The 214,804-nt window shown below is 35.5% G+C and overlaps 8 protein-coding genes across 9 annotated transcripts; 5 read left to right on the top strand and 3 right to left on the bottom strand.

Moving 5' to 3' along the window:
* Positions 1-8,511: 8,511 nt before the first annotated feature.
* On the top strand, positions 8,512-52,049 carry LOC102808969 (ankyrin and armadillo repeat-containing protein-like). 2 transcript variants are annotated; one of them, XM_085501176.1, is made up of 20 exons: positions 8,512-8,675; positions 13,863-14,472; positions 21,948-22,382; positions 26,730-27,009; positions 28,322-28,505; positions 28,834-29,056; positions 33,000-33,201; positions 38,150-38,358; positions 38,964-39,068; positions 39,426-39,839; positions 40,771-40,788; positions 41,939-42,180; positions 43,071-43,227; positions 43,658-43,819; positions 44,514-44,743; positions 45,344-45,502; positions 47,784-47,901; positions 48,364-48,670; positions 48,894-48,955; positions 49,975-52,049. In XM_085501176.1, exons 2-20 carry the CDS (start codon positions 13,869-13,871, stop codon positions 50,223-50,225), a joined length of 4,362 nt encoding a protein of 1,453 aa, XP_085357302.1. In that variant the 5' UTR covers positions 8,512-8,675; positions 13,863-13,868; the 3' UTR covers positions 50,226-52,049. The 2 variants fall into 2 exon arrangements, with proteins under 2 accessions (XP_085357302.1, XP_085357303.1); XM_085501177.1 differs by lacking the exon at positions 40,771-40,788.
* A 248-nt stretch (positions 52,050-52,297) lies between these two features.
* Positions 52,298-58,531, bottom strand: LOC100366519 (tRNA N6-adenosine threonylcarbamoyltransferase, mitochondrial-like). Its single transcript, XM_002737205.3, has 8 exons — positions 58,132-58,531; positions 57,080-57,179; positions 55,807-55,964; positions 55,258-55,387; positions 54,397-54,601; positions 53,622-53,767; positions 53,102-53,304; positions 52,298-52,649 (listed from the first exon to the last, which is right to left on the bottom strand). Exons 1-8 carry the CDS (start codon positions 58,524-58,526, stop codon positions 52,562-52,564), a joined length of 1,425 nt encoding a protein of 474 aa, XP_002737251.1. The 5' UTR covers positions 58,527-58,531; the 3' UTR covers positions 52,298-52,561.
* Positions 58,532-63,544: 5,013 nt separating this feature from the next.
* On the top strand, positions 63,545-86,379 carry LOC100366670 (uncharacterized). The gene is made up of 8 exons (XM_085501175.1): positions 63,545-63,749; positions 66,149-68,041; positions 69,028-69,158; positions 70,884-71,036; positions 76,602-76,727; positions 81,762-81,923; positions 82,442-82,549; positions 83,322-86,379. Exons 2-8 carry the CDS (start codon positions 66,232-66,234, stop codon positions 83,493-83,495), a joined length of 2,664 nt encoding a protein of 887 aa, XP_085357301.1. The 5' UTR covers positions 63,545-63,749; positions 66,149-66,231; the 3' UTR covers positions 83,496-86,379.
* A 7,529-nt stretch (positions 86,380-93,908) lies between these two features.
* On the top strand, positions 93,909-135,186 carry LOC102805531 (zinc finger C3H1 domain-containing protein-like). The gene is made up of 30 exons (XM_085501174.1): positions 93,909-94,425; positions 96,244-96,605; positions 97,049-97,244; positions 98,113-98,402; positions 98,777-98,936; positions 99,030-99,094; positions 99,625-99,771; positions 102,505-102,615; positions 104,964-105,116; positions 105,442-105,734; positions 106,065-106,239; positions 108,739-108,891; positions 111,982-112,760; positions 114,698-114,829; positions 116,305-116,528; positions 118,061-118,168; positions 118,305-118,482; positions 121,616-121,799; positions 122,398-122,586; positions 122,935-123,114; positions 123,553-123,622; positions 124,099-124,204; positions 124,437-124,557; positions 129,249-129,427; positions 130,416-130,619; positions 130,820-131,086; positions 131,568-131,669; positions 132,165-132,204; positions 132,750-132,812; positions 133,531-135,186. The coding sequence occupies exons 1-30, from the start codon at positions 93,993-93,995 to the stop codon at positions 133,645-133,647; spliced, it is 5,781 nt and encodes a 1,926-aa protein (XP_085357300.1). The 5' UTR covers positions 93,909-93,992; the 3' UTR covers positions 133,648-135,186.
* A 3,913-nt stretch (positions 135,187-139,099) lies between these two features.
* LOC146740552 (lysozyme 1-like) lies at positions 139,100-146,287 on the bottom strand. Its single transcript, XM_085501823.1, has 3 exons — positions 145,957-146,287; positions 140,288-140,494; positions 139,100-139,626 (listed from the first exon to the last, which is right to left on the bottom strand). Exons 1-3 carry the CDS (start codon positions 146,285-146,287, stop codon positions 139,388-139,390), a joined length of 777 nt encoding a protein of 258 aa, XP_085357949.1. The 3' UTR covers positions 139,100-139,387.
* Positions 146,288-162,670: 16,383 nt separating this feature from the next.
* On the top strand, positions 162,671-163,168 carry LOC102808209 (uncharacterized). The gene has a single exon (XM_006814663.2). The coding sequence runs from the start codon at positions 162,671-162,673 to the stop codon at positions 163,166-163,168; it is 498 nt and encodes a 165-aa protein (XP_006814726.2).
* A 10,963-nt stretch (positions 163,169-174,131) lies between these two features.
* LOC144347313 (uncharacterized) lies at positions 174,132-177,332 on the top strand. Its single transcript, XM_078007385.2, has 4 exons — positions 174,132-174,146; positions 174,616-174,853; positions 175,876-176,037; positions 177,211-177,332. The coding sequence occupies exons 1-4, from the start codon at positions 174,132-174,134 to the stop codon at positions 177,330-177,332; spliced, it is 537 nt and encodes a 178-aa protein (XP_077863511.2).
* Positions 177,333-179,830: 2,498 nt separating this feature from the next.
* On the bottom strand, positions 179,831-180,682 carry LOC144358264 (uncharacterized). Its single transcript, XM_078012113.2, has 2 exons — positions 180,311-180,682; positions 179,831-180,135 (listed from the first exon to the last, which is right to left on the bottom strand). Exons 1-2 carry the CDS (start codon positions 180,680-180,682, stop codon positions 179,914-179,916), a joined length of 594 nt encoding a protein of 197 aa, XP_077868239.2. The 3' UTR covers positions 179,831-179,913.
* Between the last annotated feature and the right edge of the window lie 34,122 nt (positions 180,683-214,804).

Below are 214,804 nucleotides of genomic sequence, written 5' to 3'. Positions count from 1 at the left end.
AGTATTGGCTAAGTTGAGTTATAACCTTCAGTACGGGAGACAGAGGGGAATAATTAACTTTGGATTTCGAGAGGTGTTGATGAATCAAGGAATTGGCAGAAATTGTTGAGAGAACTTGTGTAGTTACAGATGAATTTCATTGCTGCATCCTTATATGTGTATTCTGCTGATTCTGTCAGGTGTTATTTACAGTTCTGCTTTATATTTGGATATACACAGTTTGTCGACCCTTGGCATGCAGCACGTCGACTGTCACAGTGACGGGTCGACTGTGTTGTTGATTCAAACATATTGTAAAACAACAAGTGCGCACACGTTACATCTAACAGTCATCTGAATACAATTTCGCCAAATGGTCTATGAATTTTAAATAAAAAAACACTCCAATCTGCGACAACGATACCCATAAAACGAGATAATTTGGATACCAGTATTTTTGAGTGAGCATGTTTACATTTTTTTAATATTGCATCTTAAAAAAGAATATAATTTTTCCAAAAATAGAACACGGTTTCCAACAACAAACATCGTTCTCATTTTCATGTTGTTATTCTGCAGCTCCTGAGAGCGAGGTTATTTGTAGTTATGTTGGCGATCGCTGCTGTGTCTGCGGGAGTACTATGGGAGATTGCATGATGGGAGTGAAAAGTCTTTTGATCGGTAAAATAATTTTAGAAAAGTGAAAACTAGAGTGACTGTGAAACAAAGGTTGGTTATTACTACCTTATACTAAAATATGCTTGGATATTTAGAGTACTAACAAATTCCCACTTTCGGCCAGGTTAGACTTAAAATACACCACGAATATTCACTTTTGAGGTATAATTTTTGGTATGTGTTGGTTCTTGGATATTTTATCTTCGTCGCCCTGTACTTCGTTTAGTAATTTGAACTTCCCAGTTTGCGTAAAAAGGGAAAGTTTCGCGATTTCGACATTGAAAATGCCTTTGCTTCATTGTTTGCTCAGGGACGGCCTCTTAGGTATGTGCTCTGTAACTTGCAGCACATGAACCTAACAACGTTAGGTAATCAAACAAAAATGACGTACTAAAGTCCAAAAAGTACGTTCAAGGTCTTCATTTTTTTGTAGCATAAAAACGATTTGCTGCCTCGCTTATTGTGACACCCTCAAATCAACTGATTTCCATTCCCATCAAGAGTCAAAATGGGATATGCCTCCATTTTACGCCACGACTCGAAAAAGTCTTTTTTGCTTGACGTGTTCATTTACCTTCAATTACGTTTCAGTGGCTGTCACTGTCGCATTCTGAGTCTTGCCATAACATTTTGGTTCAAATTTACGTAGCTATCGCCTAGAGAATTCAAGAATTCTTTCATTTCTTTGTCAACTAACATGACGGAAATCAAATTAGCATAACAATGCATTTGAAGGTTGTCGCGCCATTTTATTCGACAGCTTTCCAAACCAGTGCCACACCACAGACAACTAAAATATTTAAACCTTTGTTGGGAAATTCACGTGCATTAAATTGTGTTCTTAAGTCGTGTACCATAAATTGCGTTTTAGAGTTCCCCAAGTTTGTTCCAAAGACTACTAGCAGTCGCACCAGAGATAACCAGAACATTGAATCATAAACACCGTCTAGGTCAAAACATGGTGGATATTCATTTCTACAGCATCGAGTGTTAAAAATGCGATCGGAATCATTCACTTACGATGGAATAATTTGAAATTTATTTGCATTTCATAACAATTCAATGAATTTATTTTTTTCACCTTATTTTAATCATTACTAGGTAATAATCAACAATCGTGAAACGCAGCATGACCGGATTGCACTACTGCGATCATTTGCTACTAAGTAAATGCAACTTCTTTTAGAATATACTTCCGTTTTAAAATGAAACAAAATAATTTATTTGGCGCACGAGGTTCGTTAGTGTGATTTTTTGGGAGAAAGATGCGCGGTCTACTTTTTAATCCAGCAAGAACAAAATGTATAGAATTTAATTAATTGCAACAGTGTCTTTCGTTTTGGGTGGTCCAACTGCCGGCGTTGAAAATCGGCGTAGGTGGATTTTTCAATGAAAATATAAGCCCTCTAAAAATATTTTATGATCATTTTTGGAAAATTTGAACCCAAAATAGGGGCCCACCAGCCATGACACCGCCAAGGGCGATTTTTCAGATGGGTGAATTTACGGCAGAATCCGGTATTTGTTCCCCGGGAATCTACAATCAAGTAATACAAATGTTTTCAGTATGCAATATTTTTGGTGTAACTTTACATTTACAAAACATTTAAGTATGTCCCATAAGAAAGTTTCCCAATTTTCTGCCTAAACATGTTTTCAACGAAATTCAATAGGTAGGTAAAAAATACAACATATTTGAGGAAGGCGCAACATTGCACTTTTTAACGTTATCAGATATTATGAGAGAGACCTAGCTCGAGCCATTCCATTAGAGCACATTCGTTCCATTAGAGAGCGTTCAGGTGACTATGTGACGCTGAATTAATCACATGACATAGTATGTCATGTGATTAATTCAGCGTAGACGTGTGATCACCTGACCATCGCTGGATGCAGGATATAACGGCAAATGCAGTTAGGTTTACCGACTTTCCTAACGGTTACGAAAGGATTTGCTCGTTCGGTGACCGTTTTTGTAAAAGACTCTGAGACAGCCTTGATCGGCACACTGTTCATTTACACAATCTTCCCTGACACCCTACGCGCTCACACTACTAGCGGTTGGAGTAAAGCCCATGTCTAGGCATGAAACAACTCCTAACATCTCTGTATTTCATGTATTTGACATGAAAACTATAAATCGTCTAATAATGCCTAAGTTAGACAGGCGTGTCTGGGCAACTATTGGGACAGTTCATTTTTCTCCAATATTATCGATAATATCGTCTAATAATGTCTAAGTTAGACAGGTCTGTCTGGGCAACTATCTGGGACAGTTCGTTTTTTTCTCCGATATTATCGATAATATCGTCTAATAATGCCTAAGTTAGACAGGCGTGTCTGGGCAACTATTGGGACACTTCGTTTTTCTCCGATATTATCGATAATGTCGTCTAATAATGTCTAAGTTAGACAGGTCTGTCTGGGCAACTATTGGGACAGTTCTTTTTTCTCAGATTGTGTGAAAACGGAGAGTTTCTTTATTTCGTTATCGAAACCGCCTTGGCTTAATTATTTGCTGGGGGACGGCCGCTTAGGTATGTGCTCTGTAACTTGCAGCGCATGAACCTTAAAACGTTAGGTAATCAAATTCACAGGAAGTTGACAATCCCTAATATTGCTAAATCGCCAGTTGTGAACTTTATCAGGATTCCCGTATGAAGTTACACATCATTCTAGCAAGGACAAATATTGATTACTTTTGCGCAGGTTATATAATAAAATATGAAATAATTAATATTTCATTTTTGTTAGTATATCTTTATTTATTAAAATATGTACACATCATATCTAATTGGGGTGGGTATTGCCAAGCAAGTTTATACAATTATAAACAAATATTTTCGTAAATAACACTGACCGCGAAACACGCCTTTGAGAAATATTATGGTTATGGGGATTATTATTAATTTCAATAAACAATATTCAACTATCCTTTGCAAGACTAATAAGATCATAATGGTAATGTTTATTGCTCTTTGAAACTAGAAGCATTATCAGAGCATGGGTCTTATTTTGGAACTCCTGCCAAGATGGTATTCCCAGAATAGCGCCAGTTGTTAAAGAAACATAAAACTTTAATTCTCAACAAGGATGCAAGGACCAGTTACTGGGACAAAGCCCTACTCACTGCGAAACCAACCACAGAAATTTCACTAAAATCAGCAATTGAAGATGTACATATAAATTATCTTCCTTTTCTCTTGGGGACGTCCAAAAACACCATGGGCTTATACGGTTACCCATTGGAGTCTTTTATTGGAAAACAAATGATAAAATATTTTAATCGTGTACAGAACTCGTCTTATCCATTATTAAAACAAGCTTTCCAAGAAAACAAAGAAATTAATAGTAAATGGTACACTAATATATACTCTAATTAGTACACTAATATAGAATAACGTCAACCAGTCTAACCTGGTCGAAACAATGAAATTCTAACAGCATAGCAGTTAGGACAAATTAATAAAAAATTCCGGTTTCATTGTTTTATTGTACAGGTCAAGGGCGTTCAGCAAAACTTGGGTGATCGATCTGAGAATGCCTAACTTTTTCTACAGAGGGCGCTTTTCAAAATGGTCGCCAAATTACCTATTTTTGACAATATCTCTGCTCTTGGGCAGTTTGTCTTGGGGCTCATAGGGAAGTGATTCTGGTGTCTATACCTATGTTTTCAGGTCAAACAATCACGAAAATACCACAGTTGTAGACAATCATACAGTGGGGGAGCTAGGGGAGGGGCAGCCATCATGAATTTCAAAATGGTCGCCATGAAATTGATATATTTTCCTATAATTAACCTATTTCTGATATACATGTATAAACCACAGAGCGTTATAAATTTTTGGTTATACCTATGTTTTCAATGAAAGTCTTAAATGTACATTATTTTTATTTGTTTAAGTATGTATTTAAACCTTAATTCCAAATTAGTGTCAAAATCACCACTGATAGCAAAACATGTTGCTATAATAGATCATTGATACATTATGATGTCATTCAAAAGCATTATAGTCCCAAGTCCATACTCATCATGTTTTTCATCGGCTGAGTTATGAGGATTTTTGCAGTCATCTGTTTTCTGACACTTGAAAAACGAACAGCATTTTACCAGCGGGTTGGCAATGACACGTTACGGAATTCGAAGCACTTTTGACACAATGGCAGACCACAATCCAACGAGGATCATACGATTTCCGTGAAGGAAGAAAGTTTCTACTCTCAATGGATCTAAAGGTGCTGTTCTAATGTTGTCTAATGTTGAGCTGCCTGTCAAGGACGTGCACCGTAGATATGGGGTGTCAATCCCTGAGACGTTGGTGGCAGATTTTGATGTGAAGCTGCTTTTGAGAAGTGAAACTGATACGCTTGAAGTTCCAGAAAATTTCTGGACTTATTTCCAGCATCTAGTACTGCACCAAGTACTGCCTGCTGTTGGATCATTGAAAGAACAAGTGGAGCTGTTGCACCAGTCTATGGGCGAATCATAGACTCCTGCTTCTAACCACACATTCTCTGCACCATTTCCTTCCAAACTATTTCCAGTACATTTTAGCAATGTCTTGAGTGTGTGAAACGTCCCAAGACATGACACAAGACTCTTGGGCGCATGAGTAGGATCTCTTTTGCCATGTCGTATAAATTTAAAATGACTCTCCTCCACTATATAAAAGTCTAAACTAGTGGTATTTTTGGATTATTTGACCCTGAAAACATATGTATAAATGTCTTATTTGAAATGGCAAAAACCAAAATCCGTCACCAAAGTCACAATTCATAGCCTTACTAAACAACAGTGGTCTAGCACTCCATGTAGCAAGGTACCTAAAGAATTGTTTTGAAATAAGACACCAGCCCCAGTGACAATCTTTTTTCACAGTTAAGTTTAACAGTTTGTTTTCTATCTGTTTATAGGATAATAATTTAGTTTTATTTTTTTTCCTCTGTAATGTATCAGCTTAGTTTTTAATTTTTTTTTTTTTATATTTTTTTTAAATATTTTTTTTTTAAATCTTTTATTCTTTCTTAAACATTTGTAACCATTTCCAATTTCTCCGGGGAATGTGTAAGTGTTAATAAAATTATTATTGACCCCGCACATTAGTGATTGGCCTTGGCTAGTTGAAGAGGTTTTTAGAGGGGTGACTCGCTAGAAGTATTCGCCGTGACTGCGGACTTTTCATTCGGGTTTATACAACACTTACATGTCACTGTCTTGTTTGTGTTTGCATAATGTGAAAGAGGGGTTTATTGTCAAAATGTATACGGGTGCTTGTATGCGTATTGAAACTATGCAAAATTTCCAAATCACCAAACTGTACGTTTTGACGACTCGTATGCGATTGTAAGATAATTTTCAGGTACATTTAAAGTGAATTTCATCACTGTGCTTTTTATAAATGTCATACCCCCATATAGTAATTATCGGCGGATTTCTCGAATTTCACAGCTGACTCTTCTCAGGCTTACCAGGGAAACTACTTTTACATTATCATGCCTCGTAACAAAGCAAATCATTCAGGGGAATCTAGACATGTGCCTACCAGGCTACGTAAAAGCATTCTATGTCCCCCTAATGCAACTTAGACTCACCCGGAGTGGACGAATCAGTGCCAACGAGGATCGAAAGCCAACTGTTTAGTCAAAACCCAAGTAGTTAGCCAATTCGCTAGCGAGTTTGCAAATTGGTTGCCCCAATACCTCTGAGACTTGCTGTAATGCAGATATATTGTAAATTACACAGAGGTAACACTACAATACATTTCCCTTTACATTCTCTTGTATTACACAACAGTTCTCTTGTACTTTAGGATAGGATAGGATAGGATAGGATAGGATAGGATAGGATAGGATAGGATAGGATAGGATAGGATAGGATAGGATAGGATAGGATAGGATAGGATAGGATAGGATAGGATAGGTTAGGATAGGTTAGGACAGGATAGGATATTTTATTTTATTTGGCACATACACAATACAGAGCTAGTGTAAAGTCCAAAATAACACAAACAAAATAAGCTAAAACAATTCTAAAACATGAAAAACAAATTTTGCTAGACTACTACAAATAAAAGGATCAGAACTTGAAAGAATCAAAACAAAAACATCCTCTCTAGCTAATAGTTGTAGACTAGGCGCATAAACATAGATAGCTGTAAATAATGATTTTTTTAATTCCCTAATTTTGTCATGATTACATCTGAAAAGGTAATGTTTTTTATCACCAACTTCATTACAGTTACACAAATGACAGAATCTGTCTTCTCTTTTAATGCCTCTATGTCGACCTTTTTCTACTGGTAGCTGATTGGCTAAAATCCTGAATTTGGTTAGAGCATTTCTAAATTTCCTGTTTTTGGTGTTTTCTAAATATTATTCAAATTTAATACAAGATTTAAAAGTGGTATAAGTGCAAAGTTTGTTATTATCTGTTTTGGTGATTTCCTTCTTCCATTTACCAAAGTAAATGTTTTCCATTTTTTCTTTGAACATCTCACCAAAGTCATTCTGATTAAGGTCATCAACTGTAAGCTGTGTAACTTGTAATAGTTGTTTGACATAGATGTACCATGAATCACAACTACTAGACTTGCTAAAATTAAAAGCGGCTTCTAAAATAGAATTGCTTGTTTTCTTACAATGCAATCTTTGAAAATAACTCATTACTGTAGTACAGGCATTGATAATAATTGGATATCGACCCAATTCCCCCCTACAAGCATTATTTGAAGCTTTTCTGTTAACTCCCAAGACTTGTTTGCAAAAATTAATATGCAATTTCTCAATGAGCATTTTATCGCTTAATAATTTGGAAAGTAACTTGTCATTGGTAATTACAAGTCTGTTATTTCCTGTGCCGTAAAATAAATTAAACATAAAACTACCCCAGATATCGGAACTGTAAAGCATAATTGGTTTTACTAATGAGTCAAATAATTTGCCTGCTAACCGCACAGAGTAACAGTCATTGTTATCCCATAATATTCTGTAAATCTTAAAAAGTGCTTTGCGTGCTTTGTCATATAACCAAGCATGGAGGTAAAAAATATCTCTTTTTACCTCCATGAACCAAGCAATACCCACATCAAACTTCCCATTACAATGAAATATAATTCCCAAATAGTTATAGGAGTCAACACATTCAAGTTGAATACCATTAAAATAAAATTGAAAAGTTTTACCCAAATTTTTACCCCAGCTATTGAAGATCATGACATTTGATTTTTTAATGTTAACCTTAAGGTTCCATTTTTGACAATAATTTTCAATGCCATTAATACCACTCTGTAGCCCTTCATGACTAGTTGATAGAAGTAACAGGTCATCGGCATAAAGGATACAATTAAATTTTAGACCATTCAGGTCAACAGGATCAAAATTATTAACTTTGTCACAAATATCATTTACAAAGATGTTAAATAAACTCCGGCTGAGGTTGCAGCCTTGTTTAACTCCCCGATGTGAAACGAAATATGGCGTTACACCACAATTTAATTTAACACAATATTTAGTGCTACTATAAATTGACTTGATGATCTTGTAAAATTTTCCACCCACCCCTAATTTTAGGAGTTTATATAGTAGACCATCACGCCATACCGAATACTTTATGTTTTTCCTGAACTTTATTTGCCCTCATTGAAAATAAAACAGACTCAGGTGACTATAATGCCCTCAACGTTCAATAAAAATTGTGTCTAAGCCGCTTGTGGCGCTTTAAACAGACAAACCTTCAGCAATCGATCACGTGACTTTGGCGCATCCAATCAGAACCCATCATTTAGCTTCCAGGCGGCCCATTTTGTGTTTTATCTACGTCTAAATGCATACACTGTGTTGTCAAGACCGTATGCGAACTGGATGTCAGTATACGTAGGAATCCCCTTGATTGTCAATGTGAATGTGGATCTAAACCTGTAGATTTTGACCAAACTCGGTATGATACGCCTAACGGGTGTGCCACTTTGCCCCAGGGGACTGCCGTACACACAGTAGTCGCGTAGCTACAATATTCACAGGTGAGTAGCTTGGGTAGTCGCATAATACGCATTGTTATTATTTTGTATTCTCGGAGAAAATATAATCTAAGATTGTCGTTACGATCGATGTTTGTTGATTGATCGCGTAAATCTTTGAATCTTGGTCGTCGTTGAAGCGGCGATCTAAACAACGCGTCGTTCGTTGCTTGCCCGGGTGCTTGACACCGACCCTCACAGTCGATGGTTTACGTACAATAAGCATTGACACTGACCAATACAGCACACGATAATAATCAATACTTTGCCGATCTGACAACTAGCTCGTTTTAAAATTGAGAACGATTTCCACACATTATAAACTACCACTCGATGACGGTATTACCACAGTGATCGCAGTGGTGTGTTATATTTCAAAACGTGTTTGTCACGTCTCTGTTTCACGCTTCAATAATCTCAATGGAATTTCCTGCACTGTAATAATGTAGAACAGCGCGTTTGAATATTTACCACCTTGCTACATGTTCGTAGTACTGGACAACCAATTTCAGTCGAACTGTGTGTGAGATCGCAGTTGCTCAGCAAACTATAATTCGACATTCAACTCCAGCCTGGGCTTTTATATTCTCTGGGTGTTATATCAACATGGTAGACAATTATTCTAATAATATCCATTTATCGACAACAATCATTGTTAGCAACTGTCAACTAGTGAATGGTTGCTATGCAAATAACCGATGTAATTTGAGAACATTACGTCTAATTTTTTTTAATTTTTTTATCTATTTCACCACCAGACTTTCTCCCCCAAATTTTTCTGAACATTTTTCTCATATTCTTCAATATTTCTGGAAATGAACCCTAATTTTTTAGCTAACAGACAAAATTTGAGTCAATTTTCAGTTTTCACTCCAAAAATTTGGCTATTTATGTTCAAATCTTTTGAAGGAAAATGCAGACTATGAGCAGGATTATTTTATGAATTTGTGATGAAAACAGGGAACTGGTGGTGAAAAGGTTAAATCCAAGAGCACAATTAATTATGACATTATTATTAACTCCAAATCATACTCCCACAAAGTGAAATCCTAAATGCACTACACTAAGTGGTTTCATTTCTACTTTTATAAATAAAAACTACAACAATGTTGCTGAAATAATTAACTCTTAAAAATTATTTGTTATAATTTTTGAGTAATATTAATAAATTATTTGTTTACTATCAACACTTCAAACTCATTCTTTTAATTTTTATAACAATTATCAATTTAAATAAGAGTTAAATATCATGTTTTCAGCCAAAATTTATTCCAACTAAAATAAACTAATCATATGTACTTGGTCAAAAATACAGGTCATGTATTGTTTTTAATAAATACCGTTAAAAATGAAAATAATTAACACTTGCATTCTTATCTGGGATCCTAATGACTTAATACATATTCGCTATGTTGGCTGCTTATAGGTGATATTAAGGTTTAGCCATTAGAAATTGAGGGTGGGGGTAAATTTATAAAACAAAACAAAAGAATCCTACACTTGGACAAGGAAATAAGACAAAAAAAAAATGATACCGAAATTAGACGCGCATCTCCAATGGAAACATATACATGTATAAACAAAAATCGCATTGGCTGTATACCAAATTTGTTTGTTTTTTTACCGTAGACAAATCTCAGTATTTGCATAAGTGTATATGCTACTTAACCATTTCACCACCAGTTCCCACTTTTCACCACAATTTCAATTTATAGTCTGCACTTTCCATCAGAAGATTGGGCCAAAAATAGCCAAATTTTTTGAGTAAAAACTCAAAGTTGACTAAAATTTTGTCTGCTGGCTTCAAAATTAGGGTTCATATCCAGAAATATTAAAGAATACAAGAAAAAAGTACAGAAAAATTAAAAATTTGGACGAGAATGTCTGGTGGTGAAAAGGTTAATGAGGCAAATATGGTATTCAAAAGCATGTACATATCTAATTGAAAAAGCCAAATCTGTTTATGTAGTCACTTTCCGATTAATCAACATGACAACTGAACAACCGAATTATCTAAAATACAAAGAATAATTAGGATTTTTATAGAACTGTGAGATACTCAAAAAATAATTTTTTTTTAATATATAATCGCTGTGATCACAGCAAATAACCAACTAAGATCAATGTCCTTTGCTTTGAATGGTGTTTTTTGGGTGTGGTTAATAAGGATATATTCTTTAACGCTGACAAAAAATACATAATATTCAGAAGTGTACAATTGATTGCCAAAGATAAAATAAAAAGTAAAGTAAAAAAAATGTAAAGCTACATTTTAACTTGTATACCATAATACCCAGTACATTTTTGTATTTTTTTAGCATAGAAATACCAATTTATTTGATATGGCATTTTCGTAAAACCTTGCAAAAAATTTTTCCAAAAATTACATAAAGTATTATTAGTGTGAGATGAGTAATGACAATTTAGTCACAGCTTGGTTGAAAATTTATTGATTCAAGGCAATGCATATCAGATAGACCCAATTGCCTTCAAGCACAAAAGGAAACAGTGGTTAGCACGGGCTATTGAATGGCCAAACTTGTTAACAATATTAACAAATCTTCAGTCATTTTAACTATCATTACGCAGTACAGTAACTAGGAAAACTAGGAAGATATACTGGTACATGTCAGTAAATCTTCCAAATGAACATTGAATACGATGGCATTTTGGGTAATTGGCCCAAACTAAGCAATCACACACACTTTGTTAGCCCCATGATAAGGATCTGTACCGTTCTAAAAAACATATTTAGCGTTCATGCACGTTTTTTTAGCTAAGGTATTTGACCTCTAATGTGTACTGCACAGTAAAGGTTTATTCTTCCCACTCTAGTATGTAATTACAACTTTCACATGCTAAATGTCACACAAGCAATTTTGGTAATTTTTACCGTTTTCATATTCCAAATTTTTTGCTACACAAAGTGCTCACAATTCCTGGAGTGCATTCACCCTGGTTGGCAAGCACTTTGACAAGAATTCTAAAACTCCACCTGAGTCATGAAATTTATAAATTTTTATTACAAATTGCTTTTCAACAGAAGAGCATTTAAAACTCAGATAAAGTTCATAAATTAAGAATAAATAACTGAATTGTTGTTAGAATTAAAATCGCATGTTAATAACTCACTTATTCACAATGGCAACATTTCCGACTACATGTATTAACATATTCTACTGAATACATTTATTGATGACATACATGTATGAGAGTACATGTACATTGTACAAGTTAAAGCGAGAGGCTCGTCACCTGCGCACACACAAGAATTGAGTCCCAAGCGTTGATAACAACACACGCTAAAAACGCAAAGGCTCATGGGTGGACATTTTACAATGACATGCTATGGCCATCTGACGCATGCGCAGGTGACGATTCCCTCGCTTTAATATCGTCAATTGAACATTGTTAAACCACCCATAACCCTGACATGCAGTGAGCATAGCAGAAAACAACTATGGATTACAATGCAAGAACTACATGTAAAGTCAAACCTGTTTATAATGACAGTGGATCTTTATATGGAAGTTAAATTATTTTTTTTACAGATTGCCAGCTCATACATTTGACCTAATGTACCCAGAAAATAATTAGATGGTATTGTTAAAACAAAAACCTATTGATTTGAGTTGAGTTGATCAAAATCGTTATTAAATTTTTGGGCGCTTTTGATCTGAGCTGTTCTACACAACTATAACGCTCGCTCGCTTCACCCAGCGCGTAGCATCATTTGCATAAGTGCATGTCTACTTTCATTTTCTAGAAGTGTTCCACTACCAGATTTCATAACTTCACTGCATATTATGAAAAATTAATAAAAAAAGACCAGTTAGAAAAGACCAGTCCAAAGAATTTTGTGTCAGACAAAGATTAAAAAAAAAAGAACGATTATAAAATTGCCATGGCTAGGCCAGTCTAAGGTTGGCCCGTACATTATACCTTGGGACTGCATGGTCATTATTGGCATGTAGTGTTTATAGAAGTGGTCGCTAACACATGTTTAACTATACGTGTGATTTAGCAGTTCCACAAGGATGATCATTTGTTCAATGTATCAAGGTGGTGTGCTGTTGAGTGTATAGAGGTGGCTGAGTCACTTCCACTTGAACAGTTTAAATACTATATGTTTTTAAAATCAATGGATAACCTTTTAAAATGCACGTAATTCAAATTTATTGAGCTTGTACTATTATTTTTATCTTTATTTCAGGCATCAAAGACCATAAAAATGATTGAGAAAATTCTATAAAAAAAAAGAAAATTATTGGACACGCCACGATGACCAAAATTTATAAAAAAAAAATGTCAGTTAAAATACATATCAAAATAGTCACTTTATTGAATTTCTTTAGGATAAACTGTAGTATACATGTAAATTGTTAACATCAAAACTGTCAATATTATACCTAAGATACACTTGATAAACAATTAATATTATACATTAGTCTGAACATATTTTTATATAAACTACACCAGTACTGTTATTACTGTACTTATTAAAACTGGACCATAAAACCACAACAGACAATGGAGACATACCAGCAAGAATGACTGCATTTCACTTCCAGCTATCATTTACTAAATTTGAAAAGAATTTGATTTCCTCTAGCGTATAATGATTTCGTCTTTAGTAAGAGCCACCAAAAAAGTTACATTTTACATTTCAATAACAATTAATTTTATACATGTACATGGTTAGTAATTTATTGCTTCATCTTAGTCTGTTCTCACAGATCTGTTGATTGCTTGTGTGAGATCAAATGCCAAAACACAGATTGTTTTAAAAATTTCACAATTTTGTGTATTTTTTCAAGATTTTTTTAGTTTATTTGTTTATTTTAGACTCAATGAACATTATTTTCAATCCGCCGCAAATCTTGATCAAAATTGATGAAAAATGTAGAAAAAACTATGCACTTTATTTGCTGACAAAAAATTCACTAACATTTTTAAAGGGATGTTTTTTTTTCACTAGATGTTAAAAATATAACACAATGCATGAAAATGCATTGCTAAAGATGACAGAGCTAGACTATTCGTCGCCGTAGGTGATTACCCAATGTTTTACTTTACCCTTCTGGAATAGTTCATTGTTGTTGTCACACAGTTATCTGCCGTTGCTTAGTAAACTTGCATGTATCATAGTACTACTTCGTTTTTAATTACATTGTTTGATTATTTTGGCAGGCTATCATGGCGGGACAAAAAGACCACAAGAGTGACACCATCAGCGTCGCTGGCGATGATGTTGCACCTGCATCCCAGTCAACAGCAAACAGAATCGCAGCCGGTTATTTTGAGAAATTTGAACGTGCTGAAGTACAAGAGATGTTAGCATATAGTTCATACCAATGGTACTTATCAGCGGACGAATTCAAAGTGTCGATTGATGCGCCAAAGGGTTTAATCGCCTCCATGAAGCCAGTTTCTGAGAACCATTGTGTATTCATGTTACCAGAGCGACCAGATATACAGCAACTAGATTTTAGAGAAATTCATCAGATAGTTAGAGAGTTAGTTATCGGCATCTATTGCCTAAATCAGATTCCTTGTATAACGCTTGACGCCAACTTTGACCAGAGTACGTCATGTCAGTTACCGCCTGCTTATAATGATACAAGAGTAGGTCAACTACTTTTAAATGTAGACTATATGATGAAAGCATTATGGCACGGTGCTTATTTCCCCAAAGAAAAGCGTTCCAAGTTTTCTGAGCGTTGGCGTTCCAACTTGGATGTCAACGCTAACGGCAAGCCTGAAACTAAGAAGACAATACTGACAGAGTTCACTGCAGCAGGTTGGTCGGTCTTTGTAGTTATTTGCTTGTTGTTTGACGTCTGCATGTCTAAACATTTCCCATCATCATCTGTAATGTGTGGCACTAGAAGTATAAACATTCACCGCACTAATGCTTTAATACCTAATATGGGTATGTAAATGTAAGATTCGCATGGCTGATCCTGCAGATATCTATAAAGGTAATCACTCTTCTTGCATCATGTGGGAAATAACTGGGAAAAGGGGTGTATGTGTCATGTGTGTGTGTTTTGTTTATTTGCAATATATACTGAGAGGACATAAATACAGATATATAACGACTTCCGAGGACATACATAACTTTCGAGAATGTTATTCATAGTCCTGGGGGGAAAATATAATTTATATCCATAGTTAATTCAGCGTTGCTTAGGGATAGTAAAGGGGTACAGTATATATTAATATTATAATAATTTATTAAATTAAACTTCAATTAAAATGCAATTCTATATGGAGTGCAATTTGATTTAGTTTAATTAAATCGCAACCCTATATATAGTATTGCATTTTAATCAAAACATAACGCAACTATATTAAAAGTTAATCCAGTGGACGTCCTTGGAACATATACATGTAGCAATACATGTACACGTATGTATGTAGTTGTGTTTGTTTGTTTATATGTGCGGTGCAGTTATGGAGGTATATTTTACAACCACAGGCATGACAAAATTTAATAGTCTCTGGGTGGTAGAACATGACCAATTTTTAACTAGTCACAAAATGCCTTGTAGTTTTAGCATTTTTGTGTATTAGTGTATAGGCGATTATGCAACATACCCGGTAGTAAGTAATAAAAAAAACATTGCACTCAGTGAGCATGAGACACTTGCTTCTGAATCTTTTAAGTCAAAATTTCCTGAGCGAATACGAATATCTTCCATACTACAATTGCATTATGAGATGGATATAACCAGATTTCATGGTAGCTAGATCTGTTTTTGATTGTTAAAACACTCAAAAATTAATTTTAAAAATGCTAGTCAGACACTCCATGCTTGTGCAGTGCATGCAGCACCCCAAATTATTGTGCAACCGAGTCTTAGCTCCTGGCACTGGATGCTCTCCTGTAATATGCATAATTTATTTTATATTCAGGATCTTTATGGCATATGTTATGATTATTTTCTTATACTATTTGTCTGAAATTTACTGAGCATGAGATGAGACAGATACTGCAGAAAAAAAACACCTCCAAAATAAAACGCCATATTGTGCTTTACAACTGGGATGCCGAAAGCACTGCGTGGAAAGCGTGTGAAAATATAGATTTCAACACCTGGCAGCTTAATCAGTCACTCAATCCATGTTTAATTTACGTTTATTAGAACTGTAAATACTAGTACTTAATAACATAACCTAGCGCTTTGTGACGTCATTCGTAACCTATGCTATTGCACAAACGAGTATATTCTTTATGGTTGCCGATATAGTGGCATTGTTGCTTGATTGTTAGTATCCATGACAACCAATGCTATGCAGACCTTTAGGTAACCCCATACATACATGTGACTGTCATTATTGTTGATGACAGCCGAATTTCATTGCTTTAATAAAATAGATTGCTCAACCTTACTAATCACTGATAACCCCTTTATTTCTAGTGCCATTCATTTCAGTTACATGTGTTTGTTATCTGTCTGCTTCCTTACACTACTCCATTTGGTGTGTCTCTGTTCCACTTACAGTACAGTCATTCTCAGCAGACAGTCATCAAAAGTTGAAATAAGAAAAAACTATTATTTAGTTTTCTTTATTAACAGACCTTGATTTTATAACTTTTTGAACACCCCATGTGTTTCTATTATTAAAGATGTGTTGTTGTTAATTAGAACATCTGGTTTAATAATTAATATTAGTGTTGTTAAACTTAACTTGTTTTCACAATCTTCACCTGGATGTACTGGGATTCTAATGTAACTGCAATTTTATGAAGCTTAATTCTCAAATACCGACAGGCAAATACAAACGATTTTAAAGCATCCAACTTTATTTCCTCTAAGCCTCATTTTAAAAATTTCTTTTCAGTGGAAAGCCCATGTTTTGTACATCTAATTGGATAAGCTTAACATTCTGTTCAATTTCTTGCATTTTGTATTCAAATCAACCTTATTCAAGGTGGTTTTTGAGGTGAATTTCTTTGTATCAATTTCGCGTCACGGAAACACTAGATTGGCTAATATGCCTTCAAATGTGGAATTTAACAAGTTGTTAATCTGTATAATATTGATACTCCCCTGGAGGTAAATCAAAGCTCCCACAATAAGGATTGAGTAGGAATTGATGGATTGAGACTAAATCACGTTTTTCACTGTGCATACATTCTACTTAGTTTCAAAAGGAGAATTATGGGCAAGACATGTTCTGTATTTGGACAATATGTTTGCAGCCTTGTTCCATTTGATAATTCAACTTAGTCAATATTTATAATTCATAAAATTGCAGTTATAGAAGAAACCCCTCTCCTAGTAATGTTAAATTTCTCATAATATCAACATGTATGTACATGTCTCTCATTCTGCCTGTGTTATATCATTTATCATAATTTCACCTTATTTTAGCGTTACGTTCCATTTTTGTTGTTGTAAACATTTAATTTTGAATCCAGTATAAGCACCCATTCACTGAAAATTCTATTCCAATCTGTGATTACCATTTATTTGATGTTTTTTTAGTATTATCGGGTACCCCTAACTCACAAATTTTTTGAAAATTTTCTTTTGTGAATTCAAAGTGGCTGACAGTAGCTGTTACCAGCACCAGCTAATTTTATCAATTTATTCACCGATATCAAATTTAGGAATTGTACAAACAATCGTGGTCATATATATATAAAATCATTAAACTACTTAACAGCAAATGTCTAAGGCAAATTTGATCAAGATATGTAATCAGCCATTTTGTGATGACTTTATTGTACTTATCTTATCTGTTTTTGAAGTATTGGCCATATATATCTAATTGAGGTGAAGGTTACTGAACTAGTTCAACTTCAATTCAAAAGACTATACGTACGAGTGTCAACTTCTCATCATATACTTGTCCATGTGACATCATCATCATGTCCTCCTTTTATTATTGAAAGTCGCATTCATAGCCAATCATGCAATACTAGACTTAAATCCCCCAAATATATATACTGTATTTCAGAAAATGTTTTATAAAAAAAAATTAAATCCTGAAAAAGTTAGTCTTCATCAAAATTTGTTGTTCCCACGAGTCAGGGACTATGTAAATTTTAAACCAAACTGACTTTGAATGAGCCTACAAGTTGGACAGAATATCACAAGGACAGGAAACACTTAAATGGACTGAATATTCCCACTATTTTAAATGATCCAATTATAAAGTGAAATGTAAATTGGTTCAATTTAACTAATCATCGGGTACATCCTTCCTCGGCTTTTCCACGACAATGAAGAAATAGAATTTGGAGAATGTAGGCTTAAACTAGCAATCCAGGTAAATGAATTAAAAAGTTAAACATCAATATTAACAGTTTGTACATGTAAATCTTCAATGTACAGTGTAAAGCCATCTAATTTAATCTAATAAGTGGAAAATTTCGTCACAATATTGTAGCATTGAAAGTTTTGCTTAAGTTCGTTCATGGAGCTGATTTTTTAGCTCCATGGTTTAACAAAGAATCATGGTGACTTTAGAGAAATTAAGTCTTCTCGAACTACATTTTTGTACAATGAACAGTTAAACAAAACATTAAACTTGCACCACGGTTAAATCCACTGAAAGGAGTTTTTTTATATTTTATAACAATCCCTGTGTCTATAAAGTGAACTGTGTACAGGTAATCTAAATACCTTACACTATTGGCAACAATAACATTTTAATTAAATTTAAATATTGATGTTTTTCATCCAGTTAAGCTTTATTTCTCCCAATTATTTTTTATCATCTGGTTCAAAGAAAGATAATGAATTATGTTTGGCACCTTTCCAAAATTTTATTTATTGGTCACTTTGATATGCGACAGTTTATTTACCTTCAGAATACAGCCAATTATTGACTCTCCTTGAACGTTGAAATATGTTTGCTGTGATTGTAAGAACCATTGTGGCGATCGTTGTATGGAGCCCTGGTCAGAGGTGAATGTCAGGGATATTGAAAACAGAATGTATCATATTAGAAGCACCTGTGTACGCTTGCGTAAATATTCTGACAATTCAGACAATGTACTGTTTTCCTTGTAAGTAAAATTTGTAGGTACATAGGCTTTATTAGTGACAAATGCATTGCATATGCCACTGTCATTTATTACATAACTCAGGTACTTTTCTCTGATCTTCCGTCCTATTCCTATACACTCGCTGAAAACTGAAAAAATGGATTTAATGAGCGTAGTGTTATAAATTGGTTCTAAATTCCAATCAACTTAACTTTCAAACACCATAATTTTTCCTAACAAAATTTTGTTACAACATTTTGCCTGTTTATATTTTTCTCTTATTTTTGGATCAATGGGCATAATTTTCTATTTGCTACATGTCTTCATCAAAATTTAGGGAAAAATTCAACATATTTTAGTTTGTGAATTGTGATGAAAGTTGACTTTGACGTTCTGCAATGGATTAATAAACAAGTTAACGCATATTTGACTTTTCATATGTCATTCCCATATTTGGTGTTCATAGGTCAGTTTCACTATCTGCAGTGATCCTTTATTTCTCAATTGTTGTACAATTCAAAACTGTTTTCTCATACAAAATGGCCAATTGTTATTTAATAGCCAAATCAATTTGGTCACAGACTATGGTTTAAATTGCTCTCCCTCCAAACAAAATCACTGGATATCTGAATACAATAGCTTGGGTTTGAGTAATGTTGTGTGATGAATACATTAACTGTTTTCTTGTCAGTGTTTGTAATCGCTTAATGACGTATATTCCTCATTGAAGTAGTGTTCAACAATGGTTGTTTCAAGGGTTACTGCTCATAGTGAAACATATGACTGCTTGCTATTGTCTGAAATTCCTCGCTTGCACAATATACTTGTGTGTCGCCTGATTCAGTTTTTTTTTTCATTGGCTTATTTCAGCATTTATTTGCCCTGTTTTGTTTTTTACATTATTTACTAAATTATTTAAATTTGTTTTTGATTTCAATAATTTATCCCATCCTTGGCATACCAAATTATTAATTAGTCATATACTAAATTTTTACTATATTTGCAGAGACCCTTCATTTCTAAAATGATCCATATTTCATAAAAGATCTTGGCTCATACAAATCATTCGTTTTTAGGTTCTATTTCATCATTGGAATCATACAAAATCATTTTTATCTTTATCATCATAATTAAATCTGTTCGAGTCTTGTTGATGACAGTATAGCAATGATTAAACTGCGCTGCTACGCTTAACAGTTCGAAGTCTGACACTCCCATAAACAGACAGTTCATTGCTCTGGCAGCCACTCATGCATTTCTTTTAGTCTGGAAATTTGTTTATATAGACATACTACGATAGTATTGTCTGCAGGTCTGTGTATTGTGGGTGCATTGGTCATGCAGATGTGCGATATGGCTTGTAGGCTAAGTAATGTGATTGCGATCCTCATCTTGTAATGTAATTTTCAAGATTAAATATGTAACAAATAGCCTTTTATGATTAATATTTCAATAGAGGATAACAGTTGGAGTATGCACAACAAAACAATAGGAATTAAATTGTGATTATGGGCACAGGTTTAATGGCTGTGTTGGTTGTGAGAAATCAGAACCACTATGGGTGCATGTCGATCACATTAATGTCCAGTATTTAACCTGATAAACCAGCAATCTCAATATTACACATTTAATGTAATGCTTACATTGTTATCATTATGTTTTCATGTAATGTATTGTAGTGTAATATAATGTTCACTTTTTGTTCTCAATTTTAATAATATTTTCATTATGTTCCCATGCAATGTAATATTCTCATTATGTTCCGATGTAATGTATTGTTATTATTATGTTTCCCATGTTATGTTGTTTTGATTATGTTCCTCATGTAACATAATGATCTCATTATGTTTCTATGTAATGTAATGTTTTCATTATGTTCCCATGTAATGTTATTATGTTTCCAATGTAGTGTGACATTCTCTTTATGTTCCTATTGTCATGTTCACTTTGTATAATGTAAAATTCACTGTAAATGTTTTTATAACATACAATGTTCTGTTATCTAGGTCTGTAAGTGTTAACATTCTGTATTAGGGTCCTATTGTAAGTGTTAACATTCTGTATTAGGGCCCTAATGTAATGTATAATATAAACACCAATGTCTTATTGTAATATATGAAGTTCTTAATATTTCTTGCATGTACACATTATTTTTCAGACAATTATTCACTAATTCTATGTCACCTGTTACAATCATTGTCTCATATTTGCATAATCTTGTTTCTTTCCTATTTCTATTTCCTTGTGATATCTCCGACTAGGTAAGAACTATTTTTTAATTTAAATGTGTCATACTAATATAGAAGATGAAGTTGCACATCCAATTCAAAATGAATTACAATTAATATAAACAAAAAAATTTAATTTTTTGTCCTTATTATCAGAATAGCATAAGAATAAAATATAGTTTGTTTGTGCCTTTAAAAAATAATTATGAGTCTAGTTAATACCTTAGGTGGACTGGTGGCAGTCTTTAAAACATTCATCATTATAAATGTTTGCACTTCAGAAATCTCAGAATTTCTGGTTGTTATTTTGTTTTAATTTGTTACCAGTATATTGTTTCTTGAAACAGACTTTTATGGCACAAAGCGTGAGAACGTGAAATACATAAAAAATGTTTTTTTTGGCAAACATATTATTCTTTTTGCATTCATGACATGAACCCCCAATTGTCAATTTTGTGTATCCTTATATACTTTAAAATGCTTTAACCTTTTCACCACCAGTTCCCTCTTTTCATCACGAATTCACCAAAAAAGTCCCGCTTATAATCTGCACTTTCCTTCAGAAGATTGGAACAAAAATAGTCAAATTTGCTGTGTAAAAACTAAAAATTGACTCAGATTTTTTCTGTTGGTTCTAAAATTAGTGTTCATTTTCAGAAATATAGAAAAACATTAGAAAAAATACAAAAAGTGAAAATTTGGCAAAATTTGTGAGTCAGAAATAATTGTAGATTTTATTCATATCCTTAACCTTTTGATCCCAATAATTTTAGCCACCCCAAAATAAACATGCAAAATTTTGCATGTTTTAATGCATTTTTCTTTAATGTTTTTTTTAGTCTTAATTGATGTAATTTCTGATTGGCTACAGGTCGAGATTAAAATTGATTAAAAATATTAAAATAAAAATATAGCAACAGTTCACTGATATACACGCTAGCTGTGTGGGAGATACCACCAATACCTACAAGTACATATAAGCCATCCGTTCATTACCTTTCTCTACATTTGATAAACAACAAACTAATCTGACTTATTTCCCAGGTATGTTGGACATCAGCAAGGACCCTGACTACCACGGCATTTACGACAACATGAAATACTTTCCAATGAGCGAACATGATATGCTGGAGGACAATAGATTATTCATGCATCACGTAGATGATCTTTCCATGCAAATGACGTTACAACAAGACTCCATCAAACAACACCACAATTTATTTGTTCTGGATCCTAGCTATGTCATTACAAACGTTGTTAAACTCGGTGAGGATAAACTTGATAGGGACGCTTACGAAAGGCTGCAGAACCGTCTCCTGGTCCACCAGGAGGAGATAAAGAAATACATAGAAAGTAAAAGTGAAATTAGAAGGAATATACATTTACTGAAATTTGTGAGTTTTATGGTTCCGTTTCTGATGGGCATGAAGAAGAGAAATAAAGTACCTGATGTCAATATATTTCTTGCACCACTTACAGGTGAGTAAAATGTTTCTTAATTCTCTGAGCACCAATCTTAATTCCCAAATTTTAAACCTTCATAATTTTTTCATTTTTTTTTCAATAATTTTGATGAAAACTTGTACCCAATAGAAAATTATGTCCATTTGGTACAAAAATTATTGAATACATTTTTAAAAATGTTACAACAAAATTTGCCTCGAAAAATTAATGGCACCTAAACAGTAAAAGCTACTATAGCGATAGATCTAATGGATTTATGATAGAGTCTTTTTGTTTGAGCAGACAATGCTGGATATTTGCCAATTTATTGCCTCCACACAATGTATTAGCTGTCAGTGTAGAATAATTGGGCAAGTCTGTGTATATTTGCTGCACTTCCAGAACTCATTAAAAAGTCTGTGTCAAGCTCAGAAGCATTGTGTGTATGAAGTACTGAAAAAACAAACTTCCCTAAAGGTTATTAAGGACAATATTGGTTCAAAGTTGTAAATGTGAAACTGAAAAGACCATGGTTGATATGCATGTCTTTACATATGCTAGATTACAGTCCCTCTAGATGTACCACAACATTCATGTTTAGCTGATCCCAAATATGTTAACCTTTTCACCACCAGACTTTCTCAACCAAATTTTTCTGTACTGTATTCCTATATTCTTCAATATTTCTGGAAATGAACCCAAATTTTGGAGCGAACAGACACAATTTGAGTCAATTTTCAGTTTTTACGCAAACAATTTGGGCTTTTTTTGTTCCAATCTTCTGACAGAAAGTGCAGACTATAAACGGGGTTATTTTGTGATGAAAAAAGGATACTGGTGGTGAGAAGGTTAAATAATATTATGCATTTGTTCTACTGCAAGAATTACAGAGTTGACACTTCTAAGTCTGTGTCCCCGTCTTCTCACATGCATATAAATGCACTGTCACATTCAAATTGGGTTCTGTAGTGTGATGTCAAGTTCAGCTTCATTTTGATTTTTATCAATTAATCTAAAATATCTTTTGCTTGGAATTAATTTTTCTGCTGAAGGAATGATGCAGTGAAAATAAAATCCAGCGAATATACCTTTTTTTTCTTATATTTTACCTTATATAATAAATTCCATACAAAACACGCAAACAATCTTTTCAGCAAAAATAAATTCCAGCTAAAATAAAGTATTTTACAGTATTATACTGATGGTCAAATCAAATTTGCATCAAACAATGTTTAAGTCAGTTAATGATAATATATACAATTCTTGATTCACTTATAGATACCACAAAAAAACTACATGTAACCTGTCAGAATGAATTCTGTACTCCAGTAGTTATATTCTTGGTTTAGTTATAGATACCACAGTATCTCACACACAAAACAACTACATGTTACCTGTATGAATGATTTCTATACTCCAGTAATTATAGCCCCTTCATTTCAGACAAAATTTAAGTGCCACTTTTGGCTGATGTGGCTTTGTCTTACTTTCTGTCTCTCATATTTTTTCCACATCTCTCTCACAACACACACCTGGTAATGTATAGACCAGGAATAAGAATATGGATATCGTATGGATAGCAAAATAGACAACTGTTATTATTGAGTTCTTCCATGGAACTATAAACCCCAGGAAGAACAACCACTTTGTTTCCTTTGAACTATGATAGTTGCCGCGATGTTGAATGTTTATTTTGACTGTTTATTTCGTCGCATTAAATAATAAGCCGATTTACGCAAATGAACGTTTATCTCCAACTATCGGTCATTTTCGGAGTCAATCGGGTGACTTCGGGAGATCACGTGATCGAGTTGTTTCGGTTATAGCATAAAAAACAATGGTGCCAAGACAAAAACACTGATAAATGAGCGACATTCAACGGGAAAAAAAAACACATTGCCACTTCTGGCGATCGAAGGGAAACACGGAATAAGTCGGGATATCTCGACAACAAACAGCATACCAAACCCCATGTTTCACAAACTTTCGCAACCTTATTTTTTCGAGGGTTGAAAAAAACAAGAAGTAATCTAAAAACGTCATTGAAAATTATGAAAACTCGCTAAAACTCCGACCCGTTGCATGATTTCCGGTACACTGAAGGTGACCGACTTGTTTGCGCATGCGTAGTGAACGAAATATTTTACTGCGCAGTTATGAAATTTTTTTTTAAAGTTTTCCATTTCCAGCAAAGCGGTTGATACGGGCGTATCGGCGGCAACTAACATGGAGTATGACTAATGTTGTGGAAACAAAAGCGAAAGCACTGTAAGATAAACTAAGACAAAGGTTTTTTTAATCCTCTTAGTTTCGTTGTTCTTCCTGGGGTTTATAGTTCCATGGTTCTTCTTAAAATAAAATATTGTTTGTCATGCTTATTAGTGCTGGGAATAGAATTCTATTGTGATAGTGACTAGGTTTGTACCCTCCTGGCATTACATGACTATGGTATTGTGAAACATTCAAAATCAAAACCGAAAGTTACAGCATTTGCAAGTTATACTAATAAAAACCTGATGCATCCTCCCCCAGGTATTATAGAATAGGGATCCCTATCCCTTTATTTTGGATTTTAAGTGAACCAATTTAGCACGTCAATAAATACAATTGGGTTAATTGACATATTCTGTTGTTATGCAAATTAGATACTACTCTACTACTTTCCTGGGAGAACATTGGTCAAAGGCTACAAAAACAGGATATTTTCAAAACAAAACCAAAATATATTCTTAAATTTGTTTGTGACCACATTGAAAAAAAATGATTTTGTCAGACAATAATGGCTTTGATCTTTATCACTCATGTATAGGTGAGGGATAAAAGTCACTTTCCTGATATTACTGTTAATTCACTCACGTAGATTTAATTTAGCAGATTATAGCTATCAGCAAAAATAGCAAAAACCCAGTGAATAATTAATTCATTTAGAGTATTTGCATGTGTATATTAAAGTACAGGAATTACAATATAATTTATTCTCATAGTTTCATAGTTTATTTTTTATACTCACTTGTATACCTTTCTATTGGCAGTGGTGTTTACTTTAATCATGGTAACCGTTTTATTAGTTTGCTTTATAATTTAACGCCTGGGAGATATATCCCCTAAGTGGGATTGTTCACTGTCACATAAACTCTAGCATGGCTATAACTCTAATCAAATCTAATGTCTTTTGTCGAACTGTGGAATGTACCCGGTACTTATACACTTAATTTAATTGCCCTTTGATTGATTTCACGGTGAAAATAAATTTTTCTACTGCTATGTTTTTATACACAGTGAATACCAATTATATTATGGGCTTTAAAATACTTTAAAAATTGTTGGTGGTTTAAAGTGCGGTAGTCGTTGCGATGTGCCTGTGTGACATTTGTGTTGATAAACATTGATTTTCCCACAATCCAATGCGCTCTTCAAATGGAAATCACAAGTATGAGGTTTGACCTTGGCGTGATATGCACTGATTACCACCGGTGACTCCTTGATACCTTTGAATAACATGAAAATTATCTAATTAAATCTTGGAAACGTCTCAGTTCATACTCGTTGATCTGCGCAACAGTCAAAGTCGCCATATTTGTTTATATGAGACCCATACATTTGTATATCTCGCACATGCGCAGCGCGACGACTACCGTGCTTTAATGTTCTGTGATCGACATGATATTAATACTAATTTATATCTTAGTAACAACACCTGCTTTGAGGCAACCAATATTAAAAGTTTCCCTCTCAGCTTTCTTGAGCAGCAACTATCAATTTGATTCTGTGGAAAGTAGCTCTAATGATCAAATTTCCTGAGTCTGGTTGAGGGCGCTGTTGTCCATTCTGTGCTGTTTTGCTCATTGTCATCTTAAAGGGCGGTAGTCGTCGTGCCGCGTCCTGTTCGATATGGGACGTATACAACGCGTGTAAAATACATTGTTTATTTACATGAAATTTGAGCACGCGCTGCGCCGCGCTTTAAATGGTACTGTAACCCCAATCTGAATAAATTACATTCAGGATTTGTGATGTACTAAATTGCAAAACTTTCTCTTCCATGTGCTTTAGGTTGCTTTAGGGGTGAACAATTTATAATAATTATTTCTTTCAAAAGTGTCACATACATGTATTTTTTTCATGTATAAAATAAAATTATATTGTAAAACTCAAGGAGATGTGATCATATTTTTGAATGGAAGCCAATTACCATAAACCGGTTTACTCCAGTTTAATCAGGAGTGAGGCTGTTTTTCATACTTAAAATATTGACAGATTTGAATATGGTATATTTATGATATCCATTTTATTGCTCATAATTTATTATTACAGTGATTGCATTGTGGCTGTTCCTTTCTCATATTCTTATTCTAACAAACTTTTGTTGATTTGCTTTTCTAGCTGACGAATGCAAAACAGAGCGAGAATTGCCTCCTTTAATAAAAGGCAAAGACTTCAAGTGTCAAAACTTTGAATTCAGTCCAACTCGATATTTTCATTTACACGGCGGTATTTCGTTTGATTGTGAACCCTCACCTATCAATAGTCCATCACAAGAAATAATAGACACATTTGATGAACTGCAGTCGCAGGCTCTGAGTCATGTGGCAAAGATAACGGATCCTAACGCTCCATATCAAGACAGTTTTCCGATACCTGTCAGAGAGTTCAACGGACAAAGGTGAGATGATGAACTCTTCTTTTTTTCAATCATTTATTAATTTTTGCTGCTAGAAATTTTTGTGATTTAATTTAATTTGCAAGGACAAAATCTTGTGAAAAGTGCTGTGACAAATTTTATTGACTTTCAAAAGTTACGAAACTATTTCTCTTGCAAAACTATTATAATTTGAAAAAATGAAAAGAATCTAGGGGTCATAGAATTTAAGTAACAAATTAGATGCGAGTCAATCAAAATATTAGAATGACTAATGGCAAAGAAAATATTAGTACCAGTACTGTATTAGTACTATTAGTAGTGCATGCATACATTACAGATTTGCATGTTTCTATGCAGGTATGTACGACCTAGAAAAAGTGCCATATGCGAGTACCAAGTTGCGAGTCACAAGTATCAAAATATGCCATATGCTAGTGGTAATAACGGCATATGCGAGTGGTAAAATGTATCATTTGCTAGTAGCAAAAAAGCCCTATGCGAGGAGTAATACAAAGGCCAGGAAAACCGGTGTATGCCAGGGGTGGAGTCATTTGCCAGTTTGCTCAACGACTGGATTCGTTTGCTTATAATAAAATAACGTACGTTCAAATGTGTTTTATCACAGTAAAATCAAATATTTACCATGGTTATGAAATGATGTGTACATGGTTGGTTAAGATTGGCATGATGCTATTGAGGCTTTTACTTTAGGGGTGATTCATATATAAAAATAATGGTAGCAAATAGGTGTCAACCGGCGCACGCCACCAGGTACACAACATTGCAGTCGACCAGTGTACGAGGATAACATTGCGAAGGTCACAAATAAAAGCAGCTTTAACTACTATTTCCAGTGCTTTTTGTTTACTATTCATTCAAGTGTTTATATCAAAAAGTTCGTTCAGTCGTTTGCATAGAATCGATGTTTGCTCTTCACACACTAGATGGGAAACGTGACAGCACGATATATGGGTCTCATATGAACAAACATGGTGGCTTTGACTGTAGCGCATGCCAACGAGTACAAACTGAGACGTTACCAAGCTATAATCAGATAATTTCTTTGTTGATTAGAAGGAATGGAATAGGTCGACGGCGGTAATTAACTCACTTCGCACCAAGGTCAAAACTCTTACTTGTGATTTTCATGAGAAGAGTGCCTTGAATTATGGGAAATTAATGTTAATCAACACCTATGTCGCACATGCACAGTGCAATGACCATCACCCTTTAAGCCTAGATTATAACTGATACTAATGAGGGCTTTTTGGGAGATTCATCATTTCTGATTACATCGTTCATTATCTGTCTGTCTTAATATAATTGTTTATAGGTACTATGTACTTGCGATGGAATTTGAAACTTACTATCCCATGACACCACAGAAACCATGGTGGATACACGCATTCTATGAACAAATTAAGGAACTGAAACCGAAGAGACTACCGCTCACTGAGAATCATATGCACGAACAATTTAAGAAGCGATATGGGGTCAAGAAGGCTATTAAATTCAAGGTATGTAAATAGCAGTATTTACTCTCGACATTTGGTAAACATTGTCAAAACTTTAAAATTAATATATTTCAAACAAACACGAGGAGACCCAGTCAAGTAGAAATGCTACTTAAAAAAGCAGTAAGTTTAGATCAGAGGGCCAGATATGTATTATTGTTATTTGGAATGGTACAAATACCAGACTATAACAATCATATGCTTTCAGGCTTGTGCCAGTTGTATTGTAAATAGGTAATAGGACACTGGACTGAGAAGCAACTGGTAATTACCTGCTCTTGAGACATTAACCATGTTTTTAAGTTTGCAACAATTGATTTTTTTATTGCAGAATCTGCAAGCCGGGTTGAAGATATGCGCTACAAGGGGACTAGTTTCTATGCTTCAGACTCTTGTACGCAAGACACCAGGTTCTCGTCTCAGTAAACAGGATGAAAATGGATTGTCGTTGATGCATCATGCAGCCATGCAAAACCGGCCACAGATTATATCATTATTGGCAATACAGGGACAAGATATTAACACAAGAAGAAATAATAACATTTCTTCTACAGGTATAAAGGACATTATTGTTGTATTGGGATTGTAAGGTGGATATGTTTTTATTGACTTGGTGGTTGTGAGGTGGATATATTTGTATTGGTTTGGTGATCATAAGGTGGATATGTTTTTATTGACTTGGTGGTTGTGAGGTGGATATATTTGTATTGGCTTGGTGATCATAAGGTGGATATGTTTTTATTGACTTGGTGGTTGTGAGTGAATATATTTGTATTGGCTTGGTGGTTGTGAGGTGGATATTTTTGTATTGGCTTGGTGGTTGTGAGGTGGATATTTTTGTATTGGCTTGGTGGTTGTGAGGTGGATATTTTTGTATTGGTGGTTGTGAGGTGGATATTTTTGAATTGGCTTGGTGGTTGTGAGGTGGATATTTTTGTATTGGCTTGGTGGTTGTGAGGTGGATATTTTTGTATTGGCTTGGTGGTTGTGAGGTGGATATTTTTGTATTGGCTTGGTGGTTGTGAGGTGGATATTTTTGTATTGGCTTGGTGGTTGTGGGGTGGATATTTTTGTATTGGCTTGGTGGTTGTGAGGTGGATATTTTTGTATTGGTGGTTGTGAGGTGGATATTTTTGAATTGGCTTGGTGGTTGTGAGGTGGATATTTTTGTATTGGCTTGGTGGTTGTGAGCTGGATATTTTTGTATTGGCTTGGTGATTGTGAGGTGGATATTTTTGTATTGGCTTGGTGATTATGAGGTTGATATTTTTGTATTGGCTTGGTGATTGTGAGGTGTATATTTTTGTATTGGCTTGGTGATTGTGAGCTGGATATTTTTGTATTGGCTTGGTGATTGTGAGGTGGATATTTTTGTATTGGCTTGGTGATTGTTAAGTGGATATTTTTGTATTGGCTTGGTGGTTGTGAGGTGGATATTTTTGTATTGGCTTGGTGGTTGTGAGGTGGATATTTTTGTATTGGCTTGGTGGTTGTGAGGTGGATATTTTTGTATTGGCTTGGTGGTTGTGAGGTGGATATTTTTGTATTGGCTTGGTGGTTGTGAGGTGGATATTTTTGTATTGGTGGTTGTGAGGTGGATATTTTTGTATTGGTTGTTGTGAGGTGGATATTTTTGTATTGGTTTGATGGTTATGAGGTGGACATTTTTGTATTGGCTTGGTGATTGTGAGATGTATATTTTTGTATTGTTTGATGGCTGTGAGGTGGATATTTTGTATTGGCTCAATGGTTGCAAGGTATTTGTATAAGGTTGGTGATTGTAAGGTGGATTAAGTTTATATTGGCTTGGTAGTTGTGAGGTGAATATTTTTGTAATTGCTTGGTGGTTTTGAGGTAGATATGTTTGTTTTGGCATGGTGGTAGTGAGGTGTATATATATAGTTGTATTGTCCAGCTGAGTGGTTGTAATGTGAATATAGTCGTATTGGCTTGGTCGTATTGGCTTGGTTTGATACTTGGTTTGATACTTGGTTTGATACTTGGTTTGATACTTGGTTTGATACTTGGTTTGATACTTGGTTTGATACTTGGTTTGATACTTGGTTTGATACTTGGTTTGATACTTGGTTTGATACTTGGTTTGATACTTGGTTTTGGTTTGATACTTGGTTTGATACTTGGTTTGATACTTGGTTTGATACTTGGTTTGATACTTGGTTTGATACTTGGTTTGATACTTGGTTTTGGTTTGATACTTGGTTTGATACTTGGTTTGATACTTGGTTTGATACTTGGTTTGATACTTGGTTTGATACTTGGTTTGATACTTGGTTTTGGTTTGATACTTGGTTTGATACTTGGTTTGATACTTGTTTTGATACTTGTTTTGATACTTGTTTTGATACTTGGTTTGATACTTGGTTTGATACTTGGTTTGATACTTGGTTTGATACTTGGTTTGATACTTGGTTTGATACTTGGTTTGATACTTGGTTTGATACTTGGTTTGATACTTGGTTTGATACTTGGTTTGATACTTGGTTTGATACTTGGTTTGATACTTGGTTTGATACTTGGTTTGATACTTGGTTTTGGTTTGATACTTGGTTTGATACTTGGTTTGATACTTGGTTTGATACTTGGTTTTGGTTTGATACTTGGTTTGATACTTGTTTTGATACTTGGTTTGATACTTGGTTTGATACTTGGTTTGATACTTGGTTTGATACTTGGTTTGATACTTGGTTTGATACTTGGTTTGATACTTGGTTTGATACTTGGTTTGATACTTGGTTTATAAATGAATGAAGTGATTTGGATCTATCTGATTGGCAGTGTTATGTGCACAGTATATGGCATTATTGGAATGGCAAATTTGGGGGATATGATTGGAATGATAGCTGAGAGGTATGCTGTATTGTTTGGGTGGCTCACTAACATGTTTGGCAAAATTGCACTGTATCAGTAACGATTTAAGTGGTTGACTGCAGTGATGCACTTTACAAGCTGAGAGAGGGGGTAATGGTTTAACATGCTTGGAGATAAATAAAAGGTGTTTTCATGTACTTTTTGCATTTTTATCCCAATTTTTGCTGTTATTTTTCATGCTTTCATCTTCGCATAAATGTATTTCGTAATTAATTTTTAACATCTTATCAATTTTTGCATGCATTCTTCTAGAAATATCTATAGGTAAGAAGACATTGTTGCTTTTTTACTTTTTCACTTGCATGTTGCATGCCACATCATCACCAGATGGGTAATGTGGTTTATTGCCACTGTTGCATGCTGGGTATAAAGGTGAAACCATCCACGTGCTCAAGTGCAACATGGATGTGTTCAATCGGAATACACATGCAGTCTGAAGTCGGTGCTCATCGTGCCACAAACGTTCACATAAATAAAATGTAAATCAAGTGATATGTAGTACGATGGCCGCCATTCTTTTAGCTGCCCATTTGAATGGCATATTTTTTCTACCATCATTTAGTCGCACAGATTTATGCATTTATCAATAAATTTTTTTTGATTGAAATTTAAAAAAAAATAATAATGCAGAATTATTTTATGAATGCTGACTTTGGTGTTTGAATCGTATAATTTTTTCGACCCAAATATTTTTGCTATATATTTCAATTCTGGACGTTTTTAATAATTTTAGAAAAAATAAACATAATTTTATGTTGTCTATACATCTCAATCACAAATTTTTGAAAAAAATGGATAAAATTGCAGGTTTTTGACAAAAGTTGATGTCGGACACTCAAAGGGTTTAATTAAACTGATCATCACAACCAGTTTGTATTCTGAATAGAAGTGTACAATTGTTGGGATGTTCTTTTATTTTTCCAAATATGTACCGATATATACAAATACACACATTCTGGAATTTCAAAATAGAGATTTCAGTATCATTGGCAGTGTTATGAATATCACAGATTTTAAACTTACTTAGAATTGTTCAATGGTAAAGTTTTGATGGCAGTGGTAAAATAATGGATCATCTTTTTGAAGGAGAATTAATTTAATTAACAGTGTTATAGTTTGTGTGAGCATAACATGGTGTAGCTTAGAATGATGTATTTACTAACACAAACACTATATTATTTTAGTTTGCACATTATAGTCGTATCAAATTGGTGCTTTTCAGAATTTACAAGTCTGAGTGTTCCTTGTTGCTTCACAAATGGAATAAAAATTAAATATGGTCACATTCACTTGTATCATCAGTCTTAATTAGTAGAAACTGGAAGATTGGAAGAAGGTCCAGACAAATATTTCTGGTTAATTTGTTTTCCAAATTGAATAAAATTATGTTAAAAATATTTGGATTCTATTTTGAAATTTATGTGAATTTGTTTTTTAAAATTCTGACACAAACTTTAAAAAAACATGATGTGCAATTACCAAAAATACAAAGATTTATTGCTAGGCTGTAGATCCACCAGCATTCGGCAATAACAATGTAGTAGGCACTGGGATATTGTCAATTTTAAATTACTACTAATACAGTACTTGTTATCTTGTAATTGACAGGTCCAACTCCAATTCACCTCGCTGCTCGGTGCGGATCTCTGGATGCCGCTGTGTGCCTGATTGGGAACAAGGCTGACATGTATCTAACTGACCAAGACGGTTGGGCAGCTATACATCATGCGGCTTTTTTCGATCATGCACCAGTGGTTCGTCACTTTGTGCGTAAATGGCAGGACCAGATGGAATTGGAGACGATGAATCAGTATGTACTGTGTATCACAGGTGGTTGGGTAATTTTGGTACACGTGATGATGTGTGTGACTTCATCTGGCATAGCAACTTGTCAATATCATTTTTTGATTTTTGCAAGACAAATTTTGGCAAAACAATGAAAGTCATGAAATACTGTAGTAGTGAAGACTTCACTTGGGTTCTCAACACATTGCCTGCAGATAGCCGAAATGAATGGGAAAAAAAAACGATGCCAACAGGAAATGTGTTGAGACAGGAAGTCACAGTGACTTTACTGAAATATTGTTGCAGCAAACATTTCATTGAAGTCTTTAAGACGAGTAGTCGCAGTGACTTTCACAAAATTTTGTCCTCGCAAACCTTCCCAAATTGTGAAATAACGAACATTTCTAGCAGCAAGATTTTATTACCTTACCAATTGAGAAATATTCGAGCGAGTGACACATTTTTAATTTTTTAGTTTATGGTAATTGAAATGTGACATGAAACAATTTATCACAGTAAGGGAACTGATCATTACCACCCAGCCGGTTTCCTGTGAGTTTGACTCGGTTTACCGTACCGGTCGTTGCTTTACCGTACCGACCGTTGCGTTACCGTACCGACCGTTGCGTTACCGTACCGACCGTTGCGTTACCGTACCGGCCGGTGCTTTACTGTACCGGCTGGACAATTACCGTACTGATAGGACCAATACCGACTATTTATCACCTTCGATTAATGAATGCATGGTAAACAAAGCCCCGGTAACTGATCGGCGCCCTGCCGGTAACCGTGAGTCATGCATGAATTAATTGGGCATTTTGCAAACAATAAGAATTTTTTTTTAGGACTTGTACAACAGAGTGTTACGTCCCAGTCGACTAGAGGACTCGGTGGTTTAATTATTTGTTTATATTTGTCAGTAGCTCACACAGTGGAAAGAAAGTCGGGCAACCGTCGAAATACAAATAAATAAATAAATTAAATAAAAAAGTCTTTCTGAAATTCTTCGCATGTGTTTTTTTTCAATATATGTGTGTTATTCACATATTCATGATCGCCTGTAACGCTATAAAACGACAGTCCTAAATCGTAGCTTACCCACAACGTTGAATAAAACGTCTCAACCTGTCGCATGAATTCGATGATACTTGCATAATCTGTCAGCGTGACTCGCTTGGCCGAGCTCACATGTATTTAAATTCGGGCTTGGGCGTTCGAAAATCTGTTTTGATACTTTGTCGACAATAACACGCGCAACGCGTGCACGTAGTCCAGATAAAATTCAAGTGCGTAAAACGGAATTTGACCTTGCTCTAGTTCAACATTTTTCCATTGCTTTTCGACCTCATTTTGTGATTTTGCTTATGGAATTGACCAAACATATTTACACATCCCTTCCAACAATCCCCAATGTAACTTTATTATAACAAAACAGAGTGTGCAAGTGTGCCGGTACATCTCTTTTTGGAACATGTGATTGGCCCTGAAAAGGGCTGTTTGGTTTGGGGCAGAATACGTTTTAGACTGGAAAGGTCGGGACTTTTTTTTGTTTTACAAAAAAAAAAAAATAATTACAGCCAATACAAAGTCAGCTTGGACATTCAGTTGTGAGACATAACAAAATAAACGGTGCCAGCGATAGATTTTGCGAATGAAAGAACAAACTAAACGCAATCAAAGGCGCCGACCACTCGCGTTGGAAATAAACTAATAAAACGCGTTGCGACGAGAAATCTCGTCTGCATCTATCATTCGCGCACACGCACACACATGCTATTTTCGTATGTTGAATACGTTGGCAACGTCGTCAAATATTTAGCCCAATCACTGAATAAAAAAACATCCAAGCACACGTGCACTGGCGCCAGATAAAGTGAAAAAATGAAAACAAAATTACGTCTGCACTGTGCATTTGTAACAATAACCAAAACCATTAGGTTACATGCCAAAACTACCGACTCAGGATTCATCATACACAAATATAGCCACTTTCATGGAACTGTTATTTTTGTAATCCACTTTGTCGGCTCAGTTGATTTGGGAGCACTGATCCCGATTTAAAAAAAAAATCGTATAAAATAAAGACGCAGTTCCGTCTGTAGTCATATCCAACAGTTCACTTGGACGTACTGGGAGCTCCATGGTCTCACAAAAATCATGTGTAGCATTATCACGCGCAACTTGAATGTAAATATTATGCAATAATAATGGTAAAGTTTAATCTCTGACAAATAAAAAGACGCAACAAATTGCCCTGGTGGTGTATTTGACCTCGAAAGCTACCGTATAGCAAACATGAACAAAATGATTTATAAACAGACTATAACTACAAACTAAACAAATTCTACTCAAATTAATTCTACAGTTCTGCTTTCTCTGGCGATCCTGTGCATAAAACTGAAATTTAAACAGGTCGGCATTTTACCTGTAAACCGGAAAATCAATGCATAAATTAACTTGTCAGAAGTGTGAATTGCCTCCTGCCAGTACGGTAACGGCCTTGCCGGTACGGCTAATGACCTTCGGGTACGGTAAAGCAGCGGCCGGTACGGTAAAGCAACGGCCGGTACGGTAAAGCAGCGGCCGGTACGGTAAAGCAACGACCGGTACGGTAAAGCAACGCATGCCGCAGGAGACTCACAGGAAACCGGCTTGGTGGTAATGATCAGTTCCCTAAATAAAAAATAAAATGACTTGTTATTTGTAAAATAAAATAAAATCACCCCTAAAAAACCAAATTGCAAAGAATACTGCATTTTGGAGTATATTTTGCATGTAAATAAATAGTGATCAAAGATTTATAAGACTTAGGTATGCAAATTTGATATCCATATATGGTGATATGCAATGAAGACCTCATGAGTAGCGAATTCTCGCGATCGGAAAGCAACCATAGTCAGAGAGTGGAATGGGTGCTTCGTAATGTTTGATAGCATAAACAGAAATTGCTTTTCGTATATGCAGGGACATTATTTAAATCACCTGAGAACAAACACAAACTAGTTCTTATTTCACAGACTCACTAATTTGCATTTGGAATTCTAGAAATGTTGGTGTTTTGTGATCATATCACAACTAACATAAATTCTTCAATTCTTGTATGAGCTTCATTGCATATCACAACCTTGCTTACCCTAGACTTATAAATCTTTGACTGACTTGCTGAAAATCAATATCTAGTAGAGACAATTAAATCAAAATTATATCATCCCAATAATTCTTGCTATGTTGAAGTTGTTAATTGTGAAAAAAACAAACTGAAATGTGAACAGTGCATGATGGAAGATGGTTTTTTGTGTTAAACTTAATAATTATTAATTGCCTGGGGTGATATTATAATATAAATATTTGAAAAATGAATTCTAATGATTAATGTAAATGTGTTTTTTTCTGTTTAAATACCCCCCCCCCTCCCTGAAACATTTGTTAATTGCATGTTCAAGTAAATAACGTATACAACATACATCACTATACAATACAAACTGAAAGTTACAGTGGAACACTTAATGTAAAGCTTTGTCAACATTTAAAAATCCTCATTCCTTTAGCTTGCAATAGCACATTGTTGCATCCGCTTTGCTAGACTCCTTGCCCTGCAGCCATACTTGATTCTCTGCGTTCCGTGGTGAAAGTGGTTAGTATGCAGAATTCTATAGCCACTATAAGCTTTCAACTTTTCTATAGATAAGCTTTGCCTTGCTTGATCTATAATCCAAAGCATTATCAGCTTATTAAAATCCTCTTAACCATATATTGGTGATCCAGATCTATCCAGATTTTAATATAGTAGATTTTAAAGGAAAAAAGAGGATTATGAATTGTAATTGCAAAATTAGTAATTTATTCACGGTAATGTTAAAGTCAGATTCCTCATCATCGTTAATATTTCTTAATGTGTATATAAAAGGGTAAAGCAATTTGGGTGTAACTTACAACCATCATACGGAACTTAAGTTATGACTTGCAAAAGCACATCACAATGCACATTTCCTTACCAAAAATTCACTGTATTTTTAAATTAAAAAATATATTTACTGTACCGTAATTGTAAACATTAAAAAATACAAAAAATAGTTTTTGCTGTACAAGCGCATGTCCAATAGATGCGCATATAAATCAACAGCTTCATAAGCGTGAATAAAGCAAATAATTTGGAGCATACTTTTTTTGAGTATATCATATAATTTTTAAATTTTTTTTTTTTTTTTATAAGTAACTGAAGCCGAAGTATTATTTAAGTGTACTTAAAATTATGCTTTGAGTGTATTTTTAAGTATAATTTTCAGCACAGTTTTTTGGTAATGGTTTATTACCACTGATTCGTATCATAGTACATTACAATCATGCACTGTATCAGCAAAGCATCGTCACCATAATTGTCACAATTTCCAAGTATAGTAGTTAACCAGTAGCACTACTGATGAGTTAACAGTTACTAATATGAATAATTCTTTTTTTTTTATTAATCACATTTCTCCTTATGAAACTTATACTATTACTTCTTAACTTCTGTCTGCTTATTTCACTTTAAAAGTGTGCCAAAGTTTTATAATGACAGTGAACACTGTTTACTCTGAAATTCAAAGAGCTGTGTGTTGGTGTGCTTCTCACTAAAGTTGACACTTGTATATATTAAAGTTCCATAAAACCCTTGGCAAGATATTTTCCCAATATTCCATTATATCCTTTCGACCCCTGAAAATAATTGCACGTATTCCTATTTTTATAGATTAAATTTTAAGGTTTGTATTAAAATTAAAAAAAAAAATGTTGATTCAGTTATTTTTCGTTTTCTTATGTTGATATATGCAAATGAATGGAAACTTGTTGATAATCACGCTGACTAACCGTACATGGCACTCTGTTTTCAGAGTTTACAGACTGAACCTCCATATACCGATTGACTCATTCTAACAAAGTATTTATTTTTAATTAATAACCTTTACATATATCTTTACTCAAACGTAATTTAGTTTGCGGCAAACTCCGCTCTTACTCGCGGCGAGTAGCGGTGCATTAGACTGCGTCAAGACTTTGATTCACTTGGGTGTGATTATAAAGAAACGTGATATGGAGGGAAATAATATGGTTCATTTAGCAGCTTTGAGATTCCACACTAATGTTTTGGAATATTTTATTGAATGGGATCATCCCGATGTCCAAGTATGGCATACACTTGTCAGTAAGTATCTTATTAATTTACTGTTTATGTATGTAGTGTACACAGTACTTGATTAGATCACATGCATTAAACAAATCATAGTGGTTAAAACATTTTTAATTGGAGTTTTAATTAAAATCTTCATTCTATGGTGAAAATTAACTCCTGTATGACCTAAAGTTCTACTATGAGTGTTAATACTACGGGTAGAAATTTCTCATTGATATATTCAAAATGAGTTTATTGTTCTATATAAAAAAATTAATATATTGCTGGTCAGCATGCTCACGATCAAATAGTGTGGGTCGATCTTATTGTTTTTCGCTTACTTTGCCGCTGTACAATAATGATTTGATAATCCTGCAAAATTCGTGCCCTGAAAAAAAAAAAACATTGACCAGAAATATTTCTTTATTTGCGACCCCTCACTGAAACAAATCAAAATATTCGACCGTGTATTAATTTTGTAACAACAACAAATGTTTGGATATATTTTTATGATTTTGGTGGGCTTTGATTTAAGAAGGCCAGCAACTGGAGAGTCTTTTCAAATATGGAGCTACATATATTTGATGTGAATTGTACATTACAGTGCTGACGATTTATTTGTGGTTCTTTGCCCTTAGCTATGATGGCATCAAATGATTTGAAGAAGATAGACAGCTCTGTCAGATCTTTAGAAATATTATCAACAGTCAGACAAGGACACTGGAAGTCAATCCTAGATGCAGGTGAGTTAAACATGTTCTAATTTTATCATTTGCTTGAAACCAGAAAATATATTATAACCCTTTTTTTTTAAATTAAATTTTTTTTAACCAATTTGCCTGTTTTTATATATTGTTCTATGATTGTTTTCATAATTTTGGACCAAATTTTTATAATATCTTATCGGCCAAAGACCTTAATCAAATTTTGGTTGAAATATAGACAATATTATGTGAATGGTGAAGAACAATTAACTTTGGCAGTCAAAGGGTTAATACTATTATGGTCATTCTTGTTAAACTGTGTCTACTGAAATTGTTTTGTTACTCATTTGCTTGAAATTTTAATTTACCAGTGATTTTTTTTTTTTTTAATTCTAGGTGGTATACCTGCCCTAGTGAATATCCTAAAATTGGAAAACGAGGAACTACAATCCTTAGCTGCATCTGTCATATGTAACATATCTGAACGACAGGAAATCAGAATTGCCTTATCAGAGGCTAAGGCTATACCTATCCTCATCCAATTACTCGGCTCGCCATTGGACGATATCCAATCCAGAGCGGCAATAATCTTGTCGGATTTAGCATGTGTGATGGATAACCAAACCGAGATATCTGCACAGAATGGGATACCAGCGATGATCTATCTTTTAGATTCTGAGTTAGAGGAAGTCTTGGTCAATGCAGTGAATGCGATCCGTGTTCTATGTACTAATCATGACGGCAACCAAACTCTAATTGCAGAAAATGGCGGCATTGATCCTTTAGTGGAGTTTTTAACCATTGAGTCACGTAAGTTTTTATGTTGATATACATCCTATGCATAATTTTTTGTGTTGATTTATTTTATAAAAGAAGATAGCAAAGAAAACTTTCTAATGGTTCAGCACGTGTTTTAACCAATTATTCATTGGTTTTCGCAAAAATACTAGAAAAAAGAAGTCTCTACTTTAGTGTCTCTTACATTACATTATCAACAAATTATTGTGTATATTGTCATCTCTGAGTTTGACATAAATTCTTGTCACATCCTTGCTTACAATGATTATTTTGTTGTTTGTTTATTCAATACTGACTTTACATCTTGTTTATAATATCAACTTTCTTGTTTATATATGGACATTATATTTGCCATGTGTTGGGGCGAGATGCAAATAATCGGTGTTTTTGCTCATACGGTAGTTGAATTGTCTAGTTAGACATCAAAATGTTTTCCATAATTATCATTCCATTTGATGTATTATTTCTGTGCAGCAATAGCTTTGATGTTTAGTTTAGTTTTAGCATATTTCTATTATATCATATTTAACCTTTCTGACATTATGATCAGTAATTGGTTTAGAACCGACCTATCACAACTTTAGTTTTGGGTCATGTGATACTTGAGAACCTCGTGGTTCTGACATTATTATTATTATTTTTTGTTGTTTCAAGCCGATGTCAATATTTCCCGTTTCGTAATTCAATAAATGTCAATCCTAACATCGACTCGTAGTGGCTATACTCGGAGCCAAATCACAGCCACACCATGCTTCACTAATGCTGACACCTTTAATTCCTAAAATAAAAGATTAAGCCATATAATCCTGTTCAAATTGCATCAACACCAGAACTACACATTTTCCAATTAATACATAAACACAAAATATCTCAATGATTGGTGATAACATTTCATAACGTTTATTTGTTATGTTTTCTTTTCTCCAATGGACCATCTTTATAGAACCGGACAGTCATCCAGGTATACCAATTGCTAGCAGTGTCCCAGTAATTTCTGTCTTGAAAACTTTCTTTACAGTTGATTTGCCGTGATTTCTTCACTTTCAGTGTGATGTGACTTTCACTTCAGGTTTCAATTTCTCTGTGGCTAATTGAAATTTTTCATTATGTGTTATCGAAGAATTGGAATGTCATATTGTTAACAATGGTGCCGGGTATTCCATATAACATGGGAGTTAAACAAAAAATCTCCTGCATGACATCAGTATTAAATGGGTTAATAAATGGGCATAGTACCAATGTCATGGACATCATCCGGATCTGATTAATATTTATTTTTATTAATCTCCTCATCGTACTCCTGAAAGGAATAAAACAAAATAATTACATTTTGAATAATACAGTAAATTAATACAGTAATACAGTAAAAGTAATAACTTAATGATGTGTTTGGTTTGGGAATACTGCATTTGCTCTATTAGCAGCGTAACTCCAACAGTGAGGTTCTTACAAGCGAAACACAATGCATCAAATTTATTCTGGGACTTTATGTATAAAGCACAGTCACTTCTAATAGAGCAAATACGTTATATAGCTAATTGCATGCACTCTGAATTGTTGATTTCTTTCCTGTTCTCAAGTTTATTTGTAGTTTGCCTCTCGAAAACTGAGGGGATTGGGTGGCAGATTTTTGTGAAAAAATCATTTCTTGTGGGTAAAGAAAAAAACAAAATGGCATGCTTATGTGAATCAAATATTTGCAGAAAAACAAATTTCACTGCCCATATAAAATATTGATATTATAGTATAAATATTGCTCAGATTTGTTAGTAATCAGTAATTGTGTCTAAAAGTTATAAGATATTATGAATTACATGTAATAATGGGAAACAAGGTGATTAAGCTAAAATGTATTACATGGCAAAATGAACATTATTGAATAGTAAACACTATAAACACACACCTTACTGTTGGTTTGTGCTTTGCATGCTGTGTGTGTTTACTATAACTCTAAAAATGTTTACTTTGTCATGCGTCCATGTACATTGGCTAAAGTGGGAATAGTCCAATATTTATAATATCCGTTTTCTATAAAACTATCATATTTGTTTTCATGCTTTTTTCATTCTTTCAACCATATTTAATTAATAATGATATTTTTAACTAAACAGACATCTTGCAAGCAGCGGCCGCATCTGGTCTTGCTGCACTTTGTGCTGGTCATCGGGAAAATCAAGACCGAATAGTGACCCATGGAGCTGTTGGGCCACTGGTGCAACTTTTGAAATGTCGTAATGTTACCGTGCAGGTTAAAGCGGCCAGCGCATTGGAAGCATTGGCTGAGAACAATCCTGATAGTCAAGCCGCCATTTTGAAACTCAACGCTCCTAAACCACTCATTAAACTACTGAAGGTATTTACTACTGTAAAATAATTTATTTTAGCTGGAATTAATTTTTGCTAATAAACTTTTTGGGTGTTTGTATGGAGGTTATTTTCGCTAATTTTTGATGAGTTGAATATAAATTATAGAAAATAAGGTATATTCGCTGGATTCTATTTTTACTCAATTACCCCTTCAGCAAAAATAGCGAAAAATAATTCTAAGTAAAAATAAAGTACTTTACAGTAACTATCCGATTTTTATGTCATTGTATGAAAATAATTTTTAAAAATATAGTTTTTTTTTGTGTCTTCTCAAAAACTACTAGTCTTATTAGTTTTATAATACTGTGGAATACTTTATTTTCGCTGGAATTAATTTTCGTTGAAAAGGTATTTTGGGCGTTTTGCTTGGAATATATTTTCACTGATTTTTGACAAGATTAATGTAAAATATAGGAAAAAGTGTATATTCGCTGGATTTTATTTTCACGGAATCATCCCTTCAGCGAAAATAGCGAAAATAAATTCCAAGCGAAAATAAAGTATTCTACAGTACTGTAAAGGGGGTAATTATTCACTGGGTTTTAATTTAGCTTATTTCCCTGACTGGAAAAATGCGCTAAATTAAAACACAGTGAATATGTAAAATTTAGCATAGAACACATTATCTAAATGACGAAACCGTGAATTTAAAACCCACTGAATATGCCTGAAATGGTAAATCAGTGAAATTTAAACCCAGTGAAAATTAGTCATTTTACAGTATAAAATAAACATGAGGCTTGAACACCCGCCCCACAATTACGAGGAGTAAACATATTTCCATCTCAACTAGTGTATTCTTTAAGTGGTCTGATGTTTATAGATACGTTGGTTTTTGACTATCACTGTAATGGGTTGATAAATTGTATAATGTAGGTATGGACGCAGGAAGTGAAAGAACAAGGTGCATGTACTCTATGGGCTTTAGCTGGGCATACAACCAGACAACAGAAAATGATTGCTGAACGAATCGGTATAAACCAGTTAATAGACATGCTGTTGTTGCTTAAATCTGAAAAACTACAATATGTAGGTGAGTATTTAGACGATAAACCTTATGTTCGTAAAACTTTGTATGTCTCAGTTCACATAATTCAGATTTACATTATGCCTTTCTTCAAAATTTACCATCATGTGTACCGCATATTACTAAGTGTGGAAATACCCCCAAAACACTTTCTCATTTGTCTCATTAGATGTTTTGACACCATTATGACTTTTGTTTTTACGTTCAATTTCATCCGTAATGCTTGATCTCACAGTATGTTCATATTAAAACTTACAAATGTGTAAGTTATAAATAAAAACACACACATTTCCTCTTTAAAAATAGATATGTGTAATTTTCTGCTTTCAGTAAATTTTCCCCAAGAGTGCGAACACATTTTAATACCACAGATGTGCAGCTTACTGCTTCCATTGTCCACAATCTGACATATCTGATATATTTGTTTTACCTCCAGGGGGCATGGCGATGATAGCGTTGTGTAGAACTGACATCATTAATCAGAACAGAATCAAAGAAGAGAATGGTATAAGTCCACTTGTAAGATTACTAAGATCACACAAGACATCACAGAGAGTTCTTTTAACTATTATTAGAAGTCTTGGCACGCTCTGTGTGGGTATGTACCTCTTGGTTTTGTATGTTTAATATAAGCATGCTTGAAGAGCTTTTTAAAAGCACTGATCTGCAATCCCTGGGATTACACCAGTGCATCATGGGTAATGAAATTTGAATCTCGCCCATAGTTTGCTATGTATACAAGCGTTATCAGAGGCGTTATGCTGATGTGCTAACATCTTACATACACCATTGTCTGCCGTAAAAGAATGTACCGCATTGTCCGAAAAAAATTGGATAAACTTTTTGATTTGAACAAACTTGTGATTGATCATCATTTTGGCTGTTTAAAACACGTACACCTCATCATCTTTTAGATGAGAATCTTGCCAAACTAAAAACCGAACTTTAAAATCGTATTCTATAAATATTCATGATTGTATGCACACATATTACGCATCTGCCGTGCACGTACATTTCTGTAAGGGATTCATTATGATTATCAAAAAGAGCCATTTAATGAAGGAATCTGACTGGTACATGATCGAAGTATTATTCGCATAATGAAAACTGGTTGCCATTGTTTTTCTACTAGGAGATGGTTTAATGAAATCAGCTTCAACTATCACATGTTCATGGATGTTTCGAACCATTACTAGAAAAGTGAAAGCAAATTTCAATGTTGAATTAGTTTTACACAATAGCAACTGTGCTATAAAGTTCTCATTATTTATTCATCTTCTGGTTTCTTTCAGGTGTAGCACATCGAAATAATAAAGTCACTCAAATGAAGATAGCAGAGGAGAATGCTATCTCAACACTGGTCAATTTGATGGTAACTTCAGACAATGAAATGGTCAAAGTGGAGGTTGCTATCTCATTGGCCTGTATCATACTGGGAAATAAGGAAAACCAAAGGCTGCTCATAGAAGAACCGTCATTTACATTTAGTTTTCTGTTAGATCTTTTCAAATCAAGGGATGAGGTGAGACTGATATAACTTGTAAGGTATAGATTGAGCTATTGCATAATGATTTCTGCATGGCTGGCACTTGTGTAAACTGCTAAGCTGCCTTCTACCTCTATGTTGAAAATTGTGATATCAGAAGATGATTTTTTGTATATAACCTTATGCCCTAAATGGACAGTACCACCTTGTAATAGGTCTTATGCGTGACTTGTATAAGGTCACACATCCTGGTACTTTCTAGACTTACAATTTCTTGATTATGTTCCATCAAAATTGTCAGCAGTAGTCATTGAAAAACTCTTTGAAACACTGAAGTTAACTTTCGTAACATTTCACACACAAAAACATGCATAATTTTTTACAAATTTGGATCAAAACCTGTAGATTATAAAAACTTTGTTCTTTTGGTCCAAAATTAATATGAAATTACTGAAAAATACATGAAATTGTGTAAAGTATTTTACCAAAATTTTGGAGGGAAAAATTATGGCATACATGTAGTATAATATTAGAGATTATTTCTGTTTGAGGTCAAAATTACAAATTACCAGGATGTACATGTATGACCTTTTTAGATCAACATGTGATGTTGCGTCTTCTAAATATTTTTTCTAGATTGTGAGATTGAAGGCAGGAACAGCGTTAGCAACATTTGCATTTAACAACACAACTCAGCAGTACGCTATCCGAGAGGCAGGTGGTATTAGAATGTCATCATTTGAACCATTTCTTAATGCAGAAAATGAATCCTACCAAGCTAACGCTGCATTTCAGGTGAGCATATTTATCACATTCAACATGTTTTACTTGTCTTTCTTGACCCCCTGAACTGCCACTGTGTTTATACCAGTCCCAGCTGACCCCTGAACTGCCACTATGTTTATACTGGTCCCAGCTGACCCCTGAACTGCCATCATGTTTATACTGGTCTCAGCTGACCCCTGAACTGCCACTATGTTTATACTGGTCCCAGCTGACCCCTGAACTGCCATCATGTTTATACTGGTCTCAGCTGACCCCTGAACTGCCACTATGTTTATACTGGTCCCAGCTGACCCCTGAACTGCCACTATGTTTATACTGGTCCCAGCTGACCCCTGAACTGCCACTATGTTTATACCAGTCCCAGCTGACCCCTGAACTGCCACCATGTTCATGCTTGTCCCAGCTGACCTCTGAACTGCCATCATGTTTATACCAGTCCCAGCTGACCCCTGAACTGCCACTATGTTTATACCAGTCCCAGCGGACCCCTGAACTGCCACAATGTTTATACCAGTTCCAGCTGACCCCTGAACTGCCACTATGTTTATACCAGTCCCAGCTGACCCCTGAACTGCCATCATGTTTATACTGGTCTCAGCTGACTCCTGAACTGCCACTGTTTATACTGGTCTCAGCTGACCCCTGAACTGCCACTATGTTTATACTGGTCCCAGCTGACCTTTGAACTGCCACCATGTTTCATGTTTATACTGGTCCCAGCTGACCCCTGAACTGCCACTATGTGTATACCGGTCCCAGCTGATCCCTGAACTGCCACTATGTTTATACCAGTCCCAGCTAACCCCTGAACTGCCACTATGTTTATACTGGTCCCAGCTGACCCCTGAACTGCCACTATGTTTATACCAGTCCCAGCTGACCCCTGAACTGCCACTATGTTTATACCAGTCCCAGCTGACCCCTGAACTGCCACTATGTTTATACTGGTTCCAGCTGACCCCTGAACTGCCACTATGTTTATACCAGTCCCAGCTGACCCCTGAACTGCCACCATGTTCATGCTTGTCCCAGCTGACCTCTGAACTGCCATCATGTTTATACCAGTCCCAGCTGACCCCTGAACTGCCACTATGTTTATACCAGTCCCAGCTGACCCCTGAACTGCCACTATGTTTATACTGGTCCCAGCGGACCCCTGAACTGCCACAATGTTTATACCAGTTCCAGCTGACCCCTGAACTGCCACTATGTTTATACCAGTCCCAGCTGACCCCTGAACTGCCATCATGTTTATACTGGTCTCAGCTGACTCCTGAACTGCCACTGTTTATACTGGTCTCAGCTGACCCCTGAACTGCCACTATGTTTATACTGGTCCCAGCTGACCTTTGAACTGCCACCATGTTTCATGTTTATACTGGTCGCAGCTGACCCCTGAACTGCCACTATGTTTATACCGGTCCCAGCAGATCCCTGAACTACCACTATGTTTATACCAGTCCCAGCTAACCCCTGAACTGCCACTATGTTTATACTGGTCCCAGCTGACCCCTGAACTGCCACTATGTTTATACCAGTCCCAGCTGACCCCTGAACTGCCACTATGTTTATACCAGTCCCAGCTGACCCCTGAACTGCCACTATGTTTATACTGGTTCCAGCTGACCCCTGAACTGCCACTATGTTTATACCAGTCCCAGCTGACCCCTGAACTGCCACCATGTTCATGCTTGTCCCAGCTGACCTCTGAACTGCCATCATGTTTATACCAGTCCCAGCTGACCCCTGAACTGCCACTATGTTTATACCAGTCCCAGCTGACCCCTAGTACCCCTGAACTGCCACTATGTTTATACCAGTCCAAGCTAAACTTTAACTGCTAGTATATTTACTTTTTTTCTATCTGACCTGATCTAACCTGACCTAGGCTGCCATCATTTTAACCCATTCTTTACAGACCTCTGAGATGTCACATTGTTTATTTCTCTCTGAACTTGCTACCACCATGTATCCTAGCTGACCTTCCATAAAGTTTACTGACTTCTGACCTCATTTACTTATTCCCAGCTAAACTTCCATGTTTACCATCAGAGTAACTGCCGACTTTCCAGTGTTTTTTGATCTACATCTAACCTGTGATCTATCACTGATTTATCTCTTTAACCGTACTAATTTTACTGATCCCCAGCTTACCTCTGACCTTGTTTACTTATTCCAAGTTAGCTGCAGGGCATGACTCAACATTAAAATTCAAGCCTAATTAAGTTCATTCTATTTAGGAAAATAGTCTGAAAGTATCCAGTTACATGTAATTTTGTTTTCTGTTCAGATCGTCGTACTAGCCAGAGTTATCGTTGACAGAGACCAAGTAACGCTATCAGCTGAAGGTGTGACTAGATTGGTAATGCTCTTACAATCTGGTGATGAAAATACAATCATTCTGTCAGGTAAAGTGCTGTATACAAAATTTATTCATGACTGTATCAGAGACTACAAGTGAAAAATTAAACAGGTGCCTTCTTTAAAGTTGTTGCATGAATACATATTGGTGACAATCTAGTTTCAAATTTATGAAAGGAAATATAAATAAAATTCACTATTAATGCCATATTTTGATTTTCGTAAACATTTTTTTACTTTTTTTCATGAGAATCATCTTCCATATAGAAAGTAATTTGTAGTAATTAATAATCACAAATATTATATGAAAAGTTATACCAAACCTATAAAAACTTGTTTATTACAAAAATCTTGCAATTAACATATGCTGAATATCAACTTCAATTTCAAACTTTTCTATAACTATGTAGGTTTTTTAAATTAGAGAAACAATTTTGACCTAATAAATTTACATCAAAGAGTTATGTTTACTCATTTGCTCTTTCTTCTAATCAATCTTCTTTTTCCAGGGAGATTGTTATCCAGCTTAGCCCATACCAGAGCTGGTATAACAGATGCAATGGTGACAGTCGGAGCAGTGGAAGTCCTAATGGAACATTTGAAATGTGACAATGAGACCGTGCAAGCAGCGGCTGCAGTGGCATTAGGCTATATCTCGTTCAATCGTACAGCTCATCGATTGATGCTGATGGCGTGTCGAGCTGAACCTCAGTTGTATCAATTACTCATGGATAATCTCGGCAAGGATTCTAAAATATGTATTGATTTTACCGAGGAGTTTCGAAGACAAAAGTGTATTGGCCTGCCATCACAAAGGTCAGTGACGTCCTGTAATTAATTTAGATGTTCATGCAGCAACAATCTTATATTGATACAGCAATGCAAGTAGCACGATATTCTTCTTTTGTCGTCTATGAATTGTATTTGTAATCTGATTCATCTCTTGATGTTTCAATGTCAATCATTGCTATTGTGATTAGAATTTCACAATATTAGAATTAATCACAATAATCCACTAATTCCTTATTTTTTTTCATAGCCTTGAAATCAATGGTGGACCACCAGTGATACCCCCCAGACCAGAAACATCACTTTCAAGAAGTGAGTACTATCACAAAAATTACTTAAGGATGTAGTAGAGGTTATTGTTATTGCAATTGCATTGTACATTTTTGCAGTAACATATTCTTTGAATCCCATCAAGTTATATATTTTTAGAAAGCTTCTTTTTCAAATAATATAAATAAATAAATATTCCAACAAAAAAATGTGATCACTGTGCAAATAGAGAGGTGTTATCTTTGAAGAAATCGAAATAAGTCCACAGAAATGATGTTCGCGGTACTTAGAGATACTATAAAAGGTTTGAATTCAATTTCCTAGTTTAATAGTCTACTGTTGAGTGACCTAGATTTTGACCTCATAACACTTTTTTAAAACATCGTCAACGTTGCTTTGAAATATGATACCCTGTGTCAGTGTTCACAAAGGGGAGAGTTGTGTCGTATTTTCTAAAGTCAAAGTGGTAGACAAACTTTCTTTGCCAAATTTCATTAGCATCTATCAGAGAATACCTATGCCAAAAATCACAGTCGTGGAGAAGGTTGGAGTCGAGATCAACTCTCTAGACTAAACCCAAATACCGATGTTTTCTTATGCGTGAAAAATTGCAAAAAACACACACTGTATCTCAGATTTACTAAAAATGTATTACCCTCTTAAACCATTGCTACAATTGTTTTTTCTAGTTGAATACATGCTTTATATATTCTTTATAAAAAAAGTAAATTTGATATTTTCAAAGAAAAAAGCCTCTACTACATCCTTAATAATGAAGGCTAATGTCATGACATGACCTGTCTGTCTGATTGTTTTTATGAATGTGTACAAATATTGTTACACAACAAGAAGCCAAAATGTCATGGAAATAGTCAAAATTTACAATTTTACAAATGTTGTATATTATGAGGTTATTGCGAGAAGACTTTGAAGGCGATATTTACATGTTTATAGCCAACTATAATAGATGGATTAAAAATACAGAAAATAATGCAGCTGATTAGTAAGTGATTGTTAACCAGAGTGTTTATTTGACGCTTTATATTTGATTCTATCAATAGTGGGAATACGTAGGAGACCCAAGACATCAATGAGTATACAAGAAAGGAACATCCATAGAGAAGAATTGAACAGAGCCCAGTCAGCGCCAGCTTTGACTCAAGCGCAGCGAGCGGTATCAGCGCGATCCATACTAGCAAAACACAGCAGTAGATATGCACAACAGAGTAACATGCCGTCGTTAAACATGGATGGTAAGAGAGTGATTCACAGAAAACATGCAGAGAATAAACCGCTGTGGAATGAAATTTAATTGTATCATAGTATTCTGTTCTTTGCATATAAATTATAATTATATATAATTTAATTATAAATTATAATTATGCAATGTTTAAAAATCATGTGATACAGCTTACTGTATTAGGGATTTTGAAATTAATAGAATGTGATTTCACATTGCAGCTAAAACTTATTATATAATTCCTTGATTGTAAAAAGATTAGTTTCTATAAAAAATATTGTGTTTTTGTTTGTCCTCATGGCATGCACACATTTTTTATGTCATTTTAAACAATTTAGAGACATTAAATTATTAAACGATTGATCAGAGCTCTTCATATTTCCTTATCCATAAGCCAAATTTTATGTTTTCATCTTCTTTTTTTTTTTGAGATTGACTGCATTACAGTGCACGTGTGCAGACTATGGTAGTTGGGTCTCACATTTTTCTAAATTTTTACAACCACAAATACTGGTGACTTTAAATTTTGGTTAAGAATATTTTTTCTGTAAAAGTTGAAACATTAATTGTCACCATGTAAGTTGAAGTTAGATATGGAAATATAATTAATTGTAAATATTTTTTTTTTGTAAATAAGAGAAGTAACTGTAACATATTCATGTTAGAGAACATATTATATGTACATTTGAGATTCTTTGTTTATTTTATATAATATAGTTTTGACATGTTGTGCCAGTTTGTCTGATGGTGCTTTTTTGTTTTTATTTTTTGTTTTTATTTTTTGTTCGCATATAAATTTGCATCAATGTTTCAATAGTAACTACAGTAACATGCATCAAAAAGAAAGTAATGTACCGATATTTGGTGATATAATATATATTGATAGAATCAAGACTTATTTTCAATTTTACTTACAAAGAATCAAAACTTGAAGATTTTTAACTGTCATGTAGATTCCAAAATTAAATTATTCTAATTATTGAAAGCAGTTGATATGTTAGGTCCACTAGAACCAGTGTGAATGGGCACCATAATTTTATACTGTTAGTAACATTAATTTATTAAGACATTATTAAATTTGCTATTTTCACTGATAAGTGGAATATGTTAAATTATTAAAATTTATTATTTCACTGGTATTTCAAAATAATGAAATTTAAATCCTAGCAAATTTAATGCTTTGTAATTCTGTATATATGATTACAATGTAATTTAAAATAAGGTGTCAGTATAGGGTGGTGGTCATGACATGTTTATTTCAGAACCAAAGAATAATGTTTTCAAATTGTAGCTAGTTCTACTCATTTTGGAGTACTGGTATCCAATGCCCAAACATGCCATGGATACTGTAAATTGCTTTAAATTAGTAAAAATTGTGAAATTTGTAGCAGCGAACATTTTTTCAACATTCTGTCTTCACGAATGCAATAAATTCATCAACCTGTGTCAATTTCCAGTGGCGAAATTAAACTGTTTACAGTACATTTGATTGATTCAATTACGACGATTATATTGTATATATTAGACATGTCACTTTCAAAGTTTAAGAATGAGACAATGCTAGACAGGCAGGTCTTTTGTTAGTGGTAAGCTGTCTATTTTATAAATAATTATCACTATCTGTGTACATATTAAGTACATTATTATGTAATTTTTATGTTTTGGGGAGAGTGTAAATTTTATTTGGGGCTAAATTTTGGAAATAATGTTAAAACAATTGGTCACATAATTGTACAAATCACTGTTGTAAATATTTTGAAACTTGGATTGAAGAAAACCTGATTGGTAAAAGTTATTTTCATGTGTGAAAAATTTGCCTTTTTATTAAGACATAACTCTGTGTCAGTGATGCAAAGCTTTAGTGTTGGCGAAATAAATGAATTTTTGCACCTCTTAGTTGGTCCAATTATCATTACCACTAGATTTGATCAAAACAAGGCCAGTGAAGATTGAGAATCAGTATTAGCAGTTCCAGTGCCCTGATGTCTTGTTTATTCATACAATATTTTTGCAGAATAGAAAATGAGAACCTTGCATTACCTCTGAATGTAGGTGGTTCACACCTGAACCATTCATGCTGCAATCAAACTATAACAAGAGAATGATGTTTCAGTCGATATCACTTAATCATACATAGATAGACCTGAATGATACAAATAAAATTTTAATTCAACTCTTTAAACCTCACATGATTGCTACATCTACTATTTGATCTGGTATACGGTACACATCTTTCGTGAGCCATATTAAAATACGATACAGCAATTTTTTGTTTTTTGGAAAGTGCTCTTTAGTGTTTGATCTGATTTTGAACATTTTGTTATTTCAATCCACATTAACAGAATACTGCTTTTTTGTGTGTGATTCTGATCACAGGTAAAGTTCTCTAGAAACTTGACACCCATATCTCAATAACATTTCTTCCAGAACTGTATACTTGGTACTGTAATTTGCTCGGCTTTTACCTGATCAGAAATGTCTTCTCCCAGGGGGTACCTGTTATTAATGAGAATGGAAATCATTTAATAAATTTGTCTATCAAACATAACAGAATCTGGTATTCTGTAAAGCAAAGTATCATACACTCCCAGGAACAAAAACGGAGGTTGACCTAAATGTTGTAGTTTTATTTCAAAGTCAGCAAATATTTTTTGATCGACAATCAATATATAAAAATTGAGTCATAGTCCAAATGACCATGATCAGCCCATTGTTATCAAATTCCCCCCAAAAAATGAACTGACAATACACATGTGTAATACTGTAAATGCATTAATTGTTAACTGAGTTTTAATTCTCGTAAAATCCACTAGATTAAATATGAATAGTGAAATTAAATTGCAGTGAAAATTAATGTCTTGAACAAAATGAATCCAGGTACCGTCACAGACAGACGTACTGGAACCAAATTAATATTCCCAGACTGAATTTCTGGTATAATAACTTACTTTGGTTCATATCTGATATTCTGTACTTCATTTGCAATACCAATGTTACGTTTTAGTCGCTCCATTCCAGTCCATGCAATCATAGTACCATTATCTGTACACAGCTTTGGTGGTGGACACAAGAATCTATAACCATATTCATTACAAACATACTGCATAGCATTTCGTATGTATCCATTGCTGGCGACGCCACCGGACAGAACCTGGAATAGAGTAGCCAATATTTATTTATCAAAATCAAAATTCCCACTGAGGAAAATTCTCCCAAAATTTCACTACAGTCATGGAAAATTTGAAGACGATGACATTTTTACTGTTTTTTACGTTAAGAGGTTGCAGTGACTTGACATTTAGTTCTTGAAGATGCCTTGTTTAATTATCAAATATAAAAAAATTGGGGAAACTAAAATTCCATAATTGACAAAATTAGTATGTATTACAAGGATAATATCAAACCCAAAAATTAATTGTATACATTCTTTCAATAACAACTAAATATAGGTCTTGCATCAAAACTTACCATGGTTTGGTGACAGGTATCAATTAAGCTATTCTCTTTGCAGTAAATCATGGCTCTGGCTATTTTTTTCACCAATTGATGAGTGACTTTAAACTGAAATGCTGCTGCAATGTCATTAATGTTACTAAGCTGAGCTGCTTGGACATCTGGAAGTGGAAATATTCAAAGATCAATATCTGATCAATCAGTGATAAAAGTCCACAACCAATAGTTAATTCACAGTCCCTACAAATAGACCATTTGCAGTTTCAATGACTCATATTTTGTCAGAGTAAGTCATTATTGACCACCATTTTTGTTCATCCTAGTTATTATCACTAATATTATCCTTCACACTAAAACTTAACAGATAAATGTTAGATTTAAATACCGCAAAATTCAGAAGTACCATACTTGCTCTATTAGAAGTGCATGTCAAATAGAATCACATATAAAACCTGCAGAATGATTTTATCGTCAGAATGGCACAGTTTCGTAAAAATTCGGTGCACAAATCTGTTCATGAATTTGACCATGTAATTGACCATGTAATTGACCATGGTAGAATACATAGATCTGATGGGCAAAGTGCCTGCAAATCTTAAACCCTATCAGAGCTTTTAACATATGAAGTAAAATTTGTGTGTCCTCCAATATGTTAACGTTTCATTCCCAAGGGACCTACCAGTAAGTACCCAAGTTTTGTCGTACTTGTATGCATGTTGGCAGCATTCAGCTTTGTAAACAAATCCAGTTGCCATTACATGGTGAGGATTTTGTTTTCTATATCACAAACCTTGAATTTTCTCTTCCTTGCTGATAAACTGGCTCACCATGGACTTAACACCGGAGAATGAAAATGTACAGTCCTTTGACTGTAAGTTTGGTGTGTAAGCTTTCATTACTTCTCTGTCTCCAGTCTGAGCAAGGTGTTCTATTGCCTGCCCACCACTCATACCAATGCACTGTGGGTGTTCATTCAGTTTCAGTTTTCGTGCTATCTAAAAAATCATGATACAATTAAACTGTCAATGCAAACCCCAACCCCTGTCGGCAGTCCTCGGGCCTAATGTAATTGTGTATTAATATTAAGTACGGCCGACTGTCGTCAGTCCTCGGGCCTAATGTAATTGTGTATTAATATTAAGTACGGCCGACTGTCGTCAGTCCTCGGGCCTAATGTAATTGTGTATTAATATTAGGTACGACCGACTGTTAACAGTCCTTGGGTCTAATGTAACTGTGTATTAATATTAGGTACGACCGACTGTCGACAGTCCTCAGGCCTAATGTAATTGTGTATTAATATTAGGTACGACCGACTGTCGACAGTCTACCCAACCCCCTACTTGTACTTTTTGGATACTACCGTAAGTGAAATACTAAGAGTATCAAATGTATATTTATCTATTAAACATCTTTGTATTACTAAGCATCATTGCTATAATTACGAATCTGGTTCAAGGCTTTCGTTGGTTCCATTATATGACCCACTCAGGAGTAAATATTCACCTGGTATGGTAGTGATTGCTGTGTGTTGAGATGTAATGCGTCTTCAGCTGCTCAGACTGTATAATGCTTCCTGAGTAATTGAGATGGTTTACAGATTGATTCATATGTGATTAATAATAACGAGTAAATATTTATTATTATGTACCTTATCATATGCCTCACCGGGGGCATCATCTTTAGTCTGTCCAAGTATAAGATAATTACCAAGATCTCTGGCTACAGCAATAATACAATGACCACCAGAGACTAGAAACACTAGGAATGGGAATTCTACTCTGTGGAAAAGAAAACAGAAACATGAGATTTGTACTGGACATGGCATCCAGGTTGCCTTTGAAATGTTAACATTGGCTGAGGAAATCTATCAAAACTGAGACCATCCGCTGCAAACAGTTGACTGGTTATATGAAATCACCCCCTTCCTATTGCAATTTTACACTAACACACCCAGTAATATGTACAAGATACTCAAAACTCATCTGTTGTCATTCTTTGCTATAATATAGTGAAAACATTTCCAATAGGAGGGGCATATTTATAAGATGGATACGCAACTGGTGTGATTGGCAAAGAAATCCTAATACAAAGCTACACGAATTGCGAGATCATCATAAACTACAAAACAATCGTACACTCCAAGAAATACTGAGGATACATCCGTGACTCTACACATGTGATGTGTTGTCATGGTTACCTCTCGACCATCCTGATTGTTAAAGCATGAGCTTCCATGTGATGTACTGGAATAAATGGTAAACCTGTCTTTTTAATTACATCTTTGGAATACTGTAATCCCACAGATAGACTTAGAGCAAGCCCAGGCATTATCGTCGTGGCAACTGCAGACAAGTCCTAGAATAGTCACATAGAATAAAAGTCAGTTTATTTCCAAAATGTAACCTCATTGTATGCATCATTTAATTCCTAGACAAACTTTAAAGCAACATAGTCAACAAATTTTGCCATTTTTAAAAAGCCGTCCAAAATGACATGGTTAATTGCTGAGTTAATAACCAGTACTGTACATGTAGTCTACAGGCCTGTAGCTGGGTACCTTAGAACTGTTGTCATGTGTGCATTTATAAAATAAACACAGGTAGTCAAATATTAATGAGGCATATGTCAATCCTATGTGTAAGTTTTTGAAATGGGACGGGGAAAAATATCACATCATCGTTGTCATGGTGAACTGATCAGGCAAGCAATCTTACTATGATATTTAATGCATCTTGCTTCATCTATTGGATACAGTGAAGAGATGAGCCACACAGGGATTGAAATAGAATTTTTTCTCTGCATGCACAGTGTGCATGTTGAATTTGAAATTCACCTGCACTAACTTGTTGTGAAATGCACCACTTTTAAAGTTTTAATAAAATTTACGGGTTCTCGATCAATGTGAATACGAAAGAATTTGCTTTTTTTTTTAGTTACCTTACAATATTTGTTGAACTTAATTTAGGCTTAGTGAACATAATGAGAAAATGTTGTGTTCATTGCTACATGCACAGCGTGCACATTATATTTTGAGTTTACTTGCACTAGCTAATAATCTATGTGCATAGTGCAGTGTGCACCAGAGTATTTCGACCCCTGGCCACATACATGTAACAGTACCTAAATGTTGTCTCTGAACATTTAACTTCAATATACTGTAGAATACTTTATTTTCGCTTGGAATTTATGTTCGCTATTTTCGCTGAAGGAATGATTCCGTGAACATAAAAACTAGCGAATATACTTCTTTCCCTATATTTCACATTCAACTCATCAAAAATCAGTGAAAATAAATTCCATAAAAAATGCCCAAAAAGCCTTTTCAGCGAAAATTAAATCCAGTTAAAATAAAGTATTTCCCAGTATACATTCATATGAGGGCATGGTGTAAATGATGAATTGTGAATCTAGTGTAAAAACTATTTTTCAATTCTTGCTACTGTACAGTGAATTTAATTATACTTACTAACCGTCCATTTTATGTTTGCTGCATCCATTGCATTTTGTACAACATGGTCTATATATTGTTCATGAAGTGCTTGCGCAACAGGCGGGATAATTCCACCATTTCTATTGAAAATCACATTTATACAATTACAATTTCTTTATTTACAAATTATTGTTATTACACATTTAAAGCAGCAATAGCTGTAATTATGAATCTTTTTTTCTTAAATTTTTATTTTTAATAAAACATTTCATGTGTCATTAGTGCAAATTCGAAACGTTCTACATTAAAGTGGGGGAGTTGTCACCTGCGCATGCGACAGATGGCCATAGCGTTTAATTGGAGTTTAATTAAACTCAGTACAATGCAATACAATGGAGAATTGCAATTTAATTAAGTTTAATTAAACAAGAGTTGAATTTCCCGTGACTGAACATAGAAATGTTTGCGAAGCTTAGGTTTAGTATCAAGGGAAGGTATGGTACAATTATATTAATATTAATATAAACTTAACTATACCTTCCCCCGATACTAAACCTAAGCTACGCAAAACGTATTAATAATCGAATTAACTATTAATATAAATTATGTTTTCCGAGGACTATGAAAAAGGTCCTCGGAAGGTGTGTATGTCCTCGGAAGTGCTATATATCTGTATTTTTGTCCTCGCAACATATAGCAATCCAATCGCACACACACACATTGTTTGGCAGAAAGGAGGTACTTTAATACAAAACTAGGCCTGACTACAACAGGGAAGTAAGAAATTACTGAAACTGATTCACAAAGCTGTTAAAAGTGTTACAATTCAGAAAAGGTGTGTGGGAATGGAAAAGTGGAGGGGGTTGAAAAATATAAAAGAGCCGGGTGAAAACAAAAATACTGAAGCAGACTGAGAATATGCTGCCACTAGGTGGCGCTATATACTGGTAGCTACAACAGAGATAAACTGAACAGGCAAATCTATACATAGAGCTTATGGTTCTAGACGTAAACATCCATGTTTTTACTTTAAATAACTTATATTGGCTTAATACTATTTCAACATCCACGGCGAGTAATTACACTACTTACTTTGAATGTATTTCTTTTTGTGAGTGCAAGCACTCGCCGACAATCGAGCCACATTCGTCGACAACAGCTGCGCCCGTTTCATCACAACTTGTTTCAATTCCTAAAACCAATCGCCGCCGCGTAGCTTCTTTTTTACTACTTTGATACGATCTCTTTGCTTGTGGAGTAGGGCCATCACGATCTTGGTGAACCTGTTGAGTCCGTATTATTCGCTGCAACGATAGCAACGGAGGGTATCGGCATAGTTCCACGTCACAGTGATGCCTTGAAATCGTGTGAAGGCCTCTATATTTCGAAAACGCCGAGAAAATATGTTGTTTGTAAAGGTTAATCACGTATTTTATGTGACTTTGGAAACGAAACAGATCACACGCCATACCACAGGGCGCAGCCATCTTTGATTTTTCGTGTAAAAAGCGCCACCAACCTAGTGAGGTATGCCAGTGGGATGTCTTTGTTTTTACTGATATACGAGCAAAAACATGATTGACTGAACTACAAATGTTGCATGGAGGGGAGGGGGTGATAAATCTACGTAAAGTTCACAAGAATAGCGAGACTTGTTTGGAAAGGTGGTCAAATTGATGTTAAAGTCTGTTAGAAATATCGTATTTTTTGTGAAATACCGCAATGGTAGTATTGCTGCAAAGCTTGTTAGGCGGAACGTTAGTTTGTGCATTCGGGGAGTTCTTTGATTAGACAGTAACGTTGTTTGAGAAACTCCATGAGAAAGATAAAAGGGTCTGAGTGAACCTCATATTTGATTTTAAAAAGCCAGCAAACTTGTTACAGAAATTCGTAGATTTTCCGACTACAGCCGAAATACTGCATGGATATGGCAAGTTGTTTACCAATACGCAGTTAGAAAAGTTGTTTGTATATTTATTTGGGAATGCAAAAATTTTGTCTGGAAGATCAATAAACAGCTCAATTTCTGTATCGACCGAAGCTGGACAATTGATAGGAAAAGGTTGAAACCGTGGTGTTGCTTGCTAAGGCAGAAAATGGGTTTAAAACATAGTCACTGGGAGGGCTGATAGGAGTTTTTTCTACACTACATTGGATATAAGGCACACTCTCATTGATAAATTGCTCTGCGTCGTGTTCGTTGTGGGGCCTATGTGACGTATACAACGCGTGTAAAATATATTGGTTCGAGTGTGACGCTTCCAGGATTGGACTACAAAAATGGTGACAGGTTCATGGAATTACTGACCAGAAATATTTTCACCTCTTACCAAGTCTGTTTTACAAACGGGACCTTGTCGTATATGTTCTTCTTTTATCGTGAATGCCTTGGTGGACCTTGGACCCCGTTGGTCTGCCACTGATCTGGTTAGTACAAACACATGTCCGATATAGGAGGTCTTTCCATACCAGGTCCCTTGTTTATTTTATTTTACTTGGAAATCAAACGGGTGTTGGCAGTGTTTATAAATTATATTCACACAATCTGACTAGTTACAAAGCAGGTCAATGATTCAACCGTGTTCGGTGCCGCGGGATTGCAATATAAGTCATAAAATAACTCGGTATTCATTCGCTATGAACAGTTTATTTCAAGACAATCTGGAGTGACATATAATATGCTACATCTATTATGTTGAACTTATTGCATGCACTATATTTGAATATGTTAAATACACACAAGAAATCAGTAGTGCATGGTATTGTGTATACATCATCTGTCCTTCTCTACCACGCGTATATAATATAGTAGAATATAAACTACTGTTTTCAGCTGAGATGGGACTCTCGTTGAGGTACACTTCTAATGAAGAAAATCGGTTGCTATAAATGGGATACAGATATATGACATGTTTGAAATAAATATATGTCATTTATAATATGTGGATATGACACTGGCTCATTTGATGCAACAATATACACTTCATCCATATATGTCAAAAGAACAGTCGACCTGATACCGAATTGATACATTAAAAGTATACTTAAGTGCTTGTAACAACGCAAAAAATAATTCCTCGGCCACTGTTGTTGATCAGGCATTATGTCATTTGCTAACTGTATGAATGCAGGACAGGATTCATATACCAGTGATGGAGTACAGTAACTATAAAGTTCATTGCACGTGCTGGTATCTTCTTCGTTAATATATGTACCATAGTTCTAACCTCCAGATAATTCAGGTAAGTAATATTAATAGTATGTCTGGTTTTCCTGTCTGGTTTTCTGAATTTCTCTTCGTGGCAAAATAATGGAGATCCCAATATGTGTCCAATATGGTGCAATATGCCCATAAGGCAATAACATAAGCATTCGACACTCAATAGGTCATGATATAGTCTCTAAGGTCCTTGAAGTAATTAATCCATCAATCATTACCCTGCTTCCTCATCACACTACACCAAGCCTCAATCCGTCGATTTGAAGTACTTTAATCATAGATAGAACTTTTTTTACCCCAGCAAAGTTAACAGCGTCATTCCATCTGAAAAGAGGTTACAAGAATTCATCAGTTTTAAGGTCAGATCTCAGAATTCTTGGAATACCTCCACTGTGCATTGTAGAGGTAGTAGTTTGCAATGATTCCTGGGTTGTTGTTGCGAGATCCATCAATGCTGTGTCCACCAATGGCACAATGTACTGCGATCCCAAATGGGTTGAGTTTATAGTGACCGTCAATGTGACAAATAAATTTGGTCCCGGTGCTACATGTGCCCATGTTTTGTGTGTCTCTCAATCCATCAAGATCAAGTATATTAAGTAGATCAAGAACTAAATCCCCGGTCACCATATTAAACCATATTTGAGTTTCAACCTTTCCACATGGCTGTATACTCAATACATTTACCACTGGCTTGTAGCTCTGTCTCGATAGCTGCATACAAAATGACAGAATGTCATGCAATCATACAGAGTTGAATGAACTGTTTTCTGAATTATTATTGTGATGAAATCCAATCCACTCCAGGAAGACATTTTCATGCATTATTCGGATGGACACTAGTGATGTCAGAATTCTTTGTAATATAAAGATTAAAAAAAGAAATATAAAAAACTAGAGAGTAAGAGAACTCTGAAGTGCGAATTATGAAGTGAGGAGTCAGGTGTGAGAAGTCGGAGTTTGGGAGTGGGGAGGAAGAAGTGGGACTTTCGGGGCAAACATAACATAAAATTGTATCTGTATAATTAAAACAGAGAGAAATCAAATTTCAGTCTGATTCAACACGACATAACATAATTTAATGATCAATAATATATCTATCGAACCTGAAAAAATTATAAATAATATCATTTTAGTAGAACCAACGTTCCTAGCATTTTCTCTAACCCGCATATCAGGGAAAAAATATGTCAATGTCCACCAAGTAGTGGAACCAATTGTAATGATGAGACTGATGTTCAATCTGTTTGAGTAGCAGTTTTTCACTTATATTTTACTCACAAGAATGAAGGAACTACCAAGGTATTGTCCCAAGGTAGATCATAATCAGGGGACTTTTCCCAAGCATGGAAGGTACTAACGTTAGTACCTTCCATGTCCCAAGGTAGAATCAGAGGACTTGTCCCCAGGTAGATCTTAATCAGGGGACTTGTCCCAAGGTAGATCTTAATCAGGGGACTTGTCCCAAGGTAGATCAGAATCAGGGGACTTGTCCCAAGGTAGATCAGAATCAGGGGACTTGTCCCAAGGTAGATCTTAATCAGAGGACTTGTCCCAAGGTAGATCTTAATCAGGGGACTTGTCCCAAGGGAGATCGTAATCAGGGGACTTGTCCCAAGGGAGATCGTAATCAGGGAACTTGTCCCAAGGTTTATTTTAATTTGTACAACTATTATACCTTGTACATTTTAGTATACACCCTTAGACCAGAACCATGTGTGACCTTTGCGTGACGTCACTCATGAATAGCTATTGTATAACACTGGAATGTAAGGAAGATGTAATATAAAATATGACAAATATTTAGTGTTGAACAGTCTCTCGTTATTTGTTAAGAATAATGTTGATGTAATATTGGCATGTACATATAGCATCACATGTCATGCATAGACATAATTCCTACAATTTACATACACCCATAATTTACATAAATAATATCTTCACTTGATATATCAGTAAATACGACTGGTACATTGACGTCTGATGTAAGTACACATATGGTACAAATGTATCAAGTGCTCAGTTCCATGGTGTTTAAATCATTACTATGGGTACACAACGTAATATATATATATATATATAGTCTATATGTGGGAGTCGATTATTCCAAAACAAAAGTGCTCAATACAAAGTATATGTAGAGCGGATAAATACGGTAATAGAGGAATTAATACACAACTACATGAATATTAAAACTCGACAGCACTGTTTCGTAAGGTATAAGTAACTCGCTCGTCAGGAGCTTTATGAGGTACTTGTACCTTACGAAACAGTGCTGTCGAGTTTCAATATTCATGTACATGTAGTTGTGTATTAATTCCTCTATTACCGTATATATAAATATATATATGGCAAATTAAATAACACAGTTTTCTCAAACCAAGCATCGAATTAACTCTGTGGCATAAGCACTATTATTCCATGCTATTATTCATACATTTTAATTAGCAGTAACTGATTAATATAAATCTCCACGTTATGCTCCTCAACTTGTAGGCTGATAAACGGATGAAAAGCAATTTGGTATAAAATTCTGTGCACAAATTATACACACTACTATGAAGTTCCATCACTTCAGATGACAGTACATGTGTACTTTTTGCTGCTGCGGTATGCAACAATAATACATCTTGAATTTTCAAGGTGAATGTTCCGGCAAAGCACTCCACTATCGTTGTGGAGGGAGGAATGTCGGCGGACGATGCAATACTACTACAAATGCAATCTCTCACATGCCAACTAATTATTAAATAATTCATAAACAATAAACTTTCTCCTCGCACCTCTGTTGTCTGGTTGCTGACGGCCAAGTTGTGAGCCACACGCGCACGCGCATGGGATCATTATCCCATGGGGGGGGGGGTGTCCACAACGCACTGCGCGGCCTTCTTCTGCTTTTTGGTACATTCACAAGTTTTGCCGTTGGTGGCGTTAGCATTCAATAAGTTGTATTAGTACAGATTGGTCTATTTATTGTATTTCATCTCCTATATTATATGGCGGTCATAGGGCGGTGGTCGTCGCACCGCGTCCTGTTCGATAATGGGTCTCATAGCGACGTATACAACGCGTGTAAAATACTTTGTTTATTTGTTGTCTGTCTGGTCCAATAATTTAATATCTGACCAATAAGTGTTTGTTAGTTTCCCATATTTTTCGATTAGTTGTTTTCTATTTTTTTAATTTTATTATATTACTGGTATTTATTATTGTAGTTACTTCAATTTTATCGGAGGAATTCCAAGTGTTTGGTCAACCACAGTGGTGATCAGCCAGTTACGCATCGGTGGCAATGACGTCATTTGGATGAACCGGAAGTTCTATTTTTCCTGTGGAATTCAGGAGAAAAAAAACATGGCGGACAAGCTGATCTGTTCGTAATGTTCGATACTCTCGTTCAAGATTTTCGTACAAAAAACACTCTACGCGTGTTTCTCGCAAAACTACGCTGTGATCGCAGTTACTCTGGTTCATGAACCTTAAGGTTTGGGTAAGTAATTAGTTTCGGCAAAGCTAGTGATATTGTTCTGTTCTGAGCATGTTTGTGTTGAATGAGACCGACATTGTCGTATCCAGACAGACTCCTTGTCGGGGTTCGACGGTGTTACGTTACATGACACCGGTGTAGAGGAAGTTGGGTCGAAATGACCCGTCCTTATCTGACAAGGTATGTGTAATAACGATATCGTTAAACCAGAGAAGTGTCAGGTGGTTTCTGGTTTGGGATTGAGCTGATTTTAATCAATTTGGGTCTTTGTTTTGAGGGGATTTCCCGGTGATCGTTTCCGCCGGGGACTTCATAGTGGACATTGTACAAAGGGCAAGTGTCAGCCCTGTACTGTTTTAACCTGTTCACTCCCTGGACAAAAATAACACGTACGCACCACCCTCTGTACGTCATGAACGACAGACAGTTTATGCTATCAATGGTGTATTTTATACATTGTGCGTGGGTTGTGATCCTGAAATCCAATTAACAATTCAATAAGTTACGTCCTGTTTCATTTCCTGTTTTCTATGTTTGTTTATTAGCAAATACTAAATAGCTTCTGGCATTTCTCTGACAAGAAATGAACATAAACAGAAGACCAATATAGTGGTCATATAGTGTGTTATTGCATCTTAGGTCTGTGCTTAAATGGGGACTGAAGGATTCCTCCAGCCCTTATCGGTTTGTGCTATTATAAGTGTGTATCTAATCAGGAAATAAAAAAGATACTTTTAGCTCCATGCTGTAATAAATTAACTGTATGCTTGATCTTTAACAGGAACTTTAGCCATCCAAACATGCCATAATGGATATTAAGTAAGATACTCTGTTTTGATGTTTAGGGTATTTTTTATATTGGGGTCGTTGCGGCGCGTTCTACACTGTGAGCATTTCTACGCGTTCCAGCCGATGCTAAGCAAAAACGCTCTAAAGCTGTGTGACTTGTGAATAGATGGAGTGGTACTTCAGTGAGAAAGTAATTTCAGTCACTTCCACGGCACTCAGACATTTTTATCCGAAGAATGATCAAATAACATGCGTTTGAGAATTTCTCAAGTCATTTCAAAAATGTTACCCGGTATTCTTGATAAATTGAGTGATTCACACTGCTGAAACACAATTACTAAAACGAGTATCCGTGGCTGAAAATAACATTTACTAAGTGTATTTCACTGTTTTTTTCAGCAAACAATGCCTTCGGCTCAGGCATCATCAATATTATAGTCATGACCACCATCCCTTGGCCAGGCAACAAATTGTGATATTACCTTCACAAGCATGTGTTATAGCAATTGCCATCTTGAATGTAAAACTTTGCACCAAAATGTTTTCGGAATATCCTATTGGGCTTATATGCACTGTGTGTATGGAAGGACTAGTATGTAGAAATTTCAGAACGAAATGTACTTGCAAAATTAAATACTAAGAACATGTTTTATCTGTGTAAACAACTGTTTTTTATTGTATAACAAAGTAAGTGGTTTAAACCTCAAAATGATGGTATCTTTCATGACATGCTTGTCTCTTCTGATGGGAAGAAATAATGCAAGTGATGTTCTAAATTTGAAAGCAGGTGTTGAATGTTTATCTGAAGGCAACATCGCTAAATCACTAACAAATTTGTCGGCAGACGTGTTGTTAAATGTATGTGTGACGGTAGTAAAGACATTGATTTTAGTGACAAGTAAAAATTACAACATGATTTTCTTTTCTGCGTTCAATACATTTGTGCTATTTACATATTATTTTGGTATTTAGATTAAAAGCAAGTACCAATGTTTGGTCCAGTGGTTTGAATGAACCAGCTTTGAATAATTAGAATTTTATATGTGTTTCTATTGAAGATTCCCTTCTAATAGAGCAAATACATTACAGTATGCAAACTTGATGACATGAGAGGAGACAGGACATGAGTAATAGGGTGTGACTGTCTTCAAAACACCACTGGAGATCTTGGCATTCAGTAATTTATGACTGATCACTTACATGTAAATGTAGCAAGCAATATTCTTTGATCTAATTCTAGATGTAGATGATGACACAATAAATACTGTAAAACTTTTTTTTATTTCTTTTTGCTGGTAATAAAATTGTTGATTTGATATTTGATGACATTTTATTGGAATAAAATTTCATCCAAGTCTCTGTGACTCACTGTCTTAAAAATTCAAAATGAAATGTTCAATGCAACACATTTTTAAAGTTTTCCTGACTTGTGAAACAGTTTAGCACATCAATCAATTTGCTTAACAATAGAATATGTTGTATTCATTTTAAAGATAATTTAGCTCTATTGTTTATTAAAAGAGAGTTGGGATCCCTAATTTACAATGCCTAGGGAGAACCCTGCATTTCTTTTGTTAAATATTCTAATTTTTGTTTTTGCATTTTGTTTGCAGGCCATTGAGTTACTATCTGTCTCCAGCTTCCACGCATATTGGCAAGAATTCTGACTGGACCTAGCAGCTGACCAACTATAACAATGGGTCAGGCTCTAAGTAAAACCCACCAAGATGATGAGACAAGTAGTGCATTTAATGACTCTGTGGTTAGTGCGACTCACTCAGACATCAGCTTTGATTCTTTGAACAAGCAAGGCAAATTAAAAAGTAAAGGAAATAAAATACAGTTCAAGCCGAAATCTTCTTTATCAGGGAGCTATGAGGTGATCGACACGCCTGAAAAAGCGTCTTCATTCGGGAATTTAGGGAATATGTCCATGAGTTCTAGTAGAATGTCTAGTTTAAATAATAGTATGACCAGCTGTGATGAGTTTGAAATCCTGAACTATGAGGGGTCTCCAAAACATTACCGCACTTGGAGGAGACAGAAGAATGCAGCTGCACAAAAAAATAAAGAGGTAGGTTCTAAAAAAGATGTATGTAATACGCCAGTGAAACCAAGCGATGTTAGTTCAGGGATGGACAGCTTTGTTTTGGTGGATACACCAAAAGTGGCAGAGGAATTACAGAAATACGACACTGGTCAGAAAATAAAAGATGTTGCTACTGTTGAACAGGGAAATGGAATTACTGTTTCTCATGGTAAATCTGGGAAAAGTGTGGTAACAAATAGTAGACATGGGGTTGGAATAGACAATGGTGTATCTGCAGATAAATCTATGAAAGCAAGGGGAGTGGCATCAATAGAAAAGACAAAATCGAATGTGTCAAGTGTAAAAGTAGAGACAACACAATCTGTGAAGTTTAGTACTGTTCGAGAGACAGACCTAGATGTTGTAATTCACAACTCCCCTAAGCCCATTACCACTCAGTTATTGTGCAGCTCTCCTGCCAGTTCTCAGCAACCCACTCCCATTGATAAATACGGAAAGTCAAGTCGGCGTGCGAACTCACTTGATAACAGAACAAGGAACACTCCATCACAGATTATGGACTTGTCAGGTCAAATCGACGTCAGGGACCAAAAACTAGCTGAAAAATTAAACAGGAGTGTGCCAAATGTTGTTGCATCGAGCTCGTCTTTTCAAAAACGGACTGATTCCTATGTGACGCCAGATGAAATGAAGCAAAAAAGGAAAACTGCTTCACTCTATGGAACACTGCCAAGAAAGAAAGCAATAACAGGTGGTGTGAAGGCAACTGATCTTGACGCCATTGAACAATTGAACCTCTCTCCTGGGGCGTATACCAGTAAAAAGAGTACAGATGATCAGTTTAATTTTCCTCGATCGATGCGTCATTTTTTTCTCAGTCCAGTTTCATCTCATACTAGCATATCATGGGACACTAAGGATCAACCCCAATCAAGTTTAACTCCAAATTATAAAGGGAATAAATCGTTAGTAACAAGTTCATCCATTCAGTCCCAGTCTGTTGCAGTATCAAGTTCACATGTGCAGACCCAGCCTGTTGCAGTCACAAGTACACCCGTGCAGAACCAGTCTGTTGCAGTAAAAATTTCACCAATGCAGACCCAGCCAGTTGCAGTAACACGTTCACCCATGCAGACCCAGTCTCTTGCAGTAACAAGTTCAGAAGTTCAGAGCCAGCCTGTTGCAGTAACACGTTCACCCATGCAGACCCAGTCTCTTGCAGTAACAAGTTTAGAAGTTCAGAGCCAGCCTGTTGCAGTCACAAGTTCACCCGTGCAGAGCCAGCCTGTTGTAGTAACAAATTCACATGTGCAGAGCCAGCCTGTTGCAGTAACAAGTTCACACGTGCAGAGCCAGTCTTTTGCACAGTCTAAAGTGATGAATGTTTCAAGTAATCCAGTGTTAAAAATGAATAAAGATACACGCATATATGGAAGAGACGGTGCAGACTCTACTGGTAAGTTTCTAATATCTAAATCAGAAAATAGGAACAAACCATTTCATATATTTATGTACTCTAATCAAATTTGTTCAAAACAGCAACATAGTTAGCCACAGCCCACTGTTAATACTGAATTGTTTTGCCCCCCCCCCCTTTTTTTTATAGAGATTGTAAATGGGGAGATTGTAAATACAGGCCTTGCCTTTTGAAAAGGGATGGAGAGTGAAAAAAGCTCTCCTAAGAGACTAGTTATGGGAGTGATTTGAATGTGCGTCCGTGTATTTGTCATCAGGCATGAAAAGGACATACAAAAAAAAACTCAATATTAAAAAACTGTACACGCGCACGGCAGATATGGTGCGAAAGTTTCACAGAAAACAACCCAAAACTTGTTGAAGCTTGTATCTATTGAAATTGGAATCTTTTCAACATGTGAAAAACAGGAAAAGTCTTGTAAAGCATCATATATTACATTGCAAATCAGTCATTGTTTTTTGAACTTCAAATACATGTTTTTTTTTGCAAAATTAGCAGCGTTTTTTTCTTGTTTTAGCGTTCATACCAGTAATATAATATTAAGATCAACAGTGTGGATATATAATCCTCAGAATACTTGCTAACCTGCATCTTTACTGTAATTTATTTATAGTTCAGAAAATAAAATAAATTGTCCGACTAGAGCTCAGACGTCTGGGGTATAATGTATACTGTAATATGCATGTTAGTTAAACAAACTGTGTATTTGTTTTTATCTACATTAACTAATATATTGAAATGATGCATATCTAACTATTTTACAGAACACGTGGATGGCTATTACAAAATACATAAACATAATTTTTGTTTTAAAAATACGTTTAATGGACTAGTAATTACAAAATGTGTATTTATTACAGACATTTTTTATCACAAAAAAAAACATGCATTTTATTACAAAATGTGTCAAAATTATTAACTATTAAATACAGCAGTACAATGTCCTATTGCCTTTATACTTGCAGAGAATTGCAATGCAGCCAGAGGTGGACTGCCAGTCAGGGTATCTACAAACATTAGTGACAAAAAACGAATCTCACATTATGTGACAACAGAATGGAAAGGAAACACTGTTAATGCCAACGCTATGAGAAAGGTAAGTGTAACACTTATCACTCACGTCAATCTTAAGGACGAGACTTTATTTGAAATATTACAATGTTACTTCTCATAAAACATGATTTACTTATTTCTTTCATGCATCCTCTTTCATGCATCCTATCACTTAACAAGATATTTCTGTGAAAATGCTTAATTATTTGACCAATATTATTCTTGCATTTATTGTTTACTTTATTTTAGCTCGAATAAATTTTCGCTTTTTGGGTGTTTTGTATGGATTTTATTTTCACTGATTCCTGATGAGTTGAATGTAAAATATAGGAAAAAAAACATATTCGCTGGATTTTATTTTCACTGAATTATGTCTTCAGCGAAAATAGCAAAAATTAATTCCAAGCAAAAATAAAGTACCAGTACTCTACAGTAAATGTTGATTCCTGAATATGTTAGATTAATTAAAACCTAGCGAATATTGCTTTCCCCCCCCCCCACAATGTATTGGTTCTGTCACAAAATATTGAACTTAAAACCATGCAACTTGGAATACATTTTATCTCAGTGACTATTTCTCCTTTCCCAGTACCTCAGTACATGTACTGTGAACACATGTACCTTAAACCTTGACTAGGATATACACAGCATCATGTGTTTTAATTTTCTTCAAGTGTTGAATATTTGAGGAAATCTTGTCAAAGGTTTTAAATGCAACTTGCTATAAATTATACACACAGTGTTTAGATATGGAGGTGGCAATGATGATACAGACAACTAATGTTTATTACCACTTGTACCCTGCCCCAGATTGGTCTCTCTCTCTCTGCAAAGTTCTCTGACCTAATTGTGTAGGAAATCTCAACCTTTGGGTAGCCTAGATGGCGTAATGGGGCACATCATCTATATGTCATGTCAGACATTGACTTAAATTACTATAAATTGTCTGTTATTGGTTGGCTATTTAGAATGAACATACAGTTTCTCCCAATACTGATTTAAACTTGTTTCATGCAATGTATATCAGCAATCCGTGATTATCTTCGGAGATTATTCTGCTGCTTAATATTGACATCTTTTAGTAATGTGCAGTGTGACTTGTTATGAACAGAGCATTAACAACTTGGGTGGTATTCAGTGACATGTTGTTGTGGGCGGACTAGGCTATTGTTCACTGCTTGCTAACACAAGCACAGAGATGATAAAAGGACTGTGACACGAGACATTACAAGTCAACACAAGTATACCAGATCTTTGGCTAAACTGTAATAATATCCCAGGCAATACAGCTCTCTTTAAAATTAACATGCCAGTTGCAGTGTGATTCACCATACAGTGCATGTTTATATTTTGTATGAACAAATTATTGCACATGAGTAGAATGCTTATGACTAATATTCAACACTTGTGTGGTAATGATTATGGAACTTTAATATTCTGTGCAATTCTGTCTTTGAAACATTGTGTTTACTTGTAACTGAAAATGCTGACCAGATACATGTGCACTGTTAAATACAGTACTTTATTTTAGCTGGAATCCATTTTCGCTGTAAAGATTTTTTGGGTGATTTTTGATGAGTTGAATGTAGTAAAAAGGGTATATTTGCTGGATATTAATTCCACTGAGTCATCTCTACTGCGAAATTAACAAAAATAGATTCTAAGTGGAAATACAGTTTTTTACAGTGTAAAATATTTATTTTTAAATGGTTAAAATTTGCTGCAAATTTAAGAATAGTTTTTAATTCTGTGTGTTTGATGTATTTAGGGATATGGAAAGATACTTTCGCTATTAGAATGCGACTATCTAAGGATAATCCGTGGTGATAATTATTGCGCAGTTCGAGCTCCATTATATCAATCACTTGTTAATGACGTTATTAATATTAAACTTGGACATGACCTTGAAAAAATCACACAGGTATGTATATAAATGTGATGTACATCTTTTTGAGTTACTCTTCAAAGTCTGGTTGTTCAAAGTCAATGTGCTCTTACTGCATGGCCTTAGTATTATATTTTAGTGTGTCGTCTAATAAACAGGTAATAAATCTTGGTAATTACAATTGTACATGTCACTGATTGACTGTCCATCATTTAGGCTAATTTATCAATATATTTATAACAGCTGACTAAGGAATCCCTAGTCAGCAATTCACTGCAATTAAGGAGTCATTGTTTTGCAATTCGAGAAATGTGTTCATACTTTTCTTAAAAACATTAAGGCTCATTGATATGTTAATTATATATACTGAAAAGTTTGATGTATTAAAACTTAAATAGCTACCATTTATACACAAATTAGCCACTATTCACAAACAAATCAACCTCATTCAAATACAATTAGCCTCATTCATAAACTATTTGGTCTCATTGGAACACAAATTAGCCTCATTGGAACATAAATTAGTCTCATTGGAACATAAATTAGTCTCATTGGAACATAAATTAGTCTCATTGGAACATAAATTAGTCTCATTGGAACATAAATTAGTCTCATTGGAACATAAATTAGTCTCATTGGAACATAAATTAGTCTCATTGGAACATAAATTAGTCTCATTGGAACATAAATTAGTCTCATTGGAACATAAATTAGTCTCATTGGAACATAAATTAGTCTCATTGGAACATAAATTAGTCTCATTGGAACATAAATTAGTCTCATTGGAACACAAATTAGTCTCATTGGAACACAAATTAATCTCATTGGAATACAAGTTAGCCTCATTGGAACACAAGTTAGCCTCATTGGAACACAAGTTAGCCTCATTGGAACACAAGTTAGCCTCATTGGAATACTAGTTAGCCTCATTGGAACACAAGTTAGCCTCATTGGAACACAAGTTAGCCTCATTGGAACACAAGTTAGCCTTATTGGAACACAAGTTAGCCTCATTGGAATACTAGTTAGCCTCATTGGAACACAAGTTAGCCTCATTGGAACACAAGTTAGCCTCATTGGAACACAAGTTAGCCTCATTGGAACACAAGTTAGCCTTATTGGAACACAAGTTAGCCTCATTGGAATACTAGTTAGCCTCATTGGAACACAAGTTAGCCTCATTGGAACACAAGTTAGCCTCATTGGAACACAAGTTAGCCTCATTGGAACACAAGTTAGCCTCATTGGAACACAAGTTAGCCTCATTGGAACACAAGTTAGCCTCATTGGAACACAAGTTAGCCTCATTGGAACACAAGTTAGCCTCATTGGAACACAAGTTAGCCTCATTGGAACACAAGTTAGCCTCATTGGAACACAAGTTAGCCTCATTGGAACACAAGTTAGCCTCATTGGAACACAAGTTAGCCTCATTGGAACACAAGTTAGCCTCATTGGAACACAAGTTAGTCTCATTGGAACACAAATTAATCTCATTGGAATACAAGTTAGCCTCATTGGAACACAAGTTAGCCTCATTGGAACACAAGTTAGCCTTATTGGAACACAAGTTAGCCTCATTGGAATACTAGTTAGCCTCATTGGAACACAAGTTAGCCTCATTGGAACACAAGTTAGCCTCATTGGAACACAAGTTAGCCTTATTGGAACACAAGTTAGCCTCATTGGAATACTAGTTAGCCTCATTGGAACACAAGTTAGCCTCATTGGAACACAAGTTAGCCTCATTGGAACACAAGTTAGCCTCATTGGAACACAAGTTAGCCTCATTGGAACACAAGTTAGCCTCATTGGAACACAAGTTAGCCTCATTGGAACACAAGTTAGCCTCATTGGAACACAAGTTAGCCTCATTGGAACACAAGTTAGCCTCATTGGAACACAAGTTAGCCTCATTGGAACACAAGTTAGCCTCATTGGAACACAAGTTAGCCTCATTGGAACACAAGTTAGCCTCATTGGAACACAAGTTAGCCTCATTGGAACACAAGTTAGCCTCATTGGAACACAAGTTAGCCTCATTGGAACACAAGTTAGCCTCATTGGAATACAAGTTAGCCTCATTGGAACACAAGTTAGCCTCATTGGAACACAAGTTAGCCTCATTGGAACACAAGTTAGCCTCATTGGAACACAAGTTAGCCTCATTGGAACACAAGTTAGCCTCATTGGAACACAAGTTAGCCTCATTGGAACACAAGTTAGCCTCATTGGAACACAAGTTAGCCTCATTGGAACACAAGTTAGCCTCATTGGAACACAAATTAGCCTCATTGGAACACAAATTACCTCATTTGAACACAAATTAACCTCACTGAAACACAAATTAACCTCACTGAAACACAAGTTAGCCTCACTGGAATGCAAGTTAGCCTCATTGGAACACAAGTTAGCCTCATTGGAACACAAGTTGGCCTCATTGGAACACAAGTTGGCCTCATTGGAACACAAATCAGTCTCATTTGAACACAAATCAGTCTCATTTGAACACAAATTAACCTCATTGGAACACAAATTAGCCTCATTGGAACACAAGTTAGCCTCATTGGAATACAAGTTAGCCTCATTGGAATACAAGTTAGCCTCATTGGAACACAAGTTAGCCTCATTGGAACACAAGTTAGCCTCATTGAAACACAAGTTAGCCTCATTGGAACACAAGTTAGCCTCATTGGAACACAAGTTAGCCTCATTGGAATACAAGTTAGCCTCATTGGAATACAAGTTAGCCTCATTGGAACACAAGTTAGCCTCATTGGAACACAAGTTAGCCTCATTGGAACACAAGTTAGCCTCATTGGAATACAAGTTAGCCTCATTGGAACACACGTTAGCCTCATTGGAACACAAGTTAGCCTCATTGGAACACAAGTTAGCCTCATTGGAACACAAGTTAGCCTCATTGGAACACAAGTTAGCCTCATTGGAACACAAGTTAGCCTCATTGGAACACAAGTTAGCCTCATTGGAACACAAGTTAGCCTCATTGGAACACAAGTTAGCCTCATTGGAACACAAGTTAGCCTCATTGGAATACAAGTTAGCCTCATTGGAATACAAGTTAGCCTCATTGGAACACAAGTTAGCCTCATTGGAACACAAGTTAGCCTCATTGGAACACAAGTTAGCCTCATTGGAACACAAGTTAGCCTCATTGGCACACAAGTTAGCCTCATTGGCACACAAGTTAGCCTCATTGGCACACAAGTTAGCCTCATTGGCACACAAGTTAGCCTCATTGGAACACAAGTTAGCCTCATTGGAACACAAGTTAGCCTCATTGGAACACAAGTTAGCCTCATTGGAACACAAGTTAGCCTCATTGGAACACAAGTTAGCCTCATTGGAACACAAGTTAGCCTCATTGGAATACAAGTTAGCCTCATTGGAACACAAGTTAGCCTCATTGGAACACAAGTTAGCCTCATTGGAATACAAGTTAGCCTCATTGGAACACAAGTTAGCCTCATTGGAACACAAGTTAGCCTCATTGGAACACAAGTTAGCCTCATTGGAATACAAGTTAGCCTCATTGGAACACAAGTTAGCCTCATTGGAACACAAGTTAGCCTCATTGGAATACAAGTTAGCCTCATTGGAACACAAGTTAGCCTCATTGGAACACAAGTTAGCCTCATTGGAATACAAGTTAGCCTCATTGGAACACAAGTTAGCCTCATTGGAACACAAGTTAGCCTCATTGGAACACAAGTTAGCCTCATTGGAACACAAGTTAGCCTCATTGGAATACAAGTTAGCCTCATTGGAACACAAGTTAGCCTCATTGGAACACAAGTTAGCCTCATTGGAACACAAGTTAGCCTCATTGGAACACAAGTTAGCCTCATTGGAACACAAGTTAGCCTCATTGGAATACAAGTTAGCCTCATTGGAACACAAGTTAGCCTCATTGGAATACAAGTTAGCCTCATTGGAACACAAGTTAGCCTCATTGGAACACAAGTTAGCCTCATTGGAACACAAGTTAGCCTCATTGGAATACAAGTTAGCCTCATTGGAATACAAGTTAGCCTCATTGGAATACAAGTTAGCCTCATTGGAATACAAGTTAGCCTCATTGGAATACAAGTTAGCCTCATTGGAACACAAGTTAGCCTCATTGGAATACAAGTTAGCCTCATTGGAACACAAGTTAGCCTCATTGGAACACAAGTTAGCCTCATTGGAACACAAGTTAGCCTCATTGGAACACAAGTTAGCCTCATTGGAATACAAGTTAGCCTCATTGGAACACAAGTTAGCCCCATTGGAACACAAGTTAGCCTCATTGGAATACAAGTTAGCCTCATTGGAACACAAGTTAGCCTCATTGGAATACAAGTTAGCCTCATTGGAATACAAGTTAGCCTCATTGGAATACAAGTTAGCCTCATTGGAACACAAATCAGTCTCATTTGAACACAAATCAGTCTCATTTGAACACAAATTAACCTCATTGGAACACAAATTAGCCTCATTGGAATACAAATTAGCCTCATTAAAACACAAATTAGCCTCATTGGAACACAAATTAGCCTCATTGGAACACAAGTTAGCCTCATTGGAACACAAGTTGGCCTCGTTGGAACACAAGTTAGCCTCGTTGGAACACAAATCAGCCTCGTTGGAACACAAATTAACCTCATTGGAACACAAATTAGCCTCGGAACACAAATTAGCCTCGTTGGAACACAAGTTAGCCTCATTGGAACACAAGTTGGCCTCGTTGGAACACAAGTCAGCCTCGTTGGAACACAAATCAGCCTCGTTGGAACACAAATTAACCTCATTGGAACACAAATTAGCCTCATTAGAACAGAAATCTGCCTCATTGGAACTCAAATTAGCCTCATTGGAACACAAATTAGCCTCATTGGAACACAAACCGGCCTTATTGGAACACAAATTACCAACTATTCATACACAAACTAGCCACTATTCAAACTCAAATTAGTCGTACACACATTCATATACAAATTATTCGCATTACACTACACAAATTAGCCACCACTCATACACAAATTAGCCACCACTCATACACAAATTAGCCACCACTCATACACAAATTAGCCACCTCTCATACACAAATTAGCCACCACTCTTACACAAATTAGCCACCACTCTTACACAAATTAGCCACCACTCTTACACACATTAGCCACCACTCATACACACATTAGCCACCACTCATAAACAAATTAGCCACCACTCATAAACAAATTAGCCACCACTCATACACAAATTAGCCACCACTCATACACAAATTAGCCACCACTCATACACAAATTAGCCACCACTCATACACAAATTAGCCACCACTCATACACAAATTAGCCACCACTCATACACAAGTTACTAGTAGCATTATTCATACACAATTAAGTTAGCAATATGCATGCACAAGTTAGCATTATTCAGACATAAGTTCTTTGGCTTCATATACTCACAATATGCACTGTGAACATGTAATAGAATTAAAAACAGTAGAAGTTCAATGTTAATGAGACAAATGCATTCAAGCTCAGAAAGGCCTGTGGTGTATTCAGTTTGACATCCTATGTGTAAATTGCTTCACTCTAGGTGCCTGATTGGTTTATCAGCAGTGGATATCACTGGGTATCTGATTGGTCATTTGCTCATCGCTTTGGTGATGTTAAAAACACTGTGCAAACTATGAAACACTGCCTGAGGGTTCTTGAGGAACAGGTAAGAACAGCAACTTATCATGTTATTGTGTGTGATGGTTAACTATGCCTTAGAAGAGGTTAGTCCTATCTTGAGGTGATCACCATGTACCGTTTTGTCTATGGTCAAATAGACCATTTTCTGTTCACTGCGAGAATCACGCGTTATGCGTGAAATCGAACGTAAAAACAGGACAAACAAAGGTCATAGCGTCGTAGTCGCGTCAAACATCGTGTGGGATTCGACAAACGCGAAAGTATTTCGGGGACATTTCCATGCTTAATAATGTGCTGTCCACATTTGATGATAGGCAATTTCGATTAAGGTAGCGAGAAGGGAAATTTTCACTTTTTTCTTGATTTTTCACAAATTGATAAAACGGTTACTTTAGACCTTGATACATCACCCCGGGTTTACAAAAGATCGAAATTGCGAAATAACGTTGCTCAAATTAGTGTTTTAAAACACTAGCAGAAAAGACTACAACTGGCGTTTCGTGGATATTTGCATAATGTTTATCTTTGAAAGGGTTTAAATGATAACATCTTATCTGTATACTCTGTTGTTGACGATTCTGATATAACGGGTGATAAGCTTCCAGTTGCAAACAATGCGTGTTTATCTAACGTCCATTGTCAGCATTATTGTCAGTCGAGACTTCGACCGAGAAACATGGTCATACAGTACTCATTTCGCCCCACCTTCCGCTTTTACATCGACCGCTTATCGCTTAATTTCCGACCGCATTTTAATCGAGTTTTGTTTTCGCTCGCTCGCTCGCTCATTGAAAACATTGACCGCGCGCCCAAACACTGATCACTGGCACATGGATGGTTGAAATGGTGGTTTTGATAGTAAAGTGTGAACATACAACTAGTATTAACTATTATTACATTCTGAACGACACTTCAAATCTAATAGTTGTATTACACTTGTATCGTGAAAGCAACTGAACTGGGACCTCTTGTTACATGTTTTGGGTGCTTGTTCTAGATGTAATATTTTTTTTAATGAGACAGTTACGTGAAAAAAAGCCTAGGTAACTCCTTTTGAGAGAGCAGAGAAACGAGGAAATGTTAGTGATTAATTCCAAAAATAACGATACCGAATCCACATCGGTCCACGTCTGGTAAAATTTGACATTGAATTTTTAAAATTAAGTCACGATCATTGAACGAGTTCGGTCTATACCGTATACGTACCATAAAAGTGTTCCCACAACAAATATTTTCGACTAAAAACGGCCATATGCCCTGAAAGAATCGAACAGAGCTTGACATGTATGAATAATTTATTGGGCTTAAAAGAAAAACGTGTCAAATTTAGTTACTAGTATAGCCATAACTTTTTTAGCGCGGAAGTTGCCAACAAATGTAAAAAAAAATCGTGAATTTCATAGATTCGAATAAAATAAAGCAAGCGATTGATAAGGATGATTATTAATATTTTCCCCGATGCTCTTCGAATTTTATTTTTTTATTTCAAGGTAAGAAATGGCTAGTTGAAGTTGCATTGTCTTCAATGCGGTTGTTTCACCGCGAACAACTCTAGCTCTGTTTTTGCATGGTTTAGTTTTGCGATGTAAAATAAAATATATATTAAAATAATAATACTTGTTTAATTATTTGGGGTTTCAGCCCACAAATTACGGACATGATCCCCATGAATTACGGTCAATGTTTGTCTTCTCTCGGCTGATTGTCACGGTGTTGATCGACGCTCTTCCTAAACTCAGCCTGAGTATGGAGAAACCAACGGGGATCGACATTCCAAACAAACAATCGAAATTATCAACGAAAGACGAGATTTTTCTAGATATTTACAAACATACTGTCATGACAAACATATGTAAAATTAACAAATACACAAAGAGGTGTAATATTAGGTTTTATTTTAGGCTTAGAAATATTTTCTTCCACTCAGCCCATGCATGTAACTGCCATTTAGATTTACGGTCCTTCAGCATCGGGGGGAAACAACAATAGTTATACAAAACACATTGCGAAGACTCAACAATCAGGAAAGAAACCTCAGACAACCATGTCGTACTTGTGTTGAAATACATTTTGTATTTCACGTCAGAATATTGTTTAAAATAAAATATTCAGTCCAGGCCAAATCGAGGTCAAAGGGTCAGGTTGCGTGCATATAATTATAGATAGTTAAAACAAAAAATATGTTGTCAGCTGTTCAACATCTATAAAAAACAGAAAGACATAAGACAATGTGAACCTCGGAAATTATTCTGTTAGTCCGAATTTTAAATGCGCGCGAGCGAGCGAGCAGGTGGGCGGTGATATTTCAGGGTTTGCGCGGTCGAAAATAAAGCAGAAATTGTCCGGTCGAATTCAACAAGCGGTCGCAAAAACGAGAAAAAAAGGTGATTGGAAAGTGGAAGCGGGCGGGAGGTTGTGCGAAAGGAGTACTGTAACTTTGCACAACTTTCTTTTAAGTCGTTTTATTTTCCAAGTCAATATTCTATTTTACTAATACATTTTTTTTCTAACGCAATGGCGAAGAAAAGAAAGAAAGCGTTGACAGACGAGGCAAAGAAAAATCTGCCACTCAGTGTCGCACTCTGACACAGCAATTTTTTTCAAACATCGGCCATTTTGTTTCACCATGAAAACCGTTTTATTAGATGTCTTATCAGAGACACTTGAAGGATTAGCTTGTTTGTAAACTGTCAGCGTGTACAGTGGTACAGTAATGTTTGTCAGAGGATTATCCTTCGTTGTTCGTTTGCATAACAATGGAAAACCCGAACGTTCCTGAGTACGGACTCAAATGCCAGCAGTTTTCTTCATTTTTCACGCTCGAGCTTGAAATTATTCATTATCTGACACTCTTTATGAGTTCTATGATATCAGTGGTTAATATGTTTGGCCATTTTTAGTGTATATTTATAATAATGCAGCAAATCTACAGTGTTTTATTAACCAAAACTGTTTTTCGCATTTTTCTCGAGTTGAAGTTTTGATCGAGTACGACTGATTGGGACCGCCGCCAAATCAAGTGCGTTAGGACGAGGACATTCAAACTCGCAGTTATCGTTCAAAAGATAATGATGGTGCGAAATATGTCTGGGTTTTTAAAGAAAATGCTTTGTCACAGAATAATAGTCTGTTAAAGGTGCCAAGTATGAAATAATTTAAGGACAAAAAACAAACCTGCATAGAAATCGGAATAATAGCTCTTTTGATTATCGGAGACGCATTTCAATGGGCTTGATTACGGACAATGCATGACGTAAATTTCACCAGGAAATTCCGCAGTGTGCTCTCGCAATCGCGTACTTAGTCATTTTTACAAGGTTCGCCATTTTTGATGTCACGTGATAATTATGTAAACAATGACTGCCCAGTTTGTGCGAACTTGTACCTCTATACTTAGTCTTTTGATATATATAACCTAAATTACTGTTCTGAACGAGACAACAGACAGAGAATGTTTTATTTAAAAACGTCACAAAACCCTTCTCGCTACCTTAAGTAAGGGTATTCGGAAGCAATATTCCTCTGTCGAAGATCGGCCGGTCAATGTAAGCTACGAAATAAAGAAATTCTAGTTCAAAATCAAATCGTTCGATTTTTGCGGCAGACGTTCGATGCGCGTCTTTCATGCATCGCGCGAGATCTCGCAATTGTACGGAAAATCACCTATTAAGTCATATTTTAATGGTCCATCATGCAATGAATGAAATTTTAGGTTTATAGTCACTCATATTCGAGATGCACTTCTAATAGAGCAAATATAATTTTTATTTCATCCTTACATACAGTGGTTGTCAGACCATGGGGGAAAAAAAACTAAAATTCAAACTGATGGTCAATTCTGTATTGAAGGAGCCATTCATGACCATGACAAAACTGTTTTGTTTTTGTTTTTGTTTCAACCTGCACATTCTTGTCACCACAAGATATTGAACACCATACTTGGCTTTCCATTGGTTTTGCATTTATAGTTTCAAGTGATGAAAGTAAATATGAAATACCGTACTCGACCGCGTCAGCGCCCAGGGTCTTTTTTTAGGGGTGGGCACTTACCCGAGCACCCCCCTAGGAAAAGAGTGGAACTGACAATTTTAATTCACCATGTGACAGATTTAGAGGGATATTACATCTTTGAAAGTTTGAGGGAAAATAAAATTACAAAATTAGGTGAGTCGTCATTGACATTGATGAAGAAACAGAAATAGTCGAATATGCACATTTTATTACAATAGTAATTACGTACCACCCGAATTTACGAGATTAAAAATATTTGAGTCTGTTGGAACATGGTCAAAGTCAAAATCTTCATCATTATCGCCACTGATGATTGTGTCCGATCGTACGCAAACTCTTTCCGCCATGATGTATTTGCATTTGACCTGCATCAATGTCCTTTGACCTAATGGGTCAAGTCTGTTATTATCCAATCGAAATGCTGTGTGGTACCGACGCAATTTTTCGATAATTCCCGAAGACCCTCGGGTAACGCAATGCGGAAGTGAATTATCGATGTAGAAGTATGATCTGTTGGAGTTGATTTCGGCGAATAAATGACATGTTTTTGTTTTTTTTAAATGGTAAATAGCATTTTTTATCGGGAAACTGAATACAGCCTGAAATATTTACTGCATTTTACTTTTATTAACAGATCATTGTCAAAGTGTAGTTTACGCACGGCGGTCGATATCCACGCTGTATCTTATAAAAACGATAAATTATTGGCATTTTGTGACCCCGAATATAAAAATTGCATAAAAGTGGGGGTGGGCGCTTGACCGAGCATGGGCACTAACGCGGTCGAGTACGGTACTACTGTAGTATTTATCATTGACAGTATAACAGGTTTCATCTGAATGTAGTATAAAAATCATACATTTATGTGTATGTTTCATAATTTCATTTAAAATGGCCGTCTGTCAGCCATTTAGTGTATATTGCTGACATATATGTACTACATGTATCCTCATTGTTATTGGTTTCTAATGTGTTTAGTAATTTTATACAATTTTCAGCATGTCACATTTTGAAAACTATTTAACAGAGACTGTTATCCTGTTTCTAGATCCTATTGGTGCGTAACACTGCTGTGCCGGCAGATAGAGAAACCCTTATACTGGATGCTTTCAACACCACAGAGACAGATCTATATCTTGTAGAAGCTGTGAAGATATTAATGTTGTACAATGCTATTAGACTCTATGAAGATAATACCACTGGTAAAGAGGTCAGTAGCAGTGTGGTGTTTAAATATAGATTTGGGAGGGGGGGCATAAACAAATCCTTGTCGATGTCTCGCTGTCAACGAAATCTCAGCAGACATTAGCGTCTAATTATCTAATGATAATTTCATGAAATAAAGTAAAATATTGTACTGACATTGAAGAGTAAAGGTATTGAATTTGTATACTTCAAAAAGGAGTACCTGTAATAAGAACCAAAGTGTGAAATCTGTGTAGACTGTGTAAACATTATTAATTCCACTCCGTGTAGACTTGCTTTTTTAAAATAAGGAATTTTCTCATTTTATACTGTAATATTTTTGACAGATCAAGTTAGTTTCAATACATCGACCAATACATGTTGTTTTTTTGTTGTTGTACTAGGTGCCTCTATTTTTTAATTCCACTCTCTGTAGACTTGCTTTTTTAAAGCAAAGAATTTGTTACTGTTATATTTTTGACGGAACAAGTTAGTATATTAATAGAGTTTCAATACATCAACCCATACATGTTGTTTTACTAGGTGCCTGTATTTGTATGGTTAATGTATGCCAGGGATAGTTCATCTAATCCACAGCAGTTGATGAGAAATCATTTAAACTCAGTTGGAGACAGTGCTGGTGTAGAACAGGTATGTATGACTGCATCATTGATATCTCACTGAGGTTAAGGGATTAGTGTTTTCTTCAAATTACTGCATGTTAACTAGTTGTTGAAGTAATCTTAATAATCCTGAAGGTTTCAAGAAACTTAATTTATGTGTCGTAATTTACCATATTGGTCACTAACCTTTTTACCACCTGACTTTCTCTTCCAAATTTATCTGCATTTTTTTTCTTATATTCTTCATGATTTCTTGAAATGAACACTAATTTTGAAGCCAATATTTTGTAAATTTGTAATAAAAAGAAAGAATTGGTGGTAAAAAAGTTTAATAGTACCCACTTTCTACAAGTATCAGTTTGAAATGTCACAATTGAATATGTAATCAGTTTTAGTCGTGGGTGGAAGGGGGTGTTAAAAAAAAATTAGTGAAGGCGTAAATCTAAATACTTGAATATTTGACGTTGCATTCAAACCTTTGTTTACATTAGACGCAATATAGCGCTATAGTCCATGATAGGAATAGAATTCGGTCACTAAATGCAAACTTACGCACAGTGCAAAACGTATTTCATTGTCATTTCAGTATATTATTCCTCAGTAAATTATTTCTGCAAGCTGGAAAAAGGTTTTCAGAAAAATATCGCAAAGTATGCACATGATCTATACAGAATTGCATTGGTTGCTACTACATGCCAATTAATACAATCATTGCAGTACTGCCTTTGTACATACTTTGCGGTATTCTCATGATAACCTTGTATATTACGAAAGTCTTACTTTGACTTGTCCTATTACAGGTGGAGATGTTCTTAATGGGTTATACACTGGGTGTGACATTAAAAGTTGTGAGACCTTCCCAAGTCGAGAAAGACGATTTCATCACCTACTATCCAGATGATCATTTTCATGACTGGAACAAAGTTGTCCTGATAGCGGAAGACGACAGGCATTATAACATCGCATTGAACTGACATAGTACATGATATTGCAAACCCACCAAAAACTATTAATGCACCCACCCATCATTGATTTGCAGCGTACTCCCTTCGTCTGTCCAAGTATATTAATTCAGGTCACTTGCTCCATTCCCGTAAGATGACCATCCAAATTATTAGTAATTTTATAACACAACATTTTAGTGCCTTAAACTAAATCATAGCCTACAATTTTATCATAGTACTATCTATTCAGTGTTTTATAAAGTGTTTTAGAAAGAGTACATTTATTTACATATTGAATACTGTATGTGATTGGGTTTTCGCTAATTTCTGGTTTCAGTGGTTGCTTACACACACCCATACACTCACACATACACACTTCAATGATCCTAAGTGCATATACCACATTTGCACTATTAGAAGTGAACATAAACCTCAAAATTGTATTTATTGTATATTGCATATGTCATTTTGACCAGACAACCTTCTGTACTGATTTAAGCATATGCGCTACTAATTATGCAAATATGGTACATCTTTCACTTTCAGTTCCAGATGTAGAAGACATGAGCATACACTTTTAAGTCATAATTATAAGTACTGTAGATGTATTAATTTTCACTGGTATTTATTTAAACTTTTACAGTAAAACTTATGAGGTCTATTGTAATTTTAAATATTCATGTGGATTTAAATTAGAGAAAAATTACCAAAATTAAAATTAAACGAAAAATTAATGTGTTTACAGTATACTACATTGGTTTGCTGTTGTAATTGAAATTTAGTTTGAATTAACTTATTCTTCTGTTAAAAAATAGATGGTTCCTGCTTTGTGATTATGTCAAGTAATGATCACCAGAATATTGTTTAGCCAGGGTAATTGATCCTCATCATCATTGCGTGCTGAGAACTAAATCATGTGTTAACACTCTTGTATAGTTTAAAAGAAATTTGAATAAGCACATTATGGAAAAAATTATGCCGAATTGGTGGTTTTCCATTCACTGTGTGATCTCTCGTAATACGTGAAAAGTGATCGAACATGCAAAAATGGACTGATTTGATTTTGAACTTGAATAGTTCAAAGACCAATACTAATATGTCTCTCTTTTCAGAGAGAAACTCACACTCGATTTTCATATCAAGCCATTTTGTCATTCGAAATATCCTGATGTTGAAGCCTGAAAGGAAAATACACAATGGTTCTCTTGAGTAAATGAAATTGTATCATTTTTCAAGCATTAAAAAAACAAATCCAAATGATTAAATTACATATTTGTTTTCTCAAACCCGGATTATGTTACTTACAATTATATCGTTTACTGAATATTTATGTCCTTAGCTGTGAATATTTGTTATCCTTGTTTCACCAAGGAGTCTTGCTAATTGGTACATCCTGTATCTACCCCAATTACTGATACCTTGTATATTTGTTATTTGAGTTGATCTTTTCAGCCAACCTTTGTAAGTTAAAAGTAGGGTATATTGCACGTGTTGTATTTGTAATTGTCTACACCAATCAACTGCCACCAAGATACCATTTATGTTTATCATTCTGAGTCTGCTCTGTATTGTGTAATTTATACACACATTTACCTTCATTCGTCAAATCATGTACTTAATTATTGCAGGTGTGGTATTTATATTTGATAGTTCTGTTTGGTAATAGTTGTCCACTAACACATTGCCGTCCTCAATTCTAAACACCCAGTGCGATTACAGCATCCAAGTTACCTACTGATTGTCTGTCGGCATCTAATGTCTGATGGTATTCAAGGCAGCGATTACATTTTAAAAAATCTTTAAAACTATTCACACTGATATCATTTTTCTTTAACCCATGCTTGTTTCATGGCTGTATTACTTATATTCAGTTATTGTTTCTGTTTATTTTGTGGTTTAAGTTAGAAAACATAAGCTTTGTTTGTATGTAGATGTGCTCAGATTCTGTAAACTAAAATTATATTGATAACCCTAGTATTTTAGTCGTGAAGCCCTACGTGTTCACGGAGACTGCTATTTTACTTCCTTTCATACTGCTACATGAAAGAATGGTGACATCAGTTACCCACTTATTAAAAATCAGCCTCTGATTGCATGATTATTGCATGTACAGAATATTAGCATACGTGATGTCATAGCTGGTATCCATGATGTCATAATCAGCATCCATGATGTTGTACTGTAAAATACTTTAATTTATCTGGAAAATAGCAAAAAATAAATTCAAAGTAAATGTAAAGTACTTAACTGTAATTGGCATATTTGATGTCATAATTGTATCCATGATGTCATATTCAGCATATATTAGATATCATTACCAGCATCCATGATGTCATAATTGACTTATGTGATGTCATAATCAGCATCCATGATGTCATAGTTCCCAGTTTTAAGAGATCATGCAAATTAAGTGTCATCATCCATCCATCCATCCACTCCTGAAGGGCTTTGCTTCTAAAATAGTGGCTTCTTGAGATATATGTATGTGATTTGGCATTGTTGCTTTCAATAACATTTGTTATTCCAGTCATCTCCCAGACACACAAGCAGTGGTTTAAAGTTTCTTCATCATTAAATTTGTTTTATTTCATTAAATATCTCCTACTTGTATATGATGATGATATTATATACCTGAAAAACCCAGGTGTAAGAGGAACGTTATCCACTGGTTTTTTTCCCTCTTACCCGATAACTCCAGTTATTTATATCACATAATTATATACGGATACATTATTTAACACAATCATATCTTGACCAAGTGTGAATCCTGCATGTGTAAATTAAATGATGTATAATTAATTAAAATTATGGCTAAAAAAGGAATTTGTTATCTTTATATTGGTTTGGTTTGTTGCTACATGTATTTGCCTTCTTGTCAAGTTGCGTAACAATAAATCATTGTAGAAATCTTGAAGTGTTGCCTTCTTGGTGTTTGCAATATAGTTTCAACATGTTTTGAAGTACTGTAAAAGGATTAATTGTTCACTTATTTTTGCTGACTGGAGAATGCGCTAAATTAAAGCTCAGTTAATATGTAAAATTGAGCTGAGAATACATTATCTAAATATTAAAACCGTGAATTTAAAACCCACTGAAAATGCCTGAAAAGCTAAATCAGTGAAATTCAAACCCAGTGAAAATTAGTCATTTTACAGTACTCTTTGCGTGTCATTGTGTTGTATGTTTAGTCCTTGTTCTAACAAAATCCAAAAACAGAAAAGACTTGTGTTTTGACCTCTGTGTGTGTGTATGGGTGTGCAATTGTGTATCTTCACTTGTATCTCTGACATTCGAACTCTATCTTGGGCGCAACATTCACGTGTATTTATTTCGTGACATTGTTCAACATTTTTGGCACATTGGAGCACATTGAAACTGCAAATGCATTGTTCTTGATATAAACATTTTTCATTATTCTTTACACTTTTCTGTGCAATTCTCAAATTAGTGTGGTGGTCGTGTGCTTGTGGCATTACGTATATTAAAATGTTGAAATTTGCATTGTGGTTTAATGTTGCACTCTGGAAGTTTCTAAGCAAATCGGTGATGCAGCTGATTTGAAAGTGAAAATTAATGTTGGAGAACTTCATTGGAGATGGCACATTGTAATATAATATGTGTTGTTGGAATATAAAATTGTCACATAACTCCATCATTGTGAACAAATGCAAAACATTATAATTAAAACATCATAATAATGTATTATATATATGTAAGTGTTGTGTACAATCATGGAATGCATACATTTGAGTGTTATTACTTATACAAAGAAAATTACCTAAGAAAACTGAACGAATGTTCACAAAACCTTGTTTTCAGTATCTCCCGGTCTATTTGATCACACATATCAAATTTCATAAAAAAGCATTTTAACTCTATTAATGATCATATTCACATATTTAAAGGGCGGCAGTCGTAGCGCCGCGTCCTATTCGATATGGAACTCATAGCGATGTATACAACGCGTGTAAAATACATTGTTTATTTACATGAAATTCCAACACGCGCTACGCGACGACCACCGCGCTTTAAGGTAGAGATGCAGTTTATTTGGCTTGCTTTTTAATTGAGTAATTAGAAAATGAAGATGGTATTATATATCCAACATGTTATATATTTTCTGAAAGCTTATTATACAAACTTTGTAAAACTTGTCTTTATTTTAAATATCCAGAATGCGTTTTTGATTTTGGGTCAAAAATATGCTTTTTTGGACAAAAGTGGTTTAAAAAAATTAGCTTAAAAACTTCAAGTCCATTTGTGGGTAAAATTACATCACTGGATACCTTGGTATACTACTAATTCAAATGCGTCCACTCATCTCTCTAACGACTTTCAAAGTCACACAGCATGACCTCAAAGTTCACTCTTTTCTATTTTTGCATAATTTATATATCCATGCTAATTGCGGACTTGTTATTTTTGTTCCACTCGCCGTAATAAACTGTCCGGACGCATTTTGAAGGGGGAACACCTTGTCAATAATGTGTGAAAATTTCGAGGCAAATGGCCAAAGCGTCTATCAGCTATTTTAATTTAAAACCCAAGAATTCACCAAAAATAGAAGACGAGAAAAAGGCTAATTTGCATATTTGCGCGTTAAACCGGGATTTACTGCTTTGTCATACTTTGTCATACTTTCTAGACTATTGAAATTGAAAGTTGACGTATAGACATAGACATTTTATGTAAAATCGTTGGACCAGAACAACTGCTCTTGAATATATAAATCAGAAACACGTCATTCATACCAGTGTTTTGATGGGGTCGGTAAAAACACGTGGCAATGCCCAGTAAATATGACGTCATCTCATGAATTATTAAACAGGGGGCGGTCCTAGGAAGGTGACCTTTTATCACGATCAAAACATGGCTTCTCTTCGATGTATTTTCAATAAAAAATCTACGAGTATTTCAGAGCCTATGGTTTACCGTGAAGAGTACAAAGTGGGATATTAAATTATTTATCCTTGATGATTTTTATGTAGTATTGAGAACCAACTCCAGGAAGCAAACGCACAATAATGAATAATCGCGTAATCCTAGAATCGAAACGCGAGGCACAGAAGTTTTGTTCATAGTTTCCAATCCCATTTTTCCCACTGCAACATATTTGTTAAATGAAATATTTGAATTATGTTCGTTTTTTAAGGAGGCATTTTTTTATTTTTCCGATTTTGGCAACGCCTTATTCAGGGATTTTCTAAGACAGACGCAGACAATCAGCGCACGGATGTACGTACAAAACATGCTGTTGTACTACCGGCGACGGTCGCCTGCAAGAAGAGAGCTCCAGCTCCTAACGTAACAGTTTTAAAATTTCGACCGGTTTTAAATAATTAGTGTTGGAAATCTGACATGTTTTAAGAGTGCAAAATTAAGGTGCATTTTCGAGCGGTCGAATTTTTCTGAATAGAAATCGGCAAATGAAAAAAATAGGAGTGCTAAACAGTGTGCTTCGGTAGTTTAAAAAAATGGAATGTCCGTCAAATTTACGTAAACTTCCCCATTTTTCACGGAAAAAGCAAGGGTCGTGGCCGTGTTGCAGGCTAAAAAACTCAAAAATCAAAACAAAATCATCAATCAGTAAGTATTATGACAAGGAAAGCAAAACATCAGACGCGGAGAAGCGGTCAGCGCGTCAAAAGAGTTGTTACCGTAATGTATCAAGTTACCTCTCTCTGTGATTAAATTTTCATTGAAATTATTTGGTTGTTTTCAATTAATTTTAGCGTACCTTTGCAATTTATTTTAGCATTGTCAGTTGTTTGCTTCATTGAATTAAACGGAGTTCGTCCGGTTGCAAACAAAGCTGTCTCGCATCACCGAGCAAAACTTGCGAATGATCGAAGTACAGGTACCCATTGGACAAAAGATACACAAAAGTTTGTATCTCCCCGACCCAGTGCAATATATCCGGTTAGAATCAAAGCTCACGTGTCCCTTATTTGAGGGACCAGATTCTGCCGTAAATTCGGGATGGGATTTAGAAAAAAAATAAAATGGGACTTTTAAGGTGTATTTTGGCGTCATTTCAATCATACCTAATGCCTAAAATAGAGTCTAAGTTTTACCGTAGTCATTGACGCCTATTCAAGAGTATGATGTTTATTGTGACTAGCGTGAATGGGTAAGCTTCGTTTCGACTATGAGCAGTTATCACTGTAAACAATGTTAAATTATTCTTCCCATGCTCAGTTTATTTTTTGAGAACAATTATTTAAAAATAAAATCTCTCAGTCAATCAGAAACTCGGATTCATGCCTTCAGGGAAAGTCATGTTTGGACGCTCACATCGATTTGTTTTTCGTTCGGTGGGCTGATGCCTTCAGTGTAGCTTTTGCATCTTCCGACATAGAAATCATCTGAATCTTCTTTCTACCTCTCTTTCTTTACACACCACGCATAATGTAATGATAAAAATTAAGAAAAAACGCTGAGGAAATATAATGTTTGGTTTGCTAGCGAGCGAGAACTGATTTGAGAATAATTGCACATGCACGTGAATTGAATGAACTATGACCCGTACAATCTCGATTTGCATATTGTCAATCAAAGGTCTTGTTATTTGGTTACTCATGCAAATTAGGCAATTGGACATAAACATTGCCACGTGTGAGTGTTTTTTATTTTTAACCAGAAAATAAACAGCAATTTTAACGGTGTTCCAATAAGAATTCATTGGTCAAATTTTCACAGAATGTTCTTTAGATAAAAATCTATATAAAAAACGAAAAAAACTATTTTTGATTGAAATTCACAAATAAAGTGCATCTCTACCTTAAGTGATTACTATTACTATTTGGCCAAATGCAGCTGAACTTCAAAACAATGCATGGCCTAGTTTCTACTGGATGCCTGTGCTATGTACAGTTGTTTCAATTTAGATATAATCAGCAGGTGACGACTCCCGCCGCTTTAATTATGTTTGTGCTGAAGCGTTTAGCTCGAATTAATGTGAACGCTAATAGTACTGCGTCCACTAACGTTGAGATACGCTATTGTTCAATGCAACACACAATGCGTCGTATTGTGGTGTTGGTAACCTGACAAGGTTGCGCCCTCCGCGGCACTTCAAACCTAACATAGTGAGATCTGATGCCGACCGACGAGGGCGCTATTCACGCCAACATGTCTGGCGATGGTGCTGGTTACCCAACTGACACCTGACACTTGGCATGACTTGATATACTTACCACAATTTTTTGCTATGACTTATCACTCTTAAAGAAAAAGCTAGGGGGTTCTGTTAAAACATTTGAGCGCAACAGTCAACTTTTGATATCTTTTACAAAACAAATCCGCATAATCGTTTCTATACTTTTTTTACTGTTTTACGTAGACCAATCTCTGTAGTCAATTGGAAATTATGTTCTGTTGTCTAAAGGTATGGAATAAAATATATGACTATACATCAAAATGTGTGAAACGTTGCACCTAAATTATGGCGGGAACAATTATGACATTCAAAAGTTTTGAAGAAAAAAAAGGAACGTAAAATACACATACATGTAATTGATCTCAATTTGATCGTGAAGTCAGCTTTGACCAAAAGTTTAAAACGCTTTATCACGTGAAAATGTTTTCTTTTAAGAAGTTCTGAAATCAAGCAAACACCCTCGTCATTACAACATTTCGTATTCGAGGGTAAATTATATACTATCTAATAAAAGCTGCATTTTTTTCAAATGAAACTTTTTTTCTGTATCATTCAAGTTGAACGTAATAGTGTACTAGTAGAAGATGTACAATATATGTCCTTGATTTGACGTAGCCGTTGGTCTACAGCTTGTACCCATTTTCGTCATTTGTTACTTTTTCATGATTTTTCGATTTTTTTTTGCATTATAACAACGGCATGAAACATATTATATCGCTTTACCGGTATAAGCACCGACTGAGTTTGCCGTTGATGGCGTATGAAATGGCGTACACTCCATTTTATTGTGACCGCAATAAAATATTAATTTTGTGAATGATATAGCCATATTGCTCACAATGTAGCCATTGCTTCCTGTGACAACACTTTGAGTAATGTAGCTATTTTGTTAACAAGTGTCTAATACTGTAATATTGCCGTTTCATTCTGTCTTGTGTTCACAGTAAATGGAACCGTACCCGCTGCTGTAAGTTGTCTTAATTTTTTGACTTACATGTACTAGTATTCGCCATATCTCATAACTGAGGATGGGTGCAACTTTATATACAGTGACTGACATAGATATAAAATATGTCTATGCTGGTTTTACCAAATGGGTGAACGCGCCTCTCAAAAGTAAAAATGGCATTTCCGTTAATTTTACATAGTGTGGAACAAACATTATCATATATTATTATTATTATTACATTTTTGTCATTTGATGTTACAGAGATAAAGAAAATAAGACTTGGGGTCATCGTTAGCTCTGTGTACAGGTCTGTGAATATGGAGGCGCTCCTATTCATCGGGACCTTATAAGAAGCCCAATGTAAATATCACCCCTACACAGCCATGTACGCAGGGCTAGGTCATCGTAATCAGTTTGATGTTACAAAATGAAATGTAAATAACACGTACTGTTTGTTTTCAAATTTGTGGATTTTACCAATACACTATTAAACGAATCATTAACAATCACATGATATAGACAGAAATATAAGTAAAACATTTCTTGATAGAAAACGTACAGGCTGTGCATTAACATTTCCACGACTGTTCACGCTGTTTTGTTTTATAGTCTTTCCCACAGAAGGTCACAATGGACGCAAGACAAGACACCAATTTGAGGTGATAGTGACGTCACGACAACGAAAATATGTGAATCCATACAATCTGCAAGTTCGCATAAAATAATGACCTTGACACAAAAGTATAGACACCTGAAATCTTAGAGCTGCTGTGAACACGTGCACTATGCCCGAAGATAGGACGTTATTGATCAAGACAACGAGGGGGCAAAATCGGGATGGGAGTTGGGAGAAAAAAGATGGAGAGGGAGGAACAAGTTGACCGAAAATCTACCGGCATTCCGTTTGATTGTTAGTGAATGTATGATAAAGTTTCATTTTGTCATAAATAAAGAACTAACATCATAACAGCGATATAATATTTTCTCGGACACTCTACTGTAAATTGTTCAACCCCTGCCATATAGTTACGACGTAGATACATAGATGTGTTGTCATATGCTTTGTAGTGTACGGAGAAAGCGTGGGAAGCACGTGGGCGTAATTTATTTTAATCACTTCAATATTTTTAAGTCATTTATTGACAACAACCAGCATATTTGGCGCGTGTATATTATGCCGTATTATAAGAAAACATTTTATATATACCAGGTTTGGATTTGCAAACATATTGTCTGTATTTTGTATCGTGTCTTTGTAACTGTTACTATTGCTATACATCGAAAAGGCTGGAAAGGATTAAACTATACCTCCCAAATGATAGGGAGGGTGAGCAAAAGAAAATCAAACAAATCTAGAAAGGACAGATTTAAATTTCTAGACCTGTAGAATGTATTTCAACATAAAAGGAGCATTTTGAAATACACTACTGACTCGTTGACTGTACCAGTTTGCAAGGCTTTTTTTTTAATGAGATTTAAGACATGATTATCCTGGCAACTGACTTGCCTCTTCATCTTGATCACACTCAGACGTGTTTAATTTGGCACGCCTAGACATTTGCCGGCTCTAGCTCACAATCTACTGTTGCTTCATAAGTTGTTTCCGTCATTAACAGAAACAACATGATTATCCTGGCAACTGACTTGCCTCTTCATCTTGATCACACTCAGACGTGTTTAATTTGGCACGCCTAGACATTTGCCGGCTCTAGCTCACAATCTACTGTTGCTTCATAAGTTGTTTCCGTCATTAACAGAAACAACATGCATTACATGAATAACTGCGACTGCCTATAATTAAATAATCCAGCGGCCGTGTCAAATAACTTAATTCCCACCATACAGTCAAATAAATTCTCAGAATTTGGAAAAAAATAAACACATATCCCTCGATATTAAAGCGCGGTGGTCGTCGTGCACCGCGTTTTCGAATTTCATGTAAACAAACTTTATATTCTTCACGCGTTGTGTACGTTGCTTAAGAGTCCCATCTCGAACAGGACGCGGCCCGACGACCGCCGCCCTTTAATTACACATTGCATCGGAAATTGCCATTCCCATAGTTTTATCTCACTTTCTTCGTTATTGCGAAGTAACGTTATACGACTCGCGCAACAAACAAACAAATAAAAAAATATAAAATATCTCTGGACCCCCCAGATTTTAAAAAAATATGGTGCTATTGCTGCCACTGCAATATGCCGAAAGAATGACGTGTTGAATTATGATTCGTGAGTGCATTTGACGTGTATATTCTGTATTTGGTATGTATTTGGGACAACCATGTAATTGGAACCAAAACAGCGCCCCCTATCACCACTGTTAAAAAGTTAAATTCCAAGATGGCGGATAGTATTAACTGCGTTCTCTGACCAATAGCACACATTAATACCAATTTTATTGCGACATTATCTACAAAATGTCGACACAGAAAGCTGAAGACGATTCAATGGAAGAAGGGGAAATCGAAGATGGCGAGATTGAAGAAGAAGGGACAGTAGCTGAAGTGAGACAGGTTACCTTTTGTGGTGTCTCTTCCAGAGGAATGCAAGGCCAGCCTTCACAAGTGCATACCTTTTCCGAAAGACGTCGACGAAAATTTAACCCCAGTGACCAAATTAGAGCTCCCAGAGGAGGATATTGGATCGGCACAAATAGACTGCGTGGCGTGGGCCAGAGAGCATACGAACATACGAGTCCCGGTGTTCGACTGCTGCGCGGTCGGGGAAAGGGACCAGGGCGAGGACAAGGAACTGGAACTGGACGTGGACGGGGCCGATTTCAGTCTGGCAACAGAAACATGAGGGGTCGAGGGGTGAATAAGAGGGGAGCTTACAGAGGCTCAACGAAACGTATCCTTTTATTGTTTGCCATATTCAAATTATAGATGGCGTCTTCGCTGTGTGTGTGTCTCTGTGTGTTCAAGCACAGGAGGGAGTGTGTTCAAATTACATGTATATGAAAAACATGTTTTTGTCTCGACTCGTGCTCACCTGTCACATTTCAATATAATGATGTCATAAACGCGATTAAAGTTGATCACTCCTAAATTTTGATTACAGTTTTATTACTAAGGTGTGCATATTTGATGGTTTTGAATTAGAGAATTGCGAGAATAATGTACTAAATTTAAATTTTCAATGTGAAAGAGTCTCTTTTCCTCACCCCTAACCCTTAAATTACTCCAACCATACCTTTACCCTTCAGCGATCCCCAATTAATTGTGTATGCACTATACTATAACATTTTCACTAGGTTTAAATTTCACTGATTTACCATTTCAGAATTATTCAGTGGGTTTTAAATTCACGGTTTTATCATTTAGATAATGTGTTCCATGCTAAATTTTACATATTTGCTGGGTTTTAATTTAGCGCATTTTCCAGTCAGCGAAATAAACCAAATTAAAACCCAGTGAATAATTAATCCTTTTACAGTAGTTATCTAGAGAGGGTATATACAATCAGATTGGAAAGCTAGAGGTGAGAGTTAGGAGTAGGGTACAAAAGAAACTCTTTCCACTAACAACTTTGTGTGAACAAACTTTTATAAATAATAATTACAGATGCCATGAATTTGGAATGATGGCAAATCCAAGAGAGTGCTCGAATATTGCTCAACATTATTCTCACCAGGAAATAAATATGTCAGGCAGAAATGTTTAATCAGTTTATAAAGTTTGAGAAAATTATCCATCCATGTGGAACTTGAGACATGAGCATTTCGTTCCTCTTATGTGTTTTCACCATATTGAATATTGCCAAGGATCATGGAATGGAAATTGAACCATAGTATTTAACAAAATATCAAATGTTTAATATTAAAACAATTGTCACAATATTGGTGTAGTACATGTATAAGAGTGCATAAAAGTCTAGCTATGTACTGGTCTATGAATGTGGAGATGCTCGTTTTCACTAGGACTGTTGATCGTCACATAAATACCACCCCTTAAAACATCCTTGCATATAGCGCTAGTAACAGTCCTGTCATAGGAACGCCATTGTTATTTGCACATGTCATGAGTGCAGTACATTACGATTATACAGTTTTATTTAGGTTAGAGATCTAAATATTTCATGGATTTTAGTTTTGCCAATGTTGAAATAATAATTATTTTCCAGTGTAAATAAACTGCAGTGTAAACTAAACTCTGCACCTGTCGTCTACATCATTGTGTTGTCACTTGTATTCCCTTATATTTTTATGAAACAATTTCTTCTCATAAAAAAAAAAAAAAAACTGAGAGAAAAATATAAATGATGGGGTGAATGTCTGATGTTTGGTAAGGACACTGAGTGTGACCTAATAACAACAATACATGTAGTCACAAAACCCTGATAAAACTCAGAGTGCATTGCAATGGTTAGTAGTACACCTGTGGTGATTTCACATATTGCCATCGCATTGCAAAAGAGTTTTACCACACTTCCTGCTTGTTGAGTAAGTTTTTATGTTTTGCTGATGTATACATGTTGTATTTTCTCGCGGGTAATGGATAGCAGAATGTTTACAAATAATGACTTCTTTCATTTCACGTTTGGTGGTGAAATATACATAATCCCAAACTAATTTGTCATAGGTGACTGGCGAAGGGTTAGTGGTAGCCAAGGTTTATGTCATTCACATGTCTTGACAACTGTATTAATTTCCTTAGTATTATCATTTAGCATTACCTGTCCAAGACACAAACTATCAACAGTACCCTTCCACGGACGAAGAGATCAATCGGGCAATACAAGAGAACAAAAACACCTTTGAAGAACTGCTAAAGGAACACCGTGCAATACAGGCTAAGTTGGAGGCATTGAATGCAGAGGAAGTAAGAACGAAAGCAATCTTGCTAAAAAACCCAGTTGTAGACGTTGATCAGAAGACGGAAGAGTTGAACAAGGAAACTGAATTTATTACAAAGGACTTACCAGTGGACAAAGCTGTGAAAGCTCAAAGGTCGCGAAGGAGGCGGTCAAGATCAGGATCTCAAGTTAAGGTGAAGGCTAAGACTTCCTCACCACCTGAAGCCAAACCAGAGGTATGGCATATTAACTTGGAATCTGTATTAGTTCAAAGTATTTATTTTTGCTGTTTTCCTTGTAGTGAAAATGGTATTATACATGTATGGCTGAAGCATTTTCATCACAAATACCATATTTGTTCTATTAGAAGTGCACATAAACCAAAAAATTATTAAAATACAGCTTATTTTGACCATAGAAATGCCTGTTAAGCACATATGCTACTAATAGTTGAGGGTGTTGAATTTTTGCCTGTTATCGCGAACTTCTGACTGTTTAACAAACCCAGTATTGTCCGAATTACAAGTACAAATGCAAGCTTTGACTCAGGTTCAACCAAAGTAACATTTGCAAGTGAATTAATCTTGATTTGACCATTCCCCATTTAAATCTGATTGCAAGCAACTACCTGCTATGCTATTGGTGATTGGATGTCATCATGTTTTGTATTTCTTTACAGACAATTGAAGATGAGGACGATGAGATGTCTGAATTACAGCTGAGATTGATAGCACTGGCTTCTGCCACAAAGAAAGTCATCAGCAAGGCGGAGGAGGAGGAAATTGAAAGAAAAGAGTTAGAGGAAGAAATTGGAGCATCGGAAGAAAGCAATGTGGAGGAAAAAGTGACTGAAGTGATCTCTCCAACAAAGAAAGGTAAATACCAATATAATATGTATGTGATGGTGTACTAGAGAAACGAGGCAGTGTAACTGTTCTATTTCTTTTGAGGTTGTGTCATATAGAATTCATACATGATTAGTAGGAAGTTTTACATGTATTCTTATTTTCTAACCAATAGACCAATTTCAAGTACTGTAAACTACTTGATTTTCGCTATTTTCGCTGAAGAAATGATTCAGTGAAAATAAAACCCAGCGAATTTAGGTTTTTTCTTACATTTTTCATTCAACTCAGTGCAAATAAATTCCATACAGAACACCAAAAAAGTGTTTTCAGCGAAAATTTATTCCAGCTAAAACAAAGTATTTTACAGTATATATGTACCGGTATGTGGTATTCAATTCATCTCAGTGACTTAGGCAATTTCTTTCATGGCTTGTTGCATCAACTCTTATTATATACCTTGTATAACACCAAAGGAATCCAAATTTGCCTGAATACTTTAGGTCTTGAATTCAAGAGTCGCCTAAGATTCACTGACTATTGGTATGAACTCTTATCTCAGGGCTACCATTTTCCAAAATTGTAGCCCAAGTTTTACAAATTTGTTAAAATTAGATATTTTGTTTTTTACTTAAACACAGTAATTTGTCTTGAAAGCTATGGTCTGCATACATTAAACAGTAACACATATTTATTTATTTGTATTTTTACATGACTACTAGTACAGTGTAAACTTGATATGACTATGGGATTTACCAGTCTACAGTGGTAGCCTCCCTGTCAGGATTCTGTCAATATATTTAATTTTGAGCCCTGTACTTACAAATAAAATTTGGTGTATTTCATAGACATTATTGTTACTCATCACTGATGAATTCCTAAATTATTTGATTGACAGCTGAAAAATCGAAACGTCTTTCCAGAAAAGAGCGAAGTAGGCGATTACGCAAAAAAATACACTCTCATAAAAAACATGAAGTTGAGAAGAAAAGAAAGGAAGCTGCTGAAATACGGAATCTGGAGAATGAAGACGAACAGTTTAGTAGATTTCTCAAGTTTGTAGGCAAGGATGAAAACGAGATCGAGAGTCGAAGAGAAGCAGGCAAGATACGAACTTTAGGTGATGAACACGAACAATATAAAAGGTTTATGAAGTTTGTGAAAAGAGAGAAAAGGATGAGGAAAAGGGTAGGTTTTACTGACGCATAAATAAACAATCTGGTTTCTACTATCATTCTCTTCAACACCTGATAACACATTGAGCTCAAGAAATCTTTCGTCAGCACATTTTCCTAGTGAAATCAGAATAATTTTTCTTTTAAAAATCAAGGATTCCAAATGGAGTGAAATCTCCCAAAACAAAAAAAACAAAACATTTAGACGTTTTACAGGCAGTGAGCCTTGGAGAAGGTATTTTTTATTTCGTGAACTACTAAGCCTTAGTTATTTTTTGGGCCTGGCTGCTTGCATGTATTCAACTCACATGTTTTCATAGTTATGGATGTGATTCAAGACATCCAATTGTTATTACATAATACATTCACTTCTTAATTTTGTTCCAGTCTTCATCATTTCATGAGAGAGAAAACAGTGAAGGTACACCATTGAGAGATGAGCAGTCATCGTTAGTGCCGTTTACTGACAATAATACCGAATTTAGTTATGATATGGACAACTATGAAGAAGTGGAAATGGACGTGGACAGCTCTGAAAACTCATCATGTAAGTAATCATTTCCAGCTTGTGCTTATTTCATTGTTTTCACTAATGTAGTCGTAATATTACAATAATATTTGTATCCCTTTTTTTTCTCAGTGGTGTCACCATCACCTGTTTCGTTTCTTGCTGTAAAGGACTCAACAAGTTCTCAGTCACTGATAGTAAGTGTACATTTATTGAGATATCTGTCAGTGTCATGGGGTATGATCTAGACAAACAGGTTATTAGAACCTCAGCCATCTAAGAATGTTCATTAATAAGTAGTGTCATACTTTTACACTTTTTACCTATCCTTTGTATGTTCTACCTCCACCCCATGATGTTGGGCCAAATCTTTTTGTAATTGCAATTTATGTGTTTCAAAAGTATTATGAAAACCAACAAATTAAAGCTATAATGTGTATTTGCAAACTACAAAATAAAAGAATTATTATCATCAAAAGCTGATCCAATTTATGTTTTGAATATGTTTGGTGGAGTGTGGCAGGGGTGTTAACGGTGTATTATCTGTCTCCATACTGTTCAGGGATTAGCTGTTGTAATGTAGCATTTAATGGTCTTTTCTTCATTTACATTTCCAGTTGATTCAAGTGTTATTATTTGTTAATAAAAATGAAAAAAAAAAAAATTCATGATTCATAATCCAGTTTTTGTAATCACTACTAGATTGTGTGCGATATCTTATTTTCAGGATGCTGCAGGAGAGAAACTGGATGCTGGTAATCATAGCAACGAGGAAAAGGTGGCTGATGATGATGAAGATGTACTAGCACTAAGAGAACAGTTACTGAAATCCATGGCAACCAAAAGAGCTTTTACTGTTCCTGATAATACCAAGGTACTAAGACCAAATATTACTATGGTGGGCAGACTTGCAATTTATTGTTTTATATGCTAAATCCCTAAGAACAAATTTGTAGAATCTTCTGCGTTGACGAGAAATTATCATAGTCTATACTGCCACGCCCTCTATAGTTGTCACCATGTTTTTGTAGGGATAAATATGCTAATAAGTAGCAAGACTTGTGAGTTGCCAACCAATAAAAAAGGCAGCTTTTTGTCCGATCTGTTTCACCCAACTATAACGCATGCACAGCCTGGCATGAAGAATCTTTTGGGCAAGTGCACCACATGTGTTCCACTCGTGGGTACAATAACATCACTGCATATCATGAATATGTAATAGCAATAGATATAGTGCAGAATTGACCAGTTGTCATAATTTCGCGTTGGACCATGATTTAAGAAATAAAATTGCCACAGCTGGGCCAGTCTATTATGGTGAGATTTAGGTTGATTTGTTCTCATCTCAGCCTTCACTTTCAATCATTTAATAGCCTTACATATTACATTACCGTAAAAACTCGATTAATTTGCGGTAGTAAAAATCATTATTATTTCAAGTGCACGAATTAATAGCGTAAAAACGGAAATTATTACATATGTACTGCAGTTTATTTTGATTCGTCCATGAAATCAAAATCGGTATTTCCACAACCCATATGCAAATGAGGTCTGTAAGCAAACAAAGTAGTCCCTTCAGGAGTACAGTTTTTCGAAATAAACAATATTTAGAAGTATGATATTTTCCCCTTGGGGTACATGAATCTACTTGCCGAGTGAAATGAAATTTGAACAACAGTAATGGTACTTTTAGGCAGTCACTTATTTTGGCCCAAACTAATTTGCATATCACCCATGCAATAATGTTTTCGGTATTTTCACGGTCGATATGCAAATGAACATGGTATTTTCATTGGCTACCGAACTATTTTTATTTTGTAAACACATTTTCGACTGCTATTTTTATCCAGTTCAAATCGTTCAACAACATTTTTTGGCATGTCAGGTGTACATCACATGGAATACTACGATTGGAAGAACTTAATGTATGTTGACCACCTGGAAACTGAGTTTTATAAACCTTGAAGGGCTCTCAGAAGATCCACCAGCAGTAAAATCAGCGATTACTATGCAGCCGAACCATCAGCATCGAGATACCAGGTTTCTGCTGGCGACGTTGCGGCGTTACTCAGTTCCAAATAAAAATTACCAACGCCAAAAGAGCAACATTATAACCGGTAATCAAGACCCAGTCAATCCACGACCAGCAAGATCGCACAAGAAGTTGTAGCGTGCAGCTCAGCGACAACCGCTGTCGACGAAAGTCATCCCGTCAGTGGAGTACCGCAGTTGTACGGCATGTTTGCGGAACTTTTAACTTCAACATAAACTGTGTATCATAGTCGTCTAGTTCAAGTTCTGCTTCTTTCGTGTTCCAAACTAAACGTCAACGAGTTATTTATTCGGACAGTGACTCAGATTAGACGTCTGATTATTTTAATTTCATGATACAAACAGTGACACGCGTTCTCCTTGGCGCGTTCTACACTGACACGCGCTGCTAGGGCGTAACACTTATATTGGAACATATTAATGGGCAATGGGGTTCCCCGACCTAAATTCCATCTCGGTTTGCACGTTCTTTCTTTAGTACGAAATAATTAAGTATGGAACATATGTAATAATAACAGAACCCCACACCCTCCCCGTGGCTTTCGTTGCGTATGGAAGTTATTTTCACTCGAGATGCGGTGTATTCTGCTTCGCTCGTGAAAGTACGGCCGCAGGATACACCGCATCACTCGTGAAAATAACTTCCATACGCAACGAAAGCCACGGGGAGGGTGTGGGGTTCTGTCATATTATTGGTTTTTGGTACGTGAATTAAGGGTACTTTTTGATCAATTCAAAAAGGAGCTGTTTTCATAAATTTATTAGTGATTTGTTTTGTTTTCCAATGAACACAATAACAGGACGTTTTTTTAGTGCCTCTGAAACTCGTGGCTATCGACATTCATGGCGTATAGTCGGGCAGACAACACGAAGCCCATCTTGTCGGGGAAAATAACCCTGCGTTGATAAAAATGGTCTCAGAAAATGTTTAGAAAAAATAATGTTTCGCGTTGACCAAATACAATCATGCAAAGTATAAATTCAAAGTGTTTTAATACATTGGTGAGAGGTCGCATTACTAAGAAGGAAAAGCAAGCCAAAGTCGAAACGGGGTGCATCATGGACATGACATAACACACGCTGCGACAACTGAGTGATCAGCGACATCATTTTGGGACGCAATTGAACTTCAAGTACTTTTTTGCGAAACTTGTTGCGCGGTGATGCTGACATCAAGTGTGTGTTGACCGAAGTTTGACCCCAAGTCACGCACTGAACTGGCGCGTTACCTTAGCAACCTTTTTTTTCTTTCGTGCCCCGCGCGTCAAACTAGTAAAATTGTTATTATATCCGTAGGTACTGTAATAACGCAACTTGTATGCAACTCTGTACTGGCTTGAATATATCAACTTGAACGTTGTTTACTTAGTGCACTGCTTTTCTAATTACGCAAATTTGTTTACAATATTGTACCGGCTCTGTACTTCGTTATGTATTGCTTTCATGATAATTAGTTCTTTTTAACTATTGTTAGGGCACTGACATTAGTAATAATGGTTAGTATAGCCTGATGACTCTAGTATTCTACATCATGTATGTTTGAATTTATTGTCAGACTGCTGTGCGGAGATCATCACCATCTATGTCTACTGGAATACCTTTGCAGAAAGTAATGAGTGTTCCTGTGAAATCCAGCAGAAACCGAACAATTCCTACTCCAGTACAAGTAAGTACATCTTCGTACACTTTGTAAAATTAATAAGATTCTTTGGGTTCGGGTGACTTCAATTATTCGTAACATTACATTACTGAATAAGAAGACCTTTCAGATATCCAAAATTACTTCTCTTACAAGAGAGGCAGTTTATGTTTCATATCTACTCAATGTGAACCAGCCCATTGGATATTTCAGTATTCCACCCCTTGAGGTGAGATGCACTCAATTCAGAATTGTGATGTCATCTTTAAATTCACCAAAATGCTATATACAAGTAATTTGGTCATTTGTTACCTTGCCCGTATCATCAAAGATGGAAGGAAAGGTATATTAAGGGAAAAATTTCGTCAGGCGTTGTTGTTGTTGTCGTCGTTGTCGTCGTCGTTGTTAATAATTGTTATTGTGTGCATAATAACTTTACTAATTCTATTCCAAACTTCATCAAACTTGGTCACCTTATTCATCAGTATAAAGTCTTCCCTGAGTTTAAACAACAGATGTCCTGTATGAAAATATCATGCAAAAATTGAGAAAATATGATAAAATATTTTGACTGTTTCTACTTGACTGATCACTGGTGATACACATCAAAGGTTACTGATCTCAGTGGAAATATGCATTGTTGTATGTGTTCAATGAAGCAAATGATTTATCTCGTAATAATATCCTTAGTAATGTATCGCAGAATCCCATACTGGGTTTCAAAACCAACTCATGGAGAGATTTCACAGTCTGATACACATTTGCAAACCTACCAATAAAATCTTTACAGAAAACAAGATGTCAAAAAATCAATATAAGCACTGCTATGAACTGGGTGCCAAACTTCGATCAAGATCTGAAGCTAATAGAAAATCTGTTTAGTTCATAGTTATCAAATCAAAAACAATACAGAAAAAAAATACAGAAAAAGCAAAACATTTCATCCACATTTTAAAAAGAAAATATTCTAAAATATATGTATTCTGTATTTGACAAACAGTTCATTCGACAAATGAAAACTCACAGGAATATGTTTCAGCTATTAGAACAGAATGATAGAGTTTTTATAATACTAGTTTAAAAACGCACTTCAAAGATTGCAGTGTTTGAAGATGTAGATTCTCAAGAGGCAACAGTACTGTTGACTTCTCCCTCCACTGGACACCAACTAACTATTTAAGTTGATTTGCAAACAAAGCAGAGCTTGCAACATGATAGCTATTCATAAAGGGTGTTTTTTTTTACTTTTCATATAATACAGTAGTCACACAATGAGGCAGTTCATATTTGTCTCAGTGAATCATTAATTTTTGACAGACACCTGTACAAAATACTTGGACTAAAGCCAGCTAAAATTTTCTGTTATCTTGCATGTTTTATGAATCTATTCACGTCTAAATGCAGCACTTTTTTTTTGCAGTGAGACATTTGTTTTTATACTAAAATATCTGAATTACTTTGAATAAAGCTGGAAATTATGTCCCTTAAAATAATTAAACAAATAAGGCACCAATGTTTTTGTAAGATTTTTACATCTTTTAAGGACATTCGGTAGACTGATTCCCCACTGTTGGTTCAACCCCAAAACTTGTTTGTATTCAAAATTAATTATGACAATGCATATTTATATTGAAACAAACTATGATAAAAGGAATTATATTATATAACAAAGGGCAAGGTCACCAGAGTTCAACTATGTTTAATGTTTGTTTTGATGTTGAATCAATTCTAATTCTCCCAACCTTAACTTGGCAGTGCACAGTATTAGTTTCCCTGATGGTACTAGTCACAACATTGTCATGAAATGTGCAAAAATCTGCTGGTATAATTACTTATAAATTCAACAATATGTTACCAATGTGTTTCTAAAACCCAAATCGGCATAATTCTTTTGCTATAATTTGTCAGTATAAAATGTATTCAAGAAAGTGTTTCAATATCTGCAAATGAATGCAGAACATGCTAAGAATCCTTTGGTGTGCTCATAAAGCTTGACCAAAAACTGAGAAACAGGTACATGGGATAAATAGGAACTCCAATTCCTGACTGTGATATTAGATTTATTAAACTTGTGTGGTAATTTTCATGTGTTTCTTATGAAATGTTTGAAATATATGAAAATTAATACACTCGTTCAACAGATTCGATATCACACGGCCACTCATTGATATCTTCTATGTACTCTTTAGTTCTATTGTACAGATCTGAATACTTGAATAGAAAAAAATATTTTGGTAAATTAATTTTCACTGAATTGGTAAATTGACGAAAAATTGTTAGTGTAATGTTATATATCTACTCAGTGCAGTTCTGTTGATTGCCTTTTTGCTCACCATATCTATGACTGTTATTTATTTATTTGTTTATTTGTGCAGTTACCGCAGCACAAAAGAGTTGTGATTAATTTAGGTGAAGATTCGGACAGCAGTGACAGTGAACAAACCAAGAGGAGTGTGACATCTGGTTCGGCTGGTGGACTCCTTGGTGATCTGGACATGTTCCTCAAAGAAGCCAGGAAAACAGTTGATGTAAGTTGTATTGAAATGAGATGACTTTTGGACATAAGGTACATGTAATTACTTGCAGGATATTATTCGGCCAACAACAGTTGACAAATAATTTGAACTGTTAGCTGACATTGAGCATGCTAGAAATTGTTACCTGTTCTTTTGTTGCGTCTTTCGAGTTGGCGATATGTTGTTGGTTGATAGTTTTAATTTCAACTATGGCTTTAACGAAATATTTCAATCCAACCAAGGAGATTGCAGTACAGTGTCATCCAACATAACAAGATTTATTGGTTCACCTATTGCATCAGCATAATGTAATGATTATGGTGAACTGTTTTTGCAGGCTAGTAAAGGTCAGTCTCAGCCACAGCTTATGCAGCCACTGAAAACGCCAGATGCTGTCAACCGACTCAGTGCCGACCAGAAAGAAGAGTACCGAAGATTGAAGCAAGAGATAGTAAAACGTGAATTACTTCGTAAAGTAGATGCTGGAAAATCAAGTGCTTCCCCATCACCTTGTGTTTCTGATTTAGAAACACAAGAGGAGACGGTTGCTAAGAAACCTAGTCTAACTGAAGAGCAGAAAGAGTTGTTGAAAAAGGCGGAAGGGTTTGAGTCTAAACTCTTAATCTGCAGGTACTGAATAACAACCAAAGTAGACTGGAAGATTATAATAATTCTAACATTTCTGTAGTTTGTGTTTGATGTTCACAATTCCTTGATTACCTCGCCCATAATTGTCCTGCCATTATTGAAGATGGCCAAGTGGAGTTGAATTAATTCTTCATTGGCAACTTTCACATTTTTTGCAAAACTGCGTGTCTGATTTGATTTCATATTTATGTAGTATGTAAGTGGTCAGCCACATTGAGTCGGTTGTTTGATTTGTGCAACATGTACTTGAAGTACATCATTAATCAGCATCTTGAAAGCCAGGTTATTGATAATTTTTGGGGTCATTCACAGGAAATTACTGCAGAGGGACAAAGGTATGCTGTCAGTGCTAGAAACACAGAAAACGAAAAAACAGGCTGTAGTTAAGGCAGCTGAGCTGAAAGTGCAGAAACTGAAAGAACAATTGCAAGCTGCTATGAAGCTCTTACTTACCAGTAGGTTGGAATTAAAGAAAGTTGAAAACAATGTAAGTCACAAAGTATGTGTAGATTACGTCACTGTATACATGTATGGAGGTTGCAGTCACTGTAATGTTTTGTTACTCATTTTAATGGTCTGCCACTGGATGGGTGTGTTGTTCATTATATGGGTGTACCACTGTACAGTGGGTGTGTTGTTCACTATATGGGTGTATCACTGCACAGTGGGTTTGTTGTTTTCTATATGGGTTTACCACTGTATAGTGGGTTTGTTGTTCATTATATGGGTGTATCACTGTATAGTGGGTGTGTTGTTCACTATATGGGTGTATCACTGTATAGTGGGTGTGTTGTTCACTATATGGGTGTATCACTGTATAGTGGGTTTGTTTTCTATATGGGTTTACCACTGTATAGTGGGTTTGCTGTTCATTATATGGGTGTATCACTGTATAGTGGGTTTGTTGTACACTAGATGGGTGTACCACTGTATAGTGGGCTTGTACACTATATGGGTTTACCACTATATAGTGGGTGTGTTGTTCACTTTATGGGTGTATCACTGTATAGTGGGTTTGTTGTACACTATATGGGTGTACCACTGTATAGTGGGCTTGTACACTATATGGGTTTACCACTATATAGTGGGTGTGTTGTTCACTTTATGGGTGTACCACTGTATAGTGGGTGTGTTGTACACTATATGGAGTATCACTGTACAGTGGGTTTGTTGTTTTCTATATGGGTTTACCACTGTATAGTGGGTTTGCTGTTCATTATATGGGTGTATCACTGTATAGTGGGTTTGTTGTACACTATATGGGTGTACCACTGTATAGTGGGCTTGTACACTATATGGGTTTACCACTATATAGTGGGTGTGTTGTTCACTTTATGGGTGTACCACTGTATAGTGGGTGTGTTGTACACTATATGGAGTATCACTGTACAGTGGGTTTGATGTTTTCTATATGGGTTTACCACTGTATAGTGGGTTTGTTGTTCATTATATGGGTGTATCACTGTATAGTGGGTGTGTTGTTCACTATATGGGTGTATCACTGTATAGTGGGTGTGTTGTTCACTATATGGGTGTATCACTGTATAGTGGGTTTATTGTTTTCTATATGGGTTTACCACTGTATAGTGGGTTTGCTGTTCACTATATGGGTGTACCAATGTATAGTGGGTGTGTTGTTCACTATATGGGTGTACCAATGTATAGTGGGTGTGTTATTCACTATATGGGAGTACCACTGTATAGTGGGTGTGTTGTTTACTATATGGCAGTACCACTGTATAGTGGGTGTGTTGTTTACTATATGGGAGTACCACTGAATAGTGGGTGTGTTGTTCACTATATGGGAGTACCGCTGTATAGTGGGTTTGCTGTTCACTATATGGTGTACCACTATATAGTGGGTTTGTTGTTCACTATATGGGTGTATCACTGTATAGTGGGTGTGTTGTTCACTATATGGGAGTACCACTGTATAGTGGGTTTGCTGTTCACTATATGGGTGTACCACTGAATAGTGGGTGTGTTGTTCACTATATGGGAGTACCACTGTATAGTGGGTTTGCTGTTCACTATATGGGTGTACCACTGAATAGTGGGTGTGTTGTTCACTATATGGGAGTACCACTGAATAGTGGGTGTGTTGTTCACTATATGAAAGTACCACTGTATTGTGGGTTTGCTGTTCACTAAATGGGTGTACCACTATATAGTGGGTGTGTTGTTCACTATATGGGAGTACCACTGTATAGTGGGTTTGTTGTTCACTATATGGGTGTACCACTGTATAGTGGGTTTGCTGTTCACTATATGGGTGTACCATTATATAGTGGGTGTGTTGTTTACTACATGTATATGGGAGTACCACTGTATAGTCGGTTTGTTATTCACTATGTGGGTATACCAATGTATAGTGGGTGTGTTGTTCACTATATGGGAGTACCACTGTATAGTGGGTGTGTTGTTCACTATATGGGAGTACCACTGTATAGTCGGTTTGTTATCCACTATATGGGTATACCATTGTATAGTGGGTTTGTTGTTTTCTATTTGGGTCTGCCGCTGGATGATGGGTATGTGACTATATTTGTGTGTCTTTCACTGTATGGAGGTTACACTTTTTGTCACTTTGAGTATGGTTTGTCACTGTATGAATACAGTTATTTGGTACTTTGATATATCATGCACACAAAGATATATTGTGCACCATGAAAACTATTCTGACTGAGCTGTGTTCAGCTGAATGTGATATATTAGAAACTTACAGGATATTTTTAGTTCACAATGCATACCCTTAAGGAATGTGCATCAGCAAATTTGTAAAAATCCAATATCAAACATTCATAAAAAATTTCTAGTGGTCTATATTAAAGCGTGGTGGTCGTCGCGCAGCGCATGTTCGAATTTCATGTAAATAAACAATGTATTTTACACGCGTTGTATACGTCGCTATGAGCTATGTTTAAGTCAGTGAGATTTCACATGGTACGTATGTTGACAATACTTGCCCTGCATTCTATCTTTATAGGAAGTAATAATACAGAACAAAGTGGAAAAGAAATTAACCTTGGAAACTAAACTGATAGGGGAGCTGAACACTACCAGGATTGCTGCTGGTCATGAACCGTTGTCTATTCCTCATATCTATGCAATGGCTGATAAAGAGAGGACGTACAAGAAGGTAAAGTCTCGTTTTAAAGATTCTTGTTAACCACAATACAGCATGAGTTGTGTTAGCTTTGTTGTAGTGACTATAGACATTTCACTGAGCATTCATCTGTACTGTGTCATGTTTTGGTACATTGCTTTAATGCATGGCAGCATTTGCTGTTTAGACCTGTTTGTCACTTTCATGTGTGTGTGTGTGGGGGGGGGGGTTGTTTGGGGAGTGTTGAGAGTGTTTGCCACTGTTTTATAGTTTTATATTGCAAGTCTACTTCTGTTTTTCACCTATTGTCCTGCTCAATCTTGTATATGAAAATAAAATGAGCCATTAAGATATTTTTCTATCTGTAATGTTACAGCTGGTTGTTTATCATGAAAGCCACTATCTTAATGACTTTGACAATTGGAGATTTGCATATCAAAATTCCATCTATATTTGATAAGGGTATTTCAATTTGAAATTAAATTGCACACTTGTAATGAAATGCAGTTTCTCTGTCGAAATCTGATTGAAAACTAATTTCACAGAGAAACATTGCCCACAAATTGAACCATCTACAGTGCACCATTTGCAATGAGATTCAGGAACATGGGTGAACAGGGAGTACCTTAAAAACTCGATTAGTTTGCGGTCTCTATTAGTTCGCGCACCCATTTTATTTTCAAACGCTAATTTTTAAATGTATCCTTTTAATTTGCGGCGTTCAAAAACATGTTTAAAATTGTATCCTATTAATTCGCGGGCCAGAATAAAGTGGATAACGCAGAATATATTGCATGAAGACATTAAAAATATACATATAATTTTATGTTATCAGTACTTGGTGTCGCCACAATCGCAGATGATCTCTGTCATCACAGCCTTTCAGTTAGCACGCAGTTTAGGTTCGGTAAAGATTTGACGTGAAAAAAATCATTCCCCCACGACACTACAGATGTTGGGCAAGATTATTACTTAGTCGATAAATATCCATCGGTCAGCACATCGATTACGAATTTCCGTGATGGAAAGCTTAGTACAGGGCTTTTTCGTCGCTGGTCCACAGGGTTGCATCGATTATGTGCCCGCCATTATTCTATTACGTCATTTAAGTGAACCGCCCTATGGTGCGTAAATTGACATTTTTGATTGGTCGAGCGATTGACCTCGTGTCACATTTTCATTATACCGGATTCGGTAAAAAACACAAAGTTAAGCGGTCATGTACCTTCTATAAATCTAACCTTGCACACATAATCTTGTACTGATGTGTTTTTTGTCCAAAAAAGACGTTCCCTTTCATTTAACCCCCAGTTAACTCTTCATGTCCATGGTATTTGTGAGAGTTAAAAAGATTTTTCGAACAAATGACAAGTAACTATATTGATTTGCGTCAAGCTGGGTGGCCCGAATTTAAATATCAGTGCATGAACTCTGGATGTCATTGCCCAGTGCCGCACGTAATTCAAACGCGTGGTTATTAGAGTTCAGTCGAAATGTACGTGAACAGTGCGATTGAAGTCCGCTGCCCAGAGTTTATTATATTATAGTAAAATTTTATTTGACGTATGGTATGTTTATGTTTGCGTAATTATTATGAATGCAAAGCATTGTCAAGTCGGTGATATTGAAATATTCACAGACCCAATACCCCGGGTCAGTGCCCTAACAATAGTGGAAAAAAAACTAATTATCATGAAAGCAATACATAACGAAGTATAGAGCCGGTACAATATTGTAACAAATTTGCATGATTAGAAAAGCAGTGCACTAACGACATTCAAGTTGATATATTCAAGCCAGTACAGAGTTGCATACAAGTTGCGTAATTACAGTACCTTCGGATATAATAACAATTTTACTAGTTTCAAAAAAAAAGGTTGCTAAGGTAACGCGCCAGTTCAGCGCGTGACTTGGGGTCAAAATTCGGTCAACACACACTTGATGTCAGCATCGCAGCGCAACAAGTTTTGCAAAAAAGTACTTGAAGTTCAATTGTGTCCCAAAATGATGTCGCTGATCACTCAGTTGTCGCAGCGTGTGTTGTGTCATGTTCATGATGCACCCAGTTTCGACTTTGGCTTGCTTTTCTTTCTTAGTGATGCGACCTCTCACCAATGTATTAAAACACTTTGAATTTATACTTTGCATGATTATATTTGGTCAACGCAAAACATTATTTTTTCTAAACATTTTCTTTTATCAACGCAGGGTTATTTTTCCCGACAAGATGGGCTTCGTAATATCTGCCATAACATCGCCCGGGCGATGCCTAGAAAAATAAAAAAAGGCAGTGCAGCCACACGGCTACTTTGTAGCCATGTGTTCATTGTTTGTTTGTGTACAGAGTGACCTTTGCCATTTCACTGTTTCATTTCAAGTGTAACATGGTGCCTGGTCCTTAACACAGTGCGTGTTCTCTGCCCGACTATACGCCATGAATGTCACTAGCCACGAGTCTCAGAGGCACTAAAAAACATCCTGTAATCGTGTTCATTATAAAACAAAACAAATCACTAATAAATTTATGAAAACAGCTCCTTTTTGAATCGATCGAAAAGTACTCTTTTAATTCGCGCACCAAAAACCAATAATTTCCGTTTTGACGCTATTAATTCGTGCATTTGAAAAAATAATTATTTTTACTACCGCGAATTAATCAAGTTTTTACGGTAGTCCACAGTTTGGATATGAGGAACATCCCATAATATTCAGCTGTATTGTTTTAAATTTTCATCCTCAATTCCATGAGTAAAATGAAAAATTGAAAAAAAAATAAAACCTCTTGTAAAATTGGCTGTAGGAATTGAAAGTACTGTAGACAAAACTAATACTGCTAAGATTTTCTAATGGACATTGCAATGTTGCAAGGGAAATTGTTAGACAGCAGTCTTCAGGATCAGTTTATTTTGATGCCACCTGTCACCTGAAAACACAAAATAAAGTTAATCTGTACTAAACTGAAGCTGGTTTCCTAGAGCTCTGCATGCAAATTACGTATTGACACAAGTAAAGCAACATCCTTCCAGTTACGAGATAGATGCTATCATGCATAGAGTAGCCTAGAAACTCAAAACTTTAATTCTATTCATTTATATCTAAATCATTATGTATTACCACTTACAGATACAAGATAAAACAAGTACTACAAGTGTTGCTGCCCCTAGAAAACTCACACAAGAAGAGATTGCTTTGGAAAAAGCAAGGCTGCAGAAACTGGAACGCGTATTTGCAGAGAAGATTAAAAAGCTACGGGAGATTCAAAATAGAAAAGAATTAACAGTTGCAGCTTCTAAAGATTCTAGTTACGGTGCTTTTCAACGATTGGCGGAGGTTAAACTGCAGTCGGCCAATCTAAAGCCTGCAATGATTGAGTACAAAAAGGATAAAATATGTTTTGATTTTGGCAATGAGAGTGATGTAGATGAAAGTCAACAGAGTGTGAAAACAAGGAGGAAGTCTCTTATTGAATTAAATCCAAGCACAAAGCCGAATTTAATGAGTCCAAATAACGAGAAATCTAAAACTCGGATTGAAAGCACTGATATTACCACTGATGCAGACAACAAGTCTGAAATTACAGCTATTGGCAAAGAAAACAAAGAAGCTGGGAAGAGTAGGACATCAAAAATTAGTAAAAAAGATGTTTTTGCCAAGAAAATTTTTTCCATGCCTTCCGACTCACAGCTGGAACGGTTAAAAAGATTACAAAAAGAAAAAGAACAGGTTGTTAAGTTTGATCCGATGTGGGTCTATGTTGGTCGTGACAATGATTACATCAATGTTCGGAAACTTAACTTGGATATTCCAGTTGCGGAAACTGTTGCAAAACAGTCTGTTGATGATGGGGAGATTGTTTCTTACAAACCATACAAGAGTACTTTATTACACTTCAAAACATACAGGTAAGTGGTATGAATTATAGGCAGAGATTTCTATGTAAAATTTCTGTTTGTGCTCTGAATGTTCTATATACACAATCTTCATGTTGTATTCAATATTTTGCTCCCCCGTCAATGAAGTCGACAAAGTTAAGCTACTCATATTATTGATTGTCCATCATTTGTCTGCTTTAAGCTAAAATCATACTATGAATACCGGTTGTTGCATTTTTGATATGGGTCCCATGCGATGTATAGTACGTTGTTTGTTTACACAAAATTTGAATTTTCATGGTGATCCTTTAAATTAATTACTTTTTCAATTTGACGATTTGCCTAATGGTGGCAATTGACACCTCACCTCTTGAGGGCGCATTTTATAAGTTGCCTTAAAGGGGAAGTCAAGCCAAACATCGTAATGCTCCCCAAGGAAAGAGCTCCACATGTACTGTAAAATCCTTTTGGCTTGGAATTAATTTTCTCTATTTTCGCTGAAGGAATGATTCAGTGAAAATAAAATCCAGCAAATGTAAATTTTTTCCTACATTTTACATTCAACTCGTCAAAAATCAGTGAAAATAAATTCCATACAAAACACCCAAAAGTATTTTCAACGAAAATTAATTCTAGCTAAAATAAAGTATTCTACAGTATATAACTTTTCTTTCTCTAGATATTTGACTTTTTACCAATATTATGTAGTTTGCCATCTTGATTCTTCAGCAAAGGATTGAGGGTAAAGTGTTACATCATATCCCCTGTTGTGAAAAATGGAGAAAATGCTTTCATCTATAACGTGAAAAATACTGATGCGAATTTGTTCAAATTTTTGATGTGTACATGTATATAACTCATGTATATCATTATAGTAATGGAAATTAGAATGTTACAAATACACATAAAGTGAAAATATTGCCACAAACATAAAAAAAATAAAAATCATTATTTTAGTTGTTAAAAATAGAATAACACTTTTTAGTCCCCTTTTTGTGGTCAACAGGTAATATATCATCTATATAACCTACTCACATCGATAAATTGTATACAATATTAGAAAATTTGAGCATTTGGTAGAAAAACACAAAATGAACTATTTTACCAGTACATGTATGCTACCATTGTTCTAAACTTTCATCCAATTTGAAGTTCAACTTTTGAAGTTATAGATGAAATCATTTTCTCAATTTCTGACAACAGTGGATATGTCATACTTTACCCATAATCCTATGCTGAAGAACCAAGATGGTGGACTACAAAATACTGATGAAAAGTTGAAAATCTAGAGAATGAAAAGTGATATAAATAAACTGTAAATTGCATGTCCTTGCATTTGCCGAGCTCTTTCATCTGGGAGTATTATGGTGTAAGCCTTGACTTTTCTTTTAAGATTATTCTGAATTTCATTCATACGATACAGATACAATAGCTCTGCTGACTTTGTTACCATAGAAATAGGAACTGCTAGATAATTCAGTGGGAACAACACATGATTCAGCATGGTGATTTAGTCATGACTGTTTTTAGCCTGGAATATAAACAGGGTAACGGAACGCTTCTGTGACGTTAAGATGATGTATATGGGTTACAACAGTGTCGTTCAAAATCAACAACTGTATGTGTTTATTTAGCGCTTCGTCGTCGTCTCTCGAAAACATAATCTTAATTATCAAAACAATATTGACAATACATGGCCTTCATGTCACCCATTTACGTCATACAGTGTTGAAGCACCTCATCACTAGAGGGCGCAGTTTATAGGGAAGGTGTATCACTATGTTAAGTATCATCCATTTACCAATGAAAGTTAAAGGTTTTTCAGAGACTGCTTTCTGATTTTCTGATGCAGTAATTTGTACTGAGTTAGTCTTATACAATGTACAATATTTCTTAGGTCAGGGTTTGTCATAAGCCTTCTATTATGGTTTTGTTCGCATTTATTTCATTTCATCTTTATATTTCAGATTTAACCCATATTACAGAACTAAATGTAAACTGTCTTTGAGCTCACCAAGTTTTAGTAATAGACTCAATCCACGCAGAGTGCTTTGTTCATTTGACTTAAAAGGAACTTGTAATGATGAAAAATGCCCCTGGTAAGTATACTTTACTGGTTTTCTTTTCCCAATTTCTGACTTCAAATGAATTTTAACAAATTTTCTATTTCCTATTCTATATTTCTAAATATATGAGATTTTATTCTACATGTGAATGTAGTATAATCAATTACATTTTTTTGTTTGTTTTTTATTCAAAAGTTGTGTAATAATCAAGTTATACACAGAATAGTATCATTGCCTGTTTGTTACCATTCATCTAATATATTCTTTTGTCACTGGTCATTCCAATTCAGGCAATTCCCCTTTGTCGAGCGGAGCTTATCATATGAGTGATTGTCTGTCGTCCGACGTCCGTCGTCCGTGTCAATGTTTTACTTTTTCGACTTCTTCTTGAAAACTACAAGCATGAATACTTTGATACTTGGTGTATATGTACCTTGGGTTGACCTCTCTCGGATTTGTTCATTTCATGATCATATCTTCAATTCTCTAATTTTGGTGAATATTTTTTTCATTTTTGGTAAAAAGTGATATTTTCAACTTCTTGTTAAAAACTGCAAGTCCAATTGCTTTGATATTACATATATAGGTACTACATGTGGACCTCTCTCAGATTTGTTCATTTTGTAATGATATCTTTAATTCTCTAATTTTGGTGAATATTTTTGTCATTTTTGGTAAAAACTGATATTTTCGACTTCTTGTTAAAAACCGCAAGTGCAATTGCTTTGATATTACATATATAGGTACTACATGTGGACCTCTCTCAGATTTGTTCATTTTGTAATGATATCTTTAATTCTCTAATTTTGGTGAATATTTTTGTCATTTTTGGTAAAAAGTGATATTTTCGACTTCTTGTTAAAAACTGCAAGTCCAATTGCTTTGATATTACATATATAGGTACTACATGTGAACCACTCTCAAATTTGTTCATTTCATGATATCTTCAATTCTCTAATTGTGATGAATATTTTTGTCATTTTTGGTAAAAAGTGATATTTTTGACTTCTTGTTAAAAACCACAAGTCCAATTGCTTTAATAATACATATATAGGTACTACATGTGGACCTCTCTCAGATTTGTTCATTTCATGATGATATCTTCAATTCTCCAATTTTGATGAATATTTTTGTCACTTTGGTGAAAAGTGATATTTTTGAATTCTTGTTGAAAACAGCAAGTCCCATAGCATTGATACTATGCATATTGTTTATTTTTTAATGATATCTTCCGTTCTTTAATTGTAATGTGCATTGCTAACAGCGGAGCTATCTCAGCCGAGAGGCTGCTTGTTTCCCTATATTTTACAATCAACTTGTCATAAAGCAGTAAAAATAAATTCCATAGAAAACACTCAAAAAGCCTTTTCAGCGAAAATTAATTCCAGCTAAAATAAAGTATTTTACTATAAATCACTCACAAAAATACCAAATACACTTATTGCAATATTGAAATATGTTGAATAAATTACACCCAGTTATACATAGTTTGCTGCATTTGTTGGTAGGCAACATAGTGATGACTATGAACTGACAACAGACGGTTTGTACAAAGACATTGTGTCCTATGCACCTAAGCTGGCAGGGATAGACGATTCAACAAACATTGCTGACTGCGATAAAAAACTGACGAGTTACATTGAAACGATTAAGAAACAAAAGCTGAAAATAATGAACACTGATCAGCTATCGCTCTGGTTTGTCAGTAAAGTGAATGAACACTATAGTCGAGGTAAGTTACGAATTCTTATTATACATGTACGCCTTTGTGTCACATGTATGTCAGTATAGTGAATCACGCACTACATTGTTGCTGGGCTGACGTAAACAAAGAGTTTGAATTGACATAAATATGACACATACAAACATGTCTGTGTCACTTTCATATGTACAGTAAAACCTGTCAAAACCGACCCCTGGATAAACCGACCTACTGTCAGAACCGACCGATTTATGTAGTCCCGAAATTTCTCCATAGACGCCTATGTTAAAACAACCTGTGAAATCCGACCACTGTCTACTCCGAACACCGACCGCATTGATCGGCCCCAAGTCCAATATTCACACTGAATACATCGACCATCCGACCAGTTGCACCACGTCCGCTGTCTAGTAATCCGGTCTGCCCGACCTAAAAAGTGTGCATTGTGTTGAATTTACCGTGAACGTCACAGAAACAATATCAAATCTCACACTACAAGTAACGTCCCGTGTAAAACAATAGCAACTGATTAAGTTTTTCACACCACACGCCATCGCATCGCGTGATGTCTGGACAGTGTAATGACCCCGGATATAAACAAATGATCGGGGTCATCAACTTCAATTGCGGTGAAGCACACTGCATTATCACTTCTTCAACGATCAAAACATTGAGTTTTCTTCTTTCCATAACGATTCTGATCGACAATTTTGTGCTTTCGAATGTTTCCGTAAAGGGGGCTTCAAGATTAAAATTTATGATGACGAAGAAGCAGACGATGACAAAGAATTCGGAAACCTTATTTAGCATGTTGCAGAGCCGCAAACACAGTGTAGCATTGTAGAATACCTCCACTTTGATGAACGTATACCGACTGAAGCAATGTATGACGGCGAGTGGGAGCAACAGACGCATGGCGATGTGCTAGACATGTTAACAAGATTACAAAACTTCGCAATAAACAAAGACTCCAGCTACTTGACAGATATCCAAAATTTCATAATTCGAACGAACAAAATCGTTGAAAAAAGATGTTCTTTAAAGCGGTGAAAACTTGATGATTTTTTTACATCGTAATTTGATTCATTGACTTAACAACAAAATCAACTGTCTGCATAAATTATAATAATTACATGTAGCTCACGTGAACTTACGTTGTGATGTCATTCAAAATGGACGCCTTCAGTTACGATACGCGATACTTACCCGGTCTGTTCCAACAGTTATTTTAATGTTTATTGATTTCATGTACATACCATAATATTCTTGTCTTGTTTGGTAAATTATTTTATTGAAACAATACAATAAATGTAAATACATGTATAATCACCGGAGGCAAACTCCGGTGTCTTTCATTTGTCCTGTGTTTACAGCACATGTAATTGTTGTTTCAATCGAAGTTATGCCCACCCTGAATAAACCGACTCCCTCTGAAAACCGACCATAGATCCCAGTCCCAGTCATGGTCGGTTTTGACAGGTTTTACTGTAGTTTTATAGACGGATGAAATTTATTTTATTGCTGTCAGATGTATAATACTGACTGCTACATTTATTCCGCAGTGGCTCCACACACAATTTTATTCGATCAACGGAAATGGAAACCACAAGATATAACAAAGAAAATAGCTAACAAAGAAGACGGGATGGACAGTGAAATAAAGATGCCAGGTAATGTAATGAACATGTGTTCATTAGTTGTATCATTTCGTCTGCACAAATAGGAAAACTCAGATTTATTCATATCACTGATTGCCCATTATTTTTGCTGACTTCTCATGAATACATCTAACATATATTTCAACAGAGAAAAGGTTACCTTCGAAAAAACTTGATATGGACTCGATACTATTGGAAGATGATACTCGTTACTTCAGTTGCGATGTGAACAGTGCTCATGATTTAGAACTAGCCGTGTTACAGCACCCCACTGACGTGCAATTGTGGATTAAGTTGGCTTATAAGCAACTATCTGGGAAAAACAGGTGAGTACATGTTTTATATAATACTTCATTGACTGATGATGTTGTAGCATTAAGGTAGAGATGCAGTTTATTTGGCTTGCTTTTTAATTGAGTAATTAGACAATGAAGATGGTATTATATATCCAACATGTTATATATTTTCTGAAAGCTTATTATACAAACTTTGTAAAACTTGTCTTTATTTTAAATATCCAGAATGCGTTTTTGATTTTGGGTCAAAAATATGCTTTTTTGGACAAAAGTGGTTTAAAAAAAATTAGCTTAAAAACTTCAAGTCCATTTGTGGGTAAAATTACATCACTGGATACCTTGGTATACTACTAATTCAAATGCGTCCACTCATCTCTCTAACGACTTTCAAAGTCGCACAGCATGACCTCAAAGTTCACTCTTTTCTATTTTTGCATAATTTATATATCCATGTTAATTGCGGACTTGTTATTTTTGTTCCACTCGCCGTAATAAACTGTCCGGACGCATTTTGAAGGGGGAACACCTTGTCAATAATGTGTGAAAATTTCGAGGCAAATGGCCAAAGCGTCTATCAGCTATTTTAATTTAAAACCCAAGAATTCACCAAAAATAGAAGACGAGAAAAAGGCTAATTTGCATATTTGCGCGTTAAACCGGGATTTACTGCTTTGTCATACTTTGTCATACTTTCTAGACTATTGAAATTGAAAGTTGACGTATAGACATAGACATTTTATGTAAAATCGTTGGACCAGAACAACTGCTCTTGAATATATAAATCAGAAACACGTCATTCATACCAGTGTTTTGATGGGGTCGGTAAAAACACGTGGCAATGTCCAGTAAATATGACGTCATCTCATGAACTATTAAACAGGGGCGGTCCTAGGAAGGTGACCTTTTATCACGATCAAAACATGGCTTCTCTTCGATGTATTTTCAATAAAAAATCTACGAGTATTTCAGAGCCTATGGTTTACCGTGAAGAGTACAAAGTGGGATATTAAATTATTTATCCTTGATGATTTTTATGTAGTATTGAGAACCAACTCCAGGAAGCGAACGCACAATAATGAATAATCGCGTAATCCTAGAATCGAAACGCGAGGCACAGAAGTTTTGTTCATCGTTTCCAATCCCATTTTTCCCACTGCAACATATTTGTTAAAAGAAATATTTGAATTATGTTCGTTTTTTAAGGAGGCATTTTTTTATTTTTCCGATTTTGGCAACGCCTTATTCAGGGATTTTCTAAGACAGCCGCAGACAATCAGCGCACGGATGTACGTACAAAACATGCTGTTGTACTACCGGCGACGGTCGCCTGCAAGAAGAGAGCTCCAGCTTCTAACGTAAAAGTTTTAAAATTTCGACCGGTTTTAAATAATTAGTGTTGGAAATCTGACATGTTTTAAGAGTGCAAAATTAAGGTGCATTTTCGAGCGGTCGAATTTTTCTGAATAGAAATCGGCAAATGAAAAAAACAGGAGTGCTAAACAGTGTGCTTCGGTAGTTTAAAAAAATGGAATGTCCGTCAAATTTACGTAAACTTCCCCCATTTTTCACGGAAAAAAGCAAAGGTCGTGGCCGTGTTGCAGGCTAAAAAACTCAAAAATCAAAACAAAATCATCAATCAGTAAGTATTATGACAAGGAAAGCAAAACATCAGACGCGGAGAAGCGGTCAGCGCGTCGAAAGAGTTGTTACCGTAATGTATCAAGTTACCTCTCCCTGTGATTTATTTTTCATTGAAATTATTTGGTTGTTTTCAATTAATTTTAGCGTACCTTTGCAATTTATTTTAGCATTGTCAGTTGTTTGCTTCATTGAATTAAACGGAGTTCGTCCGGTTGCAAACAAAGCTGTCTCGCACCACCGAGCAAAACTTGCGAATGATCGAAGTACAGGTACCCATTGGACAAAAGATACACAAAAGTTTGTATCTCCCCGACCCAGTGCAATATATCCGGTTAGAATCAAAGCTCACGTGTCCCTTATTTGAGGGACCAGATTCTGCCGTAAATTCGGGATGGGATTTAGAAAAAAAATAAAACGGGACTTTTAAGGTGTATTTTGGCGTCATTTCAATCATTCCTAATGCCTAAAATAGAGTCTAAGTTTTACCGTAGTCATTGACGCCTATTCAAGAGTATGGTGTTTATTGTGACTAGCGTGAATGGGTAAGCTCCGTTTCGACTATGAGCAGTTATCACTGTAAACAATGTTAAATTATTCTTCACATGCTCAGTTTATTTTTTGAGAACAATTATTTAAAAATAAAATCTCTCAGTCAATCAGAAACTCGGATTCATGCCTTCAGGGAAAGTCATGTTTGGACGCTCACATCGATTTGTTTTTCGTTCGGTGGGCTGATGCCTTCGTGTAGCTTTTGCATCTTCCGACATAGAAATCATCTGAATCTTCTTTCTACCTCTCTTTCTTTTCACACCACGCATAATGTAATGATAAAAATTAAGAAAAAACGCTGAGGAAATATAATGTTTGGTTTGCTAGCGAGCGAGAACTGATTTGAGAATAATTGCACATGCGTGTGAATTGAATGAACTATGACCCGTACAATCTCGATTTGCATATTGTCAATCAAAGGTCTTGTTATTTGGTTACTCATGCAAATTAGGCAATTGGACATAAACATTGCCACGTGTGAGTGTTTTTTATTTTTAACCAGAAAATAAACAGCATTTTTAACGGTGTTCCAATAAGAATTCATTGGTCAAATTTTCACAGAATGTTCTTTAGATAAAAATCTATATAAAAAACGAAAAAAACTATTTTTGATTGAAATTCACAAATAAAGTGCATCTCTACCTTAAGCCCAGTGTGTTTGTTTCTTGAAGTTGGGTCACATTTCCTGTTCTAAAACATCTGTTGAATGGAGAAATGATTATGTTTTCTATATCTGTAGTTTTTCAGTATTTTTCTTGATACCTGATTGCGTCGTTAACAATGATCATGCGTTATGCTATGATCATGTTGCATGGATATTATATAATAAAAAAAATTCTTGTGGCAACCCTATAGCAAAAACTATAGACTATACTTTTGCCTTGTGGTTCAGGTAATGATGTTTTATGCACTAATTCATACTTTTATGTATACATCCCAGTTTTGAAATGTTAAAAATTTGTTCAACCATCAGCTCTGTAGAGTGTTTAGATAGAGCTCTGAATGTGTTGTCAAGAAGTCTTGAAAGTAATGGAAGCAGTGTAGAACTATGGCAGCACTATCTAACATTGTATTCCAAGCGAGTTAAGTCGGAGGAACTGAGAGAGATGTGTCAGGAAGCTGTCCAGTTTGCACCACATTATGATTTATGGTGGAAGGTAAGACAACAGAATTTGCACAATACGGAACATAAATGCCATTTTTGCAGTTAAATTTGTAACGTCACAATGCTAGTTAATTTAATCAACAGGGTCATAGAATTTGGTGCAGCACATGTTTGTGTAAAACAACCAAATGTATTTTGCATGAGTTGTATCCATCGCTTAGGACCCATGTTGAATACGCTGAAATGCAATACCTTTGTTGCTTTAAAACCATTTAACTTGAATTGTGTAAGATTGTCATCATGATTTTTTTTGTGGCTGCGAATTTCTTGCGTACACCTAACCAGCAATATCGTCAGCTAATTGGCCGATAATACAGCTGCAATGCAAGCAATGTTATTTCAGGAAGCCATTAGATAGTTATCAGATTTAAAGGCATCATTGTTTGCAGAACAACTGTGTTATCAGCCCTTTAGCTGATGGTATTACATTTTTCATTCTGATGTTGCAAACATGCATTTCAGTTCACACAAAAATTACCACAGTCATGTTATGACAAAAGAAGCACTAACAGATTTTGTTGGATTGATGACCTAAAAGAGGAAGCTTGTATAACATGTAGTTGACTTAATGTTTTGTTGTTTTATTTCAGTGTTTACAGTTAGAAAAAACCTTCAGTGGAAAAGATAGTCTCTGTAAAAAAATACTGGATTTCTTAGTTAAACAACAAGAGGAGTTGTCTTGCCATTTACAGTCACACCAAATATTAGAAGTTTTGTTATACAGAGTACATTTACACGTCCAGTCTAGAAGATATAATATTGCATTGAATATTTTTAATGTAAGTGTACAGCCTTGTCAACGTTACCATGAATCTACTTTGCTGTATGTTTGCAGAGTTTATTTTTATCGCCATTGTGAAACATTATGACAAGCAAAATCTCATGATGCATGATAAACTAAGTATCGCACAGGTTGTTCAAACTCTTTCTGACTAAAAAAATCCCAGAACACAATGGACACTCGTTGGTAACTATTAAAACAGAAATACAGAAACAGAAATGCACAAAGTGATCACTTGATTCAAGGAGGCAAAACCTTCAAAATTAAGTGCAAAAATGTGAGAGGAAAAAATGATAATCACTAACCAGTTGTTTCACAGACTCATCAATTTGTTATTATTCCACAGGGTGCTTTATCGGAGAAAGTTTCCAGCACATCCAGCCATTCGCACTATATAGCAAAGTATTTAACGGGCAGTGATAGATGCCTGGCCTGGCTCTCGTTTATTTATCTCACTCAATTTCATACATTACCACCAAGTCTCTATGATCCTGTCAATAATAATCCTGGAAAAATAGTTAACAAGGTATAGTGATAACTGTTTCTCATGTCTACTAACATTGTAATAGGTAGACAGAAATCTGGTTAAATAAACTGTAAATTGTTAATAAAGCAATTGTACATTTAGCATCAGGTACTATAACAATTTTCTGTTCTGTAAAACGCTGCTCTTGTAATTTTACTAAATCATATGTGCAATTGTTCATTTGAATTTGTCTCTTGTTTTGGATTATATACGTCACTAACACTGACGCACTCCATACTTATAGTGTGTGCCAAAATCTTGTCCCTGAATGCCAACTTTTGTACAGACAGGTACGAGATTGTATTGTCTGTGTGTTAATACGATTGTCGTATTCCCTTTGTGAATAGTTTGTGGTATTATTGTGATGACCTTATATTATCACATCACTGTGAACTGTACAGGGAAATGAAATCTCATAATATAATATATAAATTACAGGAACCGTTTATTCTACCCTGGACTGAGAGTTCAGAATTGAATCCAGAGGTGCTACTTTCTCACTTCCAAGGTCAGTTCATTTGATTTTTTTTGTTGGGGTGGGGGTGGGGGGTGGAGTTATGTCACAGAACATTCTAGTAATGAAGCACTTCTGTGCTTTGATGTGAACATGACGTGTATGGGTGAAAGCATTGTTGTTCAGTACAACAGTTGTGTTTTGGAGTCAATACAAAGCTACTTAAAAGATTGTGCCCGATTGGCTACCCAACCTTAGCACCTAACAGTCAGACCAATCAGAGACCAGCTTGTTTGTTGACAGTTTTTTTTCTACAAACCATCTTTTTCTTTTTGTATATATGCTTTTGCTCAGCTAGTATTGGGTGGTTTAGTCGTTTGTCAATTAGATTGTAGATGTCTCCAAACATATTTTTATGACAGCCTAAAACCTTTAACAGCCTCTATTTCAGTTTGTCTATTAAGTAATGAGACTTATAGGAAAGGTAAATTGAATGGTATAGATTTATTATTTTATTAATTGCTTTCTAGATGCTCTTGATGCTTGCAGCGATAATGATGGTGCTCCTCATCTCAACACTGTAGTTTGTATACCACTGTATAAGAACGTCTTACACATGGAGACCATGTTAGCAAGGTAATAATCATCATCTTATAAGAACGTGGTTAGACCATATTAGCATATCACATAATCATTCTGTGTAGAATCAGCAACGCATTCAGTGCATTAGTTATTTGGATATCTCTGGTGGTATGCTACAATACAGTCTCATGTACATGTTAGTACGTTATGGTATAAAGGTTCCAGTCAATTCTTCCATGTAAATATGTACATATACTGTAACAGTTACACAATTGTGTATTGATAGGTTGGATGCTGCCAAAACATTATGTAGAAGGTTATTAACTGAAACTCCAAATGTTGTACAGTTATGGCTACTACTGACTGATCTGGAAATTAAGAGTGGCAATCCTGGTGAAGCTAGACAGGTGGGTAATCAACTGATGATTTTCAGGGAATCTTGCCTTAGGCTGTATGAACCAGTGATCTTCAGGGAATCTTGCCTTAGGCTGCATGAACCAGTGATCTTTAGGGAATCTAGCCTTAGGCTGCATGAACCAGTGATTTTCAGGGAATTTAGCCTTAGGCTGCATGAACCAGTGATCTTTAAGGAATCTAGCCTTAGGCTGCATGAACCAGTGATCTTTAGGGAATCTAGCCTTAGGCTGCATGAACCAGTGATCTTCAGGGAATCTTGCCTTAGGCTGCATGAACCAGTGATCTTCAGGGAATCTAGCCTTAGGCTACATGAACCAGTGATCTTTAGGGAATCTAGCCTTAGGCTGCATGAACCAGTGATCTTTAGGGAATCTAGCCTTAGGCTGCATGAACCAGTGATCTTCAGGGAATCTTGCCTTAGGCTGCATGAACCAGTGATCTTCAGGGAATCTAGCCTTAGGCTACATGAACCAGTGATTTTTAGGGAATCTAGCCTTAGGCTACATGAACCAGTGATCTTCAGGGAATCTAGCCTTAGGCTGCATGAACCAGTGATCTTCAGGGAATCTAGCCTTAGGCTACATGAACCAGTGATCTTTAGGGAATCTAGCCTTAGGCTGCATGAACCAGTGATCTTTAGGGAATCTAGCCTTAGGCTGCATGAACCAGTGATCTTTAGGGAATCTAGCCTTAGGCTGCATGAACCAGTGATCTTTAGGGAATCTAGCCTTAGGCTGCATGAACCAGTGATCTTCAGGGAATCTTGCCCTAGGCTGCATGAACCAGTGATCTTCAGGGAATCTTGCCCTAGGCTGCATGAAACCAGTGATCTTCAGGGAATCTTGCCTTAGGCTGCATGAACCAGTGATCTTCAGGGAATCTAGCCTTAGGCTACATGAACCAGTGATCTTTAGGGAATCTAGCCTTAGGCTACATGAACCAGTGATCTTCAGGGAATCTAGCCTTAGGCTGCATGAACCAGTGATCTTCAGGGAATCTAGCCTTAGGCTACATGAACCAGTGATCTTTAGGGAATCTAGCCTTAGGCTGCATGAACCAGTGATCTTTAGGGAATCTAGCCTTAGGCTGCATGAACCAGTGATCTTTAGGGAATCTAGCCTTAGGCTGCATGAACCAGTGATCTTTAGGGAATCTAGCCTTAGGCTGCATGAACCAGTGATCTTCAGGGAATCTTGCCCTAGGCTGCATGAACCAGTGATCTTCAGGGAATCTTGCCCTAGGCTGCATGAACCAGTGATCTTCAGGGAATCTAGCCCTAGGCTGCATGAACCAGTGATCTTCAGGGAATCTAGCCTTAGGCTGCATGAACCAGTGATCTTCAGGGAATCTAGCCTTAGGCTGCATGAACCAGTGATCTTTAGGGAAACTAGCCTTAGGCTGCATGAACCAGTGATCTTTAGGGAATCTAGCCTTAGGCTGCATGAACCAGTGATCTTCAGGGAATCTTGCCCTAGGCTGCATGAACCAGTGATCTTCAGGGAATATTGCCCTAGGCTGCATGAACCAGTGATCTTCAGGGAATCTAGCCCTAGGCTGCATGAACCAGTGATCTTCAGGGAATCTAGCCTTAGGCTGCATGAACCAGTGATCTTCAGGGAATCTAGCCTTAGGCTACATGAACCAGTGATCTTTAGGGAATCTAGCCTTAGGCTGCATGAACCAGTGATCTTCAGGGAATCTTGCCCTAGGCTGCATGAACCAGTGATCTTCAGGGAATCTTGCCCTAGGCTGCATGAACCAGTGATCTTCAGGGAATCTAGCCCTAGGCTGCATGAACCAGTGATCTTCAGGGAATCTAGCCTTAGGCTGCATGAACCAGTGATCTTCAGGGAATCTTGCCCTAGGCTGCATGAACCAGTGATCTTCAGGGAATCTTGCCCTAGGCTGCATGAACCAGTGATTTTCAGGGAATCTAGCCTTAGGCTGCATGAACCAGTGATCTTCAGGGAATCTAGCCTTAGGCTGCATGAACCAGTGATCTTCAGGGAATCTAGCCTTAGGCTGCATGAACCAGTGATCTTTAGGGAATCTTGCCCTAGGCTACATGAACCAGTAATCTTCAGGGAATCTAGCCTTAGGCTGCATGAACCAGTGATCTTTAGGGAATCTAGCCTTAGGCTGCATGAACCAGTGATCTTTAGGGAATCTAGCCTTAGGCTGCATGAACCAGTGATTTTCAGGGAATCTTGCCCTGGGCTGCATGAACCAGTGATCTTCAGGGAATCTTGTCCTAGGCTGCATGAACCAGTGATCTTCAGGGAATCTAGCCTTAGGCTGCATGAACCAGTGATCTTCAGGGAATCTTGCCCTAGGCTGCATGAACCAGTGATCTTCAGGGAATCTTGCCCTAGGCTGCATGAACCAGTGATCTTCAGGGAATCTAGCCTTAGGCTGCATGAAACCAGTGATCTTCAGGGAATCTAGCCTTAGGCTGCATGAACCAGTGATCTTTAGGGAATCTAGCCTTAGGCTGCATGAACCAGTGATCTTCAGGGAATCTTGCCCTAGGCTGCATGATCCAGTGATCTTCAGGGAATCTAGCCTTAGGCTGCATGAACCAGTGATCTTCAGGGAATCTAGCCTTAGGCTGCATGAACCAGTGATCTTCAGGGAATCTAGCCTTAGGCTGCATGAACCAGTGATCTTCAGGGAATCTAGCCTTAGGCTGCATGAACCAGTGATCTTCAGGGAATCTAGCCTTAGGCTGCATGAACCAGTGATCTTTAGGGAATCTAGCCTTAGGCTGCATGAACCAGTGATCTTCAGGGAATCTAGCCTTAGGCTGCATGAACCAGTGATCTTCAGGGAATCTTGCCCTAGGCTGCATGAACCAGTGATCTTCAGGGAATCTAGCCTTCGGCTGCATGAACCAGTGATCTTCAGGGAATCTAGCCTTAGGCTGCATGAACCAGTGATCTTTAGGGAATCTAGCCTTAGGCTGCATGAACCAGTGATCTTCAGGGAATCTAGCCTTAGGCTGCATGAACCAGTGATCTTTAGGGAATCTAGCCTTAGGCTGCATGAACCAGTGATTTTCAGGGAATCTTGCCCTAGGCTGCATGAACCAGTGATCTTCAGGGAATCTTGCCCTAGGCTGCATGAACCAGTGATCTTCAGGGAATCTAGCCTTAGGCTGCATGAACCAGTGATCTTCAGGGAATCTTGCCCTAGGCTGCATGAACCAGTGATCTTCAGGGAATCTTGCCCAAGGCTGCATGAACCAGTGATCTTCAGGGAATCTAGCCTTAGGCTGCATGAAACCAGTGATCTTCAGGGAATCTAGCCTTAGGCTGCATGAACCAGTGATCTTTAGGGAATCTAGCCTTAGGCTGCATGAACCAGTGATCTTCAGGGAATCTTGCCCTAGGCTGCATGAACCAGTGATCTTCAGGGAATCTAGCCTTAGGCTGCATGAACCAGTGATCTTCAGGGAATCTAGCCTTAGGCTGCATGAACCAGTGATCTTCAGGGAATCTAGCCTTAGGCTGCATGAACCAGTGATCTTCAGGGAATCTAGCCTTAGGCTGCATGAACCAGTGATCTTCAGGGAATCTAGCCTTAGGCTGCATGACCCAGTGATCTTCAGGGAATCTAGCCTTAGGCTGCATGAACCAGTGATCTTTAGGGAATCTAGCCTTAGGCTGCATGAACCAGTGATCTTTAGGGAATCTAGCCTTAGGCTGCATGAACCAGTGATCTTTAGGGAATCTAGCCTTAGGCTGCATGAACCAGTGATCTTCAGGGAATCTAGCCTTAGGCTGCATGAACCAGTGATCTTTAGGGAATCTAGCCTTAGGCTGCATGAACCAGTGATCTTCAGGGAATCTAGCCTTAGGCTGCATGAACCAGTGATCTTTAGGGAATCTAGCCTTCGACTGCATGAACCAGTGATCTTCAGGGAATCTAGCTTTAGGCTGCATGAACCAGTGATCTTCAGGGAATCTAGCCTTAGGCTGCATGAACCAGTGATCTTTAGGGAATCTAGCCTTAGGCTGCATGAACCAGTGATCTTCAGGGAATCTAGCCTTAGGCTGCATGAACCGGTGATCTTTAGGGAATCTAGCCTTAGGCTGCATGAACCAGTTATCTTTAGGGAATCTAGCCTTAGGCTGCATGAACCAGTGATCTTTAGGGAATCTAGCCTTAGGCTGCATGAACCAGTGATCTTTAGGGAATCTAGCCTTAGGCTGCATGAACCCGTGATCTTCAGGGAATCTAGCCTTAGGCTGCATGAACCAGTGATCTTTAGGGAATCTAGCCTTAGGCTGCATGAACCAGTGATCTTCAGGGAATCTAGCCTTAGGCTGCATGAACCAGTGATCTTTAGGGAATCTAGCCTTAGGCTGCATGAACCAGTTATCTTTAGGGAATCTAGCCTTAGGCTGCATGAACCAGTGATCTTTAGGGAATCTAGCCTTAGGCTGCATGAACCAGTTATCTTTAGGGAATCTAGCCTTAGGCTGCATGAACCAGTGATCTTTAGGGAATTTAGCCTTAGGCTGCATGAACCAGTGATCTTTAGGGAATCTAGCCTTAGGCTGCATGAACCAGTGGTTTCCAGGGAATCTTGCTTATTTCTTCAGCTACACAAGGACATTAATGTGTAATCTTTTAAAAAAGAAAAGTGCCTAAAACTGTGTATCTCACTTGTTGTTTACAGGTTTTCCAAGAAGCAATTAGTGTGAACTCTTCTTCCTTGGAGTTGTGCCATATTGCAGCTTCGTTTGAACTATCTCAAGACAATGCTGCATCCGCTATATCTCATCTAGTGAAGTGTGTCAGCAGACTGTTTGAATCTCATCAACTGCCAAACAATCCCAGTGCTATCGACTTATACGGGTATTAGTAATATCAGTTTTAGATGATATATTTTCATCTAAACTAGTGTCTATTTAGGTGGTCAATATATTAATATATTCACAACCATTTCTCAGAATTTTTCTATTTGATATTTTATTCATAATCATACTTTCACTGTATTGGGATCCAGTCCAAATATGGCTAAAGTGTAATCAGCAACCATTTCACTGACGGAAATGGGCAGATGGGTGACAAAACATAACAGGTTACACAATTCATGTTATTTAGATGTGTGTATCACAATACTTTAAATATCAAGCTGTAAATTACTTCTCACAATGTTCTGTCCTGGGCCTAATGGAAAATAAGGTATCACCCCATAACATATGGTGTGATGCATTATGGTTCTAATGGAGGAATAAGGTATCACCCCATAACATATGGTGTGATTCATCATGGTTCTAATGGAGGAATAAGGTATCTATCACTCCATAACATATGGTGTGATGCATCATGGTTCTAATGGAGGAATAAGGTATCACCATGTAACATGGAGTGATGCATCATGGTTCTAATGGAGGAATAAGGTATCTATCACTCCATAACATATGGTGTGATGCATCATGGTTCTAATGGAGGAATAAGGTATCACCATGTAACATGGAGTGATGCATCATGGTTGAGTGAGGGAATAAATTGTCACTCTACGAACACAACAAACACTAAATTTAACCAACCAATTTTGTTTAATGACCCCTAACGATATTTCATTGTGATATTGTATCAACATCTCACATGATTACTAATCTATGTCTTTACACATTTGACAATGGCTGGCTGACAACCATTTTGCTTTATGTTTTGATTGTCTGTCCTCACCCATTTTTGTGAAACAATTTTTACTAAATTGTCATAAAAGGCACCCACAATGTTTTTGTATGGTGGAAATTTTCTTAACATTTTTCCTTCTTTTGTGCCCTTATACCAAATGCTTGTTGACACTGACTTATTCATTTATATGTTGCAGTCAGGTTCTTGGGCAGTCAATTTCAGTAGAGAATAAACTGCCGACTGTTACAAGTGACATCATAGCAGAGGGTCAAGTTTACTTGTGGTTGAATTACACTCTGCTATTGGAATTGTATGGTGATTATAGTGGTGCTATTGAGGCCTATGAGACAGCATTATACGTGTTGAAAAACAGCCATGATGTACGAAAGATTTGGATGCAGTGAGTACTGGTTTTCAATAATAAATATCTCGATTTTACTTTGCAGCGAGTCGCATGTTTGATATGCATCCTATATGATGTATAGCACAAATGCATTTATTTTTTTTCACATGAAAACTGGTGCTTACATTTCATAGTTATGAATGCTGCATATCTTGGTATCAATTAGAAAATGGACATTTGCTTCCATTTCCATATAGATACTTGAAATATCAATGCCGGAGGACCGCCTCGTCACAAACAATGAGCCGAGAACAGAAGACATTTACAGATCTTGTTAATCGCTGTTTAATCACCATGGCAACCCAGGTGCATCCTCCATACTCGTCTACTTTTCTGTGGAGTGACTATAGTTTCCATAACAACGTAATTAGTCTGTATCTGAGTTGTGTGAAAGAGGACTGTTGGTCAGCTGTCTACGAGAGATATTTGAGAATGATGCCCGATAATGCCATACTAGCATTGAGGTGAGTCTATGTACCTAATTAGCTACCAACTCATCATTTATGTATTCTCTCAAAGATTATTCAGGTTACACTAATTAGAATTGTCAGCAAATTTTTTTTCCCACCATAGTTGTCAGAATTGCATATTATTAATTACCTGGAGGTGGTCGGGTTGCTTATACATTTCTATCACACTTATGATACAGGAGTAATTCAATTTAACTGCTTATTTGAAAGTCTGATGGGTATTCAAATTAACATTCTTTTTCAATTTCAGTCTGAAATTATACTCAGTTTTAACATGTATTATATATTATTTTTGTTTTGTTTATGTCAGAGAATTTGTCTCTATAACAGACGTATATTAAAATTGTTTCAAATAAGCCATTAAAAAGAACATTGACCTTCATAAATCATGTACTCTTTGTCTGATGTTTGGATAAGACTGTGTTAGTAGTAGTAGTAGTTGCATAATGTGTTTTGTTTTCTCTGTTGTGTGTAGGTGGTGCCAGTATGAAATAAGAGTTGGTAATTTACAGGAAGCACAGAGGATATGCAGTGGATGCATTGATGTTATGCCATGTTGCCTACCACTGTGGAAAGTGTACCGTATCAATTTCAACATATATAAATACTAACAAATTGTTATTATGTGTGTAGTGGACAACATTTAAACCTATTTAGTCATCCATTCATTGATTGTTGATATTATTTACATGCTGGTTATCATAAACTTAAAGGGCGGCAGTCGTTGTGCCGCGTCCTGTTCGATATGGGACTCATAGCGATGTATACAACATGTGTAAAATACATTTATTCTGATGTATCTAATTCAAAACTCTTAAAATCTTAAAAGCCAGTTAAAAAAATGTTTTTACCCATGCAAAAGTCATTGTAAATTGCTTTTAATGTAACAACAAACATGTTCCCCTGTTGGTGGCTAGAACTTACAAAATACATTGTACACTGTACTTGACCATTGAACCCTATATCTGATTCATGGAGACTGCAACTTACTGTATACTGTTATTTCATGCGATTGGTTCAAGATGTTTAATTCTGTTGTCTGACTTCAGACCTTTATCTCCTTATGTTGCAGAGCAATACTATTGGAACTCAAGCAAGCAAATTATAAAGAGGTACTTTCATATGTTTATGTTAATATGAATGGTTGAACAACTGTAATTTTACTTATAACCATGACCTCCATCATAACACAATGACTACTGTGATGTGTACATTATCACTACTGTAACCATAGTGGTAATTACTGTAACCATAACTACACTCAATGATGATTACTGTAACCGTGACTGTCACCAATGGTAAAACAAAGATTACTGTAACCGTGACTGTAACCAATGGTAAAACAAAGATTACTGTAACCATCACTGTCTTCAATAGTAAAACAAAGATTACTATAATCATGAGTGTAACCAATGGTAAAACAAAGATTACTGTAACCATCACTGTAACCAATGATAAAACAAAGATTACTGTAACCATAACTACAATTAATTGTAAACAAAACATGATGATTAATGTAGCGATGACTGTAACCATTACTGTCATCAATGGAAAAACATTGTATCAAGTGTTTTTTTAAATCCCATAGCCTTCTGGTAAATCAATTTTCACTTTTTGTATTTCCTTGTTTCAGAAGTGTTTTTCTTTTACTTTACAGGTTCATCGGATGTATTGGAAAGCAACACAAGCCCTGCCTTTCGCTGCTACACTTTGGAAAGATGTAACGATAAATTAATATATTTATTGATATAATAATATTTTTGCTTTCTGTTGCTTTCATTTGGCATGTTTTGTGTTTCAAATGTTGCTGTCTGGGTATTGGAACCACTGTTGACATTCAGATTGAAATTCACCCTGAAATGTAGTGTCCCATCAGGGTTCTTGTGGAAACCATAAATGTCTTAAAAACATCTGAACCCAACTTAAAGAAGCCTGCTATCAGAATTGTTTTGATGAGTTTTTAAATGGATGTGAAAAACAGCAATTTTACACAGTTGAAAATTATATCCTCAGACATTTTTAATGCCTTCATGCTATATAGCTCAACTTACTATTAGTTTGTTTTCAATTTGAACAAAATTGGTCTTAAAAAGATCTAAAATTTGATGAGCTTAGCTTAGACCTGTATAAACCCTGCATTAAATCTGAGCAGGAAAACAATGAGATTTGATGATCTGAAATAGTTGAGTGTCATGGCCGACTGCCTTGTATGAGATTTAGAAGAGAAAGGCACAACCACCAGGAACCCAGCTTTCAATCTGAGTGGGAAAACAGTGATAAGTGATCTAATAAAATCTGAAATTTGATGATCTGAGACCTGTAGTAACCCAGCTTGTGAAGTTGTTGTCATGAGGAACATTTTGAGAATTTATTTCCATTTAAAAATAACTTTTACACTAGCTGCTTTTAATGCTTCTTATTTGTCTCCATTCGTTTAGTTTATTCTGTTTGAGGTTGCCTATAGCAACAGACTGGAAGACATTAAAGAAGTCATTGAAGTTTGTCAAGAGATTGGTATCAATATTGAGGACTACGTTGCAACTCTCCTGAAATAACTGGTTCCAGCCAGTTCCAGCCAAATCTAACTTGTTTGCATTGGTTGTGGCTTGCCTGTCTTGATGTGGCAGCTTCGTGAGTATGATACCAGAAAGTGATGGCACTGATTTATTCTAATCTTTGTAAAGATGAGTTGTCACATCTTGATTGGCTCATACTTATTCATCAAAAATGCCTAAAACTAAATTTTTGTATTTGACTCAAGTCATTGCCACCACACATGTGCATCTATCTATATTATAGTTTTGACCTGCCTTGGAGTTTCATGCACAAGTTTATTGCAGTGAAACCTTATTCATCTCGCTATCTAAACATTTCAAGGATGTTTTTTTTTTTCGTTGCTTGAAAGTTTTGCATGGAAATCCTGGCTTTTTATCTGTTTGTTTTTGTTGAATTGTACTTTCACTACTCACAAAAACTCTCTACTTAGCTAGCATGCTGTAGACAGTGGTGCAATCCACTCAGACTTATAGATCCAGTTTGAACCGAACAAATCCAGTGTAATCCAGTAACACTGTTGAATGAACAATGCAGGCTGCTGCTGTGCCTGTAGATAAAAAAAACCTTGTTATATATATATATATCTAAGAACATGTGCCACATCACTAAATCTAAAGGAATCCTTGCAGGCCAGAGTGTGCGGCTGTTGCCCGCTCTTGGCTAGAAGACTGATAAAACGTGGAACCAGAACAATATTACAGTCACAAGTCTTATATTATCAAGAGAACTTTCAAGTTTTGTGATGTAATTTTATTTTTATTTGCTGTGGACTCTACTTAACTCTTAGGAGTATTGTATCCTTTCTCGCATGTATTCTCCCTAGGAATCGCATCAAGCAACTTTTTTTTTTAATTATACAAAATCAAAATATTCCAGTGCTTATACAAAAATATATTTTTTTGATGGAACTTGTTTCAGGAAAAAAATGACACCTGAGATTTAAGTGACTTCTCATTCCAATAAAACACAATTCTCAAGCGAGTTGACAGAGTAAAGATTTTTTAAGTGAGGATAATAAGACTTTTTGAAAAAAAAGTGAATTGTTAACTGATCCGTCCTTACTTCCCAAATTTAATTTCTGAAACAAAAGTCATTAGTATCTGAACTCTGAACAAAGTTGCATGCCGAGACAAGATAAAGTTGATGCATTTATTTATAAGTGAGAAAGCTAGTCAAGTTTTGAGAAAATAGTTGTAGAAATGAGTGATCGGAAGAATTATCACAGGAAGTCAAAATGTACTTTCAATTTGTACTCTGAATCAAACAAGATGAAGATTATCAAATCAAATTATTTTAATATCTGAACAGCTGATACAACATGGTTACTGTCCAGCAACTCGGCAAAAAATGTTGAGACATTATTGAAGCAGTCTGATTACATCGAAAGTAAAACAACAAAAACAGTTTTTATTGCCTGGAAATAAAATTACAGATAGCAAACATTAGTATTAAGTTCAGAACATAGGAAGGGTTTAGTTTAAGAATACTTACATGTTGTTATATCCTTTAAGAATAGTAAACTATTTAAAAACTGATAATTCTGCGTTTGGTAATTTTATTCCTATGCTACCCTGCCTCACTGTATATAAAAAATTAATATGAGAGTGACTTGAGCATCATCAGAATGACATCTATGTAACTTTAATTTGTAATACGAGATTTCTAATTCTCTTTCGTCCATATGACATCTAAAAAGCTTAGTACTCTCATGTAAGTTTCAAGTTACAGTGAACTGTAGAGATTGTTTGAGACATGTCACCTGCCTCTCCCCTAATCACTTCGCCTTTCCCACTCTGCATCTTCCAATCACTTTGTGGTTTGGGAGATTTATATGTACTGATAGAGTTGTTGATATATGCTTCCCACGCTAAGTTCAAAAATATTACTGGGTGGTAAGACACAGAGCATGGTATTTTGGACCAAAGAAGACAAAGATCAGTGGAGTAACGTGAAACACTCAGCAATTCTTTATTGCATAAAGCGGCGGATACAAATAGCAATAAATTGTAGCAACTAAGTGTGGGCAGAAAACACAGCAAAAGTACTCACAAAACTTGTCATATTTTCTGATAGGTTGGTGTGGTGCTCTCTGATGTCTACAATATTTTTTGAGAGATGGCTCATTTGATAATGTACATGTACATAAAACAGTGAAATAAGAAACACCTCAATATTAAAGGAATGAATTTTGAGAATATTTCAAAGATTCAAAGTAAATATACATTGCTAACAATGACAAAATGTAAATCGAACTCTTCTCAATGACACACTTCCATCACTCAACAGCACTCTGTCATTTCCCAGTCTTCCAGCTTCTCCAATCACCCTGCTTCTCCCTTTCTTGTTCCTTCTGTCACTGCATGTCCAATCATCATTTCTCTGTCATCTATGTCTCACCATCTCTTCCAGTCGCACTTTGTCTCTACAGTCACAGTCGCCCTGTATCTCACCCTGTATCTCCATCTCTGTTCCCACCTCTCGCAGTTACACCTGCTGTTTCCAGTTACCCCTCATTTCGGCCTGTTATTCCACAACTTTTACAATCAGAATTCAGCTATACGTATATAAATATATATATAAATATACGTATAGCGGATGATTTAAAAAAAACAAAAATTAGTATTTATTGATTTTTCAGCCCCCAAGTAACTGTGGCTGTAAACTACAGGGGTGTTACTGGTAGATGTGGTTGGGAACCAACAGTAACGGAAATAGATTATACCCGGTAGGTAAACGTAGCGTTCGTCTCCATCTAAGTGAGTGGTAGCTCAATGTATTTGTGAAATTTAGATACCATGGGAGCTGTACCTACAAGCATTAATGGTTAATGTTGGGTGGGGGGGATACAAAGCCCCCAAAGGTGACAGAACTGAGGTTGAATGAACATCTCTCTCAATAATAATAGCAGACAAATTTAACAAACCTAAACTAATATCATTGCTATTAAAATAAAACATGCAAAGACCAACACATACCCACATATTATGTTGATAGCCTATTTAATAGCTGTTCCTCTAGTGCTTCACGTGCCTGAACTAAAGTCCCCATCTGAGCTATAGATACATCTGAGATAACTGTCTGCCAGCTCCCCAATGTCTTAATCACGCGGTCCTAGCTCCAAGTTTGTACTGCACAAATGAGTGATTTGGTCAGGTCCCAGTGTGGGGTATTCAGGTGTCGTAAGTACTGAATGATAAGTTTGAATGAGGGGTTGGTTCTAAGACAAACAATGCGTCCTATGAGTAAGATGCATAGCTAATCCTACTGACAGAAAATTGCATATGGTAGCAACTGGACACATTACTGAAATAGTGAATGACAGCGCATTTCGGGAATTGGTCGGTTATAGACGATTTTAACGGCAAAAGGAATAATCCCTGAAGGTGATGTCTTGTACTTCATCAAAATGGACAGCATTTATGGTGAATTCAAATAAATCTACTGAGATAATCGTTTTCAAAAGCAAGTCCAATTAAAGGGAAAATATTCCCATTCAGTGGAAAGGCAAAGATTTGAGTCACCAAGTCTGTCATAAATAGAAGAAGCCGTCTAGTGTTGTTTTATTTATTTTCATGGCTGTCAGATGCAAATTTAACCCCAAAGATGGTATAACCATTTGCATTTGTAAGTTGCGTAGTGTTGGGTAAGCTACAGTATTCACATCTAAGTCTACTTTTACGTTTTTACAGGAAATAAAATGAAAGTTACATTTACAGTAAAAAATAGGTTTTTACACTTTACAGCAAATTCCTAATTACATTTTATATTTTTATAATATATTTGATAATTTGTGTTTAAGAATCAAAATTGGAAATTGCGTACGAATTACGACATTTAATGTGGAGAATGTTTTATAAGCTTACAAAAATGAAGATCTTTGTACAAATTACGGACGAATAAAATAACTAATTACATTTTACACCTTGCCCATGTCTACGAATTTACGTTTTTTATTTATTTAAATTAAATTATTACGAAAAAAAACGAATGACTACAACTTATGAAAAGACCCCTTACCGACCCTCTTTATTGTTAATCCGAATAACGAGCAAATAGTTGTGTACAGAAGATCAATTGATAAACAAACTTCGGTTAAATACTTATTACACTGACCTGAATAATAGAATGTACTGTTTATTGATATACAGGAAAGTAGACATTGTAATATACAATATATCATGACTGTAGGAAAGACATGGCCGGCAAGAAGAATTCATGAAACCATATTTTGCAGTTGAATCAAGAATCAAATTATTGCTTTAGAGTATCTGTGAGAACAACCACATCATGATCAAATGTAGTTCACAGGGATCAGGAGACATCCGAATTGTGATCTATTGTCATAATCACCGTAATTTGTACCAACTTGTCAATGTGAATGGAATAAAGTTGCAAACCCATGGTAATTGTGACACTAGGCATTTCACTTGCACACAAAATGTCTTTCTGTTTTAGCATCAACAGAACAATAGTTGTCTTATGTTGATAATGTATCGTTCCGAGTAACACAATGCAGGTTACGTGTACCTGCACAACAATTACAATTAAAATTAGAAGACAAAATAATTTCGAGACCCGATATACTTTGCATCTTTTGTAGAGAGAATGTCATGGAAGTGCTGTGTTTGACATGTGTGCGCCTTTTACCAGAATATGAAAGAAACACGTAGACCTTTTTTATATTTGAAAATACCCACATCAAACATATTTTAAGCTATCTATTCACATGCGTTCTGTAATTTGGCAACATAAATGTTCCTCGGATTTAATAAATTTAATACGGAAATAAATGATTATTATTATTTTAATTTTCTTGTAATAAATAGCAAATCATTTATTCGTGGGGAATGGTATTCATTGCGCATGTACAATTTTCGGACGTGCTGCACTGAATACCGTATTTTTGCTAAGGAAAACATAATGATCGTTTTGTGTACTCAACTCAAAATAGCTTGCAACACATATCTCAGCGGTAATCTAGTGATGGTGAAATGAAATACAATAACATTAGACATCATAAAAGTTAGGGAATGTCGCCCCCTTTAAATTATGTTACTGACAACATTACATTTGTTTTGTATCGCTTCTAAATATAGCGAAAACAACAAGAATGGTAAATGTGTGTCTGTCATTCAATGCTAAGAGCAACACTTACTTTTGATTCCCGGTGCCTAATACCCTACAACCTTATTGAAATATGATATTTGGTAGGATATTATTTTTTTCTTATAATCTTTTTTAATTTTCGTTACACTATATTTTGTTTTTATTAATTGGATATACACTCTGTAATGTTATTTCAACTAGCCTGTGGGCTTCCGTACATGGGTACACATACCAGCTGTTTACGTACTCATTATCTCAAGCATGCGTTGTATGTAAATGGGCAAACACAGGTGTTGCTGTCTAGTACGTTCACATGTAATGCAAATAACTCTTATATGATAATAATCATATTCAAACAAACAAGGTATATATATATTCACTGTTTGGCCCAGTCTAGTCACTGGTTAGGATTGAACTGCCAATAAAAACGATTGTAAATTTTGAGAATGTATATTACAGCATATTTAATAATGCTTGTTTGAAGATCTGATTTTAACCAAAATTATACATGCCTTGTATCCATCCATTCATTTATTTATTATACTACACTACGTGAATCACCATCGTCACGCATCGCCACCTGCTCAAATCGAATAACTCGCAGGAACTGGAGTATACGCTTAATTTTATGACTTAACACCAGGTTGGTGGATAAGGGTTACAACAAAGATTTCCGTTGAGGCAGTCTTGTACGTGTCCCCAATATGCAAGTGTTGCGTCATTAAGATGACCATAAGGACCGCCATTGTGGATACGTGAAAAGTGTTCACAGGTTGGTGGTTCACCCAATCTGCTCTCCGTGGCGTAACGTGTCATGTAGCAGTGTACGCTGTCCTCGGAGCACCACCATTCATTTGTGCATTCCTCCCAGGCTGTGAAATATAAACACATAGTGTTCATTTGACATCACACGTACACTAGTAAACAACATTTAAATGTGAGAATACCAGTGAACTAGATATCACTCACAAATCAGAGGAGATGCCAACCTGTGCTAGCTTTCTTCAATATTAGGCAGATTAGGCCTTATATACATATATACTGTTACATTGTCTTTGACCTTAAATGTAAATATCGATTTTTGACCTAAGTATGTCTTGTCATGTGACTTACACGCAAAACGTGTGTTCCAAGTTTAAGCATAGATAAGCAATTTGTAAAGTACTCTAAATTAATGTTGTAGAATGGTTTGTCAAGCTATAAAGAAACTAAAAAGAATCCGCACAGGAATCCTCAAAATAGGTCGATTTTACCGTACTGGTATTGACAAAATGACATTGCCCAGTACACACTTTAAATTTAAAAGTCAACATGTTTTCACAGACATTCACCTCACACTCATTAGTGAAATACAAACATTTTTTTCGCAAAAAGTCGTTTTCAAATCAAGAGAGCACATTCGACACTGTTACCCCGCACTTTGTTTGACGATGTTTTACGGCGTTCACCATAAATTCGCCGTAAATTATGTCAAATTTGAAAAACAAATAAGACATTAGTATAGGGCACTATAACAATTGCACGACTACTTACTGGCCATTAGGTTGTCCGCACAAAGATTAGCATCGATCCAGTAGGCTTCCTTGATCTGGTACGGACCACATGAATAGCTTCCAACGTCCCAGGCACAATGTCCATAGACCGGGTCGGGTCCATCTAACATGCAACAATTTGTTTCTACGTAACAAATACACTCCAAACACGTTTGGGGAACATATCCTCTGCAGCTATTACAGCTCGCTGTGGAGGTAAACGACCGATAACATATAAAACTTTGACCCGAAATGTTTTTAGTAATAATGGTGTTGTAACGTTCCAATTGATACAATAAGCAAAATATGTTGTTAATACATATTAACAGAAAGTTATTTATGAAATCATTTCTTCCAGATCTCTGTGAAAAGAAGGGAAATAACGGTTAAAAACATATATATGCTAAGACGAAATATCTCTCTCTATATAACTATTTAAACCCCCATTTCCTCGGTAAGGTTGCCCAGACCAAATATTTTCAAAGTTTCTGTTTATCGCGTGCGTCGCAGCTCGTTTTATGTTTGTATTTGTCAGATGTTAGAATAAAAATAATATATTAAAAAATCATATTATTTTAATAAAATAATAAAAATAATAATAATAAAAAAAACCACGTAAATCGATTCCGCAAAATTACAAAAAAAAAGTGTTTCTTATTTTCTGGGTCTAGTAATGAGGCAATGCTATAACATAAATTCTTACCTGCTGTGATGAAAGCAGCAAAAAATAAGAGACGGTACATCGATGTTTAGAATTTAAAACAAATACTTATGAAAATGGCAATTCTGCTACCAATACATATTGTAAGTGCAGCGGACTCACTGTATTTATCGTGCAGGGGGGGGGGGTGTAATTCAATTTGGTGTCGTCTGGAATTAGTGGCGCAGATAATAGATGATACAGACTTTTGCACAACTTCGCCATACATGTATTTGATTGTATGCAGGCTGATATGTTATAAAATTCAGTATATTCGTTTTGAACTTTCAAACATTTCCAGTAGCATAATGGAATAATAGAATAATCCTGTATCAGCCCATTTTTTACTGTGCAAAGTCCAGGTGCAGAAGAAGGACCAATTCGCACACAATCGATAGGAACTCCTGATAAACTTCAACAATCACAGATATAAGTATCCGGGTTGCACTGCACTGAAAATTGTAGATTGCATCATTCCCACTAATACCGCATTATTGCTAAGGGAAGAATTAAAATAAAAATAAATAGATCCTACAATGATTATTGTATACAACTAAAAATAGCTCATAACGCAGATTTCAGCGGTAATCTAGTGAAATGAAATACAATAACATTAGACATCATAAAAGTTATCGTGTGTCGCTTCCCTTTAAATGTGTGTTAACTACAACATTATATTTTTATATCGCTTCCAAATACCATTATCTGTAAGAACAAGATTGGTAAACTTATGTGTGTCATTCAAAGCTAAGAGCACTTACTCCCGATGCCAACTAACCCACAATCTGATTGAAATATGATATTATTTTTTGTTTATTTTTATTTTCTGTTATTTTGTTATTTTTGAATACACACTCTGCAATGTTATTTTAACTAGCCTATGAGCTTCCGTTTGGCTACATGTACATATACTAACTATTTGTGTATTCAATATCTCAAGCACATGTTGTATGTAAATGGTAAACACATGTGTTACTGTCCAGTAAGTTCACATGCAACGTAAATAAGTAATATTAACCTGATCTGACTATTTCGCAAAGTATTCGTCGTTATTGCCCATACATTTCTGTTGTACCAACATCTAACCATTTCCCATAGATATACGTGCCAAGATGCCTTTTAACTTCTTGAAATATACATTTCTATCAAGAAAGAAATTGGTGACTTGTCTAGGTGTTAGTGCATCATGTCAAGTTAGATTCATTATTATCATTACTAGAAAATACTGTGATGTCATCATTTCTAGAAGTGGTACAAAATGTCGATATGTACAAATTTAAATGAACCTTTGAACAAGTTTAATTTAAGACCACTTTCAAACTTTCAAATGTGACTTCCATTAACAATAGGCATTTGAGAATAAAAATATTTCTGGTTGTTAACAATACATAGTGGGTGGATGAATGAAAAGTTACCTTTACAGTTTTGTTGACATTTTGACTATAAACAAATAATTTCAAAACATTGACTATTATTTCAGCTGTTCAAAAGGCAAACAAAATTGTATTTTGATTCCACGTGAAATATAGAAACTTGTGATTATGAGTGTGACTTTGATGGAAGATCTTTGATTAGTATACTACAGATTATATGAATTATCCGTTACTGATTCTCTCTTGTTTCAGTGCCATCCACTATCTGCGGTGTATTTGATGGGTTAGTGAGACTGTTATATTATAGATAACGTCAGGGACTATATGAGAAGACGTATGGTAATGTATATCTCATCTTTGATAAGTATACAAACTGTATATATATATTTCGGCACAGAGAGTACAACTGGTCTAACTACAGAAGCAAGTATGGTAAATCCCTTCAGTCATTGCAACAGTTTCTGATCTTCCATCACGGTTATACAAATAATCACAAAATTGTTATACCTCAAGTCGGAATACCCATGTAGTCATGGAATGAGAAGTGATCCAACGTCAGCATATCTAACTTCTCATGAAAAGGAATATTAAAGGGCGGTGGTCGTCGCACAGCGCATGTTCGAATTTCATGTAAACAAATGTAGTTTACACGCGTTGTATACGTCTCTATGAGTCCCATATCGAACACGACGCGGCGCGACGACCACCGCCCTTTGCAACAAGCAGTGGTAGATGGTAAAATGGATGAATAAGATATTGGTAGTTATCCATCTAATACATATTTGGAGCCACATCTTAGAAACCACATGATAATGGAATCACATATTCATGTAAAAAATGCAACGATTATAACCAAAGTACATTACAAAACAAGTAGTAGAGGTGCTTTTCTTTGAAAATATCAAATGACAAGTGACATTGATGCCATCTGAGAACATATTCTAAGATATTTTATCATTACCTACATTCTTTGCCCGAATCATTTGCAGTATAAAGTGTCACTTTCAGGAAATCAGTTGGGGTGTAGCACAATTTGAGGAGAAATTGATTCAAAATGAAATTTCAATGTACATTCAAAGTGCAATCTAGAAAATGTTAAGGCACATACCTCACTTGTATACAACAAATTGTTAACGAAATAATGCCAGCTAACACAGTCACATGATCTACTTTACTTTCAACACAAAATATCTGTATGTTAAAATAAATACTACTTTTTATTTATTTATTTTTATTTATTGGATCTTTTACCTTGTGTTCAGCTATGTTTCAAACATCTGAAATATACATATAGTCATACTGCATTTCCTCTATTTGAAGCGCATTTAAACCAATACACGCATTTGACGAACGTCGCAATTTAGGTACAATTAGTTGTTCCAAATTGTATATAAAAATATTGGAACAAAATTTAATCAGGGGTATGCAATAGACTTGGTGTAAATGCATTGCTTCTAGATAACTATACAGTCCGGAGTAGAGTCATGAATGCGAGCAATCCCTGGTCATAACTGGCTAAATATATAATGAATATATACCATTTTAGCGGTTGAAATTATATTGGCTTGCCAAGGCAACAAAAAACTACACATAATACTTTTTATACGAGCCCTTTTATTTATTTAATCCAGCCCTTTTAGCTGTCAGACAAATATGTTGTCTGCAGGTATTTTGCCACCACTTAAGAGTAATCAAAACAACTGTTATAAATCAGGTGTCTTAACCACACAACCCCTTACCTAATTGTGTACGGGCATAGCTTGTTTCCCCTGTTGCTAGGTATACTTCAAGTGAAATTAATCTCTCTATACGTGCGAGGTCTAATTCAAACTCGGAGTCGGATTCATGGATTTGGATCCTTATTGGTGAAATACAGACTATTATTGGTGGATGCATGATAATAATTTCACATAATTCTGGGTAGTGGCTAACAATTGCTAGAATATTCGGTCTATGTATCAGCCCCATTAATTTGTTCTGTCAATGTCCAAATATCGATAACTAGACCTCGCCTGGGTTTCCAAAGTACGACCAAGAATATGTGCATTGTACGAGTTACTGTACAAGTTACGCTCCGAGTACAGCTTACTTGAAGAAATGATTTCAGTACAGCCTGGTACTTGCAATTACCAAATTCTATATGTTTCACAACTTGAGTTTGAAATGCTCATCAAGAAATCAGCCGGGTAAATGTGGGGGTATTTGTTATCAGTAAAACAAATGTAGTTGTTTATATTGTATTTGGTCATAACATTGGCCCAGTCTCCTAAATAGATACACTTGTCACTGCTACTGGACTCATTTTCCGTGTCCTGTGTAGTTGACGGGGTCATAGTCATTTGTCATAAAATCTACTTAAGAACACAGCCTGTCGGGTGTGACCTTTGATTGACATCGTATCAGCTCAGTGATAAAATATTTCATTACAAACACGCTTGGAAGATAGCAACCTAATCACATATCATATTCCATTATATATAATATATATGTTTTATTGCGCATGTTTATTTAAATTACTTGATTCGGAACAGACGTCCTCACAAATACTCCTCACAATACATAGTTTGCACGTATCACGTGCTCTGTGGCGATTAAACCAAGCGATAACACACACACACACACACACACATATATATATATATAAATTATACAGCTGACATTAACACATCGTCGCGATGGACACGTATTCGAGGCGAAATGTATACACTACAAGTCCTTTACAATGTGTGTTTAAAGTTGTGAATAAATTGTGATTTGATATTACTATATCTTGTTATCCGACCAATTGATAGATGGTATTTCAAAAACAGAATGCAATCAAGGCATAGTGATAGCTAAGACTGCAATTGGTTATATGAACATAACACCGACATTAACATTTGGAAGTTTCAAAATCAAGGTGACGTACTACAAATATTCCCAGACTGTTTTCAAAATAGGGATTCTCAAGTTGATAATATATAGGTGAATTATTATAAGATACACGCCATCATATCTAGTATTACAAATATTACGTAGATCGAATCATTTCAATAGTTTTAAGACACGAGTGATGATAACGATGTTTATGATGAAAAAGTACAATCACTCATGAGAGTGTAAAAGCAGACAATAGATGGGAGCAACATAACAAATAGTACTAGTGTCATTGATGCCATGGCATAATTATACCACTGTGCATTGCTGCTACAAACTGTAGTGCAACAACACGCACATATCGCAATGCGTCCGTCAAGATCCTCAGAACCGTGGACAATGTCCATGTAGAACACAACAGAAAGAAGATAAATGAACCCGATGTCAATAACGATGCACACGGAAAAAAGTGACGTCGATATGATTTTAAGAGCATCTGAAATATTCTTATCTGTGTTGATGACGTTCAACAGTAACACTGTATGGATTAGTAACAGCGAAAGTGATAGGATAGCGATTGCGCCAGTCTTCACCAAAGGATACGTTTTTACTGAAGATTGCTATAAATAAAAATAAATAAAAATAATTAAAAATAAATTAAAAAAATAAATTTACGTTTATTCTTTGTGAATAACAAACATACCGATTTGTGAGGTTCTCCTTCACATGACCATTTCTTACTCGGTTCAAGTCGTCTGTGTGGGAAAATACCACCGGTGATTGGCCCCACCATAGTATTGTCGGCATAACATTTGATGTACACAGTCTTCGGGTCCAAACCAAATAATTTACCCAGAGTTTTACGATTCAATTGACTTTTGTGCAGTCTAACCCTACCCTCCATGCGATACGGTCCACCAGCGCTCCACACTCCGTGTATTTCACGATATTGATCTTCATGATTCTGTTCAGTTGAACTGATTAATATGTTATCGACCTCACCAGAAGCAGGGCGGACTGCTACTCTATTCACGTGTTGTCTCGTTGGCTCGGCGTCCGATTCACCGCTCATTGTAACTAGTTTGAAATGACGGGGGAAAGTGCTGTCCAACAAGAGTGAGCGACAATGCAACCAGTCAGTGAACCAGTGCAATCTGTCGTCATAGATATGGTAGTGATGTAATAAAACAATAAAAGTAACACAATTATATTACATCCATAAATCAGTTGAAGTTACCTACAATACAATGGTGCTATATATCAAGTCTGAAGTGAGTAAATATACATTTTATATTATTACACATTCTCAACACATCACTAAACGCCAATTCCACCATTAGCTTTGCAGAGTGAGTTTACACATCAGAAGAGATCTGACCATAGTCAGATAAACAAGCCATTTAAATCTTTATGGTTTATTACATGGAGGCAGCGGTGGGATTATTAAGCTAGTTATAGCACCTATCCATTGAAAGGACTGGCGAATTAGCAGACCATATTGTAGCAGCAACCAGGAAAGACCAAGAAACCAGAGGAAACCTGAGAAGTGAATCTGCAGATTGTTTGACTTCTTGTTTGGAAATGATGAAGGACTTACATGTAAATTAATTTTTCTAATTACACGCTGTCAGGCTGACAAGAAAATAGCTGAAATTGAAAAACAAGAAAAAGAAAGTGCCAAAACAAGTGAGGTGGTCACCAAGCCAATTAATCAGTCAGAAATGGTGCTCTTAAGGGGTTCAGGAAGAAACTGAAAGTTGACTAAATTTAGACCCAACTCAGTTGCAAAGATTGCAAACTGAGGACATTACATTACAAGGGGTGAGGGATAGAGCAGTCACAGAAAGTTCCTTAGGTGAGGAATGAGTGGCATTCTTTGCAAGAAATATCATAATATTCTGTACAGCAAGTGGAGTCCCAATTGTAAAGCAAGGGGCACGTCTATAAAACACCACAAGGGGGAAGTGTTTACTCAAATCGTGGTACCCCAAAAATGTAGGTCAGAGTTACTACATATAACACATGAAATACCAATGGCTGGTCATTTAGATATTGAAAAAACAAAACAAAGAATTTCGAAGAACTATTATTGGCCAGGTATATTTTCTGATGTTGCCAAGTACTGTAGATCATGCGATGCTTGTCAAAAAACCATGAAAATTAGAAGTAAAGATAAAGCTCCACTACCGTCATCAGAAATTATTCAAAAACTATGGATATAATTGAACCAATGCCAAGAAGTAAACGAGGTATGAAATATGCTTTGGTAGTTTGTGATTATGCAACACGTTTTCCTGAGACAATTGCAATTGGGAGAATGTAAATCTGGATGGTAATTTATCTGTGGAGCAAACCACTGAGTCACATTCACTCTTGCAAAGTTATTCAGATGTGTACTGATGTACCTTGGAGAACCAATTAGGTAGAACACCAAATACACATTTCTAGCGAAGTACCAATTAGGCAAAAGCCTTACAGGCTTCACCCAGCTACAAAGGATTTAGTAAAGAAAGAAATTGAGAGTATGCTGGCTTATTGAGGAATCTGAATCACCATGGGCACCACCCATAGTAATCGTCCCAAAGAAAAATAATACTATATTAGACTGTGCACTGATTTCAGAAAGCTAAATAGTATTCCTAAATTAGATGCATACCCAATGCCTCGCATTGATGAAATTCTTGATGAAATTAGTAAGGCGAAATTGTACACAACCATTGATCTCACAAATTGATATTGGCAACTACCCTTGGAAATAATCAGCATTTTTGACCCCGTTTGGGCTTTATATGTATAAAGTCATACCTTTTGGACTCCAGGGCAGCCCAGCTACTTTTCAAAGATTGCTAGATAAATATCATGCAAATGCCACTGACTTTGCCAGAGATTTTTTGATGACATCATCATTTATAGCAATGACTGGATTAGCCATTTGAAACAGGTTTAACAGCTAAGCCAGACAAATGTCATGCTGGAAAAGATTCAGTCAAATTTCAGTCAAGGCGTTCCCCACACCAATTGTTAAGAAAGACATACGAGCATATTTAGGATTAGTAGGCTATTACCGAAAATGTATCCCAAATTTTGTTAGTGTGGCAAGTCAATTAACTGACTTGATCACGAAAAATAAACCCAACACTATTATTTTGAATGTGAATTCATATTACAAACAGATGATTCAGATAAATGTTTTGGGCAGTGCTAAGTCAAATTACAAAGGAAGGAGAGGAACATCCGGTGTAAGTAGAAAATTACTTCCTCGGAAGAACATTTATCCCTCCATAGAAAAAGAATGCTTAGCACTGATATGGGTTATAAAGAAACTACATGTGTATTTATATGGTCGAAGATTCAGGGTACAAACAAATAATCATCATTACGGTCATTATCCCTGCAACCATATGATTTATTACATATATCACAAACGTGGGAAATTAAACAACAATGCAGATGCATTGTCTAGAGGATATTATGATACATAGAGGAGTATTACAGTTACTGTATTTAGTTATTTACTGTAGTTGAATATATCTATAGTGTTATTTTAATTTTTACTCTCAGAATTTTAAGATTTTGTAGTTTATTTCAATATACTTGCTCATCAATATATTTCTAAGGATACTGAGTTGTACACTCAATGCACTCCGAGGGTTATAGTGACATGTGAATAACTGATGTTGATTGAAAATGAATCACTAATGATGTTCAAGTTTAATCTTTAAACAGGAACGTACTATAACTCAGTGAACTGACAACATCTTGGTACATTTGATATTAGAAAGTCGCTGAGGTCAAATGACATTGTGTGTAGTCATGACCTTTGGATCATAAAACATTAGCGGAACTGATTGTGAAATGACTTTCCAGTGGATCATCAGAAGAACAATGATGCTGAACATTAAGATAACTCTTAACCTTTTAGAATTCTTGACACTTTAATAACCTTTTGGAAAAAGTATGATTTTTCACCTGAAGAAAGGTGAGATAAATAGTGTTAAATGCAAGTCCATGCGTGGGCGTTGGCCATACACAGTTTAATGAGAAGAACTTGACTCTCACAGAGGATACAGGCCATGAAACATATGTGATTCTATTTATTTTAGAATATTAGGACTTCCTACAGGAACTCATAAATCTTCCATTAAGAGTCAAATTGATTAACCAGGGTATACTTGAAGTCACATAGCCATGTATGGCAATGCGCAGTAAGAATATATCATTTATAAATATTTCATTGGCTCTCCCAAATGAAAGCCAACCTCCTTATGATTTACGAGCCATGGCCTATTTAATCTACAAGTGGGCTTTAACACAATTGCAAGTTATAAATATTCAAGCGTAAACCCCATATGCCCGCCCATTGCTTACAACAAACATGCGATAAATTTAAAACTGGGTCTGGGCGGAGCAAAACGCCATAAGCTGTATTTGTTTGACAGCGTGCAACAAAACTACCAAACAGTTCACGTTTAGTCGCACATCGCACGCTTTTAACCATGGCGGTCGAACCAAGCCGGTAAGTGTTCCCTTAATCTGACCTCCTCGAATGGTTGTCATTCTTAGAGTTGCTTTTTGAACAACATATACTTTAGGTGATGTTCTTTAGTCAGTGTTATCAAGGACGTACGTTCACCGTGTGATCCATATTACCAGTCATGTCGTCTTACACTGCATTGTGATCTTATACAAATAATACACTTGCCATATTGTAGTTGCCTGTGCTCCTGTCGACCTCTCATGCCGTAAGGTTTGTCGAAAAGGAAAAACATTGTGAAATTAGCACTCTGGGGGTTATGGGTTCCCAGCATAACGGTTGGCCACATAACTTACTCCTCTTCAGCCTCTTCAGATTTCTTCCGATCTGAGCTCTTTTCTACCCTTCCCTTTACCTTTGAGATCGACTTGTTTTGCTCGCATATCTTGATTTAACTTGTGAAAAACTCGATCATTTAGACTTGTAGAGTACTTCTTATCACCAAGATAGCGCTCCAAACTACTCTTCATGTTGGCGAGGGAAGCTGGCTTTGTCTCCGTCCTTCTTATTTATGCTGATAAAAAATTTGCCCAGAAGCTCAATCAACTTGACCGGTGGTATGTCTTTGAGCCAGGGTTTTTGAGCCAGCCAGAGGCGCCGCAATTCTCCGGTATTCTGAGTTAGCCACTCGGTACAGCGACGGACATCACGTTTGGTGGTTTTAGAGGTACTTTGCTTCTGGTGTGCTTTTATAAAACCGTCCACTTTGTCTGGTACTTCATTTGTTGGTGCTAGTCAGAGAATTTCGTCATGTTGGCCCTGTCCTATCGACCGCAACCACTGCATAATATCCACTTCGTTCGTTTGCTGCAGCCATTATCGTCTGCAGGTTGTCAAGGGAGCCAGTTAACAGGATTCGTAAACATATCCGAAGTGCCAAACTTGTCGATTAACGCGATTGCATGCAAAACTTTGTTACTGCTTATGAAACCTGCACCTTTTCACCAATAAGAATTACCTTTAAACATTAAGATATAAACCTTGTATTCTTTATGTTATTAAAGGCATGTAATAAACATATTACAGCCCGAATATGGGCGTTAGTGCCCTCGCGCAAAGAGATCATTTGCCCGACGTTAGGACACAAACGCCCATATTCGGGCAGTGATATATAATATTACGCCGAGCCATGTCGTCATACACTGGACTTTGATCTTATACAAATAAGACACTGGCCGTTTAATATCATTGAACGTAATTTAATCATGATTACCGTTGAAGTAATGACTTATGGCCTTGTATTTACATCTGACTTTGATACGAAAATTTCATGCGTGACCTGAGTATGTAACGAATTATATTATAGAAAAACAAAAAACTGCGCTTGTACGGAAGCTACCGCTTGCGCACATGTGTAAAAAATAAGGAAAATTCCCGAGTTTACAAGTATGTTTCATGGTGATTGGAATATGTGTTCGCTTGTGAAAAAAATGTGGCATTATACACCGGCCCTTGTACATTGAATTGTATATAGACATGGATGAACCGTAAATGCCTCATAATAGAACCATTGACTGCCCATACTGCGCAATTTCCAGAAAGTTTTAAACCAGTTGAAAACACTAAACCCATTGAAAACAGATTAAACCCTACTTGAATGGCGAATTGTGAAGCAAAACGAACCCCAAACTGCTCATATACCGTGATCTGGCTTAGCTATGCTCACAAATAAGCCAATATTAATTAAATAAATCACGACATACCGATCAATCGATCACTCCCATATATTTTGATATATGGGTCGAATTTCATGTTTAATGTTTTGAAACATTTTGGCATGACATCCTCATGATCTTGAAACCACGGTCACGCCTGTGGCAGCTATGCTTATATGTGCTATTTTGCATGTATAGAAAAGCACACGTTAGTCATAATGTACTTTTGTCTTGTACACGAGTTGAGTATGCCAGTAATTAAAGTCAATCAACTATAGATATAGATAAACCACTAGATAGTTATGATCATAGTAGTTAAGTATGTGTATTGTGCACATTGATGAGAGTATTTCGGTAAAAAAATTATTAGATTGTTATGTAACCTCATTAATTATGCACATATCTTATTACTAGCAATACATGCACATTTACTACTGACTGGATATTATGCGCATGAAGAGATTTATTAGCTGGTCATTTGACACCAATAATATTCATAAAGTCTTTGATGAATATAGTCAATCTGTATCAGACTTGTAAGGTGGGCGAGGTATACAAACCAAGGCAACACCCATAACAACAAACTAGGAAAACCTGTTTAGACCACACTGATTTAATTTTATGGATGACATCCTCTGGAGACCCCAAATCTAATGCGAGAGGGCGAAAAAAAAATGCTGCTCAAACCACAGGACTTTGGAGCTGACATAAAAATTACGAATTGAACTACAGAACACAGTGTATCATAAAAACAACAAGAAATAAATAAATATCAAATAAAGAAAAACTTACTGTGTTGTATTGAAAAAAAAATGAATTAAAAATGAACAATAAGTTTGTCAACAACAACCTGGAAATTAACTTCTTTGACATTCAAACTACAGCTTTTATTAAAGTGAAACTTCAGATAGACTAAGTGTAGACACAAATGCTCTAGAACTACTTCAACTATGTAACAAATTATAAGAGGCTCGATATTGAAAAAAAAAACACCAACAAAAATGTGGATACAGAAAATTATGTACATGTATCTTAATGAAAATTTGTCATATGATCAAAATATTACTGACTGTGTGTGTGCAAGCAAATTATCCAAATCAGAGGAGCTTCCTCTGCTTTCGTTGCAAATTTGTCGGCTTCAATGCGGACAAAGCAACCGAACTGACTTGTCGCCTGACTACCTTTTAGGCCACCATACACCTCCACTCCTCTCCCATCTCTCTCATCATTGAAGAAGAAACGTGGGACAGCCACTCTGGACAATATGTCCTTAAATTTGTCTGGGCGAAACTCGCTTTCCGCTACCAATCTCTCGTATAGCTGTGTAAACATCACATCTCCCTGGCCTACATCAATTGCGTACCAGTCTACAACAATCCCTCCGTTTTTCCTCTGAACTTTTATGCTCACATATTTTGGTGGCGTGGTCGCCATGTTAGAATTCTCGGCAACGCAATACGAATGTGCAGAAGACCATTTACGACAAAATTGGTACGTTTTGAGGTAGTCCAAAACAAGTTTAACGACAAGCAGGCGCTTTGCGACAATATGAGTCGGCAAGTTCTGGACAGAAAACCAATCTGTGGAGACTCGTCTTCGGATATTTTTTTTTTTTTTTTTTGAGAACAGGCGAAAACTAATGCGCGCGCGGATGTCATCCATTAAATTAAGTCGGTGTGGCCTTAAGAACAATAACTTACTGATTTACTGCTGAATATACATGGGACATTCATGATGCCCAACGACCCGTACTAACTAGATCAAAACGACTTATTACCGTAAGTGTTTTTAAGTGTTACGTAATGAGCATAAACAAATATATTCATATATCAACAACTTTGCATTGTCATAGAAATTGTCGGTGAAAATCTAGCGGGGAAATCTAAACCTGATTCCGGAAATTAAAATCGATTCGCATTGAGATGTCCCATTCACTGACAATGTTTACTCGTTCATTAGCGCAATTTACATATTCGTAATTACATTATCCTATCACGTAGGAATGGAATGACTAATTACTATATATTTATCTGAGGATCTACTGACTAAATGAGAAATTCGGAAAAAATCTAGAATTCCAGAAATATAATAAATTCAATGAGGCTGTTCAAAATGGTGGAAGGGCAGTTGGAATAGTAATAATCCAGCTTAAACATTCAGTAAATATCAGCTAATGGCAATATCTGAAATGTGGGTTTACTTTTAAAATTGCGAATTTGTGTACTGTTGTCATATATGTAATCGTAGTGGATGCCCCATTTGAAACTTAAGGGGGGCACAGTAAAATCTCCTCCATAGAAAAATGTATTCAAGCTGATGATTACACTGCATCAAAGCCTTACAACATGTATTCTGTTATTTAGTTATTCCTGTAAGCCACATACCTGTATTTGTTTTACGAGTCCATAGGTTTAACGTTGACTACAACTTAAAATGCCCATTGTTGAGCAAATATTTTTCTACCTATATAATTACAATACACACATTTTGTGTACAATTTCAAAACCTTTATTAACCCATTCTCATTGAGGTACAAATCATTCAACACAGGTGAATGAATATTTAATATTTTTAATTATGGCTATATACTTTCGTGGCTACATGGTGATTATGGAAAATATCATAACCAAAAATAAAAAAAAAATCAGTGACCTTGTTAATAACTTTATTAACAACTTACCCCTACTGGGATTTTGATAAAGAAAAATTAAAGTGTTGTTAAAATAAAAAGTTAAAGGAAAAAGAAAGGAAATCCAATCTATCGGTATGCTAAATCTTTATACGCAGTATTTTTGGCGATCCGCTCCGCTAGGATTGCCCCTCTAATCACATTGTTACACTGTATCAACGTAATCCCAACGCAACTTTGAACTTTTAATGAACTGTAAATGCTGCCTTCATTCTAGAAAATACTATCGCAAAACGGTTGGAAATAATAAATGCAACATTAGAATACGTCGTCCTAGTAATAAACTAAGTGACTTTTAAAGACTGAATGGTTTTTGCGAACTTCGTACACGGGCCCATTTAGTTATAAACCGACGTTAGCTTCACGTTTATGTCACACCATGGCAACAGCCAACCAGCCTACCGGCTTGTACTAGTACCAGTGATGCCATCTGCAAAATTAAAAGTATAGAACAATAATGATATTAAAGTTCTAAAACAGATGTTATCTCATGGCAAAAATCCATTGAGGACTTTCAAACTTCATTGTTATGTCAAAATGATACATAATTTAAGCCTGAATCGCTAACATTGAATTTGTGTTTGAAGCTTAGCTATTGTAAAATAGTTGCACACATGCAGTTTAGGCTTACCTAAACTGTGACTAAGCCCAGATTGTGTAGAGAATGTCTGTGTGAAACAGGGAGAGAACAATTTAGTTATTAAACTAAAACTATTAATAGACATATTTGAAGATATGGGGATACTTTTGAAGTCGTATTAATTTGTTCCATTCACGAACAACTAATGGTGACATGAGGGCAAATTATTAAACTAAAACTATTGAGGGACACTTTTGAAGAGATGGGGACAATTTTGAAATCATATTGACTCAGTTCATTTACGAAAACAAATGGGTAGATTGCTCACCCGTAAAACGGAGAGTGTGGTATTTTAAAAGTATATTTATAGTATAGTTCTTCTCACACAGAGGACGAGGGCACTGAACTAACAATAACCCATATTAACAGGACAAAATTAATTCCGAATATTAGCAGTATCATCTTGACCACTTCAATCGTTTCTCTTAAAATCTGAAAAGTATAATATTATCAAAATCCAGTGAGTAATGTTTAATTAATTATCATTGTTTCAAGCAATGCGATATTTAAATCTGAAATATGTGATGTAAAATATTATTGTTATAAATTAACGCGCATTTAATATGAAAACGAAAATATGACCACACACCATAACACTAATTGAACTGCATTTTCCTGTTAAATTCTGTAACATTTCTATGATTTTATTGGTAACTCAGATCTTGTCGCTGGGGGGGGGGGTGTCGGCATGGACGATATGCAGTATGGAATTCTCTGGTCCCTGTAAATGCATCGAAATTTAATCAGGTATTCAGCACATAAAACAATCAATGGAGGCCGCTGCAAATATCAATGTAGTACACAACTGCCTACGCTGGGTCTATTAATTACACTTTCCACACGCTGCGTAACGGAGTAACAATATCATCATACCTTCAGGTTTTTTAGGATAACTTCCGGTTCCCTTCTTCAAAAAAGACATCATTCGGTTCAAGTTGTTTTTGTTTCTTTAACGAATATAGCACCTGTTCACACACTCCCGACAGTATAATTCAATCATTGAATAAGCGTGCGCACGACACAAGTTACCAGTTACTTGAACACGCAACATGCATTATTGTTCATCGTGAACACCGTCGTTTACGAAAGGTATCTCAAAATGTTTGCAAAGAAGTAGCAAACTAATTTATTGTTCAATATTTGCTTTCATATTGTATTTATTGTATTAATTAAATTTCTAAATAACAATTAAATGGTTATGTATTATTAGAGGCTTAGAAGAGCGCGTTTAAATTAAACACAAACTCGCACAGATGCGTGGTAATCACTACAAGCCGGTAGACTGGTTGGCGATCCGCTCCGCTCTAAAAGCATGCAACATATTTTTCGGCTGTTGTCGTGGTAGAACATGAACGTGAAGATAACGTCGGTTCATAACTAAAACCGAATCACGTATACGAAGTTCGCAAAAAAACATCCAGTCTTTAGAAGTTATTTTATTTTTAGGACGTATTCTGTTGTTAAATTTATTATTTCCAAACATTTTGCGATAGTATGTTCTAGAATGAAGGCAGCATTTACAGTTCATTCAAAGTTCTAAGTTGCGTTGGAATTACGTTGATACAATGTAACAATGTCGGCGCCGGTGATTTCTTACCAGTGCGCAACGTAGCCAGAATAAAAAGCATGATCATTTGAACACTGCTATTACAAGACTGGTAGGAGATAATAAATTTGGAGCGAAAGTATTCAAAAATCAGTTTTTGGCTGTTGCCATGGCAGCGGTGGGCCAAGTGTTTTTTCAATTAGTGACGGTACGACCTGCCTGTCAAGTATGTACAAAATCAGCCAAGCCAAAAAAATCACAGAGCAATAAAAGCCGTTGTTGGTGAAAAGTTACCCAAACTTTCAGGTCAATTTTCTCTGTAATGAAAATAGACATAAAAAACAGTAAATAAAGCACACACTCAAGCTGAGTAGAATGAGCTACGTCATGCTTTTTAATCGTAGAAATGTAGGGTGAGATACATTTGGCGCGAATGTATTAAAACAAAATCAGTTTTTTGGCTGTTGCCATAGAAACGGTGGGCAAGAATTTGTTTTCAGATTTTACAACCTAACTAGACTGAAGGTGTGACTTGCCCGCCAAGTTTGAACCAAATCGGCTCAGCCCAAAAAATCACAGAGAAGTTAAAAAGCCATTCCTGGTGAACATGTCTGAGGTCTTTTATCCCAAATTTGTAGGAGGAGGTATTTTTGGCGCGAAGCTATCCCAAAAACTGTTTTTTTTTTGGCTGTTGCTATGGCAATGATGGGCCAACATTTCCCCCCAGATTTTTTCTAATATCTAGGGTGAAGGTGTGACCTACCTGCCAAGTTTTAGCAAAATCGGCCAAGCCAAAAAATCACAAAAGTAATAATATGTGAAAACTGGAAACCACACACACAAAGCTACAAAGTGATTATAGGGCAATCCTAGCGGAGCGGGTCGCCAATATTGGAATTCAACACTGAGGCTCCGCCAATAGAATAAGAGCTGTAAAGAAATGAATCTAATGATTAGATCACAGGGAATTAACAACTGTTTAGCGTTGCGTCATTCAGCTTACTAACTCGAGCATTGATTTACACACCGTTCATGTTTAATTCCATCGGTTATTCAACTTGTGACAGTTACATGGTATGCACACTCAAAATCAAATTTATCGCTACATGCACAGTATGACTTGCTGACAAATGTGACGTGTGCCCCCCCCCCACTCAGGATCCATAGGGGGCCGCATGCGCGTTCCCATTTTCTCGGGAAAGAGGGTACTTTTTGACGATCTGTCTCGGGAACATTTTCCCGAGAAAATCGTAGAAAAGGGGGTATTTTTTGCTTGTTTTCCCGAGATTCTCAAAATAGGGGGTGTATTTCAAAACACTTCCCGAGATATACAAAAAATGGGAGTTTAAAAGGAGTTCTAGACTGAAAAGTTCCCTAGATAGGGGGTGAAATTCATCGGAAAAGCCCGTGAAAGGGGGGTTAAATTTTCTTCTTTTCCCTAGATAGGGGGGGTCAAAAAAAATGAGGGAACAAGCATAGGCCCCCCTAAATATAGGGAGTGGGGGAGACGTGTGTGAGCATTTTGTTTCGATAAATATGCTGCATACAGACGATAATAAGTACTGTGTACATTATAGATGCATACCGTGGACGGCATACAAAAGTGTCCTGTATATGAACACTTATCTAATCGGGTGTTTTAGGTTGAAACATTGCATGTGGTGTTTCAAAATAAAACGTTTGTAAGAAAAGTGTTTTTGTTGCTCTCATGAACATGTGTACATGTCGTATATATAAACATATATGAAATATGGATAGTTGGGTGTGGTACCTTGAAATATTGCATGCGTATTTGTTTTCAGAAGTGCTTAAAGATAGCAATTTGAAAGAAAAGTGTTTTATTTATTTTTATGAACACAAATTTTTAGTCAGGTGTTTTGGGTTGAAACATCGTTAGTGTTTTAAATTTTCAAAGATCACATGTGAGAATGCTCAGATGTGATTGGAACTACAACTACTGTTCACCAAATGCAATTAATAAAATCCGTTAGGCCACAAGGTATTTAATTCACCACGTGTCTCAATTTGTAGTTGTACTTATTGGTTGGTAAGATCATGTAGGTTGGTGCTTGACATAAAATTATTTTCTGAATGTATTTCATTCATGCGTTGAATTACGTCATATTCGGTGATTGTCGAGTTGGCATATATACCATATTGTTTACTCACGTGTCCCCAGATTTTTCATTCAATTTTGGTAATGCTGATTGCATAAAGTTGGATGCATTAGCCTACAAATGTCAATATACACTTCAAAGTGTAACTTGTTTGTTTGAAATTACTCAGATTATGTAAACACCCCAGGGTTAAAACACAGAATGTATACATTCTACAAGTGATTTATTTCAAAACTATAATTCAAACCATGCTACATTTTAGTAGCAATACTTATCTCGGTGACAATACTGTTATTAAAAACTCGGTCACACATCCCTGACATGCATACCAGTAAGGTATTTTAAACAAGGGATATTCTGCCAGCATTGTAAGAATCCGATAATTGCAATTTTAATACAATATAATGGACATGGGACTCCCACAAATTTCCAATTGCATTTGTCTGAAGATATTCCAACTATTAGCCTTTATCCTCGAAATCTATCGGCATACTTCAAGTTGGGAAATGATACTTGGTGTACCTTGGGTAGATCTCTCATGATAATATCTTCAATTCTCTAATTTTGGTGAATATTTTTATCATTTTTGATAAAAAGTGATATTTTCGACTTCTTGTTAAAAACCGCAAGTCCGATTGCTTTGATATTACATATATAGGTGCTACATGTTAACCCCTCTCAGATTTGTTCATTTCGTTATGATATCTTCAATTCTCCAATTTTGGTGGATATTTTTGTAATTTTTGGTAAAAACTGATATTTTCGACTTCTTGCTACAAACGGCAAGTCAGATTGATTTGATATTACCCATGTAGGTACTACATGTGGACCTCTCTCAGATTTGTTCATTTCATGATGATATTTTCAATTGTCTAATTTTGGTGAATATTTTTGTCATTTTCGGTAAAAAGTGATAAACCACAAGACCGATTGCTTTGATATTACATATATAGGTACTACACGTGGACCTCTCTTAGATTTTTTTATTTCGTGATGATATCTTCAATTCTCTAATTTTGGTGAATATTTTTGTAATTCTTGGTAAAAAGTGATATTTTCGACTTCTTGTTACAAACCGCATGTCTGATTGCTTTGATATTATATATATAGGTACTACAGGTTGACCTTTCTCAGATTTGTTCATTTCATGATGATATCTTCAATTCTCTGATTTTGACGAATATTTTTGTCATTTTCTAATGGTATCCTTAGTTCTTTAATTGAAATGTGTATTGCTAACAGCAGAGCTATCTCAGCCGATAAACTGCTTGTTGTTATGCTCGGGGAAAGACCACCAACAAACTAAACTAAACTAAAAAGTTATCTATCTGTTTACTTTTTTTTAAAAAAGATTCCTCTCATTAGTAAATAGCGCCCTCACTCAACAATATTTAGAATGAGCGGTTGGTCAAAAATTTGAAAAGGTGCATCTATTGGCTAAGCTTGTTGTACATAGATGCAAATGAGTTTAGGAACCATTAATGTTGTAGGGTGTACTGGGAGGGGTGGAGGATTTCATGTTTGTAATGACTGGTTGTAATGCGGTATCTCGTTGTTTTCAGGATGCAGCCTGATATTTGTTGCTTTCTTGGTTGTTCAATTATGGCTAAAATTTGTGTGGTGGGTCGAAGATGTGTTGATTGTTTGTTGAGTCATTGTTTAGACACCCTGCAGATATGGCGGTGTTGAATATATGTGCGATATGGCAGTGTCGTCAAAAAACATGGCATCAAAATGATTTCTGTTTATTTATTTACTGTTGTAGTTCCTGAGAACTAGCCACTGAGTATGATATCGGGAATAAATTGTATTCTGAACAAGCTTTATTAATTAGTGCCGCCAATATTCCAGTATGAATTGGGAGCAAACTGTGACACCAAATCTAGTCGTTGTATTGTTATGCTTCTAAAATATTTTTTTCAAATGTCTTGAAACAGATTCAAATATAAGAATATGGATTGTAAAATATTAAGATTGTATAGTGTCCAACACATTAATTTGTAAATGGTAAATTTATTTTAAACAATATTATAAAATAAAATAAATTAAATAGGAATATTATGTGTATTTTTGTATGTGGAAACTTGGCTGGCCCACTCAAAAATATAAAAAAGTGACATCTGCAGTTCTTTTTTTAATCTGTGAAAAAAATGGTATTTTACAGAGTGCAAACAATAAAACACACAGTGCAAGGCTAGGTCACCAACACGTCTATTCTCTTGCTTGAGTGTGAAATTACATGGTTTAGTGACTACCTCTTATGTTTTTAAATTTTTAGAATTTCTTTTATTTGGAAAGGTTCTTCTATAAAAATAGAACAGATATATATATATATATATCAGTTCTTTTATTTATTTAGATAATGGCAATTTGTTGGTCAGAGCGCCCTCTAGTATTTGTTGGGAATCATGTTTATTTGGAATGCTCTGATTGGATGGAAGTTCGAGCCTAGCAAGGTGTGATAGAATTGGCCTGTTATGTTCAGATTCAAATAAGTATGAACCACTAATTTGACAGGGAAGTGATACTTATAATGCAGCAAGCTGTTTTAATTGCTGTTGTGGTCGAGTTTTGATATTTTCCTGTCAAATGCATTTATTGGTCCACTGAAAAATCAAAATAATGTTCCCTGTAACTCAAGTTCCCCTCAAGTTATGACCCGTTGTCCCCTATAAAATAATGGTTGCATCTAATATTAAAATAAAGATGGCGAAGTATAGGTTGATATGGAAATGTCATGGTGAACGGCAAACTAGATGGTCAGAAAGTAATAAAAATAATCACAGGTTTACTCCACCCACCCCACTATGAAGTGAAAGGCTGTTTATAATAATTTTAATTATAAACTTCTATGCCCCTGCACCCAATCGTGGGGATCAATCATACTAAACAACAGGTGTCACTATTACTAAGAAAAATGTACTTTTTTCATTATATATATATACTAACAAGAATTGGGAAAAAGCAAAGACTTGCTACATGCATTCATACAAAGCATTACAAAAACCTAAACCACCTATAAATTTGACACATATTGCGAATACCTACTTAAACACGTATACTGTAGCTTAAACTCCAAAATTCAACCCATTAGAGAAGTGCTTCTAATAGAGAAAATACAGTATTTATCTAAACCGTGTTACACATGTTTTCTAGACCTACTATTATGGAATATAATGGCTCAGTTGAACATAACCAATATAACCAACTAGAGATTGAAGAGACAGATTGTTGAGGGTCAATTTCGAAAAAAAGTTAGATAATTATATTTATGAACTGTTCTTATAACTATATTATAATCAACGAAAACTTAGGAAGCAAATTCTGTGTGGTGAGAGTATTAGAGGCATTTGTAGTATAAATATGGGATATTCAAAATTCAGAATTAATGATTAGCCATTTAAACATGGTGAATAATGTACATGTAGGTTAGATAATTGAGATGCACAATGTGACCCTCTGTATTGCAATTTGTAATACATTTAATTTCACATTTGTGGTTTGTAGGTTGATTATTATCTGTGCAACAATTTAAATCAACAATTTACCTTTGTAATTAATATGCATGGTTTTCAGCCTTAAACCAATCACTTCTATATATTACCCCCAGATCACCTACTTATGTATGTAACAAGTGTCATTGAGATCTGATTGTTATTGAAAAATATGCTAATTTATGTAGATTAGACAATTATTACACACTGATTTGAACCAACAAATTGAACAGGCATGTGGAGTATCCAAGAGAGTCTACATAGTAACTCTTGTTGAAATGTGATGATTAGTGCTTGCGATATCAGTAAAATAATCAAAATCAAAAAGTTGAATTATTATGCAAACTTAGATATCCTTGCATGACAGAGATTGCACATAGCCCATAAAAATGTACAGTGCTGAACATCTACGCTACATAGGACGTTCTGTGACGTAGCCTCTTCCCTAAAATAAAACTTCTCACAAATTGTGATACGAAACAATTCTTCAATGCATGATCTCCTGCAAGTTGTGATCATAAATAAATTGTATGCAAATACAGTCAAGATACATTAAAATAAAAAATACTGACAAAAAGTTTTTTTTTTTATTACATGACATTTCAAGTTACAAGAACGTAAGTTTTTAAAGTGGGAGCAAGCTTTAAAACACTTTAAACGTTTTGTCCTAAAACAGTCAAAGTGTGTTAATTTGAAACAGTAGTAGTGTAGTATAAACACTTTAATTTTAAAATATTCATTCATTTATGTAACATCAACAAATCTTTCTCTTACAGCACAATGAGAGTGTTTATTATTGGGTTTGGGAAGACCATCACAATAGATTGCGACCAGTTAACGACCATTGCAAATTTAAAAGACATGGCAGGTGTTCCAGGAAATTGTCACTTAGTCTACGGTTCTGAGTTCCTGACGAGTTACAATTGTCTGATGGACTACGAAATTGAAGACGGGTCAACGATTTCTGTGGTTGAACCTTTACGTGGTGGTGGTTGGAATGTTTGGGTCGAAATCTTAACTGGTAACAGCAAGACTCAATATGGTTGTGACATGTCAACCACCATTGGCAACTTGAAAGCCATGATCCAGAAGAAAGAAGGCATTCCACCAGTACAACAGTGTCTCATGTATGCTGGTAAGCAGTTGGCAGATGAGCAGATATTGTATGATCTACAGCCCCCGTCAGAGAATTTTACGTTGGTGTTACATATCATCAAGGATCGTCAATACCCTACCCATAAAAAACAACAAAACATTGACTGCTGTGCCATTTGTTAGACAGATTAGAAAAGAGTCATTATAGCACATATTACAGTGTTTTGTGTAATCACGCTACTATATCAACATGTACGTTTTTACTTATAGATTTCCTATAGACGTGTGAATAATTTTAATAATTAGGTTTAGATTTCATATATATGCATAGTAACTTTTAACAAAAATGCAAGTTATTTTTGCTATATACTGAATACAAGAACATAGGTCAACAACATTTGTTGAATTTAGTTAATAATCTAGCTCCATAAAACTCTCTTTCTCGTGTAAATTTTTCAATAATTCTACTACTTCATTTTCAACTTCTAGTACATTAATTTCATCTAGAGTATACTCTTCCTTAAATGTTGATATTATTTCTGTTTCATCATTATCTGAATCTATCATCATCAATGTCATAATCTATTTACTTCAATCGTCTGTTTTATTATTCCTACTCTATCATTCGTGCAGCATTTTCAGCGACATCCGGTGCCACATCAGAGTTACCTTTTTGCATTTCTGTTTATAAATCCAGATTTACAGCCTTTTTATATACATTTACCATGTCATATTGCACTGTCTCATATAATTTCAACCTAATTATTTGACAAATTGGAAATCATGGTTTGTGTGGAGTGGCAACGCCTTTTGGGATTTGTGAGACCGGTTCAAAACATTGAAGATTTTAACCAGTGAAGTTCTCAAATAACCAAGTTTGTAATTGCTTTCGGCTTCAGGTTATATCCTACTGGGAACTGCAGTTTGAACTAATGCATCGTCTACCGAGCCGTCTTGTTTCACAGTGTCATTTGTAGCATACGCTCGTGCAACGAGTCATCGACCGGTAGACTGTATGACGCATTTTTCAAATCACATGTATTTCCTACTATTTTGTAGTATTAGTTCGATGTAGTGTACTTACATATGTGACGAGTAAGTGTACAGTCTTGCAATTCTATTTAGCCATACGTTGAAATTGCGTGGTTGAATAAATGGTATTAGCAGTCAGAACTAAAGCACTTTTCTTGTGTTTTTTTGCAACGTTTCAACTAAAAACACCTGACATTGGATGAAGTGCTTATGTACAGGATACATGTGTTTGCAGTCTTATCAACTAAATACAGCATATTTATCAGACAAAAATGCCCACACAACATTGTTAGCAGACAATACTGTGCATGTAGCGATGAATTTATTGATTTTAGTATTTTCAAAAATGAAACAGCTTCATATATTCATGTATTTTGTCCATGTGTCTACCATGTAAGTTTGGTGACAGGTTTAACATACATGACGCAGTTATCAAAGCTCAAGTTAGTAAACTGAATGACGTAGAGCAGGATAGGCGTTAATTCCCTGTTGAATTTGGAAATTTAATGAATACAATACAAACTAATATTGAAAGATAATTTGGGTTGCTTTTCTGAGACGCTTTTCGTAAACTGTGTGTTAACAATAACACTATTTGCGTGCAACAATTGGAATATACTACCAGATGCATGTGGACAGGTAGCATGTTCGTTAAAGAAACAACAACAATTTGGTTCGATGGCCATTTAGATTTACTGAGAAAAACTGGCCCCAGAAGTTATACTAAATGAAATTGAAAGTATGGTGCTATTGTTACTCCATTACAAAACGTGTGGAAAATGTAATTGTTAGAGCCAGCATAGGCAGCTGTGTACTGCATCGTCATTTGCAGTGGCCTCCATTCATTTATGTTCGGGCTGGTACTGTACTTGATTCATGCATTTAGAATTGCATACTGCAGAAATTCCTTGCCGGCATCCCCCGGAGTCATGATCCAAGTTCAAGAAGTGGCAGAACTCAACAGGAAAATGCAGTTCAATTTGTGTTATTAGTGTATTGTATTTTTTCAGATTGAAGAGAACAAAATAAAGGTTTGGTAAAAGTGGACGAGACGATGTTCCAAACTATGGGGTGAGATTAGTGCCAAAATTAAATATTTTCTCATTATTTATTCATGATTATTTTATTTAATCATTATTTTATAATTACATCATTGTTGTGTAATTATTATGCCATTATTATTTTATTGTATTTACATTACTTTATCATTATTAATTGTGTTATTATTATACCATTATTGTGTCATTATTTCCTTGTGTTTACATTATTATATCATTATTGTGAAATTATTATACCATTATTGTTTCATTATTTCATTGTGTTTACATTACTATATCATTATTGTGAAATTATTATACCATTATTGTTTCATTATTTCATTGTGTTTACATTACTATATCATTATTGTGAAATTATTATACCATTATTGTTTCATTATTTCATTGTGTTTACATTACTATATCATTATTGTGAAATTCTTATACCATTATTGTTTCATTATTTCATTGTGTTTACATTACTATATCATTATTGTGAAATTATTATACCATTATTGTTTCATTATTTCATTGTGTTTACATTATTATATCATTATTGTTAAATTATTATACAATTATTGTGTCATTATTTCATTGTGTTTACATTATTATATCATTATTGTGAAATTATTATACAATTATTGTTTCATTATTTCATTGTGTTTACATTACTATATCATTATTGTGAAATTATTATGACATTATTGTTTCATTATTTCATTGTGTTTACATTACTATATCATTATTGTGAAATTATTATACCATTATTGTTTCATTATTTCATTGTGTTTACATTACTATATCATTTTTGTGAAATTATTATACCATTATTGTTTCATTATTTCATTGTGTTTACATTATTATATCATTATTGTTAAATTATTATACAATTATTGTGTCATTATTTCATTGTGTTTACATTATTATATCATTATTGTGAAATTATTATACCATTATTGTTTCATTATTTTATCATTATTGTGAATTTTATTCGCCATTATTATTTCATTATTCTTTCGTTATTTTATCATTAATAAATAAACAACCCCCTAAGCTAGCACCAAAATGATTACCACATTCAGGCAGCCCGCTGGATAAGTTTAAACGCAATATTTATTTATTTTCCCTTGATAACCTTATGTAACCTTCAACAAATCCATGATATGAAATTCATGCTGAAAAATATGAAGTATTTGCCAACCCGTAAAATGAAAGACACAAAATAAGGATGCCTAAAGGGTCTACCCTGTCATGGCCGCTGGCGGGAGAGAACGTGTTAATGTGAGCTCTGATGCCGACTCAGATAGCATCAGAGATGCCTGCAATTATTTAAGAAGCGCTAGTGACATTTTACAGAGATCAGTTGCTATTCAAGAAGCACCATATGTCACATGGATGTCCATCGTGACAGAGATAGGGCGCAGTCTCAAGCAAGACAGTTGTCGACAGCGTCACCGCGTGATGATGCGCGTACTGCGTCCGGTGTGTCTCCGCCATTAGATATAAGCAGCACCATCAGAGACGAAATGAGAAGAACCTTTGGAAGACGTCGTTATGGGGAAGTTTCACGTTCATTTTCAAGCACCAGAAGATGTGGTACGAGAAGACGTGGTGCAGTTCGTCATGGTCAGGGCAACTGCAACTTATCTCCGAGTCGTCCAACATGGTCACATGTATGGATAGCCCTCGCGTCTACTGATCAGCATTGGTCGCCAAGTCCAGAAGATAAACGATTACTGATCAAAGCGGGATTGGGGGAAAGAAAATTACGCATGCCTATTGGATTGGATAGTGCTGAAGTTGTGAAGTTTTTGGTTGAAGCATATCCAAAATTAGAATTTGCTGGTGGATTTGAAATATGCAGAGTGTCGCGAGGATCGAGATCACTCACTGTAATGACTTGCCCACCAGAGGGGTACTCTCAAGAATATATTGCGTTTGAAGCAGGTCAAGCCAGGCTATTTATTAGACCAGTGCAGCATGATCTGGACGTAACTCCAATCTTAAAACCAAATGAAGTTGTGGAATCCATTGAGGTAAGGTTATTTGATATTTACAAAGAAAAAAACCTCTACTACATCCTTAAACCCATCATTTCACTTGTGCAAGTTATCAATTTAGAACCTATTAAAATTAAAGCCCTGCAATCTGTAATTTTTAAGAATGGAAAATGTTCACTTAGGCTGTGGGCCGAGGGAAATAGCAGGTATTTCTGGTACCTCACAGTGTGTCCAGACATATACTAGTGCCCGAGTAAGGCCATGCAATATGTGTTTTATAACGCACGACACGTTCATAATGTACTGTACTGTGACATTGCATCCCATTCAAGTCTCATCTCGTAGATAACGAGACTGATGCTACGACCTTCTGACATGACATAGTCGGTTTGTAATAAAACAATAAAACATGTACATGTGTATTACCACATTCATAGGGAACAAATGTGTAATACATTAAAAATGTAGAGAAAATTTAGTTATTGTAATCCATCATATCGTGAGCAGCTATTTTTTTCATCCACCTGGACATCCCAGTATCCTAGTTACCTCGGGCCTGCGCATTTGCATTTTTGACTCCCATGTGCGAAGCACAAAATGGGAGTCTTTGCAGTTAGTGTGTCTGTGTGTATGTGTGTATGTGTGTATGTGTGTGTGTGTATGTGTGTCCGACTGTTCCACTGCTATCTCAAGAACCATACATCGGTTTTTGATGAAACTTGGTGCATAGATGCTCTGGGCCAATGCGCAGATTTGATTAGGTTTTGGTAAAAATCCATGCTCGTTAATTACCTAATTTGCATGATAATTAGCTAATTTTTAGCTGTTCTATGACTGTTCCACTGATATCTAAAGAACCACTCATTGGATTTTGATGAAACTTGGTACATAGATGCTCTGAACATACGCGCAGATTTGATTAATTTTTGGTAAAAATCCGTGCATATTAATTACCTAATTTGCATGATAATTAGCTATTTTTTAGTGGTTCCATGACTGTTCCACTGATATCTAAACAACCACTCATTGGATTTTGATGAAACTTGGTACATAGATGCTCTGAACTAATGCTAGGTTTTGATTAGTTTTTGGTAATAATCCGTGGATACTAATTACCTAATTTGCATAATGATTAGTCAATTTTCGGTTTTTCCACTGATATCTCAAGTACTAATCATCACATTTCAATGAAACTTGGTACATAGATGTCATACGACACTGCACAGACCTGATAGTTTTTATGGTAATATCAGTACATATTAATTACCTAATTTGCATAATTAATTAATTTTCAGCATTTGATATAAGTAGTTAGCATTACATTTCAATGAAACTTGGTACTTACATACTCAAGGACTATGCAGAGATTGATTGTTTTCGATAAATATTTGTGCATATTAATCACCTAATTTGCATAATTAGTTAATTTTCAGCTTTTCCACGGGTATCTCAAGTACTAATCATCGCATTTCAATGAAACTTGGTACATAGATCCTTTAGGACTATGCAGAGACCTGATTAGTTTTAGGGTAAATAATTGTGCATATTAATTACCTAATTTGCATAATTAATTTTCAGCTTTTCTACTGATATCTAAAGTACTAATCATCACATTTCAATGAATCTAGAATTATGCAGACCCAATTAGTTTCCGGTAAATATTTGTGCATATTAATCACCTAATTTGCATAATTAACCAACTTTCACACTGATATCTCAGGTACTATACATCACATATCAATGAATGTACATGGATGCTGTAGGACAATAGACAGACCTGAATAATTGTGGGTTAAAATCTGTACATATTAATTACCTAATTTGCATAATTAACCAATTTTAAGCTTTCACACTGATATCTAAAGTACCGTAAAAACTCCAAAATTTCGACCGGTTTTAAATAATTGGTGTTAGAAATGTGACGTGTTTTTAGAGTCAAAATTAAGGTGCATTTTCGGACGGTCGAATTTTTCAGAATAGAAATCAGCAAAAAAAAATGGGATGATAGACAGTGTGCTTCATTAGTTTTTAAAAAATGCAATGTCCGTCAATTGACGTAAACTTCCTCATGTTTCACGGTAAAAGCAAAGGTCGTGGCCGAGTTGTAACTCAAAATCTAAACAAAGTCATCAATCAGTGAGTATTATGACAAGCAAAACAAAACATCAAGACGCGGAGAAGAGGTCAGCACAAAACTAATAGGTCAAAAGACAAAGCTGTCTCGCACTACCTAGAAAAACTTGCGAATGTTCGAAGTACAGGTACCCATTGGACAAAAGATGCATGGAAGTTTAGCAAACTATCTCCCCGACCCAGTGCAATGTATCCGGTTAGAATCAAAGCTCACGTGTCCCTTATTTGAGGGACCAAATTCTGCCGTAAATTCGCCCTTGGATTAAAAAATAAAATGGGATTTAAGAAAATAAAATGGGACTTTTAAGGTGTATTTTGGCGTCATTTTTCGGACATTTCAATTAATCCTGCCGGCTAAAATAGAGTCTAAGTTTTACCATAGTCATTGACGTTTGTCTATTCAAGAGTACACGTGTATGATTTTTATCGTGACTAGCGTGAGCGGGTAAGCTTCCTTTCGAGAATGAGCTGTTATCACTGTGAACAATGTTAAATTATTCTTCAGATGACCAGTTTATTTTTTAAAAACAACTAATTTTTTTATTTAAAAAAAATCATGCCGTTTTCGCATCAAAATCCAAGCCAAAATACTGTACTACAACATCAATCTCTTCCGCATTGCGTTCAATAACATTAACATATTTAAATAAGCTATGGTAATTTGAACACGTTGGCATCATCCAGCTTTTTGATTGGTTAATTAGCGATTTGACCTATTTGACCTAAGAGAACATGGCGGATATCCTACAGCATCAAACATTTATACGAGACCGGAATCATTCGCTTACGATGAAACTAAGTTGACTTTTATTTGTATTTCATAACCATTCAACAAATTTATTTTGTGTACATTATTATAATCACTACTGAGTACAGTAATAATCAACAATTCAGAAACGCAGCATGCCGAGATTTTTGTGTTCGTTTTTATTTGAAACTTCGTTTATTTAGAATATATTTTCGTTACCAATAAAATAAAAATCTCTCAGTCAATCAGAAACCCGGATTCATGCCTTCGAGGAAGGTCCCGTTTGAACGCTCACATTATTTTTTTTTTCGTTTGTGGGAAAACTAAAACTGGTCGAAATTTTCGAATAAGAATGAGTCGGCAATTTTTAGTGGAGTCGAAAATTTGGAGGTAAATAAAACACCGAAACCCGGCAAATAAATAGGTGGGCGTCCGTGATCACCTGTATCTCGAACATGCATGGACCGATTAAGTTCAAACTTCACTCATACATCACACATTATATGGGACATATGCACATGCATTTTTTTCATGATCCGATTAACGATAGCCGAATAGCGGCCATTTTAAGGCCGAAAATGCATCAAAATCGCACATTTTCACCATTCCGGACCCGGATCTCAGTTATGCATGGACGGATTTTGTTCAAATTTGGTACATACATTAAACATAATAGAACCTTGATGCACATCATTTTTTTTTTTGGATCGGGTTCGAAATGGCCGACTGGCGGCCATTTTGTTAAATAATTCAGTTCTGGATCCGTATCCAAGACATGTCTGGATTGATCAAGTTCAAACTTCACACACACATGGTACATCATGTCACAAATAGATATGTGCATTTGTTTCATGATCTGCTTAACAATAGCGGAATGATGGCCATTTTAAGGCCGAAAATGCATCAAAATCACGTATTTTCACAATTCCAGAACCGGATCTCAGTCATGCATGGATGGATTTTGTTCAGATTTAGCACAATGTGTTATACATATGCAGGTGCATTTCGGTCATGATCTGCTTTGAATGTATATGTCACTCAAATATGAACGGAACGAGGACGTGTCATTGACAATGACTTGTGTAAATTTAGTATTTAGATAGTTTGTTTTTATAGTCTGTACCTTTTTGTGAGCAGGTAAATTTATTTCAACATATCTGCATTATGCACAATTTTTAGATGTGGGTATATCGCCCTCTATAGTTGGAAATATGTAGATAGAGTTGGAAGACAGGGAATTTGGGTTTTTCTGTGAACCATTTTTAATCACATAAAGTTGTTCAATTTTGGGTTATTTTTGTATTTTGAACATTGAGTTGTCATTTGAAATCTATCAGGTCAAAAGCAGGGGGATTGGCACAAGAGGGTGCCATTTGATCTGAATGGAACGTTTCAATGTCAGTCATTCATAGCTCTGTCATCACATTTTAATGAAACTTTGTACATACATCCTCTAGGACTATGCAGAGACCTGATTAGTTTTGGAGTAAATAATTGTGCATATTAATTACCTAATTTGCATAGTTAATTCATTTTCAGCATTCCACTGATATCTCAAGTACTAATCATCACATTTCAATGAATCTAGGACTATGCAGAGACCCAATTAGTTCTTGGTATATATTATATGCACCTAATTTTCAACTTTTACACTGATATCCCAAGCACTAATCATCAATTTTCTCAATGAAACCTCGTACATAGATGCTCTAGTACAATAGACAGACCTAATTAATTTTGGGTTGAAATATGTACATATTAATCACATAATTTTGCATAATTAACCTATTGTAAGCTTTTACATTGATATCTAAAATACAAATTCCATTTCAATGTAACTTGATACAAAGATGCTCTAGGACAATGTACAAATCTGATTAGTTTGGGGTTAAAATCTGTTCATATTAATTCCCTAATTACCTATAATAATTCATAATTTGTTGGTTCTAATCACAATTCTAATAAAACTTGGTACATGGTATGTTACATTGCACAGACCTTATTAGTTTTACACTCAAATCTGTTCATATTAATTTCCTGATTTGCATAATCAGTTTTCAGCTTTTCATTAATATCTCAAGTTAAGGTAATTTAGAATTGTGTCTCCAATACTCTCAGCACACAGGAGTTCTTTCTATGTTTTCTTTGATTAATCCTGTTAATAGTAACCCTTAACATAGTAATCATGGCAACAATAATAAATGTCTTTTGTTACTATTCGTATATTATTTTTAGGCAATTAATAACACTCCAACAGTAGCATGTAGCACCTGTGGCATCCAGGTACCATACTCTACTATACGAGAACACATTGATGGTTGTGCTGGTCTTAATGATCTTGATTGTGATGATTTGAAGTAAGTATATTGAACACTATGGAATTTTTGGTTGTGACATCTGATTTTAATACATTCCCAGATACCTGGGATGGTCCTCTGTCAGGTTTGTTCATTTCATGACATCCCATGCTAATATTTTTGTCATATTTGGTCAAAAATTATTTTCTCAACAGCCTACTGTCTGATTGCTTCGAAATTTGGCATGAATGTTCATTTATTATTGGATCGGGTTCGAAATGGCCGACTGGCGGCCATTTTGTTAAATAATTCAGTTCTGGATCCGTATCCAAGACATGTCTGGATTGATCAAGTTCAAACTTCACACACACATGGTACATCATGTCACAAATAGATATGTGCATTTGTTTCATGATCTGCTTAACAATAGCTGAATGATGGCCATTTTAAGGCCAAAACGAAAATGCATCAAAATCACATATTTTCACAATTCCGGAACCGGATCTCAGTCATACATGGATGGATTTTGTTCAGATTTAGTACATATATTAAACATAATATAAGCTTGATGCACACTAATTTTTCTTCGGATCAAGTTCAAAATGGCCGACGGCCATTTTGTTTTAAAGAATTTAGTTTTCGATCCATATCTCAGACATGCCTGGACAGATCAAGTTCAAACTTCACACAAACATCATACATTATATCATACATATGCCTGTGCATTTGGGCCAGTCCTTTTAAGGTCAAAAATTCACCAAAATTGCACATTTTTACCATTCCGGATCTGGATCTTAGTCCACCAAAAGTGGTCTGAGATTTCGGTCATGATCTGCTTTGAATGTATATGTCACTCAAATATGAACAGAACGGGGACGTGTCATTGACAATGACTTGTTATAAATGTTTTCGCACACAGTGGAGCTATCTGTTTTATTTATTCATTGGTTCAGAACAACTTATTATTTTCTACATGTAGATGTTATTCAGAAATTGTAACAGATGGAGAACAAACTGATGAAAGTGCAGAAGATGAAAGTATTCATGGGGAAGGGATTATCACCAATCAATACACAAGGTATTCTATTGCTTGGAATCTATGTATAAGCTGAAACTTTGTTAATATGACAATACAATATATCAGACTTGTTTTTTGTAAACAACAAATATTTTGTAAGAAATAGCATGGAGTTGAATCAACAGAGGTCTAGGTTATCAAGAAAAGACCAAACCATTCTTTTCTAATTGGTGTATTACACTTTGAGAGTTTCTCCCACTGAATGTGCATACAAAACGCAATATATATCACTCAGGTTATTTTTCTGTCAATTTGTGTGAGTTAAGGTTCAGCTGTTTTTGCCAAAAAAATATGAAAATTTTGATGTCACTCACTGGATTAAACTAACATAGTAAGACAAGTAAATTTATATCTTTGTTCGTATTTTTGTAGGGTTACATTGGAGTATGCAAAGGCTGTATTAGAATATCATGTAGAACAATTGGGACTCAAATATGTATATAACTCATATGCAGAAAATCAGTATCAAAACATCAATATTATGAGAAGGAATTTGTGGAAAACTGGAGCAAGATCTATCAGTAAGTCAGATTTTGATCCAAAACATCCATTCAGAGTACGATTTGTAGGAGAATCTGGTTTAGATGAAGGAGGGCCAAGAAGAGAGTTCCTTAGATTACTAATGAAAACCATACAAGGAACTGGAGTGATGGAGGGTAGTGGAAACAATTTATGTTTCTCCCATGACATTCAATTGTTTGCTCAGAATAGATACTATTTGGTTGGAAAAATGGTTGCCCTCTCATTGTGCCATGGTGGTCCAGGACTTTATTGTTTAGCAAAGCCTGTTTACCAATAATTGGTGTCGGGAAATGTTAAACATGTTGAAGCAGATGGTATCCCAGACTATGAAGTAAGACAGTTAGCCAAAAAAGTAGGTGAAGTTTTGAAGTTGTTATATTGTTGGTTACTCATATATATTACCTACTGGTTGATTAATGTTTGTATTATGCAAAGACTTGTGATATGGTTTCTGAAATTTATTACATTAGTGAAGCATCATTTCACCTATAATATAATTTTCTATGGCTTGTGTTGAGAAAATGTATTTTGAGGTTAAGAGTAGGATTGAAAGTGATTGCCTGGGAGCCAATTTATAATGAGTGCCATTTACTTTCTGTGTGACACATGAATTTGAACACCACTAATAAAAAGTTGTTAACTGATTTGCTGACTGATGCTGAAATTCACCACAAAGATAAGCCATGTGTACATGTCTAGACAAGGATTGAGTCTTGTGTTATAATAAATTATGGCACACGTTTGAGTAGAGTATTTCCTAAATTTTGAATTTCTTTCTGTTAGATCCAAGACTGCAACTCAGATGAAGACATGAGAAATGCTTTAGAATTGTTAGGAGATCATGTTATTGCTGTCTCTGGATACACAAGTCCAGTCGAAGAAGTAACTCTTAAGGAAAGGGAGCTCATCATTAAAAATCTTGGAGTGCACTATTGTGTTCACCGGTCATTGTCTGAAATTGAACAGTTTAGAGATGGTCTAAACACATTGCAAATAGCAGACTTGATTACTAAAGAGCCTGGTAAGTTAGTTTTCTTCCCTTTATATGTTAAAGTGTCTTCACAACTGCAGACACGACAGACAATGACCATGATGCCATGTAAAATATGGGTAAACTTGCAAATAATGATTTTACCCACACTGTATATTACATTGCAGCAGACTGAACATAAATGTATACAGTTGTGAGGACCATGGAATTTTACCTACTATGATCTTGTTGAAGAGGAGCCCATCAATTTGGTATTGTCATGTTTTAGACATTGGCATAGGCTACATGATTTTTTTCCATGCACAATTCAATACAAGATCTACTGTTTGATTTCAGTTGAAATTTGGCACACTGCTAATCTATGATGAGTAAATTTCCTAATGGGATATTGGTGCAAGTTTGTGCATTAGGTACATGTAATTAATACAGAAATTATACAAAGCTAGCCTAGGATCCAGGCTAAGTTCAACGGTTGCATTCGTCTCTACTAACACCTAGCCTTGATGCTAGGAATTTTCAATTAACGATGTAAATTTATACAGAACACTATAGTAACGAAAAATACACTGCTCAACTTCGCTTATTTTGATTGGAAAGCTCAATTTATGCTGGGGAGTTCGTATTACAGTAATATGCTGAGCGTTAACTCTGATTGGTTGGGAAAAAATGCAGAGCAGTGACTGGCAGTTATCAGAATATTTGTCATTACTACAGCAACATTTTTTACATGACCCTCTTTTATGACTTTCTGCATAAATTTAACTGTTAATTCAAAATTCAAGGCTTGGGTGTTAGTAGAGACGATGCAACCGTAAAACTTAGCCTGGCTAAGACGAAGCCTGCTGCATTTGTCTGGCATGCTGGTGATCTTCAACATTTTCATATCCACATAAATTTGTTTTGGGTTTCAACCTACCGTAATTAATTAATGAGATCATATCTAATTGATTTTGAATTTTTGTTAATATCTTGTTTATTTTTAGGTTGTCTGCAAAAGCTAATGTTGGCCAGTATTTTGATTGAATGTTTTTAATTCTGGTAATTACTTGCAGGTTCTATGGAGTACTTCTTATGTGCAAATAAGAGCATGAAACCAACTGTAAGCTATATGAAGGATATGACTGTTGATTACAGTCCAGAAGGTTCAAATGACAGAATTCTAGAAGAAACTACCATATACAACTGGTATGAATATCTGGATGATTGTGCAAAAGGTGAATTCACATTAGTATTTTGGACATTTGAGCTTTTGGTCCAGTTGTGCATTCATTCCTATAACTGATTTTCATTTTCCTCCTATGTGAATAAGAAGGTAGCACACTTTTATTCATGTGAGTGAATATTTATTGTGTTTTTGTAGGTTACTGAGCAGCCAAGCTTTTTAATTTACATGTTTTCCATTCATATACATGATGAATGTGCATGTCTCCATCTAATGAGCTATGCTGGCAATGGGTTGGTATAGGACAATTTTAGGCCTCTTGAAAGAGCTCTTAGTCGCGTGACCTGTATCTGTTTTAATACTATTGGAGACAAATAACTACAAAGTTTATTTTCTGTATATGCAAGTGCATATGTGACAACTCAAAAAATTAGTTTATTAGAACCACCTTCATCTCAATGAGCATCCTTCTAGTTAAATCAAGAATTGCCTAATGAGCTGCTTTCTCCCAAATTGACCATAAACACAGTAAGTTTGCACCAACCAATGCCAGGGACACTATGTGTGTAGTGCCAGCTACTAAATGTTCCAAAAATTGAAGAAGCAATAAGGCGACAAGTGTGTGTTGCGATACAATGTCTGTAGTCTCCAGTGGTGGTTGTACTTTCATTTGGACTAAAAACATCCCTGGTGTGCATATTCAGTATGACTTTAAAACCTGTAATAGAAGCCATAAGTAATGGTAAAGTACAACATAGGGGAATATGGCTTCTCTTAGAGCATCTACACATGAGAAATGTGTTGTCAGATCATATGACGAATATAATCAATGTGGAACATGGTTCCGTGGGCACTGATCACACGTCCGATTCAGATCACCTTATATTCTATTGAAATCTGGCAATAACAAGAGCAGTATTTATTGCGAAATGAAGAAAAACAAGTTTAACACTTTTATAGTTCTCAAACAAACATGTTTGTCCTGTGAATTTAAAACGGGCGAGAGCTCCAGACTTATACTTGAGAGAATAGCATCCTGTTCTTTACCTTTGCAGTAAATTTGAAAGCCAACTTCTTGGGTGTTCTGACATGGTGTGCACTTGGTCCAAGTTAATCTAAAACAGTAATTTGTTTTGAAGTGATGTTTGTTCTTTTTTTTTTCCATGATGCTACTGGATTATATGGACTGGCAATCATATTTTTATGCTATATTGTATTTTCACAGGAGAAGTTAAAGCAAATTTTAATGATGGAAATGAAAATGCTGAAGTATCTGTTCAGATTTCTCTTGAGTTGCATCGATCCCACCACTGGGATTACATCCAGAGCCATCCATATCCTTTCTGAGAGACAAAGACAACATTTTTCCCACAGCTAATACATGTGCCAATATCCTATCACTCCCACTAGGTTTAACTGATGTGGAGGTATTTGGAGAAAGATTCACATATGCTCTTACTAACAGTATGGGATTTGGAGTTGTCATTGTATTCATAAAATATTCACAATGACCATAGTGTATATTATACCCAGTTACAATATTCACCTACTTGGCTTCGTTTCTCCAAACTATGTCCTCTCAAAATATACACAAGTTTTCCACCTGCTTCATTTTTTAAAATTTTCCACCAAAACACAAGCCTCAAGAGTACCCAGACTACTTCACTTTTTTAAAATTTTCTGCCAAAAGACGAGCCATGAAAATTAGAGTTCTCCATCTATTCTTGGTTCCTATCAAACTTTTCCCTGCCTCTAGGCAGACTATGCAATCAGTCAATTGTGGTTTTCATATAATAAATTGAAGAAGTAACTGTCCAAATTTGTGTACACAAAATCCTATGCTTGCTTTCGCCATCGTCAACTTTACATTTTCGACTTCTTCTTAAAAACCACAAACTGTATAGCTGTGAAACTTTCTAGGAAGATACCTTGGGTGGTTCTCTCGATTTTTGGTGAATTGTTTTGTTATTTTTGGTAAAAAGTGATATTTTCATCTTCTTGTTAAAAACTGCAAGTCCGATTGTGTTGATATTACATATATAGGTACTACATGTTGACGTTTCTCAGATTTGTTCATTTTGTCTTTAATTCTTTAATTTTGGTGAATATTTTTGTCATTTTTTGTAAAAAGTGATATTTTCGACTTCTTGCTTTAATTGAAATGTGTATCGCTAAGAGCGGAGCTATCTCAGCTGACAGGCTGTATGCTTGATTGATAAAGTTTAAAATGTTATGACATTTTCCACAGGAGCAAGGTTGGAATATTTTCGCTATGTTTATAATATAAAATGTTATATTTTGACATTTGCCTTTTATATGTGTGTACTATTTCGCGTTAACTTTGTATTACTACTGTGAATGTTTTAAACAGTACATATACAATGCTTTTGTTTATCATGTGTAAACTGATGGGAACAGTCCTGTATTTGTCTACCATGGGCTACTATGTTAGCATTTCAGTGAGAACTTTGCACAAACCAAACCATTTCACATACTGGTAGACTGAACTTTTCCAAATTTTCTGTTTAAATTGCATGATACAATCTCTGCCAACATTTTGTGAGAAATAAACAAAACTGTAGGTACATGATTTTAGGTCTCTGAATTCAGTAATTTCCTATGATCTACGGTAATTACATCATACAGTTACCTGAGTTTGGCTCATTTCAGGGACCAATCAAACTTGTTTAACCTATATTTTTCCCAAACACACTACATTTGGATATAAACCTGGTAATCTAATAATAGTGGACTGATGACCAACAGTATAGTGTCATAAGACATGTACATTTATATATTAACAATGTTATTAAAAATTAAACTTTACAGAAAATGTTTTTATAACATTCTGATTATTTTGTTTTGATTATTTTTGCAATACAGCTGCATTGACTTGATGGAATCAAATATGGCAGTACTTTGGATTGTTGATTTTATTTGTAACAAATGTAACAAAAGTTGCGTTTTTCAATGAACATTTGCAGAAATCATGGCAATAACATCGCCGTATCAGTTTTGAGGCAGGATTCGCAGTGCATCATGGAGAATCAAACGTACGCTGAATGATAACAAGACAACCATTGGCAGTCGTTATTCAGCGTACATTTGATTTCTCATGATGCGTTGCGAATCCTTCCTCAAAAATGATACAGCAATGTTTTTGTCAAGAATTCTGGCAACGACCAAGTGGATTTGAATTTATAAGTTTTTGTTGTTTTATTTTCCGAGTTTGTTGATTTTTAAGGTTTTTTTGTGTCAGGAGTTTCACAACTTGTCTTTTTATATAGGTAGGAGAATATATACATTTCATTTTCATGAAATCAACAATCTACGCTATGTGTGACTGATTCGTTTTGAGATTTGAACAAATTTGTCAAAATATCGGACATCAAATCATATTCTGTAAATGGACAGTGTCATTATCAATGCTTGTTTATTATTGAGGCACAGGTACATTCTATATTGAACAAATATTACTCTAGACCATTGTGTTATTTCTTTATATCAATCAAGCTTCTACTCATGGTTTCAATCTAATTTGTTACTGCTTGAAAGATGTGTGTCAAAGCACAACATTTGGGACTGAGACTGTCATTAACAACGACTTGATATGTTTTAAACAAGGAAAGGGGAAAAACAGAAAGGTAGTTATGAAATATCTTAAATGAGGGTGGGGAGAACATGGAGATACCATACTGGCCCTGATATAGGCCCATCCTAACACTTTCAAAATATTGCGATATAATTATAAGGGTATAAGCACAACTTTAGAATTTGATCTGGTTTTGTGTAGCGGGGAGGGGTGGGGGTGCTTACCAGTGTAAGTACAGTAAATAAAGTTAAAATTGTTGAAATATAATTGTCTTTTATTACAGTTTTTATCTATTGCTGTGATAATACGATACACAATATGAAACAGCATTAAACCTTACACCCTGTGTTCAATTGTTGTGTTTATAAAGGCTTTGACATCTTCATAGATCATTACTCCATTACTGTCATCATGGCAATTAAGTGGATCAATGGTACTGGATAGATTCTCAAGCTCATCGCCCATTAAAGGGCATGGAATATTTGGAATTATAAATTCATTTTCATTTTGTTCAGGTACAGGCCCATCATAATCTATTCCATATGCATCAATTTCCTCCTGAAATAATATAGCAGAAAATGTTTGTAACCTTATAACAAACACATAACAAACAAAAGGTGTTTAGTTCTGCTACTATTATTTTTACAATCTAACCATTTTGCAAGTATCCCGTATATGCATGATGCCTGGTATTTGCTTGTAGCAAGTGGTGTATTTACACCTACACACCTACCTGGTTACGTGGTTCAAATAGCTCGCCCATTGCTCGATTAGATGATTGTGCCATAGACAAAGATCCCTGGATCCACAGTTGACGAGGTGTTTTGTGCTGTGCCGAGCTAAGTTTGTGGTGGTTCCATCCTTCATTCCAGTGACTTAAATCACGATTAATAATCGGCAGGAAGATGTAATGGAGACTAAACATGTCAACATCATTCTCAATATCAAGGAGCAAATGGTCCTCCAAATGGTAAAATAAAAGGTAAAATTTAAAAAGGATCCCTTGAAAGACATCACGCCACAAGCGTTCAACCCTTTGATTGTGTACGCTTTTCTCCGCGATAAAGCTGCCTCTGCCTGGACCTCTATCAGGATGTTGCAACATAAACAGGGCAACCTGTTCATTCTCACCACCTTTATCTCCACGTATACGAGACGGAACACCAAACTTTTGTGTGGCATTCTCAAATAACTTCAGCACAGTGTCTGCTCTGTTATCATTGCAGTGCAGAAAAACAACCATGCGAGACAACCCATCTATTGCTCCGTGAATCACAAACTTCCACCTGCAGGTACAAAAAGAGCAGGAAGCTAAAAATATGCAGTCTACAAGCGCTATTGTTAAATTTAGACACAATTGCATGTTTCATTCAAAAAGTTTTTATGTGATTTGCTGTCTATATAAAGATAATATGGGAAACGATGAAGGTGTATAAGTACAATACCTAAATTAGTACAACTGAATTATTTAATGCTAGGTGAATGGTTAATGCAAAATCAATGTAGTTACACATAATACCCAAATTATTCATTCACTTGTTCACTTACCGTATCAACTTATTATTGCCGTCAATGTGCCATAGTGCATTGGGGCATGGTACATTATAGACTCTTCTATGGATTGTTTGAATCCTTCTGGCTATCACTCCCTCCGGATCAACACGTCTAAGGCTGGATCTCACATGAAAAATTGGTACTCTTATGCCTTGTGCAAGGAGTAGTCCTTGCATACACTTCATACCTGTATTCGGTAATTTGCGAAGAATTTCCTGTACAACTCTGTCTAATTCATATTCAGTTATAATTGAATAAGTTGCTGCTACTGATAAGCCAAATTCAGACATTCTTCGAAAAACAGTTCTTCTTGAAACTCCAAGCATACTGGATATGTCAGAAACACTAAATCCTTCGCGTAACAGAAAATCCAGTTGTTCTTGTGGGATAGCATATTTTGGACGACCTGGGTCACCAGAGAATATTTGAGATGACTGATAAGAGAAACTAACATTGGAACTCGAATCAATGGTGTCTTTTGCTGCACATATCTTAGATATGACTTGGAAAGGAAAATCATGCAAAAGTTGCAATGACACAAGTTCATCTTTCAGTAAAACAAGTCTATCATAGACTGCGTCAAGATTATTCGACTCCGTTTCTAAGCATGCTGAGATTGCATTTATCTCAGAAATGACAGGCTGTGCCCAGTCACTAGCCATGTTGCATAATGCATTGTGGGATACGGAAGTCTACTTTCTTTGATAATAACAATAATGGTATAATAATGAAACAATAACGTAATAATAATGTAAACACAGTGAAATAATGAAACAATAATGTAAACACAATAAAATAATGGTATAATAATTTCACAATAATGATATAATAATGTAAACACAATACAATAATGAAACAATAATGGTATAATAATTTCACAATAATGATATAATAATGTAAACACAAAGAAATAATGAAACAATAATGGTATAATTTCACAATAATGATATAGTAATGTAAACACAATGAAACAATGGTATAATAATTACAGAATAACGTAATAATAATGTAAACACAATGAAATAATGAAACAATGGTATAATAATTTCACAATAATGATATAACAATGTAAACAGAATGAAATAATGAAACAATAATGGTATAATAATTTCACAATAATGATATAATATAAACACAATGAAATAATGAAACAATAATGGTATAATAATTTCACAATAATGATATAATAATGTAAACACAATGAAATAATTTCACAATAATGGTATAATAATTTCACAATAACGATATAATAATGTAAACACAATGAAATAATTTCACAATAATGGTATAATAATTTCACAATAATGATATAACAATGTAAACAGAATGAAATAATGAAACAATAATGGTATAATAATTTCACAATAATGATATAATAATGTAAACACAATGAAATAATGAAACAATAATGGTATAATAATTTCACAATAATGATATAATAATGTAAACAGAATGAAATAATGAAACAATAATGGTATAATAATTTCACAATAATGATATAATAATGTAAACAGAATGAAATAATGAAACAATAATGGTATAATAATTTCACAATAATGATATAATAATGTAAACACAATGAAATAATGAAACAATAATGGTATAATAATTTCACAATAATGATATAATAATGTAAACAATGAAATAATGAAACAAGAATGGTATAATAATTTCACAATAATGATATAATAATGTAAACACAATGAAATAATGGAACAATAATGGTATAATAATTACACAATAACGTAATAATAATGTAAACACAATGAAATAATGAAACAATAATGGTATAATAATTACACAATAACGTAATAATAATGTAAACACAATGAAATAATGACACAATAATGGTATAATAATAACACAATTAATAATGATAAAGTAATGTAAATACAATAAAATAATAATGGCATAATAATTACACAACAATGATGTAATTATAAAATAATGATTAAATAAATTAATCATGAAGAAATAATGAGAAAATATTTAATTTTGGCACTAATCTCACCCCATACCAAACTGCTCCGTTTTAGGGGCTATTTTAAAATTGATGAAAAAAGGAATCTGGCCATTGGACGGATAGTGACAGATGAAAGAGATGGAATGCAGATTTGGGGATTTGGAAATTGATAATGAGATTGGAATAAAGTAAATTTATATCTCATGGGCACGTTTCTAGTCTAGAAAATAAATGATTTCTTTTATTTGTCTCACTTTGTTTTCTTTTTCCGAGGAATGTGATGTGCTCGCGGAGACTGCAATAGTACCACAGAGCAAGAGATTCGACACATTAATTTATATCAAAGAAGAACAAATTATTGTTTGTTTCAGTGTAACCCTCCCGCCCGATACTCATCTTTTTTGAAGTGATCAATCGTGCAAAGTGCTTGATTGCGAAACGCATCATTTGATATATTTTGCACATTAACACTTTCCAAAATATATTTCAGGTTCAGATAATGTGTATTGATAATGATATTTGTTACAAAATTATCAGCGGAAACGCATTTTTAATAATGTCGCTGATATAAGCAATTTTCAATATTTAGTTGGCGTTGCGTTGTGAATCTGGTGGAAACACTTTTCGCAAAATGCATCTTAAAAGTTATAATTCCGGCAAAATAATATTTTTGAAGCTGTGGATGGAAATCACTTCACAGTAACTTTGAAACCATGTTTCCGGGATCGTCGGAAATAACTGTAAATTAAAGCCATCGAGGTGGCAATCTGATCTGGAGAAATGCTAAATGCATTCTCATATGCGCAGTAATTCTTTTGAATTAACTTCCAGTCCTTTACATTGTCAGATGTCAATTATCCCTGTTAATTGAATGGTTTCGCCGATTAGTTCCAGTGTACTGTGATGTTAATCCCAGTTGTACATCGACTATATATAGTTGAATGTCACGTCATCGTGATTGCTTCTTCAGACATCACGGTGGAGGAGGACCCTTGACAAAGTTGGTCACAAAATCTGAACGTTGTGGTGATATAAATGGCGGTTTGAACAATTCCTGAAGACTAACCAGCGCTGGGTTTCCGCGAGTGAATAGTCTCAATGTGTAACATCGTTCTTTCGCCAATTCTACTATCCTGGTGGTGACTAAACTTCGTTCTATGTACAATGAGCGCCGGCTCCCATTACGGACATAACTACAAGTCGTACGGACATATTGAGTCGTATGCGCCCGACACCCACACTTTTCATTAGTCTAGCTGTCAAGTATATTATTTGTATTTTTTGAAACACATTTTGTGTGTTTTGAAGCGGGGAATGCCGTATTGTATTTGGAAGTTGTGTAGCTACCATTAAGCATATTTATTAATCTATCATTTATTTTATTATAAGTTACTTGCTCGTGGACGTGAGCTCTAGGGCATTATTCCATCACATGCGCTGGTGCTCATAATGTCGAGCGAGCTATATATATTTATTTCCCTTGTTTTTGTGATATACACTATTTACCAGAACGAAAAACCTGAAACGACACATGAGTGTGCATACGAACGAGGGACCCTGCCAGTGAGACAAGCAGTCTGAAAACGCTGAAAATGGAACGCATACAGGAGAACGGAATCATCAATGTAGTGTGTGGGACACGTGGTTTACCAGGGCATGTCATCTTAAAATTCATACGACACTCGCGGATTTAGCCTGCAAAAAAATGACCTACGACCACATCAATAGGAACGCACGCCCTTACCGAATTTCTGAATCCGCCAGTGTATGAAGATGAGATCTAAACAAATCTATGACAAATAAAGGCGTACAACTATTTCGTGTAAACTTTGTATAAATGCTACAATGCCAGTAACATTGGAAGATGCACACCTTTAATATTAATCACACTTTAATTATTGTCGTACTTAATCTGCCTTATTTCATGACCAGCGTTTTTGGCATTGTGTTATATCCAGTGTTCTCTTTCTCTTGTTATGTTCACAGTTATCTGTGTTACCCCAGTCCCTCTGTTCTGTGTTATTGTCCAATGGATAGGATTATTTAATTTTGCAGCAGTTCGCTAGAATATAAAAGATTAAATTAAAAAAACAGTTAAGAAGTTAACAATAGAGTGCATAGTTAATATTTTCATAAATAAACCAAGTTAACATCAAATCTGCTGAACTGCTAATCCTAGTGAACATTTGCACCTCCATGATGCCATGAGTGTTGTTTAATGTAGTAACACTGTAGCAGAATGAGCGATGGTGTTTTTTATTTTTTTTTACATTTTCGCCTATTCTGTATTCTGTCTTGAATAAAATAAAAATTACGTTTCCCTACAACAGAGCGTGGTTTATTTCCTCATTAACTTAATTCAGATTAATTTAGAAAGTTATCCACTTTACTTATCACGTCAGCGGAGGATACGTACACAATCACTAAGGCCTTGTAAAACGTAACGGTTGGTGTGATTTAAAGTTATTGCCATAATAATATATGCAAGGTTACGTACGTAATTGACACACTAACTTGGAAATGTACTGCCAAGCTTTGACCAAGTAAAGAGTAATGTTTAAGAAAATTTGTCTATTTATCGACAATTATTCATGTTTAAAATTGGCGGAATCAAACATTATGTTTTCGTGATTTACACCATCATTTCCACAATTAAATGAAGCAGAATAAGAATGCGTATACTTAGCACGCAAGGTAATATCAACCGTCACGGTGCTCATATTTACCAATACCGAAAGGAAGAAAGGCGATGACATTGTTTATTTATTTATTGCCTACCGTTTAGGTGTACATGTATTGACCGAAGAGAACGTGACGTTTCAGTAACACACAGCGCACGGTATTGTGACAAAAATAAAGGAGGGGCTTCCCAGTACGTGTATGTGCCTGTTTACAGGTAGCCTGACATGTAGGCGTGAGTAGCGCCCTCGCCTGTTGAGTTGGAACTCCGCGGAAAGCGCAACTCACTCGACCTTGTCAGGCTAGTTTACAGAGAGTGTCAACAATGCATCGATATTCTGCTACAATATATATCCAATGCAATGGGAGTATTTAAAAACGTGAGTTTAAAGTATTCATGTGATCAGCAAGAAGTATCTTCATTGCACGTCCGCATACATGGAGCAGCTCAATGTAGTCAGGAATCAGCAACCAGGGTATTACAGCTTCAAGTCACGTCGACTCCCCGAGTCGGACAAGCAATTTAATACCAATGTATTATAACTAGATTATTGCTATGTAAATTGAAAAATGTGTCTAACTAAATGATTGGTTATCTCAAAATAACATATATATGGGAGTCTGATTTCAGCAGTGAAATAAACCACTTTTTGATGTCAAGCTATGCCAATTTGAAATACGGACAATAATGTCTTATTTATTTACATGGATACAAAGCTCGGATCAGTGGAATTTTACAATCACAAAGCAACTGAACTGGGGGCAGACCATTAATCCAAATGATGTGTGCTTTTCAAATTATTCCCACATACCACAGTGGCGTCAAGGGTTTTAGCACGATATCAAATACGACTGTATTATATCAACGCTCCAGGAGCCCTGTTACCTGTATTTTCAACAACACGTAAAATTTCATAACACCACAGTATTGTAATTAAACATAACCTTATAACTTTCCGAGTATCTACTATAACATAGCTGCCCATCATGCTAGTATTTTTTGTCTAATCGCCGTTGTTTATAGCCTGACAAGTCGGCGTAGGTGGCGCCCTGGGCTGCTGGGAATTTATCAGGCTACGCTGTTTACCGTCGATAGTCTAACGGGGTCATGAACAGCTCAATAAATAAATACCTGCCGTACTAAGCTAGTTCGAACAGAGCCACGTGGGAAATTCCCAAGTTTATTTTGAAAAGAACAATTCGCAATATGATACTGGCACGGTGCTATATTACATCGTTGCCATGACAACCAACTATCGGAAGATTTTTTAAACGTTAATTGGATAGCAGACAGGAAAGTGCAATCACCATTCGGAAAGAAAGACTTGATTTAAAATACTCACAAAGACGTGTTGAATATTTTGACTTATTTGTTGCTGGGCGGAGTAAAATACTTCGTTTGCAACTACCACATGATGCCATCAAAAGTTCAAACAGTTTATAATTTAGGTAATTTTATTATATGTTAGGGCGTTTTCAAATATTTGTATCAACTAGATTTATTATTTTCGTGAAACGTTCAAAATAGAATGCATTAAATGAACGAGCATATGTATGCATGAAATAATAAAGTGTCCGATATCAACAATGATTAAAACATTATTGTTTGATGAATGTTTGACTATCTGAAGCCCTGGTCCGTTGTTTTGATTAATTGTCACGTGGGCGTGTATGTAACTTTATTGCGTCTACAACGGTCATTGGAGCGTCTAGAAAAGTGCCTGGAGATGTTGCAAAGTCCTTCGGTAATTGTCTACCGGGTGCGGGAGTTAGGTGTATGTAAATATCTTGCGCTCGCTGTAAAACTCACAATCAACTACTACTGATGAGACATCACAGCGTTTTGCATCCAACCAGCCTACTTTTTTGTAAACTTTTTAAATTGGCTATTATACAATGCTGCACTATTCCAATCCAGCGGCCAGGAAGCAACCACTGAATTGTCTTACTTGTAAAGAATATGTTCACATCAAAATCAGTATCATGTGGAGATTATATTCATGAGCGCCCGGTTGTCAAACAAAATACATATAAGTTTCACCACAAAAAACGGTAAAATGTATAATCATGAAAGGCATGCTGGGAAATGCTATATCCTAGTCCAAATGTAAAACATTATCGTCTTCTATGAAATACAATACCCCCTCAGCCGTTCTTTTAATGTATTACTGTGATATTTATAGTTTTGTTGCGCTTTTGAGATGTGTTTGTCTCTAGTGTTTTACCCTTTGTCTATTCAACCTGGGTTGTTTATGTTTGAACAATCCAAGGTGACAATCGAATTTTAGGTTACCAATATAAAGTATTAAAATGCAACAATACAGAGTAATTTGCAGCTAGTGTATATTGACTAAAATAGAAAAAAAAACGTCAAAAGTCTGTTTTGTACGAAAGCCGAGAGGGGCCTTCCTACTTCCTACTTCGCAGTTCTAACTTCCTACTTCCGACTTCAAACTTCCGAGTTCCGACTTCTAACTTCCGAGTTCAAACTTTCATGGAGAGCAAAGCATTGTGGGATATTGAACACATGCACGTGCGTGGATGGCTAACAACATGGCCGTCAGCAGCTAGACGAGTTGTGCTGGGTAAGTTTATTATTCACGAATTATTTAATAATATGTTGGCATGTAAGGGATTGCATTTGTAGTATTATTGTTACAAACCGCTGCACAGAATGTGCATTTTGTGCACAGAATGTTATACCAAACTGTTTTGCATAGGTTATAAGGTGAGATCAGCGCCAAAATTATTTTTATAGTTATATTATCTTTGCGTTAGGTAGGCAAAGCTTGTCGTATTTATATTGTCTTTGCATTTGATTATATTCTCCCTTGGAAAAAGTGACCTGGTAATATTCTACCTTTGGACAAGTCCCTACCTATCTGGAAACAAGTCGCCTCGTTGTGTGCCCTGAATATATTCTACTTTGCGACAAGTCCCCTGGTAATTCTCTTATTCTTGTGAGTCAAATATAAGTGAAAACTGCTACCCACACAGATTGATCATCAGTCTCACCTATACTTGACGGACACTGGCATTCACTTATTTTCAGACAAGTATCGAGAAAGTGCTAGGGAAGTGGGTTCCACTAATAGTATGACATTAATATTTAAGCGAAGGTCTGATCCCACATAATAGGCACTCCCATTGTACCCGGCCTAAAAACTAAGTTCACTATGTTTATTTGCATCTCTATGGTATGAGATACCATAATTTGTTGGTGTGCTCGAAAACAGTTATTGCGGTGACCTTCAAATCCAAGATGGCGTCCAAGATGGCGACCAAGCCTGTACAACCTAATATAGCTGGTTCCATTTGTTATAAAATATTTGTGAAAGTGGCTAAATATATGTTTTTTGTGAACGGAAATGTTCACGAACTAACATTCCATGATGATAAAAGTATTGTTTCTTATCTTAACCATGTTTTATGTATATAACTGATGATCCATTTGTTTGTACCATGGCACTTATTCAGCAGCTGAAAGTAAATAACAATTCCACATTTCGTGACTTGGCAGGAACTGTGCCGAGGTTGATAATGAGACAGGTTCAATTCCCACGAGCTGTACAGCATATGTACATTGGGTGACTGGCACTTATCCAGAAATATCAATAAAGAATCCTGAACGAATTAGCAATGCACACCAAAAAGTTGACAAACAGTTTTAAAAGGCCCTTCGAGCCATTGGCACATTTTGGCTTACTGTAATCGAAGAAACGAAACAGGGATAACACACATAATGAAAATTAAACTGTAATCAGTGGAAATGGGTTTTATACATACAATATTTACAAAATATTTGTCGAAAATTACAATATTCAATACGTAAATGGTTCGTTTCGCTAATTACAGATAATTAAAACTACGAAACAAGGGTCTTACACGTACAATATTTACAACTGTCTGTCGAAACTTGACCTGTATATTCACTTTTCAGTAGTGTATACTAGTATGACATAAATCATTTGCAGAAAATAACAATATTTATCAGTAAATGGTTCATTTCGCTGATTACAGATAATCAAAAAACAAGGGTCTTACACGTTCAATATTTACAACTGTCGGTCGAAACTTAAATTCACCTTTCAGTCGTGTCGTAACTAAATGAAACATTTGCCCAAAACAATCGGGACTTTAATTAGTAAAAGTTTCGTTTCGCTAATTACGGATAATCAGAAATATTTAATCAGCGAAACAAGGATCTTCCACGTATATTATTTACAACTGTTGGACGAAACTCGACCAGTACATTCACCTTTCAGTAGTGTATACAACGGCATGTAACAATTGTCAAAAAATAAAGGGGATGATTTTTAAATTAACAGTAATATTGCGACCAGCTACGCAACGTGCAACGCTCCGAGGATTACCAAAAGGCGTACTAATTTGATTATGACCATCAGTCTGGCGGGCTTTCTGGTTCAACCAAGGTCGAGGGATGGGACTGTCCTCTTATACGGACCTTCCTTTTGGTGTCATCACCTTTATTTTTGACAATTGTTCCATGCCGTTGTATAAACTGGACTACTAAAGCCAACAGTTTACATAATACCACACAATGTAGGACGCTGATTTAAAGATTTCCAATTATCTGTAATTAGAGAAACGAATGATTTATTGAATAAAATATTGTGTTTTATGTCCTTATATACACTACTGAAAGGTAAATATACAGGTCAAGTTTTGTCTAAAAGTTTGCACGTATAGGTGTAAGACCCTCGCTGATTACAGATTTCCGATTATCATATACTAGTAGTTACTGTTCAGATCGAAATACTAAAACGTGCGTGTTACTTTGATATTATGTCAGTGTGTGTGTGCCACACACAACTATTATAAATATTCGTAACCAGTAATGATAGCTTTAATTGCCCATTGTATATTTTATATTGTGCCTTTCAAAATAAAAGTCACTCAAACTTTCAATTGCAAATTGTTTTTTCTATCTGGCAAATAAATTTAGCAGTTTATAAATATACAGTATATAATACCCTATGTATAGGGTCCAAAAACAACTATGAAAAACATAGCCTGGCATATAGTTATGAACTGCTCATTACGCAAATTGTTTGTACACAATTTGGAATATATTTGTCAATTTGAAGTGAGCAATGTTATATATGTATCATTAAAACAGATCCACTATCCAATATCATACAAGACAACTGTTTGTCCTTGTGGTTTGGTGTGGTTGTTTGTCTAGTAAACTTGTTTTGACATTTTTGATGACATGACTGGAACATCAGGGCGGGTTCGACATGCCAGCAACAGATGCTTACCCTTCACGTGCACCTGACTCCCTTATGGGGGTTTATGATGTTCCGATTCCATCGATTTTGTCAGTATATTTTTCTTGACAACTGATTGTTAAAGAATGGCAAATTGGTACTTCTATAATTACTAAAGTCGTCAGGTCCACGAGACGAACAATTCACTAAAATGTGAGTGTGGACTTGATTAGCATGGATATATTGCTATCAACTATTGATATCAACTTGGAATGCAAATATGTGGATTATTTAGTCAATAAAACATGCGTACAGCCATTTAAATTAATATTCTAGCATATGTATTTAACCAGATATGTGTACATTTACCATTCAGTAACCATATTGGACACCATCATTTGAAGGCTATCGCAATGATTTTTTGTGTGCACACCAAACAAATATTGTTTTTTATAAGACATAGAAACAAAATAATATAATGAACACAGTTTGTAGGATGGGTACAATGGGACCTGAGAGCTATGGGAATCAGACTTTCGCTTATATATAATTTCTTCAGGTTTTATAGGTATATTAATAATCATTAAATTATGTCAAAAGTCGGGTTGAATGAATTGACTTTCACTTTTAATTGTACAAATACCATGTTATGTTTAATGTTTTCCCCAAAGGACTTTATGCTTTAACTTATATATTTATATATACCAAGACTCCTTTATTTTCATATTTTAAATTTCCGACTTCTTACTTCTTACTTCCAATTTCCGACTTCTCACTTCCAAATTCTCACTTCCAATTTCCGACTTCTCACTTCTGACTTCCAATTTCCGACTTCTCACTTCTGACTTCCAATTTCCGACTTCTCACTTCTGTCTTCCAAATTCTCACTTCCAATTTCCGACTTCTCACTTCTGTCTTCCAAATTCTCACTTCCAATTTCCGACTTCTCACTTCCGACTTCTCACTTCCAATTTCTCACTTCCAATTTCCGATTTCTCACTCCTCACTTCCAAATTGTCACTTCCAATTTCCGACTTCTCACTTCTGTTTTCCAATTTCTCACTTCCAATTTCCGACTTCATATTTGCCACTTCCTCATTGCAGGCCTTCCTATCTCATATTTGATTATAATTTTTACCCATTACCTTTTAACTTTCTCTTTCTCAATAAGGTTTATATGAAAAAGAATGTCCATCTGAATAATGAATTGATATCTTCCTAGAGTGGACGTCATCACAATACGGTATGTATGATGTACAGTGGAGGAAAGGCTACGCAACAATAAAATCATTATGTTTCAGTGTTTACAATTTCATCAATAATTCTGAAAACAGTTTGCTTCAAGTATATGTTCACGTGCAATTTTATATCCTAGTAATTTTGTATGTAGTACATATTGCATTCAAACCTAAGCATCACATCCTGTGAAAAACGAGTGATTATACTGATAATTTTGTAGGTAATAAAATGCTTATTGTCTACTGTCTTTCCATTTGCATATGTTGCCTGACTATACAGGAATTATTGACAGGGAAAAGCTAATAAAGAAATACTTTAATGCATGCTACACTAATGAGGAAATAATAGCTTCTCTGTTCCTTTTACATGGTAAGTTGCTCACATGCACTATAACGTTGATTCACATTATCGTATGTATTGTCTCATTTCTGAATACCGTTCAGTGTATGTTTGGTTTGGTGTTTGGAATGTATACATGCAGCAAATGTTCTCTACACCTATGCGTATGTTGGAAATGTTAAATTATTAAATATTAAATCCTGTCCATATCACTTTTGCATAATAGGTAACATTGTAAGCCTTAGACATTTGAAACGCCTATTGAAAAAGTATGGTTTGAAGCGAAGGAAGACTATCACTTTACCTGACATAGAGAATATCATTGCAGCTATAGAAACAGAGCTACAATCCAGCGGAAAATGTATTGGGTATAGAGCCATGTGGAAAAGGTTGAAACTCAAATATGGTTTAATGGTGAACAGGGATTTAGTTCTTGATCTACTTACTATACTTGATCCTGAAGGGATTGAAAGACGTACGAAGCATAGGCTCTTAAGAAGGAAGTATGTAGTACCAGGACCAAATTTTATTTGGCACATCGATGGTTACGATAAACTTAAACCATTTGGGTTCGCAGTTCATGGTGCCATTGATGGATACAGCAGGAAAATGTTATGGTTGGAAGTATCATCTAGCAATAACAACCCTGGAATTATTGCAAACTACTACCTAAACTATGCAAAGCAGGCTGGAGTTGTTCCAAGAATTCTGAGATCTGACCTTGGAACAGAAAATTCTATTGTTGAATTCTTGCAACCGCTCTTCAGATGGAATGACACTGATAACCTTGCTGGGGTAAAAAGTTTTATCTATGGCAAGAGTACTTCAAATCAACGTATTGAGGCTTGGTGGAGTATGATGAGAAGGCAAGGTGGTGATTGGTGGATTAATTACTTCAAAGACATTAGAGACAGTGGACTATATCATGATTATGACCCATTGCATGTTGAATGCTTAAGATATTGCTTCATGGACATATTGCAAAGAGAGCTCAACTGCATTGCTATGGAGTGGAACCTTCATTATATTGCCACAAAGAGAAATTCAGAAAACCAGAAAGGGAAACCTGACATACTTTATTACATACCTGAATTATCTGGTAGCTACAACTATGGTACATATATTGACGAAGAAGATGTTAGTATGTGTATTGAACTTTATAGTACTCCATTGCCAGAACATGGATCCTGCCCTGCGTTTATACAGTTAGCAAATGAAGTAATGCCTGGTTATGAAAAGCCAACAACAGTGGATGAGGCAGAGAAACTATTTTTGACATTGTTACAAGCCACTGAAGCATACATTTGAAAGGTATATCAGTTTTGTATCAGGACGACTGATCTTTGTGACATATTGATTAAACTTACATTGTTGCATCTGTGAACTTGTCAAAATTTTTCAGACATGTAATATATATCTTTATTCCATCTTTGGCTACTGATTTCGCTTCATTAGAAGTGTACTGCAAGGAGAATACCATCTAAGCTCAGCTCAAAATAGTAGTTCATGTTCATTTAACAATACTCTGATACTATATACGTGTGGTAAATACGTTAAACATATGTGATGGACAAGTGATGTACATACAATGTAATGCACTACTGATTATCTGTGCATAATTAACGTATTCAATTATAGTGCATGCATAATAGATGTGACATATATGTCACTCCAGATTGTCTTGAAAATAACCTGTTCATATCAAATGAATACCGCGTTATTTTATGACTTTTATTTCGATTCAGTGACACGTTTGAATCATTGATCTACTTTGTAACTATTCATATTGTGCGAATACCAATTTTTAATTTTCAATTAAAACGTGGGGTAAGCTGTACGAAATATTTGCAATTACATGGCAAATGTGTTAAGGATAAATTAGTTGTTACATTACTATGCTACATCATACTATATTCAGATATTGCTTCAATAAATCTACATTCATAATTAAAACACTGTAGTTAATTTTATTTGGTATATATATATATATATTATGCAAAAATAAGTCAATGTATTTCAACTAAAGTCTCAATAAAGCGTGTGTTTATTATGTGAATTTGCTGATTAACATACCAGCAACCAAATATTTTTTTTAATAATTTTGCATTTATATTCATTGCCCTGCTCGAATGAAAATCAGGATAATAAAACGACAAATTAACAGTTCGTAGGGCACACTTTTTGATATATTAAAAATGATCATATTTCAATATCATTTAAAACTGAGTCATAGCTATTTAAAATCTGTTATTTAGGTGCGAATTTATTTTGAAACTAGGTTGAAAATGGCATAATAAATAGATGGTAATGTTTATTTGCATTGGTATCACGAGTTCAAGCAATAAAGATCGTTGAAGTACATTAAATTCTCGCCCATTTGCAATTAATCATAATTGCAGGCCAACAATGTTTAGTCTACTGTGTGCGAAGCCTTTGAGTTTAAGGTATTTGTGTGTGTGTGTGTGTGTGTGTGTGTGTCTGTTCCACGCAAATCTCAAGAACAGTTTATATTTGGATGAAATTCGGTACATATATGCTTTGGAGTAATCCTCGGACATGATTTGTTTTTTGGGCAAAACTGTTTAAAGTTAAATATGTAAATTAGCTAATTTGCATACAGTTTTTACTAAATTTGAATTATCTCATGAACAATGCAATAGGTTTGGACCAAGTTTGATAAGCATATACATTAATGTAATCCGCATGCCATAATACTTGTGGATAATATTTCTTGATGACCAATCAACCAATCAAAACTAACTATTCAACTATCGGTCTTTGATTTTTCAATCTATCTGACAGCTGAACGTTGTTTCATTTGAAAATGCAATCACTGCATTATTGAACAACCCAAATCATACAATTCATTTCAGTTTGTGGTATTTAAGCCAACAATATGCCCAATTTTCATTGTGGTGACATTTTAGTATCCAAATAAGTCCCACTTGTCAATTAACATCCCATGGGAATGATTAGATGTGCCAATTATTGGTAATATGATCTCTTAACTTTTGGATTACATGCTGTACATTTTTTGGAAAATTTAAAAAAGATTATTATTATGGCATCCAAAAAAATATATTCATCAGGAGACCAATCGGGGTCAGGGGTCACATGCATTTAATTACCACATTTCCACTCAATAAGTACAGTACAAATATGTAAATGTCTCAGCATTTCATTAGAACTATTTATTAACCATTGCAACTACAGCAATAACTACAGTGAAGTTTACTGAGATGAACAAAAGCTATATCAGAACGTTAAAAACAGATACTGAAATAAACAAATTGAAAACGTCAGCAAAGTGTTACTAAAACTAGTAACACATGCATAGAGTAAAACTGGTTATTTTTAGTATAAAGTTTAACATGTCTACAGATGTTAGTTCACAAATAAAATGAGCTCTTCTCTCTGTGCAATAACTTCTACAATAAAACACAATGTATGGATTCTTTTGTACATGAATGCAGAATAGTAAACAAGTAAATAAACTATGGAATGTCAAATGAAAATAAATCCAATACAGCTTAGAAAGTATTCCAGTGCTGAAGGTATTGGAGGAATACTGTATTTACTATATTAGAAGCACATCTTCATCACACATAAAAAGCATTGTATTTATTGAATGCAAAATCATTGAAATACGTCTTAGTTTTACAGTAAGCGCATGCGTTTCTAATAGGGCAAATAATTAGGGTGGTTCTAAGTAGCTAATGTTTAACAATTGTAAATATATAATAAAATAATGACCATATATGATGAACTAATATTTTGGTCATATATCTTGTCAGACAACAAAATTAAAGCACCAGCTGCTAGTCCCTATCTGCAATAGTACATTACAGTTATGCATAGTAAGAAACAAACATGAAACTAATAAGTAATTATTATGCATGGATTTCAACCCTGAAGTAATCAGAACTATGGATTATCTAAAAGCATGTACCCAGTGTCATTAAATTTAATCAGTGGTATTCAAGATATCTATGGAGAACCTGTAAATTGGTTAATTTATGCAAGTTAGGTAATTAATAAGCACAAAACTTAACCCTAAACTGAACATGTATATGGGTTATCCCTAAGCATCTACATGTGTATGTACCAAGTTTCACTGAATCTGATGAGTGATTGAGATATTGGTGGAAAAGTTAAATATTGGCTAATTTATATGCAAAATGAATCATTATTGTGCACAAACTTCATCCAAAAACTAATAAGAACTGTACATTATCCCAGATCATCTAAGTATCAGGTTTCATTGGAATTTGATAATTGGTTTTATATCAGTGGAACAGACACACATACACACACAGATGCACTAACCGCAGACTTCCATTGTGTGCTTCACACAAGGGAGTCAACAAATTAAATAAAATCATGAATGCCCAAGATACATATATGACTTATGTAACTAAAAATAAACCAGAATCCCAAATACCATATCTTGTTTTATTCGACATTTGCATTGATCACAACTGAAATGGCTCATTCTATCTATAAACACAGCTTTGTACCAATGGCCCATGCAACTGTAATAGAGCAGAATGGCATATACCAGTATGCATAGTTCATATCTGTGTCAAATAGCTTTGCTCAAGGTTAAGATAATTTATCAATTGTTTTATATTGGGTAATATATTGTCTTCCTCAGCTCAGACTACTTTGAAGAAATGCTTCCTGCAAAAGGTTTTAGAACGAATAGTAAACTAATTCACTATTATTAATTTGCTCCCAGAATATCAATACACTCTAGGGCAGAGGGTCTATTATCTGGACAGTAATCCACACATCTACTGAGAAGTCCAACAAATGAATGACCATAGCATCCTTCAGTGATTAATGTCTCCAATGAACATGGCATTTTTTGTGCTACCATCAAATTATTTAGTTGATGTAGATCATCTTCTTGGTTGTCATCAGCAAGGCTACCCTCGTGTGTTGACTCGTCTTTGTCAAGGCCCCATGCATCATGTTCCGTATACAGCTCAATAAGCGTAATTCCAAGGGACCACATATCAGACATCGTACTTGCTTTAGTTTGTTGAATTAGACATTCGGGAGCCATGTACGATGGTGTTCCAGCTATAGCACTGCTGCCTGCATGAAGTGTTGTATGACGCTTTATAAGTTTGCTAACACCCATGTCACAAATTTTTGTAACCATGGTATTCTTTGCGATTAAAATGTTAGCAGGTTTTATGTCCTGATGAATGATATTATTCTCATGCATGTATGATATTGCTTGGCACAGTTGCTTGGTGATATATGGCTTTCGGTCATTTGGAATATTAAACTCTATGTGCTCACCACTAAAAAGAAGATCATCCATGTTTGGCCCATCAATATATTCAGAGACAATGATCATTGTATTCTTTTCAACAGCAGTTGCCATAAGCTGCACGATATTTGGATGTCTGATCCTACTATGTATTTGAACCTCCCTTTTAATACTTCCTTGCAGAAGTTTTACATTTCTTCCCTTTATTTCTTTGATAGCCACATCTGTGCCAAGCCATTTACCTCTATACACTATGCCAAATGCACCTCTGCCAATTTCATCAGCTCTTCTGTACTGTACATCCTTTACCTTGATTTGGGGTACATAAGCATTTGCTGCACTTTATGAGGATGATGGAACAACTTCTTGAATGGATCTTGCTTTCTTCCTGGAATCAGGCTGTAGTTTCTGTGACAAACTTGGCATCTGTTTTACAAGTTTTCCTTCTTCTCGCCCACTCCCTGTCATTGTACATACTTCAACAATACTTACATTTGCAGATTCTTCAAACATTCCATCAAATGTTACAATTACTTTGTACAAGCCGGCATCAGTTATCCAAAGACAGCAATGATCAGAGTCTTCGGATATAATAACATCATCCTTTTTCCATGTATAGATGACACCTGGTTGTCCATGACAGGAAGCGATCACACCAAGTACTAACAGTTTGTCTTCATAACCCCAGATTTCAGCTGGCTCATGCAATATTATTTTAGAATTTTCAAACCCATTTGCCATTGGAAAGACATACTTTAAATCATTTCCATCCATGCATTTGTAATCTAAAAATAGCACGTCCTTCTTGCATATCGCTCTCACTTTAAATCCATTGCGTATAGGATCAAAATCTTGTGAAGATTCAATATCTGGATCAGACCAGAGACATATTTCTTTACACTGAGCTCTAGATGAAGCTGATATTGTAAATACAACGTTAGAATTGCATGATGCACCTTCTTTTGAGTATGAAATGTTGAGCTCTGTTAACCCTCTGTTGGCTCCATTGACAATGATGAACGTTTCCTTTCAGCACCCACTTCTATACCCGATTCTTTACTGACTTTATTTGTTTTACCAACTGCATTGGAGGAAATATGTAGAATCGTATCAACATTAGAATCTGCTAATGAGTTGTCCTGTTCAGGCACAAATTGAGGTTTACCATAATCACGGTTTGTAGCACTGATCTCTTGTTTTTGTGATTCTCCCCCAAGACCAATTCTTGGTACTGCAAATACTACACTTGGTTTCCTCTCATTTGACTGTTCAGGACAATCAGTCCTTGGCATGATAACATTTGAGCCAGATGGAATGTCACTTTCAGTCATTTCTGTTTTTCTGATATCATCTGCACCTGCAGGGAGAAGTGGTGATTGTCTTTCAGTTGTATGTTCTATGACATCTGTACTAATACGAGCATTTGATGATGTCCCACCATTTTCTTCCATATATGGAGAATTGTCAGCAGTGGCTGCACTTGAAAAACTCACAGTAGATGTCGTTAAATACAATCTGCATTTACTGGGAAATAACCTATGTGATTTTAGGTATTCATCATAATTACATTCCTCGCCATCAACATTAGTAAAAGTAGTTATCTTTTCTCTAGAAAAATTTCCTAATGCTATATACATCTCACTTATTCCGCCATACTTGTCAATGTTCTTCTTGAACAGTTTTTTCCCCATGTATATCACTGTCTGTACTGAAATGGTGTCTTCTGCACTGTACTCTACAATCCTTGTTCCACCACCATCAATCATTTTCACCTGCTTGTAAGGTTGACCATCTTCAGAATGCAGCCAACCAATGTGAAGCTTCTTCTTAGGTTTTCGTGAGACTGATGCCTGTTAGCAAAAAGAATCAGTATAAGTGCTACCGGTAATTATAAAGATGAACACATAAACTACTTCTCACAACCAGGGTAGAACATGAAGTTATGATTTACTATTATGATTTACTATTATGGAGCATTCTTGAAAATTAAACTAAATACTCCTTTAATGTAATGTATCAGAAAAATATTTGACATGCATATGTAACCTTCAATACATAACCTATGCACCAAGTTTGAAAACATCTTTGACCAGATGTGAAAATTAATGCATACATATGTATGCTATGATGTACTATCCATTTATAAAGGTTGAAGTGAATTGCTCCACACATGTGCAAAATATAGCTGAATTTTCACAAACAAAATGGTCGCCAGTAAGCCATATTTGATCCAATTATAAAATCTTTGAACATGTACCACATTAGATACTACATTGTTGTGTTCCTTTAATTTTTTGCAACAAATCAGTCAAAGCTTACCACACGCAGATATACATTCAATTTATTTGTGAACTGTCTTAGTGACTGAAATCTGGTCATGCACCCAAACACTTTATATTACAGCGGTAGGAGGTAATATTAATTTAAGGCCCTCAATTTTATTGACACATGCATAAACACACACATACAAACATGTGAACTTGACTTAGTAGAACTTGGCACATGGCCTTTCTTCTCTTTGCCAATTATTTTCCTTTCTTTTCTTATATGCTTTACCAGATCACTAATACGAGACTTCTTCAATGCTGAAATGATGAGTTTTTTAAGTTTAAACAATATATGGTTGCATCTCTAGACTATGTCATCTCAGAAAAGAATGATGATGTGAAAGGACTTTATTCATTTTTATGCTAATCCAAAGAATTATTATATACATGTAACAAAAATACTTATCCATAGCTAAAACCATATCATCAGCCTTTACATACCATAACATGTTCAATGTCAATTATTTGCACTTTTTTGACATGATTTTTTAATAAATAATCAGATATATACCTGTATGTATGTAAGCATATAAGCCATATAAATGTTTGACATAATCTGTCAATAATGAATTTATAATATCATCCCCATGTCATCATTGTCTCAATAATTGAAGCCAATAGCTATTGAGATATCAAAATATATAACATGACACAATACAGCAAGCCATGCATGACACATAACATTTCTTACGTAAATATTGTTTGCTGGAACAGTACAGTATTACGAAAATATCTATCATACATGTATTGACAAAGAATTGCTGCAAGCATGTCAAAGATATATGACTGGAATCAAACTCCTGAAAAACAAGACATGAATGTTACAGTCCCCGTTATTTGATTACAAAGTAGTACAAGGAACATCTGCAAACAGGTGAATGAATATGTACTCTATGTGGGTACAACTCATCATAAAGTGATTTCCCATAATCTAGTTTTGTTATGACAACTAAGAACTTCCACTGACCCATGTTCAGAATCTTAGAGTACACAAGTGCAACAAAACTATTTGTTACCATGTACATGTATACTTGCTCAAGAAACTGCATTCATAAATCTGAGTGATGTACATGTCTCTTTGTTAAAGGGGAACTAAATAGAGCCTATTTTGGTGTTTGTATTTATCAAGTTATGTATATTGATTATAAATTTGAAAAAAAAAATTAAAAAAAATGATTATCTTCAGAGTTATGATGATTTAAATATGAGAAACCATAAACCCATAAAGGACTTCCGTTTGCGCCATCTTGCCATAAAAAACGCCCTCATGAGGTATAAACAGGTAAGGTAACAAAGTATGATGACGAAATAGTATCTGATTAAATATAAGCAACTTAGGGAGCCATATTTGGCTGGACTGGTGAATTGACTTCTCGCTAGATTGTTTCGACTTTTACGTTAATATTATTTACAAGCATAGCAACATACAAACATTATGGATGTGCGATTGATCGAGACAGGCATTTTGTTTTGTTTTTTTGTCTAACTGTTTAATAAATGCTGTTTCCAGTACTGCACTGTGCGGCGTGCAAATTATTCAAAGTATGGATGCTGGAGTATGCAATCTTGAGTTCGTAGGGTGGTGATGGAAACATTTTCGTCCATGTATTCACAGGGCTGCACTGGCAAATCATGGGACAAGTGTCACAGGAACACCAAGCAGATTGTTCACAGACTTCCGTGTAATTTGAAATATAACTTTCATCCGAACAAGGGGCATCGTCGACGATATACTCTGGACTGATCTGAATCGTCATAGTATACCGTACTTCCCTGATCATAAGCCCGGAGGCATGAACACGTAAAGGAAAAGTAAGGGATGAGCTTGTACTCGAGGACCAACTCAGAAAAAATGATTTTGTTTTGGGGTTAAACACTGTAACCATCTTGCAAACAACGAAATATTATCCAAAAAAAATATTCGTTCACCACGCCGGGCTCGGGAAAATAATACTTATTTTTGAAAAAAATGCGTCATTGATTTGAACGATACTTATAATGAAGAAACAAACATGTTCATAAAAAACACACACATTTTATTACAATACGATTTACATACCGTCTGAATTTACGTTGAAATAATGGGTAGGGTCTGTGAGGAAACAGTGGACGAAGGCATTTATCATTATCTTCGTTTTGGTATGTTTTCGATCGTACGCAAACTCTCGATGCAAAACAATTTTCCACCATGAGGTTTTTCAGCACGATTTGACCTGGAACAACTTCCTTTGACATAACAGGTCATGTCTTTCATTAACCAATCAAAATGATGTGTCGTAATGATGAAATTTTCCGATTATTGACGATGATTTTTTAGCGCAATGCGGAAGTGAATTACCGCAATGTTAAAATGCGATCTGTAGCACTGATTGCAACGAAAAACCGATGATTTTTTTTCCCTAAATATAAACGACGGTTAATAGTAACCGTGGGTAAACTGAGTGTGGAGGAAGAATTTAAACACCTTTCTCGGTCGCCAACATGTCTCATCGTTCAAACCCTAGGCCTTTCATGATAGTCTCAAAGTAAACCATGCCCAATAACCAGGTACACGCCTTGACGATCACATTTTTGGCTTTTCGAAGGCTACTACTCAACGAAATATGGATTAATCCAGAATTGCAACATCGATGTTCATCCTGAGTAAATGACAGAATAGAAACGATGCGAATCACGTTGTGTACGTTCGCCATGCACTCTGAACTTGAAATTAATGCGAGTTTTCTCATAAAACTAAAAGCATGAACCAAACTAACGATTATTATGAAATGAAACACACCTTTACACGCATATTTTAAAGAATATCGTCGACGCCCAGTAAAAACACTCTGGGCTTATAATCGTGAATGCCCTCAACTCGATAAATACCAAGTAAAAACATAGGGATGGGCTTCATACTCGGGAGGGGCTTACGATCGGGGAAGTACGGTACTTTAACGCAATTGGGCTTTCACTCTCAGAATACTGTGGTTCAAACGTATAAGGCTCTAACACAAGTTTTAAAAAGCACATTGTGCATATAAAAGTTGAGTTTATACTAATAGTACACAATGCTTGGCAGCATGAACGGCTATGTACAATGGCGTATACGAATGCGATCAGATACTAAAACGTCATAGCTTTGAAAAGTACCCGGATGTTAAATGTGTTCGTTCGTTAATTATTCCCCTCCATGAATGGCCTCCATGGCAAGCACTTCAAATGCCTATCCAAGCTACAGTTATAATTAAAACAAAATTAAACCACTGCAATATTATTTCAAATACAGTTTAGAATATACACAACTATAAATTAAGGCCGCATTTAGGTTCGCTTTAATTAAGGTTTTAGTATATTACCAGGACCTGGGTCAAATCAAAGATCAAATGACACAGTCCCCGTTAAATTTTTGAAAGTTCTCTTTGTGCTCATCGTATTAAAGCAGAGGGGTTGTCGCGAGCGTGTCCTTGAAACTTGAGTTCCAAGTGGCGTATACAACAGATTGTTTATTTACATCAAAACACGTGTTCCGTGTAGTAGTAATATGGCCAAAAATAAAAACAGCATGTATGTGCTAAATACGAATGAAAATGGTACATAAATTGTGGAAATATAGTAGTAAGGCCAAAAAGTCAGATGGCTGTCAATCGGCCATCCTTGACCAGATTTTGAAACAAATTGTCATGGACATGCATCCTAACATGTATAAAGTACATGTATGTGCCAAATTTGAATGAAAACTGACAGAGCACGTCCAAGATACCGCATAAAAAAAAAATAAGATGCCTGCCAGTCGACCATATTTGATCCAATTGCGAAATAAATCGTCATGGACATGTATCCTAAGATGTATGATCTATGTACCAAGTTTGAATGACAACTGACAAAGCATGTCCAAAATACAACATTTTCAAAAAACAAGATGGCTGCCAGTCGGCCACTTTGAATCGAATTGCTAAACCACTACATATGCATATGTCCCACATAAAGTACTAGGCACATGCAAAGAATGAACGGAATCGGTTCAAGGAATTCTGAGATATGACTCCGGACGGACGCACGGACGGGGATCGAATTATAAGTCCCCGTTTTTGGACTTCGTTCGAACGGGGACTAATAACTGCATTGTTTTAATTTGAATTTTTGGGAGGGTGTGGTCATTATTGCCAAAAGCACATCTACTCATGCCAAGGTGTAATGATACCAAATATGAATAAAATTTACACGGTGGTGGTAGAGATAGCAACAAATAAATACATTGATATAATTTGCATATTTTTGGGAGGGCGTGGTCATTACTGTCAGAAGCACATCTACTCGCGTCAAGGTGTAATCCTCCCAAATATAAAGAAAATCAGCTCAATGGTTGCTGAGATCAAAGGAAATCAAAAAACCGATGTATGGTTCTTGAGATAGCAGTGGAACAGACGGACACACATACACACACACTAACTGCAAAGACTCCCGTTGTGTGCTTCGCACATGGGAGTCAATTAAAAATTAAATGTGCCTAAACTTCCCATAATGCTTAATTAAGGTGTGTACACACTAATCCCAGTTTTCAGTTCAGGAACTGTTAGGATTCATACTGTGCATTTTTCTTTTAGAAACAACTGTCAGTGATACTGTAATATGATGGTGATAGTAACAAGTCTGATCATACTGGTAGTAGCTAGTTAACTAGTCTAGACATTGAAACAAACTGAGGTGAATTACTAATGGTGCTAAGATCAATTATATACAACAGAAGCATACCTTTCTTTAATTCATCTTGTAATTTAGCTATTTCTCCAACTTTTAATCCCAAGTTCTTAAGTGTTTCAATTGACAACAGAGAAACAGTATCATTATCCACTATCTGTGAAATAGTTTAAAATACATCAAATTATTGTAATTAACATACTCTCAAGCAAGTAATAAATAAACTACAAACATATTTTAAATGATACATACCATCTGACGATTTACATTTCTGTTAGTTCCTTAAGAAATACATTTGAAACTTAAGGCATAGTAATTAAAATACACAATCTGATTAAAATCTGATGTAGTGCACAGGCTTTAATTATTTTGGCTATAAACTTATTTTAATTTTTATTACTTATCTTATTAATGCCTTTTTATTTTACTTTGATTTTGATTTTGTGATTTTTTTTAATTCCGCCCTACATACAATTACCAAAACTTCAAAAAATAATTACTAGATCAAAATAAAATAAAATAAATATACAAAAAAAAGCTGAGACTAGGATTTCATTTTAATCAGATTGTTCTATCTCTAGAAATAACAATGGCAGAATTGTTGCTCCACACAAATTTAACTCACATTACTGACCCAGTGTATTACTAAATTAACAAAATACATTGCCATGAAGCACAATTTATGTGATGCCAAAAAATATTTCTCAAATACTTCATTTTAGTTTGTTCTTCCTTGATGTGACTGTTACTGATTGTTATATTGGTTCCTGAGATAGCATATGGAAACTAACCTGACTAATATGCACACATCACTGAGAACAATTTATCAAGCCAATGACAAAAATCCCGTATCTTCATATCTAAATGAACAAACAGACTTATTGTCTAACTTTGTTACAATTATAGATAACATTTCACATCAGTTGCCCAAAACTACCCCTTAATGTTATCATGAACACAGTTCCATATGCATAATCGATTTAGTGTTTGTATTTTCAGAACAATCCGTTTGTAATGCTTACAGACCGTTCTTGGCCAAAATATGGTAAATCAACCTATAACACACCTATTTATTATGAACTCAGCATAATGAATTAGTACATATGTACAATATTTCACTAAATTCATACTTCAGAAAAAGCAAAAACATAAATTTCAAGCCCTTTATATAATGTACACTAAGTAGGTGAGCCAAGTTTGAATGACTTTGATTCATGATGTCAGGTCCAATACATAATTGATAATCCACAGAACATAAATGCATGAAACTACTGTAAAACATGTCTTTTTCGCGAACATGACTTTTTCACGAATTTAGCGAGAGAACTGATTCGCTATTTCAAGATGTCGCTAATGACTTAATTATGAATTCAAATTGGCTGCCAAACAAAGAAATCAACATTATGCTATTACGTCATTTTTCGCTAAAATTGCATGCCGCTTTCTCAACATGTTTTACAGTATATCTATAAACCCTCTGACAAACATGCCATTACAACATGCAGGCTTAGGCAAAGTGGATACAATTTATAATATAATTGACTTACTTCCTCTTTTAGAAATATTTCGTATATGAAATTCGCCCTGTCATCTGAAAAGAGCTCAGACAAAACCTAAAAAAAAATATTAAGTTAAGAATTTTGTAGGGATAAATGAAAAATACCGTTCAAGTATCCAGTTACATAAGTCAGACAGTTTTTCAGACATTTTTCAATATTTTTTTGTTTCATTGTCAATAGAACTGAAATATTTCCCCTAGATGAATGTGCACTTATTTCATTTTAGTTTTAAAGGTAATTTTATAATCACTTCCCTACATTTGAATTGGGTTATATATAGAGTAGTAAGAATAAATAAGAAATATTACCTTTCCCACAGATAATTCACTTAAAAATGCTTTCCACCAGGGGGAAGAGGAGAGTGTGGGTCAACAGGGTAAATTGGCCAATGGAGTCCCATAGTGGGGATTTAAACAACATTGGCATTCCTGTATATAGCAACATTTGACGTCAAAGATTGCTACAGACCTGTCATCAGTTTACGCCCATTTTTGGTTATCAACATGTTGCCAGGGCTCATCCCAGTGCTTGAAATAAACATTTAATTTTGGTAGCTAAGTGGACCATAATTTCATGAATCCGGTAGCCATGTGTTGTTTGGGAGTCAACTTTCGTTAAATTGAATGTACCAAATATTCATTAAAAATGTTTGTGTTAGAACAGACAGATCAAAATAAAAAAATGCACTTGGACATAAATTCCGACTTTTTGTGAATGACCTTATATCAATGTACATGCCTTTCTATTAGCCAAAAAAATTGATTAATTGTTTATGTCATTATGCATCAGTTAATATTAACCACATTGGTGCCACCAAACCAGACAACTACTGTACCTCCACCCTTGTTATATAGCCGTTGAATATCCCTGAGAAAAAAGTCACCCCATCCCCGTGAAAAACATAGCGAGATGTACTTATGGAACAGTAAATCCCGATAAAATATGAAAACATAGTCTTTCTATCATGGCTTCCTGAATTAGTTCATCAATTTCTCAAATAAAAAAAACACACATGTCAGCGTACCTCTTGGTATAACTTATCAATTTTCAACATATTCACCCTAAAACACTGTTATGTTTGTGTAACACTCAAGATTCATAACTGTTTACATTATAATAAAAATCGTGAATATCGAACTTACCCGCCGCAACTCTGTCGTCTGGCTATTGACGGCCATGATGTTTGCCACGCATGCGCATGAGCTCAATCCCATACTGCAACGTTATGGAGTTGCAACTTGGAAGTAAGAAGTTGGAAGTCGGAATTTAGAAGTAGGAAGTTGGAACTGTGAAGTTTGAAGTCGGAACTCAGAAGTAGGAAGTGGGAACTGTGAAGTTGGAAGTGGGAACTCAGAAGTGGGAACTGTGAAGTTGGAAGTGGGAACTCAGAAGTGGGAACTGTGAAGTTAGAACTAGGAAGTCCCCTCTCGGCTTTCGTAGTTTTGGGTGGAGATGTGTTACAATAGGAGTCTGTTTACGTTTGGTCTTAATGTAGCTAGTAATCTTACAAACCAGGGCTTAGTGAAGTCGCTATCATGACACTAGTCTGGATTTTTGTCTTGCAATTCTGGGTAGATAATCAAATTTATCTAAATTTTCCATATTAAATATCAAAGATTCTATTTCTTTGCTTATAGGTATACTATTTTTTGTGTTGGTTCAAAAAGTAAGCTATTAAGGGTTAAAGTGGCTGGACAAGTGTTATCATAGACCCTCTATGATTTTATCAGTAATGGCTATCTTTAAAATGGGAATTTTGTTTATGTTTGAGCCCATGCCCAAGGAGAGGCGGAGAGACAAAGAATTTCAGTAACTTTAGTTTTATGAGGCTGCTACATATCCATGAACATACGTATAACATTTGTGTTTTTGGTGGAGTTGATGTCATACAGTTGATGAGCATTTTAGGCGGCGATATGCACTAATCGAAAGTTGAGTAGTGAATGACTTATTTGCTGGACATTGTCTTTAATAGAATTGTCACCATGAATTTTACAAACAGAAACAAACCGTGTCCATGGCAAACAACAAACCACTATTAAACCGATTAAAGGAAGTATTGTACTTTATATTCATTACAATTTCGGAGATGAATGGAATATCAAACATAATAATAACCTTTTTACAGATTTTTACACGTTAACGTTAAATGTTAACGGTTAAAAGTCATATCATTATTATTCATATATTCACAATAAAGTTTATAAGCAAGTAAATAGGTTATAAGTGAGCAAATGAAATGATGATCGGTGGCGTTGGTAAAAACAGCGATACTATACTAAGTGTACTTGTGTATTTTGATTCATTCTAACTTTATTATTTTGTAGTTAGTAGTCACCCACACAATTGTACTAGAGTTTTTTTAATTGTTATGTCATTTTTTCTTATAATTCCTAGTTTTATTTTTTATTTTTTTTATTTTATTTTTTTTCTCTGTTCTGTAGTTTTAGTGACCTTACTGCTGTACTTTCCTAAGTCAGTGTTGTGTCAATAACTATACTATCTTTACTACATATAAATACAAACGTCACTAAATACGGAAAAAAACTAAAATTTACCATTAACAAAAATAGAAGATGTAGTCAAAATTTGACGAAAACTGAAAAGAACGCACCTGAACAAGCATAGCAAAGTCTTAGGAAGCGATTAGTACACAAAGGCTGCCGCGAGTGAAATGACCCGATCACGCTTTTTGTTCCCATGATGCTTTGCGACGAGACACAAACCAAATTCCATACTACCAAACGGTTCGCGTTTAGCCGCACATCACACTCATTTAACCAAACCGGTAAGTGTTCTCTTGATCTGACCTCCGATTGTTGCCATTCCTAGAGTTGTCATTATTATATGTTGCTTGCTTTTTGAACAACATATAATTTAGGTGGATTCACAGTCAATTCGTCCCAATTCACATTCGTCCCAACACATTCGTCCCACAAGTCGATTCGTCCCAATTCACATTCGTCCCACGAGTCGATTCGTTCCAATTCACATTCGTTCCAATTCACATTCGTCCCATTTCACATTCGTCCCAATTCACATTCGTCCAATTTATTTAATTTTTGGTCAGCATTACGATCTTGAGCAGGGTCAATTTCTGTGCCAACTGTTACTGACACGCTAATTAATAACTCCACGTTGCGTGAACGGTGTATTTGTATTTATTTATTTATTAACTAATAACTCTACGTTGCGTGTACGGTGTATTTGTATTTATTAACTAATAACTTGAACGGTGTATTTGTATTTATTAACTAATAACTTGTACGTTGCATGTAAGGTGTATTTGTTTTTATTAACTAATAACTCTACGTTGCATATAAGGTGTATTTGTATATAACGTCGGCAAAAACAGTGCGTGGGACGAATCGACTTTGGGACGAATCAACTTGTGGGACGAATCGACTTGGGACGAATGTGATTTGGGACGAATCGACCGTCCCCCTTTAGGTGAAGTTCTTTAGTCAGTGTTATCAAGGAAGTACTTTCACCGTGTGATCTATGTTACGTCGAGTCATGTCATCGTACACTCCCGGGCGTACTGCACTTTGATCTTATACAAATAATGTTTTATGGCATTATAATTACCTCCGACTTTCATACGAAAATGTCAAAACAAACATGCAGTTACAAAACAGAAAGCGACTAATCACTGTGCGCGAATACATCAATAAATAAATCCGTTTGTTAACCACAGGACTTTCGCTTTCAGCTAATAGTCATATGACGAATCAAATAAACAAATAATCGGCGCTTGCGCACATGGTGATTGGAATACGACTTTGCTCGTTAAAAAATCGAGCATTATATACCGGCCCTTGTTCATTGAATTAGATTATATATAGAAAGGGTGAACCGGAAATGCCTTATGATGGGATCATTGACTGACTTTGCTTTTACTGCTAAAATCCCGGATAGTTTTAAACTAGTTTTAAAACACTAACCTATTGAAGACAGATTACACCCTACTTGAATGGCGAATTATGAAGCAAAACGAAACAAACGAACCCAAAACTGTTCTTATACCGTGACAGAGCCATATTAAATAAATAACGACACATCGATCAATCGATCACTCCCATATATTTTTATAAATGGTCGAATTTCATGTTCAATGTTTTGAAACATATTTTGGCATGACATCCTCATCATGATTCAGAAACTACGATCGCGCCTATGGCAGCTATGCTTATACGTGCTATTTTGCATATATAGAATAGCACAAGTCATTCATAATGTTTTTTGTCTTGTACACTAGTTGAGTATAAATAAGTATTCACGTGTTCCCATTTAAACGCATGCCAGTAATTAAAGTCAATCAACTATAGATGTAGATATATCACTAGATAGTTATGATCATAGTAGTAAGGTATGTGTACAATATACATACTTCACTACTATGATCATAGCACATTGATGAGAGCATTTCAGTAAAACAACTATTACATTGTTATGTAACCTAATTAATTATGCACAAATCTTATTCCTAGCGATCTATTATATATGCAAATTTACTACTAACTAGACATTGTGCGCATGGTTAAAAGATTTATTATCTGGTCATTTGACACCAATAATATTCATAAAGTAGATTATACGTTTACTATTGTTTTTGATGCACAATCTGTATCAGACATGTGAGGTGGGCGAGGTATGTAAACCAAGGCAACGCCCAGAACAACAAACTAGGAAAACCTCTTTTAAGAACAATAACTTACTGATTTACTTCTGAATATACACTGGACTTTTATGATGCCCAACGACCCGTACTAACAAGATCAAAACTTACCAAGTTCTTTTTTTATAGTTACGCAATGAGCATCTACTAATATATTCATATATCAACAAACTTGCATTGTCATAGAAATTGTCGGTGAAAATCTAGCTAGGAATCTAAACCCAATTCTCACAATTCCTGAAATTTGTTTTTTTATTTTAGTTAAAGCAGGGGAGTCGTCACCTGCGCATGCGTCAGATGGCCATAGCGTGTCATTGTTTACAAACAAGCGTATACCCATGAGCCTTTGCGTTTTAGCGTGTTGTTATCGTCGCCCAGGACTCAATTCCCGCGCGTGCGCAAGTGACGATCCTCCCGCTTTAACTCAATCAATTCTAAACACTAACTAAACATGCACAATATAACATCTAAATAGGCTTTTTGCTTTTAATTACCACGAAACTTTGATGTCGGTAATTACACTTACGAGTAATTTCTTTACTTTATTCAATGTTGCAGAAACATTATTTTATTGTCATTTAGTTAGCAGGGTATACACATAATAAATTCAATAAAACAAAAACAAGAGTACCATTCGTCAATTAAAGACACTAACATAGGGAAATGTATGAATTACACCTCTAGTTGAAAAAAAGAAAACTTGCATCTTTTCCATAAAGCCCTGTGCTAACATCAACTGTAAACATCTTCTGTTTTCAAGCAACATGTGAGTTTTTTTTTTTTTAAATTGTATGGTTACATTGTTGGACTTTCCAGTAATTTCACTGGAAATATTGAAATATTTCCTAGATTATTTAATGTTTTTTGGCTTCAAGCTGATTAACTGTAGGAACCATGGAAATAGGTAAGTGTATCCGATTTCTACTTCTTCATTCATTCTTATTTTATTTTTTCCATCTATCTTGTCTACTAAACAGTTTTGGTTGATTTAAAATCAGTTTCATGTGTGTGGTGACAGTATCCAGAATTAAAACAATGGAAGACTTCACAATGAAAAACCCAGCCTGTGTAATGAGCTGATAATGTATGAATGTAATGCTTGGTTACATCCTGTCACTGGGATCTAATATTTCAGTTTGCGACTTAATGTTAGAACCTCAGATAACGTGGCTGTCATCATTAAAATGTATTCTAAACCTGATTTAAAATTCACTAAAACCTTTTAGTAGACAAGACGCGTGATATGGAAAATAATAAAACAAGTTAGAATAAATCAGTGAGTAGAGATCGGATACACTTACCTATATCTATGGTTCCTGCAGATGAACAACTCGCAGCCGAAGAGTAAGAAATCTGAAAAATATCTACAAAACAATTTTCCCAGTGAAATTAATGGAAAGCCCAACAATATAACCATATAATTAAAAAATAATGCATTGCTTGAGAACAGAAGTGGTTTACAATTGATGTTACATCAGTACTGTATGGAAAAGATGCGAGCCCCACAACGCCCTCTATAATTCAATTTTCTATCCAACAATCCTTTCCAAAATCCAATATGAAAATATTTCTTCCATATAACCGAGATACGCTAATGTATACATCATCGATATTTTTAACACTGATTTTTTATCTGGTTTCTACATTATGAAGCAAAGGACAGTGTGACAATGTGACAAAATGAGATCCTAATTTAAAAATTTATCTGCATTTTTTGGCATTGATCATGAAAAACAGTTATGTTTTTCTAAGATTAAACCATTATCATTGGACAAATTGAAATCATCGCCTCTTCATGATACAGTAAAACCTGTCAAAACCGACCCCTGGAAAAACCGACCCACTGTCAGAACCGACCGATTTATGCAGCCCCAAAAATTTCTCAATAGACGCCTATGTTAAAACAACCTGTGAAATCCGACCACTGTCTACTCCGAACACCGACCGCATTGATCAGTCCTAAGTCCAGTATTCACACTGAATACATCGACCATCCGACCAGTTGCATCACATCCGCTGTCTCATAATCTGTCCAACCTAAAATATGTGCATTGTGTTCAATTTACCGTGAACGTCACAAAACCAATACCAAATCTCACACTACAAGTAACATCCCGTGTAAAACAATGGCAACTTATTAAGTTTCTCACACCACACGTCCAGAAATCGTGTGGTGTCTGGACATTATAATGACACCGGATAAAAACAAATGATCGGTTACATTGAGTTTTGAGTTTTCTTCTTTTCATAACGATTATGGTTGGTAATTTTGTGCTTTCAAAGCCACGTCCACCCTGATAATCAGACTCCCTCTGACGATACATTGTGGGCCCACTCAAGGTCGGTTTGGACAGGTTTTACTGTAATTCGGTAACGCATCATATTAAGTCAAATCTTCTCTAAATTATCATTTTAACTGCAATTGACTATGATTGTGAATATTGTCAAACCAGTTTCCTAATAATCTTGAAAATAGTGTACGTTATGAAAGATGAAATAACATTGTAAATAGCAATTACGAACAGGTGCTTTAAATCCACACCATGTTTTCTGTTACTTGTTTGATAGGTAAATGGAACGATACAGAATTTATTGCATATTTAAAACAATTTGATATTATTGCTCTAACTGAAACCTTTGTAGATTCATGCACCTTTAATTTGGAAAATTATTGTACTTATTATGTTGACGCACAGCGATCCGGTAATAAGGGGAGACACTCGGGTGGTATTATTGTTTTTATTGAAACCATCTTCTCGCAATTTGTTGAGAAAATGCGATGCTCAAAAAATTCTATTCTTCGGCTAAAGATAGAAGTGCCAAATAAAAACGTCCTCCTCCTCGGTGCTGTATACATACCACCTGTTGGGTCTCACTATGCTAACGACACTATTTTTGCAGAAATTGAATCTGATATAGTAAATCTATCCAGTCGTTATTATGGAACAAATGTGCTATTAATGGGAGACTTTAATGCACGGACAGGGGTACTAAATGACTTTCTCGAAGATGAAAATTCTACTCATGTGCCTATTGGTGAGACATACAGTGCTAATATTGATATTGGCGTGCGTAGTAACTGTGATGTAGAAAAAATGATTATGGAGATAAGTTATTGAGTGTATGCAAAACCACTGATCTTAGGATCATAAATGGACGTAGACCTTCTGACACTATAGGACACTTCACATGCATAACTTACAATGGGTCTAGTACGGTCGATTATGTAATAGCGTCACAAAATATTTTTAGCACTATATCTGATTTGCATGTTGACTGTAAACTGAATCGGACCACATGCCATTAGAATGCACCATAGATGGGTATTTTATTGGTAATCGTCAAACTGTAGCTGTTAATAATAAAAGCATGCCACAATTTAGGAGATATTATGTGAATCGGGAATCATGTAAAATATTTCAAGCGAAATGCATAGAAGATGACTTTGATCATGTGATCCAAACCATTCAGTTCGACACTGATAATGGTGATATAAATGGTGCTCTCTCTAAACTATCAGATTTATTCATGAATACTCGACCACGCATGCGCCAGAATAACAAGGGTGTAAGCATTCACTGTGCTAGGTGGTTTGATACTGAATGTAATAACGCTAAGTTAGATTTACAAAGAAGACTACGACAATTTCGTTGTACAAGAACACATGATTCTTTAACTGATTATCGTACTAGCAAAA

This window comes from Saccoglossus kowalevskii, chromosome 7 (assembly GCF_978046115.1).
Source record: "Saccoglossus kowalevskii chromosome 7, keSacKowa6.1, whole genome shotgun sequence".
Taxonomy (NCBI): Eukaryota; Metazoa; Hemichordata; class Enteropneusta; family Harrimaniidae; genus Saccoglossus; species Saccoglossus kowalevskii.
The sequence above is the reverse complement of the archived record's forward strand: the minus strand, read 5'-3'. Positions and strand labels throughout refer to the sequence as shown.

Bases quoted from the DNA above. Each gene is read 5' to 3' on its own strand.
- LOC146740552 (XM_085501823.1), bottom strand. From the start codon at position 146,287: ATGAGCGGTGAATCGGACGCCGAGCCAACGAGACAACACGTGAATAGA. The intron at 140,495-145,956 runs GTAAGAAATGGT...TTACCTCCACAG, and splicing joins ACACAGACGACTTGAACCGA to CGAGCTGTAATAGCTGCAGA. The intron at 139,627-140,287 runs GTAAGTAGTCGT...TATATTTCACAG, and splicing joins TGCGGACAACCTAATGGCCA to CCTGGGAGGAATGCACAAAT.
- LOC100366670 (XM_085501175.1), top strand. From the start codon at position 66,232: ATGGGTCAGGCTCTAAGTAAAACCCACCAAGATGATGAGACAAGTAGT. The intron at 69,159-70,883 runs GTAAGTGTAACA...TGATGTATTTAG, and splicing joins ATGCCAACGCTATGAGAAAG to GGATATGGAAAGATACTTTC. The intron at 81,924-82,441 runs GTCAGTAGCAGT...TTGTTTTACTAG, and splicing joins ATAATACCACTGGTAAAGAG to GTGCCTGTATTTGTATGGTT.
- LOC102808969 (XM_085501176.1), top strand. From the start codon at position 13,869: ATGGCGGGACAAAAAGACCACAAGAGTGACACCATCAGCGTCGCTGGC. The intron at 27,010-28,321 runs GTGAGATGATGA...AATTGTTTATAG, and splicing joins AGAGAGTTCAACGGACAAAG to GTACTATGTACTTGCGATGG. The intron at 29,057-32,999 runs GTATAAAGGACA...TGTAATTGACAG, and splicing joins TAATAACATTTCTTCTACAG to GTCCAACTCCAATTCACCTC.
- LOC102805531 (XM_085501174.1), top strand. From the start codon at position 93,993: ATGTCGACACAGAAAGCTGAAGACGATTCAATGGAAGAAGGGGAAATC. The intron at 96,606-97,048 runs GTATGGCATATT...ATTTCTTTACAG, and splicing joins CACCTGAAGCCAAACCAGAG to ACAATTGAAGATGAGGACGA. The intron at 97,245-98,112 runs GTAAATACCAAT...TTTGATTGACAG, and splicing joins GATCTCTCCAACAAAGAAAG to CTGAAAAATCGAAACGTCTT.
- LOC144358264 (XM_078012113.2), bottom strand. From the start codon at position 180,682: ATGTTGCAACATCCTGATAGAGGTCCAGGCAGAGGCAGCTTTATCGCG. The intron at 180,136-180,310 runs GTAGGTGTGTAG...ATATTATTTCAG, and splicing joins TATTTGAACCACGTAACCAG to GAGGAAATTGATGCATATGG.
- LOC144347313 (XM_078007385.2), top strand. The intron at 174,854-175,875 runs GTAAGTTAGTTT...AATTACTTGCAG, and splicing joins CTTGATTACTAAAGAGCCTG to GTTCTATGGAGTACTTCTTA. The intron at 176,038-177,210 runs GTGAATTCACAT...GTATTTTCACAG, and splicing joins TCTGGATGATTGTGCAAAAG to GAGAAGTTAAAGCAAATTTT.
- LOC102808209 (XM_006814663.2), top strand. From the start codon at position 162,671: ATGAGAGTGTTTATTATTGGGTTTGGGAAGACCATCACAATAGATTGC.
- LOC100366519 (XM_002737205.3), bottom strand. From the start codon at position 58,526: ATGGCTGCGCCCTGTGGTATGGCGTGTGATCTGTTTCGTTTCCAAAGT. The intron at 53,768-54,396 runs GTTTGTGATATA...TTCCACTTCCAG, and splicing joins CAAGGAAGAGAAAATTCAAG to ATGTCCAAGCAGCTCAGCTT. The intron at 53,305-53,621 runs GTAAGTTTTGAT...ACTCTATTCCAG, and splicing joins ATACCTGTCACCAAACCATG to GTTCTGTCCGGTGGCGTCGC.